This window comes from Rhinolophus sinicus, linkage group LG09 (assembly GCF_036562045.2).
Source record: "Rhinolophus sinicus isolate RSC01 linkage group LG09, ASM3656204v1, whole genome shotgun sequence".
Taxonomy (NCBI): domain Eukaryota; kingdom Metazoa; phylum Chordata; class Mammalia; order Chiroptera; family Rhinolophidae; genus Rhinolophus; species Rhinolophus sinicus.
This window is the reverse complement of record NC_133758.1, coordinates 1,560,733-1,849,090: the sequence shown is the minus strand read 5'-3', so window position 1 is coordinate 1,849,090 and position 288,358 is coordinate 1,560,733. Positions and strand designations below refer to the sequence as shown.

The 288,358-nt window shown below is 48.4% G+C and overlaps 2 protein-coding genes, 1 long non-coding RNA gene and 1 other non-coding gene across 10 annotated transcripts; 2 read left to right on the top strand and 2 right to left on the bottom strand.

Moving 5' to 3' along the window:
- Positions 1-43,539: 43,539 nt before the first annotated feature.
- Positions 43,540-53,480, bottom strand: LOC141573121 (uncharacterized). The gene is made up of 3 exons (XR_012498687.1): positions 52,344-53,480; positions 49,809-49,991; positions 43,540-47,747 (listed from the first exon to the last, which is right to left on the bottom strand). It is a non-coding gene; the product is annotated as an uncharacterized LOC141573121 (long non-coding RNA).
- A 24,926-nt stretch (positions 53,481-78,406) lies between these two features.
- Positions 78,407-78,510, top strand: LOC141567075 (U6 spliceosomal RNA). Its single transcript, XR_012489471.1, has one exon. It is a non-coding gene; the product is annotated as a U6 spliceosomal RNA (small nuclear RNA).
- A 5,122-nt stretch (positions 78,511-83,632) lies between these two features.
- On the top strand, positions 83,633-172,522 carry ZNF236 (zinc finger protein 236). Of its 4 annotated transcripts, none has more exons than XM_074339816.1 (32): positions 83,633-83,975; positions 94,920-95,062; positions 96,270-96,434; positions 108,545-108,723; positions 111,542-111,660; positions 111,942-112,114; positions 112,998-113,141; positions 115,711-115,914; positions 116,813-117,038; positions 125,546-125,818; positions 126,919-127,122; positions 131,133-131,274; positions 131,915-132,175; positions 134,795-135,048; positions 135,874-135,975; positions 136,470-136,621; positions 137,611-137,714; positions 141,867-142,018; positions 143,663-143,878; positions 146,712-146,994; positions 149,103-149,206; positions 150,892-151,257; positions 151,614-151,759; positions 151,851-152,091; positions 152,435-152,611; positions 153,898-154,053; positions 159,832-160,019; positions 162,947-163,078; positions 165,233-165,430; positions 167,584-167,713; positions 169,785-169,961; positions 170,538-172,522. In XM_074339816.1, the coding sequence occupies exons 1-32, from the start codon at positions 83,921-83,923 to the stop codon at positions 170,660-170,662; spliced, it is 5,691 nt and encodes a 1,896-aa protein (XP_074195917.1). In that variant the 5' UTR covers positions 83,633-83,920; the 3' UTR covers positions 170,663-172,522. The 4 variants fall into 4 exon arrangements, with proteins under 4 accessions (XP_074195917.1, XP_074195918.1, XP_019571115.2 ...); XM_074339817.1 differs by lacking the exon at positions 83,633-83,975 and adding an exon at positions 84,501-85,192; XM_019715556.2 differs by lacking the exon at positions 83,633-83,975 and adding an exon at positions 84,501-85,913.
- Positions 172,523-176,511: 3,989 nt separating this feature from the next.
- Positions 176,512-261,840, bottom strand: MBP (myelin basic protein). 4 transcript variants are annotated; one of them, XM_019715598.2, is made up of 10 exons: positions 261,705-261,840; positions 238,433-238,507; positions 229,419-229,506; positions 205,414-205,850; positions 198,399-198,476; positions 185,545-185,652; positions 184,470-184,505; positions 184,044-184,076; positions 180,488-180,604; positions 176,512-177,996 (listed from the first exon to the last, which is right to left on the bottom strand). In XM_019715598.2, the coding sequence occupies exons 2-10, from the start codon at positions 238,481-238,483 to the stop codon at positions 177,952-177,954; spliced, it is 993 nt and encodes a 330-aa protein (XP_019571157.1). In that variant the 5' UTR covers positions 238,484-238,507; positions 261,705-261,840; the 3' UTR covers positions 176,512-177,951. The 4 variants fall into 4 exon arrangements, with proteins under 4 accessions (XP_019571157.1, XP_074195922.1, XP_019571166.1 ...); XM_074339821.1 differs by lacking the exon at positions 184,044-184,076; XM_019715607.2 differs by lacking the exon at positions 198,399-198,476.
- Positions 261,841-288,358: the final 26,518 nt, after the last annotated feature.

The following is a 288,358-nucleotide window of genomic DNA, read 5'->3' as shown; positions in this document are numbered from 1 at the left end:
TACACATGGGGCTCTGGCTTCCAGAAGTTTCAGGCTGCACAGGCTGGGGCCACCGTCTTCACCAATAGAATCCATTAATTTAGTCTTGTTGAGGATCAGTAAGCAAAGGTATTTGATGGATTATAGGATGTGGAGACTCACAGAGATTCCCCTCCAGGAGAGGCAGGGGCACTTGGAAGTGAAAGACCGCTGGTTCCCATCACCCACCAGCACCAGGCTGGGCTAGAAAGGGAGCCTTGGGCCCCACAGCCTCAGGAGATAAGAAAAAAGGCATTTAAGAGCCTGGGGCTGTTTTTAAATCTTCATTTGGTGATGAATGGAGAAAAGCAGCCTGCCTGGCCGCGGACCACCCTCTGATTTCTTGCCCTCAGAGCTGACTGCAGACGCAGCATTCTGTGCAGTGTCCCCCTAGTCAGCGTGGTGACAATAGCAGTTAGAAGTTTACTCAGACTCCTAGGCTCGGCCCCAGATGTCCAGATGCAGTAGGTCTGGCTTGGGGCCCCGGAAAATGATGTCTGGCAAACAGCCTGCTGATTCTGGACCACATTTTAAGGACCAGTGGACGTGTCTCATTGAGCGCTTTACAAGTAAGGAACGGAAGTGATGTAGAGTCCATTTGTCCATCTTGAAAAGCTGGAATTACCACGTTTGAGTGTAATGGACCTTGATTTGGGAAATGTTTTTATAACGCTTTGATGCATTCAACAAACTTTAGAGGTTGTACTATTTGCCAGAAAGCCAGGGGAGAAACTGATGAGCAAGATTCAGACTCCACCTTTTAACAATAATGTAAACACATTTCACGTGGCTCTGTAGTTGGTCCCGCTGCTGCTGAAGGCGCCGCTGCTCACAGGGTGAGTGCAGGAAACAGCCATCCTCGTGTGAGCGATCCTCCTATCCTCCTTTCCACATTCCCACTCCTGAAGGGGCCGTCCTGGTTGGTGGCCACCGTGTGAACTATTTGAGGGCTCAGCCTCTATGTCCCGGGTTACAGAAAACCTTTCCCCACCCCATGCGGCCCCTTCACTGAGCATAGCGTCTCCGTATAATGGAAGTTTCCGTTTATTGAGGGCCTCCTGTGTTAGGCAATTCACACACATTACATGTAGAGTGACTGTGCAATTTATTGTGTGCACTGAAATACGTCTGGGAGTAGATGGGACAATACTAAAATTATTTCAGGGCAACAGGGGCTGTCTGGGGCAAACTGGAATGTACGGTCCCCCTCCTGCCAGGGAAACGAGGACTGTGAGGTCACATAGTTACCATGTTTCCCCGAAAATAAGACTGGGTCTTATATTCATTTTTGCTCCAAAAGGCGCATTAGGGCTTATGTTCAGGGGACGTCATCCTGAAAAATCATGCTGGGGCTTATTTTCCAGTTAGGTCTTATTTTCAGGGAAATATGGTAGTGAGGGATTGAGGTCCCAGTTCAGGCTTGTGTGACTGCATTGGGTTGACTAGTGTCCCCCCAAATTCATGTCCACTCACAACTTCAGCGCGTGATGTGTTTTGGAAATAGGGTCTAAAGATGTAATTATTTAAGATGAGGTCATACTGGATTAGAGTGGGCCCTACATCAAATGACCAGTATCCTTACAAGAAGAGAGGAAGAGACCCGGGGACGCAGGGAGAGGGCCATGTGATGATGGAGGCAGAAATGGGGTGATGCGTCTTACAAGCCAAGGAACACCAAGGGTTGCCAGCACCACCAGAGGCTGGGAGGGAGGCTTAGAACAGACTCTCCCTCAGGGTCTTAGAAGGAACCAACTCTGCCAACACCTTGATTTTGGCCTCCAGGGCCTGTGAGAGTATAACTGTTTGTTGTTTTAATTCCTCCAGTTTGTGGTACTTTGTTATGGCAGCTCTAGGATACTGACACAGACTCTAAAGTACAATCACCTGTCCCCACTGCTTTCTGGTGAACAGTACACAGGGGTGTGAGACGGGAGTCCAGTAACAGTAATTTAAGCCCAACATTATAATTACTCTTTATGTGAACTTTAGTAAATGACTTACCCTTGAAGGTTCACTTTGCTCATTGGCACCGTGGGAATGATGGTAATTACACCTGCCTAACAGGCTGTAGTATCGTTATTACTCTCTTTTGCTTCAACACATATTTATTTTACATGGACCTTTTCCAGGTGCTGGGAATACAGAAATAAAAGACCCAGTCCCTTCACTTAAAGAAAAACGCTTCTTACAGAGAACCACAGATAGAAATGTTGGATAAAGCTTAATCCTTTACAGTCCAGGGAAAGAACAAAGTAAACAGTTACCCCCATTTTGGTGAAGTGAATATTATTTTTAAAATATAGTGAGAATCTGTCACCTGATGTACAGTCCCATCTCCTAATACTAAAGTCAAAAGGAAAAGTGAGCCTCCTCCGTGTTCCCAGATAGTGAAAGCTTAGGCAGAGGACCTGGGCTTAGCCAAATGGATACCCCCACCAGGGCTTTGAAACAAGAATGTGAAGCGACAACAAAGGACCCAGTAGAATTTGTTCCCAGATGCTGCAGCGACAGCCATCGTATCCGTGTCCAGGACAGACCATGTCCTTCTCTGTCTCCCTAGAACAGCCTGCTCCCTGCGTACATCTCACGAGTCTTGCTCTTCAGCCTCCGTGATCCCCTGTTTCATATCCAACAGATCCAAGAAGCTCAGACTTACCTTAAACCTCATACGGATGGGACTCAAAACCATCTTGAAGAGGAAAACAAAGTTGGAGGACTCACACATCCTGATTTCAAAACTACTACAAAGCTGCCGTCATCAAGACAATGGCTGATAGCGTAGATGTGGGAATCCAGAAATAACCCTGCCAGCTAAGATTAGTCGGCATTTCAGCAAGGACACCAGGACAAATTAATGAGGAAAGGTTATTCTTTTCAAGAAATGGTGCCAGGACACCTCCAAAAGAATGAATTTGGACTTCAACCTCTTACCATATCCAAAAATTAACTCAAAATGAAGCAAAGACCTACAATACAAGAGACAAAACTAAAAACTTCAGAAAGGAAACATAGGTGTCAGTTCTCATGACTTTGGATTAGGCACTGATTTCTGAGATATGACACATAAAGCAGAAGCAACCACAGGAAAAAAAATAGGTAAATTGGCCTTCATCAAAGTTAAAAACTTTTGTGTTTCAAAGGACACTTGCCAAAAGTTGAAAAGAAAATCCAAAAAGGAGAGAAAATATTTGTAAATGACATATCTGATAAGGTTCTAGTACTCAGAACGTGTAAGGAACTCTTACAACTCAACAATAACAACAGAAAAGACAAAGAACCCAATTTAAAACAGGAGTAAAGGGTCTGAGAAAGGTTTTCGTTTTTTTTTCAAAGAAAGTGTACTGATGGTCAATAAATACTTGAAAAGATGCTCATTTCAGTAATCATTAAGGGAACCTAAATCAAAAGCAGAATGAGAGACCCCTTCACATCCACAAGGATGGCTGGAATAAACCGGCCAGATAATGACACGTGGTGGCAAGGATGTGGAGAGACTGGGGCCCCAGGCAGTGCTGGTGGGGACAAAGTGCAGCTACTTTGGAAGACAGTTTGACCGTTCTTCAAGAAGTCAAACCTAGGACTCAGCAACCCTATCCCTAGATTTATCCCTAAGAGACCTGAAGACACAACCACATAAAAACTTGTACGCGGACGTTCAGAGTCCCTTTATCCATAATAGGCGAAAAGTGGAAACAGCTGAAATGTCCACCCACTGACTCACAGATGAATAAAATGTGGTCCATCCATACACTGGAATATTACTCAGCCATACAAGGAATGAGGTACTGAGACATCCCTCAGGAACATTAGGAGAAAGTAGCCAGTCATAGAAGGAAGGCCAGAGCCAGACAGAGCTCCAAGGTGTGGCAGGAGCCGCTGCCCACAGGCACATTTCTACAGCTCAGCCCTGCTTGGCAGGCCTTTCTCAGGCCCACCCAGGATTTTTGTGGTCCTGCTGCCCCGGATACCTATTCAAGGCCTTCTCACCTGGACAGTCAAAAGCTGGAAGGTGTTAACAGAAGGATTTCTGCCTAATAAAGTATCGCCAATAATACTGGAAGAATTGAAAGAGCAAGGAGAAAAAAAGTGAACAAACATCCGCCATTACCTTTCATGCTAGAATTAGGTCAACTCTAGTTTGCACACAAAGTCTTTGTAGTTGTAACTGAATCTAGTTAGGAATTTCACCATTGAAACACACCATCCCACAAATGGAGAAGGGTCTCATGCGGCTTGGGGCTGAGACGACCGGTTACAGATTTAGAGCAGAAACATCCATCTCTCTCCTCCCCAGTCAGTGATCTCAGGGTTAGACTGGATCCCAGCCTCAAACCTCAATAGTCACGCGTCAGAGGCGAGCAGAACAGTGAGGCCCAGGGAGGTGTGGGCTGGCCACTGATATGTGTCTGGGGCTTAAACTGAGACCCTTAGGAGTCCCCTAAGGCTTGGGGACCTTACATACGTCTCTTTATCTCCTGCTTCCCCAGTTCCTTTCTGCAATCAGAAGTGGAGGAAAATTGTAGATACTCTCCTTCTAATATGATCTTGTGTTACAGGGAAGTCACCTGTTCCTTTTGTATGATTTTGCCAACACTTTCTGTTAAAAATTATCATCATAATTCTGGTTCACAATGGCTCTTTTACAAAAGCTAGAAACTCACAATTGAGAATGCAGCCACCCGTCTTACGTATACTCTTTATCATTGGATCATAATCCCTAGGGTTGGAAACCATTTGTAGTCCCATCATACAGAACCGTCGAGAGCATGTTACTTTCTGTGCAGATGGAGTCTGCACGGCCCTGAGACAACGGCCCTGCCCAGGTGGAGAAAAAAAAAGAAAAGCAAGCTGACAGCCATTACTGTGGCTCATAGACACAAATGAGATACTAAAATAGCCATGAGCTACAAGGAATAATATTAGAAACTTGTAGGACCAACCCCTCAGCTTAAGCACTAGCCCCGGCCACTGTCACTGAAGGCTCAGGTGTTGTGTATTCTTCCCTGATGGCACCCTTTCTCCCCATCATCACCATATCCTAACTCTGTGTCCATTACTCACTTACTTTCCTTCACAATCTCCCCACAGAGCTATGTGTCCTTCATCAGGTATTGCTTAGTCTTGCATAGTTTGAATCCTCCATACGTGGTATAATATTGTAGGCAATCTGCTTTTTGGTTCAGGCTTGCGTTTGGGATGTTGTCCATGGGTGGTGTTGCGTGTAGCTCTGTGTCACTCGTTTTCACTGTGATATAACATTCCACTGCTCTATACATCATGATTTATTTACTCATGGGAAGAGATGACTTTGCTCTTTTCATTGCTCATACTATCACATTATTTCTATATACATAGCAATTACTATTCGTTATTATTCATAAAATATAAACATTCTCTGACTATGGATAGGCTCCAGTACATAAAAAATTGAACTGTGAGTTGGTTAATTTTCTACATAGTTTCTTTGGAAACCAAAGACCTGAGAGCCAGAGTTATTGCCAGGCTTTTCCTTTATTTTGATTAGACCTCCCTTTGAAATACAGTACCTTTGTTCCTGAAATAATATTTCCTCCTAACCGTGACACCAACTAGCTGTTAAGACTCAATGATATCAAATGATACATCCTTTGACGTCAAAACATCAATGTACGAGTACGTCAAATGTGATGTATCCTAGAGCCAGGTTTCCTTTATTAGAACAATAATATTCATCATGTCTTTTTTTTTACCTTCCCTGATTTTAGTTATTAAAACAACAGCCCACCCTATGTGTCCATTTGTAAAATGGCAACGCCATGACTAATGTGGGTGTGTTATGCAGAGGAAGCTTTGACAATGGTTTGTTCAAAGCACTTTGTGATGAACAGACGGTTCTATAAATGGGTATTAGAAGTAATCAGACATTTATGGATCCGCACTGGCTGCAGAAACACCATAGCAACGATCGGTGCGTTGCGGGCTATTTCCACAGCTGCCCATGTGCTCACACAGCCAGCGGCAGCCACGTCCTCGGGAGGAGCCCAGATCAGGTGTGGCTGCCACTGTCCCTGGGGAGAGGGTGCAGGGCCAGACCAGATGGCGACTTGGCTGCTGGGCCCAGGAGGAGGTGGGTGTGCTCTCTCACGTCCATCCTCTCTGCTTCCTGTTCCTTTATCCCCATTCATCTCCTCAGCAGCACCTGAAATGTAGGTCTGGGCACCCCATCCCCCAGCCAGTTAATCCAAGTCACCCAGTTAGATTTTGTTCTGAAGAAATTACCTACTGCCCCAAAGTTCTTACCTTGCTGGACAGAACGCTAAGGCCAGTGCAACAGATGAGGCTGGGAGGGGATAATAATGACGTAGTCCGTCCCCTCTAAGACCAAAGTCAAGGACGCAACCACAACAGCCTGGCTCCTTCCGTCTTGGGGAGGCCGTAAAAGCTCATACAGAATGTGCCATGTGTCTTGTTTTTGGAAATGGACACAAGGTAGATGTGGTCCCAGCCCACTCCCTTCTGGCACATTTGCGAGAAAGGATTCATGCTATGTGGGGTTCAACCATGATAGGAGACTAACCCTCGCTAACAATCCCAGGCAGGGGCCAGCATGAGAAAGAAGATCCCCTTTCCTAGGGACATCCCTGGCCTTACCCACCGCAAGGACTGTCAGGTGGCTAGAGATGCCCAGTGAAGGGGACATGTCCAGTGGCGGGAGGACAGCAAGGGGTGGAGCTGCTGAGGATGGCAGTGCTTTTCCATGTGTGCTTTCTGGAAAGAGACACAAGGAGTGAGTGCCAGAGCTGGGGTGGGGGTGGGGACTCAGAGGTGGGTCCGGGGAGGGAGGAACACTTCGTCTTGCTGCAGCACCCCTGAGGGGCTAGTGGTTGACTCTGTTAGACCCTCTCCAGGTTATTACTCTCCCTGTCTCTCCACTCGGCCTGAATGATTGGTGTCACTAAGGTCGAGGTATTTGAGCCCTGGTTCCTGTGCACTGAGTGACTTTAGAGCATTTTTTCCCTTTGCCATCTTTGAGGGGTGAGCTGGATACTGGAGGTTTGCTCTTGGGCTTCTCAAACTCAGTTTATTTCCATGGTTACAAAACACTGTGCTCTCCCTGACCCACAATGCATCAGGAGGGCACACTGGCTGCCTGGTAACGACTATATGGTTTTCCAAATTTGCAGACCTTCTTAATCCTATCCTAGTATTAAAAAAGGGGGTGTCTGCCTGTCATGGGTGCTAGCTGGCAATCCGAATTTTGATTTAAGTATTTTGCAGGGTAAAAGGTATTTGCACTATATTTGCAAAGTAAAGGATATTTGCACTATAAATTACAAATGTTGCGGCATCCTCCCCCAATAAATGGAAATGTCAAGGGAAAAGATTGGAATGCAGAGGAGTGTCAGCAAGTGCCCCAGTTCTCTTGCGCAGGCTAAGTCTGTTAGAATACTTGGAGAGAGGGAACCCAGTCAGGGAGGCCACTTGCTGTGATGGTCAAGTGCTAGGCAGCAGATCTGAAAGGTACAGGCAGACATCTTCTCACAAGCTGGGGGCAACTTATTTTCTCCTACCTGCAGTTGTCATATCTACAAGAAAAGTAACTCACGGGTCTGTTGAGAGGATTAAGTAAGTAAAGGATTTAGTACAGTATACATTACACACTCAGTAAATGAGAATCACCACTCTTGGCACTATTATTTCAAAAAGTCACCAATCCCCGCAACGCAAAACAGCGCGAAGGATGTTGGGATACAGGATGTGTCTGGTGGGGACTTGGGATTAATGAGTGGGTGATTCTGATGATGATGGTGGCTGTGGTGAGAATGGTGGTACAGTTCCTGAGGTATTAACAACATTGAGCCTTTATTTATTTTGCTTCCATTCGCTCCATGTGCCGGCAAGGCAGAGGCAGCAGCGTGGTTAGAAGGCGTGGTCCTGCAGCCAGTATACATGCGTTCCGACCTGGACGTGGCCTCGCGGCAGATGTGTCGTCCTGGTGACTTGACCTTTCCGTGGGTAGGAAAGTAGAGATGGGGATAACCCCTGCCTCATGGGGCTGCTGAGAGCTCTGCGTGCACTAATACTTGTCAGGGGCTTAGACCAGAGCCTGGTCTCTAGAGAGCACTCAGCACCCATGGAGGGGAGGACACCCACCACATGTTTTCATCCCTTGCCTGCCTCTTCATCTGCCCTGCGAACTACTCTTTCCTGCCACCTTAGAGGAAATCTCAGGCTTTTCCAGTCACTCTTGAGTTACACAAAGACTTCTGGTTACTTCCCACAGGAATAACAGCCTATTTCAGGAATTAAAATGCCCAGTCCCCTATGATAAAGTATCAACCTTCATTTAAAATTAGAGCCCCTCCCTTCCCTCAAATTGTGCTGGCTTCATAGTGAATTTGTAGCTTTTGCCACTCTACGCTGGGCTGCCCCCCTTTTAATTAAACTTTTCATTTTGAGATAATTGTAGACCCACTTACAGTTATGAGAAATAATACAGAAAGATCCCAGGTCCCCTTCACCTAGTTTCTCCTAACGGTAAAGTAACATCTTGCAAAACGATAGTGCAATATCCGGGAAATTGATGTCGATACAATTCACCAATATCATCCTGATGTCCCCAGTTGTGTCTGCACTGACACATAATGGAATCTTACTGAACACTTGCTGAGTGAATAAATGAATAGCCAGCATTTTCCACAGCACACTGCAACCGTTATTCTCTGTGTGTCATATGGCTGTGGGCTCCTTGAGTAGGGTGGTATCTCCAGGGCCCGGCGCATTGAAAGCACACAACACGTGCTTTTTCATGGGTGAATGAATAAATGGGTCGAATGTCCTCATATGTTCCAACCCTTTCATTTTGTAGATGAAAGAACGTGAGTCTCAAAGACAAGGTGTTTCTTTAATTTGCATTCTTACTTACGGGAGTCTCATACGTTCTGCTCATATCAATGTTGTTACGTCTGGAATTGAATTATCCCAAAAGGCGATGACATTGTCTGTCAAGTTGAAGTTCACTTTTTGCAGATTCAGTAGCAGTGTTTGGGAACTTTCAGATGGAGTAGAAGAGGTGTCGAGAGAATGGAGAGCAGGCCTCGATAAGGTGGTGAGGAGCATGGTGGTCTAACAGGGTCCACTTGCTGTGTGACATTGGGCAAGTTATTCGCCTCTCGGTTCTTCATGTTTCTCATCTGTGAAATGCAGGACAGTAACCATTGAGGGCAAAAGTCGGGTGTGAGAGCCATCACTAAGTGCCTGGTTTAGCCACAGCTCCCAGCAAACCATTGTTACTGTTTCCACATTGCACGTAGGCACCCCATGAAGCTCCAGCCTTTCTCCTGGCCCACTCGATCTCCTGTGAATCAGGCTCTACATTCTCATAATTTGCTCGTTGTACAGCAACTACAAGTTGATGGCGGAAGTTGGCTAAAAGGAAAATGAGAGATTTGGAGATAGGCTGGATACCCTCTCCACGGGCTCTTCCCATGGATGTCTCTCCCTGGTCCTATTCCTTCCAGAATCCATCTCCTCCCCTCCGTCCTCTCTCAAGTTGTTGTCTGCAGGGAGATGTGGACCTTAGCTATTCGAAACTACCTAATTAATGGAGAATGTTGGAACCTACTCAACACTAAATCTGATTTATAACTTTTTAATGTCTTTCATCTGGTGTCTCAAACTTCTTTAAAAGGAAAAGAATTTCAGCCCTGATTGATGGCATCAGTAACTCTCAAAGACACTCCTGGAGAAGACACAGTCGCTTCCTATCCATAGATTAGTTTTCCTAAGACCCCTGCCCATGACCCACTTTGCCAAGTACAAAATCTCGTGAGGACAAATACTCTTATTCACATCAGATGATGAGGCAGATTTTAGACATCACTCTACTTGCTCATGTTCCAAATCATGGAAGAAGCGCCTCTACTTTTTGAAACAGAAAAGGAGTACAGCTCTCTGGCCATATCCAACAGGAAAGGCTCAGTCATAGGGATTGATGGGTTAAGTCAATGTTTTCCCATAAGTCAGGATAATGACCAGTCACTGTTGTAAGTGATTTTACAGCGATTCACTCACTTAATCCTCAGGACGACCCAGTGGGAGGGGCCTGTGCTTAACTCCATCTTACATTCATCTTCAAGGTACAGAGCCCACCTGTGTCACATGCCTCCAGGGACACAGCCACGAGATGCTGGGGCTGGGATTAGACTGAGATGTCTTGCTGGCGAGTCTGCTCTGTCCCCTGTGCCACTGTGCCTTGTGTTCTGAGGAAGGCTCTGGGGTCAGTCCCACACTGGCTCGGGAAAGTCTCAGTATGAAACGAGTGGGACCATCCTGCGTTAAATTTGGAATAAGTTTAACGTCCAGTATTCCCTTATGAACAAGACATAAGTACCTATGTTTCAAAAAAGACAAAAATGGCTATTGAAGAGGCATTGCTTTTATTTGAATAATGATCTATACTCAGACTTACAGAAAACAATCCCAGGCATGACAGTCTTACCTACAGCTCCAAGAAAACACCACTTACTGTGCTATACTTCCCTTCCTACACGCATGTGAGCTTTTTACATTCCTTTGGAAAAAATGAATATTTCATTCCTCGTCTGCTTATTTACAATACATTTTCAGAAGCAACTGATTGTCCATGCGGCCTAAGAGTGAAATATGTACTAAAAATGTGAAGTGTACCACTACTGAAACATTTACGCAAGGGGAAATTTGTGGGTGATTAGTTATTTTTAGGATGGCTGTTCTGTAAGCACCTCAGTCTTACAGATGATATTTCCTGTAGTGTTAAGCACTCAGGACATGTTAAGAAGCAGAAATTTGCTGACTTTGTGGGTTAGTCCAGTTTCTCACCAAGCTAGGCAGGTCAGACACTGTTCTCAGACCCCCTGAGGGGGGAGACCAGCATGCAGACCATTCGCCCTGTAGCCGTATTCTTTTCACTTCTCCCCTTCTCGTTTGGAAAACACTTGGTTCTCACTTCTCAGATTAAATGAATGATAGTGTACCAATGTTATGATCACACAGAGCACAGAATAAATATAATAGGACACTGCAAATCAAAGAATTTGTTTAAAAACATACGCCAATTGCTCTTTCAAATACATTCCAGGTTTAACTAGTAGAAGTAATATTTAATTTTGGATTTCAAAACATTAAAAGTCTTACTCTCTCTTACAGCATGTTTCTTTCAACAGCTCTAGAATTCTTTTTATTATCTTTTTTTTGCCCAAATTTAGCTGTTGTTTATTGTCATCAGTGTTAGGCTGGATTGCTCTGTCCCAAGCCGGCAGTTATTGGGTCTGGGTTGTTGGCGTGACCACGGACTTTATTGGTGCTCAAAGGGTGAGGCTGTGCCCTGCTGGCTCACAGAAAACAAAACTAGTGGAATGTGTGGCGACCGAAGCCTCCGAGCAGCCTGGCTGCAACGGAAATGATCAGCTCTTCATGGGCTTTGAGAGCTTACAGTACTGGGAGAAGGTCTCAATCGTGGCACAGCATGGTACAGTCAACCCATCCGAGTAAGGACGGGAGGAAAAGGACAGGAGCACGGGAAGGGGTGCTGTTGCCGCAGAAGCGTGTGACGGACGGGCTACTGACAAGCTGTTGTGTGTCCTCCTTGTTCCCTGAGGGAAAAAAAAAAAGAGATTGTGTTAAAACTTGCACCAAAAAACACCATTTATTATAGAGAAGTCATCATTCATTTTTATTTCCCCTTCTCTTTCCCCTGGGACCTTTCTGAAAAGACCAGACCTAGACAATATGATGATCATACAAGTTTCTTCAAGTTAACGAGAAATTCAGCTCTTTCCTTGCTGGGGAGAACCCGCTGCACGTTGTCACATTAGATCATGGCGCGAAAACTCTGAGTCACTGTGGATAAATAGCACGATCCACTGAATGAAATCTGTCCGGGACCCTGAGCACGAAGGCGGAGGGGATAAGACTGACAGCCACGTCTTGATAGCGTCTATTTATAGGCATCCGCGTGAAGGAGAGGTCAAGGAAAACTTCTTTGGTCAGCTCTCCAAAGCTTCAGTTCCGTCTAGTCACAATGGGGTATTTAACTCAGTTACATTCTGGAAAAATATTTCAGCCGACCACAGACCACCAAACACCATGGGGAGAATCTCCCCTCTCAGAAAGTTGGAGGAATCAGATAGGACAGAGGCCATAACTAATCTGATTCTTAACAGGGAAGGAAAATGGAAGATTTAAAGATAAATGGCTTGGAGGTAGATGGCCTAGGGGAATAAATCACAAACTAACCAGGCGCAATGTGTAAAGGGAAGAAAATGGTGAAAGAGGGGGAAAAAAAAAGAACTTCAGGAAAGGCAACGTATGGTTTATTTAACATGGTGGATTGATCGGATGCATTTATCTTTGTTTTTGTCCCCAAGCCTCTGCGAAGGAATTTTAAAGGTTTTATTCAGAATAACAAATAGGAGACAAGGCAGCAGCAGGTGAGATACAAGCAGGTGAGGACGAGCGAGCGCATGAAGGAAGGCAGGGAACAGACTGAGGACGGGTGAGGACTGGAGCACAGAAAGTGTCTGTAGCCGGGATGCCCACGGGAGACAGGATGGGTGCCCTGGGCATTCCGGGCAGCAGGCGAGGACCACTGTCCCTGCTTCTCCATCTTGCAGGCGACTGAAGCTTTATTCAGTGGCGAAAATGAACAGCAGGTGCTCTGCACACGAGAACCCAGGTACCACCAGTAATGCACGGGGAGTGGGATGCTGGGAAAGTCCCTTTGCTCTGGGATCCCTCTGTCACCTGCTCCCCAGTGAGGCACCGGGAGTGGGCGACCACCCTGCAGCAGGAGAAGGAGGCTGCTCAGCCCCCGAGCCCCACCGTGCGCTCCGCAGATCCGGGTCGCACGCCTCGGGCCTCAGTGTGACAGGATGGTCAAGCAGCACCAGACGCCCGACGGAAAAACAAAACAAAACAAAACATAAAATAGAAACAATGAACTTAGAGGAAATCATCAAGAAAATGAAGGGAGCAGAAATAAACTTCAAAAAAAACTGAATAGCGTTTCCTTAGATAAGCAAATGCTGCATTCACGAAACACGGACAGGATGAATATACATATACACAGAGAATAAAGGAAAGGTCTTGGAACAAGATTTCTATAAACAAGCAGCTGGGTGCAGAGGGCTGTGAGGGCGGAGCTCGCAGGGGGCGTGGCGCTGGGCGGGGCCAACCTGGAGCGCGCCTGGCTAGGGGACCCCGCGACAGTGCGCCCCTGCGGAAGAATTCATGCTGTGCCCTGGACAGCCGTGTTCAGACGCCTGTACCGATGTATATGCACCACGTGCTGTCCGGAATAGCAGCGACGCACGAGTAAATACTTAAGTTGCTTCCTTATAAAGTCACAACAAACCAGATTAAAAACAAAAAACAAAAAAGCAATGATGGGGTTTTAGTGAACGGCACAGTTCCCTAGGCACAAGCTTAAGAAGATTCCACAGCACAGAGAAAATAAGAAATATGAACACTTTTCAAATATATTGAGTGAAAGGAAACATAAAGGAAACCCCTTCCCCTAAAGTGGAAAGCTAAACACACAGAAAGTGTGTTTTTTATTGTTTCAGTTCATTATTTTTGCTGAAGAATACTTCTGTGAACACCCAACTTGCACACTCCGGGTGTGAGATGCATGGATGAAAAGGCAGATTAGAAGGAGTAAATAAACCCTGGAGTATCACCTTGCAGAGCCTCTTGTTTCTTTAGAGGAGTCTGGTGTTGTGTCCTCCGGCCTCTTCAGTTGTTGGCAGACATCGCTGTGGGACAGGAGCCATCACGTGAGAAGTCCCAGGGGACAAAGTCCCTTGAGGGTCTTCAAAAGAAGGAGTATGGCCGTCTTGTAAAGGAGATGACCTCGGCCCAATTACAGACTGTTCGTCTTGGAGTCGGTGTCTGGGAAGATACTGGAACAAATCATCGTATAATCAATTGGCCATCAACTGGAGACACTGGGGAGGAACCCACAAATTTCTGAGAGCGTGACTGTAACTGGCGTAATTCAAGGCCCCACTCCAAGTCTTAAGGGTGCAGAGGGACCCCAGGAGATGGGCCTGGGGCTCAAGCACTGTGGACCCCAGGGTTTGTGCTAACATAAAAAGAACTACTACAGTGTATTGCGATACATCCTTAAGTTAGTAGAAATAGTGTGTTTAGACACACTACCAATGCCAGCCAATCTTTCCAAATGTGAAAGGTAAATAACAGGTACGTATATAACAGGATATGAAACCTCGCGAGACGGCCCCTGGACAGCTGGACAAAGAGGGTAGCAGGGCCCCGTGGGGGGGCGGGGCACCAATGTCCACACATGAAGCTGTTTTCTGCCCAAATCCTGAGGGGCCTGAAAATCCAAATCTAACCATAGCAATCAAGAGAAAGAAGGCAAGTGTGTGAGAATTATGCTGGAGCATTTTTATTATTCTGTTTAATCACAGTAAAAAATGGCTGACATTTCCTGAAATTTTTATCTGCCCGATAATGTTCTAAGCACGTTAATCTTTTAACTCATATAATCTGGATAACAACCCTCTGAAGGTGGGACTCCTACTAGCTCCATTTCACAAATGGGGAAACTGAGGCCCTGAGAGGTGAAGCAATGCGGCCAGGGTCACACGGCTCAGAGCAGCCAACAGGAGCACCATTAGCTCAGACTCCAGAACACAGTGTTCTTTCTGGTCTGCAATGTTTCTCAGACTTGATCACATGAACGGTTAATATAGCCCGATAATATAATTCAAAGTAACATTTTGTGCTAGATCAAATCGTGTTTGCTTTTACTCACTTCTAGTATAAAAAAGTAACAGGTATCAGAGAAAATGAAAGGCATTTTTATAGGAGAAAGACACAACAATGAAAGACATTGCAACCATTCCCTTTGTGTTTTTTGTTTGTTTGGTTTGTCTTTTTCTGCACATGGGACCTGCAGGCAGCTGCAGGTTCAGCAGGAGGACACACGCATTTCTGCAGCCCACAGTCTCTCGTGGTGAAAGGAATTATGGCTCTGGTGCTTGATCCAGTTCTGAGGCTGTTGGTCAGCAGCAAATGCAGAGGCGGACCGAGCAGTGAGCACGTCAGAGGAAGAGAGGTCAGGGGGGCTGGGCATCTCCCTGGCCTCCTCCTGCACAGGGTCCCCACGTCCTTGGCGTGTCACAGAGTGTGTCTACACCTGCTGAAGTGACTAAACTCACTGGGTGGGTGAGCCACCCCACCAGTGGCTTCGAGGCTCTTCCCCATCTCCTGTGAGCCCCTGGGGTGTCCTCCAGGCTGGGGAGGGGAGCTGATGCATGCACGCAGTCCCCACAGGTGACACCGGAAGCCCATGGTGGAGACCACAACCAGACAAGACTTTGCTCCTTTGTATGTGTCACATTTGACAAGAAAACTTGATGTAAAATGGAAAAGGCACTCACCTTGGTCAATGCTATGATTGCACGAGGCTCTGGGCACACTGGGAACCTTCTAGAACATACAGAGCAGGTTGGATGAAGGCAGATGCCTACCATCGTGTGCCGTTAAAACCTTGCCCTGTCAGTGCTTCCATGGCTGGTGGCTGGGTGAGTGGCCATCGGTGCAGCAGGGTCCTCATGTCAGATTGGTACTAGAGATGACAAATCACAAGGAATTGTCCTTTGCACATAATATTTATGCTCCCCTCCTTTTTTAGAGACCTAATATTAAAGTGTGAAATTTGACACCAATATAAGGAAAAGTGTTGATAATACTAATCACTAATTTCTGAGAACCTGAAATGGATGGAACAACAGAGATTACCCAGTCTGAGCAGCACAGGGAGAATAGACTGGGGGGAAAAAATCAGCAGAGCCTCAGGAACCTGGGAGCTAGAACCAGAGACCAAACATTCCTGCCGGCAGAGTCCCAAAGGAGGAGAGAAAGGGGCGGGGCTGAAAAAGTGTTTAAAGAAATATGGATGAAACGTTCCCAAAAGAAGCATTGAAGACCAAAGGCATAACCATTAAAGCAAACCCCAAACAATGTAGATGCCCAAACTACATGCTGAAACGCATGGTAAGCAAACGTCCCCCCCACAAGGGGGTTCATACTGCTAAGTGGTCATCACGTTTCATTTTTTCATATCAAAGAATGAAGTGATATAGTTTCCATTTAAGACAGAATATTTTCTGTTAAATATCTAAAAGCATGTTAAATAAATGTGTGTGACACTTAGTGGCCACATAAAAATAGAAATATTATAAAAACGAATCAGTTGGATTTTAAAGAACAGAATGCAAAAATTCCGAACAGACCATCACGGTGCTTCTTGCCTGAGCACATAACATGAAGTTAAATGCCCATTTAATGCATGTGACGAGCGAGAAACAGCACGGAGTGTCTCATTTTAAAATGTATTTGTCAACAAATCATGCTTTTATCACATAATTATTTCAAAATAAATTCAGTGGGAATTGACACTGTTTCAACTGGGACAGTCGAAATGTGTCTTTATCATAACAATGATCAATGTTTGTGTCAAAATGAATGTTATTGTGCGATCAATCTTTAGTGGCATACAGGTCAAAAAATACTTAAGTCAAAAAATACTTTTTAAGTCAAAATTGGGTCTTCAGTAGGTACCAAGCAGAAATGATTGTATGGTTTAGAAAGTTCTCCTGGGATTCTTGAGATTGGCTATGACTGTGTGAGAAGTTCGCAAGGCGAGCAAAAGGTTGGGGAACTGGACACGTCCGTTTAAAAATGGCTCCTTCATTCTCACCCAACCACGAATGCGCTTTCATTTCTTCATCTCCTTTCTGTGAGGTGGAGAGACATTGGTCACCTAAGAAAGCCATCTAATTAAATTAAGGTGCTCGCTGGAGATTTCAGGCCAACTTCCTTTATAGCCCAGTCTTCTTAGCGACCCAAGAAAACGTAGGACTTTCAGCTTAGCCCTGCTGACGGTGAGCTACCGGCTGGGAGAGAGGAAGTGAGGAAAGGAGACAGGTACGTCTCCAGCTTCATCTGAAAAAGTAAAAGTTGCTCGTTTAGAGAAACGTGAATTTATCAAGGCCAACAACACAGCATTGGCAGAGACAAACATGGGCGTTGATTCAGGCTCAAGAAGTGGGCACTGCGCTGGGGACAGCTGACAGTTCTGTCCCTGCGAATGGCACAGACACTCCGTGGCCTGCATGTCCTGGGGGGCAGGCTGGGAAGTTTCTGTCCTGCCTTTAGGCAGGCATGTTTCATTACTTTTCCCACGGACGCCAGGAGAGCGAGCCCAGAGGACTTCCCATCGTGTCGTCTGCGTCCCAGCCATGTGGTTCGGGGGGCTACTCTCCCTGCCTGTGCCCGGTCCCCTCATTGGGAAGTAGGGTTAGTGACACACTCGCCTTTGTCACAAGAGCAGAAAACAGGTTAATGCCTAGGAAATGCTGAGCATACTGCCTGTCACGTGACAAGCACCCCAGTGCGTCTGTCATATGATAGAAATAAGTGACACAGCTCCAGTCACGTCCTGAAGCACTAGAAATGGGGGGCAGAGGGCAGGGGTCTACATGGTGCTGTCTCCCAAAGGGTCTGCGGAGATGTAGGGCTTTCCTGACTCTAGTCGCTGGCTTGGCTGTCACCTTTACTGTGGCACAAACCAGAAAGCAGTGTAAGTGAAACTGTCCCCTGTCTACAGGAAAGAGGCCCCAAAGTGGGCCTGTGTGAGCACATGGGGCCCACGGGGCAGCCTTGGTCACAGGCTCCAGCGAGCTGCTGTGCTGCCAGGATTCCAGGCTCCCTGTCCTGCCCCACAGGGAGGGCCCCCAAACCGTCACAATCGCTGCTCTCCTGTCTGTCCCGGGGGCAGACGGAAGGATCGGTGGCTCCTGCCCTAACGGTAATTCTTCCTGTTCTATAAAGAGGGCTGTCATTTCCTCAGCTTCTCTCCTCTCCAGACAAAACAATGTTCCTTTGATGTTTTCTCAGCCACCCTCTTCTCTCAAGTTGAATGAAACCCATTTAGGAACACGATAACCTATCATTATTGATCTGCTCAAGATTTGTCCGAATTTTCAACTTCTCTAGCCTTTGAATGTCCTTACAAATTTTGTTCATCAGAATTTCTGATTATGAAAAGGTTAATGCTAAAGCAGGGTGGGGTGGGGGCAGGGAGGGGACCACCCTCTTTAGAAACACTATCTTCAAAGGAACGTTTCCCACTGGTCTTGCCAAATGCCCGTGGCTGCCATGGCTTCCCCGTATTACTTGCAGAGGTTCTGGAACTGAAATGGGGTTTCCACAGTTTTCTTCCCACTCTGTCCCCTGGGAAGGGGCAGGGACATCTGACCGAGCTTCCAATGTGCTTGGAATTGCATGTTTGTATTGCTAAGCTCTCAACTGAAATGTGAAAGCTTTGTATTAACTTTGAAAAATATGCTACTTCAATTTTTGAAAAATACCCAAGGAATCCAAGCTGAAAGCAAAACCATCATCCTGCCGATGGCTGAAATAAAACCATGTCTACTCTAGGGATGGTCAGTCCAAAGCCAGCCCCTATCTTCAAGTTCTCAAATTCTATTTCCATGTATATCACCAGTGAAAATGCCACCGTGTGTGGGAGACAGACCCCAATGTGGGGGCCTGCAGCCCTTACACAGCTGGCTGGCTGTGTAAGGGAGAGTGACCATGTGAGGGAGAGTGACTTCCGAAAAGCGCCGTTCTGTTTTCACTATTTGAAGGTAAATGCGTTTCTGGTGTTCTGTGGCTGCTTCCGAGTTTGTACTGTAAACGACGTGTGATTTTTGAGTTGCCTCTTTCAGTGTCCAAGAACCTCCGTGTTTCATACCACTTCCTCGTCATCCCCATTGGGGGACGGTGGCAAACCTGTGCCACGTCGTCTAGCTGTACAGACGAAGGACCAGAGCTCAGAGAGAAAGGCCTGAGGGACGTGCAGGTGGGGGAGGAGAGCCCAGGCCACCCAACAGCTCTCCGCTGTCCCTTCTGGTCGCAAAGCCTCAGGCTGTGGCTTGGCCTGAGCCAAGTTATTTCAGCAAGTTATTACCTCAGATTCCGTGTAACGTGAAGTCAATCTGCCTCCTGGTATCTACAGGCAGACAACACATAGTCCAGGAAACTGCCACCGTGTGTGTCCCCCTGCCCCACAGCGGTCCCGCTATGTTTCCACAGGTGGGCGTTTACTGCCACACACCACCACACTCTCTGAGTGGCGACTGCTTTTCTTTAAAATATTATTTGTGATGACGTATAAACATTCACTTTTTATAAAATGTTAAAAGCATTCGTGATCCTACAAATGTAGGGAATTTTTTGACATACTGTATTTTATCTTTTGATCCCTTTGCAGCAGCCTCCTTTACATTGTCATTATAACTGGAGGAACAACAGTCAAAGCCATCTGTACTAGTCCCCAAGGCTGCCGTAATAAAGTGCCATAAACTGGGTGGCTAAACACAATGGAAATTTCGTCTCTCATTAGCACCAGAGGCCAGAAGTTCAAGACGCAGGCGTCCGCGGGTTGGCTCCTTGTGGGAGCCCTGAGAGGACCTGTTTCTGGCCTCGTGGGCTTCTTGGGGGGTCCACTACCCGTGGTCATCCTTGCCTTGTAGACACATCACTCCAATCTCTGCCTCTGTGGGGACATGGCGCTTTCTCTGTGTCTGTGTACAAATGTCCCTCTTCTGGGAAGGACACCAGACATTGTATCAGGGCCAGTTTACTCTAGTGTGACCTCACCTTACCTTGATCACATCTGCAGAGACCTTGTTCCCAAATAAGCCACATTCACATGTACCGGGAGTCAGGACTGGGACATAGCTTTCTGGGGACACCAAATTCACCCACAAAACTGTCCTTTGAGCTCCTTATCTGTGGAGGTGATGGGCTGATGGCATTTATTAGAAAGAAATAGGAAAAACCCCAAAGATCACGTGACCTTCCCAAAGGAAAGAGGAAATCAAACGTCAGAGCTGACCACCCCCCGGCCCCTCTCTGAGCAATAGGCCTCTCCAGCTCCACCGCACCCCAAGTGCCCAAAGCTCCATAAATCATCACATCACTTGACTTGCTGGTGACAAGTGCCCACACCCCCAAAAGACAGGATGGGCATGTGGTCTGGATCCTAGCTGATTTTATTAACAAGACAGATGAGGCAAAGCAAACTGGCCAAGATTCAAAGGGCACGGTGAGAGCCTAAGAACCTCAGGAAAAAAATTTAATCTATTGAAATAGAATTGGGTGGTAGATTTACAACTGTTTTCCCTCGGGGCTGTCTTAGGAAACGGGAGCGCTTTCTAAACTCTCATTCTGCACAAGTCTAGCCCTCCTTGACCAGGAGAAGGCTGGGCCGCACTTCCTCCCAGCAGCCAGACTGTGACTTTATTTCCAAGACAAATGGCACCCTTGCGAGGGTGCAAATGTAGTCAGGCGGCAAAGGTGGGGCGGCATCGGAAGACAGGACCAGGCCGACACAGCCCAGCACTACCAAAACGCTGCTGCCAGGGCTGGAGCTGAGGGCCCCAGAGCCTGGTCTGAGGAGTCAGCCTCCCCAGTGTCTGGGGCCCTCGGGCCTGAGCACAGCATGCCGGCCTGCTGGGACTCCTGACCTCAGAGGGGAGCCAGCAGCTTGCCCCCCCCAGGTCAGCTCTCAGGCAGCCCCATGGCTGTGGTTCTACCACAGGCTGGCGTGGATTGTCTGTACAGGTGAGTGGTTGTAAGTGACCACCCCGGGCCTCTATTGTCAGCAAAAGGCACAAGATTTAGTGCAGGAACTTTGCAATATTTAATTTGACTGCTCAAAGGACTCTAAAAAATTGCTTCCTGTTTCCAGGTCCTGGTCCTGCTAAATGAGGTTGCCAGTGAGTTACCCTGGTTAAGAGGCTGTCACCACCTTCCTTGGGCTGTCATAGGGGCCTCTAGCCGCAGGGAACACCCTTCCCTGCCTTCTACCTCCCACCCTCACTGCTCACCACCATCCCCATGGCCATCCTTCCTTGTAGAGAAAAGTCTGGGGCCCCCACCCCCAAATCTCTCATGTGGGTCTGCTGGAAATCTGTTTATTCCTTTGCGTGGGTGGTTTTCAATTGTCATACATTTCTGGATGCCAGTAATAAAATGAAACCTGAGGGGGGAGTGTAAGCAGTGCTGGAAATTTGAGGGATGCAGGTCCCGGGGTCCTGGTTCAGGAGGGGACACTGCAGCCCAGGATGCCTCCCGCAGGTCCTGGGGGAGGGGACACTGCAGCCCAGGATGCCGCCCTCAGGTCCCCAGGGTCCTAGGCTCGGAGCGCTGTGAGAAACATGTACGAGGGGGCAAAGCCTGGGTTTCTGTGCGTGTCCTCTCAGAATTTCCCTGTCACTGCCCAGGTGACACTAGGCACCCGTCATTTTCTCTTCAAGCTGGCATCGGACACGCCACCTGCTGTGATGAATGAGCAAGGAGGCTAAGCTTCTTCAAAGGAGATGCCACAGCCCATTCAATAGAGAACAACTCTGGTGCTTGTTGCTTTTATTCTGATAGAACACACAGCATAAAATTGACCATTTTACCTTTTCTCAGTACGCAGTTCAGTGGCATTGAGGACATTCACATTGTGGTGCGACCATCACCACTATCCATTTCCAGAATCTTTTCATCCTCTCAACCTGGAACTCTGTCCCCAGTAAATGATAGCTCCCCTCCCTCTCCCTCAGCCCTCGGCCCCCACCGTCTACTTCTGTCTCTCTCTGAATTTGACTCCTCCAGGTACCTTTCGTGAGTGGAACCACACAGGATGTGTCCTTCGTGTCTGGCTTCTCTCACTCAGCGTGTCCTCCAGCTCCGTCCATGTTGTAGTGTATGTCAGAACGTCCTTCCTTTTTAAGGATGGGTGATATTCTGTTGTTCAGGTGACTCTCAGACACCAACCGGTGGTGCAGACTGTTTCTGAAATACTGGGCAGCGCATGGCCTTGACCGCTGCCCAGCCCCTTGCCGTCCTCCCAGACCCAGCACAGAGATGCGCCCTCACCCAGTTCCCTTTCTGGTCTCTCGTCCCTCCCGGTGGTCACTACAGGCCTCAGTGTCTCCATCTGACACCAGAGGACACTCGAAGGGAAGGTGCAGTGACTTTCCCAAGTGAAGCAGATGTGCATCGTCTGTCTGGACGCCTGCAGTACAAATCCTGCTTGGCTGGGTCACCCAGATGGGGACAGTTAGCCCCACTGGAGGCCTGGTGTCCTCATCTTGGAGAAAATAACAGTATTCACTCCACAGGATTGATTTGAGAATTAAAATCAGATAACCTATATGCGGCACGAACACAGTGTCTGATGATAGTACTGGCTCAGTGAGTAGGAGTCAGTATTAATAGTATCAAAATCACAGTTTAAGAGGGAAAAATGTAAAGTGCGCTCCATCCACATATTTCAGTTTTACGCAGCCATTCAAAATTGTGTTTACATTATGTGTTTACAAACTTGTTTAATTCATGGGGAAATTTTTATGCCACATTAAATTTTTAAAGTTTCCAAAATTATGTACACTGTATGACTTCAATTAGGCTTAAAAATAAGTAATAAAGACCAGGGAGGAAATATGACAAAACATTAACAGTGGATGTATCTGGGTAGTGAGGTTGTGTGTAACTATTTTTCTACTTCAATACCATATACGTCCTATAATGCAGATAACTATAAATTCAATAAATAAAAAATGTAAGGAAATACAAATTTACACTAATCAAGCTTCGCCCCCCCCCCCCCATCTCATAGTGGTCCCCAGCGTGGGCTGCGTGTGAGAGCCACCAGGGTGGGTGGGGCTCTTGGGGTCCGGCACCCAGGCCACATGCCTGAGCAGTTACAGCACCATGGCCGCCAGGCTGGGGACCCCTGCTTCACAGGGGTTGTGGTGATAAATACAACTGCAGTATTTTGTTTTGTTTGTTTGTTTGTTTTTAATCAGAATCTTAACGTGGCTCCTAGTGTTGTCTATAGGCAAAGAGTGTTGCTCTTATGTGACGTCCCAAGCAGAAATAAAGCCCTCCTCCAGGACTGGAGCACACTGGTTGAGCGTTTTGTTGCTATGAATTATCAGAAGCCGGGTAAACAGAAGGTGTCAGGATAGTTCTTCATCTCAGAGCTGGCCATCCCTTTATCCCAGTTTTAACCCGTTTCGTTGTTTCTCGTCACTGCCATGTCCACTCTTTCTAACAAGCAGGGAAGGATAAGGAAGAGACTCGAGGAAAGGCCCAGCTGGTGGGAGGACAGAGTATGGGAGGCCTGGGGCTCCTCCAGGAGGAGAGTGGGGACCCTGAGCCGCCTCCTGACCGGGCAGGGGGAGAACCACAGTTCCTAAGACGGTCTTGTTCTAAATCTGTGACCCCTCAGGGAGCCATCGTCTGTGTCTACCATCTGAGGCTGCCCCAAGGAAAGGCGCCATGTGACATCCACACACGTACCCACCTGCCCGGCCCACCTGTGCTCTGCTGGCGGTTGGGTACCTGCGTGGTGGCCTTGCTGCTGCTTCATCAGCTCTCCTTCAGTCAGGCCCCGTGTCCCGTCGCGTCCTCGGCCCACTGTGCTGACTTTGGAAGCCTGACGTGGGAGAGCGTTCTGGCTGGCGACTGCTGATCACAGGCCTTCACTCTGTACAGGCCCAGGCTGGGCATCTTGCTGACTCACTCACACCGAGGGAAAGCCTTTGCTCTGTGTGAACTGCCGTGTAGCTGTAACTCTCCCTAAGGTACTTGGAAAATAACTTACACAGGAGTGAGCTATGGGACTGTGCCGAATTGGCAGGCCTTTCTGAGTCCGTGGTTTTTGCCCAAACTGTCCCCAACCATGCCGAATAAATGAATGCTGGCCATGCTGTCCCGTGACCCCCCATCTGGCCCCACATCTAAGACCCTCCTACCGCTCACTCCACGGCCCTACAGCCTCCGCGGCCTCGGTGTGCTGTGTCCACAAAGCCGCCGCTGTCTGTTGTTTTTGCACTGTTGTTTGTCCTGCCTGGACCTTGCGGGTCATGACGCTGCCAGGAGGGGAAGTGACCATGGACTTTGGTGGAGAATGGCAGCAGCCCTCCAGGTTTCAGGACTAGGCCAGGCCATGGTTCTAACACACACACGCATCTACCACCGCGGGCTTTGACATTCAGCAGTGGACCATATCCACTGTTTGAAATAAAACTGGGGACGGTGAGGTTCGGGACTCCTTATGGTTTCGCTCATTTCCCCAAAGCTTCGTGTTGGGAATGCAGAGAGGCAGCATGGTGACACGTGGCACACGGAGGTAAGAGCGTTCGCCTGCTGAAGCAGACACGTGATAACGGAGCTCGGGGCCATCCTGAGCCCACTGGAGGAGGTGCTCGGAGCACCAGCTGGGGGGACCCGGGCAGCACCCCAGATCCATCTACTCCATGACACCCCCGGCCGGCTGACTTCCTGTGACTTCATTGCTGTACCTGTGAAACAGGATGACACCTTGCGCACAGCCCTTTCCTGATTCTCATGACATGACACTGAACCTGGCAGAGCGCGTCTGGCCTGTCACAAACACCCAGGACACGTGAACCTGCCATCCTCACCCCTCGTAGACCGCCAGGCACCCAGGCCCGGGGGCCACTTTCTTTTTCCTTTTCTTCTCGAAATCTTGTTCTGCGGGTGTTGGTTTCGTTTCGCTCTTGATGTGGCAAGCAAGGGTTAAGTGTTGTGTTTAGAGTTCAGATATCCCGAAAAGGTTGACTCTGAGAAGAATGGGAAGGTCCCCACCATACGTGAGGCCATTTTTATTCTCACGTAGCGCTCTGGCCAGACTGTTCCGCCTGGAGCTACCTGTTGTGAGCTCTCTGCTCCTATGCTTGGCGGGTGACTGTCATTACCGCGCCTGACGGGGGTCACTGAGCCACACGCTGCTTCCAAGGAAAGAGCAGGTTAAACCCTAGTATTTCCTACTTCCTGCTTTCCCGCAGCTGGCCGCTGAGAGGGAGGCGGGGTGGCGTGGGCACTGTTGTCCAAAACGCGGCCATCATCTCCTGGGAGCCTGTGAAAGCGTGTGACTCAGGCAGGAGGCAGCAAACCCTTAGTCACCATTGGTTTGTTTCTTCCTCTTCAGAATGGGCAGATAATTCCAGGGCCACCTGTCACACTTGCAGGTCAGACTGACCCAGATGCCACACTTACAGAGCAATAACACAGAGGCATGCCTGTCCATTGCCGACAAGTAAGGGTTATGTAAGGAATTGACGTCAGCAGATCTTTGCCCCGGCAGGTGCTAGGTTACAGGGATGCCAGTCCACCTGCCACAGATCGTGTCAGCGTCGCTCACAAGCCCAAACTCTGGGCACTGCAACTGTGACTCCATTGTCCTAAGACAGAGAAATGCCGAGAAGACCTGGGAAAGGCACTTTGCAAAACCTGATTTAGGTGAAGTTCATTAAAATACAGCTTTCCGTGCAAGCCCCAGGGCACGTGTGGGCTCCTGCCACATGTGACATTCTGCTCTCTCGTTGACCCCCCATCTCCTCTCCCCCAACATGCCAAGTACAAAAAGGACAGCCAACAGGTAGGGGTGATTCATTGCTCTTCTGAATAGACCCTTTACATGAGTCATTTGGGGAGAATAAGTCCTGGAAGTGAAACTGTACAATCCATTGCCTTTCTAAACCCCTCAGGACTAACGGAAGCAGAATGACTTAAATGGGAGCATTTCTAACAGATGACCAGAGAGGGCAAAGTGGGGGAGGGGACCGAGGCCCTGCTCCTGAGTTTCAGAAAATGGCGCACCAGAGAACCAGCATGTGGGCAAAGCACCAAGCAGGGAAAGGGGCTGTGGGGACCGGGAGTGGCTCAGGTAACAGGGGCTTCTTCCAGGCAGAACTCCAGGGCTTTGTCCTTTGAAGAACAGGAGTATTATGGGGCCCCGGGAAGTCCTCAGGGCATCCGGTGTCACTGAGGCCCATTTTGCCTGCCTGGATTCCTGGTGGCCTGACAGTGACGCCCTAGGAAGCATTTGGGGTTCTCACAGACAACTCCATATAGAGACCGTCCATGTGCCTCATGCTTCCACTCTCCCCAGCACTGAAATGAGAACCTCCCACTTGGTCCACTTCCATTCCCGGTTCCCACGGGCGTGCAGAGCCAGCACTGCAGGAGCGGGCTCAGGCGGGTGGTCCACAGCCCACGCCCTGCAGGACCATCGTGTCCTCCTTGCGTCCATCCCAAGGAGGGCGGGCGGGGCTGGAGGGCGAGCACGCGGTGCGAGGACTGTGAGCCCGGAAAAGCCAAATCTCACGCACGCTGCCCTTCTGCCAGCAGCCACAGGACGCAGGAGGAGCTCTGCGAGGGAGGGTGGTGGGATGGCGTCAGTGTCTGGAAGCAGTGATTTTACCAAAAACTGTGGAGGGCAGCAGGCCATGGGAGAGCAGGCGCAGGGAGCGAGCCATCTCAGAGGCCGGGTAAGGCCCACGGAGTTCGGTCTAGCGCTTAGGATCCTGGTGTGAGTGCGGGCTGCCCGGAGCTGATGCGCTGGGGTGGTCGCACGAACCCTGTGCTCCTTTCCCCAGGTGCGCGTGTCCGTTCTGTGTGCGTGTGGGCGTGGAACACGTGGTCCTTAGCCCCTCTCCCTCCCACCCCCCGCCTCATGCTTTTCCCACTGTGAGGTCCGCCCCTCCTTGGGATGGCTGCCAAAGGTCTTCCCAGCCACTGTCCTCAGGAGGATACCTGCCCCCGTCCCCGCCCCCCCAGCTCACCTTAGAGCCATGTCTCAGGTTCAGGCCATCCGCCTTTTGCTCACACCGGCGGAGACCTCGCCGAGGACCTGAGCACGGCTGGGTTTCACACTGAAGAGATGAACTGGCATCCAGTACATCTCTCCAAGGACACGCGCTGTAGCAAATGTGAAAAGAAATGTGTGCCAGCTGGGGATGACCTTGTTATTTCATCCATATGCGTGTTGTCACTGGAGGGCCCCTACCTGGAAGAGAACTGGATTAAATGCGGCACCTGTGGAGAAGTGGGGGCGAGCCGTGCAGCCACCACCTAAGCCGAGCACAGTGTGCTTAGCCATGAAAAGCTCAAGCTGAATGTCAGACTTGTGTATTTCCCAAAGGGCTCCTGCTTCATCCTTCAGTGACGAAAAAGTGCTGATTCATTTTCAGTGGAAAAAAAAAAAAGTTCCACTTTTAAAGTGGAATATTTTGAAGGGATGTATTCAAATGACTCCAGTCTTTCTCGAAAAGTGGCAGAGTGGCAGTTTTCATGGTAGAAGCTGGAGTCCCCCAGCCACCATGTTGATTACCAAAGCTTATCATTGTGAAGGGTCAGACATGGCTTCAGCTGCAGGTGACCCCCCCCCCCCACCCCAGGTACAAATACCGGATGGATTGCTCACTCACCAAAAGTACCACCTGTTGCGGCGACGCTAGTTAGAAGCTTGGTGGGAACACAAGTGGAAGCAAATGAAAAACAAAACAAGTGGTGGAGGGACGGTGTGGGAGCCATTTCCCCCAGCATGGGAGGTGTCAGGGCTCGCCCCGGATGTGGCCCCTGCGTGTCGGCTGGTGTGGGCTGGGGGCACCTGTCCATGAATGCAGCCCTGCGCAGGGCAAGTCAGATCAACCCGGATGGGACGCCAGCCATTCTCGAAGCCAGCAGTGCTGTCACCAAGGCACGGGGACACATGAAAAATGCAAGCGGGATGTCTTATCTCTCACTTCTCTCTTTAGTCACCACTGCTCATACTGGGGTCGCACCCAGCCTGCGGGCATTACTCCAGGGGACACTGTGCTTGAGGACTAGCGTCAAACGGACCAAGTGTCACCTCCCGCAAGAAAGGATGGGTAGATAGAGCACATCAGTGCAGGCAAACGGGCCCCAGCTCACACGTCTCTGGCCAGACAGCCCTGTCAGCGCCCCGAGTGGGACCCAGGTCCAGCAGGACCCAGGATGCTTTCACAGCATCCTGTCCGTTCCCTTCTCAGCACGCAGCACATGTCCCAACAGGAATGATTTGGGTGACGGTCGTCACGACAGATGTCTGCCTCCCCCTCTTTACTTCTGTCTAGACAACGTGCATCACACCGACATCCTGCAGACATGTGCCCTGGGGGATGGGCCCAGCGCCGCGGACACACCACGTGCCTGGAGAAGCCCTGTGTCCTGCCAGTCCTACTCCCCGCCTCCATGACCAGCTTCTGCTCTTCAGATTTCAACATTTGGTCAGCAAGTTCCTTCCAGTACTTTGCCCTCAACATAGACTACACGTCATTTATTTCTAAGCTGACCTTGAGCGTCGTGTAGCTGACTCCTAGGTAGGTCAACCCCAACTCCACAGGTGGCTGCGCTCAGTCTGCTATCACAGCCGCTGGGCACCGAGTTTCCAGTGAGTCACGTCAACGCTAATTTTCTCATTTGTGCTAAAAGTTTGACTTCTTAAAAAGTATAGTTTTTACTCACACTGCTAGTACTGCTAGTAGAGTTTTTACTCACATGGTGCAGCATGTTTCATAATGGTTATTTTTTTAATTTGATAACTGTTTTATACACACTATGACACTCGCAGCTCTGGGGCCTGCCAGTTCTCAAACTTGCTTCCTGGTAGAGAAGATGCCTCTGGTAACAAGAGTCCCCTCCTGATGTAGTCCAGGCCCAACTTTTCCACTGAGCCCGAGAGGCGTTTGCAGAAAAGTCATAGAAGTTAAAGAAAGGCAGCATTTCTCAACCTGGGATTGTTTTTATTGTTTGGGAAATGTAATTTCTGGGGGACATTTTTTAGATCCTAGCCACAAGCCATCCCCCAAACAACAACCAATCTTAAGGAAGTACAGTTTTAAAGAGTAGATTTCAAGGCTTTGTTCTCAGGACAGGAATTCATTCCCCTGGGGCAAATAGTCATGGTACCCTACGGCTCGTGTTGATAAAATGATAAAACATACGTATAAAATAGTAAAACGAGAGCCAGGATCAAGGGCTGAATAAGCAAGAGCGGGGTGGCTGAGAAGCAAGTTTCAGCATCAGGACAAAAGAAGCAACCTTACACGTCTGCTCTTTATCCCAAGGAGCTTACACAGTGGAGGAAGGAAAGTGCACGGCCCTGGGGACACATGAGAAACCCACAGAGCCAGTTTCTCTGCCATCAGCCAGAAGGGCGAGGAAGGAGACAAGTTGCCAAACTTCTGATCTAATGGCTTTATGTCCTGAAATGACCAGTTTTGCAGTTGGAATGTTTTCAACGTGCTGAGGCTTGTGATGGGTCTCAGTGGAAGAAACAATGATTTCTTTCTGTTTCCGGAGTAAAAAAGATGATAATAATGCACTGAGTGGGGCTGTAGGGTGCATGGTGTTCACTCACAAGCCTATGGAATCCCCCAAGGACTGTGGAACAGGCGGGGGACGTCCCTGCAGGGAAAGGCCATGGTGTTTCACCAGAGAGCCAGGCTCTCTCAGGAGAGTTCCTTTTCATTAGAACTTGTCCAGTGACGGACTTAGCCAGAGTATCCATGCGGTGCATTTCCTTTTGTGTCAGTTCAGGGCTCCGGGGGAGGGGCTTGGTGCTTGGCACCGCCAGCCACACGGTGGGGACTGCCCCTTCTTCCCATCCCTGTCCTGCCTGCTGATCTCAGTTACCTTCAGTCTCAATCTGCTAACGCCTTAGTCTTAATTATAAATCCCTCTTGTGTCCGGAGTCTCTTAAACCTGGCTGAGAAAGAGTTTATTGAAGGCTGATGATTTGATGAAAAGCATCTAAGTACAAACGTAGTCTCAGAAGGTAAAAATAGTGTCTTGTTTTGATTTAGAAAATGTACAGGAAAAAGGAATGTGACATCTTTCTCCAATCAAGGTTTTCTTGTTTAAGAAAACAAAGACTACACTTACTCCCCAGGAGATAAGCAAATGATCTTTCAAGGGGGAAGCAGAAAGAGGTGGTTCGGGGCCATCTGAAGAAAAGACACAGGACTGAATTGAGAAAGACAGTATTATCTTATACAACAGCTTTTTCTGCAGGATATTAATGCACTTTATAAATATTAATAATCTCATTCATTCTTACCACATTGTATGAACCAAAGGCATTATAGATGGCCGGTCCCCCAACCCTCTACATTCCTCGGCCGCTGTCCAGGGGCCATCATTTCCAATTCAAAATGCTCTCACTTCCCTATCGCTCAGAGATGGTATTGAGTTTGTAAAGGATCCGGTCACCTCGGGTTCCTTCTGTCTCTTACTCACCATCTTTGAATCACTAAACATTTCTGCCTCTGCCCCAGTCCTTCCCCTGTTGTATATGTTAATTTAGGAAAATTAGAAAACATAGATACATAAAAATAAGGCTAAGCGACTTACAACCCGTGATCATTAAAAATTGCTATGGTTATTTGGTGTGGGTCTCCCCTGAAGACCCTCTAGATGGATGGGACCATGCATTTTTATTTCCTTGAATTCTGTTTCATGTTCATTAATGTCATTATTTTTAATACTCATATATTACATGGAATTATTGTCGTGTATTATATAGCATTATTTTTAACAGCTGGATATTGTTTTGCTATACGGATGTGCCATAATTTAATTAGCTAATCCCCTATCCCTAAACACTGAGGTTGTTTTAGCATTTCTGCTGTTATAAACCTCTGTCTCCAGCCCAGGCAATCAGCCTGGTCTGTATCCTTCTGAACCATTCTCGGTGGCCAAACAATTATATAAAATCTATGTACTCATATAAGGGTTTTATTTTGTTTTGTTTCCTTTATAGAAATGGTAATATACCCTGAAATCCACTGCTCTCACTCACTTAAAAAAAAAAAATCATGAAAGTTCTTCTAGAGACTTCTTTAAATAGCTACACAATATATCATAATATGCAGATACCATTAATTGTCCAACCATTTTCTTTATTAGGCATTCAGGTTATCTTTTGGTGTTTGTCGTACAAATAATCCTGCTCCAGACATCCCTGCATATAAATGTTAGTATATCATGCACTTACTTCCACAGAGTAAGGGTGAAGAAGTGGGATTGCTGAGTCAAATGGCACATTTGCAATGTGAATAGAATTGTTAGACACCCTTCTTAAAGGCACTCACCCCAGTGTTTGGAAGAATTCAAGCTCCTCTGCCAATTTCTTTCACTCAGATGCTCTTTGCTAGAAATATCTTGTGTGTGAACATAGGCACAAGGAAACTGATGCACAGCAATGTAACAGGCCTGTTCAAGGTCATACACCTAAATATTTCACAGTCAAGACTAGGACATAAGTCTCCTGATTCTTTAGCCAGGACGTTTTGCATAACAATCAGCCTTTTTTGGGAGTGGGGCTGTTGGTAAAGTGAGAAAGAAAAGGTGTCTCAGTTAGCTATTGGTATGTAACAAACTACCCCAAAATTGAGTAACTTAAAACAAGAGCCACGTATATACTTATGATGCTATGGGTCAGCAATTTAGGCTGGGCTCTGCTACGAGGATCTTCCATCTGAGTTGGGTTCCCTCTTGTCTATGTGGTCAGCTGTGGGGCAGCTGGAATGCCTTGGTCCTGGTCCTGTGCTTCACGCGTGGGCTACCCCAGGCTTGCGGTCATGGCAGTGGCCCAAAGAGAGTGTAAGTGTGTAAGACCTCCTGAAGCTTAAGCTGACAGCTGGGACATTGTCACTTTTGCTGTATTTGATGGTCATAAGCGTCACAGAGCCAGCCCAGATTTCAAGGGTAAAGTGCAAAGTCACATTGCGAAGGGCATGGACAGAGGAATACTGGGAAAACTGGAACCACGTTTGTAAGCAATCCACCAAGTTTTCAGGTTTAAGTTTTCCGTGCTTTCCAAACAATTGCTTTGGTATCTTGACATTGTTGTTTGTAAAATCATGACTCTGTAACAGAATAAGGCAAGTAGGATTTGTAGTGAAATTTGAAAGAATTCTCCCAAGATACCTGAGGCACATTGGGGCACCACCATATTGGGTCAGGCTTCTTTCCATTTTTAAAAACAGATTTGTCAGATGAAAGTGAATCACTACGGCCGTTTCGCTCTCATTATTAGCACCATGTTATAGAGTCGCTGATTTAGCTCTTCTTTAGCGCTCTGTTGGACAGCCCTGCAGCCGTATAGAGCTCCGTTGTCTTTTTTTTTTTTAAATATGTCTCCATAATTCTCCATCTTACACAATAAACAAGTAAAGAGGAAGGTTTTACCGGTCATGAAAAAAACGGGCAATAGATGGAGTTAAATATGGTGTACTTTCTTTTGATATTTCAGTAAGAGTGTGTCCTTGGAGATGAGGGTGCGGGGTGGACGGGCCACCCTTGGCTGTTTAATGGGGCTCAGGCCAACGCAGCATGTGGGGTCACATACCGCACCGCAGGCTGGCTGGCAGTGCAGGGGGACAGAACACTCTCTGTATTTAGAAACTTCTGCTTCAGCCAGATATTAAATGGATTTAGGATGTGGGTTGGGAACAACAGAGGGAGCACACATATTCTGTTCGTTCTTTCCTGATCGGCATGGAAAATGACCTTCTGTGACGTTCCCATTTGTCTGTAATTATAGATCAGCCCGGAACAAAAAGAAACTAAAGTGAAACTCTGCTGACTTCTTGCACTGGGCATCTTGCAACTTGTTGGGGTGTATGTCAGCCCAACATTTGTGTGGGGTAGCCCGGGGGGGGGGGGGCTGGTTCTGAGCAGACGTAGTGAGGGGATGCAGGGAGGCACTGAGTGTCCGGGCGCCATTCCCTGTGGAAATCCAGTGAGGCTGAGAAGGTTTAGAGCAAGGAAAACAAGTATGTTGGGAAGGAATACGGGTTTCGGTAAGAAGTGCTTTAGAGACACGCCTACCAGAAATTCCTGTCCAGAGGAAACAGGATACACGGAAAAGTGGGGACCCTATTGTTTACCAGGAGGTATGAAAAGAAATAGGTCAGCGATTTGTTTCCATAGTGACCCACTGAAGTAAGACAGACTGACACCAACACTAGTTTATTCTCCTTTTCAAGCCCTTTTAAAAGGTCACTTGAATCTAAGTTGGTTCCTGAATATAAACAAGAAGGCCGAGTTATCTTTTTGCCATTTGCAAATGAGACTTTTTAATTAATAAAATTAAAATGATCCACATTCACGCCATACCAGTTTGTGGGTTTAAATTTAACATGCGCTCCACATATAGGAACCATGTTCTGGGCACTTCCGATTTAATTCTAGTTCTTCAGGTAGTATTCGTGTTTGCTTCACCCCAGACTGCAGGGTATTATTTGCTGCTGGTGACCTCTGCAGACACATGACAAGAGTTATGACTGTGGGACCCGAGCTGCACTCCTGGATGACCAGTCGGAATTGGAACTTTAAATCCGAGAACAAGAGCAGGCGTGGGGTGTGGGAGGTGGGAGGCGGATCACTTTGACCTTGTAACCATCGGGACCAGTCACTGCCCGACGACACCTTCTGAGGTGGTCACGGGCAGCCGGGCTCAGCGGGCACGGATGGGCCCAACTTCCCAGTGAAGGTGAAATGGAGAAATAAATTGCTGGGCCATGCCATCCTGGGAAGTGGGTCAGAAGGATCCGGTTCCGCAGAGTTGGTTTTTCATGTCTGGCCCATTTCCTCAGCTCAGCTTTGACCTTTGCAAACACAGAGTAAGTGGGTCAGTTCTGAACCGCGGAACATGGAGATCAAGCCTTATGGTTTGTTCCAGACGCATGTGGCAGAGCCAGTGGGAGGCTGTGCTGTGCGTGGGTGGCCGGGCAGTGTGAGCAAGTGTGAGACTGTGCCTACGTGTGCACGATGTGAGTGTGCACATGGGTGTGTGTGCCCTCATGCTCTCCAGAACGCAGGGAGGGAAGCAGTAGAGGATGGTGGCAGGGAGAAGGCGCCCACCACAGTAGCCCTTAGTTACCTGGGTCCCCAGTGGACAGGGCATCCTGGTCACGATTCCCCACCTCCGTCAGCCTGCCAGCAGTCTGGTTTCTATTTAATACAGCCACAGGTATGTGAATGGGAGAAAATGGAGGAAATAATTCCTTGAGTAAGATGAGGGGTGGAAGCTGAAACTTTGGCTAAAATTAGGTGAGAAGATTATCAGTGGGTCAGCATAAAGGTAAAGCGCTTAAGTGTCTTCACTTCTGTGTAGGTCAAGGACCCTGTTTCTTGTTTTTCTAGCACAAACATGTATCACATAGATGTATTTTTCCTTCATTGAAGCAATGGTTTTCTCCTCACATAGCAGACAAACATTAATCCCAGAGCCAGTGTGAGATGAGAAGGCTATAATGAAACAGCACTTTGCAAAGTAAGAACCCTGACCTCTTGCACACAGAGCTAATCTCCTGTTTTCCAGAATGGAAACTGTTCTGTCACCTGCAGAGGGGCTGTGCCCTCCCTCCTGTGTGTCAGGGCTGCAGAGGGAAGGCCTGCTTCATTCTCTTGGAGTGAGTCCAAACCACGTGGTCACTCTCTGAGTGTAGCCACTTCCCGCTGCGTAAGGTTAGGAATCTAGTGGACGCAGCTCAAGATACTGAAAAGCTGAAAGTCAATTGATCAAATTCCTGATCCTGAAAAATGAAATCAATTGCAATTCAATAAAGCTGGAGAAGATCTTTTTTACTTCTTTGCTTTCTAGGCGTACCTACCAAGTTAGAAATCTAGGTAAATGAAATGTAACTTACTAGTAATTTAAAGCACTGGACAAATCCTCCAAGTTCTTGTAATCCTGTGAGGCAGAACAAAAATGCCGAGTGCCAAATAACAGCTGTCTGTTGGTTTTCATGTTACTTCTAAGGTTTTTAATAAGAGCATCTCTGTTAAAAGAGTAAACTACCTTAAAAGAATGAGAGAGAGAGAGAGAGAGAGAGAGAGAGAGAGAGAGAGCCGATCTTGGAGAATTTGAATTTATAAACTGATGAAAATGTACTATTCCTGTTTATAAAAAATCTATTTTCATGAGAAAACTAGCTGATTCCTTTCATGTTTGCTTTTGTTTTATTTCAAAATTGGTTATGGAATTTTGGCATTTTATTATAAGATGTTACAGACATGCACAAAGGTATAAAGTAGTATCTAGTAACAGCATGTATCTACCACTCAGCTTGTCTCTCCTCCGTCTCATTCTCTCCCCCAACGAGAGTCACCATCTTGAGCAGCTGGTGTTGGTTGCCTCCACATGTCTTCATATCTTTACAACATAGTCATGTGTCCTGACCATAAAGAGTGTCTTACGGATTTTAAACATGGATAAAATGGAATCACACATTGATTTCACTTGCGAGTGGTACCATGTATTTTCCCTCCACATTTTCCCGTGGTTTCTATCCACGGGAATGTGCCGCCACCACACTGCCCTCGCTTCTCTTGGGTAGAGGGCCACTGGGAGATGTGTCACAATTTATTTACTGTCTCTTCTGATCAGGACTCTCTTTAAACAGAGCATTTAAAATATTATTTTATTGAAATCTCTGTTTTTAAACCTGGTTTTGCTTCCAATTTCCCTCTTCCCCAGAGGTACTTTTTCCAGTAACTTAGCCTTAAATATTTGAAATCAACTGAAAAACAAAACAAAAACGATTTTTTTCCTGACTAGAAAACTAATTCATGCCCATTTTAGAGTAAAATACAAGAATAAAGTTTTCCATTTCAGCAATAACCACTGTGGACAGTTTGGTGTATTTCTTTCCAGCCATTTTCCTGTGCCTATATATTACTTTTGATTTGCACACACCTAATGCTATCAAAAGAAGCAACTACTCCTGCCACTAACAATCTTTGACTATCAATAACTGAGTGATTGAAGAGCGTTCCTGCCTGTGTTGCAGTTCTAGGCATGTAGGTGGTCCCAGTGTTTCACTCTGTTTCCATTTGACAAATGTTCATTGAGCCCCTGCCATGTGCTCACACTCGGCGTAGAAAAGGCCACAGCAAGAGACAAGAGTGTGTCCTTCACAGAACATTAAATAAAAGCCCCAAACTGCACAATTACATGATTGGCAATTGTGACGCAGGCCACAAGGAATGAGCAGAAGACAAAACAGTTAGGTGACGGGGGGCAGAAAGCAGCCACTGGGGTAGAGAAGCTTCCATGGAGAGACATTCCAGCCAGATGCAAAGATTAACGGAGGTGGCTCTTTGGAAGTGTGTGTGTGTGTGTGTGTGTGTGTGTGTGTGTGTGTGTGAAAGAGAGACGGAGAGAGAGAGAGGGAGAGGGAGAGGGAGAGGGAGAGGGAGAGGGAGAGGGAGAGGGAGAGGGAGAGGGAGAGGGAGAGGGAGAGGGAGAGGGAGAGGGAGAGGGAGAGACACACCTGTGGTGTGTACATCCATGTGTTGCCATCGGGGAAGAGACCGCGCTGGCAGGAGCTGTTGTGGATCAGCAGCCCCTCATGAAACCTATGTGCTGAAATCTTTGCGCAAGTTTCCATCCTAAATGTTGAGTTACTGGACCACAATGATTTGAAGGAATCACATCTGTAGGATTTTAATATATTAAAAAATAAAGTATTACTCGAGGCTCTATACTTTGGATGCCAGCACCAATGAGTCATCTCCTTGCAATCGGTGCCAATGACTCCGGATATCGCTGCTGCAAACATGGTGGTCTGGAAACAAAGTCAACATCAGTGCTGCATTCTTCTTTCTTCACTGTATGTCAACGAGGGTGAGCGCTGTGACACAAATGACTGAAAGAAACGCATTTATGCTTAAGTATTAAATACACAGAAAACATATGATTAAAATAGTGAAGATGTGTGTGTGTGTATCGTTGCAATTTGAATAACACACGCACTTAGAGAAACACTCAAGAATTATCAAAGAGGCCTGTCTGGGGGCAGGGAACTTTACAAATTCACTAAGGAACATGAAAGATTTTAATAAATGGGAAGACACTTCAGGAAAGAAAGAATCATTATTATAAAGAAATTAATTCTCAAAACTATTTTTTAAATTAAAAAAATTCCAATAAAATTTAAAAAGGAATTTTTTTATGGTCAAAATAATTCTAAAGCTTATTTGAAGAAACAGTGTTCAAGAACAGACAAAAAAATTAGCAGGAACCAAAAAGCCACTAAAATAATTAGAAATATTTCTTTTGATGACAAAAATGGAGTGGGGGAAGGGCGAAACAAAGGCTGTTTTTCCATATAAGCCCCAAACCTTGACTTAAGCCTATGTCTGTACCACTTTGGTCTTTGGAGCTCCCCCCCTTCCTATCTCTACTTTCAGTTCTTTCCTCATTTGGGGTCACACAGACCAGCACCCCTCGCATGGCGTGCCATGGAAGCTGCACTTTCACATCAAGTCCCCACCATCCAAAATCAGTAACTTCTGATTCCTTTCCTTTCACTTTTCCAATCTTTCATTCTCATGGTGCCTGATGGTGATGAGGAAGTGACTGGAATAATTTATATGAAGGTGCGAATGGTCCATTGCGGACCCATCCTGCGACCCCTCTCCCAGCGACTTTGTATTCTAAAAGAGTAAGTGGTGAGTCCAAAGGGAATTTAAAAGCCAGAGTTACATTCAGTTAAAGAATTATATTATGTAGGCATGCCTATGGGTGAGTCCGTAGGCCATCATTCCCTTTCTTCTGCATGGAGATGGTACTGTTAAGACTATACTTTAAAGCTATAATTTCCAAGCTTTTGATGGTTCACCACTATCAGATTGAAAAAAAAGAAAGAAAAACAAGCACCAACCCAAATGATTTATTGGTTTTACACATATATATGCATAATTACTGCACTAATACACTTTGTTTACTATAAACATACACATTGTAAAGAGTGTGATAAAAATAAACTATGCTTTTAAACTATTTTATCTTAACTTTAAAAGTATGTATTTTTTTGCTAGCTCCAATTTATGTTTGGGTGCAAAAAGTAAGAACCAAAATGCTCTCACGTGTGAACTACATACTCGTACATACACTGAATGCTGAGCACAAGGCAGGGGGTGTTCCTGCCTCTCTCTGCAGGGCTATCTGTGTCCATCAGATAGGCACACGAAGTGGGGAGGGGGCAGTCTGTACAGTGTTGGCAAAGTTTGATTTTCTTATTTGATTGAAAAGAGAGAGAGATACGATGTTCTAGTGACTTCTTCCTGTATCCCTGCTAATTATCTTGAGCTCCACTCACTGATCTGTATGCTTATTTAAAACAAGAGTAGGCTCAGATCCAGGTTTTGTGGAACTTGGTATTGTTACACTTTCTGAGGAAATGTTTTAAGAATACAAAAACAAAACACCTTACTTTTGCAACTTTTACAAACCCTGACCCTAGGAACACATGGCTTGGGCCCTACAGAGGCTATGGAAGATGCCCCTGTGGGGGTTCCCTGGCTGGGAAACAGGCTTTGAGCAGGCTGGCGGAGTTTGCACCAGAGAAGGGAAGGGAGGGCTCCTTCACCGAAGCTGCTTAGTGGACTGGAATTTCGATTCCCTTCCCTGGTTGGGCTCTCTTCAACAGGCCTTGCCTCTTAGAAAACCCTGAGCTCTGTGCTAAATTGTTTAACGCACAGCCCGTGTGGCATCGTAAACTCAGAGGTCTGGAGCTGATAAGAACAGAGTGCAAATGTTTAGATAACATTACCGCCATCTACCCCCGCTGTCTGCTTTTCTTTTCCCTCCTAAAACTCTGGGCTGTGGTCTCATGCTAGCAGTGCTCTGGGCTGGAGGAGGACGTTTAGCTTTCTGGTAAAGAACAGTCTGGACTTACTAAAGTAAGTCACACTGTCAGCTCCAGCCCATTAAGGGGGGCCCCTTTCCCCTACTCCTTCCTTGCAGGCAAGAAATTTGAGATGAAACTGGTCTTGCAGAAATCTCAGCTGTCTCCCTTTTAAGGCATTGTTTTCAATGTAAGATGGCAAAGGAAAACCCAAGAGGCCTGGACTGGTAGAGAATGCTTAGGCCCTGAGAACGCCGAAGTGCAGGAGGGGTGGGGCCACGCACTAGAAGCAAAGGGTTAAAGTGTGGACTTAAATGTGGTAGAAAGTGGGACTGCCCCAGAGAGAGTTGATTGTTTCAAAGTAGGAATCCATTCCTTCCCTCTGCTCCGTGCGCCCCCAGTGCACATCAGCCAGGAGTTCCTGCCTCCAGGTCCTTCTTTTCTTACACCCTGTCAGACTTTTCTTCCATTTCTGTTCTTTGAGTGTTGGAGGCAGGACGAGGGAGACGGCTGAAGACCGGCCGTGACACTGAGGCCTGGCGCGCGCTGCTAGGGAAAGTGATGAGTTACGCGGCGAGTTAGTTCCTCAGGGCCATGAGCCACGAGTCTGTGTTCCGAGCGTCAGGAGAGGCTCCACCTGCCGGGGGGGACGACCCCAGAACCAGCTTCCTCGCCACCTGGATGGGCCAGGCCTCGGCCGTCTGTCGGGACCACCCAGGTTCACCCGGAATCGCCCTGGACCGTCTCGGACCGTCTCGGACGAAGCGCCACCAGACCGCGGGGGCTCGGCTGGTCTTCCCTCCTCTTCTCGGAACTCTCATCCCGCGCCCCTTTCCCGCGTGGGGCTGAACGCCATTAGGTGCTCGTCAGCCCACTCGTGTCCTTTGACCCCCACAGGCCTCTCCAGGCGCCCCTCCCGCCTTTCCCACTTGGCCCGCGGCGCTCGCACAGGCTTATCTGAGGCCTCCGAGCCACGCTGTGGATCGAACCGCGGTTTCATTCCCACTTGTGTTTCCCGGTGGCCCCACGGCGCGCCTCTTTGCTGAACGTCCACTTTCTGAGGCCTCGCATCAGCGCACCCGCAGATTTATGGCCTCCTCTGCTCAACAGAACCTATCGGGCAGCACTATGCTGTTTTCCCAGGCTCCATTCGGGGCTTCCCCGAAGAAGCTGCGGGAAAATTCTTTGAAACGAAGACATGCCACGCTCAGCTCTTTAGTGAGGGGGAGGCAGGCGCCATGTTTACCCACCGTGCTCTGCATGGTCACGTGGCGGCCAGCATGCGGTCACGTGACTGCGCGACGCACCATGTGACTAGCTGACACGCGGCCACATTACTGGCTAGCTCCCGTCATGTGACCGTCTATGTCAGCCAATCAGCCAGCTGCGTAGTGAGGCGGGAGCACGGGCGACAAGACGCAGACGTGCCGGTGGCCATGGCGTGCGCTGGGCCCTCGTGAGGCGATGCAGGCGGAGGCGGCGACCCAGCGGCAGGAGCCCGGTGGCCCGTGGTTCGGGCAGCGATGTGGACCCCAGGCCCGGGCGCTCCCTGGACTCGGCCGGCGGAGGCTCGTGTCTTCCTCCCTGACAGGTAGGAGCGGAGCGGAGCGGGGCCGGCCACGGGCGTAACGGTGACTGAGTGGAATAAGCCCGCGGGGCGACAACCAGCCGGGAGGCCTCTCCCCGGCCGGTGAGCGAGCCTTTCCGGGGAGCTTTCTGCTAGAGTCGGCGTATAAAACAAGATCTGGACAACGTTACTGCGTGTTGAAAATCGGTTTCCTGGGACGCGGTGGAAGGTAAAGCACAGGAAGGAGGAGGCAGTGCCGTCGCGTTCCCGGGGCCCTGAGGTGGCGGCCTCGCTGCCGTCGCGACTGCACGGAACGGACAGGGCGGCAGGGGAGGCGCCCTCACGGCGTCCCGCTTACGGGCCGGGGCCTGCGGGCAGGGGGGACACGTGAGCGGCCTGAGGGTTTACCACACGTGGACCGGGCGAGCAGGGAGAGCACAGGCCGGGCCAGGGCTGCCCTGTCCGGCCCTGGGCGCCCTGAGCCCGCCGTCGCCCTGTGCCAGGTCTGCGTCCCGTCGTTCCTGATGAGCCACGTGACTTTGGATGACGGGCTTACACTGTGGGGTCTCAGCTTCCTCAGAAATGTATCGCGAAGGCTTTAAGAGCTGAGGATGAACTCCTGGCGCGGGGCCCTGCCCGCAGCCCCGTTTAGCGAAGTAGCCAGGAGCCTGTGATTTAGGCGCCACTGCCACCTGGCGGCCACCCCGCCGGGTTACAATTCCGCAGTTTGTTTCTGTGGGGTTTTTTTTTAAGGATGAAGGAAATCCCCTCTAACGTTGAAATGTGAGCCTGCAGTTGTTAAGCTTCAAAACACATGGCAGGGGAAAGGAAGCAGTGAGTGTCCAGACAGGATGGGGAAGTTGGACGGTTTCCAGGGCTTTCTGATTCTGGGCTTCACAGAACTGTAGTCACTTTGAAATGTTTTGATTTCCCACATCAGATTCCCCCAGAATGAAAAAAACCACAACATGCCAAAGACAATATATCAGTTATTTGTATTAAATCTCATTTGGGAATGTCTGTTTTACTCTTTCTCTTCATTCAATGTCAAGTTCCTTTCAGTGAGCCCGTTTATAATGTGTACACTGAAATGCAGGTGACACTGACCTGATTCCATGCTTCCGCCCTTGAACTCTGGCCCTTGTTGTGAACAGGTCTGGAGGGAGCCAGACTCTGATCAGATACAAGCCAGCAAAGAATATAATACTCCCTCCCACTCCAGAAAATAACAGTATTCCACACAGTGTCATCTGTACTTCAAAAAATCAGGTTAGGCGATGATTAATGAAGCTGAATAGTAGATGATGTCCCTATATAAATGTCTCCTTTCTCTTCAGAGCCCTGTACTCCCTAGTTTATACTTTATTATTTTGGATTTCTCAAGGCCTTTGGCCTTACACTTTGCTAAGTCAGTTTAGGGGAGAAGAAGGTGAAGAAAGAAAGGGAAGTGTGTTTGTGGTAGGTTTGGCCCAGTGTGCTAATACTTACCAAAGTTCCCTCATTTAATGCTGTGAAGTGAAAAACCAAGACAGATAGAATTTATTCATGGCCCATGTTAGACAGCAAGTAGATGGCGAGGCTAAAATGTGAGCCTTGACCTCCTGAATGCAAAGAACACACTGTTGCCAAGCATGTCTTCAGCCTGTTAAGATGCTGGACTGTGGTCAGGATGCCTGGCTCCTTCCCTGCTCCCAGCTCCTTTTCAGATGATTTCGTGTTAAACTTCTCAGGAAACTGGAATATTCTACTTCATCCCAGGAATGAAGAGTGAGGAAGGCTCTCAGGTGAGATTGCGTTAAATTCAGCCTGTCCTTTTTTTCCATCTCATGCATGAATAAGCTCAGTGCAGGAGGAGGAGAGCTAAGCCAGGCAGCAGGATTTAAGGATTTTCAGCCTGTGGATTCAGGAAGCAGACATCTTCATTTTTAGAGCTGCTCTGTCAGGCACTTTACAGCTTCCTCTTCTAACTGCTAAGTGCCACCAATTTCTAGACCTCTGGTCTCCAAACTCACACATAAAGGGTTCTGCACACCAGCAGTGAGTCGCCGCCGAAAAACAAAGCCGGGAGCGAGTGACCCATCAATAAAGAACATGTTAGGCCTTGGCTATTCAAGTCCACTGTCCATCCACACGCAGGAATGGCTTGGGAATATGAGGCAGATGGCCATGCTTTCTGGTCATGGTGATCTGGGCAGAAAGGGAGACCTGATAGGACAGCTGCACCTAGTAGTGCGGTTCTGCCCTTGGTCTAGATGCTTCCATAGTGCGGGTTGCCCTGACAACAGGTCATCTGAGGGTGGTTGTGATGAGGTCAGATAGCTGGGCAGCAGCCTCGCAGGGAATTGAAGACTCGCGTGTGGCAGGTGCTTGCTCATTGGTGATGGTGAAGAACGGCCCTCTCTAGTGTGTCTCTGTGGGATCTGGGAGTGTGCAACAGCCACTGTCTTAGGACTTACCACAGACTTTTCTGGGATTCCTATTGGATGGGGGCAGGATATATGGAGGAGAACCTCAGAAGTGTGAAATGTCTTACTGTATATGACAGAGACCTGCACATTTTTTTTTTCTGAAAGGGGCCAGATGATAAATATTTTAGGTTTTGTGAACTACAGTTTGTTTCAACTCCTCAACACCCACCCCCCCACACCCCCATGGCACAGAAATTGCCACACACCATGCCTGAATGAGTGGGCCTGGCTGCATTCCAGTAAAACTTTATCTACAAAAATGAGGTGGTGGGTGGAATTGGGCCCTGGAGCCTAGTTTGCTGACCCCTGGGGATGGGGGAAGGAGCAAAGATGTTGTCATAAGACCCCAAATCTACTTCCTGCTTTGCCAGACCTTAGGCAAATTAACTCTGAGCCTGTTTCATCATTAGTAAAAAGGGGTTAATAATATTTACTTCTTAGAATTGTAATAATGTATACAGAGCTCCTAGAACACCACATGGCACAGAGTAGACATATCATAAACATAAGGCTGGCCATCAGAATACCCCCACTTCTTGTGGTAGATCAGCTGTAGGTGGCCCTGATGCTCTGTCACCCTCAGAGTCTTGGATTGTCATCTTTTGCCTCATTTGTTGGACCTGACTCAGAGTGAATGAAGTGTCTTTCATTCTATTTATATTCTAAAAGTAGATCTTTCCAAACTCACTGACATGTTATTTCAAATTGTCTGGCAGCATTCAGGGCTGTGTGGAGTACACTGGCAATTTCACCACACCAGAACATTGCCTAGCCTAAAATTTTAAAATTATGACAGAATCCAAAACAGATGTACCAAATCTAAGGAGGGCTGGAGCACTGCTAATTTGTTCTATGGGAATGCCCTTCATAAGCACATTTTTGGGCAGAAATTTGTGATAAGAGCCAGGCAATAAAAGATCCCAGCATGTTCTAAACATTGCTATTTTGGCAGTTTGTGTCAAAGAAAATTTGGAAGGCACAGATAACTGAAACAGAACTGACTAAATTTATGGCTCAACTTTTCACTGAAATATCTGCATTTGGAACACATCACTGATCAGAGAAATGAGAATTTGGATGGAAAAAAATAGATCGCATTCAGATGGGTGGAACTCTTAACTATGACACTGATCAGTACTTAGTTATTTAGAATATGAACTGGGCCAAGTTGCTGCTTGAATCTCTGTCAGGGCAAGTTAATATCTGATGAGAAGGAGCTGTATTAGGCATGTTATCTCAAATACTGCAAAGCTCAGGAAGTAGAGATGGGAAATTATGAACATTATTTATAAATATTTATAAAACTAGAATAAGAAGAAGACAATAGTGCCATTTTATATCAAAACCTGTGTCTTTTCCAAGTGAAAAAGCTGTTACAGGGATAATTAAAGCTGTGTGGAACTGCTTTCAAAGGTTTCATGAAAGCTGTACATAGCTAGGAAAGGGAAGAATAAAGTTGTTAAAAGTGTAGCTAAAAAGACAGAAAAATTTGCCTCCAAGATAAGGAAGAAGACAGGATGACCACTTTCACCTCTGCTATTTAATATTGTATTGAAAATTCTAGCCAGAGCAATTAGTTAAGAAAAGAGAAATAAAAGACATCCAAATTGGAAAGGAAGAATTTAAATTACTTCTGCTGCAGACTACATGATCCTATATATAAAATTCTAAATCTATAAAAACAAACCCTACAAGAGCTAATAAACAAATTCAGCAAGGTTGCAGGTACAAAATCACAAAAACCAGTTGTATTTCTATGCACCACCAATGAACAATTTGCAAAGAAAATAAAGAAAACAATTCCATTTACAATAGCATAAAAAATACAATACTTAGGAATAATTTTAATTAAGAAAGTGACAGACTTGTATACTGAAAACTACAAAACATTGCTGAAAGAAATTTAAGACCTAAATAAATGGGAAGACATTGCATATTCGTGGAATGAAAGACTTAATATTGTTAAGATGACAAAGGGATCTATGAATTCATATGTAATCCCTAACAGAATTCCAACATTACAAGGGACTCTAAATAGCCACAACAGTCCTGAAAAAGAAGAATAAGGTTGGAGGATTTGCACTTTCTGATTTCACAACGTACTACAAAGCTACAGTAATCAAAACAGTGTGGTACTGGCATAAGGATAGACATATCGATCAACAGAATAGGCTTGGAAGTTCAGAAATAAACCCATATCTATGACCAAGTGATTTTCAACATGGTGCCAAGATCATTCAATGGAGAAAGAATGATCTCCTCAACAAATTGTGTTGGGACAACTGGATATCCACAAAAGAAATGAATGAACTTGCAAAAGAATGAATTTGAAACCCTACCTCATACTATATACAAACATTAATGCAAAATGAGTAAATGCTCTAAATATGTGATTTAAACTATAAAACTTTTAGAAGAAAATATAGGGGTAAATCTTCATGACTTTGGATTTGGCAGTGGATTCATAGATATGACACCAAAAGCATGAGCAACAACAATAAAAAATACGTAAATTGAACTTGATCAAAATTAAAAGTTGTACAACACAAAGTGCATTACCAAGAAAGTGAAATGAAAACCTACAGAATGGGAGACAATATTTGCAAATCATATATATTATAAGGGATTGATATCCAGAACATATAAAGAACTTCTACAACCTGACAACAAGACAACCTGATTGAAAAATGGTGAAAGGACTTGAATAGACATTTCTCCAAAGAAAATGTACAAATGTCCAACAGGCACATGAAAAAATGCTCAAAATCATTAGTCATCAGGAAAATGAAACTCAAAAGTACAATGAGGTACACTTCATACCCACTACAATGGCAATAATGGAAAAGAAAAAAAATAGTTGATAAGGATATACAGAAATTGAAACCCATGTATATTGCTGGTGGGAATGTAAAATAGTGCAGCCCCTGTGGAAAACAGTATAGCAGATCCTCAAAAAATTAAAAATAGAATTACTGTGTGATCCAGCAATTCCAATACAGTCATGCACTACATAATGACGTTTCAGTCAACAGTGGACCACATATACAACAGCAGTATACTACAGAGTCTAGGTGTGTAGTAGGCTATACCATCTAGGTTTGTGTGAGTGTATTCTATGATGTTCACACAACAAGGAAATTGCCTAACAATGCCTTTCTCAGGATCTGTCCCTGTCATTAGGAGGCACATGACTATATACGGAAAATAATTGAAAACAGGAACTCAAACTGGAAACAGTCCAAATGTCCACTTATGGTTGGATGGATAAACTTTGGTCTGTCCATACAATGGAATATTATTCAGTCTTAAAAGGAATGAAATTCTGTCATCTGCTGTGACATGGGTGAACCTCAAAGATTTTCTGCTGAGTGAAAGCAGCTAGTCACAAAAGGACAAATCTTGTATAATTCTACTTATATGAGGTAGGTACCTGGAGCAGTCAGACTCACAGAGAAAATAGAAAGGTGTTTATAGAAGCTGGGGGGAGGGGAATATGGGGAGTTATTGTTTAATGGGAACAGTGTTTCGGTTGGGGAAGATAAATAATATCTGGAGATGGATTGTGGTAGTGGTTGTAAAACAATGTACTTAATGCCACTGAACTGTCCACTTAAAAATGGTTCCCATGGTAAATTTTATGTTATGTGTATTTTGCCAAAAAAAAAATTTTCACACACACAAAGTTAAACATAGAATTACCGTATGACCCCGCAATTACACTCCTAGGTATATACCCAAAAGAACTGAACACAGGAGCTCAAATGCATGCATGTGTGTGTTCATAACCATACTAGTCACAATAGTAAGATGATGGAAACATCCCGAATATCTGTCAGCTGATGAATGAATAAACAAATTGTGCTATATACGCATAATGAAATAGTATTCAGACAAAAAAAGTATTGATTCATGCTACAATGTGGATGAACCTCATAAACATTATGCTAAGTGAAAGAAGCCAGTCACAAAAGGCCACATATTGTATGATTCCATTTATGTGAAAAGTCTAGAATTGGTAAATCCCTGGAGACAGGTCACAGATTATTGGTGGTTGCCAGGGGGAAGGGACAATGGGGAATGACTGCTTAATGGGCATAGGGTTTTATTTTGAAGTGATGAAAATGTTTTGGAACTAGATAGCGGTGGTGGTCATACAACATTGTGAATATACTAAATGACACTGAATTGTTCACTTTAAAATGTGAATTTCACTTCAATAATTAAAAAAAATGGCTAATAGTAATAACTTTTTAAAAGACTTTGTATTAGGAACTATATTACATGATCTACATGTATGACCTGTTATCACAATAATCCTATGAGGCCATAGTATTATAATCCCAATTTTATACCTGAGGAAACTGGTAAAGAGTGTTAACCATCCGGGTAGAAAATAGATAATGACTTCATACAAGAAGGTAATGGAGAGAGCTTTCATTTGGTAGAATAACAGTAACTGGTACAATTTATGAGTCTGTATCATATGCTGAGTGGTTTGTTCACAAAAACCCAAGAATGGAATTCAACTCCTTCCCTTTTTACAAACAGTAACTGGTCCCAAAGTCTTGGTTAAGAATGAAGTGAGTGCTTCTAAGCAGTTATTTCAAAATTTTGGGTAACCAAAGGAAGAAACCGATGAGAGGAAGCGGCTAAGTGAGGAATTTCTTTCCTATTCTTGATGGACTAAAAGGTAGAGTTATAAAGGTGGGGTGCAGGGAGAGGGTTGAGAGGTGATTGTAACTTTAAAACCAGTTGGAAGTAGTATTTACATATTTTCTAAACTGTGTTGTCCTGCTTGTAGAGCTTCAAAAGGAGGTTGGGTCTCCACAAAACCCCCAAATAATTCCCCAGTTTTGACATCAATTTAGATTTAGTTGATTCTGTAGCAACACGATGATCTTAGAAGCCAGGCTTTGTTAAGACAGAGCAAGAGAGAAAGCAAGAATAGTGGTGCATGGAAAATACCAGTTTCTAGGGATCCTTCAGCATGGAAGAACCAAACTTGAAGAACGGCAGTCATAGAGTCTTGCCCTCTGTGCAGCCATCTTGATTTCTGGGCTGGAAGGACGATGTGGCATAGAGAAGCAATCCTGAAGCATTTCTCTTCCAGTCCTGTGAGATGGTACAAAAGGGAAGAAGAGACAAAACGAGAATAAGATGTTTAGATACCTGGTCCTTGTTTTCCATTTCCATTCTGAGACACATCTTGATCTGGGGAGATGGAGCTTTAGAAACATCCACATAGGTGTGTGTGTATGTGTGTGTATGTGTGTGTGGGGGGGTGTTCTAGAACCTTCCCAGGCAAGGTATAAGAGAGTTGCCCTGTCCCTAAGATCTTCTGTGTCCCAGGGTATCCACCTGAGCCTGCAGCTAGTTGTGTTCCACGTGGCCCTGTCTGGGCTCTCTCTCCTTGCCTGTTATTTCCCACTCTCAATTCTAATGGTTTCCTGGGAGAGCCACAGCCCTCACATCTCCACTCTTTTTCTATGCTTTCCTCTTTGCCTAGAAAGTCCTCCATTTTTCTCTCTGTGGCACTGTCACATGTTACATGGTACCCATTTCTTCGTTACCCTGAACTAAACAGGGAGACCATCCATCGAGAGCTTGGACAGTGTCATATTTATCTTTGGATACCTGGTACTTAGCTTCATATGCAGAGAAGAAACACAATCTGGATAATCAAATAGTGCATTAGGGTAGTACTTTGTGTAAATGCCATTAAGATACTGGCCTGAGAATTAGGCTGAATCCACAATGTCAACTCTAATATATTGCATCCTTGTTAATCATACGATCCAGAAAAGAAATGTTTGTGGCACAAGGGACAAAAATTACTTCTCGGTAAATCTGAAATTTCATATCCCCCAAGATGTGTGTGATACTTTTCCCTGTAAGAGACTAATCTTACTGAAATCTTCCTTGACACTGTGGAGTTGTAACCTATTGGGTAAAGTTGACCTACTTGTTATCTGATTCCACACCACCACCTCTTTAGAAAATGATCTCTACCAAACAAGAGGCGTATTTCTGTACTAATCCCACTGTGCTCCGAAACATGCTTTAAAATAAGGAGAAGTGTTTGCTTGACAAAGAGGAGACAAAAATAGTTCACAACATCTTGTGTAGCTTCGCTGCTTCCTAAGAATTCCCATGTTCATGCCGAGTTGTCATCTTATGAAGCAGAGCAGGAGACGGATTCCATGTGTGCTGAATAACGATGCAGCGTAAGTCGCCCTGATGTTGATGCCACAACAGAAGGCGAAAAAAAATAAAAAGTGTGTATTTATTTCTGGTATTTTGTTCTATCCAAATACAGTTGTTTGTGTGGTTGAGCTCATAATCATATATAGAATTTTGTAGTGTTTTTAAGATTTTTATTTTGAAATAATCTGAAATTCACCTGAAGTTGTAAAGACAGTACATAGAGGTTCTGTGTAGCCTTCACTTCGTTTTCCCAAATAGTTACATCATACCATCTGATACCCACTGTGGTACAATATCAAAACCAGGACACTGACATTCACACATGTGTGAGTAGCATCCTAACCCATTCTATCCCATGTGTATTTTCATGTAACCACCACCATGGAGACCAATCAAGATACACGGAGACCTCTCTCTCACTACTCTTTAGAGTCACACCTGCGCTCCTGCCCCCCACCATTCCTAACCCCTGAAACAAAGTAATCTGTTCTGTACTTTTGTTATTTTAAGAATGTTATTTAAATGGAATCATATATTAAGTGAATTTTTGACATTTTTTTTTCATTGTCATAATATCTTAACATATAGTTGGGTCGTGTTTGTTTAATTCACTCTGTTGCATTCTTTGAATTGGGATGTTCAAACCACTTACATTTAATGTAAGCTCATATGAGGAGCCTAAAAGGGGTTCACCAGTCATGGTGTGGGGTTGGTTACCAAATTCCTTACCAGGAACCCTTTGAGGGGGCTGAGAGAGAAACTGTTTGTAGGGATCAGCCAGGACTTCGTTAAGTCAGGAAATGGAAGTAGGTTTAGTTAAGAGAAGGATGCTGTAAGGGAATGTGAGCGAATGTGGCTTACCTTGGGAGGGAGTCCACAGAGGTCAGGACAGAAGGCTGGGGGGTGCAGGGAAGGTGGGTAGAGAGGGAATGGAGGCCTGAGGGTGAGGAAATGAGCAGAGGTGCTTACCTCAAACTGCAGCTGGTGAAGGAATGACAGCGCAGTGGGTGGTAGCCTGTTTGCCCGCAGCATGGACTGGCCTGTGAATGGACACTGGTAGGCTCACCCAGTCCTGTAGGCAGCCCTCCCTCAGTCTGTACAAACACCCCGTGAGGTGTATGACTCCGTTCTCCACACTTACAGAAAGGGTCACTGAAGAGAGATGAAAAGGAAATTCCTAATTCAGTACTGAAAAGAGGAAAATCTGAAAGTCCAAACTAACATTCTGCTGCCCATTTTCTCAGCTGAATTATCTTTAAATTCAAAGCTGTGGGTGAAACACGAAACACATTTGTCCAGAAGTTCATGGAAGGGCATGGAAGGTCTCAAGTCCTCCTGTAGTTTTCAGGGTGGTCCAGGCAGAAGATTCTTAGGAATTTCCTCATAAAAAAAAGAAGGTCAAGCAATAAAGAAAGGGCAGTGCTGAAAATGTGAGCCAAAGATTTCATCGTGAGGGGAGAAGAGAAAGAACCTCTTGAGTTCAGAAAAAAAACACTCTGGAAATAAAGGGAAAATGGAACTGTGGTGATATTTGAAAAAGAAAGTCAAAGGCAGACATAAAAGGAGCAGATACTAGAAATGGAAGTGACCAAGAGTGACTGCAGAAATGGCAACTTTGAGAGAAGGCAAGAACATTGCAAAGGGATCAAGTGTCTCATACGTAGCCCAGACTGCGGGGTGACAAGCTGCACCCTGATGTGCCTGCCGACATCTGACAAGTGACTTGGTGTTTGCGTCAGCGGCGGAAGGTTCCATCCTTGTCAGTCAGTTCTGCAGAATCGTCGTGAGGGAGCAGCAAACAACAACGTAGACCAAAAAAGACTTTTCTCCCCCTTCATTTTAGAGATGATACAGTGCGGTTTGAGGGAGTATGCCATAATGGCACCGGTGACAACAAAAGAGCAATTAGCACCAAGCATTTCCATCACTTCCTTGGGGCTCTTGTTGGGGTGGGGTCGGATGGTGAGGTGGTCCTTGGTGCAGGGGTGGGCTCCTCCCTCAGGAGGAAGAGGATCAGATTGTGGGGGCAGTTGAGAGGGAGGAGGGAGAAGGAGGACGGAGAGGGGAGACTGACTCCACGTCTAGTCTGGCCCTCTCGAGCTTCGGTGTTCTCACCACAGCCAGGAATAATCTGCTTCTGCCAGGGCATCGGAGGGTCCAGTCACAGTATTGGCTTGTAGTGGCTTATGAACTGTCAAAGACACCTGGCAGTGCTTCCAGGAAGCCCTCCCCTCAAGCTGGAGCTGTGTCTAACAGGAATTTACATACATGCGCATGTGTGCGAAATTAGGATTTTGTGAAGTCTGTAATAATCCCAGGAGATTTGGCCTGGTCCTCGGCAGACTTTGTTGAAAATTTCCAGGAGGCAGATGTGGGTCTGAGGTCAGTTAGGAGGGTTTGCTCTAAAATATACTCTTGTTTGTACCTGGATTTGAAAATCATCTTTGTGCAACTGTCACTGTGAACAGCCCAGAGCAGACTTTTCACCAAGGCCTCGGGAGTGTAAACCCGCCTTTCGGATTTCTTGTTCCATGGTGAATTTCTGAGTCCTGCCACACTGAGGTGAAAGGAAATTATTCTTCTAAAGTGTTGGAGTACCAACTAGGCGAGGCCGATTGTGTCCCCAAACCAGAGGATGAGTTTCATGTACTCGAGAGGGAATCAGTCCGTTTCCATTGGGAACAGATATTGTCTTCCCCTAGGGCCCCAGGCCTGGCAGCTGACGGGCCTGTTGGTCATGTGTCTTCCCTGAGCCTCCCTACCCAACACGTTGGCAGCGCTGGTGCCCAGCCGTGTGCAGGATGAATGGCAGCCCTGGGACTTTCGTAGCTTTTAATTTACTGAGTCCAGTGACCGCACTGTAGTTGAGAAGATCTGACAAAGTTTACTTCCTTCCTCCCCATCAAGCCCTGAGGAAAAAAAGAAGTTGTACTATCTTTCGAAGGAAGCGAACATGTTTTCTGGTGCCCTTTGAACTGCTGCTGGGTCAGTGGCTCACTGGCCTATTTGATTAGCCACTGTCTGGCGACTGGGAAGCTCTGTGACCACTGTGCGCGGCTGAGTGCCCACCTGCTGCCACACTGGCCGTGGCACCAAGCCCCCACTGTCATGTGCACGGCCGCAGGCCTTTTGTGTAAAGACCTAGGAGCCTTGACACCTCCAGAACAAAGGTTGCCATGCGGGTTCATTTCCTACAGTGCTTCCCCGAAAATAGCTGGACCATCAGCTTTAATGTGTCTTTTGGAGCAAAAATTAATATAATACCCTGTCTTATATAAGACCTGGTATTATATTATATTATATTATATTATATTATATTATATTATATTATATTATATTATATCCAGTCTTATATTAAAATAAGATTGGGTCTTACATTAATTTTTGCTCCAAAAGATGCATTAGAGCTGATGGTCCAGCGAGGTCTCATTTTCAGGGAAACATGGTGGGGCTGCTGCAACAAATTACACAAACTGGATGGTGTACAACAGAAACGATCCTCACCATTCTGGCGGCCTGAATCCCGCCTGAATCCCTCCTGAGGCTGCCGGAAGGATCCTTCCTGGCTCTTCCAGCAGTCCTTGGTGTCCCTGGTCTGTGGCTGCATCACTGCAGCCTCTGCCTCCCTCTTCCCCTGTGCATTCGTGTCTTCACATGGACATCTCCGAGTCTGTGTCCAGGTTTCCTCCTTAGAAAGAGACCAGTCATTGCTTTCAGGGCCCACTATAATCTAGTGCGCGAGACCCTATTTCCAAATGAAGTCACATTCTAAGGTTCTGGGTGGTGTGAATTTGAGAGGACGCTGTTCAGCCCAGCACACAATGCTCCCAAACTGAGCAAGGGGCCAGCAGGCTCAGCCCCTTTTCTGTAAGTCATCCTAGTACCAGAAGCACAGTGGCAGAGAAGACTGTGCCCCCTGCCTTTGGCTGGGTCACAGAGCTGTGTGTGGTGTGCAGCGCCGTGCAGAGTCATTACACACACATCCTTCAGAAGCTCACTCGATGCATTTTGCTCGGACGTGAGCACCACGGCAGTGTGTGAAATGCAGTCCTTGGGCTCATTTCCCCAGTAAACTTCACTGGTGATCTTAAAACCAGCAGGGGGAGAGGCATTCTTTGACACTCCTTCCAATGACTAAATTTGTGTTTGGTCACACATGGCCACAAAAAAATGCCCTAAGTTAATCAATTTTAAAAGTGCCAATTCATACCTTTGGAATTACAAAGTACGTTTCTTTGGAACTACTGGGCCTGTTGAAATAGCAATTCTGAGAGTGAAAGGCCAAAGCACAGCAAGTTTCTTATTGGTCTTTTGTTTCAAAATGAATGGAGTGAGATAATGGGGGAAGCAACATCTCTAGGTACCGTACAGTATTTTGAGATGCTATGCCCCTTCTTTTTTATTCAAATAGAAAGGAAAGATAAGCTTACAAACCTGAGGTTGTATTAGGGAAAAATATAGTCTCTGAAAATAACACTAAGAGTTCCAGGGTAAAGGCCCACTGTTTTTGTAACACCCCAAATTCTTGCAAAGAGGCAGAAGGGAAATGCATGTCAATCAAAACTCTTTCAATTATTAAGCTTATTTTTAGCTCCTTATTAGAGTGAATAACAGAAAACAAGTTAATGCTGATTGTATCATTTGGTTAGATCTGCTGTCTTATTCATTCTTCACAGCCCTTGGTCATTTAGAATTCTATTTGTCTACATGAATCAAATTCATATACGGTGGTACCTCGGTTTCCGAACGTCTCCATTGACGAACATTTCGGTTTACGAACATAAATTTTATGGATCTATGGTATCGTTAGATAGTAAAATTCATGCTAAATTTGCAGTTTTAGGGGTTGATTTTTAAAGGTCTGAACGGATTAATCCATTTTGCATTACTTTCCATGGGGAAACTGTGCCTCGGTTTTCAAACGTTTCAGAACTCGAACGGGTCTTCCAGAACGGATTATGTTAGAAAACTGAGGTACCACTGTAAATCATATTCCTACAGATTTTCTCCGTCTCTCTTTTCTGTCTCCCATCCCATTGTCCTCTCTCTCTCTCTCCTTCCCCTCCCCTCCTAGAACTGTGGGACATACCTAGGTACCATAGGTAACTCAAGGCTAAGAAGAGTCACCTGGTCCAGTCAGTGTGCCCACAAATGACCAGTGAGGCTTGTGAAAATGCAGATCTTGTCTCTGTAGGCCCAGAGTAAGCCCAAGATGCTGCATCTTAACAAGCTCCCAGTGTGTGGACCACACAGACCAAAGACAGACATTCCTTGGTGAGATCCCAGCATCCTCTGATGTTCAAGTGCTTTTTATTTCCCTTTAACATGGAGAAGGCACCTCAGAGGTGGCTGGGCGATGGAGGATGGGCCAAGTCCCTGAACTGTATGTATGGGTGGGAAGATGTAGCAATTGGACCTGACAGCATGGTCCTGATGGAGCCTTGGGGAGCGTCCTGGCCCCTTTGCTTCTCTCCAGGGTGAGAATGCAACAACAGAGGACCGGCAGAGGAGATGGAATGGCCAGTCATGAGAAAGGCCTTCAGGGATCTCTAGATGGGGGACCCGGAGTGTGTCTGGACTGTCTGTCACCCAACCCAGCGATTGGTGGCCTCCATGTATGCAAGTTCTGTTGCTGTGTTTTTAACTGTCCCCTGATCCCTCCTGACTGGGAACATCTCTTAGAAGAGTGGCACTTCTGAGACCAACAAACGTCCAAATTAACTGCCTGGCAGGTATTTTAAAGTGTCTCTTGAGAAATTAAAGAGACATTCTATTCATTAGGATCAAGTTTCTCTATTTGAATGCAAACCACCCACCGTGATTCATGCTGCTGTCACTTAGAAAAGAAGATTGAAAAAGCCACTCACTATTGGCCTCCGAGGGTGTGTGCAGCGAACTACCCGGGATGGACGCCAAAACTTCAGCGTTTTTCTTTTCGCTGCTTAAATTGTGTTCTCAAAAGGCCGGTTTCCCCGAGGCATTGGATCCAAATGCTGGCAGCGTTTGCAGCCTGAAATATTCCAAGGTAAAGGGACAGAGCTAGACGTACGGATCTGGAGGCGCCGTCTCTTTCCTTCCCATACAGTGCCAGTGTCCTGTAGTTCTCTGCCTCAGGACTTGTTCTTCAGATCAAGAGATTCCCATATTTTGATCGATGCTACCTGCAAGTGGTTAGAAAATAAATGCTAACAGTTCCTATTATTATTGCTCTTATCACTACTCCAGTAATGTCCATCCAGGCCAGTCTGGACCGCTGCGGAGGAAACAGGGCAAGATGGAAAGGAAGTCACAGGCAGTTGCCCCTTTGGGTGCTTAGGATCGGACAGTCATGGGGCCAGGTCCCAGGTGGGATTTTCTTACAGGCACTGTGACAGTATGCCCCATATTTTGGGTGACAGTCGTAACGTCAGATACTCTGTTATTTTCATAGATGCGTTCAAGTTTGTCAGGCCTTGAGTTTCCATCTGTTACTGGAAATCTCATCTAAGGATGAATGCCCCTGGCAGAGTGTGTCACCTTTCTTCAAGAAGCCTGGTGAAGAGTGTGGACAGATCAAGAGTGTGGACAGATCAAGAGTGTGTGCCAACTCCAGGGACATCTGCACAGCGTGTCCATGGTGCCATCTTCCTGTGTAAGAGAAAGGTTTGGTCAGTGGTTTGTTTAAGTGGCAAAAAATGGAAGTAAGAAGAACACTAATTCTTGCGGTGCTGATGGAACTTGACAAGGATGGGGAAGCTCTACGTTCTCTTGCTAATTGATGGAATCACTGATAGGAATGGCTGGCACACTAGAGATGGAACCTACAGTTGTGTGAACAATTCCTGTGAGTCAGAAAGACCTTTACAGATGACAGTGTGTCTGACAAAGAAAGCTGTGTGGTTTATGGAGCTGGTGCTGCATGAAATATTTGAAACTTACCTCCGTTCACAAAAATTTCAAAATGGAAAGTACAGGTTATTTTGCAAACACTGTGGAAACTGCCTGTGTCAGCCCACATTCCTGTGGGAGACTATACTGTATGTAACATGAAAATTATTTAAAAAACACGAATACTGTCCCTAGGGGATGGACTTGAGGAGTCTTGCTTTGTTACGGTAGATGTCATTTTGAGGCTGGCTTTGCCTCCTGTTTCCCCGGATTGGCCCTCTGTACACATAGTGTTGAGCCTGTCACCCAGACTCCGCATTACCCCCACCCCACCATTGAAGAGACAAAACATTTTGGGATTTCTGCTCTCCTTCCTCACACACCACTGACGTTGGAAGTGTGTCATTTCTCTTTCCCTTCTCGATTGAGCTTCATGTTAATTTTAACCTGGTCGTACGGCATGGACTAATAATGATTATTAACATCTATACTGCCTACCTACACAAATTGTCTTTGTTGCTCTTACCATGATCAATCAAAGTGATATTATTCTCTAGTTTACAAATAATGAGGCTAGAAGGAGACATGACTGGAACCCAAGTTCAATTTGTCTGACTTTGTGCTCTGGCTATTATAATAGACTATCATTGAAGCATTTTGGACAGGGTATTTGAAAATGACAAGACACCTTTTCATTTCCATGGAAGGACTTCAACTACTAACAACCAACTTTGGAAGTTTCAGAATTGATTATTAATCATGCCCAGAGCCAAACTGTAACAATTCTTTTAGGAATCAAATTCTCAAATATCCTTACCAATTTAAAGAGGTCTTCAAAATAAGAAAAATAGTTTTTCCTATTGATCACGTATTTACCATTGCTGATGCTCCTCCTTGCTTTCTGTATGTCCAGATTTCTATCTGGTATCGTCTGAAGGATGTCCTTGGCAGTGCTTGAGCTGGTGACATCTACCAGTATGGTGGTTATTTCTTTCAGCTTTTATATATCTGAGAAAGTATTTTGCCTTTGTCGTGAATGGGATGTAACTATCAAATTAGCAGTCTCACACATGTTTGTGTCTTTCCACAATGTCAGACTTTATTAGAATAAAACCATGGATCTAGTCCTACTGACTGTTTCCCACAGGCATTAACTAAGGCTCCAGCCAGAGGATCGTCTCTACTAGTCAAGGCAGAGCAGTTTCACACAAGAGAGTCACACAGGTTTGCAAGCAGTAGAGTTAGGCAAGGTCAACGGAGGCTCAGGAAAGACAGATGAGAGAGAGTCCGGTGTCCAGGGCGAGTCCTCTGGTGCTGGAGTGTGGAATGTTGGGTGTCAGACCAGCTGGTGAGATGGTCAGGAGGCGAGGCTTCAAGCGCCCTGTCTGGGACGAGTGCAGGTGCGGCTGTCAGCTCGTCCATCGGCTGAGACCTGAGCGAGGAGCCGGCAGAGAGCTCTGATCTTATGCTCAAGACTGGGGTGTGGGGCCCCCATCTCCAGTCCCATAAAGCTGTCAGATGCTCACACTCCATCCTGTGCCTGGAGTTACCTGGTTAGGGCGTTCATTTGGTACACCTTTCACAGGGTGCTCTGGCATGACAGTCACTTTGTGACTGACATAACTATCAGAATTATTAGTCCATTTTGTGTTCAGAGTTAATGCTCTATACAGCCTTCATTTTTGAAAGACTATTTTACTGGGTACAGAATTCTAGGTTGACAAGTTCTTTCTTTGAATAGTCGTCCCTCCATATCCATGGGTTCTGCATCCACAGATTCAGCCAACTGTGGATCTAAAATACTTGGGAATAAATGTTATGTTGTTGCTATGTTAGCACTGAACAAGTACAGACATTCATTTTTCTCGTTATTCCCAAAACAATACAGTATGAGAACTATTTACATAGCATTTACATTGTATTAGTTTTTATAAGTAATCTAGAGATGATTTGAAGTGCCCCAGTGGAGTCACCTGTGGGCAGAGCTCACTATTTGGGGCATAGTCCTCCATTTGGGGTGTGTATGGCTAGAGGTTCAGACCCATGATGACATCTTTGACACTCTCTGCAAGACCACATCTGTGGGACTGTGCTCATAAGTTCATTCACAACGTAGGGTTTCATAGCTATTATTTCTTCTACATTGGAAAATTTTATGGACAAAAACAAAACAAAACAAAATGTTTGCTAACCTAGTTTACTGCAAGATATCGTTATGTATTTTGTCATAAATTTTACAAATTCTTTAAACACGCATTCGTCTTCTGTGTTTGGAAAAGGGTTTAGCTTCATGTGAAAGCTAATCCCTAAACAAACACAAAATACTGCAGACTAAACTTTATAGCAGAATTAGTTCCACCTGCAGAGAGAATGCTGCGCCACTAGTCATGGTTCTACTGGGACCACTACTTACCAAGATACCACTGGTCCTGCTAACTAGGACCTACCTACAGAGCAGGTATCTGCCATCTCACTGAGCTCCCTGCCTGAAAACTTCTTTTGCAGTGGAGTGGTTATTACTCACAGAATAGCCCCCAGCAATCAGACCCACTTCCTTCAACATATGTAAAGCCCAGCTTCCCAGGACAGACCTGCAATGATTTTCTTCCGGTTCTGCTTATTGCGTAATTCCAGTCTCACTCATTTATAGGCAAAGCAGTAACTCATGATGTCGCTAACGTGGCAGCATCAAGGACTAAGGTAACTTACAGTAGCTTAATTTATAGACTTCTCATGATGATGTTAAAGAATAGGAAGGTTGGGCAGAATTAGTAAGAGAGGGGAGCAGATTCCCACAGAATCACAAGCAATTATAATCTTTAGAATAAATTACGTGGGTTTTTTTTTCCCCCACGATGGTTGCTATATGAGCATAAGTAACAAGGTCAGAAATAATTTTTAAAATGTTTTCATTCCCTTTTTCTAGTTTTAAGTTAGGATGAAAACATTTTTAGAAGACTTAGCAGGGGATATGTAAGCAGCTAGTTCTTCCTCCGAGGGGCTGCCTCTGTGGTGACGTTCAAGCGACTTAGGAACAGCCAGGCCATGTGAACAGGAAACACCTCCCTCCTGAGGCACAGATCCCATCTGTGGCCCCTTCCTTGGGGGAACGGCCCAGACATACTTTTAAAAATGCAGTTTTCTTTAAAGGGCAGGTCTTCACCTCCCTGCAGCAGTAGTGCTCCTGGCCATGAGTTCGTTAGCAAGCTGCCTTCCAGTCTGTCCGCTCTCTGGGAATAGCATGCGAGGTGGACTTGGAACTTTCACTGGGTGCAAAACACCGGGGAATCCCAGGCCCAATGGAGGGGAGGTGGGGCACAGCCTCCCAGGAGCCGGGAGGGAACTTTGGGGACATTTGCAGTGATGGCGCCTCTGCTGCTCACCGGAAAGTCAGGCCACACACGACAGCCTGGAGTCAGGACGGGCCCAGCTGCATCCCCCCTCCTGTCACTTGAGAGACAAGAAGAGGACACCCGACAAGGAGAGTGACAACACAGGCGAGCTCTCTGACCACCTCTGTGTTACCTTGTTTGCTTGCCTGTTTCATTGATTCCTTTTCTGTTTAAAAATTAGATGCTACTCATTTTAGAACAGCTAGGAAATATGGAGAAGCCCAAGAATAAAATCAAAACCAGTGGAAGATGGTTACCCAACAGAAATGAGCAATACAGGAGTGACATTTCAGAGCTGCAGACGGGCAGGCTGGAGGGTCCTGGCCCTGAGACCCTCAGCCGGCCCTGCCTCTGACCACCTCCTCCACGCTCTGCGGCTGCTGTGGAAGGCATCGCCATCTGTTTTTTCTCCACCTTCATGGACAGAAGACAAGCGGGTTTGTGCTCTCTCCCATCCTGCAAATACTGGGTCACTTCTCTTTTCCTGGGCAGGATTGCCCAGCCCACCAATTTAGAAGAATCCTTGACCGCACTGCTGTCATTGTCATTGCTGGGGCTATTTGCAAATCCTGGCAAAAACTTCCTTAGTTTCAAAAACTGACCTGCAAATTTTCAGCTTTAAGATAGCTCGTTCGTAAGAGTACAGACGGAGCAGAAATGACAAAAATATTCCACTTCGGTTTTTAAATACATGTAATCAAAATGGCTGCACTTTCTAGTCAGTCCTTGAAATCCTACAGGATAACCTATGCCACATTTTCATGAGCGTTTCATTTTAATGGTAGACTGATGGGGATTTTTAAAAAGAGATTATCTGGAAAATGCCAGGACGGCTTATACATATTTCCCGGCAGCCACTACTGCCAAAGTGTCATTTATTTATTGTTAAGTGTTGCGCATTGTGGAGTAAGACATTTCACCTGGTGCAGGAATGTGAATTAGATCCTTGCTTTATTTTCCAGGCTGGTTTCTTACTGCATATTTCTCAGAATGAAGCTATCAGTCTCAATATAATGTCAGTTCTACCTTGACTCTAGAAAGCTCTGCTATAAATATTTCTGAAATTCTGGTATGGTTGTCCTTCCTTCTTTCTTTTTGCCCTTGAAATACATTTTAAGCTTTCCTATGGAAAGAGATGCTTTTAATCCTCAAGCATTCCATTTAGTGATAATTGTCATGTGTTATTTCAGAAAGTGCCTTACTGTGAGAGACATACATCTCCTTGACTAAACAAACCAACTAGAAAACTTCTGGGGTACATTCTGTGGTGGCAGAAGGGGAGCAAATCTTTTTAGTTTCTTTATCAAAGAAACTGGGTCATATCTATGCATCACCTGAGATTGGGGAATGAGGGTCCAAAGTGTGGAACCCACAGACCTTCGTTAGCATCCTCAGCTGTTCCTTTCATCGTCCTGTCCCTCTCTGGGGGGCTGCTCCTGCACAGGACCCCTTTTCTCACCTGCAGCCGAAAGTCTCCCCATGGAGGAAGAGGCTGCGAGATGCTGTCCACACCCACCCGAGGAGGTAAGGTCAGCATGGGGCTCTCAGTGCATCAGGGACCTACAAGACTAGCCAGAACCCCGAGGCAGCCTCGGTGTCCGGTGTCTCAGGAGCCTGGCAGCTTGGCACTGGCAAGGGCCTGGGAGGAGCCGCTGGCTGGCCAGACGGTGGGCTGAGAGCTATAAGACAGCTTCTAGAAACTGCTTTAGAATACACCCCCAAGAGGGAAGGTGCTCTAGGGCTTCTGCCTTGGCCAGGGACCCCCAGATTGTGAGCCAGCCGAGACAGCTGAGTTGACTGGGCACGGCAGAAGCTGATCAACTAGTGGAGCCCTGAGGGGTGACATAGTGCTGGCAGCTGCATCCAGTGTGACCTGCCTGTATGCACACTGACAGACTACACATGCCTCAGCGCACAGGGCTTGTACAGAGAAGACCTGGAAATACCTGTCAGTTGGCTGAGCCATGAACATTCTGCCTTATCCTTCCCATGGAGTGCTGTGCAAGCCATTGTGATAAACATCTCTGAATCTCTGGCTCACCACGATAAAGTTTGTTTTTCACTCACATCCTAGTTCAGTGCAAGTCAGGCTGCTCTTGCCCAGGGAGTGGCTCAGGGAGCCAGGCTCCTTTGGTCTTCTGGTGCAACCGTTCTCAACATGTGGCCTCCAGGGCAGCTGAGAAGGAAAGAACAGAAGATGCGTGGGGCAGAGTTTGATGTGCCAGGCCTAGGAATGGCAGGCAGTGCTTCTACTGGCATGCAGGTTGCTCTGACCACACTGCAAAAGGGACATGTGTAAATAGGGGAGCAATGGATGAAGTCATTGGCTCATTATCCTCTAGCATCTAATTTTGTTTTCAAAAAGTCCAATGTCATTGTGACTTCGAACTCTTTAAAAGTAATTTTTTCCCCCTTTTTCTTCCTGGGAAATACTGGGATCCTTATCACTGCCATCCTTAAATTGCTCAGCGGTGTACTTGATGTAAGGCCATTCATTGGGTAGATCCTTGGTGGGTCCCTTCAACCTGAAACGTTATGTCCTTCAGTTTGGAGAACTTTTCGCGTATTATTTCTTTGGTGATTTCCTCCTCCATGTTTGTATTCTGGAACTTTTATTTATCAGCAGTTGGACATCCTAAATTTAGCTTCTAATTTGTCTTTTATTTTTATGTCTGTTTTCTTGTTCTACTTTCTCAGAAATTTCTTTAATTATGTCTTCCAATATTTCTACTGAATGATTTTTTTCTGCTTACATATTTTAATTTCGAAGAACTCTTTTTATTCTTCTATGCCCCTGTTGTATGGTATCTTGTTCATGTTGCATGGAGAAAATATATTCTCCCACCTCTGAAGGACAGTAATTATAGAAACATTTTTTTTTTTGAAATTTCTTCTGCTCCCTGCACTGTCTTTTCTTTCCTTTGCATTCCTTTGCCCTACTTGTTTTGTCTGTCTTCTGTGCTGAACTATTTCCTCAAATGTCTGGAAATTTTTAATTGTCCACGTTTAGTAAGAGCAGTCATGATTGGAAGAATGAGAGCGAAACCTGATTGGAAGTTCTGTGGTTGACTGGCTTCTCACTCTGAGGTAGGAATCAGCAAGTTTTGTCTGTGAAGGGCCATGTAGTACTAATTTTAGGCTTTGTGGGTCACAGGGTTTCTGTTGCAACTACTCCACCTCCACCGTGCTGTACCAGTGTGCTGTAATGTGGGAGACGCCACAGACAACATGAAAATGAATGAGTGCGGCTGTGTTCCAATAAAACTTTATTTACAAAAATGGGCAGTGGGCCACTTTTCCCAACTCCTGGCATAGTGCCTTGCTCGTGCCCTCGGTGGTACCTAGAGTCTGAGACTAGAGTCCTTGAGACCAGAGCCTCCTTGAGTCAGTTCCTCCACAGAATGTCTCTCCAGTCTGTGAGGCTGTGGTGGGTGTGGGTGGAAGGTATGTTTGGATGCGTGGTTGCTGGTGCACACAAATTGAGGGAGTGGGACTGTAAACACCAAGCCTGTCTGCAGGTGAATTCTTTAGCTCTTCTTCCAGAGGTGGATGGTGCCGCCAGGTCCGAAGGATTTCACACACCAGCTGGCTTCTGGTTGACGTCGCCTAAAGCAAACTTAGCTTTCTCCTGTTACTAAGTCAAGGGCCACTCATACATCTACTTTCCATCTCCCCAAATTGTATTATCAATGTATTGTTTGGATTGTCTTTGTTCTTAGGAGTTGGTAACATTTTTCCCCTTTCTGGTCATTTTGGTAGCATTTCAGGAGGACGCCAAAATACCATGTGTGTTTAATCTGCTCATTGAACCAAAATCCTCCTGGGAAGTTTTGAAATATTTACAAAGATCATGGGGAGAATGAGGTCAGGGGAAGGGAAAGTTTAAAAAGAAAAGAAAACAAAATGGGAAAGGAGAGAGGATGGAGGCCACGAAGTAAAACAAATTTAAGTTTTGTTTTTTTCCCTCTAATCACAGAACAATGAAATGTTAAAACCTCTTTTACTTTAGCCTTCATTATCCCAACATAAACAAACAAACAAAAAAAGTAAGAAATGAAATAATAAATAGCATTGAGAGGCACATTTTGCCTTAGAGACTGGAGCTGAAATATAGAGAGATTTCTCTAATTCACTTTCTCCACGTCTGTACTCAGAGCAGGCCAAAAAACCATAACGAACAGGAAATACGACTCTTAGAGACTGTTACTTCTGATGACAGTATTATTTCTGACAATATAGCAGCCTCTTTTTCCTTTGCCCAGGACATGTTAAGGCGGGAATCGCAGTGAGATCAGATGTAGAGTGGTCCTTGCTTCCAGATGACCTAAGTCATGATAGTCGTCTGCCAAGGTGGCAGCATCATCCCAGCCATTCGGAAGGAGCACATGGTTCATCTGAAAGCTTCCCAAACTGGATTCAATGTCCTCATGACTAATTTTACAGTTAGAATGCCATGGGGCTCTCTCAGAACTCAGTCATGAATTTTTAAAGCGCTGCTCTTTAGACAAGGAAGAGAAAATAATAATGCTCCCAAAACAAAAGCATAGCAGTGCATCAGCCCACCTCTGTCTTCTACCCATTGCACATATGCACACACATGTACAGACATGCACACATATGCACGCACACCCCAAACTGGCTGTTTTTCCCTGGTACCAAATTCTATTGATTTATGGCTGAACTAATGTCCAGTTCTAGTGTATGTGGAAAGTGGCTGTGGAGGCACATTGGAGTAGGTGCTCAGAAGCTGTTGAACTTCACGGTGTGAGGTGACCAGAGGTGAGGGGGAGGAGCCCAGCGAGACTGGGAAGGTCCGCAGGCTGTTTTTGCTCCTGTGGTGTGTGGTTGGGGTGCGTTGCTTGTGAGTGAAAGAGTTCCGCATGACGTTGGGGTTTACTGGCTGTTATCAGAAGGGCAAGCGTGAAGGAAGGGGCAAGCTCATTTAATCTTCAGAACTCACTTACTGTTTATGATCGAGGTCACTAAAACCAGAGATGTTTACTGACTTGCTCAGGGTCACTCCAGAAAGTCATGGGGTCAGGATCTGAGCCCAGGCAGTAGGCTTTGGGCGCAGGCTTCATGAGGTTAGAGGCAGTGGACCCAAAGCCTCAGCTCCTCGAGCGCTGAAAACGAAAGAGGCAGGAAGAGAGAATGGTGCCTCCTGATACTTGAAGACCTAAGTCCATTCCAGCCTGTCCGAGGGTCCTGGGCTCAGTGGCTGAACCGCTGCAGGCCTCTGGCGGGCCATCTCCCATCCTGGATCTGCTGCCTCGTGTGGAGCCTGAGAAAGTCGAGCCCTGTAGCCTCTCAGATCCCTTTCAGCTCTAAAATCCTGCAATTCAAACTCATCATCTGTGGAGTTTATTGTGACCTGTTGTTCTCCTAAATTATTTTCTATGCAAAAGAACACAGACTTGTTTTAGAGAAAGATTACACGGTCAGAGGTTTCATTAATACATTTACTATTATGTGCAACTTTTGAACTGTTCATCAAACTCTTGGTCTTCTTCCTTCAGCCCTGCATTCGATCCATCACCAAGTGCTGTGAATCCCACCACACCTCCCCCCTAAATGTCCAGAGTCCGTTCTCACTACTTCCATTGTTGCACCAACCACCTTCAGGTGTGTGCTGCCTCCTTCAAACCACATGGCCAGGGCAGCCGAGTGATGGCTCAGAACGTTAGCCAATGTGTTACTGGCATGCTCAGCACTCACGGTAACATCACAGCGTGCTGCGACAGCGTGCTGTGACAGCGCGCCCCAGCCCGACTTGGCACTCTTCCCCCCTTGTCCGTGGAATATACATCAGGGATGTTCTGATTCTCAAACACAGTCCATTTTTTCCTACCCCCTGACCTTCCCCCAGTGGCCTCTTTATTGAAGTAAAATTCTCGTAACATAAATTTACCCATCTTAATTAAACTGTATGGTTCAGTGACATCACGTAGGTTCATCACCACGGTCTAGTTCCAGAACCTTCACATCATCCTAAAGGGAAACTCCAGGTTCTTTCAGCAGTTGATCCTCAATCCCTCCACCCCTGCCAACCACTAATCTGTGTTCAGTCTCTGTGGATTTCCCTATTGTGGGTATTTTGTATAAATAGAATCATACAGTACGTAACCTTTAGTGTCGGGCTTAGTTCACTTAGCACAATGTTTCTGAGGCTCATTCATGTTGTAGCATGCGTCGGAAGTTCATTTCTCTTCAAGGCTGAGTAGTATTCCATTGTACAATAGGCTCCATTTTGTTTATCCATCATCAGGTAGTAGACACTTGGGCTGTTTTCATCTTTCAGCTGTTGTAAATAGTGCTGCTATGAACCCTTGTGTACAAGTTGTTTGAGCACCTGTTTTCAGTTCTTTTGGGTGTATACTTAGGAGTGGAATTGCTGGGTCTTACGACTTTTTGAGGAACCACAAAGCTATTTTCCACCGCAGCTGCACCATTTTACGACAAAGGTACAAGGGTGCCAATTTCTACACATGCTTGCCAATACTGATTTCCTGTTTTGCTTATAGACATCTGAGGGGGTGGGAAGTGATGTCTCATTGTAGTTTTGAGTAAATGATGTTAAGCATTTCTTCTTGTGCTTATTGGCCTTTTGTGTATCTTCTTTGGAGAAATGTCTATTCGAGTCCTTTACCATTTTTTTCAGTTGGATCGTTTGTCTTTTTTTGTTGTTGAGTTGTAAGAGTTCTTTATATACACTAGATAATAAATTCATATCAGATATATGATTTGGAAATATTTTCTCCCATTCGGTAGGCTCCTTTCATTTTCTTGGTATTGTCCTTTTATGCACAAAAGCTTTAATTTTGATCAAGTCTAACTTATCTATTGTTTCTTTGGTTGCTCGTGTTTCTTTGGTTTCATATCTAAGAATCCACTGGGATTTTTATAGGAATTGCATTGAATCTGTGTATCACTCTGGTGATGTTGACAGTAGCAGTGTCTTAAGTCTAGTTCCCCTTATTTGCACAACACTGGCTCCTCCTTTTCACTCATATCTAATGGTCTCTTTCTATTTTAATTCTTTGCACACACGTGCTGCCACGCTACACTGTGCTCATTCACCTGCTTGTTGGTCGCTTCCTCTCAGTCTCCAGCCCCTAGAACATAAGCCGCCTGGTCGCAGGACCATGCCTGCTTGTTTACTGCTTTAGCTCAGTGTCTGGAATCATTTGGCACCTAGTACTTTAAAAATGTTTGTAATGATGAATGAAATAACATGTGCAAACTGGCGAGGGGAATGAAGCAAGTTTGCAGGGAGTGGAGCTGGAATAGCACCTTTTCTGATGGGAAATGGCTCTCATGGGATTTCGTGTTCCCGACGTGCCGCACTCTGCAGACAAGTTGGGCTCATCAAATGTGTATGCACCTTCCAGCATTAGCTGTGAGAAAGGGGTGCAGGACTGGTTTTCACAGTAGTTCAGAATTAGGTACCCCACGAGAGGTATCTAATTGTTGATGCATGTTTACATTTATTTCCATTTTGTTCTAAAGTGTGTATTATTCATCAACCTAGTGATACTACTAAAAGCCAGATGAAGTGAAAAGTGTGTTTTCCTCCTTAACCTAGCCTAGTCCCCAGGGGAAGACGAGCTGTTCGAATCCAGCAGTTATACCCGAAGCCTCCTTGTCCTCCAAGTCGTTTGAATGTCACACATGCACGTGCCAGTAGCATTTCTCCTTTCCCTGGGTGACTCTCAGCCCCTGGTCACCTAGGAGGCACAGTCACGTAAGGGGTGGGCCACAGTAGAGCAGGCCACTAAAGGGGCTGGCAGGGGCCTGAGTGTGCACGCTGTGGCCGAGACGGACGTTTTAGGTGGGGACACACGTAGACCCGGATCTGCTAACACAAAGCAGAGTATCCCAGTAGCACACGCATTAGCAGCAGTGCAGAGGCCAGAGGCTGGGAGACAGAGGCTGGTGGAGAAGTGGGTGTTTATTCCGAACCCCAGAAATGAGGCTGCATCCAGACCCAGGGATCTTACAGAAGGGGAAGAAATAGGCAGGTGGTGCCCATTGGGCAGTGACTGGGGAACAGCGGATTTGTGACCGTGTGTTGTGGTTGAATCTTGCATAGGAGCTGAGGAGCCAGGAAAAGGCTGGAGCACGTGGGTTTAGCCAGCTCTGATTCCATAGTGGCTGCAGAGAGCCAGGCCTTCCCAGGGTGCTGCCAGTGGATCTGAAAGGTCGGCACCATCCTGATGAATCTGCAAGAGAGAGACATGCTTTTGCACCTCGGGAGTCTAGTCAATCTGGTGGTGTGCCCAGGGAGCCAGCACCATCGGTGTGCCCTGGCTTGACTGCGGTGCACTGTGCCAAAGCCATGGTCAGGGCTTGGGGAGCACGCCCCCCGCTCCAGCCACTGCCTCCCAGGAGCATGCTGCCCGTCCTGGTACCCAGCACCCCCCTCCCTCCCTCCTTCCCTCCCTCCCTTGCTCCCTCCCTCGCTGGCTCCATCCTTTCTTCCAGCACCGTCCCTGTCCTACCAACTGCTCAGGCATCTTGTCCAGAGCTTGTTTCAGCCAGGGCGGGCAGCATAATGGGAGCAAACAGGTTTCTGTACTCTCCTGTTCAGTGATGGGCCAATACAAGAAGGAAGAATGAAACGGAGAGCGAATTTCCACACAAAGGGGAGAGTCCCCTCATTTGCAGGCCGCCCACAGGTCTCTACGTGTGTAGAGCGAGTTGTAACGCGCTTTACTTCTTCACAGCATCCATCGCTCCCCTATTTATACGCGTACCTTGGTTTACTTTGAAAAATAAATATTTTAACCAAACAGTCTTTTTAAAGCGGATGTTATAAAATGATTTGGGCTGAATTGAAAATTTACGGCTTTCTCTTTTAAAAGGGTCATCTATTGGCCCCAAGGAGGCCCGCGGATTTGCTCCTGGGCTTCTGAACTAGCCCCCTTTCCGGTTCTGTGCGCACGCGCACCGCCATGCTCTGTGCATCGCGCCTCCTTTCGGTTATTGGCACTTGGAGACGCCAGTGAGTATTAGTGTGTGCGGAGAAAAACCTTAGGGGTATCTTTATACAGGCACGAAGTCCCATTTAGGGAGAATGAATGACCCATTGATTACCACGCACAAATTGTTCTTTTCTGGATGTATAACCGAAACATTGTCTTCAAACTCCAAGAGGAAATCACTTGTGCTACAGAGATGAAAATGAAAAACAGTCTTCTAACCAGGACATCATGAGAGCTCATGATGAATCTGAATCTATACACAATAGAACCCTTTCACACTTCAGGGCAATTGAAATGTCAAATAATTCTTAAAGCATAATGTGTGGCTTGTTAATCCCTGCAAGTGTCTTAGTGCCCTTTGTGCGTTTGTGAAGGAGTTAGAAATGGAGCAGGGTGGGAGTGAGAAGGGCACGTCTGTCCAGAGGCCCCTCCTGCCTCCCATTTTGCCCTGTGGCACCAAGAACACTTGGGGACAGACACGCGTCTTCCCAGAGTAGCGAGAATAAGGAAGCGGGGCCCCATGTCCTCGAGGTGTTGGGAACGCGCGACCAAGTTGATAATCCCAGACAAGGAAGTGGTTTGAATGAGTTAGGAATTGATCACTTAGCAACATCCCTAATGATTAATATATAAAATACTCTCAGATCAACAAGAAAAAGGTAAGCCAGCAACTCCACCCCAGTAGAAAAATGGTCAAAAATCCAAACAAATATTCACGGAAGGGAAAACTGAAAGGTCAAAGAATGAATAGAAAATACACAACCTCACAAGTTGTTAAAGAAATGCAAAACAAAAATATGGTAACATACCTCTCTGGGCTTTGCAAGTTGGCGAGGAGTTTTGCCCTAGATAGAAAAACTGAGTGTTAGTGATTGGAGAGTGGGCACACTGCTGCTGGAGGGAGCAGGAGTGGCGTCGCCGTCTATACGGGCGTGGTTTCGTTGGCCAACAAGCTCATCGTAAGAGCATGAACTTGGTTACCGGGAGGGCTTGTGGGCCCGGATGAGTACATGAGCCTGACTCCGTCTCCATGCTTGTGCGGACAAGATTAAAACCCAGAAACAGCCTCGATGTCACATAACTGGGACACTCTATTGTCGGAGTGTGTCGTACTAATCCGTGTTCCAAATGATGAGGATGGGAAATGCTTCTAGGGTTTTGCTCCTGAGAACAGAACTGCTGTTCGAGACTCATACAGCATTCCTTACACACCCGCTGCTGCACCTTTGCAACTTTTCTCTATTGTATTAGTGTCCCAGGCTGTCACGAAAAAGTACCACAAACTGGCCTGTGTAAAACAACAGAGATCCATTCCCTCACAGTCTGGAGGCCAGAAGTCTGAAATCAAGGCATCTGCAGGGGTGAAGCCCTCGGGTCTCCCCTTCCTGTCTCCCAGCCTCTGGGGTTCCTGATGATTCCTGACTCCTCCATATAGCACTTTGGAGATGACACAGTTCTAGAAATGGAGAACAGACTAGTGGTTGTCAAGGCTTGGAGATGGGGATGGGCTATAAAGGGACTTCTGTGGTGTTGGAACCACTCAGTGCCTTGACTGTGCTCGGGGGTACACAAACTATGATGTGATGAAATTGTATAGCTCAGTCGTTGTGATATTATACTATCATTTTGCAAAATGTTAGCATTTAGGATTAATGAGAATTTATTTACCACATGTTCGTTTATGTCTTTTGGAAGAATTGTTTGCCATTAATGCTAAGTAAGCAAATAAATATATAATCAAATCTTGTCACCCCTCCCACCTGGGAAAGCTGCACAACTGGTTCGTTAACAAGCAGGTAGAATAAAACCTCAACACTTGGCATGTGGACCGCCTGCTCTTAGGACTTGTAATTAGGGCCTCGTGTTCAATCCCACTGCTGGGGTGTCTGCACGCAGCATTTTAGTATGTGTGGTGCTTCTCTCTAGATTAACAGTGACAGGCCTGGCACTGACCCTCTGGTTCAGCTGCTTAGGAGGACAATTGCCCATCTAGATGAGGACCCCAGGGATCCCCAAAGTTCAATTAGGTGTCATAGAGCCAAATAAACCCACCAAATTTGGGGACAAGCCATCCAGCTGGTTTTCCCCCAATGCAGTCATAAATGGATATAAGCTACATTTCAGTTACAGTTAGTTTCCTTCTGGTGTGTATAGGCCATTGTGACATCATTCTTTCCTGTCTGTTTGCCCGGCATTTGTTACACAGCGTCAGGTGGGGACGCTGTGATGAGGAAGCCTGACCTGCGGTCTGTGTTGGTCTCAGCAGGTGAGAGCCAGATTCCCTGGGAGCTTGCCTTGCCCGCCATCATCCTGTATGGTCCCTGTGTCTCTAGGGGCCAGTTTAGTGGTCTGCAGTCCCTCCCAATGTCCAGGGTCCCCTGGGAAGGTCACGCCATGAGCAGGGGGTCCTTCAGGCTTCCCTGATCCCAGCCCAGCAGTGACTCGGACACTTGGGCTTCCAGGATGGCCCAGAACCAGGATGTGTGCCTGGAAGACGGGGCTTCATCAAGCACAGTAGGTACACACTGTCTGCCTTCTATGTCCCGGGCTGTGTGACATTTCCCACAAATTGTCACAGTGGTCCTCTCAGCTGCATGAGCCTAGACATCAAACCTCAACTGATGGAATTTCACAATTGAGGAAATAAAGCATGTCTTCCATCCTGACACTTCCTGCATTCCCTCTTGCCCTGTCTGCTTTGCCCTTTTGGATCTATGCATCCTGGCTCCAATAGGTTTTCAGCCATGTAGCCTGACTGTCCACTGGTGTCCGGGTCTTTCTGGGTTCTGGGTGCTGGTGTGTGCTCTCCCTGAATCCTCACTCTAACTCACAGCCTCTGACTTCTGCATGGCCACTTGGCACCTGAGCCAGACCAGTGCAAGCAGGTTCTCGCCCCCTGGGAGTAGTCTCATCTCATCTCGAATCTGTTATTCGGTGCCACCCACCACTGCGTGCTGATAAGTATTTTTACTATCGTTGTGGCATTGATGCATCCACAACCTCGTGGAACCTCTTTTGGGGGAGCCTCCCACCCCCCACTTCATCGTTCTCTAGGCCCCACTTCTTCCTCCAGCCACATTGCAGCTGCCCGGTGCCAGCAGGCTTCAATGGGCTCTGCAGAGCTGCAGCTGGACAGTACTGTGCCTTGGGCAAACCACACACCTCAACATCCACAGCCCAGCAGTGTGGGCTGAGAGGGTCAGACACAGGTTCTCGGTCAAGGCCACCTGGTGGATTTGAGCCCTGGTTCTCAGTGGTGAGGGGCTGGGAAACCTGCCCACTCCTTGTCCTGAAGGCTAAGAGATGTTTATGGTACGAAGGGCCAAGCAGATGCCCCTCACACTGACCCTTTTCCTTTCCTTCCCCCAACCAAGTAAATCTGATGCGATACCACATTCCTGGGAGACGAGCGCCACTACCAAAGCTAGGAGGCAGGCACGTGGTCCCATCATATTCTTGCTCAAATCATCTGTTCCACTCAGGCAAAGCACAGGTGTATTGCGAATGGTGTGGACAAGTGTAAACTTCACCAAGTGGACACAGCCTCTCCTCAGCTGCCCCACTCATGCAGTGAGCCACAGACAGCCTAGCCATAGTGACAAGGAAGGACAGCGAGGCCTCCCTCTCACCAAGGCGGAGCTAGTTCCTGCCCCTGCTGAATACACACGGCTGATTGCGAGATGTGTACTGAGCCCTCAACAAGGGACCATTCCGCAGGGAAGCCAGCAGCCGTGTGCTGGAAGCTCGGGTATACCAGATGCTTTCTTCCCCGGGCAGGGCAGTAACTCGTCCTTCCTGGAATGGACCCGTATTCCAGAGAGTGCTACGCTAGGGCCTCTGCGGAGCCCACTCTGTCCTCAGACATGTGCCACTCAGGAGTGCAGGGCTGATAATGCCCCTGGGAGCTTTCATTTCATCGGCCTGCAAGATAATTCTGGAATGCATTACATGAGGCTCTTCAAATAGTCCCCACAGGGGTCATGGTGGCCCCAACTGGAGAAGACATCCTTGCACTGGCCTTTCTTCCCTGGTTTGGCTCCCAGAGGTCTCATTCCCAAATACACCACCTGCACACAAGCCTTTGTCCTTTTAGTTGAACCAAGCTAAGACATCACTACTCCCAAAAGGATCATTATGTAGAAGACGGGAGTGATTGAAGGAATTCTCTTGGGCTTCATTGATGGAGGAAAACAAATCTCTCATCATCCGTTCCATGTCTGTCTTGGTGTTTTTGATATTCTCCTTTTGCCTCCAGAGAAATTGTTAATCACTGAATAGATGAAGTGCTTTGGAGATCTGAAGAGCATAAGCTTCCGAAGAGGGGATGAGGATGAGAAGGAAGGCGGAGCAGGGAGGTGTCCAGAGAGCCGGGAAGGGGAGGCAGGGACTGCGTGGAACCCCGCACAGCAGCCCACGTGCACCACACAACTCCGGTGCTTCGAGGGGGGCCTGTGGGCGCAGCAATGGCTGACCTTTACTGAAGGCTGTTGTATTGTACCACTTAGAGTTCACAGCAAGCTCTGAGGAGGCGGGCGAGGCAGGGCATCCTTCAGCCCTTGGCTTTCCCAGTGCCCAGAGGTGGTGGAGCCAGCTCCCGGGGCGGGGCTTTCAGATTCACCTTGGCCTGGCGGTGTTCATTGTCCTCAAATGAAGGCATTGCCTCGTTATAGACTGAAACTTTCATTGAAGATTTTTTCACAGTTTTATTCATCTTCATTTCTGTTGCTGAATGTTTTAGCACAACACATCAACACAATGTGCTGGTCACGTGGTTGTCACAATAAGACAGCCTTGTGATTTTCCACCTACAACTTTGTTGTTTGTTTCAGATCTCAGCTGAAGACAGAGTGAAAGCTTCAGTTTCCTTCCTCTTGTGGCTAAATGTCAGATACTGTGCTACTTTTGTAGAGTTTTTTATGTCGCAATTTCCTGTGTCTTAAGGGTAAGCTTGAAAAATCATTGAATCATGAAAGTGTCAGAACTAGAAAGAACATTAGCAATCACTTACTTTAGATAATGAATTGAGCCGCAGAGAAGTTGAGTGACTTAACACACTAACACACTACAAGTAAATAACAAACCACTATGAGAACTCGGGCCTCCTGTCTCCTATCCAGTTCTCTTGCTGTGGTGTCACTATATAGAGTCTTGGAAAAACCTGGAATGCAATACAAAGTTACATGGTCTTTCTGTACATCCTTCGAAATTAGAGCTCAGTTGGTGTAGGCAGCATGTCTGAAACTGCACGATTACCAAGATCTACCTCTGGGAGCAGTAGTTATTATGAAGGTGTTGTTATAGATTGAATGTATGTGTCCCCCCAAATTTGTGTGTTGAAACCTAACCCCCAATGTGATGGTGTTAGGAGGTAGGGCCTTTGGGAGGTGATTAGTTCATGGGAGCAGAGGCCTCCTGACTGGGATTAGCGCCCTTATAGAAGAGACTCCAGAGAGCTCCGTCACCCCTTCTACCATATGAGGACACAGCAGAAAACAGCTGTCTGCAACTCAGAGGAGAGTTCTCAACAGAACGTGACCATGCTGGCACCCTGCTCTTGGCCTTCCGGCCTCCAGAACTCTGAAGAATAAATTTCTGTTGTTTATAAGCCACCTGTCTGTGGTACTTTGTTAGAGAAGCCCAAATGGACTAAGACAGGTATCCAGAAAATTAAGAAATAAATATAACTTACATCTACATATGAGTGAGTTCCAAAGGCAAATAGTGTTGAATGGATGTCAGTGTGTGTTCAGCCTCCTACACCATGGGTCATAATAGTCCATCCATTTTAAAATAGAGATGTCTATCGAGGCTGCAGCCTATGGGAAATGAGTGTCCATGGATGTTATTGTGGTTATTTTGCTATTGTTGCCATTTTACTTTAATTGGGAGATTTAAATAATATTTCACAAAATGTTGTACACATACCACAGATGGTATAGAAATGATTTTTAGGTGACACCCCAACATATTTGTGGTGTCTCCGAAAATAATTAAAATGTTTTTAAATAAAATATTTCATTTAAATAAAATGTTTCATTTAAATATCTGTGTACTTATTTCATATATATTAAAATATATTGCAAAATACATATTTGATAAATAACTGGGAACCAAAATATACAAAGTTAAAACTCAATAAGAAAATAGCCCAATTTTTAAAAAATGGACAAACATTTGAGTAGTCTCCTCACCAAAGAAGATATACAGATGGCAAATAGGCATATGAAAAGATGCGCTGAATCCTGTGTCATTAGGGAAATGCAAATTAAATCAACAATGAGGTACCACTACACACCTACTAAAATGGCTAAAATCTGAACACTGACAACACCCCCCCACCCCGTGTTGGCGGGGACCTGGAGCCACAGGAACTCTCACTGCTGGTGGGGATGCAAAATGGTGCAGTCATCCTGGAAGAAAGTTTGGCAGTTTCTTACAAAACTAAACACACTCTCACCATGTGATCCAGCATTTGTGCTCCTTAGTATTTACCCAAAGAAACTGAAAACTTAGGTCCACACAAAATCCTGCACATGATGTGTATAGCAGCAATTGCCAACAACTGCAAGCAACCAAGGTATCCTTCAGTGGGTGAATGGATAAATAAACTGTAGTACATCTAGACAATGGAATATTATTCCGTGCTAAGAAGAAATGAGCTACTGTGCCACAAAAAAGACATGGAGGAATCTTAAATGCACGGTGCTAAGTGAAAGAAACCAACCTGAAAAGCCTACACACTGTATGATGCCAACTATGTGACATTCTGGAAAAGGCAAAGCTATGGAGACAGTAAAAATGTCAGTGGTTGCCAGGGTTTCAAGAATGGGTGGTTGGGGGTGAAGGTGAATTGGTAAAGCACAGCGAAATTTGAAGTCAGTGAAACTATTCTCTGTGATACCATAATGGTCATAATGGTGGATACATGACATGCATTTGTCATATCCCATAGAATGTACAACACCAAGAGTGAATTCTTAATATGTGAATTTAGTTAATACTAATATATCAATGTTAGTCCATTAAATGCAACAAATGCAGTACAACTAATGCAGAATATTATTAATAGGAGAAAGTGTATATGGGGGGGGAATGGTATGTGGGAACTCTGTACCAGCTGCTCAGTTTTTCAGTTAATCTCAAAACCTCCATTGATTTAAAAAGACAGTTGTTGCTCAATAAATAGATGTTACCTATTATTATAAGCAGCCAGTATGTGCCAATCACTGTTTCAGCACTGGAGGTCAGGCATGTATAATAAACGGCACCAGTCTGCGTTGCTCTTGAGAACGTGCTGGTGGCAGGATTTGCCACCAGGTGGCGCGCCAATATCTATCTCCTTCTGTCTCCCTTCTCCTCCTTGGCCCTCAAACCTGGATTCCACATCTGGTAATATGAAGTCAGACAATTAAGCTCGCAAACTCATCCTAGAAAAAGTGCTACATCCCTCATTGCCGAATATCACTACGGTCATCTTCGAAGTCCTCCCCTTGGGAAGCTGTGCACTGACACCAGCGCCTAGTCCACCCTTCAAAGCAATTTTGGAACTTTTTTTCTGGAATGGCCATCAGAGCTGCCGTCCTATTACCCATGATGACTTGAATGTCATCAAAATGTCTCCCTTTCAATATTTCCTTTATTTGTGGGTAAAGAAAGAAGTCATTGGGGGCCAGATCAGGTGAGTATGGACGGTATTTCAATATAGTTATTTGTTTACTGGCTAAAAACTCCCTCACAGACAGTGCTGGGTGAGCTGGTGCATTGTCTTGATGCAAGAGCCATGAATTGGCGAAAAGTTCAGGTCGTCTAACTTTTTCACGCAGGCTTTTCAGCACTTCCAAACTGTAAACTTGGTTAACTGTCTGTCTAGTTGGTATAAATTCATAATGATTAATCCTTATCATATCAAAAAAGGTTAGCAACATCGGTGCAACAAGTTCGCGAACTTAATTGTCAGAGGTCCTATGACGAGGGAGCCCTCCCACTCTTTCAGATGAGTCCCCTCCCCCACCGCCCCCCCAACCCGAGCCACAGCAGCTCAGGTGCACTGCCTCTGGGATTAGCCCAGAGCAGCATTTCTAGACCTTCTGGGATCTTGGCACCAGTAGAGAGAGGTGGTGATTGCACAGCGCATTAGTGCACAGGTAGGGCTGCTCTGGATGGAAAGGGGGTTGGGGAGGGGGAAATAGCAGCCTGTCCTCTCTTTAAATGCGGTGCCTCTGTGCAACCCACCTCCCAGAGTGGGCAGCTGGGGTCAGTGAGCTGCAGAATGGAGCCAGGCTGGGTTTGCTAGTGCATTTTTATGTTCATTATTCCCAAGTTAACTCTCACGCCTTGTGACCCACAGGCCCGCAGGGATGCCAGCCCTGGAAGTGCGTGCTCCAGGGTCCTGGCTTTAACCATTATCCAACAGACTCTTCCTGAAAACAGCAAAACAAAACTAGTGATTGTGGTTTTATGGTTGAAGCACAAGCAGTCCCAGAATATGGACACTGCACGGGGACCTCGGAGAGACACCAGGCCAAGTTTCTCGCATTACAGTTTGAGATCTAGAAAGGCGAAATGACCTTCCTGGGCCCACACGGCCTGACACCTGCATTTTCCATGAAATGAAAAGCTTACTGTCTGCAGCTCTTAGTCTATGGGACAGAAGGTTTTTGTCCTTTTTGTTGTAGGTTTTAATTTCACAGGGCAACTGTCACCCCCCAAAACACTGACTGTGGAGTGTGTTTGTAAGCCGAGGGAGTGTGTGTCTAGAAGGGGTAGTTCGTGGCCTACCTGGCTGGGTGCAAGGCGGTTACTTGAGGTTAATGGGTGGCAGAAAGGCCCAGTTTACATAAAACCTCTTATTTTTAGGGAGGAATTGCACAAATGTGTCTCCGATGTGAGACAGAGTTAAGAGCATTTCTGTGTTTTATCCACTCTGGAGGGAAGCGATCACCCTGGCGTCCCCAGCACAGAATGCCAACAACTTCTTTCATTTTCTGGAAGAATGAACTGGAGGCCACTGGGCCTGGGCGCTGCTGCGGGGTAACATTGCCATGGACTTCTGGGCCCAGGGTGTGTTTCGGTTGGTTCAAGTGCAAGAGCAGACACACACTGTACTTTGGGAATGAAAGTTTGTGTCACTCACATTCATGCTGCACCCTGGCCTGTGATGTTTTCTGGAAATGGAAATTCAAAAGATTTATTGAGTGCAATTAAACATAAATCTAATTTCATTTCACTAAACAGGGTGCTGGCTGCAGAGATTGGACAAGAGTCTGTGCAGCTGTGTCAGGAGGGGTATCTTCAGTTGTCCCTTCCAAGGTTTATCGTCTTTTCCCAGGTTCCGCTGCTGGTGAGTCTGCGGCCACAGGACACATATGCTGGGCAGTTCCTTTCATGACCTAACACAGCTTCCCACCAGTGTGAAGCCCTAGTGACAAAATGACAAAGAGCATCGCTGACTAGCTGCTCCGTGGAGGCTGTCTGACGTGAGGCGTGAGCTTGTTCTGTCAGCTGCACTCGAGTGCAGGCAGTGGAGCCGTTGCACACATGGTTAGGCACTTCTGCCTCAATCCTTGGTGCGGGGATTAAAGAAACAAGATGCAGTCAGAGGCGCCTAAGGCTGGAAGGTGCTGGGACACAGACAACGGACATGGAGCTGCTTTGGGGAAAGATCACGAGGAAGGAGCCGTAGTTATGGAGCTGAAGGTCTCTGGAGAACAGTCCTATTTTGTTTCCATGAACCCTGAGCAAGGAAGTTACTTTCCCATTGGAATGTACTCAATGCCACTGAGCTCCACACTTAAAATGGTCAATTTTATGCTGTGTGTTTTATCAGAATAAAAGCAACAAGCACCAGAGTTGTTCTCTATTGAATGGGCTGTGGCATCTCCTTTGAAGAAGCTTAGCCTCCTTGCTCATTCATCACAGCAGGTGGTGTGTTCGATGCCAGCTTGAAGAGAAAATGACGGGTGCCTAGTGTCACCTGGGCAGCGACAGGGACATTCTGAGAGGACACGCACAGAAACCCAGGCTTTGCTCCCTTGTACATGTTTCTCACAGTGTGCCGAGCTTAGGATCCTTGTGGAATATTCCTGTGCCAAGACTTGACACAAATGTTCTTAGCAATTTCATCTGTCATCAGGCCGGGACAAGAGCGAGGCAAGAGGGATATTTGCACCAACCTGAGAGTGAGTGTCTCTTTAAGTTTTGTGCACAAGGTGCCTTGTTTCTCTCACCCTAGTCAGGGTCCTGTTATCATAGTCAAAATCTGAAAACAACCCAAATGCCCATCTGCAGGGCGGACAGAACTGTTGTACATCCATACCATGAAAGACTGGTCTGCTGGATTTGACAACACATACACTAAAACTGGAGTGATACAGAGGTTAGCATGGCCCCTGGATGAGGATGACACACATTTGTGAAGCGTTCCATGTTTGTGTAAAATAAATGAGTCCTGGGATGTAATGTACTGCATGGTGACTATAATTAACAATACTGTATTATATACTTGAAAATTGCCAGGAATGTAGATTTTAGAAGTTCTCACCACAAGGGAAAAAATTGTAATGATATGAGGCAATGGATGTTAACTAGACTTATTGTGGTGATCATTTCACAATATATACAAATATTGAATCATTATGTTGTACACCTGAAACTTAATATATAATTGATAGCAATTGTATCTCAAAAAAAGAAATACAATTCAGTAATAAAAAGGAATGAGCTATTGATTAATGCAACAACATGGATAAATCTCAAATTATTCTGAGTGAAAGAAGTTAGACAAAATAAGTACATATTGTATGATTCCATTCACATGAAACCCTAGAAAATGCAATGTAATCATTAGTGACAAAAAGATCAGTGGTTGCCTGGGAACTGGGGAACAGAGTAGAGGCGGGAAGGAGCACAAAGGCGAACAAGGAAGTGTTTGGGCTGATGGGCTACGTTCATACCTTGATTGTACTGATGGTTTCACATCCATGTGCATGTGTCAAAAGTGATCAGACTTCACCTTTTAAGATATCTGTGCTATTTATTGTATGTCAATTGTGTCTCAATAAAATTAAAATAAAATGAGGTACAATAAAAATTTAAGACATGAATTCTTATTGGATCTTGATTGAGAAAATAAGAAGTTTTAGGGACAATTGGGAGTATTTGAATATGGACAAAGTATTAAGTATATTAGATTATTCGTACTTTTCTTAGGTATAATAATAGTATTGTGGATATGTAAGAAAATGCTAGTATTCTTAAAAGATTCATGCTGAAGTATTTAGGGGTAAAATATTATAATGTCCAGCTTATTTCAAATAGTTTGGAAAAAATAGAAAGACGAATAAAGCAAATATGGCTAAATATTGAGAAGGGTGAATCTAGCTGTTCGGTATACAGGAGTTCATTATACTATTCTTTCAACTTTTTTGTGTGTTTGATAATTTTATCATTACAGAGTTGGAAAATTTTACCAAGATTTTAAAGAGAACCAAATTACAAAAGATAAACAAAAAATAACTGAATTATCAAAATCAATGGATAGGTTTAACTGAAGACACAGCAGAAGGTAAAATTGGTGAATTGCAAAATAAATCTAAAAAAGTTATCCAGTACGCAGTACAGAGAGAAAAAGACAAAAATATAAACGTGAAGAAACATGGAGAATACAATGAGAGAGCCTATCAAAAATCCGGCTGGAAGTCCAGGAGAAAGAGAAAAAATGGGGTTACGGCTGTATTTGCAGAAATAATTCCTAATGTATCCCTGAAAGTATACATGAAAAGAACCCACACATAGGCACACCATGATAAGTCTGCAAGACACCAATGGCTGAGAAGTCTCAGAAGCTTCTGGTGAAAAAGATGATCTCCAAAACAGCAAACACTTGAACTGATTCTTTCTCACCTACAACAGAAACCAAGCTAAAAATAGAATTATTTTCAGTGGACTGAAAGAAAATAATTGTCAACCTAGAATTATTTAATTACAAGAAAATATCTTTAAGAATAAGAGCAAAATAAAGACATTTTCAGGTAAACAAAACCCGAGAATGATTGCCATTAGTCACGCTCTCTAAATCAAATTGTAAAGTATGTTTATGAGACAAAGTAAGATAGTAGGTCTGAGATATAAGGAACATAGAGAGAAAAAAATGGAACATAAGTAGGTATATCTACACAAATTAAGACTGCATAAAATACCTTCTGCAATTTAAATGTAGAATTAAAAGACAGAACAATAGTATATAAATTAGGAGAAGGGTAAAGATATTAACATTCTACTTTCATAAGTATTATCTTGAAGTTTCTGGTGTACCCTTAATAGAATATATAATTTTCAAACTAGTAAAGGGGAAAAGGAGGATGAGAAAAAAAAAAATCAATCCAAAGGAAGGCACGAAAGTAGAGAAAAGTAAACTTAGATGACTTGGAACAAATCATAAGCAAAAAATTAGAACAGATACAAATATTTTTCATACTATTTTTTTAAAAAATCAACACTAGAAGACAAGTACAAGACTGCATAGTATGTTCATTGAAACAAAAACAAAAAACCCCTCACAATGTACATGTGTCAATGATTCTCACAAGCACAGTGATGAGAGAAGGTACAAGACACAGAAGAATTTGGAAGAACTTTAAGAAAAAGTTCAAAAGTTGGACCAACTGACCAATACTTTCTGAGAGATCTAAACAGACTGTACAACCACGCAGGCAAGCAGATGATTACGTAGTGTCAGGAGCATAGGAACTTCTAGGAGGATGTCCTGGGGGGGCGGTACATATGGGCTTCCAGGGCGGGGCCCTGTCCTCTGCCTGTGCCTTGTGTGGTGGTTCTGGGGAGCATGTTTTATACCACCCCTGTTTATGTCTGATGTAGTTATTGATTTAACAACAAAACGGAAGAGAAGAGCAGCCCTCCATGGAACTCTGAGACATCAGGAGGGTAAGTATGGGAAACCAACCTGCATACAACCTACCACGACTGAATGCATCATGGAGAAATAGAACATTTGAACAGACCAATAATGAGTAAGGAGATTAAAACAATAATGGGAAACCTCCCACCATAGAAAAAGCCCAAGACCAGATCGTTTCACCAGTGAATTCTACCAAACATTTAAAAGAAGAATTAACACCAATCCTTCTCAAACTCTTCCAAAGAAAATGGAAGAAAGGGAACACTCCCCAACTCATTTTATGAGGCCAAGTTCCCCTATACCAAAGCCAGATAAGGACGCTGAAGATCAATATCCCTGATGAATATATATTTTGTTCAGAAAAAAAAATTACTAACCACCATGATCAAATGGAACTTACCCCGGAAAGCAATGTGAATCAATAAATGTGATATGCCACATTAATATAATGATAGAAATCAGATATTCATCTTAATAGATTCAGAAAAAGCATTTGACCAAAATCATCATCCTTTCAAGATAAAAACTCAGTTGGGTACAGAAAAATAATGTGCCTCAACATCATAAAGGCCACGTAGGACAAACTCATAGCTAACATTATACTCTGGTGAAATATTCAAAGCTCTCCCTCTAAGATCAAGAACAAGACAAGGGTGACCACTCTCACCTCTCCTACTCAACACTCAACTGGAAGTTTTAGCTAGACCAACTAGGCAAGAAAAAGAAAAAAAGAAAGGCATCCATATCATAAGGGAAGTAAAGTTGTCTGTTTGCAGATGGTATTATGTACAGTAAAAAAAAACCAAAAAACTACATAGCGATGTAGTGAAAGGCATACAGCTATTTCTTATGGGTGATAATCTTGTAACTGATGGTCTACTTCATTACTTGGCTAAGAAACCTGGACTTCAATTTTCCATTCACCTTTTAGAACTACATAGGTCTTCATTTAGTTTGGGCACTTACCCCCTTTGATTTCCTACTTTTTGACTTCATTTGTGATTCCCACATCTATTTATTTTACTCTGATGTAAATTGCTTCAAATTCTTTTCAGGACAAAATAGGGTGTACCTTCATATACACATCATGATCCGAATGGCTCGTAAACGGCCAAGTATTCTTAGGATCTGCTTGCAGTCTATTTTCTTACGGCTGTCCTACTCCAGCCCTGAATATGTGTATTTCGTCTGAACTTCATGTGTGTTCTGCTTTGATGCAGCTAGGTGCATAGGCTTAACAAGTAGGTTTGGATTCGCCTACAGCCTAACTAAGTCTGAACCAAAGTACTTAACTCGTTGAATGTCAGTATCATCACCTGTAAAATAGTACCTTATGGAATTGTTGTCAAGATTGGTAGTATTTTATGTAAAGCACTAAAACATACAAAGCAGTTAAAAACAGCAGGTGTTAGTAATTATTAAATCCCACTGGCTGGCTGATGTTAGTTAGAAAAGCTGTCTGAACTGGCTTCTTTTAATTATCTGGCTAATTTTTTCAGGAATTGGATGAATATACGTAAACACAAGTGAACATATACAAAGCACCTGACAGATGACATATTTCCTCACTTTCTATCCTTCTTTACCTGTTGCCTCCACCTTGAAAGCCCTTTCATATCATCTGTTAGAACGCAACCAATTACTATTTTTCTAACTGTAGTTCATCTTGTCCTTCTCAAGGTTCTCTGGATTTTTAAAACCTCCATTATAATATTTTGAGTTTTGTGTCTTCCCTGCCCCCTGGTTACAAGATTTTTGGGGGCAACAGATTGTTTCATCCTTGCATTCCCTTGATTTGGTGCAAAAGAAATCGCGGTTTTTGCCTTTTTAACCTTTTAAACCGCAATTACTTTGGCACCAACCTAATACATTGCATTCAGTTGGTAATCATTAATCATTATTGCTTTGAATTAATTTTTCTGAGGATACTAAACTTAAGAGTACTTTCTTTAGGCTTGAGTGATTATTCCTTTGATAACTTAGTCTTTTAACCTCACCTAACACTTTGCTATCCTGTTATTGTAAATTTGTCATAGTGTGGGCAACAAAACAGAAAAAATCGACAAATTTGAAGTTGTCAATTTTAATGTGTTACATCAGATGACAGGAACATTAGAGACTTCTGAATATGTGCTCCTCAGTCCAGGACTGATGTTTTGATTATTAATTTAGTTCCCCCCCCCCTTTGCCACTATGAAAACAGTGCACAGGGATGCTCTCAAAGGCCATCCTGAAATGATACAGTAAAATGATGTGTACAAAAATTATTCCCGGAATTAAACAAATACGCTAACACATATTAAGCACCTGGCACACAAAGAACCCTTGGCCGGGTTTTTTCCATGTTACCCGGTTATCCCACGTTAAAAGGGCATCTTTCCTACTTATTTCCCGACGGCTGTCCCAGCGGGTTGACTCGGTCTGGCCACACGTCTGGGAGGCAAGGACCTTCAGGCAACGACCGCCCGCCGGCCCTCCGTCTCCACGCAGGCCCGCCAGGTGGGGAAGGCCCGCCAGCCGGCCGGCCGCCGCGAGGCCGGGAGCGCAGGTGACGCCGGGCCGCTCGCCCTCGGTCCGCACCAGGCCCGGCCGGCGGGGCGCGCATGCGCAGGCGCCGCTCCCCGCCCCCACCGCGCGCCCGCGCCCAACGGCCCTAATCGGCCCACCGGGCCATGGAACCCGCCGGAGTCGGCGTGGTCCTAGCGCTCCGGTTCGGTCGTTCGGCCGCCTTGCCCCCGTGAGGCCCTCGGGCGCTCGGCCGGGGCTCGGCGGCCGCCCGCTGCCCGGGCCGCTCCGCCCGCCTCCGCCGCTCGGTCGGGCGCGCGCCGCGCCCCCGCGGCCGGTCCCCGCGCGTGCGCGCTTCGCCGAGTGTATGTGTGTGGAGTGTGTGTGCGGCCGAGGGGTGGGCCGCCGCCGCCGCCGACGATGCCGCGGGGCCGCCCCCCGAAGCCCAAGGAGAGCAAGGCGCGCGGCGACACCGGTAAGCGGCCCCGGCCCGGCCGGCCGCGCTGTGCCGCTCCGCGCGAATATAGTCCCCGGATGCGGCGCGGGGGGCGCCGGGAGCGGGCCGGGGCCGGGCGGGGGCGGCGGCGCGGGCCGGGGCCGGGTCGGGCCGGGGCGGGGAGGGCGCCGCGCCCGCTGCCGCCGCCACGGCCGCCGCCGGCCGACTGTCGGGCCGCAGGGCGCGGGCGGAATGATACCGGCGCGGCGCGGCGCCCCTCCGCCGGCTGGGCCTACTTTCCTGGGCCGGGCGGCGCGGGCCGGGGCGAGGTGCGCGCCGCCGCCCTCCTCCCGCTCCCTGCTCCCCGCCCGCCCTCCCTCCGCCTCCGCCCGCGGGGTCGCGCCCGTCGGCCCGCCGCGCCGCGGGCTGTGCAGGCCCCTGTGGGACGCAGGTGCCGCCGGGCCGCGCCGGCCGCGCGTGTGTGGAGGTCGCCGCCCGCGCTGCGCCCCCGGGGCCGCGGCCTCCGAGTGCGAGGCTGGGTGGGGCTCGGGGCGCCGCGGTCGGCCGGTGACAGGGCGCCGCACGCCGCCCACCCGCGGGCTGCCTCGGCCGCCCAGGTGCCACCGGGACGGGCGCTGGTGCAGGCGGAGGCCCCTCGCGTTCGGCACCGCAGGGACTCTTTAGACAGGACACGTGCGCGGGGCTCTGGCATTGGTGCCCGCGCGGGGCCCCACTGACGCGTGTGTAGCTGGCGGCTCGCCCACCTGGGGAGGCAGTGTCACCCCTTCCTGCGGGTGAGTAAAGTGACTCAGTGAGAAGCTTGTGACCAGAGAACAGAGATGCGGGCTGAGGCCGCAAGCGCCCTGCTTCGCAAAGCGAGAAGGTCAGGCCGGACCTTCTGAACTTCACCCTGTAAAGCGCTTAGGGAGAAAGAGGTCGAGACAGGACTCACTGTAAGTCACCCAGGACACACCGCACCGCATACCTTATCGTGCTTACGGGAATGGATGAAGTTAGCAGACACGTGCACGCGACGACAACGGCGCGGACGAACTGCAGCAGGAACTCACACGCTCGTGTGGCCTCCGCGGAGCCTGGAGCGGGGCTGGCGCCGGTGCGGGTGCGCGGGTGTGCACCGCTCTGCTCGGCGGCCGATGCGTCTGCACGGAGGTCTCAGTCCTCGCACTGCTGGGGCCGCAGCCTGCTTGGTTCAGTGTTTTATCTTCGCTAATATGCGTCTGTCAGGAAAACGTAAGGTGCAGTGTCAGTCACTTGGAAGAAGGCTTAGGCTAGAGACGGAATATAGCAGATGCGTTGACATAAGGCTGGGAACCTGTTCTTCCCCATCTTACCAAACGGCATCACTGTTCACCTGGTTTTTTAAGTCCCAAACCTAAAGAATAATTCTCTTATTCCCCAAGCATTTCATAACCAAGTCTTGTACCTTCTACCTCAAAGGTGTATTTCCATTGGGCCCCACTCTATCCATGTCCAATGTCACCAGCACCTGAGCGAGCCATCCTATCATCTCTCAGGTGGACTTCTGTCCCCGCCTTCTGACTGGTGTCTGTTGGTCTTGTCCTGTCAGTCCGTCACCCGTCAGCCTGAAGGAGCGCTTTAAAATGTCACTCAGATGGCCCAGCCCTGATGCAAACTCTTGGGTGGACTCCCCATCGCTTTACTGCGAGATCGGCAGGCCTCTGGGATCCTAACCGGCCTGGCCTCTCTCTCAGCTCTCTCCGCGCTCTGCCGTGGACTCCGTTATGCTCCATGCTCTCCAGGCCTTCGCCGTCCTCTCTGCTGAGGACGCACCCGGCCGCGCATTCTGCATGTCTCAGTGCTTCAGCTTCTAGAGAGACCTTCCCAAACCTGTTTCAAAGGAACTTCCCCACTTGACACCAGCCGTTCTCCACCCTCCATGGGTCTCAGTGGCTGGTGGACCCCTGGGAGTTCCCAGACACTTTTGGGGTCTGTCAGGTAAATATCTTCATGGTGACACTAACACTATTTGGCTTTTTCACTTGGTCAACATTTGCACTCCTCATACGAAAGCAGTTAGGGTGAAACTGCTGAGGCCTTAGCACAGATCCGGGTATGGTGGCACCAAACTGTGAGGCCCCATTATCCTCATGTATTTCACTCAGAAGCAACACTTTGCAACAGAGACCGCAGAAGCAGATACCAGGATCCACCTGTCATCTAATAAAGCAGACATTGAAAAGATTTGTAAAGGTGAAAACGCTTATTACTAGATTTTGGAGAATATATTTTTTCATTAAAAATATGTTAAATGTTACAGATTTATTTTTTAATGAATATATATTTTTTAAATCTCAGTTTTGATTTCTAACGGCAAATATCAGTAGATATAGATTATGCCTACATAAACTTAAGGTCTTAGGGTCCTCATTTATATTTAAGAATGTAAAGGGGTCCTGAGACACAAACATTTGAGGACCCTTGTCTGTCAGTTTACTCTCAGTAATATTTCTCATGATCTGAAGTTATTTTGATTTTTTTATGTCTCCCATGGTGAACTTTAAGAAACACATGGAAGGGAGGTAGGGATTTTACAGGTGGGGAAATGAGGCTCAAAGACGGGAAATTATTTGGAAGGTCCACTCAGCTAGTAAGCGTTAGAGTTGGGATTTGAATCTACATTTGAGTCCAAAGTGTGCATTTTGTTGCTCTGCCTTGATAAACATTAAGCCCCACGTATGGGTTAATTTGTTTATTCAACAAATACGTTAAAGTACTTTGTGGTGGGGGGGCTTTTTGCTAGGAGCTGGAGAGACGAGCTCAGCAACAGAGACGTGCTCTCTGCCTTGGCTGCCGGGACTGTGTGTCCCTTGATGGCCCGAGCTCCTCATGGCAGCAGGTACCGTGTTTCCCCGAAAATAAGACCTAGCCAGATGATCAGTTCTAATGTGTCTTTTGGAGCAAAAATTAATATAAGACCCGGTCTTACATAAGACCGGGTCTTATAGTAAAATAAGACTGTCTTATATTAATTTTTGCTCCAAAAGACGCATTAGAGCTGATCGTGCGGCTAGGTCTTATTTTGGGGAAACATGTAACAGGCACTTGACGTCTCAGCTTTCCAGACAAATGAAGTCGAAACAGAAACCTCAAGCAAGAATTAGGAGTAGGCATACTCCAAACGTTTCTTGAAGTAATAATTAGCTCAGGACAGAAGTAAAGAAGGAAGCCTTGTCTGTAAGTTGATGGGATAGCATTTACTGAGCCCTTGCTTTGTGACTGTCACCATCCTGGGGGTAGAAAATGAGTGAGGTAGGGTTTTTTTGTGTCGTAGTTATTTTAGTTTTAATAAGCAGTAATGTGACTTTGATGGGAACCACATTTTGGGATCTTGTATGGCTGCCATCTGTTTTTTCCTGTAGAATGCTGTGAAAGTTTTCTCCCTAGCTTGCACCCTTTCGTTGGCTGTCTGCAAAGTTCCTGTTTTCTGTTGGAGGGATATTTGTAATACTTCATTTCCAGAGAGCAGACACAGGCAGACCTTGAGCCAAATGAATAAACAAGTCCTTTGTTGCTCAGATTACCAGTTCAGGCCGTTTTAGATTCTCTTGGACGAATTAGGAACTCTATACTCTTCCCTCCGAGGGAGGGGATACTAGGATGGGCAAAGAGTGGTAGAACTTGAACTGCTTACAAAGCAGCTGGAGATGTAGCGCCCTCAGATTTTAGGTGACTCATTTGCTTCATCAGCAACGCTGGGTACTATTGGTAGGTAACAATTAAGGGGAGATGGATTCTGCGTAAAATCCTAAGTTTCGGACCATATCAGGTATTAATAAGAAAACAGTTTTTCATAAAGCAGCACCCTTCCCTGTCTGTAACTGAACTTTCTTAGGTAGGCAAACACCTGAAGTACTGAGGAAAGTGTGATTAGACAACACTTAAATTCTAAAGATTTTGTGATCTTGGAGTAAGTCGTGAGTTAACATGGGTTCAAAATCTTGGTCTTTGACAGAAAACTAGTCTTGGGAAAGCACACTTGTCCGTAATTCTTCCTTCGATAATGTCAATTCTGTTGTTTTGTAATCTTACTAGACATCAGGGCCTGTACATTGTCTCTGCACATGAAGACCGTGTCTGTGCTGAAGGAATTAGCAGTGTTTGCAAGCTCTCTAGCCCTAGGGCTTTCTGTGCATATTTACCCCAAGGCCGATGCGCTGCTTTGCGCCCTTGGCCGCAGACTCAGGAGTGACCTGGGAGCTTGTGAAGATCCCTGTGACCTGGCCGCCTGGGGGCCGATGACATTTGAGCCTGTGAGGTGGTGGGACCCAGGTATCACTGCTCTTTAAGCTCTTGGTGATGCCACTGTGCGGTCAGGCTTGGAGGCCTGAGCCTGGGGCAGGGCTCTTCCGGTCTGAGAGGGTGGGCAGGGGACAGGTGCCCACACCTGTGAGGTGCCGTCCCCTCAAATCTCGGCATAGGTGCAAACTGTTTGGTAGGGGATCAAAAGTAAGAGTTTGTGTAAGCTGATGAACTGCACGGACAGACTGCTCTCAATGCAGAAGTCAAGCTCACTGTGTAGGTCAGACCCCTGGTGCAGAGGGGAAGGTGCCGCTCACAGGGCTGGGCACAGCGCAAGGCGGGGCATCCGTGGCACGTCCTTGTCGCCACTGCTGAGGGCTCCTCGGGAGCAGCCAGGGACGTGTTTGTTACTTTGATCGGAATGTCTGTACAGAAAAGTGCAGGTTTGGCGTGAAGAGCCCCATGAAGCTTCGTGAGGAGCCAGGAGCTGGACCGCGAGCCTTTCCTGGGAAGTTCCTGTTGTTCCCCCCCAGCGACTGCTGCTGCACCCCCACCGCCCAGCTAGCTTCTTTTGACGCCAGGGATTAGTGTGACTTGTTTCTGCACAGGATTGGGTTCATAATTTGTGCCCTTTCGTCTCTGGCTTCCTTCGTTCCACATTGGTTTTTATGGGGTTATCCCTCTTGTTATATGGCAGAGGTGTTCATTCTCTTTGTGGTGTGGCACCCCCCTGTACTGTCACACTGTCGTTCCGGTTTCCCTTCCTGCTGTAGGTGTCTGGATAGTATGCGGTTTGGAGCTGTCACGGGTCAGAGCTGCTGCGGACGCCGTGCACTTCTGGCTTGTGGTGGACACGCAGTTTCCTCGCGTGACTACGTTACTGTCCAGCAGCAGCATCAGGCGTCCACGTGCTCTGCAGTCTCAGCATCACTGAGTGTAAATCTGTCCTTTTTAGGTTGGCCGTCCTGGTATGTGTCGTGTTGTCTCACTGGGACTTGTAACTCGCAGTCCTGTGTGAATAAGGCTTTACCTCTGACAGCCGTTCGTCCTCTGTGTGAAGCTCCTGTGCCAGGTGTCTTCCCATTTTTTTACTGGGTTGAAGTTTGTTTTTGTTTTTTTTTCTCAAATATTTGTTTTTCTTACTTGTACATTTTTATTTCTAAAGAAAGACTTTAAATTCAGATAGATGTATAGTCAACCACTACACACATTATTTAAATGTAACAGAACCACAGTATGTTAAAATAATAGCAGAAAAAAACCTTAAGTGTCTATAGAGTCACCTTCCAGCTAAAACAGAATTGTAGGCTCAAGGTCTGAAAGTTACAGGCCTTTTAGAGAATGATCCAGCAGTGTCATTCTCCAAGAAATGGGACAGTCGCAGCCCCCAGAAGTCCCCATCATGCTATGTCCAGTCAGAGACGAACCACTATCCTGCTGTCTGACAACCTAGATTAGCTTTGCCCATTTATTGAACTTGACAAGATGAAACCATACAAATGTTTTCTTAGGTCTGATTTCTTTTGGTCAATATGTGAGATTCACTGTGTCACAGCATATCGCAGTAGGTTGTTTATTCTCATTCGCATTGTTTGTGCTATAGCAGGTCTTCAAATAACATCGTTTGGGACCATAATTGTCTCATTGAAATTATACATGCTTTTGACAACTAGCATACTTGGCTTGGCTCTCAGTTGAGGATATTTTATACTGAAGGAACCTGAACAATCTTAGGCTTGCAGTTGGGATAAAATGCTGTTGATAAAATTCAAGCTCATCAGCTGTCTTCACATTAGGCACGAGGCAGAACCTGGGGTCTTGTCTCAGAAGCCATGACCTTGGGAGGCATAGGAACATGACTGGTTAGGAGAGAGCCTTGAATTATGAGCTGAAAATTACTCCTAGTTCTGCCACTGGCTAATCGTGTGGTTTTGCCAAGGAGCTTAATTTCTCTGGGGTGTTAGTTTCCTCAGCTATACGACCAGGGGTTGGAGTGTGTGACTCACCTTGTTCCCCAAGTAAATTTCACTTCTTACTCTTTAACTTAAATCTTTTTGACTAGGTGACACATTATAATGGTTCAGAATTTAAAACTATGGAAGGAAGTCCCCTTTCCCAGCTCTGTTCCCCAACCCGGTAGTTGCCTTTTATACAGGCAACCAACGCTCTGATTTTTTCTCATTTCTGCAGGGAAGTAACACACACATACATGCGATTGTGTCGGCTATCTCTGCCCCTCCCTGTTTTAAATAAATGATGGCATCTAGAACATACTGCTTCTTCCCTTGACTACATTTTGAGGATTATTTTTCCACATGAGTCTATTTTATTTCCAGATGAGAGCCTGTTAAATAGTAAATACATTTGAATCAGTAACAGGTGAAATGCAGAAAGTGAGAAGCCTTTCCTGGTCCTGCCCATTTCTCTAGGTGCCAGCAGGTTTGACTTGACCACTGTTTGCTCCTTCCTAGAGGAAAGCAAGTCCTATGGCTGGTGCTGTCAGCTCAGTGTTCAATTTTCTGAGAGAGATTCTACAAAGAAACAATGAGCTGCATTTCACCTAGCGTTTAGGAACAACCAAATGGCTGAGGTATGTACACAATAAGAGTTGTTAGTGGATACATAAGCTGAAAAAAATGTTAGATCTGATTTAGGTGACTCTGAGGGAGAGGGCATGAGTCAGTGAGGCGAAAAGTAGAAATTAGATGCACTGGTCTCGGGAGCTTCAGACAACTGGGAAATCAGCTTTTATCTTCTCTCCAAATATTTAGCAAGTATTTGTTAGGCACACATGATGTGCCATACCTTGCCAAGGCTTTGGAGATACTTGAGGAAGCAGAAAGGGTTCATGGGCCCCAGCGCCTCAGAAGAAGTCCAGCTGTGCTAAACCCCGAATGCTGACAGAATGTGCAGAGCTGTAGAAAACAGGAGAAGAGAAAGTGGAAGGGGATAATAATAATAATAATAATAATAATACAAAAGAGAAAAAAGCGAGGGAATGGTAGAGATTAGCCAAAGTGGTACCGATGTGAAGTCGGGAGACGGCTGTCCGACTTCCCAAAGGCCTAGCTGGTGACTTCAGAGAGCACGTGGCGTCACAGGACGAAAAGGGGGTGCAGCATGGTTACGTGGTTGAGCGCTGGGTTCTTAGAGGAGCTTAGGGGGTAATAGAAACAGGGAACTGTGGCCAGTGCCTGTGCAGCAGAGGAAGAGAGCAACTGCATTCTGGGAAGTTTATTCAACACATAGAAACAAAAGTTTGGGGGTAGCTCAGTTACTTTAGACAGTGGAACCGGTGTATCTCTCACTTTACTCCTAAAAAGGCCTCCTCCGGGTTTATGGAGAGCTGAGCTCTTATGAGCACAGGCTTAAGAGTTTAAGTCAGGATGCAAATTTGAGTTAAACCCATGGGGTGCTGTAAATGCAGTAGGTCTTGTTGGAATTTGGCGTCATACATGTATCATAGCGAGGCCTTTTGTTTAAGAGATCGACTTAGGTTTCTTAGACTGGGGAGGACAGACGTTGGCCGTTATTAGGATTTAGCTGACTGGCCTGGCTTGCGGGGCCTGGTCTGTGCAGAAGCTCGTCGAGTACCAGCCATGCAGAGCAGGCCTGAGTGTAGTTGTGGAAGCTGCTTAGGGAGTGATGGGTAGGCCTTGGAGTATCGAGGGTGAGCTTTACACAGATGGCCGAGCTTCTGAATCATTGTGAGGCCCTGTTCCTGGAGCGTCAGGACACGTTTGCTTATTTAGTCTGCGCAGCTGTGAGATAAGCTTTGCTGTCCGGTGGGGGTGGGGTGGGGTGGTAGACAGACAGGCATTATATACTATTTAGGATCTCTATTAACGTAAAGAGTTAAACTGATTTTGAAACAAATCTCAAAATTTTTCTCAGGGCAAGCGAAACTGCTCAAACAATTTCTGATCTTCGTACAGCGTGTGATCCGTTTTGACAGTGAATTTGAGTTCTTGGTAGCAGAAAGGGTGACTAGTTAAAGAGAATGGTCACGTCTTTGTCTGTGAGGTGACTGTCTGGGAAACTGCGTGGAATTCTGTGTCCCGAGTCTCCCTTGCATCTGTGAAACCTGGATTCATCCTGTTCTCTCGGGGACAGAACGCATAGTGGAATACCATAGTTCGGGGTGGACTCTAGGACTTGAGCACTGCTCGGTGCAGGTAGCTTTGTGCTGGTTTCGTGTGTGGAGGCGGGAGCTACAGAGAACATGCCTGTTTGGATTTGGGCGACGGCAGGAGTCTATGCGGCCCAATGTCCTGTGCACGTGTAGCTGCCTCTTAAAAAGATGCAGCGTCTCAGCAGGGCTGGCCATTCGGAGGCCGCTCCTCTGATCAAGCCTCGCTTAGGTGCCGACCCTGTCAGGTGACCCGATGGCCCCCAGAACAATGGACGTGTGCACAGACGTCTAGTATTTGCTTGTAGTCTTGCAGGGTTTGTGGGTACCTGAAGCCTACCTGTGGCCTTCTGTAGGTTAAGACCCCCAACTAGGGATACGTCATTTCATAGACCTCTTTTTGGACAACAAATACTCTGGGGACCAGAAATTTGAATCAACACGAAGGTGTGATGGACAGAAGGGCCTATTTTGAGGCCTAGGATGCTGCCCAGAGGGGCCAGCTCTGCACAGAAAGAGCAAAGTGTGGGTGACGCAGCCACCTCATCCCGGGAGAAAGGCCTCGTACTTTCTCGATGCAAAGGGAACGGCCACGATTTCGATAGTGTGTTCCCCTAGCGCAAATTGGTGTTCTGGAGCTGCTGTGGACTTTAAAATCACGCACAGTGTGGAAAGTGGAACTTGTTTTTCCCCTCGAGTTACTTTATTTTGAATTATTATTTCAAGTTTGTCTTTGAACAAAATCAGTATTATCTGATCACTGGGGGAAGAGACTTATGGAAAAAAAATAATTTTATTATATTTTGAGCTTTGTTAAGGAGAGAAATCTTGTTCCTTAAGATAAAAAAGTATTTTTTCGGAAAAGTCTTAATTCATAAGCAAAACAATGTCATTTTTCAGTTTTAAATTTATAGTTTCTTGTCTGTTAGGTTTTTTTATATCAATTGCAATTAATTAAATACCTTCTCGTTTTTGAGTAACATCAGTAGTTTCAGCATAGAGGCTATGAAAATTGTTTCATTCTGCATGCTGAAATCGCTTTTTAATTTTGCATTTTAGATGTTAATTTGAGGCACTCTTTTATTGCTGTATTCAATCGTCAGGTTAAAACATTTACTACTGAGTTCTTGAAACACATTTTTCAACAGATATCTTACTTGTACCTTCCTAACCTCTAAACTATTTCTTACCATCGTAAAAACTTTTCCAAAGGGAATCATAATACATCAATTGAATTGGTCCCAACAATCATTTTATTTGGGCCTGGGGAGTCATAAAACATTTCATTATTAGTTTAGTGCAGAAATTTTGAAAACATGGTCTTTGAAATAGAATGTGGATATAGTTAAGAATAAATAGAATAAAAAATATGTATATTTTTTCCTCAGTAGACGTATCTTATTTATGAATGAAGTTGCAGTCTTTTGAATTACATTAGTATTTTTGAAACTGGAGTTTGCTTTGCTTGTGAATGTGCCAGAAGAATTTTTGAAGCTGTTGCCAGCACTCTCCAGTGCCTGCTCCACCTCCTACACGGTGTTCCCCCCCTTCCCATCCTGTGGGGTGTCAGGGTTCCTGCTTTGACCAGATTGCACTGTGGGCTCCGGGAACTGCTGGCTGGAGTGGGAACTACAGGCCGTTTTCGCAAGAGGGATTGAAAGGTCTAGAAATTTGGAATGCCTGGCTTATTATTACTAGCACATGGGTGTGTTTGAGAAATAGAAGACTTTCTTGAGTCTTAAAATTAACCCTACCCTATTTCCAAATTTCTAAGTTCTAATATTTGGTCACATTTGATACAGAGTTGTATGTGACATGTTTCTAACCTTTGTGGAGTTAGTATGTGGTATATATATATATCCGCAAATTATAGGCCTGGAGTGTATTTACTTATTTTAAAGAATTGTAGTGAGTTTGGGCATCTTTATTTTATGACATTCTTGACAGATTTTTCTGGTTATTACACTGGTTTTCTTATTTGGAAATGCTTTTCAGGTTTATCCACTTACCTAAATGGGTGAAACCTGAGGCTTGTCCAAAGCCTTGCCACCTTTCCCTCCCTCAGCCATAACTATCTACCGGACAGAACACAGGTTTTCTCTTTGCCACCTGCCCTTGCTCTGTGTGAGGTAGCTTTTACACATCACCTGAGTTTTGTTTACTGAGTGATTTAGGCGCCTGCGTGAATTACTGGTGAACCGCCAATTGACTTAGGGGGACCGCCTCCAAGGTCTGTAGTGACTTCAAAATGACAGCAACCAGCAGGCAGGTTACGAACCTTAGGGCCTTTGTGCGCGTGTGGAATCCAGCCTCAGGCGTGAGTTCCAGGTTTCTGCCAGTCCCACTAAGAAGAGTTTAGGACTCTGGTCGGTGTCTCGGTCATCTCAGCATTTCTCGTTTTTAACTTACAAGCCTGTCCGTTTAAACATTTTCAGATACCATTCATTTCATCTGAACTCTCTCATAAATCTCTGACATGATTTGGTTTCTAAACAATACCAAGTAATTGAGTTTTATTTATGTCATGCAAATCACCACTGGTATTTATTGTCTGTACTTGTGCAATTTTATAGATGGAGTTTTAACATTGAATGAGGACAACACTAATTATGTGTACCAAGTCCCAAACTTCCACAAATGTGAGATCTGTCTGCTGTCTTTTCCAAAAGAGTCCCAGTTTCAACGCCACATGAGGGACCATGAGCGAAATGACAAGGTACGTATTTTTCACAGGGCGTCAGACCTGAGCATTGACACTGCAGGTGTAGAGTCCACATGCAAGAGACGATGTTTTCTGATAATTTAGGTTCCTAAATTGTGAAGCATTTTAGATCATATAAATATGTTGACATTTTGTATTTTGTTGTAACTGTATTCTGAGCTATTATTAGGTAATGAGAGAAAGTGAGAGCTTGTCTAGTGAGCCCATATATTGAATTATGATGGAGAAAGAAATAGTCTTAAAATCTGACTTTTCAGTCGTTCCGATTTCCTCTATGACTCAGCACAGAACTGGTCTGTCTTGATGTTCCTGTCTCCGGTGGGGTGTGACCCTCAGTGGCCATGCGCTGTAAGTGCTGTTCTCAGTACGTTGGCTGGATTTCAGCAGCCAGCAGGGCTGTCTTAGGTGGAGATGTGGACCTTTTGCTGCAGTGCACCCTGGAGATAGGTGGGGAATGTTAATGTCTGGAAGGAATGATTTGCCTGATAGATGGAAAGTGGCAGTTCAAACCACAATTAAAAAGTGGTGGCAGGCTTTTCTCTAGGTAGGCGAGCCATTTGAGGCCGGAAAAACACTAGGGAGCTCTTGTCTGGAGACCAGGATACGACCAGCTCCACTTTCCTTCCAGTGAGTGACGATGCTCTAACTGTAATCATATATGCTCACAGCATAACCGCTGGCCTCCCCCTCCCAGGCTGAAATCTGAAAACACGGCCTTCCTCCTCATTTTAGCATAGAAGTAAATGCCAGGGATTATCTTTCTGCAAGTAAGTGACAGAGCACCTTCCATTTGGGGCACATTTCAGAGCGACCTAAGCAACTCTGTGCAACTCCATGCTCCTGATCCCTTAGTTTGCTGCAGGTGATTCTGTTTCCAGCAGCGGATGGTCAGAAAAGGGGAGATCGCACCCGCTGAGTTAAGTCTCACATTTGTTTCCGTGGAGTTGACGTCCTGACACGTTTGCACGCAGTCTGGCCTGTGCAGACTCTTTCCTGCATAGGTGTGTGGTCGTCCTGACAATCCCTGGAGGCATCCTCAAGGAGCTTTGTGTGTGGGTTTTGGAGTTACTGACTTGGGGTCCAGGACAGACGTCTAAGTGCCCGGGGAAGATGGTAGACTGTAGTTCTTGTTCATATTTGAGTGCCTTTCACTGTGAAAAGATTGTCTTTCAGGGGCTTCTTGACTTTTCTCTCCCAATAGCCACATCGATGTGACCAGTGCCCCCAAACGTTTAACGTTGAATTCAACCTGACCCTTCATAAGTGTACCCACAATGGGGAGGACCCTACCTGTCCTGTATGTAACAAGAAGTTCTCCAGAGTGGCCAGTCTCAAAGCACATATTATGCTGCACGAGAAGGAAGAGGTAACTATTTTGGCCTGTAGTCTGTTAACGGATTTTTAAAACGCATCTATCTCTTAGGACAGGGGTGTCCAAACTTTTTTCAACGTTTTTCACCAAGGGCCATATGCGATAAAATACACAAACAGCCGGCCACTCACGCGAGGTGAAGTACGTATTGCCTCACCTGGTTTATTTAAGTAAACTAAATATATTTTTGGAATTTGCTGCGGGCCAATTAAAAATGGATTGTGGGCCGCAGTTGGCCTGTGGGCCGCAGTTTGGACACCCCTGCCTTAGGAGGATGTTAGTACCAACTAGTTTAAAAAGCCTGTCCTATAGCTCTCAAGGGATTCACTCTCGTTAAATTTGCCTTGGCTAATCTCCAGGTCGCCGATGAAATGTTTTCTTTTCCAGGCATATTAATTAGAGTACAGACATTTGCACGTGTAGTGTATTTGGAGGATCAAAATATGTCCACCTTGGTTAGAAGAGCCCCCCCACCCCAACCCAACAGAAATAACTTGTGTAGGACTCTGTAGAGGCCAAAAGTAGATTTCTGCTGTCAGAGATGGCAAAATCTGCTTGCTTGGTTTCTGGATCCCCTGACCTGTGGGGATTTGGGAGAAGAGAAGAAATTCATGAGCCACAAAGCAGCTTATACACAGGTGAACAACCCTGAAAGGCCACGGGCATAGTCTCGGCACAGCCTCAAGGGGGCAGGGCAACATTGAGGACATGTGAAAAAGATGCCTCTTGGGGTGCAAGGACCTATTTTAAAGTATAAATGACTTGCTTTGAAAATATTCTCCCCCCCACCCGGATTACTATTGTAGAAAATTAGGAAAATTCAAATGGGGAGGAGAACATAAAAGTCACCTCTAATTCTACCATCCAAGGTTAATTACATGTAACTATTTGGTGTATTTTCCTCCTGAGACAGAAAAACAAATACAGTATTTAAATTGCATATATAAAATTTGCACCCTAAAAATTGAGTTCACACTTTCTATGTAGGCTTGTGTATTTTTATATATGCCTTTAATTTTTAATACAAAAGATTTTTATCTTTTTAAATATTATTATGTAAGTAATGTATGTTTATTTTGGAAAATGTTAGAAAGTAAAGATTAACAAGTAACATCATTAAAAAATCCAATAATCACACCAGTTGTAGAGTGTAGTGTAGTCTCTCAAAGTTTTTTTGTTTTGTTTTTTTTACTATGCGTGCTTTCCATAATTGTTTCTGTGTTTAAAAAAATAGTTTTTTTTTTAATAAAAAATAAGTTATAAAAAAAAAAAGTTCTGCCACTGGACGAGCTGTGTTGTAACCTGTCCTTTCCCCTTAATACATTGTAACTAGAGCCTCCCCTTTCATTTGCTGTATCACGACTGTTCCCCCCTTGCCGTGTTTTTTACCTTACTTGTTAACGTCTTCAGCATCTGGACGTTGCATAATGATATTTAATAATTTCCTTTATTATTTAACCTTTAAGTTGTTTGTGCCTTTCAGTATTGCAAACACTGCATCTTTGTATATATCTACTTATTTCATTAGGATAGATTCCTACCACTGGATTTACGAAATTAATAAGACTTGTTTTCTAAGCTCTATAAATGCCACAGTATGTTCCAGAAGCATGTGCTCCATCTCCCATTCATTAGAGCACTAGTCAGAAATGGCCACGGTCTTGTTTTTAGAACAGAAAATGTTTGCATTAAATACTGGCACGATAAAGTATTCTGAAATAAGTACTGCATGTGCAGTAAAACATCACACAGTAGGGAAGGGTGTAGTGAGGGCAGAGTCAAGTCTCCACCAGCCGATTCCAGTTCTCCCAGAATCAATTTGTGGAGCTCCTTCCTTCAGTAGCCCGGCAGGGGCACTCTGTGCATATCTGCCTCCTCTGCACCCCGCTGAGGCAGTGGGGCAGCTGTGCCTTTCTTCAGTTACCTGTCTCAGGTGCGGTTACACCTGTTCATCAGAGAGCAGTCTTCTTGTAACAGCCACGCGGTGTCACGTCCTGTATGCGTGTGTCATGATCATCACTCACTGTGCTCACACACACAGGTTGTTTTCATCTACAAACAAAGCCTCAGGGAGCAAATCTCCCTATGTGTTTGGGCACCTCTAATGCAGTGGTTCTCAAGGCAGACTATTTGGTTGGTTGTCACTACTGTGGGAAGGGGTTGAGGTGGCATTCAGGGACCAGAGGCCGGCGATACACTGAAACTTCCTTCAGTGCACAGTCCCCCCTCCCGCTCCCCACGAAGAATGATCTGGTTCTAGAAGTGGCACTGCTGGGTGAAAGCATATGTAAAGTTAGAATTTCGATAGGTGTTGTCGAATGGTTCTCCAAAGAGGTTTTATCAATTTATACTCCAGCCAATAATGTGTAAAAATGCCCATTTCCTCATGCCATTTTCAATATCTGTGTTATAAGACTTGTCTTTTCTAATCTGGTAATTTTAAAATGGTATGTTTTTGTTGTTTTGTGTTTCCTTAGTTATGAGTGAAGTTTACATCTTTCCATGTTTATTAGCCATTAGTAGTTTTTTCTGTCTTTTAATTTTCTTTCCTTATTTTGAGGGAGCGGGTCGGGATTATTAGTCTATTCTTGTAGATTTGTGTCAGCTATTTCCATACATGGGAAGTTGGCTTTTCTGCTCTGTGTGATAGAAGTCTTTTCTGGTTCCTGACTTTTTATTTCTCTTGGCAATAAATTTTTAAATTGTCAAGTACTCGACTTTCCAACCTATTCACTGACAGGTTCTGGTTCTTGTGACTTGCTTAGAAATACTCCCAAGTCGATAGTGATTCTTTTTTGAAACCCACCGTGTCTTGTAGAGCAGCGCACACACAGTGCAGTGCACATGCCCGTTTCAGAAATCCCGAGGTCACACTGACACCTCCAGTGCCAGCCCACCCTGGGGAGCCCTCCTGCCTCCCCTGTTGGTGTTTGCATGTCTGGTCGTGCACGGTGAGGACCCTGCCCCCAAAGTGGCAGCGCATTCCTTGAGCCCTTTGCTCAATCCTTATTCCTCTGAAATCCTTCCATGTTGCATTGCGTGGCCCATGCCACTGCAGGGCAGGCTTTTAGGTGAGTGCAGGGCCTTTGATCCAGTTTGCTTTCTGTGCCAGGCCTCTCCCCTGTCCCTTTCTCCTGAACCACAGCCCTCAAGTAACTGCCCTCCATTTGGGCAGCTTAGTGAGACCACAGACAGCCCAAAGCAGAGTAGGGATTGAGTGCTGTGCAGTTAGGTTATGAATATTTGGATATTAATTTATTCTTAGAAGACAGAATCATAGAAACCAGAAGCACTCAGGGAGACATCCCCACCTGCTCCCCTGGGCCACCTGGGGAGGAGGCCAAAACACCTTGTTTTTCTGGTTTGTCTTTGCTTTCTCTTTTGTAATGCTAAGCAAATGTTTTCATGCTTTTTACTTTCCTTTTCTGCTTTATGAATGTGAACTTTAGAACTTTGCCTACTTAAAATTCAGTTAGTGTTTTTATTTTGATTGCATTGAGTTTTTATTTTAGATTGTTCCTGGGGAAAATTGAACATGTTTACAAAATTGAATCTTATTGTCAAAACATCACTCAGTAATGTTTTGTTCTTATGAATTCAGTACATTATTTAAATTTATTCTTAAATGTTTTAAGATTTTTATTAATATCATTCTGGGAGGTCTCTCAGTTTTATATTGTTTGTTATTGGACTATAGGAAAGCAGTGTATTTTTGCATATTTGTTTTGTAGCCTGCCATCCTACCAGATTTTCTTTGGGTTTTCAGGTATACAACCTTATCTACACATTGTAATTCTGTCATAAGATTTTGTTTTGTTGTGCTTTGATTTCAAGTACCACCTGGGTGGTTTAAAATAAAATGACCTTTTGATTGTTGCCATAAAAATATGTAGTGATAGCTTATCCCTCTAACTTTTTTATTTTAAAAAATTTCACACTTGAAAGAATGGTACAATGAATACTTAAAGACAATGAACCCTTTACCTGGGTTTCCCAACTGTTAAAATTTCCCAGCTCTCACCCCATCGCCCCTACCATTTCTGACCAGTTAAAGTAACTTGCAGACATCATGTTCCTACTTCACCTCCAACTACTTTAGTATATATCCCCTAAAAACAAAGACACTTTCCCCTTTATCACTTACACTCAAGAATTGAGCATTGCTATAATAATCCATCTTCAGAGGTCTCCATCCGGAGAGACAACGGGTGAGTAGTAAGCGTAGGTGAGTTTCAGACGGACGTGCTTGCTCTCCCTGTGACCCTAGGAAAGGAGAAGGGCTCAGACGGGGGTGAGCGTGCAGGTCTCATGGCGGAACGGAAGCACTGCTGCTGTTTTCGAGCAGATTTCTCTCTCAGTCCCAGCTTCTTTAGTCTTAGTGTCTCAGTAAGTTTTTCACTGAGGCCAAAACCTACGAGTTCTGTTTATGAAGTCATTAGATGCAAGCAGCCTGAGAAGTATTTACGTCTTATTAACTTACTGGTCATTTGCGGCCCGACACACATGGCCTGGTACTGCACACCTCTTGAAGCCCTGGAATCTCCTGTTCCACACGATTTTCACTCAGCGCCTGCTTTGTAACACAGCATTTACTGGAAACCAGTTGCACAAAAATGTGATGTTATCAAAACTGAGCTGTGTCAAGCTAGTCGTCTGTGTGGCATCGCACAGTTGTTGAGTCTTGCATTTCCCTTGAGAAGGTTGGCCATCCCCAGGCTTGCTGATGTGTCTGTCACTTTCATGGAACATTGATTGCCTCGCTCACAGGCTGGCCTCCTGTGAAATGGAGACCTTGCTCTGTCTCCTCAGAAGGATGAGGGGGTTGGAGATGGGTGTGGGATCCTGTTTTGGGAAATGGGAGTGGAGCCTGATGGGACAAATGATGGGTTATATTACATGGAATAAATGCGTGGGTCGGGGCGTGTGTGGAGCTTTCCGTACCTTGCCCATCTCCAGGGTGCCAGAGGAGATGCTTGTCTGCATCAAGCTTAGGATGTGTGAAGCGGATGCTGTGGGATAACAAAGGAGTCAGGATGACCGTGGGAGCACACGCGGTGAAGAAGGCTGAAGCCGCTCTGCACACACTGCACATTCTGGTGTTAGCATGACAGGAAAGAGCAGATATGGCCCTGAAACCGAGGCCACTCACTTGATCCAGCCTCAGACCCATCTGCACCGGTCACCAGGACAGTGGCTTCACATGCTCCATTCTCATGTTTCTTCAGCTGTACCTTTAAAAAGGTACTCTGGCTTCCTCCGTAACGGAAAAGAGAAATAGCATAATTTATCATTTCCAGAAGTTCCTAGGTTTGTATACATTAGTCTCAAACTCGTACTCTTCGTTGTATGTTTCGCTTCTAAATTCTTTTGTCTAAATTCTTTTCAGATTGTTTCCCAAGTGGAGCTCGTAGCCCTCCTACCTGTGATGACTGCCTACTGGTTACTTCATTTGCCTCTGTCTGTTTTTGTTGTTGTTGTTTAGCTTTGTTCTGACGTCATCTCCTGAGGTGGGCGCCCCTCCTTGTGCAGGCGGCTGACGTGGGAACTTGCGCAGCCTGGTCTTGGCTGAGCTCTTGGTTTATTGGTTAAACTCCAGCTGTCTTGTTCTTTTACTGTCGTGGTTGTAAGAATGTAAACATACCATAGTTTTCGACTCATTATTTTTTTTTTCCCCAAAAGGCCTTTGAGAAGTGTGTTTCCTGAAATTAGGTGACTTTACATTTTTATTGCTATGAACCCATCTTCTATTTCCTCTCTTTGAATATAACAGATTCTTTCTCAGATCAACAAATAATCATAGGAGAAGAAAAAGGTGGAATAGTCAGAAAAGAGGCTTTTTCATAACTGTGGTTTGAAGCTGGTAATGGAAGCTATGAGCACGCTTTAGCTTCTTGCCACACAGGGAGAAGGATTCTGGAAGTCGGGACGTGATGTTCAGTAAGCTGACCTTAGCAACCCCACGCTGAACAGGTTTCAGGAGCAGGCATTTTACGTGAGCAGAGTTCAGAAAAGCCTCTGCTGTACTTATTTCAGATGGGAAAATGTGTCGACAGTAGTGAAACAGGGTGCTTGCTCTCTCTTCTTTTTAGTGGTTGTACTAGGTTGCAGGTTTAGTTTTTCCTCTCACCCAACAATCTGGTGTTATCTGAGATTGTCCAGGACTCTACTTGCTCTGTCTATTTGAACGTTACTTCTGTCACATGGTTTGCAATGCAGAGATGGAGGAAGGGGACACACTTCTGCCCTTTAAAGGAATGATCCAGAAGTTGGCTCTCAGCTCTGCTGATTTCCCACTGCACAGAACACAGTCATCACACAGGGTCACCTTGTAGGTAGAAGGGCTGGGAAATAGAGCTTGTCGTCGGGTAGCCTGTATTCAGCCAAGAGCTCTCTTACTGTGTGAGAAAAGAAGACTAGATAGTGGAGCACAATTGTTAGTCTTTCCCACATATGTTCCAATAATACATTTTTGGCTATCTTTGTCTATTTTGTATGCTTTTATTTCTCAGTTCATTGATTTGAATATGGTATATTAGTAATAACTACAGGAATAATTACTAGCCTTTAGTCACGTTTAAAAAAATCTAAAGATTTCAGGTAAGACAGAGCAGCCCTTTTATCCCAGGTTCCCCGTCTTATAACTAAAAAAATGTAGAGATAATACAACTAACAGATAGAGAAAGACTCTGGAAGTTGGAAAGAAGGCTGGCAGCCGAGGGTTTCAGGGCTGAGGGACAATGTGGCAGTGAGTTCCCTGGGCTTCTGTTTTTCCTCTTGGACAGCTGGACAGGGTGCTGGAGAAACGTGTGGCCTTCTGCCAACAGGCATAGGTGAAAACGCTCCAAGGAAAGCAGGCTCCCCTCAGCCTAAAGTGCCGAAAATATGGTCCAACAACAAAATCTTTTTGACGATCCCCACCCTACTCCAGCCAAATACCAACTGAAGAAGTGCTTGGCCAGACTGTATAGAGAGTGATCTCCCAACGCATCCTGGCCCCTGTCCCTGAGAAGCAGACGGCCCTGTGATCCCCTGACTCCCTGGGATTAAGTCAGGAGCTAATTGCACATCCGTCTCCTGGCAGAAGAAGGCAGCACCCAGATCCCTGCCTGATGGCATCAACAGAGCCAAGCTAGGAGCTGACCTTTTATCATCTGCCCATAGGAGCAGTCAGTGTTTTGCTCCCCTGCTAGAGGAGTGTCCGTAGGTCGTGGGGAGCTGAGTCCCAGCCCACTTGGCAGCAGTGACACTTAACCAGGTGATGCAAGCAAAATGTACTTCCCCTGCCTGGTGTCATGGGACCCTGCGAGGTGAGCCGCTACCCCCACCTGGCTCTGTGCTGCATGTAAACAGGTGACTGAAACTGAAAGATAAGCTAAGCTCCAGAGTCTCCCAGCATAATACCCTGAATGTTCAGGATACAACTGAGAATCACTCATCATGACAAGAACCAGTGGTTCCCAACTCCAGTGAGAAAAGATAGCAGATCACCTGGATGTTGGGATTATTTGGCAAGGACTTTAAAACAGCCATTGTAAAGCTGCCTTATGGATTGTCTTGAAACAAGTGAAAACTAGAATAGATGGAAGATAGAAGAACCAAAGGGAAATTATTGAACTGAGGAATCCCGTGGTTGAAATAAAGCATTCAATTGAAGGGCGCAACAATGGAATGGAAAAGACAGAAGAGAGCATTGGTGAACCTTAAGACAGATCAGTAGAAATTACTTAAGCCAAACAACAGAAAAAAAAAATAGATTGAAAAAAATTAACAGAGCCTCAGGGAAATTTGAAGCTCCCACATTTGATTCAAAGGAGTTGTAGGACGGGAGAAAGAGTGTGGAGTTGAAAATATATTTGAAGAAAATTACCCAGATTTGGTAAACGGCATAATTTACACATTCAGGAAGCTTAATAAATCAAAAATAGGATAAATCCAAAGAAATCTACACCAAGACACATCATAAACATTTGAAAACTGAAGATAAACGATCTTGAAAGATGCTGCAGAGAAATGATCGATGGCCTCTGGGATACCGCAATTCTGGTGACAGTGAGTTTCTCATCTGAATCCATGGGGGCCAGAAGGAAGCAACACATTTTTAAATTCTTGAGGAAAAGAACTGTCAGTCGTGAATTCTGTATGTGGTGAAAATAGCCTTCAGGAATGAAGGGGAAATAGCCATTTTCAGATGAAGGAAAACTCATAGAATGTGTTGCTAGCAGACTTCCCCTTAAATAATGGCTGAAGGAAGTTACGTACACAGAACCGAAATGGGAACAGAAGGAGGCCTGGAACTCCAGAAAGCAGAGAACAGTGTGATGGTCAGTTCTGTGGTCAACCTGGAGGATGGTTTTGGATGCGATTAATATTTAAATCAGTGAACTTGAAGTAGACTTCCCTCTGTATTGTGGGTGGATCTTAACCAGTCAGTTGGGGGCCTTAATAGAACAGAAGGACTGGCCTCCTCCCGCTGGCTGCCGCACTGCAGATGGTGGGACACTCGTGTCAGCCAATTCCGTATAACAGCTTTCTCCCTGTGCCCCTGGAGAACGCTGACTAATGCAAACTTGCGGAATGAGTAAAATGAAACCGGGTGAATATAATACATATTCTTCCTCCTGGATTCTTACATCATACTTGATGGTTGAAACAAAAATTATCTGGTGTGCTTAGTGTGCATAGAGGAAATACTGAGGAGAATTATATTTGGGGGAGCGGAGAGGGCTATCAGGACCTGAGTGGAAACAAGGTGTCTGCCCTTCCCTGAGCGTGGGATGGTGTGATGTCAGCAGACTGCAGTCGTGTAGGTGTGTCGTAACACCTGGACAAGCCTCTGAGGAAACCACACAAAGCAATGCACTCAAAAATAGTACAAATAAACCACAGCGAATTCTGAGAAATTCTAAAAATGAATCCAGGAGGGCAAGAAAAGAGTAGCAGAGGAATAAGGACTGGAGGAAGCAGCCAGCAAAGAATAAAATGGCCAGCTTCACCTCTGAAGTGCCCGTGACGATGGACGGATGGTCTGACCACACAAACTACAAGACAGATTGTAAATGCTTAAAAACAGCACGATCTAATGACGCATTGTCTCCAAGAAACGTGAAAGGGCCCACACAGATCCCGGTATAGAGCAGAAACTCAGCATGTGGAGGCTGGTGAAAGGGTTACTTTCTGAAGTGTTCACTGCTTATTGTTTGTCAGAGAACCCTCGGAAGGGCCGTCTGAAGCTAAGCTGAGCCAGCAGCTTGGGGCGGTGGGTCGGGCAAAGCTTGGAGGCCTGAGGGATTGCCGTGGGTACCATGGGGACCTGGAGGTTTAGATGAGATATTGTATGTAACGTTTACTTTACTAACATTGAGTTAGAAATAATTTCTAAACATATTTTCTTATGTGTACTGATGAACTATAATTACGTTTTTAGTTTAAGGTTCCAGTTTTGAATTTTTACTTATAAAACACTGTAAGCTAATTTTTCCTTACTGCTCAATTAAGATTAACTGTCCCATGTCTGTCGTGGTCCCTAGTCTGTAAAAATAAATCTCAAAACCAGGGAAGTAAACTAGGAAAATTACTGTAGGTTTTAAATCACTTGGGAATATTTTATTAAAATAAACAGAAGTGCTGGAGTTCCCACCTTTTATTGAGTAAATCTCTTCCTTTAAGGGATGTTTGGGAGCATGGCGCAGGCATACACATGCTCACAGAAGGCAGTTGTCCCTGCTTATTGGACGTCATGGTGGCTCGTACATATGGACTGTGACAGGGCCAGGCGCAGAAGGTGCCGGAGAAGAGCGGCTTTCTGGGCTGGGCTTTCCATTGACCTTGTGGGTTGAGGTCTACAGAGGCAAACTCCTAAAGGAAAGGAAGCATGGCTCCTTTCCATGCTGGGGCGGACGAAGGAGCGTGTTTTAGCCCTGGAGACAGGAGAAGGGAAAGTGTGCCTGTCAGTGAGTGGAGCTGGAGAACGGCCAGTCCTGTGCCCTGTGGGAGTGGGGACAACAGGGTGAGTGCTCCAGAGAGGAGCCCAAGACAGTATGTATCATGCAGGGTGGAATCTGATTAGAGAATTGGAAAATTCCATGCATGACCCTCCATGACTTTTGCCTGCCGCTTAGCCATCAGAGAGAACACTCAGCACAGCCTGCCTAGGGGAGAAGCAAACTACTGCTTCCAGCTAGAGGGCTTGGCATTAGCTCTGAATGTAGAGAATGGAAAGGTGGGAAGGCTGTCAGCTGCCTGGAGCTTTGGTGCCCTTCACCCGACCCCTCTGAGGTGCTGCCAGCTCATGAGAGGGAGGGGGGGCTTCACGCTCCTTGGCTTGCTGGACAGAAGGCAGGTGACAGTGATGAAACTTTCTGTTTTGTAGCCTGTTTTGACTGTGGCCCAGGGTATACTTAACTTTGCTTTCACTGTATGAACAAATTGTACATAACCTGGAGTTGTCACTCAGAAGATCTGAAAAATATCTAAGTACTTTCATGTAGATACCTCCTGGAATATACTAATCTGATCATTTGGTAAGAAAGTAAATTAAAAAAGGACAGATCTGAGCTGGAGCAACAAAGAATACAGGGCGGGGATGGGAGGGTAAAACGTCAGGTTTGTTTCATATCTACAAGACTGGGGACTTAGTGGAGTTGTTAGTGAAAAACGAACATTTTGCCTTAAAAATTTAGGAGTACGGAGGTCTTTTTTTTTTTTTTTAAGAGATGCAGCAAATTACATTAGGTATTTTTCTTTTTTTCTTTTTAACAGTGTCCTAGAAAGAATTTTCTTTATTATCAAGATATTGAGAATCTAGTCATTTGTTATTTCCTTAAATTATTATATGATAATGCTATTTTAAAGTTATTTAAGTTGAAATCATTATCAGATTGCTCAAAATATTCCATTCATCCTCGTCTTTTTCTGCAAAGGATGCTCTGAGTAGTGTGAGTAAAAAACCTCATGTTAGTACATTTCCTACATGTCCAAGGCTGCTATGCACAGTAATTAGAAGAAAGTCTGATGGAAAGAAATAGCTGTCCATTTCGTTATTTGGGAATAACGGTTATGTTCATTGGCACGTTACACTCATCTTTTCTTCATGTTTGGACATGTTTTGAGGACCATCTAAGTAAATAATTGTGTGGCATTCCAAATGAGTGAACGCACTGAGCCGTGTGCCACGTCAGCAGTTCCTACTGGGCAGAGCCCCTACTGGGCACTTCCTCAGTGCCATGCATGACTCGGCCCCCTCACGCGTCATTGGACGCCACTGTAGTTAAGGTGTTAAGTGACGGCAGGTGTTACTGACGTCCCCATTCCACGGCCTTGGAATGACTAACTCACCTGGATGTGCAACTAGTAACTGGCAGCCTCAAGGGGAATCCCGACCCAACTCCACAACATCTGGTCGGGAATCTAATCGGAAAATGAGGAATTAATTGAATGTTACAGGAACCACATTGAAAAGGTTTTCAAAAAGCAGATGAAATAAATTTTAAGATATTTTACTTAATAAAATATACCCAAAATACTATAATTCAAATATGACAAGTCTTTGAGCTATTTTATGTTCTTTCTTTTTTGCAGTAAGACTTTGCATTCTCTGTAGGTCACGCTTCCTGCACAGCCCCGTTCAGACGGCCTGTCTCTGGTGCTCAGCAGGCCATGTCTGGACAGAGGCCTAGACTTCTCTGTCATCAACTGCCTATAAGCTAAATTGAAAGCATGATAGGTGTTTCCATGTAAACCTTTATCAGCTGTCATGTTCTTGAGGTAGTCTATCAAACTATAATCTTAAATTCTTTCCTGACCCTATGGTGGTATTGGAGTCATCCTGCTTCTAATGTCACAGCACAGATGGACAAAATGCCAGTCACCGACAGCCAACTTGTAACAATTCACTTTGCTCAAAAATTGTGTTATTCTCTCATCCTCTTGCCTGTGTTTCCGTCTTTTTCTGCCAACAATGGAATAATTTGTACATATTGATATTTGGACACAATGTATTTTTGAGAGGTGAAAGTAGTGTTTGTCCCAGAGGGAAGTATAATCTGCGTGGACCCGTGGCAGCGTGGTTCTGGAATGCGTGCTCTGCTCGTGTCTTCCTTCTGCAGAACCTCATCTGCTCCGAGTGTGGGGATGAGTTCACCCTGCAGAGCCAGCTGGCCATCCACATGGAGGAGCACCGGCAGGAGCTGGCCAAGAACCGCGTGCACTCGTGCAAGGCCTGCGGGAGAGAGTTCGCCACGTCCGCGCAGCTGAAGGAGCACACGAAGACGCACTACAAAGTCAGGTGCACCTGCGCTGGGGCTGCGGGTGGCATGCTGCTGGGATGCTGGACGCCACTGGCTGCTGTCGAAGCAAGAACACAGCTGCCACCTGGTGCCAGGATGGCCTTTGTGACGTGTCGTCACGTCTACAGTAGGACTGGGACGCTACCTGGGGTGCCAGGATGTCCTTTGTGATGTGTCATCACGTCTACAGTAGGACGCTACCTGGTGCCAGGATGTCCTTTGTGATGTGTCATCACGTCTACAGTAGGACGCTACCTGGTGCCAGGATGTCCTTTGTGATGTGTCATCACGTCTACAGTAGGACGCTACCTGGTGCCAGGATGTCCTTTGTGATGTGTCATCACGTCTACAGTAGGACGCTACCTGGTGCCAGGAAGTCCTTTGTGACATCTCATCACGTCTGCAGTAGGATGCCACCTGGGGTGCCAGGATGTCCTTTGTGACGTGTCACATCTACAGTAGGACGCTACCTGGTGCCAGGATGTCCTTTGTGACGTGTCATCAGGTCTACAGTGGGATGCCACCTGGGTGCCAGGATGGCCTTTGTGACGTGTCATCAGGTCTACAGTGGGATGCCACCTGGGTGCCAGGATGGCCTTTATGACATGTCGTCACGTCTACAGTAGGACTAGGACGCTACCTGGGGTGCCAGGATGGCCTTTGTGACGTGTCACGTCTACAGTGGGACGCCACCTGGGTGCCAGGATGGCCTTTGTGACGTGTTGTCATGTCTACAGTAGCAAAGATGAGCTCAGCAACTGAAAATAGCTGTCAAGCTGTAAAGGTAGAAAGTTTTAGCTGGATTTGAAGGTTAAAGATTGTAGAACAAAGTACAGGAAGTATGTTTGTATGGGCAGGTAACAGTGTGTAAAGTGGATTCACAAGGGCCATATTAGCTCCCTTTTTAATGGGTTGGTTTATTTATATTGCCTGTTTAGAACGCATATGTGCCCAACACTGCTTAGCCTGTATGTAAGTGGTATGTGTAAAACAACCCTAGCAGACCAGGTACTTTCATGTTCCCACTTTGGAGATGAGAAAACCTAAGTGAAAAAGAGATACCAAGAACTTTCCCAAGGTTTTATAGCATTAGGGGCTTAAACCCCAATAGTCTGGTTTTAGAGCTCATAATATTAACATCTGTTCCTATATTTCAATATATATATACATTTATTCCTAGCACAACGTAACGTGCCTTTCAGAATTTCATACTTGACCTAGTCCTGATGCTATCTTGTTACTGACATTTCCTTTTCTTCATGAAATTGAATGCAGAGCCCTCCCTGGCCCTTTGTGTTCAAGTTAGAGACCACTGATGGTCACTTGTCGCTTCCTGAGCTGATTTCCTTGGCAAGCTGTAAAGCCAGCAACGGTGCCCTTTTTAACCACTGCTGTGTCAATTTGGCGTGCATCATTCCAGCACGTCAGTACTTCCTAACAACAGCACACATGCCACGCCAGTTAGTTAATAAAGTTTATAAGGCTTTGCACGACCCACTCATGCTCGTGGGCGTGGGGGCCGAGCAGCTCCATGTCATCAGCGTTCCTAGCCGCTTCATTGAGCCTGTTGACTGAGATGGAGCCCTCCTAATACTTCATTAGTTCAGTCATTTTTAAACCTCAAATATAATGCATCCACAGTACATAATAGATTTTTTTTTTGGTGAAGTTTTAACACAGGCACATTTGGTATCTCTGCAGTCTTGGGAGAAGTGACTGAAGATATTTCGGTGGTCATCATGTACTAGACAACACTGGCTCTGGGTCTCTGGGGCTGAGGGACAAGCCAGACAGATGGCCTCATGCTCACGGAGCTGTCATTGAGTAGGGGAGACAGACAGTGACCGAGTGGATGGATTAGTCAGTGTGACCATTTCAGCTAGTGCTCATGGTGAGAGGGGGTGAAATTGTATTGGTGCAGGTCGAAGGGAGCCCACAGGGCAGGAGGGAGGTGCTGTGGCCAAGTTTGAAGGAGGCGGGCCTGGGGCTTAGGACCTTGGCGCCCACCCTGGAAATGAGGTTTCCATCGCAGGTGCAGTGGAAGCTGTCGAAGGGTTTTACACACAGGAATGGGCTTCCCAAACCTTAGGGCTGGCTGCTGGGGTATGCTGGGCAGACCGGTGGACCAGTGAGTGGGAAGGTGACACTGTTCGATGACTGTGGTAGTGGCTGCAGTAGGCAAGGTGGGAGCTTCTTTGGGGTGTTTTGGAGTGAAACCAGCAGCTCTTGGAGATGGACTTGAGGTCAGGGCTGAGGGAGAATCCAGCGTGACTCCTCAGGCTGAAACTTGCTCAGCTGGGAACTGCCATTTCCCATCATGGAGAGGAGTAGGTGGGGAATAAAGGAAGAATTCTGTTTGTGACCCACTAGGTTTGAGCAACTGCCCAGCCGTCCATGAGGAAGGAGGTTGCGCAGAGTTAGAGGGCTGGCGTTGGCACTCCGAGGTGGAGTCAGAGCTGCTGGCGGTGGCACTGGGGAGATCACGCATCTAGGTGGCACTGAGAGCAAGGCACGGGGTGCGGGCAGCCCCGACTCACGCCCGTGCAGTTACAGGTGCTCCCTCCTCCCCCCAGGAATCTCAAACAGACTATGTTTCTCTTTTCGTTAGATACGGAAAAGATGACGTTATATGATACTGCGTACACAGAACTAGTAATGTGTGTGCTCACACGTGCGTGTAGAACACACATGGGACCGATTTCTCACTGAAGCATGTTCTCGTGACAGCCAGCTAAGCTTTCCGGTGGGGCTTTACTTTTGACCCAGTGACACAAGGGAGGCGACTTAATGAGCACCCCCACCCCCATTTCACATTAGGGTGTCCCGGTCGTACAATCGGAACGTCGACAGGAGTGGCTTCACGTACTCTTGCCCACACTGTGGAAAGACGTTTCAGAAGCCGAGTCAGTTAACTCGCCACATTAGGATCCACACAGGTATGAAATACGCTTCCCTGTGAAGGGCTTGGGCTGTGGCTCCAATGGGAGGAAGTGCGCCTGGGACTTAGTCCTGGCTTCCCATCCTTTGCTCTTTGTCCTGGTTTCATTTTGAGGTTTGGGCTGGGCGGTCGGGTGCATGAGTCCTCAGTTGCGGGAGGTGTTCTGGCCGGAGGGATGATTTGGGGTCGAGCGTGTGTGTAGCGTGTGTATTCCTCTTTTAATCCGGCAGATGCTCTCATCAAACGCACTTCTGTTTGACCATTTTCCTCCCTCTCTAGGTGAAAGGCCCTTTAAATGTAGTGAGTGTGGAAAAGCCTTTAACCAGAAGGGGGCGCTGCAGACCCACATGATTAAGCATACAGGTGAAAAGCCCCACGCCTGTGCCTTCTGTCCTGCTGCCTTTTCTCAGAAAGGGAATCTCCAGTCCCACGTGCAGAGAGTCCACTCGGAGGTGAGCCTGGCGCGGGGGCTGCAGACACATGCTCAGTAGTGCCCCCAACTTTGGGAAACCCCCTCCGGGAGTCCCTGAGACACCCCATGGTGGGACAGACTGAGCTGCTCCCGAATCGGCCTCCAAAGATTAGAGGCTAAATACCACTTGATCCTGCAATGAATCAAAAGCCTGAAATTGGGCTCTCCATAGGCTGTTAGGGATAGACTGGAAGTATCATCCAGGTTCAGAGCGGGCGGTCAGTTTTTGAGCCAGTATCATCATTGCAGTGACCCAGGTGGGCCTGACCCCACGTGGCGGGAGCAGGCTGAGTGCCCTCTCTGCGGCTCCCAGCCTGTTCCCCTTGCTGCTCTCTGGTCCATGTGGGCTGCCTCACCGTTTGGAGAAGTAGCCGCTGATGTGGAATACTGCAACTGCTGATGAAAAATGTACACGTACGAATCCTTCCTACTTGAATGTTTTAGCTCAAAAAAGGCTTAGAGGTGTTTTTATATCTAACTTCTAGCCTTCACTATTGGGCAGTGTGCTTACCTGCTTAGGAAACTGAGAACATACGCCAGGCATTTCATTTTCCCTAAGTTATAATAACTACAAACTAATAACTACAAACTATGTTTTTTCACTCCTAAACCAATTCTAATATAGAAAAGACTCTAATATTTCAGTTAATCGTATACTGGCGATATTGATTAAAGAGAGATAGATGGGTCATTGATTCTAGAGTTACATAATTTAAAAGAAAATGTAATGTTAAAGGGTTAGATTTTTTTCCTGTCATTTGTAATGGTGCAGTAAATTATGATTTGTCACAATTGAAATATTTTTATCTAATAATTAATTGTAAAATCGTTTTTTGTTTTTTTTTTCTGTTTCATTCTTTAAGGTCAAGAATGGCCCCACCTATAACTGCACAGAGTGTAGCTGTGTATTTAAAAGTTTAGGGAGCTTGAACACACACATCAGCAAGATGCATATGGGCGGGCCACAGCATGTGACGAGCTCTGCGGAGACTGCTCGCGTCTTCACGGTGAGTCAGTAAGCTGGGCGACAAGGATGTTCTTCTACCAAAATCGGTCACCTTCCTTGTGACCTTTAAAGTGGAATGTTATCTAGTACCATAAAGATGCTATGGAAGGTTTTTATATAGCGGCAAGGTCCTACTTTTTTCTAATTAGTGAAAAAAAATTAGTCTCGTAAATTTTAGAGTAATATTAGATGATCCTGATCTATGGACTGTCACCTGGACCAGTAAAAATAAGACAAATGTAGTCACTAATTTAGGAAATTGTAATTCCTACAGCGTTATTGATTATTATTATTGAATAGTCTATATCATTGTTATAATTGAAAAATCAATTATCCTTTTAAGATATACTTTTCCATGTCTCACATGACTGATAATTTTTTCCTGAGATTTTGGACTTTTGGCAAACTAAATTGTATTTTCCAGTACACGTATTTAAAGTTGGATGACTCAGAGCACAAACACTTCTGTTCTTTTCTATAGGGGTCTATAGCTCAGCCTCTCAATTGCTAGTGAATGGCAGAATCTAAGCATAAAGTTTTAACAGCCACTGACCTTGGGCGCAGATGTCTCGGAGGTGTCAGTGTGTTCATGAAAGCAGTTAGTTGGTGGTTTGTGTTATGGCAGCACTGCCTCCTTCTAGCGTAGAAAATGGCCTGCTCAGTGTTCATTCCTAACATGCGGTTCTCGTTCAGTGTTTGTTTTTTCTTTTCTTTTCTCACAGTATTTGCAGCTTGGGATGATTCCTCAGCTTAATCTCAATCAGCGAAAATGTAAATAAGTCCTAAAACGGGAGAATAATTGGAGCCTAATAATTAAGTCTTAAAATTCTATTTCGGACTGAGAATTTTTTAAATAAAATTTTCAGTGTGTAAATCACCAAATAAGAATTTTCACCATTTTCTTTGGCAATATGCAGATCAAATACACACATGTAGTGGAGACCTGGAATGATAATCCAGGTGATTTAAAAGCTTTGTATTCTCAGTAAAAAACTGCAGTGCAGTGTTGGGTGGAGACCTGTGTATGTCCTGCCCTCGCCCTGCCTGGCCAGGCTGTGTGCTGTCTGGCTGGGCTGGCAGGGAATCTGGGCACAGCGTCTTGGCCTAGGTCTCTGCCTCTGGCTTTGCCCCACACTTTGCTCACTCTTAGCCTTTCTGCTGTATTCATAAAGGTTTCAGCTTTGTCTTACGGTTTTATCTCATGACTCTTTCATTGATTTTTATTTATTTATTTATTTATTTTATTTTTTTTAGCTATCACGATTTTTAATTTCTCGAGGCTCTTCTTTGTGATTTGATTGTTCCTTTTTCAAGACATTCTTTTCTGGTTTGATGTACTTTCCTCTGCAACCTAATTAGTATTTTCCTTTTAAAAGTTCTCTTCTGCTCCTTGAGTTACCCACGTTGGGTAATCTCCCCACTTCTCTGTGGGTCAGATGTAATTCTTGGTCCTGTTTGTGTGTCAGAATGAGACAGCAGTAAACCTGTGTGTGACCTTCCCATGCAGAGTGGAGCTGGGTCATCTCCAGGGTCACTTTACTGTGATTGGCCAGGGAACCAGCTGTTAAACTTGGGGTTTAAGATTTCTTGTTTAGTTTGGGGAATTAAGTGCCACAAAAGGTGTCCAACTTCTTCCCAGATAGTTTATTTTTATCACTTTTAGAGTCAAGCCCCCATTTTTTTTTTTTTTTCCCTGAAGGTAAGTGCTTAACTGCCATCTGCTGTATGAAGGAAGACAAGGGGTTGTGACAGTTGTCAGTCCTAAGTATTTTTGCCACTGTCTTTATTTTCTTTCATTAGTAGACTTTACTTTTAGAGCATTTGTAGATTTACAGAACAGCTGATTAGGAAGCCCCAGAATCCCACAGGCTCCCCCGCCCCAGCTCACAGACTGGCGTGTTATTAACCCCGCCTCGGGTGGTGCGTTTGCTGCAGTCCACGAACAGATCATGAGTTGTTACTCCTGACCGCAGCCCACCGTTGATGTTTGGGCTCACGCTTTGTACTGTGTGTCCTACAGGTTTTGACAGATATGCGGGGTCCTCTGCTCACTGTGACCGTGTGACACGGAACAGTTGCCCTGCTCACCACTGTCTTGTTCATACAGCACTTCAGGTTCCCACATTTCTGAGGACAGATCAGCCCCCCTGAGACAGTCTGAGCTCTGGTTTTACAGACCATCGATTCTCCCAGTGCCCCTATTTTCCAGAAAACTTTTAAATTTTTTGACCGCGGTGCTTTCTTTATTTTGTAACTTTTTTATTCCTTTGTTTTAATGAGCTAACAGGAGTACAAGGTTTGTGTGCTTTGTCCCCCATCTTGAATTGATAGTGTCTGCTACCACTTAAAAAGCTTAAAAAAAGTTGTAGTAGAAAAATTCCTGATTATGTTTGAAGAGCCAGTATTGTGCCAAATGTGAAAATTAGTAAGGCACCATGTTTAAAATTTGTGTTTGGGGTAGTTAGATTCTAATGCTCATAGGGAAGGTATGCCTGTTTCCTTCCTTTTTAAAGTTGAAGTTCAAGTTATGTAACTGTTTATGTTTTTAATGAAATGTTGCTGTCTTTTAGGCCACGCTGTTCCAGACTTTACCTCTTCAGCAGACGGAAGCCCAGGTCACATCGGCTTCAAGTCAGCAGAATTCACAGGCCGTGACCGATGTCATCCAGCAGCTCCTAGAGCTCTCGGACCCGGGGCCGGTGGAGTCCAGCCAGGCCTCTCAGCCTGGTCAGCAGCTGAGCATCACCGTGGGAATCAGCCAGGATATTTTACAGGTGAGGCGCGTCCCTGCTCTCGTCTCTGTGTGTCACAACCCGGCGCCATGACTGACGGATGAATATGTCCCGATTGAAAAGTTATGGTGAAACAAAATAAGTTTAGTGAGTTACTTATGAACAGTGCAGAGTCTAAATGATTCACTAATCTGTACATTTAAAAATTGTGTAAAAAACTCATTTTGCTCTGTAAGTGAATTTACTTGAAAAGAAGGGGCTTGTATCTACTTCTGTGGACAGAGGCATAGGGCATACTTATTCTTTCTCGAAGTCCTGCTGTAATTATTCGGAGAGTCAGCACAGCTGCTCTTGTCCGAGTGCCGTTCCTTGCACATGGGCTGGGGCTGGAGGCTGGAGCGCAGAGCGCTTTCCCGCTTCCTTATCTAGTCCAGCTTTATATTCAGCCTTCACTTCCAGACAGAGACAGCCTTGCCCCTCCTCTCTATTTATTTGTTTATTTATTTACTTACTGTGAAAACTAACCTGTCTCCTCTGCCCTTGTGATGACAAGTTGGCCTGGGGTCACTGCAGCCGATGTCTTAAGGGTAAATCCAATGTAACTTAAGTGATTCCCAGATCTGTCAGACACAACCCGAATGGTCTTCAGTAAAATACCTAAAAGTCAGAACAATTAATTTCAACTCCCTTTAATTTAGAAATATCAGTGCTTGCCATACCGTGTTTTGGGTGGAGGTGAGACGTCAGGTATCAGGAGGAACGAGTCAGCCTCCAGACGGGGCAGTCTGGCTTCCACATGACACTTGGCAGTGCACACTTTTATTTCTGGGAGGGTGGCATGAGCGTCCTGGTGGTGAGGCTGGCTCGGTCTTTGTGACTGACTTGGGAGGCCGGTTCACGCCGTCAGATCTCCTAACCTTCTAGTTTTGTTCTGTCTCAGCAAGCCTTAGAAAACAGTGGGCTGTCTTCAATTCCAGTTGCAGCACACCCCAACGACGCCAGCCTTGCCAAGCCTTCCGTGCCGGGTCAGGAGCCAGACATCGCCGATGTGCCCAGCGAGCCGCCCGGGCCTCCAGAGGCCGAGCAGGACACAGGGCAGGAGAGCCCAGAGAAACTGGACAGAAAGGAGAAGAAAATCCTCAAGAAGAAGTCGCCGTTCCTACCCGGTAATGTCCACGTGCTTTCATGTTTAGACGTGTGGGGGGGCACATTGCGTGTTTTGAGGAAACATGCCTTGTTTCTTCTTCTAATGGTGATGTTTGTGGACCGTTGCCAGTATCTCCCTAACAGTGTTTGTTAGGCATTTAACATTAAAAGCCACGAGATCAATGTGTAAACTCCCTTGTGCTTGGGCGGCCTTCTTCCCGATTCCAGTCCCCTCCTGCTGCGTCCCAGGTCCTCCGAGGCCTGGACCTCCGTTGTCTTTGACCTCGTGTCCCACCAGCCCTGGCCCCTCGTGCTCCGGTCCTTCCTGCCCTGCCCTGTGCAGGCGTCTTGGCTGCATCGCTGAAGCCTCCTCCTGAGCTCCCTGCCTTCCTTTCCACCTGGGCTGCCATTGGTGACCTGCGAAGCGCAGCCCCTCGGCCCGAAACCCTTAGCGGTCCGTTCCTTGGCCTTGGAGCCTCTGTGACGGGCCCCGCAGGCATTGCAGTCCTGCCCTGCTTTTCTGGTGCCAACTGGCGTGACGGTAACGTTTGGTTCCTGCTGATTGTAGCAGGAATCCCGTGGATTCTCCACCTCTTCTGATGCCATGCTGCCCCATGGGCCAGCTGCATCCAGGACGTGGGCGTCCTGCCACACTCTGGAGGGCACTTAGGGCCAGGCCCCGAAGAGCACCCCCCCTTCTCAACTCTACCGTGTCTCGTGTCAGGGGGTGTGCAGCTGGAATACATCTGTTCACTTCCAAAGACCCCCACGGTCAGCACGGCTCTTTGCATGGAGCCGGCTTTGCTATGTCTTTCTTGAATAAAGGAGATTCCTGTCTTTTGGGCAAAGTGTCCCTGTAAGGACATTTTCTTAGTGGCTACAGCTGTTCTAGCTCCCCCAGTGTCGTGGGGACAGGGGCTTTCTTGTTGCAAAGCATGGGATCACCTGTTATCTCTGTCAGCGCTTCTGAGAACATCTGTTCTCACTGTGAACAGGAGTTGGGAAAAATCGTGGTCTCAACCCTCAAAGCACTGGAGTCCTGCTGTCCTCTTCCCCTGGGTCTATCCCCCCCGCCCCCCAAGGGAAAACAGGATGATGGAATTGAAGCGGTTTATCATCAGGCTTTTCCTGGAGTCCGGGGGGCAAGAAGGAAAAAGGGGCTCTTGCCACATATTTTGTTAGTCACGTGATAGCCTCACAGCTTACAGGGCAGCCTTGCATTTCTGAATATCGGCTGCTATTAAACAGTGGCCATCGCAGCCTGCGTGAGGCCTTTCACAGTGTTAGCGCTGCTGCTGTCTGCACCCGTCCTGCTAAAACCTTTGCATGTGCCCTCACGTGGCTACAGCGACAGGTCCTTCCCCAAAAGGCCAGGCCTGACTTGCTGAAGCGTCAGGAGCAGTGGTCGCCCGCCGTGTTGTGCATGTTCGGATCAGCTTTCCTTCTGCACCGAGCATCCCACAGAGGTTTCAGAACGGGACTCTAGCTGGCCTTGTTATGCAGGGCTCACTGTGGAGTGCTGTGCTTACAGGGTTGGTAAAGATTATACCAATTAATTTGGAAATACTTGAATAAGTTAAACACATATGTAGAGTACTGAGCACGTTTTTGCAATTCTAGTGAATTTTAGGTTACTTTTTTAATTTCTCTCTGTCTCTCACTTTTTTTCCCTTTTTTATTTATGACCCATTTTTGAGTTTGCTTGGCCAGTATGTCTGTTTTCAATTTCACTTTTTATTTAAAAAAATGTATAACACTGGCAGTTAATTTATGAGACCACTCCCTTTGGTAGCCTACACATTGGTGTTGGGATAATTGATAGAAATGTGATTGCTATAGACAAAAACTAGTTTCAATTATTGTGTTTCCTTCATACTGTGTGTCCGTACACATGACAGAAAATTAAAAATGTTAAGCATTTTATATTCAGTAATTTAAAAACTACACTGTTTTCCATACCCATGGTCTTTATAAAGGACTTTCAAGTTTCAAGTAAAAAAATGAAGGTACCAGGTCACCTGGGCTGTACGTCGCAGCAGCATTTTACAGAACAGGTTGAGTCGCACAAAGCAGCCTGTCTGCGTGTCCCACACCTGCATTTGGGAAGCACAGCCCCCATGCATATACTGCAGCGAGCTCAAAGCAGTGTGGAGAAGACCGGTGTGGATGGCACGGAGAGGTGCTTCCTTGTGAATCACTGGTGTTCCGGAGACAACGTGGGCGCAGCAGGGTCAGGCCGTAGAGCTCGCTGTCTGGAAGAGACCTACCTGTAAGTCACGTGTAAGGACCGTAGCGTCAGGCCACTGGACTGCCCGCTAGAACCTCTGAATTGTTTCCGGAGCTGCCAGCGTGGAGGCCACGTGCTCTCATTGCAGGCACTGGGCCCGTTCGCGGGGCCATTCACGCAGGTGAGGCTGCGTGTGCGTCCGCCAGGTCCGTGGGCGCTGCGGGGGCTGGAGACAGTGTGCAGGCGCCGTGCCTGTCGGCGGACCCGCAGGTCTCCGGCCCAGCGTCACGTCCCCGCGTCCTGCCCGCTCTCACCTCTGCGGGCCCGCTTGGTGACAGTGACATTCTCAGAGCCTCGTGCTGCTCGACTTCGCTCTTCTCCAGCCTGTGACTTTGCCGGAAGCAAAGTAAGTCAGCAGCAGACTGGTCGTTTTCTTCTCGTCGGAGTGACACTTCAGATACCACGTGAAGCAGAGGCGGGGACGTCTGCTGTAAAAGCGGGGTGTGGCTGTGTGTGGCGGGGAGAGCGGTGGGCTCCTGGGGGCCCCCAGCTTCACAGTCCGGGCGTGCGTTCCCAGGCGGATGGGGTGAACAGAAGAGCCACCCCTAGGCTGGAAGTCCTGCCGTGGAGGCCCGGGCTGGCCGGCACGAGTGTGTGTGAGCGGTCCAGGGTCACTTGGGAACAGCCGCCTGGCCCACCGTCTGCCCTGGTGACAGCTTTGCAGGTTCCACTGGCACGTGCGACAGTGTGGCTGACACATCTGCTCAAGAGGCCTGCCTTTCTTCATCTTGTGCCAGCGTTAGATCTTCTAAGGATTTGCAGCCTGCCCAGCAGTGGACGTGAAGAGAACCCTCGTGGATGCTGGCCTCCACCAGGCTCCTCTGCCGACTGCCAGCACTCCGGCTTCAGCTGCTCACAGCTGCCCAGAAAGGGCTGGGAGCCCCCGCCGTGGGAAAACCCTGACAGTCTGTGTTCTCTCCAGAACCGCCTGCACAGGATACCTTTGCTTTTTGAGAGATTCGATCAGTCTAGAAAGCAGGTTACTGGTTCCGCTCTGTACTGTCGCACTAGAATGCCTCAGACCCCGTGATCCAGGCGAGCCTTAGTTAGCACGAAAGGAATGTGTTTGGGTTCAAGTGGGAAGATGTCACCTCTGACAGCAGAACTCCTGTGTCACGGGCACCTTCTTGTGTGGAAACTGACTGCAGAGTGAGGAGGACACATCTGGGCTTCTGCAGCTGGAAGCCTTCCCCGTCCTCTCACCCACCTGCCTCAGGCTCCGCCTTGCTGATTTCCAGCAGACGCAGCACTGGCCAGTGGGGCTTTAAGTTTCTGGCACTAGCTCCACACCTGACTTTTGCCTCGTTTGCCTGGTAAATGTACCGGAGACCAGGTCCTTCTGGCAATCGGATGGCTGCCTTTCAGTGCACCAGAGGGTCAGGTCATGCGTGCACACGTTTCTGAGTGCCCTCCTGTGGGGTGGGTCCCTGCGGCCTTTGCAGCCCATGTGCACGAGTGCAGGTGCCTGTCGTGTGTAGCACGCCTACTTCTCTGCCACACGTGTGGTTCTATTGCCACACCGGGGTCCTGTCATGGGCAGGTGTGTGCCTGCAGTGGCACCTGGCACACGGTGAGTGCGTGCTTAGCTCTCCTGGAACTGATAAGTTGGTGGCAGACCTTCCTGAGAAGTTACACAGATTCAGCAAGCGCCTTGGTTTGTTCACTACTGACATCTGACTTTGGGCAAGTGACTTAACCTTGAAAATGTCAGCTTTCTCACCTATAAAAGGGGCAATGGTAGTATAAGTGGCAGAGAATTGAATGAAAGTCCATGGCGAGTATGTGGACTGGTGCCCGATATGTAATAAACGCTTAAGGAAGACATGCATCTAAAAATTATTTTTAAATCAGTGAAACTTGCTTGTGCCACACAATTCAAGATACACAGCAGGTGCAGTGACAAGAGAGAAGTCCCCTCGGCCATCCTTGTGCTCCGCGCACCCCTTCCCCGGGTGGCCGCCGTCACGGGGGTCTCTCTCTCTCTCTCTGTCTTTAAAACTTGCATGGGCAACACTACATATCATATATATGTTACTGTTGTTTTAGCAGGCTAGGTGGCATACTGTATATGTTATGTTGGAGTTATTTCCATCTGATACCGAATTTTACAGAATGCCTGGATAGCATTCCATCTTAGGGATAAATAATATTTAGATGATTTGCCATCTCCTGCTAACATAGACAGTGCTGCTGTGGGTATGTTTGTCATTTCACACATGTAAATTTATCTGTAGGGTACATCTCAGGAAGTGTCCAAGGTTTCAAAGCATAAGCTCTGTAAAGATTGTTTTAAGGTTTTAATTTTGAAATAATTTGAGGCGTAACAGAAATGTTGCAAACACTGTACAAAGAATTCTCATATGCCTTTCATCTAGATTCCCCAAGTATGAACATTTTCTTACATTTGCTTTCTCTTTACCTGTATTTTCCCTGACTTTTCTGAGAGTGACCTGCAGATATAATAGCCCTGTAATTCTAAAAATGTGAGTGTCTGTTTCCTACGGCCAAGGACACCGTCAACCATCAACATCAGGGCGTTAAAATTGATCTGGCCTACAGACCTCACTCACTATTTGGTTCACGAGTGTGCTTGATAACAAAAGAAAAATTATGTACGGACTTTCAAATTTGGGGCACACTGTTGATTTCCTTCCATGGAGTCGCATCGACTCCACACCCAGCAACGTTTATTGGAGCTTCTGTCTGCTCACAGCCTTTGGAAGAGACTGTCACCAAAACTCTGGGACTTTTTTTAATCCTCTGACAGGTTAAAAAGGGTTTCCTATTGTAGCTCTCATTTCAGTTTCCTGAGAAGGATCTGGGTTGAGCAGCTTTTCATGTTTAGAGCACCGTTTGCACTAGACTGCCCTGTGGTCCTCCAAGGATAGTAGTGCCTCTGAGCTGTGTTGGTGACACGTGTATTTTCCTTATCTATTTGCCCCGTTGAGTTAAAAGGGAGAGAGACTTTGTTTTTATAAAAAACTAATTGGTCAGGGTGTACAATGCTTGTACTTCGATAGTGCCTTAGACTTCAACACTTACGTTACGGAAAACCTCTTTTATTTAACTCTTACCTACTTCCGTATTTTAAACAGAATCTTTGACTCAATTTTATTTTGTTTCCAGATGGACAGGCAACTGTCCAAACACTGTTTATTGAATAGGTCATATTCTCCCCACGGAAGTGCAAAGCCACCTTTGTCACACATTATACTCTCAAACCTACATCAGTCTTTTCTGGATTTGATTCTGCTCTGCTAATCTGCCTTTTGATCCGAGTGTTCTGGTACCAAACGGTTGTAGCTTTATAATGCTCTCACAAGTAGGGAGCCTCGCCCTCTCTTGCACTTTTCGCAAAGTGTGTTTTTGACTATTTTCACACATTTACTTCTTCACATGTATTTTAGAATTACCTGCTGAACTTCCACAACTCTAGTTCTGCCACAGTCCTGTTGGTGTGTGTATGTAAGTGATTGAACCAGGGAGAGTTGGGGTCTTGATAATTTTTAGTCTTTGTACTAAAGAATAGGCTATGCATTTCCATTTATTCAGATTTCTTTCCTCTTTTTTCATATTTTGGTAGTATTTTAAATTTTTCTTCTGAGTTTTATTTGTGGATGTGAAGGATATTGATTTTCATGTATTACAACATGGGCCTCTTTCTAAGTTTCAGTTGTTTTAGTTACATAATCATATCATTTGTAATAATGATTTTTACCTTTTCCTTTGTAGTGTATACTATATATCTCTATCTTACCTAATTTCATTGGCTAGTATCTCTAAACACTATAAATTAAGTAGCAGTGGTAATGACTTTTTCCTGACTTCAACAGGATTGCCTTTTGTACTTTCCTATTAAGTCAAGTATATTGAGATGTTTTATTCACCTCCTCCTGTTTTTCGACAATTTTTTGAAAGTTTACATGTTGAATTTTAGTACCATGTTTCCCCCAAAATAAGACCTAGCTGGAAAATCAGCTCTAATGTGTCTTTTGGAGCAAAAATTTATAAGACCTGGTCTTACATTAAGTGTTATATAAGACCCGGTCTTATAGTAAAAAAAGACCAGGTCTTATATTAATTTTTGTTCCAAAAGACGCGTTAGAGCTGATGGTTCAGCTGGGTCTTATTTTCGGGGAAACACAGTAGAAGCCTTTCTGTATTAAAGATGATTATATGTTTTTTCTTTTTAAATTTGTTAGTATGTTTGAAGAGAAAAGCTGTTGCCCAGTATCAGGGAAGGTTGCCGTGGGGAATGCAGGTCTGGTTTTCCAGATCTTTCCCTTTTTCAAAGGGCCGGAATCTGGGTTCACTTTTTCCTTTGTCACTGCATGGGCCAAACAAAACATACGCAGGCCAGATTTGGAGGTGGCTTCAGGGCTGCCAGTTTGTAATCTCTGTTTCATCCATTCCCAGAAATAATTAGAACCTGGTGACCGTTTTATATTATGTCATCTTACGTAATTAAAGATAGATTTCATTTTTGTTTGGAAAGAAATCTGATTTTTGAGGAGGATTTCCTAATTTAGGTCATAGGAAAGGTCACAGACGTCATAGTTCCCTATCAACTTTATATACCTTACTTTCTGGATTTGTCATGATGAGACCTTTAGGTGATTGTTGCATTTTCCTGAATTAATTTTTACCGATTAAATTTGAGCAGTCTTAAGTTTAACACTCTTTATATAAGCAATATCACCATAAACTAAATGTCTTCCTCTTACTTTTAAAACCACTTCCTTTATTTCCTCTTTTTCTCCTCCTGGTTTGTATTCCTCTCCTGTGGCTTTTCATTCGGTTTCTGAACCCCCTTCCCTATGCTCATGAGTTTGGCAAAGAGCATTCTGTCCGGGAAGTGCATTTCCTTTCCTTGTAGAGCCGCTTTACAAGCTGAGAATTCCTCTTATTCACTGGAACCAAAGAGAAGGACGGGATTTTCTTCTTCCTGCTGAAAATGTCTGTGCAGCAGGTTCTCCAATAACATCATTTCATTATAATGTCAATAAGAAAAAAGAAAATCGATGCCTGGCCAGGGCCACTGTGTGCATGGAGTGTGCACGTTGTCCCCAGGTCTGCGAGGGTTTTCTCCGGCCGCTCCAGGTTCCTCCCGTGTCCCCAAGGTGTGCGGTGAGGTGAGTGGCCTGTCCACGTTGTCCCCGTGAGCCAGTGAGGGTGTGTGTGAGTGGCCCTGCAGTGGAGGGCGATGTCCAGGGTGGGTCTGGCCTGGTGCCCTGAGCTGGAGAAGTGGGTTAGAAAATGGCCTTCCTTGTTTTTGTTCATCTTCCTTAAATGTCTGTAGAGCTCACATTTATTTCAATGTTTAGTGTTAGAAGTGTTTGGGGTCTTAGGAGTTTGGTTACGCTTTTATGACCCAAAATATACCATAGCAACCTAGCTCTTGTTTAAATCAATTAGCCTACGTGAAAATTGGTTTCATTTTATGCTAATTCGCTTAAAGTCACAGGTTCCAGGAACCTATGGACAACATCCAGTGAAGTCTTACTGGACAGACAGTTAAAGAAAGAATTATGCTGAATGTGGTTTTTTAAAAAAATTATGTTTTAGAAATCATTTTACTTATTATATTGCCATAAATTCTACTTGTGATTTTTTTCTTATAGGGATAGTTTTAAACCTGATTCAAAGTTGACTAATAATAGTTATAAAAGGATCTTTTATTTTTGATCGTGAACCTGTTTGTGTCATCTATACTATTCCTTTGTCTTAACTATTTGTAAATTCCCTTTGGTAGCATAAGAACTTAACCATTTCCTAATTATTTGCATTGTATTACTTTTTATGAGTGCTATCAGACAGGTTCAAGCAGTACTTACTGCAACTTCATTCCTCCTCCGTCTCATGTGCCTTCAGTTCATTTTGGAGTCATTCAGTCACCCCCGTTTTTAATTCACCTTCTCAGTTTTAAACCTGAGTCTGCACTGCTAAGTCTTGGTCTGTCACCTGAGCGGGACTCACCTGTCGGGTTAGAGCTCTTCTCCCGCAGGCTGGTTTATGTTCTCGCGGGACTGTCAGGGTTTCCTGCAGGTTCAGGTAACAGTCCCCGGGAATGGCGGCGGTGATGGGAGCTGCAGGTCCTGCCGGCACCGCTCAGACCGCTGTGCTGCGGCCGCAAGCAGACGCTCGGGGGCGCTGTGCCCGCCGGGCCCGGGAGGCCCTCGCCGCCTCGTGTGCGGCGCCCCGCGTGCAGGCGACCCCGACAGCCCCGTCTCCCTCCCGCAGGTTCCATCCGCGAGGAGAACGGCGTCCGCTGGCACGTGTGTCCCTACTGCGCCAAGGAGTTCCGGAAGCCCAGCGACCTGGTGCGGCACATCCGCATCCACACGCACGAGAAGCCTTTCAAGTGCCCGCAGTGCTTCCGGGCCTTCGCGGTCAAGAGCACGCTGACCGCGCACATCAAGACGCACACGGGCGTCAAGGCCTTCAAGTGCCCGCACTGCATGAAGAGCTTCTCCACGTCCGGGAGCCTCAAAGTGCACGTCCGCCTGCACACAGGTGCCGCCCCTCCTCCCCCTCCTCCTCCTCCGCGAGCTGAGCGCGCGCTGCCCGGGCACGAGCGCCGCGCCGGCAAAGCAAAGCCGGGCTGGGCCTCCCCGGCCGCGCCTCCGGGGGCGACAGGTGCAGGTGTGGCCCGGGGCCTCCGTGAGCGACACCGGCCACCTGCCGGGCGGGAACCTGGGCCCTGGCTGGCGCCCTGCAGGCGGGGCCGTGGTGCCGAGGCGGGAGGTGCAGCCTGCACGCCTCCTGCACCGTTCAGATATCTTACAGTCAGTATAAAGGCACGAAAACTTTCGTATTCGGGCTCCAATTTTATTTTAACAGCTTTGTTGATATGTAACGCACAGATCCAAAACTCCCAGTTCTAAAGCTTTAAAGAATGGTGTAGCCCACGGCACTATTTAAGTTTCAAACATGCTTATCACCCCCCAAAAGGAACCCATACAGGTTACAGTAACTTCCCCTCCCCTGCGGGTTCCTGGCCCCAGCTGACTGTGTACATTTGAAAAAGCTGAAATTAGTCGATTCCGTTATATGTCCTTTGGAATCTGCACCTTCATTTACCAGTAACATTGTAAATGAAGGAAATTTCCTTCAGAAAGGAAAGGGGTAGTGGAGGGTCGTTAAGAGGATATTAGTTCTGTCACCAGCAGCAGTGGCCTTATTCACCATCAGTAACAGCTACCACTGACTGCTTGTGTCCTAAATGCTGGGCCTGCTTGGTACTATTGAAATGTGCTGTTCATAAGTCGCCCAGCAGGAGCCTGCAGGTAGCCTGTGATGACAACAGGTTACAGGTGAGGACCTGAGAGAGCGAGCAGTCTTACTCCATATCCTTACGGACTGCCAGTGCTTACAACAGCCATGTTTTACTTTCTCCTGAAAATAGTAGATGTCTTTAATTTTTTACTTCAGATGTGCTTATCACATGCCTTACCATATGCAAACAAGGGGAAATAATTTACAATGGTCACAAAATTATAAGCATGAAAAGATAAATTGAATATTCAACTCAAAGTACTAGAATTTTATGTTGGCATTCGTTGTTGAGATGCATTTCCTTGAAATAATTGTAGCTGTGCTTTTATTTTTATTAGGAGTCAGACCTTTTGCTTGTCCTCACTGTGACAAGAAGTTCCGAACCTCAGGCCACAGGAAGACTCACATCGCTTCGCACTTTAAACACACAGAGTTGAGAAAGATGAGGCACCAGCGTAAACCCGCCAAGGTCCGCGTGGGCAAGGCCAGCGCTCCGGTCCCCGACATTCCTTTGCAGGAGCCGATCCTCATAACCGACGTAGGTAAGACGTGTGTCCCTGTGCTGCTGGCAGAGGGTGCAGGGTGTTAAGGTCTCAGGGTTAGTCGCAGGCTGGAGTCAGTGAAGTTCTTGTTAAGCGCTGTTGTGCCCCCGGGGCTGGGATGTCTCACTGTCAAAATTCAGGTCCTAGTTCTGTCTGACTCTGCTCACATTACGACCTTGCTTAAGAGAGAAATGATGTGTCCGTGAGGGTCTCATTGTGGGAGTTCTCACTGAAGGAAAATGTCTGCCTGAAGGGAACCCTCAAAGATGCACAGGCGTTCGTTATGAGAAGCCCGCAGTGCACGCTGCCACTCATCCCGGCGTCCCTGCCTGGTGTGTGATAGACTCAGGCTGCTTTATCTTTGAGCTTTCTGTTACAACAGCTGTAATCCTCAGGGTATATAATTGTTTAGAGCATAGAAACCGATCGACTGTCCATGGCCCGCTGGAACCCTTTGATGTCCTTGTCTGGTTTGGGGAGCCCACACTTGTTAACTGTGTGTAATCTTCACCACAGTCTGCAGGTTCTCAGTGCTTTGTGTTACTCCTCAAATGCAGAACAATCTGGAAAAGTCAAGACTGATTAAACGTTCATTTAGTGGCCCTGGAATTCTCCTTTATGCTGGAAGCTTACTCTCAAGTTACCAGTTCTCTCAGGCTGCATGGATCCAGTCAAACACCCATGGGTTTCCTGGCTTTAAGTGTGTAAATCCTTAGTCGAGTGAAAGTAGAATCCTGAGTCTCCAGACTTCTTTCCTGGATTCAAATGGGACACGTTTTGCTCACTGGCTTCAGATGCCTGCATCTTAGACCAGGTTAGAAGCGGACTTCTCCCTTAGTGAAGGCTGAGCAAGAGGCATGATGGGAAAGATTCGAAGAGGTGGCTTCACATTTTAAACTGGAAAACGTTGTGAATATTCATTGTCATGCTTAACTTCATTGTTATGGATACTTGTGTGTGTCTCTTCTCTCAGAGTCTGAGCTCCTTGGGGGCTATGAAGATGTGACTGTAACCAGCTTGGGGGACAGACTTGGTACAACATGACAGAGAGGGTTTCCGTGTAATCCGTTTGACTGTATTGGGAGATGAGATGTTCCAGTTCCGTCTGTTTACGGAAAACACAATATGTTTCATACTAAGACTGTCACTTTGCAAAGTGCAGAATGCGTGTCCCCCGCCCAAGTCCTCCTCTGGAGACCCCTGACGGGCTAAGTGTCTGTACTGCAGAGCGCTAGGGACGAAAGCCCCTGAGGTCCTCATCTTATTGACTGACTTAAGCCTGACTAGTTGGTAAGCTTTTGAACAGCTACCCCTCCCCTGCCAACCCCAGGCATTTCTTTTTTGGTGTGGGAAATGGCACAAGCAATATGTTTTCTTATTTGTGAAGTATCTTATTTTTTCCCCTGTGAAACAGGCTTTTACTTTCTAAAAATTACCTTATGGATTTCATTAATTTTACCTCCTTCTATGAATTTATATAACTAATTGCTTAACATTGTTTCAATTTCCTGTTTTTCTTTCATGTTGCTTTTGAGTGTATATCTTGTCTGATAAAACAGATAAAACTAGTTCCTCACATTTGTACAGTTCATTTTAGTTGTGTGAGGAGAATTTAAAAATTTCTTTGTTAGCATTTTTGTTGGAAACCATGCATTCCACTTAGTTCAATAAGAGCAACAAAGTGTCTTGTCAGATACTATTTGGAGTTCACCATTTTCATTAGCGATACTTTGATGCTAATAGTTACAGAGTAGCTGTGCTGGGTGTGTTACCAGCGGACCCTCTGCTGGAGCGTCTGAACTCTCCTTCCCCATGTTTAGTAATTATCAGAGGTGTCACTCTTTTCAGTTGCCATCTGGGAGAATATGCACATGAGTTCTGTGTTCTTTTCATAGAACCTAGCGTGGTTCCCTGAGCCCCGTAGATGCCCAGTGAAGGCTGACCGTAAGACTGAGTGAACGAGCTGGCTTTGAATTTGTGCGCGCTGCTCCTTCCGCCCTGAGTGTCTAGGCACCGAGAACAGGGGCCTTCATGTATTTGGTCGTATTTATGTGTCCTACTTTGCCGGTGCTGTGTTGGCTCAGGGCTGTGTCCATGACCATGGGACGGGTCCCAGTCTTAAGAAGCTGTGGTCACTGGGGTGGGGAAAAGAGACGAAAACAAGCAGTGACAGGTATTGAACTAGAGAAATGTCACAGCGTGGCAATGGGAAAGTGTGGGTTTGTTCAGAGAATAGTGAGCGCACAGGGTGTAGAGGGACAGCACAGCGCCGTGTGCATAGACGGGTGGCCATGTAGGCAGGTGGAGAGCGTGCCGGCCCGCGCGCGAGGGTCAGCCGAGCAGCTGCAGTCAGTATGTTCTGGAGAGGAGGCCATGGCGGGCTTTGACACAGGGTATCAGGATCGAGCTTCCGTCAGTGACGTGAGAAGGCAGAGTGGAACAGTCACTGGGGCCCCCGGGCCTCGCTGCCCGTGCCGGGCAGAGAGCGCGAGTGCGTCTGGGTTCACAGTTGGCCCTTCTACAGCGTCACTCTGTCTGTGTCAGGTTCGGTATGTCGGGGAAGGTGGTGGGGTGGACTGAATAACTGAAGTTTTTTCTTTTGAGCGGGAGAAAGGAGTTGTTAGGAAAAGCAAGGTGTCGCCATGAACCCTGAATGATGTTGGAGCTGCCCGGAAAGAATGTCTTGGCGTGGTGCAGCTACGGCCCAGCTTGTCCAGAGAACGTGTGAGATGGGGAAGGTTTGGCAGTGCTCAGGGTTTGTGCCATGTGCGTTCTGCATAGGTCACAGGGAGCGTGCTGGATTCTCTGAAAAATAAGCTCTGATGCCAGCAGCACGAAATGCAGGTCAATCAACTCCAGTCTAACATGTGAGCCACGTGACTCAGCAGAGTGTCTGAGGTCTCTTCACTTTGTCGTTGTTTTCCTGTTGTTTGACATGATGGCCAGTGTCAGTAGAAACGAGGCAGTAGGTATAAGAGACATTGGAGAAGTGGATGTCCAGGACTGGCAAACGGCAAACTTGAGGACACAGGGAGGGAAGTTCTCCAAGGTTCTGAGCATCTGCCCTGTGTGACTAGGAGAGCGTGTTCCATGTGTGCAACTGGGAGAGCTGGGAGGGAAAAGGTGGTTTAAGGCAAAGAATCGAACTTGACCTGGCTCTTAGGAAAAGTTAGAAGGCAATGCCTGTTAATCGTCATGGCATAAAGTGGTGGGACGGCGGAGGGAGGTGAGGGACTCTGGGGCGGCTGCCTTGTCGTGGAGGGAGGGGCACCAGCCAAGACAGAAGCCACGGTGTGTCTGCCTCTTTCTGTTCCAGCTGAACACTAAGTGATGCAAAAGGTTCAAGTGTACATTTGTCCTGAATTGCACATATCACTCAGTAGCTTGATCAAGGCATGTTTATTACATGGTCAACTAAGGGAATTCTTTATTTATCGAAATTATGTAAAACCTGAATTATTTAAGTTAAGTTGCTATTTAAGTTAGTAATTTGGCTATTTGCACATACCCCTTTAATAAAATTCCTGTGAAAGCACTGACTTTTTTTAGAATGAAAGATCATGTTAGAATCATTTCTGTTTTGAGTTTATTATAGTACCTAGTGTGCAGCTTTCATCCTGAACAAATAAGGGATTTAAAATCCCAATTATTAATAACTTAAATTTTGGATAAAGTTATGTAAATGCCATGCCAACAAATGCTCGTGTAGAAAGTAGACGTACAAATCCATTAAAATTGGCTCTAGAACGAAGGGAAGAGACCGGGACAAAGTAGATATTCCTTATGTTGGGAAAATGTTTATTTTATACTGACTTTATAAGTACTTCCCGATACGTACTCTTTAACTAGCCAGCTCCTGATACATTGAAGTAGTATTTAGTTACTACATTGGAATCTCTACTTGAACTCCTCGGAATTTTCGTCTTCTGGGAACAACAGACACCTTTTGACATTTAACTTTTTTAGTAGCACTGATAGTGAATTATTCCTGATTTTCTTTTGGTTTGTAGGTCTTATCCAGCCCATTCCAAGAAACCAGTTTTTTCAAAGTTATTTTCATAATAATTTTGTAAATGAAGCAGATAGACCATACAAGTGTTTTTACTGTCATCGTGCATATAAAAAATCTTGCCACCTTAAACAACACATCAGGTAAGGTACCATACATTCAGAGATGGAAATTTAGTATAATTACAATGATTTAGTGATCTGGTGACTTGTAGAAATATTAAAGATGATTAGTGTTAGCTTGTGGTATTTAAAATGTCACACTTGACCCCAAAATATTTATTGGTAATTTATATTTTTATTCTTTAGTGCCTGGACTAAAATATTTTACCCAGAAATGGCCACTCTTATTATATTTCAGTATTTGCAATTTCTAGGACATGCCAAAGAAGTGTTTGGTTAGTTTCATTAGATTTATATTCTTGAACAGTTTTACAAGGTATTTATCAGAGTGGAGGTTAATTCTTGGTGCTAACAACAGCAAACAAAGGAAGGAGAACCTTGACCCCAAGCGACAGTAAGGTACCATGAGCAGAGTGTGGAGCTTAGGGAAGCTGGCCTTCCCCTGTCTCAGTGGCGTGCTGGCGCTGGGACTCCAGGCAGGGCACGTGAACCCTGGCGTCCCAGGCGTTCTCCCTGGGAATACAGGGAGGGCCGCGTCTTTGCCACATAGCTTAAGGAAGTGATGATGGAGTGAAATGATGTATGAGGGTGCATTCTGAATTATAAAGATTATCAAAGTGTCAGAAGCTTGCTCATTTATTAAAATGTTTATTCTTTCTAGATCACACACAGGTGAAAAGCCCTTTAAATGTTCTCAGTGTGGAAGAGGCTTTGTTTCTGCAGGAGTGCTCAAAGCACACGTCCGAACGCACACTGGACTAAAATCTTTCAAGTGTCTGATATGTAACGGCGCTTTCACTACGGGTGGTAGCTTGCGGCGGCACATGGGCATCCACAACGACCTTCGTCCCTACATGTGTCCCTATTGCCAGAAAACATTTAAGACCTCGCTAAATTGCAAAAAGCACATGAAAACCCATAGGTAGGTATCGTTCTGATGGTCACTTTTTCATAATCCTCATAATTCCCACATGGTGGCGGAGAGTGTTTATAAGAAATAATTGTCTGATTCCTATATTACTTGTAGCTTAAGGTGTGTGGGCTAAAGAAACGTCTGTATCAGAGTCGTAAAGGTCTGTTGAGAACCACAGACATTTTCTATTTTTTATTTTTATTTTTTAATAGAATACTGAAGTGTAGTCTATATTGGGCTTAAATGCTTTAAAGCTCTCTTTTAAAACTGATAGTCAATAGTAGATGGAATGCTAAATGGGTTGTATCTAGTATAATTAGGTAGTAAAGATTTCAAAAGAGAAAACCGTAGTCACCCTGTGATTTCTAGGCATAGCGTTAGTGCATCTGAATGGTAAGCTCTCTGTTGTAGACTTGAAAGGACATGTGTATTAGCTCTCACAGAAATCCATCTTCAAAGAGGACGTACAGTTTCACATGGTTAACATGCTCTCTCACGTCTGAATGGAGGTGGCGCTCAGAGTTGTTGCAGGCACACATTGCTGACTCAGAGGGTATTTCCGTGAAGCCCCAGAATTCCATATTGGAATGGAAAGCCTGGATGAGGTGACCCCTCCTAGGAGACTTTGAAAATGGGAGTCACTAGGTCTACCATACAAGAAGATTATACCTTCTGCCTTAGAACATTCACTTGGGGACAGCGTTTTAACCCAGACGTCTCTGCCTGGACACCACCTCCAACACCAAACCCCAGACGTTGGAAGACGTTAACTGTGAGAAATAGTGGTCTTGCTATGACCCACGGGATGCCCACGCACACAGGACAGAGTTGACTTTCCTGACTGTGGCGCAGTTGGTTACTTAGTCGAGAAGTCTGACTGCTTCTTGAGACCATCTAGGGAATAGGGTGTGGGTGGTGTCAATAGAGGGGACTCCTGCCAGTGCTGCCCAGCTCTGCGTTACCGCATTTTGGGGAGGAAATCCCAGACTTCACGTGCATTCAGGGAAGAGAACTTGCTGGGTGCACAGAGGCTCAGGAGAGCGGCCCTGCTCGCTGGGGCAGGGAGCCTGATGTGCCCCATGCGGGTGGAGCTGGGCGCCCTCTTGCTCAGCGCCAGGGAAAGCTCTGCCAGGCAGCCTTTACGGCCGTTTTGTGGTGGGCTGCGGCGTCCAGGTGTGAGGCCCCATCTATGGGCCACATGGCTGCTGGTATCATTTCCGGGAAGTAGGCCAGCTGCTTTTAGCTGGGTCACTTCTATTAGGTGGAGTGTCACGTCGGCCACCGCTTGTCATGGGTCATGCTCAGGCACAGGTGCCAGTTACTTTAGGAGATGAACGTATGACTTTGAGGTGACAGTCTACAGGCTAGTAGGTCTGTCATATTGCGGAGCTGGGTGTTTCTCTCATAGGTTCTGTGTACTTTGAACCTACCTGCAAGCACACAGTAGGTCCAGTGTTTCATCCCTTTGTTTGAAGTGTTTCCCAACACTTCCTAAAATACCATAGCACTTATACTGAAAACAGGTATAAAAGGTTACTAGAGTGAAAGTCATTGGAGAAAAAACCCAGCAAACACAGAAAACGAGCCCCACATTATCCTGCAAGACGCCTTTGTCCCCCTTTGGGGAGCAGCGGAGAAGACGCGTCACTATACAGGCCATGACAGTGATCTGTGACAGTGCCTCTTCTCATTCCTGCTGTTTTTCAATCATATTTTTGTTCCCCCTTCCTCACCGAAACTAGTTGAGGAGAGTCTATTTCTGATAACCACAATATGAAGAGATTTTGTTTGGAGCTAAGAATGCAGCTCTAGTTGGCAGATTGATAAGATTCTGGAATCAGCCACATGGTAGAACTTGTGTGGTCTGCCCATGATGTCTCGTGGGGCCACTCACTCAGACCTCAGATACCGTGCAGCGTGGTAATCAGATCATTGAGCTATTTTGTTAAATTCTTTGATTTATTACTGAATTCGTTGTTCATTTTTCTCTTTAAAAGATAAATTGTTGACCTTGATGAAAATGTACGGGACAGACTCTCTATAGTAAAAGCAACATTAACATGAATGACGATCTTGCAGAAAATCAGAGTGGCCGTGTGCCTGCTGGTCTGTGTCCTGTTACACAGCGGACTGTCGGTCACATACGACGTGTGCACCCCAGGCTGAGAGACAGCAGGTTATGGGACTTTGTCCCCTGCCAGGGCCCCACATCCGTTTGTGATTACATTAAAGTTTGTCTCTACGGGCACTGTCTCGTTTCATACAGTTCTTTTTCTTAAATTAACTCACCGCAGAACTGGAGTAGGGACAGTTTTACTTTGAAGCAGGCGGCATCTTTTGTATTTTTTTAACTTAGAAATTCTGGTGTGTGTTGTTCTTCGTCCTCCATTTGCTGCCTTTGTGTCGCTGTAATCAGAGCACGAAGGCAGCGCAATGTCTTCAGAATTGGTAACAGATCTAATGTGACTTCAAAATGGGGACATTTAAAATAAAAATGTTGCTTAACAATGTGTTATTACTGTATAGTAAGAGTGTTACGAGGAATGAGTTACAACTTGACAGCAGCGTTCCGTGCTGCTGCTGGTCCTCAGCACCTAACCCGAGGAATTGCCCTTGGTTGCTTTGAAGATACGAGCTTGCGCAGCAGCTGCAGCAGCATCCGCAGGCCGCCGCGATGGACGACAGCACCGGGGGCCAGCAGGGCGTGTCCGTGTCCACGCAGGTGCCAGTGGACATGGGCAGCCCGGAGCTGCAGCAGACGGCTGACGCCGTGACGGCAAACCCCGCAGCCATGCTGGACCTGGAGCCGCAGCACGTCGTGGGGACAGAAGACACGGGGCTCGGCCAGCCGTTGACAGACCCACCTCTGGAAGCAGATGAAGGTACATGTTTCCGGAGTTTTAACTTCTAGAACGCTCCATACAGTGCTGCAGCCCTTCCTACTCACGCCAGTCCCTGCTGCTGTCCTGGTTTCTGACTCTGAGTCGCACTGTGTGCTCTGCATGTACTGAGAGAGCATGTGGTGTGCATATGGGGTTAGAGAAATACGACCTTTTCCTTGGCCTGCTTTTATCCCTTCCTGTGTTGCGAACGCCCTTCATTATCCTTGCGTGTGCGTCCGTGAGGCCGTGGCGTTCTAGCCCAGCCACTCAGACTGTCGCCTACAGGCCTGCAGCGCGTGTAGGGCCTCGTCCAGCACACTGCTTCCTTCTTCCGTATGGAGACTTGCTACAAAGAAAGGCAGCACCGCTGTGGGCAGTGAGCTGAGTGACGCAGCCGACCTGCGTCGGCTTGGCCGCGAGTCTCGTCCGTGCCTGCTAGCAGCTCGCCGCCTGTGTGCTGGGCTGTTCTGTAGCTGCCCCTGGCGCGTTTGGTCAGGAGCGGGATTCTGTGGTTTTTGCCCTCTCTGATACGTGGAACAGTGCTCATCTGAAAGGTTTTAAATAGTTGCTGAACATAACTGCATTTAGCATGTTGCTTTATAAAAGAACATTGAAGTTTTCGGATAAACTGAAGTGATATTCTGCAAGTACAAAGGTAATGCCTTCACCGTATGTCATATATGTAAAAAGTGCCTTCCCACCGTCCCTTCAAAAGAAGGAAGACAATTGTTGAAAATTCTCTGAAGTACCCTTTGGACAGATTGGTAGATTGGAAATAACCTGCACATTTATGAGTCTCCCCACTTTCTGCGTTCTTGTCTTCAGATAGGTTTGTGGCTGCACAGCACGCACTCCCGGGGCACATGGAGCAGTTTGACGATCAGGCCCCCCCACAGCAGTCCTTCGAACCGGCTGGCTTGTCTCAGGGTCAGTGGGGGGTCCCAGGTGGGGTTGTTGTGAGCTCTGCCTGAGATATTTCTTTTAGGCCCTTCTGAAATTTATGGTTTCAAACCAAATAACTCTTTGCATGAGAGAGAGAGTGTGTGAGAGAGACAGAGGAGGGGAGAGGGGAAGAGGAAGAGAGAGCTTTATTTTGTGGTGTCATTTTCTGGAAAGCCGCCTTAAAAACCACTCTGTGTGTACTTTCTAGCCAAGAAAAGGGATTGAGTAGAAATTGGGATGTCGGGGTAGCTGGGTGTTTGTGGCTAGTCCGTAAGCCTGCAATACAAGGGTGTGTGCTGAGCACAGCCGTCTGCCTGCCTGTTGGCAGAGCATTTTAGAGCCTGCTCATGAGAACCAATCCTAATGCTAACTCAGAAAGTAGACATGCCCCTTTACACGTCTTTTTATATAAAACCAGCTTGTTTTTTGGCCCATTTATGTGTCTTGAATATTTTTTGTGGCCCTCACATTTCTCTCAGGTTTTACGGTGGCAGATGCGTACAGTCAGCAGACCCCGTTCCCACCTGTCCAGCAGCTGCAAGACTCCAGCACACTGGAGTCTCAGGCGCTGTCCACGAGCTTCCAGCAGCAGGACCTGCTGCATGTGCCGGGCTCCGAGCCCATTGCTGTCGTGAGTACCTCCACAGGGACGCTTGTCCTCACTCGGCAAGCGGCTCTGTCACTCTTCACTGTCGGCACTGAGACTTGGCCCGCTTACGAGGCCTTGGTAACTTCTTATAACTTGAAGATTATTGCATCCCCTGTGAAAACTTCAATGTGTAGCATATAGGGCTTTCTTTATCCCTAAAAGCATTTAATTCTACTTAAGGATTTTATTACCATGACGTGGCTTTACCTTTTGGTTAAGTGTCAGGACGGTCAGTAGAGTATTATGTAATAACATGTGAAAGATACTGTGTTGCTTTAGTCATAAAACCAAGCATTTTTATTGTGTGGGATCTTAAAAGAAATGTGTTAGAATGAAAATACAATGAATGCTTACATCTTAAAAATAAATGTTTAAATGCATAATTTTAAAATTTGATCTGTCAACTTGAAGACGTATTTTGGTTTTAATTTTTCCATTTTTGGAAAATTTTCAATAGTTACGACAATGATTGGCCAATCAATTGTTCTGTTGCTTTAAATGCCACTGTTGGTAGCTTTGCCCAGTGGTAGGCCTGGGGCTGGTGGGACTGTTCCCCGTAGGCATGCTACTGCCTGGGACGGAGAACGCACTCTCCTCTCCCTGGTGGTTTTGTCAGGCACAAGCAGACTTAATTTTTTCAGAATGTAGGACATTTACTCTCAGTAAGAGACAAGCACATGAAAGACTAATCTCTTATTAGGATAAATAACAAAAATATGGAAAGGTCGGTTTCATGCTTGATTAAACTTTGTAGTAAAGTAAGTTAATAGGAAATAAAATAAACATCTATTTAATAAAATCACTGCAAATGATTTTTCTTATTCATCTGGCCCAGTTGATTACAGTGAACTACTTGGGGAGTCTTCCTTTTGAATCTCTATTTGTAAATGTTATTGTCTTTGGTTGTTAGTTGTTCTGTATTCATTCATAGATAGTCAAGTAGTCTGCTTTATACTTCTGTTAAATTTCAGACAACTCCTCTGATTCAAGAGTCGTCCCAAGAGGAACTGGCTCTGCCGGCGCCACGTTCCCAGTTCCTGGAGGACAGCGAGGACCAGAGCCGGCGCTCTTACAGGTACGGAGAGCCCTGCACAGCCAGCTTGACGAGCAGCGGCTCACAGGACAGAGCCGTGCCTTTCCCGTGACAGGGCTTTGCGGGGTGATGCTCCCAAAACTCTGAAGTGGGTTTCACTGTCATCCCCACTATATAAATGAAAGATCTGATACAGAAGAGACTAACTTGCTAAAATTTCTACAGCTGATGAGTGACAGGGCCAAGATTTGGGTGCAGCAGCTTCTCTTTGGCCTGCACCTTTAAGCTGCTCTGCTGTAGCTTCCTGCTACCAGTGTCAGGCATCGTTGTGTTTTCAGAAATCATTTCAGTTTACATTGTGCCTTTTGTCCAAGTTTATTCTATTCTTTATATGTAACAACCTGTGTGCCAGGGTACAACGTGATTGTAGAGTTTCTTAAATTCATTCGTCTGCTCATTCTCCACCCATCCATCCACCTACCCATCCACCCATCCATCCATCCATCCATCACTCATCTGCCCGTCCATCCACCCACCCATCCACTCATCCACCTACCCACCCACTCACCCATCCATCCATCCATCCACCCACCACCCACCCGTCCACCCACCCATCCTTCCAGCACTGTATGTGTGTGTGCTGAGTGCCCTCCAGGGACCACGTACTGCTCTGGACGCCAGGAATACCCTGGTGAGAAGAACAGACAGGGCTTGCCCCAGCTCATTCTGGGACATGGGCATTTACAGTGAATACAGTACATGTGTTTCTATACAGTTACATATGAGTATGTACATAATAACAAAATGAGTATTGTCTTTATAGAGACAGTCTAGGGTTTATAATATCTTAATAATTTTGTTACTTGTTTAAAATACTGTTTAAACTTTAGTGATTTTTCCAGAGCCATTTAACCAAAAAATAAAAATAAAAAAATGCCTCCTTACTGTATAGTTACTCTTAAAGAATACATGAGCTACCTTACCTCAACTGAGTGGTTTTAATTAAATTTTTTGAAAATGGATAAGTTTTGCTAATATGAAGCACATAGTTTTTCAGAGGCCAAGTAACTCCTTGGTTTTATTGTCATAGGATTTGTTTTGCAACAAGATCTCGACTGTCTTGAACCAGTGTTCTTATATGTTAGGGTCTCGGCCTTCAGAAGTGTGTTATCCTGAGGTCTGCATGAATTTGCAAATTCAAACCTGTACTAGAGAAGAGGTTCATAATTGGGGGTGGTCTGTGGACTCTGAGGGGATCACACAGAATTTCTGGGACTCTCCCAGTGTTTGAGTCACACTTTTGTTAGTTCAACGAGTATTTGTTTGCTTATGTTTAATTTGGGATTTTGTGTTGGTAGTTTAAGTGAGATTCACGTTTCCTGATGAATCCTTTGTGACATTTCCTGGGGCAGTTGGGCTTCTAGCCTCGTACCATTCATTCATTCATTCATTCAACACTTATTGAGAATGTGTTCTGTGCCAAGCACTAGGGCAAATCAGGAAAAAACCCTCAGTCTTCATGGCGTTGACAGTCTAGTGGGAAAAGATGGTAAGCAGAGTACTGAGCGACTGCACAGTGGGTCAGTGTTGCTGCAGACCATGTGTTAGTGGCTGGGAAGGCAGCTGCTGCCGTCAGCGGCCTGATCGTCAATTCTGGATTTGTTTAGAAGGTAGAACCTACAGGAGTTCTTACAGGTAACGATCTGACAGAAAGAGAAGAGTTCGGAGTGGCCACTGGATAAGCTAGAAAGATAGGATTGCCCTCCCTGGAAAAGGGAAGAGCCTCGGGGGAGCCGCTTTTTGTGTCAATATCAAGAGCTGGTGTTGTGCCGTTAGGGTTGCTGTTTGAGAATACGGGCAGTTAGTTATACCAGATTGGCATTCAGGGGAGGGGTTCAGGCTGGAAGGACACATCTGGAGGTTATCAGTCAATAGACTGATCTATAAAGCCCCGGGTGCATGTCTATAAAAAAGAGAAGGGGCTCATAGATCACACCTTGGGCACTCCACTCTGTGGTAAGCGAGGTGGGTGGACCAGCTGCGAGAGAGACGGCCATGTGCACATGCGCTTTGGTGAGGAGGGGACACGTAGCTTTCACTGGCTTCTCACGGAGGTCAGCGCTCCTGCCCCAAAACGTTCAAAACATGGCACTTGTAATTTTATGGCGTTAGTACTTTTCATATTACTTTTTGTCCCGTAAGTATGACAAAAGTGGGGACTAGCCAGGTTCTCTGGAGATGTGACTCCTGGGCAAACTGAGACTCGACACATTACCTGATCTCTTTCAAGGAACACACCTCCTGGCATGGAGGTTCTCTGTAGTGGCCTTGCCCTAAGTGTTAGCTCCTGTAATTTGGGTTGCTGAACACGTTGGAAGAATAACTGGTCAATACAGCAGGCAGGTGTAACGCCTGGGGAGAGAAGAAATGGCATTTCACAGGCAGAGGGGTCCCATCTCAGTGCGGCCAGAGCGTGGTCCCCATGGTGAGAGAGTTTGGCAGGGGCCCAGCAGTGAGTCTGGAAGGTCTAATCTCAAACTGCTCCCCGATGGTGGCTGTTTGCCTACAGTGCTGCCAGTGCCATTTTAATGGATAGATGTGACGATTCGGAACAGTTTGCTTTCCTAATTAGAGAACCTTTTTCAGCAAATGTCAGATGGTTTGGTGGAACTTAGTTCCACCAAATAGATGATTTTCTTCTGTTGCCATGTGGACAGAATCAGTCCCATTTCATTTGCAGAATTATGTGTGTAAAACGAGCTGGTGACGCTGCTTGCTTGCTTTTCTGTATTTACTAGATGACCTACTAAATCACACCTGCATGTCAGAGGGCCGTTCCAACCTGTGTTTATCTTTAGTCGCCTTGACTTTAGTGTGGACCCCAGAGGAGTCAGCCCATCTGCTCGTAGCTGGTCTCAGGGAGTTTATGCTTCAGAGCTTCACTGACTTCCGACCACAGATTGAAACTTGGAAATGGAAAAAATGGAACTATAATGGAATAAGCTTTCTACGTCTTTTTTTTTTTTTTTTTTTACTTTTTAATATGTGAATAGGACTTTTGAAATTTGTAACTATTTTCTTCCCTAAAGTAATTTTAATGTATTCGGAAACATTAATATTTGCATATTTATAGATTCTGAAGCATGCATATTTATAGATGCAAAATAGCTCCAGTAAAATCTGTTTTGTAAACTATGTTATAAACCAGAAGAGCATATGAATTGGCATTTCTAGGTGTCTAGACTCAGGAGTGATTCTGACCCTGAAGCAAAGGAGGCGTTCGCAGTGTCTTACTGACTTAGAAGACAGCAGCACTTAGTACATTTTCTTCTTGTTATGTTTAAAGAAAGAGTTCCTGCTGAATCAAATGTTATGCCTGCTGGGGAATTACTATAGGACTTACTCGTTTTGAAATAATAAACTATGTTTAACACTACTCTGAGCAGAATTTGCTCTAACCAATTATTATTGCTAATACGAGGTATGATCAAAAAATACGGTGAATGTTTAAATTAAAAAACATTATTACAGTAAAAGACACATTGCCATTAATCCCCCTCAAAATACTCCCCCTTGCTTCGAACACGCTTATCCCATCATTCTAGCCACTTTCTGAAGCAGCTGTGGAAGTCCTCTTTTGTGAGTATCTTTAGTTGCGCTGTCGTGGCTGCCTTCATGTCCTGACTCATTTTGACTTTGGGGAAGAGCCAGATGTTGCACAGTGCCAGATCTGGTAAATAAGGTGGGTAAGGACACACCATAATGTTTTTATAATATTTGATACAAATTACCATATGCCAGAAGTGATGTGTGACACAGAGCATTGTCATGATGGAGGATGATTTACAGCACATTGTAAAACACACCTCTCAATGGTAGCTCACACCCAACTGACTGCACCAAACAAGTTGAAACTTGTCACACACTGTTACTCAGGTTCGACACACCAATTCCTGTATTGAAGATCCCTGCTGTTCCGTTGGATGACACGCGGTAACAGCATTCACCGTATTTTTTTTATTGCACCTTATATTTAATACTTTTTTAAATGTTGGAGAGCACATGCAGTTTCTAGAATAGTGATTGTTTCATGATTGTGGGTAGAGATTGTTTGCTTCTCTTCCATTCTGAGATGTCACATCTATAGTTGCACTGTGAATTCACGTGGTCTGTGCCCTCCCCATGTGTTTCCAGGTGTGACTATTGCAACAAGGGCTTTAAGAAGTCTAGCCACCTGAAGCAGCACGTGCGGTCACACACAGGGGAGAAGCCGTACAAGTGCAAGCTCTGCGGGCGAGGCTTCGTCTCCTCCGGGGTCCTCAAGTCCCACGAGAAGACACACACAGGTCATTGTCCGCCTTGCACTGCAGACTGTAGTTCTCAGTATGGCCAGGGAGGCATGCAGCCATCGCCACTGCCCAGTTCTAGGACACTCATCACACCCAAAGGACGCTGTGCCTGTCAGCGGTCACTCCCCATCTCCCCTCGGTGCCCCAGCCCCGGGCAACCACTGATGTCTCTATCTCTATGGACGTGCCTGTTCCGGATTTCACAGAAATGAAATCACAACCCGTGGCCTTTGTCACTGGCTTCTTTCACTCGGCGCTGTCCAGGGTTCAGCCATGCGATCGCCTGGATCAGAACTTCATTCATTTTATAGCCCAACGGTTTTCCACTGTGGGGTGGCCCACGTTATATTTATCCATCCATCCATCAGTTGGGCATTTGAGTTGCTTCCATTTTTTGGCTCTTAGAATAGCCCTGCTGTGAACATCTGCACACAAGTCTTTGTGTGGATGTGTGTCTTCATTTCTCTACCTAGGAGTGCAGTGGCGTGGTCCTGGGGGAGCCCTGTGTAAACCTTGAGTTGACCAGACTCTTTTCCACAGTGGCTGCACCGTGTCCCTGGTCCCCCAGCAGTGTAAGAGGGTTCCGTTTCATCTGCTCGTCTATGCTTATCCCTGTCGTTTTTGTTAGGACTGTCCTTGGGAGTGTGAAGTGGTATCTAATCATGGATTTAATTGGGTTCTCTAATGACAAATGCTGTTGAGCATTGTTTCATGAAGTTAGTGAGAAATTCTGTTCTAATCTTGTGCTGTTTGCAGTTAGATTGTTTATATTCTCATTATTTAGCTGTAAAAGTTATTAAATATATTTATGAGATATATAATTTGCAATTAAATAGTTTAAATATATCATTTTTATGTGTTTAATACATGTAATATACCTGCTTAATATTATATTAATAACACACTTGTTTAATGTCGCTACACGTTTTGTATGAAGCGTTGAGAACCAAGGTGTGCTGCTCAAGAACTCACACACACAACGAGGAGAGGCTTTGGGGACTAGTGCATGAGTGGGCGGTGGGGCAGTGGGTTGAATGGTGAGAGCAGGTTCCATGCTTCGAAGGCCCCGCCAAGCGGCAGCGTTACCTGTAGCAGAGAGAAGCCATGTTGGACTTTTCCAGGGAGCAGTGGCTTGATCAGCTTTTCCTTTAGAAAGTCAAGGTGACCATTCTGTGAAGAAAAGACAGAGGATGGAAGAAAACACTGTTTCTAGCTTGCTTCTCTGTCATCAGTCCAGTAGAAAGAGGGTCTTTGTGTCAGAAAATAAAGCTGCTCAGAGGCATCATAGGCTGTTCCTTGGGGCCTAATCTGTCATTTGCTACGGGAATGTGAAAAAACGATGGGTTTGAAAAAAATATTTCTAGGGTCGAATCCACAAACGTTGCCTGGTTAAATGTAAAAGACTGCAGGGCAAAGAGCTTGCCACTCATGAGAGAGCTGCCGTGGGACTGTAGTACACGGATGTAGTAAGACACGCTGTCAGTCTCCGTGTCCTGACAGTGATCCGCTCCTAACACCAGGCGGCCGCAGCGAGGAAACAGCCCTTAATCTTGTGGCTTATTGAACGTATCTTTGTCTGCTTTTGACAACGTGATTCTAAGGTAACGAAGTCCGTGTTCTGCCTTGTTTCCATTGTCGCAGGAGTGAAGGCGTTCAGCTGCAGTGTTTGCAGTGCTTCATTTACGACCAATGGCAGCCTCACCAGGCACATGGCGACGCACTTGAGCCTGAAGCCTTACAAGTGTCCATTCTGTGAGCAGGGCTTCCGGACCACCGTCCACTGTAAAAAGCACATGAAGAGGCACCAGACGGTCCCCTCCGCGGGATCAGCGACTGGAGAGGCAGACGGGGGAGGAGGTACAGTCCGTTTGGGGCTGACACTCACTTAGTGATAAGTTACTGTGCAAATCGCCTTTAAAATTAATTGATTTTGTTTTCTGATTGTGAAAACAATGCGTGCTATTTGTAGAGCAGAGTCACAGAGGCCGGAAGAGTGCTCCTCATGTCCCTGTCCCCACACCCCAGAACGCCAGCCTCTGCTGTGACACAGCGCACCCCCTTGCACGCGCGCCCCTGGTGCAGACGGAGGGCTCAGCTTCTTCCTACAGAGGAGACCGGCCGTTTGCTCTCGGCACGGCCGCGGTCCATTTAATCCCTCTTCCCAGAGTGTGTTACAGACGTAGTTGACATTGTGAAATGCGGGTCTGCGTCAGTTCAAAGGGCTCCATGGGATTGTCTTATTTTATTACATCACTTCTGTTGCTGGACGTGGAGCTTTCCTCCACGTGTGCACTGTAAGGAACAGCGGTGCCGGAGTGCTTTCGTGCTCCGAAGACCTGCGCTCACCACTTACATTAGCTCATTTCATTGGACGGAACACTAGGTAGTGTAATCTCACCTTGGACATGAGACAGCCAGACATCTGGTAAGCGGATGGGCCGAATTCCCACAGCAAGGGACGTGGAAAATCTGAGAGTGTTCTTTTGTGCGTATGCTTTTGTATGTAGCAGATGATTTCTTTTTAGGAAATTCCACAGTGACTCACAGTGCTGGGAACGTGCAGTGTTCATTTTCACACGTGACGCCAGTGCACAGCACTCAGTGTTTAACCGGTGTCAGTCCGCACACAGCGTGAGCCATGCTGGTTTGGGACACGTGTCACAGGGCCGGACAACTCTCTGGGCCGTGGCAGCGCCACACTCGCTGTCCATGGGGTGACCGTGAGCGTGGGGGGTGTGCTCACCATGGTCAGTCGCTGTCCCTCCCTGATGGCTTACTCCCAGTATGCATGTCTGTGCTGCTGGATCCAGGGCAGCGGACTGGTCTCTTATGTTTTGGGGGATACGCCTTTAAAATGTGCCTGACCTCCCTTAAGATGACAAAAACTGACTTCTCCATTAGGACAGCTGTTCCCCCTGTTTCTTCAGTAGATAATTCGGAGTATTGATGCATCTGATGTGTTGTACGTAGTCAATAGCTCCAAGTTTTCAATTGATAGTACCTAATAAAGCCTTTATATCGATTTCTTAAAAATTAGGTTTTTTGTAAATTTTATTAAATTAATCTGGGTGGCATCGGTTATAAAAATTACATAGGTTTAAAGCATACAATTCTATATGATGAGGATTTGACACATCATCTGTGTATTGCATTGGGTTCACCACCCAGAGTAAAATCTCCTTCCGTTTATTAGTTTCCATTTTGTTGTTGTTATGTAATTTAATGTAGTATAAAAAGAAAATAAATATCTCTTTTTCTTACAATGAATTAAAAAATATAGGCCGTCCACATATTATTTCTAGAGCCCTATAGCTTGCAGAGTGTTAACTGATCGGTAGATGAAAATGACCTCTGAGTGTCATACGGCTGTTCCTTCTGATCAGTTAATAAGGCAGGTGATGCCCTCAGGTCAGTGCTGCCAGACGGGGCCTGGGCGTCCGGAGGCTTCGCCACGTGCTACGTGCCCGTGACACACGACTTCATGTCCTGGAGTTCTGCTTTGGGTCATTGAGAACAAAAGCCTCATGGGAATCTCCTGTCCATAGAAAAGCAGTCACCGATTTCTAGAAACTGATCCTTTCACCTAAACCTAGAGTCATGTGCTGGAGACTGGAGTCCTTCCCATTTCCTGCGACAGGAAGCCCACCTGGCCTGACACCGCCATCTTGTTTGTAGCTTCTGTTTACTGTGCTCCATTTTACGGTCCTTTTTTCCTTCATGACTTTGGCTGTTTTGATTGTATTCTTGGTTACTTTCAGGTGTTTAATGCAATTATCTCCATACTTACCGATGTTATCAGGCCACCATCTATAACCTGTGGCCCCCAGATCTTGCCAGTTTATTGCCATATGTGGAATTTCAAGTTCATCCTATTTTCTTTTTCTGGGAGTCTCTCCTCCACGACTCCTGCTCACACATCCTTCCCTCAGCCCCTCTCTTTCCTTCATTTCCCTCTTTCCTGTCGCTGTCACCTTTTTCTCATGTATTCTAGGAGAAATTGTCCGGTTCTTTTTTTAATTCACGAATTTGGTTGTAGCCATCGTACATTTTGCTCTTTAATATTTCTGTTGAGGTTTTTTAAAAATTATTTCAGCCATCTGTGCAATAAGACCTGCTCCCAGCCAAGCTTACCTTCCTCCTGTTACATCTTAATAGGACCTTATTCTTGTATTTAATCATGTAAATATATCCTCGTGTTTCAGTAACAGAATACATAAACATAGATATAAAGTTGTTTTCTTCTTTAAGTCTTTTTACTCGGGGTCTGTTTGCTAAGTTAGAGATTTGCTCTCCTCTTTTGTGCTGCTGATTTTCTTTATTTGATAATTCATTTCTTGTCTGTATCAATAAACAGATGTGTGTATTTATGAACATGTTGGCTTGTGTGGACACTGACAATTTCAGAGCTCACTGCAGGGTTCACAGCTGTGGGAAGAAGCCACTCTTTCGTCACAGTGTCGCTGTGTCAGTGCCCAGTCCCCGATGTCCCCTAAAGTGCATCCTTCCCTGGCCTGTGTTCTTGCCAGCAGCCCAGCTAGTTTCTCAGTAGAACAGTGGTGGGAAAATCCCTTTACCGTCTCAGAGGTAGCTCCATTGAGTTAAGGAATTTTCGCCTTGCACACTGGTTCATTGTAACTTCCTTGTTCTGTTAGAACGTAATTGTTGATGAGGATTTGACCCTTTTCTTTAGATATATGTATGGAGGAAGAGGAAGACAATTCTGAAAGAAATGCGTCCAGAAAGGCCCGTCCCGAAGTCATCACTTTCACTGAGGAGGAGACGGCACAGTTGGCCAAGATCCCGCCGCAGGAAAGCGCCACCGTGTCGGAGCGCGTCCTGGTGCAGTCGGCCGCCGAGAAGGACCGCATCAGCGAGGTGAAGGACCGGCAGGCGGAGCTGGAGGCCGAGCCCAAGCACCCCAACTGCTGCTCCTACTGCCCCAAGAGCTTCAAGAAGCCCAGCGACCTGGTCAGGTGGGCACGGCCGCCTCACCCGCGGGCACCGGCACTCGTCTGGTGCCATCTTCTCACGTCCTTGCAGCAAGGGGGCCATTTCGGAGCCTAGAGCTAATTCAGTGGTGATTCTTTCTTGAGCTACAGCTTTAAGCTGGTACAAATGTCGAGGCTGCCTTTTTAGCTCATTCGGAGTGTAAGTTAGAAAGTGCTTTTCCTGTAGTTGCTTGTGCTTGTTTCTCGTGATATGGTGTTAGGGAAACATAGGCGCTTAGTTATTCCTTGAGGATGACATGGTGTCACGCTCTGTGGGCGGGCAGGGCAGCCGCGGGCACCCTCCCCACAGGACGCTGCCTGATGACTAGGGAGGGCACACACAGAACGAGTCCCAGCCACCAAACGGCAGTGATTGGCGTGATGTGGAGTCGCGCAGCAGGTGACGAAGTAGAAACCAGGCCACATGGCAAATGGTAGGAATGCTGTGCCTGGAGAAAAGGAGCCCGAAGCCTCACCCTCTCTCAGCATTTGAAGGGTGCTGTGTACAAGGGGCACTTGGGTGTTGCTTAGGAGACAGGACGCATAGTGAAGCGTCGAGGGCGACTTAGTGAAATGCAGACGTATTAAGACTGAGGCTTGTAATGACAGAGCAGGCTGTTTTGCTGTCCTCTTCTTCCATAGAACATTCCACATGAGGTGGAGGGAGTGCAGGGGCGGGGAGCGGCTGGGTGGGAAGTGCCATCTGGGAGCACAGGCGGTGACACTGGCCCTTGCCTTCTACCCCAGAGGGAGGGGAGGCAGGTCAGGGAGGGGGACCCTGAGCTGGGTGAGGGGGGCTCAGAGAGCAGATTGCTGGGCCCCAGCAGCACCTCTCAGCGGGTCAGGAGGACGTTAACCTGAGGAGGGGTCAGCGAGTTTTGATGAAAGCACTTGATGCTTTGTACGTAGGAGTCCGGCCTGGTAAGCTGTCACATGTGGCCAAGAGGAACTGGTAAGCGGCTGGTAGGAGAGTCAGGGTCAGTGGGTGAGGCAGAGATGGGGGTGCCGGGCAGGGGTGCCAGTGTGGAGGTGTTGGGCCCACACACCCCTTCAAATGCCTGTGGCTGGGGTGGAGGAGTAGCCCATAGAGACAGGATGGAGGAAGCAAGGTGACGCGAGGTCCTCAGAACGTGCCACCACGTCTGCCTCACAGGATGAAAAGGGCCCGAGAAGAGAGTGTCAGCAGTCGGCCTGCTGATTCATCTTCTCGTTCTGTCCTTCATTCAATGATTGTCCGAGGCTCAGCCTCCCCTGTGAAGTACCGGCCAAAGTCACGACGAAGCGAAGCCAAACAGAACTCAGCCCAGAGGCTTTAAGTGGAGCTCGAGCTGCCCCCACAGGCGACCACTGTCAGCGCTTGTCACGTCAGCATACATCCTGGAGTTGTGTTTAATCACATAGCATTGGGTGTGAGACATCTTGCTATGTCAGTACCTGCAGAGCTGTTCCAGCCTTTTCAGTGGCCACACAGTTGGGCTGCGTGCTCACACCACAGCTTAGGTCACCAGACCCTATGTGGCCATTATTTCAGGTTCATTCCTAGGTTCTCGTGTGCACCTGCAAGTATTAGCTGTCACTGCTGAGACACTGCCAGCCAGCCACCGGGCAGAGTGGGCCGTCTGTGTCCTCGGGCTATGGAGGCCTGTCCCAGCCCACCAGCCAACAGTGTCATCAGACTGACAGGGGGAAGCCATCTTGTCATTTCAGTTTGCTCTTCTGACTTCTAGTTGTCAGGGTGGGCGAATGACTCCCAAGGCTCTGGCTGTGCCTGTGCCCGTCGCTGGGCCGCACCCGCACTGCCCGTTTCCCCCGATGGTTCTGGTCTTAGTGCTGATTTCTGTGAGCTCTTTGGTTTTTAAGGAACGTGGTCCTGTTTTCATTGGTCTTGCATATATTTTTGCTGTCTTTTGGATTTGTTTATGGTATTTTCTGTATAGAGTGAAGCTTAAAAGTTTTGTTTGAACTGTTATTCACTACGTAGTAATGCAGAGCTTATTTATATGGACATTTACAAATGTCAAACCATGAAGTGGTTTGTGTTTGTGTATAAACTTGAAAAGAAACATACTTACTTGCCAACGCTCTCTGGCCAGGCATGTCCGCATCCACACCGGAGAGAAGCCGTATAAATGTGACGAATGTGGGAAGAGTTTCACTGTCAAGTCCACCCTAGACTGCCACGTGAAGACTCACACAGGTAAGGGGCCCGCCTTCTCCCAGGGCACCTCGCGGCAGCGTTCCATATGTGCTCCTTCGTCGTTTGCATAGAAAGTGTAAAAATCAGGAACTCCGAAACAATAGCTATGAAAGGGTTTTGGTTCCGACGTGGGGAAAATGGTGTGTATAATACTAAGAAAAAGGGACTAGGTCTCAAAGGGGGGTTCTAGGGTGTGTTCTTCCTCAAACTTAAATAACCTTTGTTCAAAACGTCACCTCTGAGTCTCATTTAGGCCAAAGAGATTTGGTTTGTTGAGGTTGTGTAAAAACTGGGGATTTAGCAAATCTGATGACGGTTCTCAGGTTGTAATTCTGTTCATGTGTTGGGAACATCTGATAAAGGGAAAAATTCACATACAGTTTCCATGGCCATTTTATCTTCTCCATCTGATTCAGGGACAAAGGGTAATTGTCCTGATTAACACAGATGGAACCTTTGCTTCTCGCTTCTGCGGTGTCTCCACACGGCTCTGGCTGGAGTCCTGGACCCTGCCTCTGAGGCTGTGGTTCCTCGTGTGAAGACGGGCTGATGACAGTTCCTCCCTCCCCACTGGGGGTTAAGTCCTTTAGACACGCAGCCCAGTGGGCTCTCAGTAAACATTAGACTTGCCATGATTCGTACGATTACAACTATCCAACTAGTTTATAGTCTTAGTTTTTGGTTATAAGAATTAACCGAAAGCATACAAATGGAATTTCACACTTTTCTATAAAGCCCTATGACTCTTTTCTGATGGGTTAATATTTTGAACTGAGTAAACAGATATGCCTCCTCTGTGGACAGTTTTTCTGTTGTTCCGTTAGCTGCTGGGTGTCTGTCCCTCCTGGGACTTGCTGTGAGCTGCCAAGGATCAGGACTGGCCCACCAGTCCCTGCGACCCCACGTCCAGGGCACTGACTCCACAGGGCGGCAGCAATATTCCTGGGCCTGGCGCACGCATGCCGGGTCCCCATGGGGGCTCCCTGCACACTTAGGAACGGGGGGCAGAGTCTGTGGAAGACACATCCCCCGGCCACCGCCATCCTGGAGTCACCAGTGGTCTCGGGGCCCGAGCATTATGGGACAATGGGACTTTGTCGTCCAGTGTGTGTTCCAGCCTGCCCGTCCCTGTTCACAGTGAGTGTCGGTTTCTGGGAGCAGGGGGCACACAGGCCAGGACATGTTCTGCTCCTGAGATGCCCCAGGGCAGCTCAGTGCTCGTTCCAGGGCTCTGGGTACGCCTGTGTGGCCTCGTGAGAGAGAACCCGGGTCCTAGGAGCTGGCCTATAATGGTGGAACCATGGGTGTGCAGCCCAGAGCTCGTGCTCCAAGGGAGCTCCTGCCTGTGCTGGCGTCTCAGGTGCCCCCTGTATACAAGGGGAAGTGAAGGGATGAGGCTGAGTCAGAGAAGGGCAGTGCTGAGATCTGAGGCATTGTCACACTGCCCGGCGCTCTGCTCCACTCAGACTGCAGTGTGACGCACTGGTGTAGAGATTGTGGACACTAAGTGTGGCTGAGAGACCGACCTCCCAGTGAAACGTGCTGAGCTCGCGTTTTCGTTGCGCAGCAGCCCCCTGGCCCGTCCGCAGCCGCCCGCAGGACGGAGGGCCTCTCGGGGCACTTGGGCCACGGGCTCAGCGTCGACAGTGGTGGGCACGTAACGGTGAGTCTTGGCCTTTTCACAGGGCAGAAGCTCTTCAGCTGTCACGTCTGCAGCAACACCTTTTCTACAAAGGGAAGCCTGAAAGTGCACATGCGCTTGCATACGGGAGCGAAGCCTTTCAAGTGTCCGCATTGTGAGTTACGGTTCCGCACATCTGGGCGAAGGAAGACGCACATGCAGTTTCATTACAAACCGGACCCGAAGAAAGCCAGAAAGCCTGTGCCCCGCAGCCCGTCGGAAGCGCTCCCGCCCGCCAGCCTGCTCAGCCCATCGCCCACTGACCCCAGCGTGTTCGTCATGAACAACTCGGTTCTCACGGGCCAGTTTGACCCGAGTTTGCTCCAGCAGGGACTGGTGAGCCAGGCTGTGCTCCCTGCCTCCATGTCAGGTGAGCGCCCGTGTGGTGAGCGGGCAGGGGACGCGCCCCGAGAGAGCCCACACTGCTTTGCCGCTGCTTCTGTGACCCCTCGCGGGATGCAAGCCCAGAGCACTGTTATTTGTTGTTCAAAGTGTTGGCTAAGCAGTGGAATCTCTGTGAGCCTCGCTCTGATGTGTTCAAAACAAATGGGCTTGTTTTGGGATGATTAAATCAGGTAAGGTGTGTGTGTGTTGTAAAGTAAATGCTAGATCATGTTGATTTGATGTATGGGGCTTGGGTATTTTAAAAATCCCTGTTTACAAGTGAGTGTTTTCTGCTTACGAAGCGCTTCTGCTCTCGTTCATTGCTGTTCTTTTCCCGTGCAGCTGGCGGTGACTGGACAGTGTCTCTGACCGAAGGGAGCCTTGCCGCCCTAGAAGGCATCCAGCTACAGCTGGCTGCTAACTTGGTCGGGCCGAATGTTCAGATCTCTGGGATCGACGCCTCGAGCATCAATAACATCACCTTACAGGTGTGACACCTGCCCTGTTTCTGTGCTTTCATGTGGCCTGACTCACAGTGAGTATGACATGTTCCTTACAAGTATCCACATTGCTTTTCAGATTGATCCGACTATTCTGCAGCAAACGTTACAGCAGACCAACTTGGTGACTCAGCAGCTGACAGGGGAGCCGGGCTTGGCCCCACAGAGCAGCTCTCTGCAGACATCGGACAGCACGGGCCCAGCCAGTGTCGTCATCCAGCCCATCTCTGGCCTGTCCTTGCAGCCCACAGCAGCGTCGGCCAATCTGACCATCGGCCCGCTGTCTGAGCAGGATTCCGTGCTGACCAGCAGCAGCGGGGGTAAGAGCCAGTCCCTCGGCCAGCGGGGACAGCCTCGTGCTCCAGGTCCCACGCAGACTTGGTCTTGGGAGCTGTGATGCCAGTTCTCTCTAGAAAGCTCAGCAAATAACAGTGCTAAGGCGGTGTTTCTTCAGTCTGTGCACGTAAATCACAACCCTCGTGGAATTGCTTTGGTCCTGTGGGCCTCCTCTCTCAACATAAGGCCTCCTTACCTTTTTCGATGAAGGCATTAGAGATGACTGATATTTTGTTTTGAATTTTCTTTCTGAAAATAACAGTTTTGCTGAAATATTTTTAATATAAAAAGGAGGAAATTATTGTTTTGTTTCCTAACGTTGACCAGGGACTCAAGACCTCTCTCAGGTGATGACATCGCAAGGCCTCGTGTCCACCTCCGGTGGCCCCCACGAGATCACCCTGACCATTAACAACTCGAGTCTCAGCCAGGTCTTGGCACAAGCTGCTGGGCCCACCGTCTCCTCCTCGGGGTCCCCACAGGAAATCACCCTGACTATCTCCGGTCAGTCATGTCCCATCATGCCCCCTGGTAGACGTTCTCTCACTGGCGGTCTGAGTGTCTTACTTGTGTCTTGTTCTGCTCACTGGCCTTTGATAGAGCCAGAGCTCAGGAAGTGTTTGTCGTTCAGGGGAGAAATTCAAGTGTAGTGAGAGTCATGTCACCATGCACATCTGATCCCAGGAATTAAAAGTGATGGTCCCTCACGTTGCTTCTAGTTTGAGCCAGTGATTTTTCTCACATATTTTTTGTTTGGCAAAGAGCAGAAAAACCGTAGCTTCACAATTCTTGCTTCGCTCCATGAAGCTGAAGGAGTAGAGCTGGTATCAACTGTCTTCTGACATTATAGACGGTCCCCTCGCCTGGTCTATGCACAACCCTCCTCAGGTTGTGGAGGAAAATGGTAACTGTGGCAGAACACTGGGAAGTAGAGAGCTGGGTAAGAACCATGCTGTGGCCGTGTGGGTCCCTTGAGCTTGGCGGATGAACCCACGTATCCGGCACCCAGCCGACAGGTTCCCTGATTCCATTGCCATATTCAACTCTCAGGTTTTCCTCTGTGTCATTAATTTCACAGTATGTTCTGCTCTGTCAGCTCAGCACATGTCACAGTGTGCTCTGCCCGCGTGTTCTTAGCTGTGAACACTTCATGCTAACCGCCGTTTTTAAATTTAGCAACAATTCTTACGGCTCTCACTCTGCAGCAGGTACGAGTCTCGTAACGTTTACAAACACTAACTCCTTTAATGGTAATTCATTTTAGCCTCATAACAACCCCATAAGAAAACGTTTTGCTGGGGGTCCACGTGAGCTCCCTGGGGGTTGGGTGTGGCGCTGGGATGCACCCTTTCCCTTCAGACCCGGGAATGATGGGAGACAGCAACCTGCTGACGTGACCACACGCGCGCCCCAGGCCAGTGCTACTTAGGTTCCAATGAGATTTCTGCAGTTCTTATTGGAATAGAAAGGAAAGAAAAGCTATTTAGAAGAAAACCAGGAACTTTCTGTTTTAGGATGCCTGTTTCTTTTAATGTATGTGAGAAATTGGAGGGCCTACTCAGATGTAGCTTTCAGAGTCACTAAAAATACTTTACGGCTTAAAAAGTGTGAACAAATACGTACTGTCATTTAGGAAAGTCTTTCCTGGTTTCATTTCCATTTTTCTATCAATATTATTAATAATGAAATAACTTTTATTTTTAATAAGATGGTGTTATATGGTTAGCACACCTTCCAGTGTGTAAATTAGTGTGTTACTTCTGGATGTCACAACGTTAATCTCCATTTAGGTCAAGATCTTCTTCAACACAATTCTAATGGAAGCAGTGAACTAAACGGAAGCATAAGGCTGTCAGCCCCTGCAATCAGTAATCAGCCTGCAGGTGCCACCTTAACAATCAGCAACGATCAACTTCTCTCACAGAGTTCGACCTTGAACTCTTCAGGTATGCCACTGACAATGTAGCCCCGGGACACACTGTGCGATGTCACAGGGCTGTGCACCTGGTCAGCGGAAGGCAGGAAGCCATCTGTTAGCTGACAAATGTCCCTGCTTATTCTGTCACACGTAATGGAAAGACATAGTGATCAGTGGCTTGTATACAATTCTAGGATACAGAATTCTCTCTGGAGCTATCAACCAATGATAATTCTACCTTTTAAGGCATAACTCAGTAATCGTATTCAGACATACAAGGTATCGTGCATTTACACAACGTAGCATCTTGATGGCTCCATGACACAGTTGCCCCTTCTCACCTAGGCTGGCAGTTTCTCTTGCTCATTACTGTGTCCTGCAATGAGAATTTTCTGGCACTAGCCGAGTAGGATAACAAAATTAAGAGGCATCTTTCAAAGGTTTTGAAGTACAGACGTTTATAAAAAGAAAAAAATGAGCTCCCGTAAAACAAGTCACGCTGCTAAGTGTCAGCAGTTTAGGATGCCGTACCTGTCTGCTTCTCGCTACCTTGTAGGAATTTCATTAATTTCTTAGCCCTCTTGTTTTCCAACTCTATGTATCATCTTTTGAGAACAAAAGTTAATCTATAGGTATATTTGTACCCACAGCTAGACTTTTTTCATGCTTAATTGAAATGCTTTCTTACCCTGTAATTCATTTATTCAATAAAAGATTATAGTGTGTGCTAGGTGGTAAGAATTGTACTAAATTTGAGACTATTACACTGAGCAAGGCAGACACGGTCCCCTTGAATTTGGGATCCCAGAAACTAATAGAGCACAGCTGTGAATTGAAGAATTAATAGAGTGACATAAAATGACAGCGGTCATGACATACAGGGGAGATAGATTGGTGCCCAGCAAGCAGGTCATAGGGGATATGACCCAGTCGCGGACTCCTCTGGCCACCTGGCTGAGCTGAGCGGCACTCTGGGTGTGGGGAGTGCTTCTTGCGAGCAAGTGGCACAGCGTGCAGGGCCTGGGTGCCCACTGAGCTGAGGTCAGGGGCCTGGTGTGAGAGTCGGCTGGAAATCCAAGGATGGCATGAGTCACTCAGGACCTCAGAGGAGCTGTCTGTCCACCCCTCTCATTTGCTTAAGTGTAAATAGAGGCTCGAGTGGTTAGGAACTGAGTCACACGATGGCAGATCCAAAACCAGGACTTCAGGCCAGTGACGATAACCTCACTCACTCCTTTATCTGTCGATGCGTTTAATTTTGGCCTCGGAAAAACTATCGTAGAACTTAACTCTTTTACTTACTAATTTCAAATGAGAGATGTTTTGTTTATTTTTCAATTAAGGGGAATCTTGTTTTATATCCTACTTGGTTCCAAGCTAGGACTTTCAGGATGTAATGTAGTCTTCTAGGTAAGACATCTAAAGAGTATCATGTACTATTAGTATTACAGTTACACAGCACGCTGCTGCTGCCAGCTTTCTGGAAGTCATGACTTGTCTTTCTCGTTGAGGACGAGGCAGTGTGTGCTTGCTGACTGATTGTCTCCTGGTCATAGGCTGTGAACTTGACCTGCTTTCCCACACTCATGGGTGTTGGACATGCACATGCATTTCCTGTACGTGGGCCCGAGTGAGTGGTCATCAGGCCCTGGGGAGGTGCTGCCCTGGGAAGTTAGGGACACACGTGGGCTGTCCCCACCTGCCCCGCCAAGGAACGGCCTTGGCCACAGCAGTGCATCCTCTTCCCCAGAAGCTCTGCTGGACTTCTCTCATGACTGGGCACATCGATGGACGGACAGTAGAGTTCTCGAGGCTTTCGTGTAAATGGAGTGGTTTTTGGTGCTACGTGGTGATCTGGGGTTTGCTGGTGCACCAGATTACCTAATTTCAAATAGGGGGTGCTGTGGTCAGAGTGGGGGAAGTGGGTGGAATGCGGACACGTGAACTCTGAGGGCAGTTCCGGCTCCACTCTTCCTTAAACTACTGCAGTGTGGTTCGGCAGGCGCCACCTGTTTGGCTGGAGGGCCCGCCTCCACGGTGCACTGCGGGGCCTCACACAGGTGAGGGGTCTCGGTGCGCTGGAGCTGACCACAGTCAGGTATGTGCGCAGCTCCCATATTAAGCACTGATGTTTTTTTAAAAATGGCAAACATACGTCCTTTTTCTGATTTAATTTTTTCTTTTCCTTTAGACTTACTGTTTTAGAGACAGCTGAGGACATTTCTCTCTTTTTGATGCTGTTTGGCTTAATTTGGTCTCTTATTTTTAAAAAAAAATTTTTTCAAGGGATTTGGTGATGTTATAAAATAAATGATGAGCTCAAAATCAAATACAATTTGTTTGAAAAATGTAGTCTCAGCTGCTGTAAAGCCAGGACCCTTTATGAGCAGGCCCGTTGTTCCGCGCTCCCATTTAAATGCCTCTGGTACCTCTGATGAGTCCTGGAGAAGGAAGACACTGCACACATTCAGCCACTCGATCCTTGATATTAGGCAGCTGTTTTTGGATAAGTTTGCATATTCCATTAATACTGGTTATGATGAAGTAGCTGGTCCTGTCTACAGTGTTGGTCAGGAGACTGCGGTCTTAATGGGGAGTGTTTACCTTAGAGTCAGTCAGTTCGAGACCAAGGCTCGGGCCACACCAGTGAGAACTGAGAAATGACCTTGTCAGAGACGTGCCTCTTCTCAGATGAGCACCGAAACACCGACTCTTGGTGTTCCCACATAACACTTTGTGGTCAGTCCTTTCTGTCTGAGCGTAACGAGCTTGGATTTCTTTGTAAATCCCTGAAAGGTAACGCGCTTCCTCTTCTAATGGCTTCCACTGGGATGCACACAGTGCCTGTGGTGGTTGTTAATTCTCTGTGGGAGCAGATTGGGTTGAGGCTTATCAGCTCGGGGCAGCGCTGGCTGTGTGCATCCCAGTGGAAGCCATTAGAAGAGGAAGCGCGTTACCTTTCAGGGATTTACAAAGAAATCCAAGTGCAGCAATTGGTCAAAATTCCACACGCAAAACAAAGCACAGGCTTTTGTTGAGATGTGTGATATAGGTGTCGGAGGCCATCTGGATGCCACGTCCTGGTGTCATTCATGCCAAGGCCTGACACAAACACTTTCCCTAGAAAGTGGGTAAGCATGATGTATGTAACCCTTTCAGAGGCAGAAAAGTACTAACAGGCTTAAACCTGGCTTTTTAAGGAATTTATCTCAAAATGGCATCGTCTTTTTGTTCTGACCATAGTTCACTTGTAAGATAATTGTGATGAAAAATCTGAGTTCTGCTTTCAGTGAACAAACAGAGCAATTCTTTGTTTACTAGTCCTGTGTAAGGTGGTGCTAGCCTTCATTTCTCCTAGATGGACAATCAATTCTCATCTCCCAAGAGCACAGAAATGGTAACATTTCCCATTTGTGGGTACATTTTAAAATTAAGAGGACATTGTCCACACTTTCTCCTTGGGGATGAAGGGCCAGACTGACTAATGCATCTTTCCTGTTCCTGTCACCCCCACTTCCTCTATTGCCACTTTTTTGTTAATCTCAAGGGGAAAAAAACTGATCATTTGAATACTTAACAAAATTATTGTTACGTTTTATAGGAAGCGCTAAGGACTTAGACCAACAAAGGTTTAAGACTTTAAGACAGTGCTGGGTTTGGTGAACACACAGAATTTATTAATCCTTTAAAGATAACTTTTTTTGAGTTAGAATCATAAAATGAAGCGGTACTTAGATTGCTGTGATGCGTCCTAAAGGAATAGCTGTTTTAGAAAAAAACAAACGGGAACTGAAAGTAAGAAGTCTACAATCTTTTCTTAAGTATTGAATCTTAATTCTCCTGTTAAAAGAATGTTTAATTTGAATTTAAAATTGTGGCTTCTAGAGCTTTAAATACATTTTTATATAATTAAGAGCTATCTGTTGAACAAATGTAATTATAGCTCTTAATTGGTTCTTTAAATGCCTAAGAAAGTGCCCCTTTTTCCTACCTTAGAGCACATTGAGGACAGCTCTACCTGTCTTGGCGTCTTCCTCCTCGTCTGGGAGCCTCCGGGTTGGGAACAGGATTCAGGTTCACTCGGCGTCCTGCTGGGGTGGGAACTGGACCCGGAAGTCCTGGGGTCTTCTCACCGCTCGTGCCAGGTCCCCTTGAGTTGGATGGACACACAGGCTCCTTTGCCCTGGAGACTTCTTGCTGCACAGTCCTGGCACCTTGCACTTCACGAGTCACCAGAGACTCGGGGACATTTCTCTGATGGGGGGAGGAGAAATGTGGTTCCTTGACTTCAGGAGCTCGGGGGAGGTTGGCAGTCCTGCATCTGAGCTGCAGTGAAGCCCATCAGCTCTGGCTCTGCTCCTTGTCAACTCTTCACATCGAGTGCGGCCCCACTGGGGTTTCGATGCCCAGCCATGCTCCCCTTGTAATTGCTCGGCCATTCATGGAGCTGGTCAGCGGTCGCTCCGCTCCATTCTTCCTTTAGCTCATCCTCCTCGCACGTTCAAGTCATCCTGCAGGCTCGATTGTCAGGGTGCGTGGAGGTGATGTGAGGAGGACACGCACTGGCTGGCGTGCTGGATGTGGCGTGCACAGAGCTTCAGCACTCCCCCTCCTGTGTGCCCAGGAGCCACCTGTGCCAGGCGGGGCAGGCGGGAGGGGCCTGGCCCGGTGGCTGCTTCCGCTTCCTTGTTGATGGTCACCTGGCTTTGGAAAGTTCCAGATGTGTGCAGCACTCTGGGACTCCAGCAGTGGGGTCTGTGGATGCCTTTTACCTAGAGGGCTCCAAGTACAGGTACATAACCTGGAGCCCTCCCGGTGAACCTGTGTGCCCACTGGCCCCGACTCTCACGGGCTGTGGATACGTGGGGCCCAAGTCGCAGCAAGGGACCCACAGCACTCTGCTTCTGTGTTGTCTTTGAAGCCGACGGCAAGAGCGTTTGAACTCCTGCTTTAGTTATCATCTTGGTACTGTGGTGCAGGCACCGTGGATGGTAAATCATGTTTGTCACGTGAATGGAACGGTGGGTAGTGATTGTGTATGTGTGTGTGTGTGTGTGTTGTGCTTACAAGTGAAAACTTAAAAATATATTTCTGTTGGTGCCACCCCAGGCCTTGGATGCTCAGCCAATCTCCTTTGTCGGTGGGGTGGCTGTTTCTGATTTGTAGATGAAAAGGCCTTTCTGTGCCTGATTCTGTCCCAGTACCTTCCTTCCTCTTACTGCTGGCTTATAGGGGAAAATAGTTAAAATGTTTTCTTGTCTTTTCCAAAGACAGTTAAGGTACCATGCAGGAGAAATTAGTATCCAAAGATTTGTGTGGGGCTTATTTTGATTGCCTGTGTTTCGGAATAAGTGGATGGAAAGGTGGTGACAGTGGGAACACACACAGAGGGCGACTCTTAGTCTGTGGAGCTGGCGGTTCCAGTGCAGTGGCTCCTGGCTGGTTCCTCTCTGCAGGCTGCTCTCTGGTCCTGGCGGGACCGTGTCCTGGAAATTCTGTGTTCCCTTCTGCATCGGTGGCAGTGACAGGGACTGGAGGATCACGTTTTTACTCTTCTTTCAGTGTTTCTTTCTCTAGGTTACATTTAAGCAGAGTATATTTAAGTATAAAGATATTGTGAAATGACAGCTTTGCCATAAAACTGGAATCAAAGATTCTATAATTTCTTTGATGCAGTTTCAGAAGCTTAGGGCTATAAATGCTGATCATGACAGATTAGTTCCTTTATGAAAGTCGTTCTTCCCCCGCCCATAGAATTGTCCTTACCCGCTTATCCACTGATCTGCTCCTTCTCCCTTTGTTGTAGAGCTGACCGCTGCGGCGGGGAGCCTTTCCTCCACGACACCAACGTCTCCATCTGCTGTCGCTGCTCAGAACCTGGTCATGTCACCAGCAGGAGTGGGAGGCGAGGCCAGCGTCACACTGACTCTGGCGGACACTCAGGGCTTGCTCTCGGGAGCACTGGACACGGTCACACTCAACATCGCTGCTCAGGTAGGTGCACACCTGTCCTGTCGCCGTGCAGCTGCAGCCCCCGTGCATGGCATGATCTTGAAACTTTGCTCATTGATTCTTCCCTTGATATCTCTTGTGAACGTTTTCTTTCAAAGCTCAAGTGGGTTTTTTTCCTGGTTTACAAAAAAGTCATATGTTAAGTGCAAAAAGGGGAAAACAAGACAATTGAGATAATATGGAAACGTATTTTTTAAAAATCTACCACCAGAGGGAAGTAAGGCTAACATGTTAGTGACAGACCCTTCTGGCCCCCATGGGCCTGGAGCCTGATGCGGATTTGGACATTCTCACAGGAATAAGCCCACGTGTGTGGGAGCTGTGCATCCCCTTTCTGCTCTGCGGAGCGCTTCCCAGGCCCAAGGTTCTGACTGGCTGTTGAGCAGTTTGTTCCAGAGATGAGTGTATTGAGGCCATCATGTTGTCTCAGGATGTACCTGGGCTCCCTCATGCCCTCAGTCCCTCCTGCTCCCAGACGGGCCGGGTCAGGGGTGTGCGTCTGAGGTAACGCCTCGGGCAGAGTTTACGTAGAAAATCATTGTGATAAACTGGTTAACTATAATTTACTCATAATTAAAGTGAACGTCCAATGAGTAGATTTCAAGTCTGTGACTTTGAGGTGGCCGCCTGAGCCCATCGAGCCGTTGAGCTGGAGCCCAGCTCCCCTCGGCCAGTACATGGGCGCTTGCGAAGTTCATGGCTATTTGGGGAATGAGAATTATTGTAATTTGCACCTCAGTGTAAAGCAAACAACAAAGGGATAGGTGGCTTCAAGTAATAATACAATCGAAAAATAAACGACTCCCACACGTTGTTTTGGTGGATTTGGAGTGTCACTTCATGAGTGTAACTAATTGTTGAGCATTTCTTTTATGAGACATTCGCATTTTGAATCAGGGCATTTGCATTAACAGTTGAAACACCAGTAATACGCTAGTAGATTACGTTGTATTCAAGGGTTTTTTAAATACTTTTTATTTTTCAATTATAGTTGGCATTCAATAGTATGTTAGTTTCAGGTGTGCAGCATGGTGGTTAGACATCAGTGGAACTCATGAAGTGACCCCCCAGTGACATCTCATGACTATCCTGTAGCTACTGGATGCAAAGTACAGCGCAGGGAATATAGTCAGTAATATGGTAATAACGATGTATAATGCCAGGTGGGGACCAGACTACAAAAGTCACAGGGTTTTTTTAATTAAACTTTTGATTTTGTGTTAAGTGTAGATTCACAAGCGATTGTAAGAAATAATACAGAGACCCCGTGTACGTTCACCCAGTTTTGTAGCCTCTTGCAAAGCTGTAGCACAGTGTCAAGCAGGTGTTGTCACCGATGCAAGACATCGCCGTGCCCCTCCCCACAGGGGTCCCTCAGCTGCCCTTGGCTGGCCCTGTCTCCCTCTGTGCCTCAGGTGGTGCCTTTCCCACAGGAAGTTCTCTGACGGATGAGGTGTTGTTAGAGCCGTCTCAGTCCTGGTTTCCTTCCTCTCCCCGCCCCCAGTTCTTCACCTTTCCTGTTGGAAGGCAGCTTGTGTTCTTCTTCTGAAGACATCAAGGAACGCCTCACCTTTAGCCACAGGGCCCCAAGAGCATGGGCCACAGGCTCAGTGGTCAGCCCAGGTGTGCCTGGTGACCCTCGCCCCTCTCCATCAGGCCTGATGTTCACTGTTCAAGTTCACGTATTTCAAGTGTTTGCGTTTTGTGGAAGATGTGTTTAGAATCAGCTTCGATTGCAGCAGTGCTGATTCTGTACTGTCTTATTTACGTAGAGTCAGTGCTTGCAGCCATAGGAGGGTCACTTCACTGAGCTTCCTCTGCCCACCCCCCCCAACTCCACCCCAGCACATCCACTCGCTCTTTGTCTCAGGTTCACAGTCAGTAGACAAAGGGATGCTGGCGTGGTAGTAAGCTTGAAGGTAGCTTCGTATTGTATAGCAAAATTGTGTGTGTTTTTAAACAAGTAAACATTCTTTGTACACACACACACACACACACACACACACACACACACACGGTGCCAAAAAAATACACATTTTAAGAAAGGAAAACTATTACAATTGTAGTACTCAATATATATCGATAGCAAAAGATGAATACAAGTCACATTTGACTTCTGCAGTTACAAGAGGTGCTCAAAGTGGTTCCCATCAGCATCCGGACACTTCTGATTACGCTGAACTACTGCTTGAGCAACGCTGACCAAAGTGTCCACTTGTCTACATTGGTTTGGTACCCCTTGTGTGTGTGTGTGTGTGTGTGTGTGTGTGTATGTATACACACACCTATATACATATACATATACGAATATAAAATAACTGTATTGAGGTATAATTTACAAACCATAAAGTTCACCCATTTATTTCAAGTGTACAATTTAATGGTCTTTACTATATTTACACAGTTGTGCTGCCATCACCATATCTGATTTTAGGCCATTGTGTGACCCTGCAAAGAAATCCGTACATTAGCAGTCACTCCCGTGTCCCCTGGGCCCAGGCCCACCCCAGCTGCTGCTGTCCCTCCAGCCACTGAGCCTTCCTCTGTGACTCTGCCCGTTGTGGACATTTCAGCACATGTGGCCCTTGCCACGTCCTCTCTCACTCAGTGCACTGTTCGCAAGGCTCTTCTGTGTTGCAGCGTGTGTCACGTGTGGGTCCTTTCTGTCCTTGGATAGTGGTGCGCCACAGCTGCACCACGACTGTCCCTCCAGCTCCGGTTCATGGGCCCTGTGGGTCCCCTTCTGACATTCACGTGCAAGGCGCCCAGCGCATGTGGCTTCTCCGTGGAATTGCTGAGTCACCCAGTGATGCTCTGCTGCCCTGGAGGACCTGCCACTCATTTTCCACGGTGACCGCCGCCGTGAAGGTCTGCATTATCACTGGATTTATACCGTTCCTCTCCGCCAGGGCCAGCAGTTCCCAGCCTTGCTCACCGACCCCTCCCTCTCGGGTCCCGGAGGAGCAGCCTCACCCCAGGTCATCCTAGTGAGTCACACGTCACAGCCGTCGTCGGCGACCTGCGAGGAGATCACCTACCAGGTACAGGGTACATGTTCACCCACCACCGTGGGTGGCTTTCTAGAAACCTAGATGGAGATGCAGGGTCAGGGGTGCACCTGGCTGCCTGGCTCGGGGGCCTGGGGCACTTCTGAGGACGTCCTGCCTTGCGTCCTGAGTGAAGAGCGGGTGTGATGGGGGTCGGGGCTGCGTGCTTGAACTAAAGGGCTGGTGCCTTTCACTCGCGTGTGGTTTGTGTCTCGGTGGGTAGGAGCTTAGTGCCACAGAATGAGAGGTAGAACGAGTAATGTGTCCACCTGGTTGTAGATTGTTAGTGTCGTCTGATATTTGCCTGCTGACCAGATCTCCGACGGCCCTTTGCTTTTAGTTCTTTTGGTAGGTTTCCTTGAGGTACCTTTGCTGGTTCTTTACATCTTGCTGTTCTGTTCATATCCACATACAGATGCGTGTGTGTGACCTGTTGTCGTTTCACTAGTATTTCTTCTTAAAAACACGTTTTGGGAGACCAACACATTTAGTAAATGACAGTTCTAGACATAGAAGTCTAAAAGCTCTTTCCTTAAAACTTTTCACAGTTAGAAGTAAAGAGCAGGTAATAATCTCTTAATGGAAGAAGCACTAAATCTTATGCATAAGTAGTTTTACCAAATAAGTTTTAAGGAAATTACTCAGTGCCATTCAGTGGGCAAGGACTTTTCCACAGAGACATTAGACATGGCCAGCACTGGAATGTCCCCCAATCTGGCCTAAGTAACTAGCTGAGTTTTAGTTTCTTTAATCTTCCTCGTCTTAGGGTCCCCAAGACCACACTCAAGTTCAGTGATGTGCTGGGGGGACTCAGAGGACTCAGCACAACCTGTGACACTCGTGGTGACAGTGAACGCACACAGATTGCGAATGCTCATTTGTCGTGAAAGGAACGTGAGAGTCGGCAGCAGTTTTCCGGGTGTATTTTAGTGTAACGACTGCCGATGAATATTTGAAAGCATTAATGAGAATATTAGCACCTGGACCCCAGGGTTTGTTACAGTTACTGCTTTCCTTATGTGCCCTTTGTTTTAATCGTGATTTTTATCTGCACCCTGGAGTATCACTTATTCCAGTGGTTTTCAAACTTTCTTTGACTTACAAGAAGTATTATATGTTTTACTCAGTGTCCTGAACACACGTGTTCTTTTGTTTCTTTTTTTTACCCACCCAGACACTTATGGACACATGCGTGCCTGACACAGGCGTCACGAAAGTAATTCCTGCCCTTATGACATGCGACATATCTGTATTATCTGTGCTCTTCTGCTCTTTTCTATTTTATTCCTTTTTTTCATTCCATTCTTTATCACAGCACTGATTACTAATATTAGAGAACCTGTAGAAACCTGTTCTTCTTGTTTTTTTCTTTAAATTTTATCCATTTCTGTATATTCTAGTATTATGAGAAAGTATTTGATAAATTGGAAATAATTGACAAATTCCATGTATTTTCTTTATAATTGTTTGTAGTTTTCTTTCACTAAGTCATCACATAGAAAATTTCATCTGCAAAACTGAACTCTGTTGTTTATAAAGCTGAGTAATAAAGTCCCTCTGCTTTATTTATTTATTTTTAGGGTGGTAATGGCACCCCATTAAAATGACTTGAAAGACCCAAAGTTTGGGAGACTGCTTTAATCCAATCAAAAGCTGAAACACCTCCTGCCCCAAAGTATCGTTGTAGTGCAGTTTGCTGAGGAAGGATGGCATTCCCCCCCCCCCTCTATTGTTTACACTTGTCTAAGCGCAAAGCAGCTGCGTAAGAGCATTTCCTGATTGTTGCTGCATGCCAGGCACTGCTCCCACACCTTTTCTGCGTCACCTCGTTTAAGCGCCACCGCGCCCTGACAGGCAGGTACTGTGATTGGTTACTGTTTCCCAGGTGAGGAAACAGGCCCAGAGTGGCCGAGCCAGTAGTGTTCACACTGGATTTGCAGCGGGGGGCGCTGTTGTGCAGGTGACAGCATCCTGTTGTCTGAACCCTGCTCAGTCAGGGCCCCTGAGGCATCCCAGAGTGGTGTGCGCCGTGCTGGTGACACACTGTGGGCTGGACGTGGCCGTGTTAGTATGTTTCCTCTGTCATTTGTCACCTGTCAGTTTGCAGACTGCTCCAGTCAGTAAAGTCACTGATCTGATCCACTCCAGGTAACTGACGTCTCTGCCAGCCTGGCCCAGGGCAGCCAGCCCGAGAAGGAGGGCCGGCTGCACCAGTGCCTGGAGTGTGGCCGCACCTTCGCGTCGTCTGCCATGCTGCTGCAGCACAGCAAGGCCGCACACGGCCGGGAGCGCATCCACGTGTGCCCCGCGTGCAGGAAGGCCTTCAAGCGTGCCACCCACCTCAAGGTAGGTATGCCACCGGCCACGCCACCTCGGACACTCAGCGGGCCGCCACCCTTAGTCACAGTGTTACTGGGCAGGTGTTTTGAGGGAAAGCTCAATGGAGGTAAGTGTATGTAGTGGTCGTTTTAGTTTTATTAGGCCTGTGGGGTGGACATTATTAGCAGATTGCATATCCATGTGCAATTCTCAGTCAGGGTCTGATGCAAATTAAAATGACATTGAGACACCGTTTCTCACCTATCGGGGGGCAAATGTTAAAAACCTGCCAGCAGCTGTTGGCGGGGCTGTGGGGAAACTGGAAGCCCCGTCACTGCTGGTGAGCCTGCAGGTTGGCGCACCTTTGTGTAGGGGAGCGAGGTGACAGACAGCTAACCAGACCCTGCCTGCACCCACCAGGAATCTGTACAAAAATACTTGCAGGCAGGGCTGTTCACCACAGCACTGCTGGTGCCTGCAGACGTTGAGCAGCACCTGAGTGCCTGACCTAAGGGTGAGACACCCACCCAGCAAGCGAAGGAATGGGGGCGAGCTCTGAGGGATTTCCATGACCCGTAGGGAAGCGCCTGCTCGGTGGGGACGTGTGACTGCGCCCTTGGCTGCTTCTTGGGTACCGAAAACATCGTAAGCCAATCATGAGGCAGTCCCACAGTTCCTTCCTCCAACCTCTGATGGAGTCAGTCAGTAGCAAACCAGCCGAGAGGGCCTGTGTCCAGGCCGACAGCGGCAGGGCCGCCAGTTCTTCCTGCCCAGCTCCCTGAGTGCAGGGGCCCTGGCATTAGCATAGTTGGAAGACACCTCAGCTTCGTTTTTCAAATCCCAAATACTAAACGGGCCCTTCTCAGCTGGTGTGTGTGCACCGCTTACGACTGAGCCTTCCCCATCCCACCTCGGCTTGAATTTGGCTGCCTTGGAACCTCCACGACGTGGTCACGCACACAGTGTCTGCAGCTTCAGTGTCCAGATGTGCAAATAGAGGATCAGTGCTTACGCTGCGTGGTCATTGGAGGAATGTAAAGTGCTTGCTTAGCATCATGCTTAACTTGTAGTAGGGAGGACAGAAATTATAGCTACGGCAGTATTGTCTGACAGAGTAAATGCTTGTGAAGAGGCAGTAAATGAAAATAAAGAAATTTCTTAAGATTTTTAGATACTGTATAGTACTTATTATGTATACGGCATACCTTAAACATTCTGAAATGGTAAGGATATTGTAAAGACTAAATCTGGCATTTTGATACCTATAAATTACTTTTTCTTGATGACCTTCAGAAATTGGGGATTAAAAAAAATTATGTTGTGCCAGAAAATAAATAAGGAAGTGTTACACACACACACACGGTAACAGGAATATGTCAAAGGGACACAGGAGTCAACGGAAAGAGCTCCTAGTGGCCAAAGCTGGACAATTAGAGCAAGAAAATCAAGTAGCATTGGGTTATAACCCGCAGTACAAAATAAATCTCTATGAATTCTTACTGCTGTAACTGGCGGATGGAATAAATCACTAAATGCGCAAGAAGAGACCAATCTCCCGGGCAGGGGATTTCTGTGCACGCGGCTGTCCCCACTCCTTAGGTGTGAGCTGCAGACTCACTCCCATCTTTCTCTGGAGTGACCACGGGCGGGGTGAACACACACTAACGCCCCCCGACTGCAGCCAGGTGACCAGGTCAGTATCAGCAGTCAGGAAGTGTGTTGCGGTTGTTCCTGACATTATCGGATGGAACGGCCTCTGCCGCCCGACACCCATACCCCTGGTCTAATCATGAGAAAAATGTCAGACAAGTCTCAGCTGAGGGACGGCCCACAAGCTCCTGAACGGTCCTCTTGAAAACTGTCAAGGTCATCCACAACAAGGGAGGTCTGAGGAACTGCCCCTATGAGATGGCCCAGGCGCCTGGCTCCTTACGGTTACCCAGACGCTGGCTCAGCGGCCTGGGCTCATCTCCCCGCCACGCCCAGGCCCGGCCCCTCCCGCTGTGCACCGCCGCCCTGCAGGCTAACCAAGGAGCACTCGCAGGAAAGCCAGTCAGAGACCAGCCTCTTGTTCCAGTTGCCACTGACCTGAATCCCCTGTTGTTCTAACTTTACTGCCAAGTCTGTAAAGTTGCTTTATGATCTTAAGTGTCTCTTCATTTCTGTGGACTGTTTAATAGGAGCATATGCAGACACACCAAGCTGGCCCGTCTTTAAGTTCCCAGAAGCCGAGAGTGTTTAAATGTGACACTTGTGAGAAGGCATTTGCCAAACCGAGCCAGCTGGAGCGACACAGCCGCATCCACACAGGTAACGTAAGCAGTGGGATTGTGGGTTAGGACCCCTTGCAGCGACCTGCAAGTGAGTGAGCGAAGAGCGTTTTCAGGGACGTCCATGCACGTCAGGCGTGTATTTAGAAAGCAGGCACCACGCGTTCCATGTATCCTTACCTTTCCATCAGGTCAAGTAGAAAGTGTGCTCTTTACATCATGACTATTGGAAATGGAAGCTGGCAGGCAAAGGCTGCTGCTCGGCCCGCAGCCCTGACCACACATGCTCGGGCCTCGCGGGGCTTCACCCTGCCCCTTCCTGTGTCTCCGGACTTTTCCTCACTGGCTTCCTGTCTTTGCCTAAGTCTGCCCAAGGCCTTCATCTCAGAGAAAACACCAACAAAACGAAGAGGCCAGCCCCCTTCTCCCTCTGCCCCTTGCCCACCTCTGTGACCTCACCCTCAGCCCTCGTCTGTCGCAGCGGCTCATGACCCCTGCAGCACCATCACGTTCCGGGGACCCTGCAGGCTGCCTCTGCCCAGAGCTCTGCTCTGCCCCATGGCCCTGACGCTGGCCCCCTCCTGGTCTGGTCTCCCTGCGGGCCCTGCAGCCCTGTGTTCACTCAGCAGTGTCACCGAAACCCAGAGACAAGTGTGCCACCCCATGTCCTTCCTGTGACCCGTCCAGCCCTCATCATCCACGTCCTGGTCCCTGCAGCATCCCGGCCCAGGGAAGACCACCCTGTCATCACCCTGCCCTTGTCAGAGTTTCCTTTGCTTGTCACCTTTTCCACAGCCCTCCCTCCCTTTGCCCAGCCACCTCTGACTCGCCTCTCGATGTCAGTGTGGACACCCTGGCACCCCCACCGACGCCAGGGTCCTCCTGCTGCTGCCAGCAGAGCACTCCCCGTCACAGTCACAGCCCTTGCCCGGCCCTGGGGCTCACGCATTCTCAGCAATGTCAGCAAATGCAGCACTCACTGGGTCTTCAGCAAGTAGCTTTTGAGTGAAAAACAACCATGCTGTCACTCGTATTTATTCGGGATGTAATTATAAGAGAGAAACTGCCTTTTATAATAAATAGATGCATATGAAGGGTTTGGAAATACCACTGCGCACACGTCACTGTGACGTTGCTGGCTGTGCGTGCGGCCCACCCCTGCTCACGTGGGGCTCTGTCCTCAAACCAGCAAAGGCCCTTGCCAGCCTCTCGTCTCTCCAGCTTCTCTCCCGCCTGAGCCCTGCGCCTGTCAGGTGCACGTGGATGGAGCCAGCCCACCAGCTTACGTACCCTTTGTCCTCAGCCCGAGTCCTCTGTGACCTTCATCACATCTGTGCCTGCGCTTTTTCTCCACGTGCCACAGTCACCGGTGTGCTGTCCTCAGTGTCACAGCCTCAGGGATTTGTCGTGGCCAGTGGCTGGCAGGGGGAACAGACTTAGCCTGACACAGAGGGACATCCTGGGAGGGTGAGGGGCGGGTGCTCCTGGAGTGCTGACTGGCGCATGGTCCAGCCAGGTTCATGTGAGGGGACCAGGATGCAGCCCAGCAGAGCACACGGGATCCTGCCTTTTAGGCCAAGGGGAGAGACTGGTGCCAGGCCCTGGGACAGGCCAGGACTCGGTCCCTGGGGGCTCAGAGGTGGGTGAGGAACAGCGAGGGGAGGCAGCCTGCCAGCCCGGGAGGGTGAACGCAGCACCGGATCCCGGAAGTGGGCGCCCAGTGGGTGTTCCTGGGGTAAGCTCCCGGCAGACGTCATTCCCTTCCATTTTTCAGTTTCTGTACTGACTTGAAAGCAATGAAGTGACATTTTTTAAAGTATTGTATGAATCCTGCTTTGAGTTAAGCAGATTTTGTCTTCTCAGGTCCTCAAAGTCTTTGCTTTAGTGCCCAAGTGTGTCACACTTTGTCTAAACCATCTGTGCTCTCTGTTAATTTCTGGATGCTTCTAGGCCTTTGAGCAGCTTTGGGTTAGTTTTGCCCTGTGTGTCACCATGGAGTGGGTTTGCTAGGACCGTGTGAGTGTGCGATCTGGCTGAGAGTGGCAGGAGGGACATTTGCAGACATCCTCCCTTGCCATGTCCTGGCACTGAGGCAGCCGCGTTGTCCCCAGGAGAGCGGCCCTTCCCCTGCGCTGTCTGCGAGAAGGCGTTCAACCAGAAGAGCGCTCTGCAGGTGCACATGAAGAAGCACACAGGCGAGCGGCCCTACCGCTGCGGCGTCTGCGCCCTGGGCTTCACCCAGAAGAGCAACATGAAGCTGCATATGAGGCGGGCGCACAGCTGCACAGGTGCGGGGCAGGGGGCGGGGCTCACCCTGTGAGCAGCCAGCACCGGCTGAGTGGCCAGCATCTGGTATGTCCCCAAGCAGTGAGTGTGTGACCCCCAGGTGGTCAGTGCCGTGTCCTGTCCACTTTCCCGCAGCATGCAGGCAGGCCATGTCGCGGTGCAGGGGCCTGGTGCTGGGGTCAGAGCCCAGACAGCAGGTGCAGAGCAAGGTGTGGACCCACAGACAGGCCTGCGTGCGTCCCCAATGACTTGCTATTGCCATTGCGGGCCCCTGCTGTCCCCACACAGATGTCGGAATGCTCCAGTGTCTGTGAGGGGAGGTTGTGATGGGTACCCTCTCCCCGGGGCTGTGTTAATAGAGCCTTTCCAGGAGCGGGAGCGGGCAGAATGCAGGTGAGCCGCTGTGCCGGTGTTCCGGTAACAGCTGGTGTTGCCGACGGAATTGTTGAATCTGCCGCTGCAATTACTCTTCTCATTGGGGTGGAAAGCACGTCAGTGTAGAAATTTCTTGTCTATTTTGTGTGACTCATTTTGTGCTGCTGGCCATCTGAAACTGTGCTTGTGTGTCTACACTGCAGGAACTTTGCAGGCATCCGCCGGCCGCCAGGAACAGGGAGGCGAGGAGCTGAGCCAAACGCTGCACCTGGAGGAGGTGGTGCCCGAGGCCGCGAGCGAGTGGCAGGCGCTGGCCCATGTGTTCTGACCCCCCCGCAGGGACCGTCAGGGGCGGGGGGCTCCAGAGTAACTGCAGAGCAGAGCGCTTGGGGTTTCTGTTGGGAAGCTTCACATGTCAAACATGTTACCACGATAGTTTTTTAGCTCTAAAATTATCTAAAGAATCATTGTGTTTCAGAGATTTACAGGAAAGAAACTGGGGGTGTAAAGACGCCGTTGTGGTTCGTCTGCAGATCACGGAACTCAGGTACTCCAGCCGGTAGCTCCGCCTTCGCCCGTGGCCAGTGCATCTAGTCGGAAGGTTAACAGCCTGACTGGCCTTGTGGTGGGATTCCTTTGTATTAGCAAAGACAGGCGTGGCCTGAAAACGGCCAGATAGGTTTTCCTTCGTGCTTTCTGTTATAAGAAGCACAGCTTACAAAACAACCATAAGATAAAGTGCATGAAGTCCAGAAAAAATGTTAGAACACACAGGGAAGTTGTTTCCATTCTTTTCTCTGTGCGTTTTGAAATCAGTAGAAATTGACTCTTTTTAGTCAACGGTAAGTTAGTAGAACTAAAACCGTGAGAGATGGCTGGACCAATTCTCTCTCCATTACAAACACCTAATCATTAGTTACAAGAAGACAGCATCTGGAGCGTAAACATGGGGGACAGTAAGCCCAACATGGACGAGGATGAAAGGCCGTGTGATGCTGCTCCGGCCTTGACAGCAGGCACTGGGGTTCCTGGGTCAGACCCCTGCAGACAGCGGGAGCCGCACGCTGCAGACGGGGCTCAGGGGAGCTGAAGCCCCTCACCCCTCGTGAGCAAGACGTGCGTCTGTATTGCAGGGTGGGAACCCACATGGCCCCACGATCGTCCCCTCGTGCATAAGCACGTGTGGTTTTTATTTCAGGGAATTCTTTAGTATCTATCATCAATGGTGCCACGTTCAACGTCCCAAACGAAACCCACCCCGTGCTGGGGCGGGATGTGTGTCCTTCCCACAGCATTCCAAAGATGGAGCGTCCGTCCTTCGTGTGACCCCCACCCCAAGATATTTATATGTTCTCTATATAAATGCATATGTACATACACAGGTATGTGGGCCTCTGGCTGAGCAGTATATTTTGTAAATACAAGCACTGACCCAGTTACAGAGAGCGTCAGAGTTCTTACCTCCACGAGCACTTCAGATCAGTATTCTCTTCATTTTGTTAATAAATGGATCTCTTTTCCTTGTAACATAGAGCTGGGGTTGTTTTGTTTGTGTTTTCCAGAAAAATAATTGCCTTTATTTTCTCTCATTGCCTCCCTGGTTTCACGAGAGAGCAGTTTTATTATAAATATTGTATGGATTTTGTATATTAAGAGAGGAGCTCGTTTCAGATTCCTGAAAATAGAGACATTTCACTGTTATTTTTTGAAAGGGCATCTTTGATTTTTTGTTCTTGTTCACTTTCGGATATGTATATAAGTAATATCGATGGTGATATAAAAACTTTTGTTATGTGAAAATATTTAAGTCAGAAAACTGTTAAATAATATTACTTTTTTTTCAAACTGCTTTGTGTATTGTATATTTTTTTAAGGGAAAAAAGCCTTATTTGACTTATCCTTGTGATACTGGACTTGTTATATATATCCTGAGGTTTTCCTGAATGTTGGCGTGTATACCTGGCTGTCGTCAGTGTATTCAAAATAATTGTAATTTTGCCAGAGTTTTAAAGGTTCTGCTTTTAATGCACTTTCTTTTATAATTTTGTATTAAAATATTTTAGAAGTGTTGATTAATTCTGGTGAACAAATATCCGCAAAGTTGCAATTATTGGAATTTTACAAATTTTGTTCTTGTTTATTTATTTTGGTTTTGGCATTAAATGTCATCTCAGGACGGTCTCTAAAAGGGGTTTGTTTAATTCCTAATTGCACAGAAAGTATAGTTCACTGAACTGTATTGGTGAACTGCCTGTTTAAGCAAAAGGCCTTACCAGGTGAGTTGAAAGCCTACTTTTATTTTGGTTACAGAAAAAGAAAAAAAAGAAAACCTGCCAATAATTAATTTTGTGAGTTTTCTGAATTTATTAGCAGGCAAACACAAGACATTATTGTATTATCTTGATTTACTTCCTAATTATAAAAGCTGCTTCTTTGCAAAACATTCCTTGAAAATATCAAGTTTTGTAAAGATATAATTTCACTTGGATCTTCAGTGGAGTACAGGCTGATCTTTATATTTTAGTGGTTGATAAACAGTCTTCTGATGAAATTTCTAGAAGCCTTCTGCACAACCAGGATTTTGAGAATAGATAACTGTATTTTTAGAAATATCTCATCCTAGCATATCTGTTTTGGAATAACAATAAATAAAAAAATGAAGTTAGGAAGTGTGATTAATTTTTTTTTCTTAAATATTTAAGAAAGTTTGGCATATGAATTAATTTCAGGTTCAGATAATTTTTAACAGAAAAGAACTTTAATATTTAATGTTTTGCTTTTCCTCTGTGAAGTTCAGGCAATGACAGCTTCCCCTTGCAAGGTCTGTTTGAAGAGCTTCCAAGTTAAAAAACGAGAACATTGCTCAGTGGCAGGCACGCTGCCTGCAGCTGCTGCAAGGTCCTCTCTGTCCTCGGCTGTTCTCACCAGGGGCGGGTCAGACACGTCCTGGTGCTGTAGGTCCCTTTGGAAAGTTCCTGCCTGGGACCCACTTCTGTGGGTTGCAGTGTTTAACTAACCTGAAAGAATGAAACACCTTCCCACAGAGACTGAACCCCGATGGGTGTAGTTTATAGATCAGTGCATGGAGGGTCCCCTCCGATGGGTGATGCAGATGTGGGCAGGTCCATAGAATGGCATGCGATTGAAACAAAATCATCCTTTCAGAGAAGGGATGCCCTTTCCCGCGCATACCCGCTGTCATTTTGCCCCCACGCACGTGCACACCAGCCTGCGGCCTGAAGGTGCAGCACATCAAACTGCCTCTTATCCTCTGACCATGTGACCTGGGGACCTGGAAACCTGTTCAAATGAGGACTTGCCATTGTCTATCCAATTTCAGCACTGAACTAGGGAACACTGCTTTAGGACAATATTTTGTGCTCCCCAGCCCATTGTCATGTTTAAGGAAATGTAGATCTGAGTTTCACAATGATATCGAGTGTTCTCTGACTTCTAAACTCTTAACACCATTTATGCGCAAGAGACACTCGAGTTAGTACAAGACTCAAAAAAGTAGAAGTGGATTTCTGTTCTTCACATGGATTTTCCTCTTTGCAGAAGAATATTCATAACTCACAAGGAGACACATTTTTAACAAAGTGATCATCAGATTTATGTAAGGCACGTTTTTGAGAAAATACGTAAGATGTGGAACTGTTTTCCGGTTAGTATTTTAGAGAGATCTCATGCCTGTTTTTCTCATGCATATTTTTTCCCCAGGAGTTTATTTCAAAGTCAATACTGTGCTCCCCCCACCACTAAAAAAAAAGTTCATCCAAGGCTGGATCACTGCTAATTAATACATCCTTTTTCTAAAATTCTATTGTACTGAATGAAGCAGAGATGAAATTGTACAATTGATATTTCTGAATCTAGATGTCTTCTCTGTTTGCAGCTAATCTATTTATGTAACAGGTGTTTTAGAATTTTTAGAATTTCAAAAGTGCCTGCATACAGGTTTGGGGCCTCTATGTCTTTACTGTAGTGAAGATTAGCACTTTAAAATCTAGTTGTGTCTTTGTTGTTTAAAAAGTGGGGCAGACTCTTGGAGGGTTGGACGCCCTGAGTTTCCCCAGGAAAGACACAGGCTCCTGAAGCCAGTGTCCTGTTTGGTCACTGCTGAGCTGATCTGAACTTGCCCCCTTCCTCAGTCACATGCGGGCACCGATGAGCATGGAGACGCTATGCTCGTTTTTTACAGGGGTAACAAATAAAATACTTCAGCACTAAAAAATGAAGACTAAGTGGCAGGAGCAATAGGCAGTAATCATAAAAGATTTCTCTAATCTTTTTTTATGTGTAATGCTTCACAGCATGGAGACTTTTGTATTAAATCAAGATTTGTAATCTATTTGACAAATTCTAAAATGACAGTGATTCATTCTCGATTCACCACTAAAGAAAAATTTTAATTTTTTAATTTATAGAAGAATTTTTTTTATCTTCAGAACTGTTTCATGGTCTGTTTATACGTTGGATGATATTTATTTAATCCAATTTTGTATTAGAAATGGATAGTTATGCCAAAAGCCACTGTGCCGGCCTTAAGAATAATAAAAATAGTTTTTGTATTATTTGAAAGCTCCTGTATATTTACTTGTTTGGGCTTTGGGTGAGTTGTAACTGTTTAAAGATGGATCTTTCCTTTATGTACCATTTTCAGCGTGAGTTAGCTCACAGAGCTGCTGCCTTGGCAATGAACTCAGATCCCCGGGTTGGAATAGTGTGAGGACGTCTTATTTTCTGTCCTTGAGGGTATTTTACACTTTCTCTCTCGTTGGTAAGACATTTGAAAGTGACTTGAAATGAAGTGAAAATCAATCATAATACCAGTATCTGTTCCTGAGATGGGAGGGGATCGGACTTTCCCGGAAGTACCAATGGAGTTAGCTCATATTATCGCATCTAGTCCTTTGTAAAGATATGTTTTCAAACTTTTGTTAAGTTCGTAGTTTATAGAGCCATTATCCTGTCGAAATAACAAATTAAGGATCTCTTTCTTCTTAGTTCACTTTATTTCTACCACAGACTGGGGACTCCATACACTTTTGCACTGAAGTAGCTCAAGTGATCTGACTCCTCCCTGGGCTCTGCTCAGAGGGAAAGGGAAGAAGCTGATTCCACCTCCTTGCTTGTTTGTCCCGAGGGGGATATAGCTCTACTGTTTTAAATATGGTGGGCGGAGGAAGGTGTGTTCTTTACCAGATGATGGGAAATTTGTTCCCTGTACAGTGGATTGCCCCAACTATTGAAAATGCTTCACCAGATGAATTTTTCAAGAATGCTTGGCTGTGTTACAATGTAAGGGCGTTTGTATTTAAACACAAAGGCATGTGTTTGCTGAGCCCCCTGGGCACTGTAGAGCCGCGGCAGGGTGAGTCGGGATCGCAGGTCAGCGTAGCCCTCACTGACCATTTGTAAAGTGTAATTATATTTGCAGGACGCTGCCGATTCCTCAGTCGGAAGGGGTTTGGACAGAGAGGAGGAGGAAGGGGTGTCGGCATTGGCTTGGAGTCGCACCTGCACACGGGGGCCACCCACTGCCCACCGTCCGGCTCTTGTGTTGTTAGACGGAAACAGGCCGGGGTCTGGGGGCCCCGCAGAAATGAGCTGGTGTCCTCCCACCATCGTCTCAGACGGGGCCTTCCCTTGCTAAGTTTCACAAATTCAGATCATTTCTCACAGCCATAACTGAGACAGAAAAGAACCTGTGGTTATGTTAGAAGCAAAACATGATTTTTTTTAAAGGTTTTGTTAAAAGCAAAACGAAAAATGATTTCAGTTAATCTTGAAAGATAATTCTTATAGCCAAAGCAACTATGAACAAAAATTTCCCAAATCACTTATTTCTGTCAATGTTCCTGCCAGTACAGTGTGGCCAAAAGTAATTTTTCAAAGATCCTGCAGTTCACACCAGCTGGGTGCTCACAATGGTGAGATAATAAAAGGTGAGTGGACTTTGAAACATCATTTAACGGTAACTTGAGAAGTCCTTTCCTGGGAGCCGGAATCGATGCCCTGACCGGACCCCGTGCACTTTGTCTTGCTAACGTGTAAACCGTGAGGTGAGACCAGCATCTGCTGGGACGGCTTATGTCCACACATCCACTCTGAGACGGGACAATCGCTTTACGGGGTCACGTTCTAGAGACCACAATGAGAGAAACACGGCGCCAATGTCATTAAAAGTTTATTACTTGATTTCACTACTCAAGAACAGTAATTTCCGTGAGACCTGCGGTCACAGCACTCGCGGCTGCGCGTCTTCTCGAGTAGTGCCCACTGAGAGCATCAGCTCCGATGCAGAGGGCTCGTGTCCAGCGATTTGGAAGTTTTGTTTCCGAAATGTTCTTTATGTTTCTCTTATCACTGAGGCTATGTGTTAATAGACATTGTGTTAAACCCACACTCGACATTCAGAGTTAGAACAGGATTAGAGGGCTGCACTCGGCATTACGTGGGCTATTCCATCTACGGGAGACCTATGCCCCTGGGGGCTCTTTGGAAGGTGACAAGGTGCCAGGAGACGCTGAACTCACAAGGCAGAGTCAGTACGTTATGGAGGGGAGCAGGGGAGTGTCAGCTCATGTTAGAAAGGAGTTTGCTTCAGAGGACAGCTCCTCCATGCTCGGATGGCCGACCAGGCCCAGCCATGTGTCTAGGTCAGGGGCAGGGACAGGGCAAAGGCAGGCCCCCCACTAGGCCTAGTCACTCAGCACGCTCACTTCTAGGAGACAAGCAGAAGGAGGTTAGTGTTTGCCATGTGCACTGCCATGCCGAGCGCACCACCGGTCACGTTTGGCTCCCCATGTGACCAGTGTGACACTGCGCGGCTACCCAGAAAACTACAAGTCCCGCTTTCTCTGTGCAGGGCTCCCTGAGCCCCCAGCCGGCCGGCTCTGGGGAGGAGGAAACAGGTGGTTTGTGGAGGCCGCTCTGGTTCCCACTGTGCCGTCACCTGATTTCCAAGATCCCGTTTCCTGCTCGAGGCCACCGCCCAGCCCCTTTGCCTCCTCATCCCCTCTCTGTCACACACGAATCCAGCCAATTAGGGGGTGGGAGCAGCCCACCGGCCCTGTGTCCACCACATCACACTGTCCTAAGCTGCCCGCCCGCATCTCACGTACCGAAGCCCCCGTGGGGTGAAGCCACTCCTGACTGCCTGATCCTGTTAGGAAAATGAGGTGCCTTGGGGGAGACAAGGGGCAGGAGAAGAAACCAAAGGAAGCACGGATCGCCAGCCCCACCACCCGCACGCGTCCTGTGTCCACAGCAGTGTCTCCTGGGAGTGCCTGAAGCCGAGGGCGGGAGAGCACGCAGCACGAAGCCAGGGATGGAGGGGTGAACTGGAGGGACGTCGCCGTGGTCTGAGACCCCAGGACACTTTATCTTGAGTTGTACAGTAGTGACCGTTTAACCGTTTTGTGTTTGCGTTTTCTCCATGTAGCTGCTGGCCAGACATTGCCGGGGGATGCGCTGTGGCTGGCCCTCGTGTGCTCAAATCCAAGGCGTTAGGAAGAGGTCATTTCTAGAAGTAGGGGTTTACGGGACTGGTTAAAATTGTAAGGCAGGGATATTAAGAAGCCGAGGACAGGGTTCAGGAGCAGGAGGGTGGCTTCAGCGTCTCGCCATGGGCGATCCAGACCGACTATCTCTTCCTCCCTGTGGAGAAGACACAGCGTTAGGTCAGCGCTGGGCCACCTGCACACCTCCCCCTGCTGGTCCCCTTTCCTGGAAACCTGGCGCCAACCATCAAGGGCTGTCACTTGGATCTGCTGCTAGAAATGATGCCGCATGAAGCTATCTTTCCATTCCGCACAGCCTTCTGAATTTTCAAGGACCTACGTCGCGTAGGGCAGGCTTGTCCTGAATAGTTCTGACTTCCCCCCAAAGCAGAGACCTGCCAGCACCACAGGATCTACACGTGCGGGGTCTGCACGCACGCACTACTGAGTCTGTCGGTATCGTGTGTCCCAACCACCGGACACACCACATGTGACTCAACACTGAGTTAAAGGTGAGGGACCAACTCATCCCACCATAGACTGTAAACTCTTGATGTTTTAATGAGCCAAGTAGCACCTTACACAGGACGAGCCACTGTGCTTGGAGGGGGAGGTGAGCCTGTACCTGGGAGCACCTGGGACTCGCAGGGAGCACGGGTCCTGTCCTTGAGCTGTCACATCTCCCAGGCTGATGCCATCAAGCCTCATACAGCAGAACCTTTCAATGTTAAATGAAGTTGCCTACGGTGACCCCACCAGTGGTTCTGAAAACCGGTCGAGAGGAGGAGAGACGCTCCTGTTCTTGTCAGCAACCGAGAACACCTAGAGCACGAGGCGTGTGGGAAGTCACGCCTTCCCCACAACGAGACCACTGTCCTGTAAGCCACAGGTGAAGACACACTCACAGAGTAAGACCCTAGCACGCGTGTGCCCACGACCACCGGACGCTGCCGGGGACAGACACAGCAGGACCCTACTGAGCTGTTGTCTGGGGACCACGCACAGACCACCCCCAGCGGCACAATCTCATCTTCCCTTCTGCAGAGGAATTCCTACAAGAAGGCTAATCTCTCATCCAAGAAAGATAAACACGAAATCGGCCACGACTGTTCTTCTCTGGACTGGGTGCCATGGGCATCACAGCGTTGCCCTGCCTTTTCCAGTGGCTTCCCTGTCAGAACAGATGCACTGTCTCCTGGGCTGGCATCTGTCTTCCTCACTACATGTCTCTAGGTTGGAGAGGGGTCGACTGGAACACCTTGGGCGTAGTCGTGACTGTGGCGGCGGCTGACGCAGCACCAGGCCGCCGGGCAGGGAAGCCGGTGGTCTTGTTTGGCTTGAGAGGAGGTGAACACGGTGGCTCAGGCGGCTATTCCAACGGGGACATGGAATGAGCGAGCGATCATTCCTACTGCCATGAACATCCGCTCTGTGTTCAGGGTGACATGTGCTCTCCTCTTGATGAAATCAGTGTGGGAACTCCAATGCCCCATGAAAGGGGCGCCATGTCACCACTCAGGGACCATCCCACTGCCCTGCAGCTTTAAGCCCTGAAGTGTTTACGTGTTGCTGGAGCCTCGGCTCTGCAGCCACAGAATCCACAGGTCTCCCTGATGGTCTGTCCAGTCTAAGGAATTCAGAATCCAGTTCCCATTTTTGCTAATCTCTGCCGGGAACGCACAACTGGTTTTTCAACACCAAATGTAAGTTATAAATCACACTGTGCCAGTCTCCCCCTGGAGCCCCTGTGACTCCGCCTTGCAGAGTCACTGTCAAAAGCCCTCAGGAGGCTCACAGGGCTTACCTTTCCCACCCCGTGTCCTTCTGGCTGCTGCTGCTCATTCCACATCACGCACCCTCATCACCTCCCTCCTCCTGAAGCCTTTTGTGTTCTCCTTTGGTCTGGAGAAAACTGTCCCCGGGCTGTGGCCAGCGAATGCCAGCTGCTCTGGAGGCCTGTCTGGCCACCCTTCCTGGAATGGTAACCACCTCTCACACACAGGTACACAGCGCTCTCAGCCCCTTCCTGCCTTTCCCTCCATAGCTCGTGCTGGGGACGTACAGATGACCAGAGGACATTCTGAGATCTCCGGCTTCTCAGCACAATTGTCGTCACTATTAGAATAACATCAGCTGCTGTTTCTGTGTGGAACCTGCAGGCACCCTGTGACCACGTTGTCCTTACCACCTTTTACTGTCACTATGGTTTCTGTCCATGTCACCCTACTTTATGGAGCAGGAAACCAAGGCTCAGAGAGGTCACAGGCCAAGGACACTCAGACAACAAATCTGGGCCTTGTTCTATGTCACTCCAGCATCATAACCAACGGGACAGGCCACCTGAGTGTTTCTGAGGATGCCTCGCCTGGTCCAACCATCCCCGTCTTGTCACCTTGTCCTGCTCATTTCCTGGGGGGCAAAGATGCTGCCGCCTGGGCCAGGAGCCACCTGACCTTCCAGCTGAGTCAGCGTCTGCAGCCACAGCCCCCGGCACAACTGTGGCCTCGTGCCCCCACCTGTCCTCAAGCTCCCCTCGGAGCTGGCCCCGTGCGGTGCTGGCTCAGAACTCCTGAGAGAATGCAGCGAAGAGGCCGCCCACCCGCCCACCCACCCACACCAGCACCCCAGACCCTGGCTAGCTACGTTACCAGTTTGAAGATTCTGGAAAGCGTGCTCTGGGCGTCAGCCCTGAACCCCTTGTGAGCCGATTTGTAGTCGGCAGCTCTGCCCCCGTAGCCAAATCCGGGCTTCTGCCCCTCGGCTCCCTGCAAGACAAGGACACCGTGCTCTGCTTCCAGCCTGTCCCCAGGATCCCCACCCCCAGTGGCCGGTGACCCGGGGGGCTCAGTGCCCTCCCTCCACATCTGTCAGCTGCTGGCCTGGGCCAGGCTCTGTTACGAGATGTTCCCCAGATGCTCTCGTTCCAAAGGTCAGTGTTTTTTTCTACAACAGCTGCCTCCCTGCTTCACGCTGTGTGGTTTTCAGGAGAAGAAAACATCGGCCACACAGGGTAGACAACTTTCGCCCACACGGGTCTGGAGGAAGGGGACACAGGAGATGGCCTGAGCACCCAGGCTGTGTGCGGCCTGTTTTCGGGTGGTTTGTGCAGACCGTGTTCATGTCCACTCTGTCTCCTAGAGACCCAGGGGCAAGGCCTGTGGACTTGGTGAGATTCAGTCACAGCTTCCTAAAGTCTGGGGACAAAGTTTGAGGTCCCTGGCCTAGAGGGGCCTCTCTCGACCATGACCACTATCGTGGCCTGGGGCCTGAGCATGAACGTGGGGTTCTGAGCAGGTGCCCTGGGCTCCGGAGCTGCGGCCACCAAGGGAGGGGCAGGTCTGGGCACCACAGCACAGCCCAGGAGCCAGCAGCCTGGATGGGTCTCAGCCCCCTTCCCTCCACTGTGTGACCGTGGGCAAGTGTGGGACTCTCTCTGAGCTCGTTTCCTCTTCTCTAAAATGGGGAGCATTGCGATCCCTTCCTGACAGGGTGGCTGTGAGGACACCAGCAGTGGGTGTCCCATTCTGAGAATGGAGCTCTGAGCTTGCGGTCACCTGCTGCCTCCAGCGCCCATTCAGAGAGGGTGACACAAGTTTTCTTTGTGGATCATAGTGATATCAAATGGTTGTGGCAATACAAGAATACTTGTGTCCTGAGTTTATTTTCTAACACGCTTTAGCCGCGATGGGACGTTCCACTGTCAGTGTGAGAAACGGGTGGGACAAGCTCTGGGTGTGCGGCCACGACTGGTAGCACTCGGGGTAAAGGGCGCTCCAGCCTTCGTGCCACATCCCCTGGGGGGCCGAGCAGCCGGGCACCCCCAGGCTGGGGTCTCTGCCCCAGGAGCTCTACTCGGAGGGCAAGGTCTGAGGTGTCACTTTGTTTCACCAACAACAAATGGGAGGCTGTGTGGTCCTCTCCTGAGAATTCTAGCAAAGGGAACAAAACCATCTCCTGAAGGAGACCCCAGAGCACTTTCCTTCAGCTTCCAGTCCTTTCAGATTTCATCAGTGTTTCAGGGCTGGAGGGAACTTGGAAACCCTCTCATCCCCCTTTGTGTTAGAGGGACTGGAGGTGCAATCTGGAAGGTTCCAGGTTCTTCTGGTTCCCCTCGCTCATCCCGGGACCAGGCCCATCTGCCCAGGCCCCCCACACAAGCTATTGCCACAGCTGCCTCCTCGTTCAGCCTGGGCTTGGGGACACACATGGGACGTTCAGGTCCCAGGCGGCTACTTGCATGTGAAGATCGGTTTCAAGGTTATCAAGTGGCCTAAGGGACAGGGGTGTGTGGCAGAGAACGTGCAAGCCTGCATACTAGAGGGAAGCCAACGCCGCCCTTGGATCCTGGAGGCTTCCACGGACACGGCCTCTCCACGATGGCACACAGAGGGACGGGTGACAGTTAAAGAGAGCTGCGCCAAAGAGAGACACATGTGACGTGGTAAGAGCCACACTTGCCCCTGCGAACGCTGACTCTATTGTTTTTCTCCCAAAAGAAAGATGCTGAGAAAATTAAATTCAAGGAATGGTTTTCAGATTAATAATGTGCTTGACTCTTCCTCCTTTTCACATTCCTGGTCACATACCTTTGGACCACCTAGAATTTACCAGAAAACATACAACATAGTTTAGAAGACGGAAGTGGGGACTTCAGAACTCCAAACGGGAAGGGAACCCTGCAGCTCCAGAAAGCAGATGAGCAGGCAAAGGAACTATAGCAGAGGGGTTTGCTTTGGAGAAAAGAAAACATTGACACACGTGAGTCGGACCAGAAATGGGAGCGAGGCGAGGAACGCAAAGCTCTTGCTTTCTGGCCAGCGGCTGGGTTCAAGTGGCCGGGCAGGAGGCAGGCTTCTGTCCCCACCCCTCCCCACGTGCAGTGGGGACTTTGTGTAAAGTCCAGCGTCCACGCCTGGAAAGCTAAGAGACAGATCAAGGGGTTACTTAAAGGGAGGTTCAGGGTCAAAAATGCATTTCGTTCTTCAGTCTCACCTTGGTCTCCTGCTGGGACAGAAAGTCACAAATTAATTGGCTCTGAGTGCCAGCCCATGTGAATTTTCTACATTGTCACCGTTTTGTAAAGTCCTTAGGTCAAGAAAAGCTCAAATGTATTGGTATAAAATGTTCCAGCAAATGCATCAGTTCATAATTCAATGTCACAACGTGTTGGAGAAATGCAGGAACTTTACGAAACCTTTCTTCTGCCTCTGTCTGCGGCGTCTTCCCTCCCTCCTTCCTCCCATCCCGTTCTATGTTTCCTTCCTTCCTTCTTCCTTCCTCCTTCTTTCTTCTTTCCTTCCTTTTTCCTTCCTTCTCCCTTCCTTCCCCCCTTTCTTTGCTTCTTCCTTCCTCTTTCTTTTTGAAAAATCCATTCATTCACTGATACGATGTTTGTTACTTGAGCGTCCGGAGTCCATAGGCCTCTACTAGAGAATAAGGATGTCGTGTTCCCAAGATGACCTATTCCTGGCATGTAGGTCAGTGGTTATTCTTCCCTTTGAGTCTGAAATTATACTTTTTATAAAGTAAGAGCCATACCTAATAGTTACTAGTCACTCAGGTTTGTAAGTTTGGTTAGAACATCCTGGTGGGTGTCTTCAGCTGGTTCACTAATACCTGGAAAGTGAACAGATCGCCCACTTAAGTCTTCATGAAAACTTTGTTCTCAGCATTCAAAGCCTGAAATTCCTACGAAGGTTTTCCTGGAAGCTTCAGTTACCACTAACACACAAACCAAGTCTTCTGCGTTACTTGGGTCATCATGAACTGGACAAGTGACGTGACCGCCCTGTCCACTCCTTAGCAGAATCGCTTTCCTCAACAAAAGCCACCCTCTGGTGGTGGCGCTGGCCATGTCGGTGGGCCAGTCAGCCCCAGGCCCACAGGTGTGGGGAGGAAATGAGGGATTTTCTCAAACATGGTCCTGCTCTTCCCTAGGGAGGGGCCTAGTGGGGGGGGAGCCCTGTGGCAGGGGTGCCTGGGGGGCAGGGAGGAAGCAGGGCAAGGACGCCAGAAGGGAAGACCTGGCCCTGGGAAGCCCCTTCTTTTCCCTGGAGGAGAAAGCAGCAGGCAGCTGTGGGCAAGCCGGGCTTTGTGGGAAAGCAGGGTGGGACCGTTAAGCAACGGACACAGCAGAACGTAAAGGTCCAGGGGTCGGAGGACCAGAAAGGAGGGGAACTGCATGAACAGGCATTTGTCACCTACCCAGCTAAATCTGCTCAGGGACCGTCCTCGCCCCTGGATAAGGAAAAGAAAGAAATAATGACATTGTGATCAGTGCAGGAAAAAAGTTCTTGTAATTAAGAAGAAACAGTCAAAACAGTGTATGCTCAGGTGGTAGGCAGTTTTCGTCACATGTGCCCTTTCCAAGGGGTGCCGGTGGCCAGCAGAGCTTCTGGGGCCGATTTCCCATCAGGCTTTAGAGGGAAAGCACCCTAGGATCCATTATCACTGTCTGCGGTTGTGGCAGGAGGGGATGCCCTGTATCTCTCAGCCTGTCTACGAGGGGTCCACGTGATACGACACCGTGGAACCAAGTCAGGCAGCCGACAGTCCACCCCTCTTTTTGGTACATTTCAGGGAAGGTCTATAAATAAAGTGATGATTAATCCAGACATTCAGAGGTCTTACCTTTCCTTGCGATGGAGGAGGTGTGCGAGGTGTCACCTGCAAAGACACAGGATGGTGAGCTGTGGTGGGGGTCTCCCTCCGTCGGAGCAGTGCTGCCCCTTTGTGAGGGCCTGGCTTGTGGCGGGCAGCTCAGGTGTGACAGCGTCTAGCACGTGTCAGGCACAGGGCCGCCCACGCTGCCTGGCTCCCCCTCTCAGTCCAGCCCACTGAGAAATGGAGGCTCTGGGAATCTGAAAACAGCCATTGCTCCTCAGATCTTCCAGAACACTCAGGAAATGTTTGTGAAACTCATCGAGAGGCCCTGCAACGAGGGAACTGATCCCTCTTGGTGTGTGTCCTGTGACACACTTGTGGAGACCGTGAACGTCACGTCTCCATGGTCCTTTTTTCGGGAGGGAAGTAAAGTGTCCCCTGATATTCCGAGCTTCAAAGGGACACCCTCACCTCTGTGGCTCCTAAAAGTCACTTGTCAACATGGAAACTATCATCTTACAATGTCAGCTGAACAGAAAGTTTATAACTAAGAGCTTGTGGTTTTGCTTTTGTTTTTAAGACTTTATTGGTACATTATGGTTATAACTAAAGTCCACAGTTTCCACCATGGTTCACTCTCTGTCGTACAATCTAAGGATTTTGACAAAGGAATGAGGTGTATCCACCATCACTGTGTCAAACAGATGACTTCCACTGCCCCAAGTGTCCTGGGCGCCCCATTCACCCCGCCCTCCCCCCAGCCCCTGGCAACGACTGAGCTTTTAACTGTCTCCATGTTTGCAAAGTTCTATTTTTAAAGTACGCTCTCACTCATAGTAGTTTAGTCTCAAAGGAGTGAGTTCTTTGGTAGAATGTGTAGTTCAGTAAGCGACAGATGTAGTTGGGACCTTGGGACCAGGAGCCAAGTCTGAGCTCCCAAGGCCAACCCCACTGTGAGGAGGAGAGAGCGCCATCAGGGGATGTACCTAAGGGTTAGAGCTCAGAGCCCCCTGGATACACTCAGGCCCCCGGTGACTGTGGCCGTGGCCAGCCCCTCACCTCCCCCACCCCAGCCTGTCACTCGCAGTGTGGGTCCACTCACAATGTTCTTGAAGAAGTGGACCACAGGGTTCTCGTCCTGCGGCCGGCCGTGCTGGGACTTCTGGGGCAGGGAGCCGTAGTGGGTGGTTCTTGCCGCATGGTGTGCATCCTGAAACACAGGCGCAGTGGCCTCAGGACAGGCTGTCCCCCCGTCTTGGGGCACTGCCTCTCCACCCCCTGGCACGGCCTCATGCTAGGAAGCCACTGAGGGGCCACCAGACACGCCTGCGGCAGGCAGGGACTCGGACAGGCTCTCTGGCTGTGAGACTGCACCGTGCTGGGAGGTGTCTCCGTTGCTGAGTCTGTGCCTGGCTCCCCGACATCACATAGGAGGCCGAGGGGACGGGAAGGCTGCTGTTTAAGTGTGACTCCATCTGACATAGGGGCCGGGGAGGCAGGGCATCAAAAGGGAAGTGTCGTTTCCCTGAGCTTCTGATTTGGATGAAGGAAAATGCTCAGGAATTGCACAAAACAGCCAGAGCAGCAAAGACAGGCCAGCCAGCAGCTTTGAGAACCAGCCTGGTTCTCAAAACCAGTGACTCAGGTCACAGTGGCACTGAGTCTGCCCAGGCTGGGGCGGCCACTTCCACATCTTGAGCACAGAGGGAAGGACTGATGGGTTGACTGTATGAGGCCCATTCATAACCAACAGAACCAGAACCTTCTAGGTCAACAAATGGTACCCAGAAGATGACAAATGAGGGACAGCGACTGTCGTGTTGACAAACCACCTCCGAGGGCAGGGAAGGAAGCGCTGTCTTCGCAGCCTCCACATGTCCCTCCTTGACTGGCCACTGACGGCATGTGCCCACCAGCAGGGACCCTGAAGACACCAGGGAGGCGAAGCACGAGGAGGGAGAGCCGACCGCTTCTGTGGACAAGGGGCTCCATCCTCGGTGCTGACAAGGGGCAAGGGAGGAGCCCGAATGTCCTTGGAGGCGTCCCCGCTGCTGTGTCACTGCTGCTAGAGGTGAGGAATGCGAGCGGATTAAAGCAGGAGACTGCGTGTCATGCAGGGTGTCATGGGGGGTGTCAGTTCCCACTCCCCGCACTAGAACGTAGGACATGGTGAGGCCAAAAGAACACCCACGGAGCCATAGATGGGGGAGTCATACCACTATAGTCTCGCTGGCGGCTGGGTTGGAGACACAGGAAGCAGGAGCCATGCGATTCACAACCCGCTGTCCGCTTCTCTGCCAACTGACCCCACCTGCTAACTGCAATCCGCTTGCTAGCTCAGCCACGGCAGTTATATCAGTGGCCAATGGCTAACTGGTTACAGCTGACGGCCAACTAGTCACAGCTGATGGCCATCTACTACCTGAGCCAGCACCTGTCTATGTGAGGCCGAGAGCCTGGAAACTACTTTCTGGGGCTCTGCCCCCACAACACCCCTTGCACTTGTTCCCGGGCCCACTGTGGACAGTGACGCAAAGCTGGTGGCTCCTCTGATTCTTCCCTTTCCAGCAGAGTTTGCAAGGTGGCTGTCCCTGTCCTTCCCCACAAGCCCCTGCCCCACCGTGTCTAATTTGACTGGTGAGGTTATTAAATACCATTCTAATGGCTTGAAATACAGCGGTACCTCGGTTTTCGAACGTAATCCATCCCAGAAGACCGTTCGAGTTCTGAAACATTTGCAAACAGCCGACAGTGAGGCCTCAGGATTCTGCACTCAGTGGAAGCCGCGTGACATGTTCGACTTCCGAGGCGTGTTCGAAACCGGAAGCATTTACTTCTGGGTTGACAGCGTTCGGAAACCGAAATGTTCGTCAACGGAGACGTTTGAAAACCGAGGAACTGCTGTGATTAGAATGGCCCCGTCCAGTACTCATCCCTTGGTGCTTATGGACCACCTTTCTGCGTGTCATGCACTGCGTTTGGGTCCCAGAAGCACCATGTACCCTTCACTCACCCATCCTGCGATTAAATGAGAAAAATGTCTTAAACTTTACATGGTGGTTTGGGAAGAAATTAATGCTTAGTCATATCACATAGGTCTCACACCATGAGAACTCACTTATGTTGTGAGATATTAACAGTGTTACGTAGATAATAAGCTTCGCCTGTGAATTATGCATGTCTGCTTTGAATGCTAAAGAAAACCATATTTTTTGTGATTTTTATAACAAATGTGTCAGTCACCAGTCTTCTGAGGCAAAATAAATTTAAATCTTTTAAGGAACACATGAAGTTGGTAGGTTGCATTTTAGCTCTTGAAGCTATGAAATCAGGGGTCGTAACTATTCACGCCAAGTGTGATTGGTCTCTCCCCGGTGCTCTGTGCAGAGCTAAGCATGAAATGAGCATGACGGTTGGATTCACATGTAGTTATTTAGATCACTGTTAACACAGAGCCTAACACACAGATCTTAGGTAAATAAACAATTATTATGGAGTCACGCAATTGCTTTGTTGGGATGCATGGGAGAGTGACTGAAATGCAGCTTTGACGTGAACTTTTGGGCTGTAAATTGTCAGCTGCACAGATAATTGGATATCACCACATAGTCACAACTGTTCTGTTATCTTATAGTTGCAATGGTCTGTTACTGAAAGGACATTTAGGCCACCACATTTCTATATACGAACAATGAACAGTTAAAAAGGGAAAAATGTGAAAACACTGCCATCTATAATAGTATCAAAGAAACAAAATATTAGTTGTCAATCTAACAAAACAGGTATAGCATCTTTACGCTAAAAAATGCTGGTGGAGGAAATCACGGACAGTGTTAGTAAGTGGAGAGACATACTGTGCTCACGGACTGGAAGGGTCAGCAGAGTCAAGATGCCAGTTCTCCCCAAACTGATCGACAGACTTAACTAAGCTCCAGACTTAATGCCAGCAAGCTTGTGTTTAGATACGAACAAAGGGATTCTAAAACCATAGGGAAATGAGATGCGACCAAAACAGGCAAACGACCGAAAGAAGGATACATGGAGGGTTTCCATCAGCTGATTTTACAATTTCCTGCACAGTTACAGTGATGACGCCGAGTGCGGTGGGGGGGACGGGACTCTGCAGAAATAGACCCACAGGAGTGCGACCCATTGACCTTTGACAAAAGGTGCAAAGACAATGCAGTGGACAGAAGGTAGTCTTTTCAACAAATGGTTTTGGAACGATTGGACATCCATATCCAAAAAAGGGCTGCAACCCAACAGTCACACCTCACACAAGAATTAACTCAAAATGGATCATAGATTTCTATCCATAATGTAAAACTATAAAATCTTAAAAGAAAACTTAGAAGGAAACCTTCAATAATCTGGGGACCTGACACCAAAAACATGACCCACAAAAGAAAAAATTGGTAAATTGGACTTCATCAGAATCTAAACTTTGTTTTGCAAAAGACACTGTTAAGAGAATGCAAAGACAAGCTACAGAATGAGAGAAAATATTTGCAAATCACATCAATGACAAACAACTTGAAGCTAGAATAAGTAAAGAACTCTCAAAGCTCAATGGTTTAAAAAAAAAAAAAAAAGCCCAGTGAAGAAATGGCCAAAACACTTAAATAAGCACTTCATCAAAGAGGAAGACGGGCAGAAGGCGAGGCAGCCCGCGAAGGGATGCTCCGCGTCCTGAGCCATCAGGGAGATGTGTCTGAGACACAGTGAGGCGTTTCTCACAGGGCTGGTCGGATACTTACCGTGGGACCCAGCAACACTGCTTCCTGCTTTTAGCGATAGAAGAAAAACCAAATATTTTGGGAAGTGGCCTTTATAATGCATATCTTAGCAATTTTTTGAGGGGGAAAATAATTTAAATCTTCCATGAAAACTTAGGATCATCAAGAATCTGTGCGTGAGTGTCTCTCGCAGTCCACGTGGTGGGGGCTCCTCACTCAGCAATAAAAAGGAACAAACTTGGTGTGTCAACAACTCAGAGGCGTCTCCATGGCCTTGACTGAGCGATGGAAGGCATTCTAGAAGGATGTCATACGTGCCACCTCATCTACGTGACATTCTCCAAGTGATGAAACCATAAAGAGATGACCAAAGCGGTAGTTGCCAGGGGTGGGGGCAGGGAAGGGTGTGATGTGACCATAAAGTGAAAGCAAGAGGGAAGTTTTGGGGGGATGTACCCCTACTGTGGCGGCTGCTACAAGAAACTATACACGTGTTCAAATTCACAGACCTGTACAGCAAAAACAAGGCAGTGTTACTGTGTGTTAACATCTAAAATACAATAAAATAAAGAGGCCATTTCGCATGGTCGAGCGTAATGCAGGCAGTTACATCTTTACATGAGTTTGCTACCTGGACACCCCTGCACAGGTAAGGCTGGTCTCCCTCTAAACACATGCCTGTCATTTGCATCTTGGACACCAAAACCTGTGTGACCTGAGCAAGCCACTCTGTGTGTGTGTGTGGGGGGCTTCTGTTTCCTCCTGTGTGAAAGGATGTGGCTGAAACAGACTCTCTGAGAAAGTCTCAGCTTGAAAACGTTGCTAAGGGGCCACTGAGACGAGCAGCCAAGAAAAGAAAGATAATGGTCCAGTGTGGTTGAAACTCAGGGCATTTCCTGGGATGCTGGGCCTGGGGTTTGCGCTGTTTATTTACGTGTCACTAAAGAGCTTTTGTGGTGGGCCCAGGAAGCAAAGCTATGGCTCACACCTCGGTTGCCGTGGCGAGACGCCTTTACACAGTGGCAGAAAGGGGCTGCTGTACCTGAGTCACCCCTAAGTTTTTCTTATTGTGCTAAACACGAGCATGTAAAAGTGACCGTCTTCACCATTTCTAAGGGCTCAATGCCGTGGCATTAGGTCAGTCACAGGGTCATGCCACCGTCACCACTGGCCATCTCCAGGACTTTGTCATCTTCCTAAATGATACTCTGTCCCATTAAACAACAACTCCCTGACCCCCGGCCCCGGCACCGTCTACTTTCTGTGTCTACGATGTGACTCATCCAGGGCCCTCACAGAAGTGGGATCACACAGGGTGCGTCCCCCGGTGCCTCGCTTCTGTCACTCAGCGTCGTGTCCTCCAGGTCCATCCATGTGATACGTGTGTCAGGACGCCCTTCCCTTCTAAGGCTGGATAGTGTTCCACTGAGTGTGCAGCCAAGTTTGCAGATCAGCCTCTGATACCTGGGAGAGGGTTGCCAGACCCCTGCTCTCCTTCCCCTGACAGCCTGGACTGAAACTGGCTGGCAGTGACACTTTGGGCAGATGCTGGCGCCCATCACAGCACTGGAACCATCGTGAAAGCCTGGCTGCTCTGAGGGGAGAGGTCCACGGCGCAGCTCAGGGGGACGCCCTCTTCTTGGAGAACGGCCGGTCGACCCATCATGTCTCTGGGTTGGGGGCCAGTTCATGGTCAGAGCAGGGCCAGCCTGCGCCCAGGTAGCTGCGGGAGCCCTGGACAGGCCTGGCCAGGTACTTTAAAACCTGTGGGTCTGGGCTTATTTGTTGTATGTTACGATTTATGGGGAGTGGGTGGTTGTCATTTCCTCATGTCTCACTGTAAACCAGGTGACCCGTTTCCTAGGCTGGGGGAGCCGGGAGGGCGCTTGCCTGGAGGAGAAAGGTGAGCACGGGAGAGGTGAAGACCTTGGGGGCGCAGGTGACCTTCAGGGCCTCACAGTCCCGCTGGGCCGGCTGCTGTCGGAAGGTGTGGGGACGCGGGTGAAAGGAGGCAGGGGAGTGTCCCAGCTAAACCCTCGGGCCTCGGGCCGTCGGTGTCCTCCCCTTGCTTCTCCACGTCCTCAGCCGCTGGCCGCTTCAGAAATGCTTGTGACACACACACAAGGTCCCTTAGAGAGGCCGCTGAAGTCAGGCTCCTTAATGAGGCAGGACTTTTGTGGCTTAGTTTTAAAGACACAAGTTTGGCAATTCTCTGATGAAGCACTTTTTAACCGTGTGCACCGAGGTTTAAAAAAAGCTGAACTGGTTCACGTTTTATGGCCATCTGCCAAGACTGGTGTCTCTCGTCGAGGTCTGTCCCCTTCCAAGCAGCTTTTTACTCTGCTGGTGATAAAAAGACAACGGAGGAGCTCGAGGCCCGGCTGCAGTCAGGCCAGAGCTGGGAGGGACGGCCAGGGCCGCGAGCCGTCGGGACCGGAACCGGCCGTGCACGTGGGAAGCCGCCCCTGTGTCCACTGGTCCCCACACGGGCGAGGCCATCCAACAGGTGGAGCTGAATGTTTGCGACGAGCAAAAGTTTGAAAAAATCATACATGCGCATTATATAAAGATAGCAAGTAAAATTTAAAAGCTGGTAGAGGAAATCCTGCCACCTAGGATGGCCCGCTGACGTTCTGATGGCCCAGCTTCAGGCACAGCAGACAGAGAGCAGTACAGCGCCTGGAAACCTGGGCACAGGGCACAACATCACGTGACACTGGCCTGTCCCTCTTGTGCTACTCGATCGTGTCGCGAGCCTCTTCTCACATCAGTACAGGTTTGCATCATGGTTAACAAAACAACTTCTTGATAGCAGATAAAACAACATTACGCTGAAAAGTTTTAAACCCTGGGAGGAAGGCCACGGGGTAAAGGACAACCTTTTCATTTACCTTTAAGGCAGATTGTTTTTTCCAATCAGCTGTTTCTTTAGTTTCCCCTGCACGTGTGATGACAGCTGTCACCAGCAGGGGGAGCGCGTGCACTTGGTTCGGACCCAGACCGCTTGCTGGTCTGAAAGTCTCAGGAAGGGGTTTCCACCTGTTTTCCAGTTTGCGGCAGAGCTGGGAGGTTTAAAACAAGTCGAACCTGTTAACAATTTACGGTCAACTGGGAAGTAATGGCAGATTAGTTTCACCTGCACAACTGAAGCTCCTGGGCCCCACACAGGGCAGAGTCTCTCCCCAGTGACCAGGCATCTGCACTGTCCTGCGCCTCTGGCTTTGACCAGGGGCAAGTCTGTGAGGTCACCCCCTCTTGGAAGAAAATGCCGATTGTGTAAATAGTAACATTCACTGTGCCTGGGATGTCAGGCTTATAAAAGGGCAGAGGTTCCCAAACGGGCACTCCTTAGAGAGCTCAGCCTGTCTCCATCACGTAGGAAGATGGGGCAGGTGCCACTCACACTCCTGGTCTCGTACACGGGGAGGAGCAGACCAAGCCCCCCCAACGCACACAGTGAAAGGGAGAGAAAGCGGGGGTCAGACAGCACTGAGGGTTCACGCAGGTGACCGGGCAGCGTCAGGGCCGGGCTCACAGCATCTAAGAATGTCAGGTGTTGCAGGGCACCTCATGTCATCACCTCCTCACGGACACGCCTTGTCACTTGGGGCTCTGTAGACGAGGTTTCGGACTTGGGGTTACAGTCAGTCTTACGTCACGCCTGTCATCCTCATGAGCGGGATCACAGAAGTCAGGGATGTAGCCTTGGGTCTGTCAGCACAGAGCCTCCAACGAGTCCCGATATGTCCCCTCAGTACTGGTCACAGGACTTCAGCCAACACTTGTCTTATGAGAGAAAGCTGAGGCCCCGTCATTCTGTTTCATTAATGTGATTAAAACCCTCCCGCCCACCAGCTGGCCAAAAACCACACATCTCTCTGCTGCTTATTCCTTGAATGTACAGGTGGGATGTGACAGAACTTTGCAAACAGCCCCACAGTGGCATTAAGGACGCTTGCCTTTCATTCAGGCAGGTTTGCCAATGCTCCTGACAGGGCGGAAGTCAAGGGATTTGCATTCTGCTCTCTCCCCCAGAGAAAGCTGTCATTTTGTGGCCCCGCAGACACGCAGATCCGGGCGGTGGGCGCTTGGTCTCTTCACCTGTTTGGACGCACAGAACAGCATCATCTTTTTTCTGAAGTGCTCACTGTAGCTACTGCAGCAGAGCCAGCTGGGGAGTGAATAAAGTGACGTCTTCTTGTGAAGGTGCTCATACAACCAAACGGGCTTGCTCCATATTGTGTTCTTTACACGTGGGCACTGTGACACGTCGTTCACTATGGGACAGAGCGTCTCTGCCCTTTTCCTCCTGCTTTGCATTTCTTCCATGGCCTATGAAGCCTTTTAGTGCCTCAGAAACCTGGTTTAAATGACTTGCCCTCCTGAAGGAGGCAGTAGCATGAACAGCTGCCCCTTTTCTATCGAACGAGTTTCTACCTCGCTGGCCACCCAGTCTCCACGATAAAACTGGGGAGACGTAAACAGCTGGCCTCTGGCTGCCCTGCCTCTTTTAAGCCATTGGAAGGAAAGGATTTGACATCTTTTTGACCCCATGGCGACTAGCCCAGGTGCAGACTAGGTGCCAGTAAAATACATGTTATCTACCTGAGCATGTGTCTTGAAGTTCAGAAGTTTGGGGGTGAAATGACATGTGGGTCTGCAGGCTGTTTGAGCTGGGACATCTCCCTTTCAGGGGTGGTCCAGACAGACGCAGCGTCGATCTCCATGGCTGCAGTTTTATTCCCCACATGCCGACCCCACGACGCGGGAGACATTCTGAGAATCGCCAGACACTGCGGTTCTCTCGCCACCATTTGTTTATCTCAGTGTTTTGGAGGAAGTGATTGCATCATTACTGGTCAAGCAGCTTTGAAGATGCCTCAGGAGGGAGTGTTAGATTTTTCCAGCAAGGTCAGGATGTTTTAGATTTTGCAATCTGGAGAGAATTCTGTTCTGTCTGAATGACATATGCAGTTTACTCTGTGTTTTTGCCCTTTGCAAGTTCTTGAATCATCGACTCGGGTGAGTTTAATTAAAGCCGCGGGCTTTTTTCTTTCTTTCAAGAAAGCTGTGTGATATCAAAACTGTGCAGGCTTTTCTCTATTGCTGGGAAAATCCACAGGCGAAACTTTGATTTAGCTGGAAATTTCAGGTTACCTGGCAGCTGCTCAGATAATAGGTTTCTCCTCAGATGATGGAAGAGGAGAGTGTTGGGGCGGGGGGTGCAGTTTGCTGGCGATGTGGCTTGTGGGTTACTCCTGGTGTCCTGCTCAGGTGGGGCTGTCCCTTTGCCCATGATGACAGGGACCAGTTTCCAAGTTTGAGAGTTTCCACTGTTAGCAAATTGTGAAGCTGCAGGCAGCGAGCAGATGCTGCTGTGTGAGACGCAGGGGGACACGTCTGCCTCCATCCTTGCTGAGGCTTTGCTGCAATGAGGAAACAAAGTCTCCTTGTGTCCTAGGGAGGACGGCTTTGCCTCCATGCTGGGGCGATGCAACAGTGAAATCAGAGACCTCTTGGCAGTCACTAAATGAGGTCTTATCTGGGCAGAGAAAACCACGGAAGAAGTCGAATGTCACAGCCTTGAGCTTCTGCAGGTGAAGTCAGCTTGCGGGGACTACATTTCTGTGACCTGGCACTTGATCATAAAGGAGAACAGTTTCTGACGCCTGGTGTCCCACTGTGTCCTCCTGCTAAGTGGGGCGGATGGCGGAGAAGGTAGGGGGTGGAGAAGCTGGAGGCTGCTGACTGTTTGGTGAGAAGGTCATAAAGCTGGGTGGACACTTTCCACCAGGCAGCCCTGCACGTCCTGCCCACTGTGGCTTAGCAGCCTGGGCTCAGCTGCCCTCACGGCCACCTGCTGAGGGCTCTCCAGTTAGGAGCATGTGACCACAGGAGGGCCTGCAGCACGGCCAGCACACAGGTCAGATGCAGGAGCGTCTGCAGTGCTGGCCTGGGGGTGCCTCAGAGAGCTCACAGCAAAGGGAGCCGGCTCACCATCCCCCAGGAAAGGCTCATTGCTGCCTGTTTCCCAGACTCAGGATGCCTGGAGCTGGTGGTGAGTGTGACATTGGAGTCCAGCTCTTCTGGAACGCAGAGTCTTCCAGGCTTTCTCTTGTGTCCTTCCAAAGTGGCCAGAGTGGAACTGGACAGAGCAGAGTTGGACATGGGCCTAAACCACCCTGATTTTTCCCTTTGCTTCCAAGCACCCACTTTTCAAAGACCTCAGTGTGGCTAGCGTGTGCAGAAGACTCTCCCAGAACATCAGGTAACTTCACAACCGAGACGGAAACCCACATGGCTCCCCAGGCTGCCTTTATCCGCTTGGAGCTAGGCTGTGTCCTTGTACAGAATGTGGGCAAGCAGTTTAGAGACATGGGCCTGGAAAACATCTTTTGGAAGGAGCAGACAAGCAGCCACAGGCTTTCCAGCACGTGAAGGCCATGGGCAGCGGCGGCCCTCCGTGGCTGGAGCAGACAGCTGGCCCCAAGGGTAGGAATCGGCCTCTCATTGCGTCCACGTGCTCTCCAAGGGCCTTGGTCCACTCTGGGTGCCTAAGGCCAGACCTGTAGGGCCAGCAAAACGTGCAGCCACCAACATCCCTCCACTATGGTCAGAACCATTTATTTGCCAATGATGAAAACCCGGGCTCATCGACCTGAGAAGCAGCAGCCGGAGGCCCCTGGAGTCTGCGCAGGACCAGCTGGGAAGCAGCTGCGTGAGACCCGGTGGCGCAGGCCCTTGGTCGTCCACACCTTTTCCAAACGGCGGGGCTGGGAGATGTTTGAGATGCACAGCCTGACACCACTGGATCTGTGAACTAACTGGTCAGCCTGTGGCCTCAGCCGGAGGCTTTGTCATCCCCGTAAGCCTAGTTCAACTGCCTTTTGTCACAGAACCTCGGGACCACAATGTATTTAAAACCCGTTCAGGGCAACCTGGCCCTTGCAATCCTTTCCCGGTGGCTGGTGCTGTTAAATCTACTCTTGGGTAAACATAACTGCTTTTGTGAAATATGAAAGGCTCCCAGAGTGCCAGAGGAAAACATTCAAAATAGGAAAAGCTCTTTCTCAGGGAGGAGAGCCGGTCCTGGGCTGCTTGGAACCGTCAGTGTCAGCACTTGTGGAGAAGCCACAACCACAGCCCAGGCCACTGCTCTCCCTGCTCGCCAGGCAGAAGCGCGTGATGCACCGTTGGGACCAGTCAGAGCGGACGGCTGGCAGGCACCGAGAGTTTTAGAATAGGCCCCAAGAGTTTTAGAATAGGGCCCGAGAGTTTTAGAATAGGGCCCGAGAGTTTTTAGAACAGGGCCCGAGAGTTCTTGCCACCAGTTACAGTTTTGGGGACCCATCGGCCTGGCTCTGGCGTGCCGATTTCGCCTTTGGTCCTGATACTTTTGCATGTTTTAATTCTCTGGTGTGCTTCCTGGCGAGTGGGTCCAAATCATGCTGGGACGGGAATGGGGTGTCCATAAATGAAACTGAAGGGCGGAGGACTCGCCCACTTGGCACAGAAATTGGTCTGCGGTGCTGCTGTTCCTCTGTGATGTTTTAAAGGAGGAAAATGAAGCATCAGGTGCAAGTTTCTCAGCATCACTTGAATGCGGGAGCCCCGGCCGCTCGCCCTCCCCACTCTGGCATTTCTGGTGGCTTCTGTGCCTCTCCGTGGGGAGCTCTGCTTTCTGGTGGCATCATGTCTCCAGTGGAGGACAGGACGGGGCAGGGGGTGTCCGGGGGCATCCACGTGGTTGAAGGGCCCACCTCTGGGGCTTCGCAACCAGACGCTTTGTCAGGCCTCTGCTCTCCCCTCGTGCATGTCAGGTGCTGCAGGACGAAAGTGCCGTTCCCAGGAAGGCATTGGTGCGCAGGCCCTGGCTTCATCTGGACCAGGCCTGAGTGTCCCAGGGTGGTCTGGGCCCTACTAACTTACTGGGAACGTGCTGTCCAACCTCACCTGGATGGAGACTCATGCCCCCACTGGCGCTTCATGGGCAGGTCCTTCCAGGAAACCCAGCAGCCCACAGGCACTACTCAGGTGTCAGGTATCAAGGTCTGGGCCTGGCAGGGGGCCCTGGGGCAGGGTCCCAGGAGATGTAGAAACACCCTGCCCCAGGCCGCCCTACCAGGCCCTGCGATCCCCTTCCTGAACCAGCCACCCTACTTGGGAACTGGCCGCCAGGGAGCTGCCGGCACCCCCTCATTGCTCATAGACCCCCCTCCAACACAGGGTGCAGCCCCCTCTGAAATCAGCACCTAGGAGAGCACTTTGCAAGGGTGGGGCATGTCAGGAGGCCCCTCCCAGCCGCACTGGGAGGGCACAGCTGGTGCCCCACCTGCCGCCTCTGACCTTGTAAGGTAACAGGTGCCTCCCTCCTTTAATTCCAGTTTGAAGAGGAAGGTTCCCCAGGCACAGACGCCTCGCCCCCTCCCACACTTGGGGCTCTTGTCAGAATAATGAGCACTTGTTTTCCACTGTGTATTTTCCCAGGTGACAAGGTGCGGTGCCTACTGTCATCTGAGTGTCCTCAGTGACAGGAGCTCGTGTGTTGGCTGTGCACTGTGCATAAGCCTCCTCTGGGTCACCTGTCCCCTTTCCTCCCTGCTGTTCACAGTCACCCTGTGTCCCCAGCACTCTGAGCAGTGGCCACCACCACACCGGGAGGCGGAGGGCTGAGGACAACGCTTGTCCTCCAGCCTGAGGGGAACTTGGCCGAGCTCAGGTGAGCACAGCACCTGTGACAGACTTCCCAAGGGCACGTGCTATCTAAGAGTTTAATTCCGCTAATATTTACTGAGTGCGCAGTGTCTGTTAGGCACTGGTTCTCACAGATGCTGTGAACGCAGGCGGGTCAGTGCACGGTCTCAGGCCACCTCTGCCCTGGCCCTGAGAAATGGCCCCTGGTCAGCTCTCCCCAGGGGAATGTCCACTGCCCTGACCCACGGGGCCCTTGATGGGCCCGTCCCCACAGGACCCGCCGAGGATTCACACGGCACTCCTCTGAGGCAAGGACTTCCTCTGTCTCTGCACGCTGCCCTTTGCTGGCTCTCCCGCGGAGCTGCCCCCCCGGCTTGGCGAAATGTGACTTACGGATGCCGTAGACGACCTGCTGTGCCCCCTGCACAGGGAGGTGCCCCAGACACTGCCCACCGATGGGGCAGCGGAGGGAACACAGCTCGCGGTGTGGCGCCGGAGGGGCTGGAGGGGCGGGTGCACGTCTTACCTTGTACATGTTGCACAGCCCGGGCTGGCTGCGGGCATGAGGGGGCAGAGGGCTCCTGCTTTGCTTGAGCCAGGGTACCTGCCAGAGGGACACAGAGTGGCCATTTGAGTCCATGCGGGCACCGCTGGCAGAGCCCCAAGTCCTCTAGCAGCACCCTCTCTGAGTGGGCTTGGCAAGACCCCTGGCGGCAAGGAGGGGCATGGAGGTGAGATGATGGACAGTGAGCGGTGGTGGCACAGGGACACGGGGAAGGAGGAGACGGTGGCTCGTGCCCCGAGGACTCAGAGCGGAGGTAGGTCAGAAAAAGGAATAAGAGGAAAGATTCAGGGGGAAGCCTGTCCTTTAGAGCCTATTCTGGGCCCTGTTTCTGCTTAGGGGGCCACATTTCCTTGCAATTGTAGCAGGCAGCGGACGGAAGGTTTCTGGGGAACAAGATAGCATCTTCCAGTCCAGTGTAAATGCTAAGAGGGCTTTCGGGGGCCTAAAGCGGGGCAGAGAAACGCTACGTCCAGCTCTTCTGTGGTTAAGGTTTTTCTTCTCCAGCAGGGTGTTAGCTGCTGCACTGGGCTCACACGTGGAAGGCACCCTGGCCGGTCGCAGTTAACGGTGGCTGTCGCTGTTGGGCCTTTTCAGGGTGCCACAGAGTACCAGGGACTCATTTTAAGAGAAGCAGAGCGCCCAGCCATGTGGGGTCCCACTTTGCCACGGACACTCTTTCCCATTGTTGGGGAAGGTCAGGAGCCTAATACTTACAGGACTTAACATGCCTTGACCTGGGCTGTGCATCGGCCATAACTCTGTCGCTATAAAGCTTCCTAAACCACATTTGCTGCTGGTTTAGTGTGTTCCCTCTTCTATCAGCTGTAAGACAGTCCCTGCCACACCATCCAGCTTTGAGCGATGTGCTTGAGAATATTACTACAGGACCAAGGCAAATGGTCTCCTAGACTGTCCATAGCAAGACGGGGTGTATGGGGCGTGGAGGGGGGGAGAATGTGAGAGAAGAGGGAAAGCCTTGCAGTGGCCAAGAGAAAAAAATCAACAGGTTTCAAGAGATGCCTTGTCTTGGCCACAGATGAAAGAGATTTTTAGAAAACCGGATAACTGCTGGTCATTCACGGAAATAAACAGTAGTGATGACACAGTAGAAAAGTGTGACTGCATTCCAGAAATACTGTAAAGTGAGCACACTGGGTGGGTAGAAGCAAATTCATGGTGCTGGGAGCTCCCATGAGTGAGGTGAGTAGGTGCTTGTTTTAAGGTGTGTGTGGGCGCATGAGCCTGTGGTCGTCTCTGCCGTGGTGAGGCCTGGCGTCCCCAGGGAGCGAGGGCCCTCAGGAGGTGGTGCCCGGTCATCCGTACTGTACACTTGGCCAAAAGGCAAAGGCAAAGGATGATTTCTAATTCGTTTTCCTCTACTTAGGACAGAGTGCATCCTTGGTGGGGAGGAACGTGTCCTTGAGACACTGTTGGGCTGGGCTGGGGCTAAGTGTCCCCACTGTCACATCTGCACATGTCTGGCACTGGCCATGCAATGTGGGCCGGTCAGGGTGGCCGGCCCCTGGGAGCCGAGCAGCCTGCAGTAGATGCAGCCTTAACCCCGACCCCCTAGCAGCCTGTCTGTCCCCCGCGTGGCAGGAAGAGGTTGACAAGCTTCCTTTGCACCCGCGTGAGTGGAGATGTGCTCAGGGCACTGAGGTGAGAACAGGAGGGGACAGCACCCCAACAATGCTGCAGGAGACGACGGCGAGAGCAGCCTCTCGTGGAAACCCTGTGTGCCAGGGCCACGTTTATGGGGACCCCCCAGGATGCCTCGCTTTCCTTCACCTTTTCCTCGCTTTTTACTATTGTTTAGGAAGTAGGATGATTTCAGCGCATGTAAGATGTGCTGACAGACCTGGGGGACGTCTCTGAGCTAGCAGATCATTGCGGACGTCCGTGAGCGGTGCCTGCACATCCTACATGCCGCTCGACGGCTTCATGATTTGCACGTGAGCGCAGTGCCCCATGTGTGCCTAAGATGACAGAGTCCCTCAGATGTCGAGCTGAGCCCCCCATCAGCCCATCAGAACTGCCTGTCACCAAATGACTGATCCTGTTAAAAAAAGGGAAATTGATGATGATGGAAAAGAAATGCTGTAAAATGGACACGTGTTTAAAAGGAGCCGGGTTGGGACAGGGTCTGTGGCAGGACAGCCTGGACGGAGGAGTGGACGACACGTCAGAATTATTTCCATGTCTGCCTTTACTTCCGGTCGTCAGCCCTGACCTTGCCCTTCAGTGCGAGCGCTCACGGCCGTCCTTGAGAAGAGCCAGCCCTCCTGTCCTGTGGACCCTCGAGTGCTTCTCTGACACTCGCCGGGGAGCGCGGACAGGCTGGGTCTTCCGTGCGCTAGTCGCTCAGCGGCTGCTGAGTGCACTGTGCTGCAGACACACCTCAGGATCAGGTCCCCCTCAGGACCCACACCCTCCACGTGCAGACGGCGCCTTGTGGGGACACTGGAATATCACGCAGAGCTACACCCAGAATAGACCAGGACACCAAACCGGCCGTGGAGAGAAATGAACGAAGTGTCTTTGCGATGCAAGTGACACACCGCGACCTCCGTGTGCAGGAGGGCTGGCCACGGCCCCCAGACTCACCTGTTGGTGGCTGTACCAGGAGGCCACGAAAGTACCAGTTGTAAATGCACTTAGTAAGGGAGGGATACCAAAAAGGACAACTTAAAAAAAGTCACATGCAATTAGTACACCACCCTCGGTCTGTTAAACTGTTTAATAAATGCATAAAAAGGAAGAAATAGATATAAAGCAAAACTGCATCACAAAATCAAATTGGAATATAATCACAAGAAGGCAATCACCATTAAACACATCAACATAATTCATAAAGAGGACGCAGTGAAGTCTCCACCAATGCAGGGACATACTCGAACCATTGCCTGTTTAAGCACAGTGGACAACTGGGGACATGGGGCCCCAGGAGGACACAGGGGCGAGCTGGTCGCCAAGCCGTGGAAAACACTGATCATTGATCAGGGTAGTGGTGCTTCAAAGGGAACTTGGAGGAAATCTCAGAATGGTTTCGTTTGGGTGAAGAAACAAGTACACCCACCACCACATTTGGCTTTTTTCTGGAAAGATCTCTGGCCAAATCTCTGGGCATGCTGATGCACTGAGTGGCTGGCTCGTTGCCATGGAGACTCACGCTGAGATTTAATTTGGTTCCATGTGCAGGGCTGGGCTCCTGTGAGCATCAGTGCTCCGAGCTGGAAGGACCGAGTGCGGGTCCACTGGCCACTGACTGGGGCCGGACACACATGTGGGGTGGGGGGCCCCCCCGAGACGCCTCCGACTGTGTGCTCCTTTCGCCTCCAGATGTTACACCCCCATAGGGTTACAGACTCTACCTCCGCACACAATCAGCATATCATGTTAACAATGATGAACTAAGTTACTGCAGAACTAAAATGTGTGAAATGAAACTAAGAACCCAGGAAACAGAACATCGGGACTAATTTACAAGATTGAATTTACCCAAAACATTAAGTGACAACAATGCTCTTTACCCCACACAATCCACATTAGGGCACAGAAGTAACACAGAGCACTGAGGATAGTTGATTATAAATGGTGTTTTGTTTTCTTAAACTTTTATGTATTTTAAGTGTGTTTTTCCAGGACCCGTCAGCTCCAAGCAGTTGTTTCAATCTAGTTGTGGAGGGCACAGCTCACACTAGCCCATGTGGGGATCAAACTGGCAACCTTGTTGTTAAGAGCACCGCGCTCTAACCAACTGAGCTAACTGGCTGTCCCCCCCCCCCCCCCCAATAAATGGTATTTTGAAGGTAAAGGAAAGAGAGAAAACGAGGTGAAATCGTCAGGACAGAATCTAGCTTGAACAACCTCTTTGGAAGTGGACAAGAGTAGAGAGGAGGGCCGTGGACCTGCCTGCACTCTCACCTGGAAACTGCCCCGAGTTACAATCTGTGTCCGGCTGAGTCATTTTGTAAACTGTAACACTGAGATAAAAAGAAGGAAGCATGCTTGGACTGCTAAGGTCTCAGGCTTTGGCCGGTCAGGCCTGAGTGGCCGCAGGTCCCAGTCCTGGCCCAGGAGGGAGACTGGCAGTGCAGGAATGGGGACGGCGGCCTGGGACAGCCACCTGTTCCAAACAGCCCGAGGGCATATGACCTTCCCCCCAAGGGCCAGGCCACCTCACGAGGCCCCATGTTCCAGGCAGCTGGGAGACCTGGTCCCCAAGCAAACAACACAGCCCTTCTTTCTTTCCTCTCCCAACAAAGGGCGTGTTCTCCGTGAGTGCACTTTGCATCTATGGCTCTCAAAAGATTCTGCTTCCTCAGGAATTTATAATGCACTTTCCTTGAACGTCAGCTCCCAGCCTCACAGAGGGTGGGCGTTCGGTGCATTCTGAGGACTGGGGGTGGCGGCCCCACGTGCTCCCAGAGCAGGGAGGGCAGCAGAGGGGACCCCGACAGCCTGTGTCCGGGGCCATTGCTCCATTCAGTGTTTTGAGATTCTACTGGAAATTCCTACTCTCGACAGAGGAGAGGAATAGCTGCTTTCCCCAGACACGCAGCAGGAGTGGGCCGCCACCCAGACCTGTGGGTTCCCTCTCACACCCTGTATGCCTCAGACGACGACGAGCTTAGAAACGGAACATGTGACATGATGAAACGGGCTTTCATGGACAACACCACGCCTCCTGACTCTCTTAGTTTCACGCTTCGATCCAAATGACATTTCTGGAGTCTGAGACAAGGGCTCTTCAGATTCATCAACCGAGCCAAGCAAAAACCAAAACACAACGTAACCCTCAGCAGGCCACACAATCAACAGGGCAGGCTGCCTGGTGCCGTGGGTGTTGCTGGGCGGGGGCTGCGTTATGCTCACCTCTGCAGTGAGGGAAAGCAAGCCAACAAAGGGTCCACAATACACAGGTGGGCCCAGCAAACACTGCCAGGAGTCCTCACTTCCTGCAGTGAGCAAAGGTACTGCCCACAATCACCCGTGGCCTGTGTTTGGAACAAGCAGCCTTTGGCCACGCGCTGACCCTGGGGCACCAAAGGGCAAGGCTGACCATTGAAGAACTTTGAGTCAACATTCAGTGGTGAGCACAACTGATACTCCAAAAACTCTAAATCATTTAAACATTGTGTTTATTTTTAACCATCCCGTGAACATGTTTTCCTTTCTCTGGATCCTTGATAATCTGGCAACACTTGTTTTGCAATGTGGCCGGCACCTTCTGACACTACAGTCTTCGCACATACTGAAGAGCATAAGAGACTTAAAGCAATACATAAAGGCACAAACTACATAAAGGCTGTAACTACATAAAGGACAAACACATGCATGTGTACGAACATCCACTTTCAGATGAAGTCACAGTCATGGACATAGATGCTTCCAGAGTTTTATTGTAACTTAAACCATGACCACCACAATGGAGTTGGTTTCACAACACATGCTGTCCAGCTATTTCACCTTTTTTGCACAGTTTCAATATATTTTACCTGCTCCCGGGCCAAGCAGAATAGTTTAAGGTTTCAAACCCGCGATGGCACAGGCTTATGGGAGGCCAAGCACAAGCACAGGTGTCACTAGGCAGCCAGGTCTGGGGGCTTTGATGCTGAGCTTGGAAAGCGCCAGAGTGAAATTGGCATGAAGTAGGTCAGGGTGAGGGAGGACAGCCCCAAAGTAAAGGGAGACGCTCCAGATACAGACACGGAAGGAACTGGACAGAGGATGAATTCTGGAAGCACTTACGGTATGCCAAGGGTAAGTCACCACAAGTCATGACAGGTGTCCCCATAAGAGGTCTCACCTGGACCAGATGCTAAGATGCAACTGACCAGTGCCTGAAACCTCACGCACTGTGACACCTGCACCAAAGGCAAAACTGATGCTGGTGTCATCCTCCACAGCTTCAATGCCCATCATTTGAAGCGCTGTCATTAGAGACGGAAGCAAGTTTTAGGAACTTCTTCACTCCAAGTAGCCCAGGGCTCCATGACGCTGTCACCCTGAGGCGGACCCCTGCCCGCACTTTACTCAAAAGCCTCTTACATTCCCCAAAGTCCTCCGGAAGAAGCAGGCTCACAGCCAGAAAAAAAGCTGCATTTTATGTGATTTGTAAGCACACCCAATAAGCAGGGAGTGGGGGTGGGGGTGCTTTCTGAAAAACCTCTCCTTCCACAGTCACCAGCCACCCAACACTCTGAGGAGTCACGTGACTCTTGCCACTATCGGAATGCCACTTGGGGATTATCGCTTTAATGACACACGGGCCACAGATGAACGATTCACAATTAACTCCAGGAGACACTGTCAGAAACTGGCCCACAGTAGGGGCGTTTTTTTCTTTTGACACATTTTTATCTACAGAACATTTAAAAAATAAAATTTCACAGGCTCTGCATTCAAATCAATGGAATCACAAAGGATACAGTTTTGATTCACAAACACACTCACTATCCCTCCAGCCCCTTCCCCTAAACAACTCAGACAAGAGAGAATGTCTTCTCAAGGCGAATTTACATTTTGAGATTGTCCCAAAGTCCTCAATTGCATTACGGTTGCAAAGCAATATGGAGCTTAGCACTGGGTCCAAAAACAAGCGTGTCGCCCAGACCGTGGGCAGCAGGAGAGCAACCAGCCCTAAACCCCAAGCGCCAGACACGGGGGCCTGCGGACAGGGGGCCCTGTCTGCGGTGCCGCACCCACGCCACCCGGAGGGGCAGAGGTCAGGACGCCCCTGCACTCCCGAGCCACGTCTGGTGGCAGTCCCTTGTGAGGAGGACCAGCGGGGTGAGAGGAAGCAGGGAAGCAGCAGCCCCACCCCTCCCAGGCCTGCAAGCATGTCCAGCGAGGACCACACCCTAGGCAGCTAAGCGGTCGCTCTGCGTCTCATCTGTGGCTTAGCTCACCTGCCGCCAGAACGTCCTTCCTTTTCCATCTAAGCTAAAGCGCTCCTCTACTCCTCAGAGCTCACCTTGCCTGAGCCCCGCTTGGGCACACCCCTGTCACCTCCAAAGAAGCGCCCGAGGGAGTCCAGGAAGCCCGTGTCTCTGTGCCTGGGGAGGAAGCCGTGCCGTGCGTGGTCCATGGGGCTGGCGGAGGCCAGGTACTTGGACCCGTGCCTCTGGGAGGGTCTTTTCTGTGACGCCATCACATCCAGGCCCTCGGGAGTGGCTGCGCTGTCCTCTTGGATGGTCTGGAGCTCGTCTGACTCCGAGGGCCTGTCTTTGAAGGTGTTGTCCTCCCTCCCCGGGGCATCTCGGGAGAAGAGGCGGATCAAGTGGGGGCGGCCCCCGGGGTCAGCTGGGCTGGCGTCTGGCCAGGCATTCTTCGGGCCCGCTGTGCGCTTGGAGTCTGTCACCGCTGTGTCCTGAGAGGGGGTCTCATTGTTCGGCTCCACATCTGCCTCTCCTGCAAACAACAGTGAGATGTGAACACGGGCTGTGCAAAGCAGTGCGGGACAATGCCGCTTTCTTCGAGGGTGGTCAACTGGTCTACAAACCCACAGACGGTGCCGCTGCCCTAGGGCGAGAGGCAGCCCAGACCTCCCGGGCACCCCCGACCTGGGCTGCAAATCCAGGCTGCAGCTCCGTGTCCCTGAGGCCTGGCAATTGCCACTACTCCAGATTTGGGACCCCCGAGAAGGCACACAGGGCTTCCTGATGGAGCGGCCAGAGCACACAGGGATTGCGTCCAGTGTCCCCTGGGTGAGGCCACCGCTGCGTTTAGAGAATCCAGGACGGCAGGCACATTTATGGGACACTTACTATTGAAAAAGCCACTGGCACATAAGCTAAGTGTGTTGGGAGCATTGATTTGACAAAAGGCATTTTTAGTGTTCTTGGTGCAAAGAGAACTTCCCACACCTTTTTGCAATCCCTGCCCTAAAGACATGGGCCCTTAGATTCCTCAGCGCCCAGATTCCAGGGCCCCCTGCACCAGAAAGTACTCGCTCAGGACATTCCAAGCTGACAGCAGCAACAATGAGAACCTTTGACGTGCCAATGGGGTATTGATGCTGTGTGCCACCAGCTCATGGCTTTTTACCAAAAAATAATGCAGCGTTTCTCTCCAGAATGGCAACACATGCATTTTGCTCTCAAGTTACAAGTTAGGTTTAAATGAATGTCATGTAGATAGTTTCCTCCCCAAACTTTATTACTTATATGCAGAAAATGTGGGTTTAGTCACACCTTCCATCCATCCATGTAACCATCTGACAATCTGTTCACAGACATGTACCCAACAGCATCCATTCATCCATTCATCTGTCTAACCCCCCAACCCCCCACCCAGCTACCTGCCCACCCATTCACCCAACCATCTGCATACCCAGCCATCCAGCCACCACCCATAGACCCAGCCACCCAGCCGTCATCTGCTGAGCACCTAAGAAGTGTCATGTGCTGTAGATATTTGGGTTACAATGATGAGCAGGCTGAGGTCCTGGTCTCATAAGCACAGGCGAGAATGTGTGTCATGGCTTGGATAATGTCCCCAAACAGCATGTCCATGTCCTAACCCCGGTACCTATGAATGCGACATTATTTGGGAAAGGGTCTTCTGTAGGTGTGCTCGAGTGCAGATGAGGAATGGGCCCTGACGCAATGACCGGAGCCCTTCTGAGAGGGGCTTTGGACACAGACACGGGAGAGGTCACGCTGCCATGTGCCTACAGGACGAGGGAGGCGGGGCCGCCAGGAACAGCAGCAGGTCAGAGCCATGACCCTCCATGGCTCCCGCTGGCAGCTTCAGCGAGAGCACTGCCCTGCCGCCCACAGCTGGAGTGCAGCCTCCTGGTCTCCATAACTGACAGAGAAAACATTCCTGTTGTTTTACGTCCTGCAGTTTGGGCTAATGTGTCGTGACAGCCACAGGAAATGGATACAATGTATAATTTCACATCAAGTAACGATATGAGAGAAAGCAGAGAAGGCTAAGGGCATCAGGAAGGCTGCCTGAGGGGACATCTGGATGAAATGCCAGTGGCCACAAGGGCCTGGGCGGGGTCGCTGCTTCTGCGAGGGAAGGAGGCCCCTTGCGGGGCCTGGCGTGTTCACCAGCAGAAGGGCCTGAGCCCGAGGGCAGAGGTGCTGTGGGAGGTGCATGGACCTAGGCCAGTCTGTGAATAAAGACGAGGACACTGTCACTCTGGCACAATCGAGAAGCTCAGGCCAGGAGCTGCCCTTGCCTCCACCCAGAGCAAGGGGAGGTGCCAGGGGGGTGTGGGCGGGGCCAGACTTCAGGTGGCCAAGGCTTAGGCCTGCAGGTGGGCACAGGTGGGAGGGGCTGCTGTCCAGGAAGAGATGCAGGTGGGGGGGCGGGCAGGGGCCGGTGTCACACGAGGCTTAAGGCAGGGTCGTTTTCCTTTGTTATCTCTACTTGTGGAGGTCTGTGTATCTACAACATATACTTCACAAATACGTAAAGCACAGAAGGCAAAGGGTTCCACACTCTGCCAACAAAATCACAGGGTCAAGAGGCTGTCCCACGAGTGACCCTCACCAGCTGTCATACACTGGCCTGTGTTCCTAGGCAGAGTGACTTACTGCCAGGGACACCACACTGGTTGTCCAGTGACAAAGCACTGGGTGACGGCCGGCACCCAGGACCTTCCTTGGGTCCCCAGGAGCGCACACAGTTGCCAGGTGGTTTGGAAATCCATCACTTAGAGCACGGCACACGAGCACGGGTTCAATCAACCACGTGAGGACACGGATATTTGCGCGTCTCATTGCGTCCTTGCACACGGAAGAAGCAGCCATCACAGGGCTGCAGGGTGTGCGGGTGCAGGGCTGCTTTCAGGCTGCAGCAGGCTCTCTAGCTGGGCTTTCCATCCTGGCTGGTAGGAATTCATGCAAAGGAAAGGGACACAGTCGCTGCATTGTATAGGAGTAAATGCCGTAACCAAACAGGAGCCCATGTGAATACTAACATTTTCACCACAGTGGGGTTTTGTGTCCCTGAATACAGCTATTTGTGAGGCGCAGAGAAGGGCACTTGTGTCCTGAAAGCAGCTTCTCCCAGCACACAGGGAGGATGGGAGTGGTCGGAATCCGTGGACATACAGCATTTTTGGAAGGATAAGTGTGGTTTCAATTCATCAGTTCATATCAGCTTTAACCACATCAAAGCCCAGAGCCCGGATGTTTTTAGAACTCTGGTTCTGAAGCATTTAGTGCCCAGCTTGCAAGGCGTACCCTGACTCTGCACAACACACGCTGACAACACTCTTACTGTTCAAATTCTACAGGACCTGGTGAGAAACTGCTGTAAAAAAACCCCAAACCCACCTCAATCTAAGTGCTAGAATGAGCCCCAGAAAACTTACGTGGGAAATGGACCGGCCTTTGAAAGGTGGTGACATGACAATCACAGAATGGCTTTCTGGAGCAGAGAGACACCCACAAAACAGGATGGTGACATCGGGGGACAGTGCTGACTATTTAAAGAAACTGACAACTGTCATGAGTGAGGGGGTGGCAGTGAAAGGCCACGGGGCCCCACTGCTGCCTGCGTGTCGGCCGCTCCCACCGACTTTGTCCCTCAGGCAGGCGCCCCACGTCCTGTGGCTTCTCCCTCTGGAATCTGTACCCAACTGACTGCAACCACTGTCTTCCTTTTGCTTTCCCTGCCGGGTTTGTCACACCATCATTGCTCATCTCCTCTTCAGTTCTGTCTCAGGGTTCCACCGCACAGTTGCGGGGTGACCGTGAAATTAGCTTCCCCAGCACAAGGCCCTGAGGTCATGCCCCTGAGTGGCCCTCATTGTCACAGCATTGAGGACAAACCCGCCCGCCTGCTTTGGTTTTGAGCTCCTGTGCATCCCAGCACGTGTGCCCAGCTCCGTGTCCCTGTGTCTCCTTCTAGAAACTGCAGACTCTTTATGTCCCTGGGTCTAGAGCCTCACACCGGGATTCTCCAGCTCTAACCAGCTTTCAGTGCAACTAGGCTTTCCTCTCAGGGTAAAATTTAACTGTAGGCAGCTGGTGGCTGGGGCATCTCTGGATCACAGCTGCTTAGCAAGGGCCTGACCAGGACGGATGGAGGGAGGGGCTTTACTAGAAAGCCCTCAAGTTCACCTAAGAGCTCGGCCAGGGCCCTCAGAGACGCTGGGAGCCCAGGGCATGTCCGGGCTTAGCTCTGCAGGCAGGAGGGGCTGCCCCATGGCACGCCCCGTGCCCTGTGCACCCACTCACCATGGATTCCCAAGTGACGACGTCTGCTGGCCTGGACAGAAGGCATGAACGACTATGAAACACCACAAAGGCTGAAGATGACACTGCCATCCGACAGTCACAGGGTCACCCTGGAACAATCTAGAAGCTCAGAGCACAACTCTGTGCTGTACCCAGAAAGTGAGTGACACACATCAACTATTCGTACAAGTGCATCTAAAATAGAATTGTGAGGCTGAAGTGAATCCGGTCCTATATGTAAACATCATTGTTATTCCAGAGTGCGTGTTTATGATCTATTCCATGGTGTCCATGGAAGGCAGATTCTATGCATAACTCATCTAACCGCCCGTGCGTGTGTGTGTGTGTGTGTGTGCACGCAAGTGCGCACATGAGAAAACATACGAATGCCCGACACCCCCACCCAATAAAGCAGAATGATGGGGATGGCGCCCCAATCCCGCGCTGTGTAATGGGCCGCAGGGCCGTGGGCAGCAGCTCGGCTGTTTCTCCAGAGCTGCGGCTCGGCCGCCCGGCTTCAGCACCGCCCGCGGTCAGACACCGGCCACGCACACCGCTCACAGCACATGGCGATTTTCAGGAAAGTTCAGTGTCAGAGATACTCCTGATCTGGAGCCTGTGGCCGCGTGTGGGGCTGCACAACGCCCAGGGGTCTCAGCGTGAGGTGGCCTGTGCCGGGAAGGCCTCTTATCACTCCTCCTGCGGTGACGACACCTGCTGCCGCTATTGGAGCCTGACCTCAGCGCTTGTCACACCTCTGGGGGGGCCAGGGCGGGCGCTGTCCGCTGGGGGCGGGGGGGGGGCCCTCACACATTCTGTCTGCAGGGCTGAGAGCACTGCAAGCGTGGCGGCTTTTCTCTGAGCGCCAGGGCTTCTCAGGTTGACAGGAATAGAGAGCATTGTTATTCCAAGTGTCACTATTGTGCTCACCACACCAGAGTGACAGGCACTTTGCTGTTAAACTAAACTACAAACTACCGATGAGATGGAGGGGACCATGTCCTTCTTTTCACCACAATTCACTCATTTTGTTCTGTGATTAGAGGTCTCGAAACGTTAGACGCCAGGGTCACCAGCTCTAATGTCACTAGGGAAGTTTAATAAAGTTTCATACTCATGGCTGATCAGATCTTTAATGAGACTGGAAACAATGAAAAAGGGTCCTCAGTCAGCTATCAGAGGTTTCGCCAATTGTTAAACTTTAAAAACGTGCAGTGGAGTCTTAGCCCACCACAAATTATCACTGTTGGTTTATTTCATTGATGTGCATTGTTCCTATCTAAGTAGGGGTCCCCAGACTTCACTTCACGGGCCAGTAAAGTAGTAAAAATTGGGGGTAAGGATGATGGGTGTTCATACTGTCATCTCAGGACTTGGAGAAGTTTCTATTTTTCCAGCTAAGATATTAAAAGAAAACAAATAACCACCATGCACTACCCCACAATTTCAGTAAAGAAAAAAGGGAATTTTTGAATGAAAATGACAGAAAAGCTGTCATCTCAGAATAAAGGGCTGGCCCTGGAATGCACTTAGGTCACTCTCTGACTCTTCTGCCAAGAGGCTGCATCTGTCCCCACCTCCCTCCCCAGGCCACCCCAAGCATAGGTCACGCTGTGCAGCCCTGGTGACCTCCGGGGAGCTCACAGCTGGGAAGAACTGGGAAGCTAAGGCCTCTAGCTGACCTCACGTGGATGGACCCCATCCCCTCCTACGCCCACCCCCGCCCTCTGCAAAAATCCCAACCCCACGAACCACATTCCTCTGCTCTGAACCCCCAGTTCTCGGTTTGCCACCAACTACTTATCCATCAGGTATTCTGACAGAAAACACAATTTCTCCATTCATTTTGTGGGATCGCACTCACTGGTTTGACCCGCATTTCTACCTTGGTTTTAAAAACAATTGTTTTGAGGGCATATCTAGTGAGGTTCCAAGCATAGTTTAGTTTGTTCTGAGTGTCCTAAGTTCCCACAAAATTACTGAAACCAAAGCCAAACCCCCAAACCCACCAAAGTCACAGTTGGACTGAGCTGACAGGTCTGTCCTGTCACAGGCGCTGATTTGCTCAGGGGTGAGGCCTTGTGCAGGCTCCAAAACACATATGCCCAGCCGCCTGTCCCCTCACCGAGCCTGACACCCCGGCTTCCCAGGCACAGGCGGAGGATCCCCACAGTCCCCCTGCCCCACTCACTCCCTAGTTATCTTTTACAGGACCTGGGGCAACAACTGTCCAAGGAAATGTTGGGATTCAAAAAGCGAGCATACAAGCCGCTGGAAACAGTTCCTCGGAGCTCAGGCAACGCTCAGAGGCCATGTGGTCTCCTCCACTTCCCTCTTTTGGGAAGGGACCCTGAGGAAGAAGTTACTTGGAAGACAAGGAAATGCAGGGACCCCGCATGGAAAGTTGTAGACGGGGCCTTCACCCCCCTGGGCTGGCGAGGACACACACACAGCGATTGGGAGGTGGGTGCTGGGGCACTGGTGGCCGTGATGTAAACACGAGGACAGAAGTCAGAGCAACTGTGTGTCCCGTTGTCCAGGACACTGTCTCCTCCTAAAGTGATTCACTGTCTGGCTTCCTGGCTTACAGTCCGTGAGGATGTATCACCCCAAATCAGTGCACGTATCCCAAGGCACGAGAACATTCAGATGAATCCTTAGTTTCTAACTCCAAGCAGGAGTGTGCAGTAAAGAAACTATGGTGGTGAAATGCAAGCAATGGAGGGAATCGTTACTTGTTTGGTCTTCCATTTGGTGTGTTTAAACTCATGCTTTTTAAATTTATACTTTTCCTCCATATTTTCATCACATGGTATCTTAAAGATCATTGAGACCACGAAAGTCATCGTACAATGCAGATTGCCATGAATGACACCGTTTTGAGGCTTGCTCCCAGGACCAGCTAGAGCAAAGTAAGGGAGTACACACCCAAGCTCACGTCTTCAAGTGGACATTGTGACTCTGGACCTGCAGACCGGCCAGGTTCCCGTTTTTGTCCAAGGTATGAAGCTGGCCATTTGCATGTGAACAAAATTCCCAGCTTACTTTCTGTGCACGTCTTCACACTGAGCGTTTGGATACATGTTATCTGATAGGAGACCGTCTGTCCCCTTCGGCGTGATAAGCCCCAGAGGAAAGCAACACACCAGTCCTGCTGGTGCAAATCTGGCCCCTTTCCATCTTGGCATTGTGGTGGGGGCTGCAGTCATGCTGGCTGCTGAGAGTGTGCCCTGCAGGCTCTGATTACACGTGGACCCAGCGTCTCCCAAACTGGGCTCCCTGGAGAAGCCAGGTGTTGGCTGCAGACTGTGTCCTAGGGACAGCACTTCTGCCCAAGCACTCAACTCCTGCCCCTCACAGGAGGACAGGTGGGGACCCCACCCTGCAAGCGTCCTGCCTTAAATCTACATGCCACGAACTGGGCCATGATGCTCAGTGCCCTGGACAAAACCTCAACCTTGCTGTCCAGACAGGTGAGGGGCGAGGGGGACATACTAAGAACTCACAGCTGTGCTTTGGCTGGCCACACCGATTTGGGAAGGGGCTCTGGGGGTGCCTGTGAGTCTGCCAGCAGGCCGCTCTCTGCAGAAGGACCAGTGGTGTCCCTGGGCCTTGGGGCCCTGGAATTTGCCAGTGTAGGCTAGGGCTAAAGAGGACTGTCCTTGTTTGTGGGACACTTCTGTCCCTGGCACGCTGTGCTTGGGGTCACCAGGGAGGGGGAGGAAACAAAAAGGCCATGGTGTGGCCTTGGATTTGCTATGGCAGAAATTCTGCATCTATGAGAGGCATGCGGCCGCCCGCCTGGCTGCCCGCAGAGATTTCTTTAAAATATTTTCACAAATGAATCTTATCAACCCACCCATCTCACACTAATGCCTCCTTTGTGTACCCAGAACATATAGTTTTTATTTGCTCTAAATAGCTCATCCCTCGAACCCTCCCACAGCAAGGTCTGGGTCATGGGAAACACAGCCTCATGCATAGAGCAGGGTCGGGGCTGGGGGCTTCACTGAGTCTGCACCTGGGGGGACCTGAGTTTCTTCACTGTAAAAGGGGGTAACCGTCCATACGCCCGCTCCCCAAACACAGGGGCTGTTCCAGGTGCAACCTCTGGCGATTCTCAAAGTGACTTTGTGCGGACAATCAACAGACCCAGGAGGCAGCAAGATCCCCCCGGGAAGTGGTACCACAGGCACCGCGACGACGTGCTTCTCAGCGCGGAGTAAATACGGTAGGAAGTGTATTCCTACCATAGGCAATTTTACACTGTGGGTGCTCAATAAATGCCAGTAGGATTGAACCGATTTGGTGCAAGACTGAAGGTCTGCTGGGATTCAAGACCAGAGGACATTGATTCTTTGGTCTACCACTGACATGGGACCTTGAACTTGTGTTTTAATCCCTGTAGCCTTGGGGGCTTCATCTGCAAAACCCAGCGACTAGTTAGGGCTCCCTCACAGCACTGTTTTGATGGGCACTTGGGGTTTAGGTAATCAAGTGTTCTTAGCCCTGGGGCGCCGTGAGTGCTCAGGCAGGCCTCTGGTTACTGCCATTGCTATTGTTGTATTTATAAGCCTCATCTGGCAATATCCTGCACAGGGATGAGGTTCTATACGTGATCCATCCACCCATCCATCCATCGATCCATCCATACATACATCATCCATCCATCCATCCATCATCCACCCACTCACCCACCCATCTATCTACCCATCATCCATCTTCCTTCCCTTTTTTCCTTCTTTCCTTCCTCTATCCACCCATCCTTTCATCCATGCATCCCCCTATCCATCCATCCATCCATCCATCCATCCATCCATCCATCCATCTATCCATCACTCACCCACTCACCCAATATTCCTTTCATGCCTTGCATTAGGCAGAATTCTAAGACTGGCCCCAGTAATTCCTCACCCTCCTCTCAGAGTGCGTGGAAGCTGTGACTGTGATGAGTGTCACTTGTGATTATGTTATGTCCTATGGCAAAAAGGACAGGATCTGGGCTGTTAGACCAACACAGGAGGCTTCTGCAGGCAGCGAGCTGTCTCCAGCTGTAGCAAAGTGGGGTCAGAGAGTCGCCCGTCCAAGCATGGGAAGGAGAGGGCAATGCTGCTGGCATTAGCAATGGAGGGTCCACCTGCAGGGTCCAGAGTGGCCTCTAGGAGCTGAGGGTGACCCTGGCTGACCACCAGCATGGAAACAGGGATCTCACCCCTACAACAGCACAGAACTGAATTCTGCCCACAACCTGCCTGCACCTGGAAGTGGCTTCCCTGCGGTTCCAGGGAAGCTAAGCCTGCCTGGCCTGCTCGCCCACAGAAGCGGGGGCTCATAGGTGGGTTTGTTTTAGGCTACTGAGCGTGCCACACAGATCTGCTGGCTAGGAACCCCGGGGGCCAGCGGTCTGTGCGTGACCAGCCCTGCAGGGGTCCTGACCACGGAGCGGCTCACATTTGAGCGGCACTGCTCCAGCTCATGGCGTGTGCTCAATAAACGAGCCCTGGATAGAGAGCCCCAAGAGGCGGTGACGGTGGCTCTCCATCCTGGCTGCACATTATACTCATTGGGGAGCTGTCACAGCCTCTCACTGCCCCCTGGCCCCCCAACCCAGATCAACTAAACAGAAATCTTGGGGCATGGAGAAGGTGGTGGGGGAAGAAGCCCTGGGAAGTCTTGTTGGGAGCGACCCATAGGCCTCCAGGGCCACGGAAGTAGCCGCTGTCTTGCCGTCTTCCCCACTTTTCCTGATCTTTGTTCCCTTCCTGATTAACACTGTCACAGAGTGAAGGGACACAGCTGGATGACAACTTCAGCCACCGCTCCCTGGGGAATGTTAGCGTCACCCGGAAGCTTCTCAAACCTCCAGTGCTGAAGCCCAGACTCCAGCCGGTGACTCTGACCAACAGCTGTGGGTCAGGGGCGCGGGCATCACGTTTAGATTCCTGAGAGGACCTAGCGTGTAAACATTTTAATATATGATTTAAAGCAGCCATCGGAGGAAATGCAGGGCTGACCCCTTTGAGTTCCTGAATTTCCCTTTCTCCCCCAAAGTGTAAGGACATCAGAAAACAACCAAGAAGGCAAAGGTCAGGGCGCCAGAACCTGCAGTCATTCCAGGAAACCCTAATGAAGGTGGAAAGACCCTGAGAACAGGAAGACGGTGCGTTCTGGGCGTCACCTCGAGGCCTGTCTTGGTGGATCCAAAGCCACAGCCCTCACCTGCACCCGCTTTCCGGGCTGGCTGGGCACCATGCTCTGGCTCACTGCTGAGGTCCCGAGAAAGACCTGCATGTCTCCTGGTCCACGACTTCTGGGGGCCACCAAGCAGCGAGCCCCCCCCCACCAGTCCCCACTTTGTGCTCAGATAATTTTCTTCACTTTGACTCATTGCAGCCCTTCGTCCCCGGTATCATTCCAAATGCCACCAAGGCCCTCTCACCGTGTTCTGCAAGCGACAGCAGTTTTTACTGTGTGAGAGGAAGAAGCAGTGACCTCATTTCTGACGTGTGTGAAAATCAGTCTCACCTTATATGAGTTAGCACACCCTGAAACTCTTCCTAGGATTGCTGGGCTGGGAGGAATCACTCTCCAGGCCGAGAGCTCAGGCTGTCACCTCCACCAGCCATCGGGTCACGCCCCAAACCGCCCAGCGCACACTCAGGAAGGCCACTCTGCACAGACTCTAGTTCTGGGCGTGACCCAGGATCCCTGTCTTTGTCGGAGGCAGCGTGGTGGTGGGAGTGGGGCGGGGGGGTGGTGGTGGTGTGTGGCTGCAGAGGGGCAGGGTCTTGCGGCCACAGGTGTTCCTGGTTGCAAACAGGACACAGGACAACGTGCTGACACTACAACTCAGGAGCGTCATGAACGCCACTCTGAGGACCGACATGAGCCCGGAGGTGACGCTTACAGAGAACTTTCTGCCACACCTTCACCTTGGGTCCCACCCAGCAAAGAGCACACGCCACTAACCTGACTTCACATCTGAAGGAAACCGAGCGTCTTACTCCACAGCACACAGGGGACAGAAACGCAAACCCACGTTGTGTGTTTTCCTTCAGCTCCATAACTGGGTCCCGGGGAGCAGACAAGGAAGGGGCAGCTCCCCAGGCCTGACTCTGACCCACTGTCCCCTGTGCCCTCAGCACCCCCAACATATATGTATATTACTTGCTTAATGGAAGAATTACTTATTAATTCATTCACATGATGGGTGCTCCTGTTAGCTTTGCAGTGATACTTTTAAAATACAAGAACTTTCGTGTCTGGCTGATAGGCAGAGATTTTCTGTGGCCTTCTGTGTGTGCAGACACCAGGATGGCCGCCCAGGGTCCTGACGTGGGCAGGACCTTCATGTCAGCAGTGGACAGGTGTCCATCAGCACAGCGTGCCCAGGACCAGTGTGGCCCATCGCCGGTTTCTGTGCAGCCTGCAAGCTGACAATGTGCTTTTACCTCCCTAAATAGTTAAAAAAGGAAAAGCTAGCACTTCATGACCCATGGCAAGTACAGGAAGTTCAAATTCCAGTGTCCGTCAACAGTCTGGTGGGAATAGCCACGCCCATTTGCTGATGCCTGGCAGACACAGCTGAGCAGGCGTGACAGGGACCACAGGGCCCCCAACGCCTAAAATGTTTACTATCTGCCCCTTGGCAGAAAAGCACATTGACCTCTGTGATCTGTAATCTCATTTCAAGCTGTAAGAGCAGGAGTCATTAGTCCAGGCAGCCTTAACAACCCAGAACGGACATTAGTGCCACGTGACAGCAGGAGAAGTCAGTCTGAGTGCAGAGTGGAAGAGGCTATGGTAGGCTGTCGTCCGGACGCGTAAGGCAGGTTTATAAAACGCAGTTAGAGTTAACATCATGAACAGGGTTAACGACAGTTATTTTTAAAGGAGAAGATGAATGTGCACACTTACTGAAAGGAAGCCGGCCCTCTGGGAGATTAGAATTTTCTCATGTTATCTTTCTTCCTCCCTTTCAATTCTGAAGTTTGTTTGCTAAATAATCATAGACGATGGTTTATTTTGGAAGAATTGCCAATAAAAGTCTTGCAGAAAACCAAAGGGGTTCGTGCAATAAAAGCTACACTCTTTGTAACCAGCAGAAAGATGTGACTTTCTAGTAGTGAATGGAGCACGGTAAGAAACAAGTCAGACCTAGAGGTACCACTGCAGAGATAAAGAAAACTAGCAGCTTACACTCAAACGGAAATGGCCATCACTTTCCACGCCCTTTCTGGAACGTTTGCTTGTTGAACGCACGGATATCCAACATTCAGCTGCAATTGTTCCAAGGTAAAGAAGGGAGGGGAGGGAGATGTGCAGAGAGTGGCCTTCCTACCCTGCAGCCGGACACATGTTCTAGGAACGGTGCCCTCAGCCTCCCGAGAAGAGAGACCAGATCACCCAGCTCCTGGCGTTTGCTGTCAGCAAATGAGGAGGGAGCACGAGTCTGGACATAACTAGTTTTGACTGGCGTCCCTTCTCTCAGCTAAAACATAGTATCAAGTTTAACCACCCTACTTCTAAAAGCATTTATGTTATTTTGTAAGTATTCAGAGAATACTTTTGTTTCTTAATAGAAAAACTAGTCACAAGCGGTAACATTTTATATGCATGCTCCGTTTTGCAGGACAGGTACAATCCCATCCGTGCACTGACTGTTGGGTGTTCAGTAAAGACAGGGTTAGTTTTAGACCTTCCCTTGGGGACAGTTGCAGATCTGTGCACAGCACTTTGTGTCCCTGGAAACCACAGGAACAATGGTGTCAAATGTGTGCAGCGGAGATGGGGGCTGTCCACACAATGTCTGCTTTTCACAGACCGCGTCCCGGCCCCACGAGGCGGCCACACAGCGCTCGGTACCAGCCTGTAGCAGCTCCTGCTATGCTTTAAGGGTGAAAATAACTTGAAAACCCTTCAAGTAAAGGACTATTCGGTGACATACTTGCAAAAACCTCAGGCACTAAAACATGATTTTTAAAGTTCAGAAAAGGCGATGTAACAATTTGATGAATGGAAATAAAGGACAGGTTCCAAGGTCTCATTTATAAAAACGGTCTTAGGCAAACTCTGTGTGCTGCTTTGACTATTTCTAGGTTAAAGCATTGTTTCAGTAATGCACACACTAGTGTCTTAAATTTGTTTTCTTTTTTTTCGGTTTGTTTATTTTCTTTTTTGGAAATCATTTCAAGACAATTTATCATGATCATATAATCAGAACCATTTACACTTTCAGGGTATCGAATGGAATACATGCATTAAAAGATTTATTTATGAAACTTCTAACTTAGTCGCAAGTGGTACTGATAACAATCTATTTTTCTGTGTTGTTGCATGAACCGTGAATAAATTGACAATTTCATAAGGAAATTATCATAAGTAGATGGGCAACATTTGCATGTCATAAAAATAAATTCATACATACATATATATGGATGTGTATGTATTATCAAGTTCTCCAAAACTGAAGAAAAACTGATCTAGAATGTTTTCAAATTTTTATCTATAAGTTTTTAAATTTTTATCACAGAGACAATTGGGTGTCATTTCCTACAAGTCTTGGGTAATTTCCAAAGGGTCCTGGTTACTGCATATGTAAAGGACAGAGCGGGCACCCTGGGCAATGGGTTGGTGTCACCGCACTGCTCAGCTGTGATCACCCAAGGCCAGCGTGGCTCCCAGCAGGGCTGGGTGGGTTGCCAGTAAGTCCCTAGCATCCACTGCAGTGCAGCGATGTCACTGTTAGAGGGAGGGAGCTCTGCACGTCACGTGCACTGCAATGGACTGAGTTACCACTGGGTGCTGCGTGGCAGGGGTGTCGTTCACCCACAAGCTGTCCGTGTGGGCTGAGAGGAGCAAGGAGGGACGCTGAACACGAAAGCTGACCTGTCCACACCTGTCTAACACACCGTTTAACGTGTGCCGCTCACGTGCCCAGATCTTCAGGCAGGAATCTTGCGCGTGCGTCCGCTCACTTGGCTTGTGGGGCCGCCCACGTCTTGTCCCAGCAACTCGACCTTTTCGGAGCCCAGACACTCATGACAGGTGTACTGCGCGCTCCATCACATGCGTCCCTATTCTGAATCTTTGCTCTGCTGCTGGCACGTCCGGCCCAGTGGCTGCAAATCCCCACCCTTCCCATGGGGACCTGCTCCCTGCACACTGGCAGCCTGGAGGCATCATTCTTATTCTAAGTGAATAAAACAATCTATGACCGATGCATTATGAAGACACAGCGTGTAAGGGTCTAGTCTATGTTCAGACCCTGACAGAGAAAAGGCTGACTTGATTTTCCATCGATTCAAAAGTTCATAAGTTTAGAGTGAAAAGCTCTGTGAGGTGGCCCTAAGGGGACCTGGAAGTCACACCTGGTTGGCTTGAAAGGAGGACTCAGCCCATCTGAGACACCAGTGCTCAGCCTGCTCACCAGCAGGAGGGAGTGAGTGCGAGCTGCAGCCTCCTTCAGGGCCATCACTCTTGGCCTTACGTGGACGTGTTAGCGGTTCTCATCACGGGGGAACTAGTGACTGTTTTAATCTCCCCAAACAAGACCCGCTGCTGTAGCTATGAAAACGAGCTAAGTTTCGGCCAAGCGCAGTTTGTCATTCCTGCTGCTCCTAGAATAGCGATAGCAGCAGCCCCGAGAGTCACAGGATTTCATCGCGCACCCCGCCCGCGACGCCCTGTGCCTCTGGCCTCAAGAAGGTGCAGGTCTCCAGACCACCAGGGGTCCCTGGAAACACCTCCACGCTTGTGCTGATTCCTGAGGCCTGTCTGGCAAAGAAAACTGCGGGTCAGGTATCGTGCTGAACAGAGAGGCAGTTGCAAACACAGAAAAAGATTTGAAACAGTATAAATAACTTATCAATTTGAAGACAGAGTTCTGAAACACAAAACTGGCGCTCTATTTATGTTGCAAATGCCACACACACACATTCCCCCACACATGCTGTGTCCCCACGACGTTGTGTCCCCACACACAAGCTGTGTCCGCACACAAGCTGTGTCCACACGCACGCTGTATGTGGCCCGTGTGCTGCCACGGAGTCACTTCTCTGTTCTTAAAGGTGCTTCTGTCTTGGTGACAGGAACCCAGCTGTACACACCTCGCAGGCACCACTGAGTAAAAGGTTCTGTTCCAATGGCTTGGAAAAGCCAAGTTTTGAAGAACTTTGAACAGAACTTAACGGCACTTTGAACAGCATTTCGAAGGGGTGTTTCTGTGAGTCCAAATGGGGTGGTCACCCTGGCCTCTAACGCTTTAAAGGGACAGTGACTGAAGCCTGGGGACAGGGCACAGTGCTTCTGGGACCATGTCACGCCTTTCGCTTCCGCGTGTGTCTGAGTGGCTGATACACGGCCACGGAGCACCCCGCCATCCCGCCCCCAGGGCTGTCACACCTGATCCCTCCCTGCTGGCAGCTCCCTTAAACCGCACCTTTCTCTTCTATCCCAAGGTCCCCCCAGCCTGCTCCCCACCCCACAGCTCTCAGGTGTTGGCTTCTTTAGTTCGGTTGTAATGAAAGTGACTGAGATGACCGAGCGTTGGCAGCAGCCCTGACACAATGTGCCAGGAGAGCCAGAGCCGGGCCTGCTGCCCAGAGGAGCACCTGAGGGAGATGCTGAGGACAGGCCCTTACCTGTGCTTTCCAGCCATTTCACAGAAAACCCAGGAATAAGATGCTCCGCTGAGTGAAGCCAAAGGAGACACCTGCCCTTCGATTTTGCTGCAGCCGTGAAGGCCCTTTAGCCTCAGCAACTGCAAACAAGCGTCTGCAGCGAGATGGCCGCTCCAGTGGGCCTGGCCATGCGGGGCCTTCCTCACGTGCCAGGGAGACACAGCAGCCACACGGTCGTCCCCACACGGCTCCCACTCGCTGAGCCTGCACACCCACAGCGACCTCCACCCAAAGGCATCTGAACCTGCAGTGCACGGGGACCAGAGGGGACCCCCAGGGGCGCGGTGGTGGTGGCCCTCCCTCCCCTCGTGTAAGTGTGACAGTGTGAATGTGTGCTTGAGAGTGTGTACGAGTGTGTCAGTGTCTATGTGAGTATGTGAATGAGTGTAAGCATGAGTGAAGAGTGTGTGACCGAGTGTGTGTATCGTGAGTGTGTGTAACTGAGTATGTGAGTGTGTGTGTGTGAGACAGCGAGTGTGTCAATGTCCACTTCACTGTGCCTAGAGCTGCCTCTGCCTTCAGCAAGATGGGGACACTTCTCACCGAGGTCCCCCTGGTGGTCACCAAGCGTTCAGGGACATTGGTGGCATCAACGTGACACAGTGTCATCTTGCTACCTCAAGGGGATCTCCTGTCACCCATGTCCCTCCACCTGTGTCATATCATATTTCGGGACAGTGTCACCTTCGAGTGATGGGACCACGGTTACATTTGCTCAGTGTCTTTGGTTCTGAACAAAGGTTTAAGGAGGAAGAAATGGAACATTAAAAGATGATATTTTGGAACAATTTAAATAAAAAGTGTCAGCTAGAGGTAAGTTCTAAATGAAATCAATAACGTACACTTCCGCCCACAGGTGGGCCGCTGCCCACAGACAGGCAGCCACGAAGGTGGGCGGTGCCATGCCCGGGGGAGGGCCTGTGCTGCAGCCCTGGAGCAGACGGGCCTGGGGCGACCCGTCTACCTACGGAGCATTCGATTTTAACGTGCCTGCATTACATCAGTTTACCTACATTCTCTTGCAGGTGAACGACAGACATCTCAAAACTGCCTGTCACATCTCCAATGACAAAATTAAACCTGCAAGCACTGTGTCACATTTGCCGACTGTTTTAAAAGCCTGCTGCCACTGTCCTCACAGTTCAGGTGCTGTGAGGTCTCCTGCGGGGGGTTCAGAGCCAGCAGCACTGATGGCGTGCAGTGACACAGCGGTGACACAAAAGGGACACAGCGCATGGAGCCTGGATGAGCCAAGGCCCTGGTCGTCACTTAATCCTTGTCTCCGAGAGGCAGGGCACTGGCACGACCTTGTACAAGGAGAGATAAGGAATCAGGACCACTGATGCCTTCCTGCTGCATCTCAGGTAACACCGCCAAAGAGACAGCAAGGCAGTTCCAATGACCTGGAAAGCAGAGGTCGGAGGTCACAGTCTCCTTGAGGAGTGGGGAGGGCTCAGTGTCACTGTGATGAGTAAGCCCTGCCTGTGACTCAGGCTGCATGTGGGGGGGCAGGGCTGTGACACTGGCTGCATGTGGGGGGGCAGGAGTGTGACTCAGGCTGCATGTGGGGGGCAGGTGTGTGACACTGGCTGCATGTGGGGGGGCAGGTGTGTGACTCAGGCTGCATGTGGGGGGGCAGGTGTGTGACACTGGCTGCATGTGGGGGGGCAGGAGTGTGACTCAGGCTGCATGTGGGGGTGGGGGCAGGGGTGTGACACTGGCTGCATGTGGCCACCAGTTCCGCCAGAAGCAGAGCTCAGCAAGAGGTCTCGTTTTCCTTTCCAAAGACTTGCTTCTTCTATTTAGGGAAAGCTGATGGTGAAGCCCTGGGTGGAAGTGCGGCAGAGGGGAGGCTCGCCCGCAGGGCATGCTAGGGAAGCTCAGCCCCCCGTTCCTCACTGCAACTGTGAAGGAGGGTTGTGGCCAGGCCCCAAGTGCAGGGGAAGGGGCGGACTGAGCTGGGGGGGGTGGCACACACCGCTCTCTTGGAGGGCACTGCCGAGGGACTGTCCTCCGACGGCCCAGGGACCTGTCCGTTGGATGAGCTCTGGAGGCTGAGGAGTCAGGAGGAGACAGCCCCGCGGCCACATTACAAGTTCCCGCTGGCATGCAGGGGAGATTAGAAATGGCAGCTTTTGAGGATGGAAACCTAATACAGACGCTTTCACATCTGGGACCCGAGACCCAACAGGCTCATGCGTCATGAGTGTGGCAGTGGATCCGCAGAGGGGTCCGCTGGGGGGGCCGTGGCCAAGGAGGGCTCTGAGTCCCCCAGCCTGAAGCTGGGCCAGGCTGCTGTCCACCGGCCATGCCCTTCGCAGCTGCTGCATGTGCCACTGTGAGGTCTGGATTCCCTGTTTGTTCTGGAAGCAGTTTAGTTGTCCTGTTGTGGCTCTGTCGGCCTCAAGTGACCCTCAGCCGTGTATTTCATTTCGAAGGCCGGGACCAGGGCAGGCAGCAGTGGCCTCGGGGACGCCGCTGACCCAGTGCCACCCAGTGGACGCCCGGCCAGCTCGAGGTGTGCTGCTGAGTCACTGAGCCCTGGAGTGAGTCTCCTCTGGACCACAGTGTCATCCTGGTCTGTGACCCAAGGGACAGGATGTGCTCTGCCAGCCCAGGACACAGCAGGTGCGAGCCGCAGGCCTCCTGCCCAGCTCAGGAGACAGTGAGGGGTGCCACCTGCACAGGCACTGCCTCTGGCTGCCACAGAGGTGGCACTGACGGGACTCTTCTCTGTTGGAGCCACAGGACCAGCGAGAGTGAAAGGCAGCCAGTTGTGACCTGCTGAGGGCCTTCCCCCCAGCACACCCCACGGGAGTGGGCCTTGTACTGAAGGAGGAAATCCCAAAAGTGGGGGCCAAGGAAAGATAGAAATTCTAGAATGACCCCATCTCCTTAAAACTCAGAACGGACCTGGGAGGCCATGATGCCACTGTCCCCTGACAGCTGCCCATGAAACAAGCTGAAAATGGGCTTGGTTTTCTCTTTCACCGAATGCTTGTTTTTGCAGCAGAACAGGTTTCTTCTAATAAGGAGGTGTTTGCTTTTGGACAAAACAAAGGATCATGAGCCTTCCCTTTGCACACACGGGCCATGATCGGAGAAGTGAACCTGTCAGCAGTTTTCCAAACAGTGCTGCTGACTGAAACCCAGGTGCTCCTGAAACTCTGGTTCTAGAAGCTGCGCTGGAGTGATTAAGGCTTTGATAGTGGCTGTGAGAATTTTTACAAACAACAGAATGAAATGGGCCCACCTCCATCCCTGTCCTTTCCCCACTCTCTCGCATGTGCCTAGGGCTGTGATGACAAATGTCGCATGACCACGCATGTGGGAACAGGAACACAGGTGCCATGGCAGAGCCTCAAGTACGGAAGCTGCTGCCCATCGGCCCCTGTGGGACCCACGTCCCCACGTCAGCCACTCCTGTCACCAAGTGTTTGCTCATCTGCTGGAAAGGGTTCTCGTGAACACAAAATTCAACAACACAGCTTACTGATAACCTAGTAGCTGTCTGCACTCTTGAGGTCAGTTCAAACAGTAAGAGCTTATAAACTCAGATACACATTTCCAGGGAAACTGAGGCAGCTGGGATTTCATCCACAGCAGAAATCACCAGCCAGATAGAACTGAAATATTGTGCAATTGAAAAAGAAAATAGAAGATGCAGCCCTAATTAAACACTGATAATAAAACACTACATTAACCACAATCGTTTTTAGTTTGTTGTGAAATGGATGGGGACCCTCCTCCCCTGTTCTCCCTGAAGCAACTCTGGGCGGGCCGCTGAGCTCCCCCCAGAACATCCACTTTCTCCTTCTCTGAAGGAGGGAAAGAGATTTTTCTGACCCTTGCCAGGGGGTGCAGGGCAGGATATGCCACCGCCTTAGGGGGCAGGACGGTTCTCCCAGAGCAATGGCGCCAGGAAAGCTTTGCTGCTCCCTGTGCCCCCTGGTGACACGGAAGTGGGAGGACAGCCACACTGACGGCAGGACACGAGCCGACGGGGCCAGGCCTCCCTGAGCGCCTCTGGCAGAGCCGTTCGGTTTTGCCTGCACATTCTCTGTGTGCCCGGCACTCCTCCCAGACAACGGGGCGGTTCTCCTCTCACCCACGTACACGCAGGAAACCCCGACATGGAAGAATGCGTGCACCACCCGAAATCACTCAGCAGGAAGGTGCTGGGCAAGATAAGTGTTAAACGGACTGGGTCTCCCTTTCCACTGGGGCAGCGGGAAGCTCCGGGTTAAATGAGAGGTTCAGCTCCAGCAACTGCTGTGCGGTTGACACATGCGTGGTCTTCCTTTCCTGGGTCTCAAGTTCATGTTTTCTTATAGTACATAGTTTCCTTGTGTGTTTTCTCATGAGAGGTGAACTCAAGCTCTGTGCAGTAAAGACACACGTACGTGTACATGTACTTATATGCACTTAATACATTGTTACACTCTCCGCACTTAAATGTCTCCAACATGAATACGTGTTTCGTTAAATACGGACAATTCTGCCTCCATCACATGAGCAATAAGCTAGTGAATGTCTTCCCAGCGAGGTCAATGGCGTTTTGCCCTATAGGCCATTCGTACACGACTTAGCCATGTAAAGTGCTGAGGCAGGAAGGTGCTGGCTTTGTCCGTGTGAAGACATTTCTACCCTGCAGACCTGCATTGGCGTCACCCCACAAGACAGTACCCACCGTCTCAGCTCTGATTTCCCAGCTGCGGGTCCCATCGGAAGGAAGCTGTCATTCCAGAAAGACCTGAGCGCCCTCTTTTGGACACTTCTCTGCTTTGCCAGCATAACTTAGGGAGACCTAAGGCTATTTATTGCTCACCTACCTGAACTGCCTGCCTGCATTAGCCCGTTGGGTAGTGAGCTCAGAGGGAGGGGGTGGGGCCATGACGTCTCCTTCCAGCCTGGTTTCCACAGGACAGGACAGTGTGTGCCATGCGTGTCTGTGTGTGTGTGTGTGTGTGTGTGTGTGTGTGTGTGTGTGTGGTTCAAAACAGCCTAGTGACAGGCCCACCATAAACAACCTGGCTCCCCAAAGCTCGGACAGCACGACCCATGGTTCCTTCCTCCCCAGGCTGCCGAGCCTTAGAATGCATCTTCCCCTTTGGGGAGTCAGGCAGAAGTCCTGACAGGCAGCCACGCGCTGTCAGAAGGCGATTTAAAAGGTGCCCTAACACGCTATTTGCTCAGCTCTAAAGCACCCCGCCAGTGGGATTTCTCCAGGAAACAAAAAGGCAAATAAAGTTTCTAGAGCATCGCTGAGCAGGAGCTGCCTCTGGCCTTCACAGAGACGTGGAGGGCGTGTGCCTGATTTCAGTCGTGCCGCCTGTGGTCTCGAGCATATGGTACGTGAGCCAGCAGCTCTTGGCTGTGCCGGCCATCGTCAGCCACGGGCCACACACCTCATCAACCCCTCCAACCCAGTCCTGAACCGGGAATCTAGCCAGTGGGAGTACAGCACTGTTTCCTGACTTCCAGAGAGACCTGGAGTCCGTGTGACCCACCTTGGGTAACAGATAGTGGTCTCTGTGTGTCCTCACAAGCCCCAATTCTTCTGACACAAAATGATTGCCAGGAGCTGGACAACTGCCGGGCAACGGTCGCTGAGGATCATGGTTCCCAGAACATGCAGACAGCGTGGCTTCCCATAATGCTCAGGGAGTTGCTGTTTGGTCAAGAAAAGGCATTTTTGCAAAGTGCATTTCACTTGCACATCTGTGGTACTGTCATACGTTAAAGAGAATTCTCATGCATATTCCCCAAGATTAGACAGTCAAGATTGAGAGCCAAGGTCATTTCGGCTCCTTTTATACGGTCACTCTGCCCCTGCAGACTGGGTTTCCCTGGATTCCAGGAAAGTATCAGGAATGGAGACTGTGAAGTGCAAATGCAGACACGCCCGGCAGCTGTTGGGCCAGAGAACGGAAACCCAGGAGGCGTCTGAGCCACGTTAGTTCTGGTCAGATGAAGTGACGGCGTTGTCAGAAGGAAGCCCTCCCACGCCCCCTCTGTGGTGACTCCACCTGAACCCAGCGTCAAGTCTGTGTGACTCGGAGGTGACGGTGACGGACCTGTTTCCTCGTCACTGGAATGGGTGTGGCGGGAGCTGGGCAGGCGCCAGGTCCACTCACCCGGCAGGCACGTGGCGTCTCAGTGCACCAGGCCCAGGAAGCAAACCATGGCAGGCAAGGCGGACAGATGCTGGCGTGTGGTATCATTCTTCCCATGAAAAAACAAACCCAAGTTTGTGGTGTGATTGAAATACTTGCATTTCCATTGGCTGTCACAGTCAACTCTCCAATTATCTAGATGATAATTCTCCAAATCAAATCTCTATTTGAGAAGGTCAAAGACAGCTGCCCTAGAAAGTGTCTTAGGAACTGAACCGTGTTCCCAAAATAAGAGAAAGGCTTATTATAGACCTTTCCATGGTACATGGTACATATGTGCACATGTATGTAGTGTGTGTGTATCTGATAGAATGGCTGGCATTGTTACGAGTAATTTCAAAAGCGATCACCAGGGGAATAATGATAAAAATGGCGTTTGCTTTAAAAATAAGTATGTTTAGCCAAAACAATAACTGACGGCTAGTCACGTCTGAAACCTAACATTGGATGTCAGCATTCTGTCGTTTCCCTTCACGTGTTTATTTGCATATGTTGGGATACAGGAGTAAAGAGACAGTTAAAGAAGCCTTTATTTTAGGTTTACGGACGGGTTTATTCCCGAAGTCATCGCCACTCAGACATGCCATTCAAATTGGCAGCCTGGTCCCCCGAAATTCTAAAGAGCGCAGATGGGCTCGCCAGGCACGGATGCGCCTCTACTCTTCCCTGCATCCCCTGACCTGAGGAACAGGAACCCCACCTCCGAAAGGCCGTGACTGTGCTCAGACCACACCCCAAGAAAACGCCGGAACACCAACGCGAGTCACGCAGAAGCAGGGGAGCTGAACTCCTCTCGCAAACCTCACTTTCATCACAGTCACAGGCACGGCCTTCAGCCTTGGGCCTTTGGGTTCTGCTGATTTTCACGGGAGCTTAAGAGACTGAAAAAGTGGGCAGCGGGACCTGGTCCCGTGTGCCGGCTTGGCAAGGATGCACTCATGGAAAAGGATTTTCTGAACAAGAGGAAATACGTGAGGAACAAGAAACTGGGGTGGGTTTTCCTGCCAGGCAAGTGACATACAGAGAAGCCCTTCCCACAAATAAGTGGAACCCAGGCAGGGAACATGGCCAGGAGGTGCGTTTGCCTCCAGTGTCACAACCTGCAAGCCAGCTGCCCTGGTGACAGGGACATTGTCTTAATGGCGCCGTCTCCGTTGGATATGCCAGTGGGATCTCAGGGCCCGAGTGGGTTTCACGCTGCCTGTAGCTCTCGCCCCTTTAGGATATGAGGAGAGAGCAGGCACTGACGGGTGTGCTCCGAGTCTCTGCCTAGCCAGCGGTAGTGGGCGAGGCACTGATTGTCACTGTCACGCGGCCAAGGTGGAGCCAAGAGCGGTGACAAACAAACCACACGAGAACCTGTCATTCACTCCTGGGAGCCGACATGAAGACGGATGACAACGGGGCAAGGCACCTTAGTCACCAGGGCACACGGAAAAGCCCAGTGTTGCAGCAAAGAGTTCCCCTCCAACACCCCAAGTCGTTCTTTCTGGTTAAAATAAACAGCACAGTACCCAGGCTTTGGGACGAGTTCCCTTCCTCGTTAGTGATCTTTTACGGGCTGTACAGCTTCCTGATGCCCACACACAAAGGGGCAAGTAGATGATTAGACAAATGTCACATGATAAGGAAAAAGCTGGGAAATCTCTGGTGCCTGTGTGTATACAAAAGCACGCAGAACAACCAAAAAAGGCAAAAGCAAGATGGCGACAGATGGACCCCACAGTCACCCGGGTCACGTCGGGGCGACCGGACGCAACAGGGTCACGAGCAGCTCACCTTCCTCATTCTATAGAGGCTGTGTTTTCAGTAATGAGGACAGATTCACAGATGACTCTCGTAATTAAACAATTAAAACCTTCCCCAACTGTATTTGCGCAGGTATCTCATGACCTCTCTGCTTCTCATTTTTATGTTACATACCAAACACCTCATTGTCTTCCGAGGTCTCCCGGGAAAACTCGTGAAGGTTCCTCTTTTTCTCAGACTCTCCTCTGTTGGTTTCACCATCCTGGAAAAACAAAACTCTGTTGTAACACACAGTGTTTCATCAACACAATAGTTCATCGCGCTTTTCTCCTTACACACTGGCACAATATTCATTATAAAGTAAACAATTTAAGCGTCCCCAAACTTGATTTCTTTTACTCAGTACTTTTCATTCGTGTGTGATTGAAACGACACTTAGCTCGTGCGTTCTCTGCTTCCTGGGTGAGGCCGTGAGGAGCACGTCGGTTCAAACCCCACTGAGTGTCTGGTGGGAACCCTTTGTCATCATCCAGAAGTTCAGTGAAGCCCGACTCCATTCTATCCCGACTCTTTCATGGGCTGAGGGTCCCTCCCCTCGGCCCCCCTCACAGGCAGGGGTCTTGGGCGTGAGCTGAGCAGACAGCATTCGCTCGTCCTCACTGGTTCTGAGTGACCGACTTGGACAGGACACCACAGGACGTCTTCAGTGTTGGAAGGGTTTTTAAATTCTCTTTAAATATGAGTGGCTTTTTTTTGCATTTCCAGAAGAAACATTGCCTTGCAAATGCTCCCTCCTGACTTGACTGGGGTTACAAATGTGAGCTGCAGGACAGCCGTGCTCAGATCCCCAAACAGCTCGCAGTGGGTCCGCTCACTGCCCAGGAGGAGGGTCCACCAAAGCCAGGCACAGCCAGCTGTGTGCTCTCAGTGAGGACTCGCTTCTCTCAGATGCAAGAGAAATCTAATTAGGTCAAAGCAGATAGCCCAGCTGGGCTTATCCGGCTTTGGGAGCCTGGAGTTAAAATGTTCCCATTGTTCCTGGGGCATGACGTGCCACAAACAAGAAGGTCCAGTGAGTCAGGGGCCCATGCCTGGCAGGCAGGGGTCAACCTCACCTTCCTTTGGTGTGGCCTGTCTTTGGGGTCCAAGCTCAGTCCTTCCAGTGTGTGTGTGTTGCAATACAAACAGTCCTTGTAACTTAATCTTGTTACTCAGCATTTTTGGTTTGTTTCTTTTTTTTAAAAAAAAAGGATCATTCTTATTCTTGCTTTAGGCTGGGATTGGACAAGGAACAAAAGATATTAGCAAAACATTGAAAGCTTTTAGGATCAAAGTCAAGAATATGCAGAGACATGAAGTCCAGGATAGTGGAAACTGGCTCACCCCCCAGGCACATCCCTTTCTATGAGAATCAGAACAGGACAGGCACACTCGAGGGCAGGCTTAGCCTGTCCAGGCCAGGGCTTCCGAGCGTGGGGGGACAGGCCTGGTGGGAGCTGCTGGTCTAGACAAGGAGAAATATGAGCGAGGGAGCAAAAATGATGACTCCATTTACTAGTGTAGTTGACGGTAATACGTTTTTCATGAAGATACATTTCAAATCATCAAAACTCTACTTTTAAAAGAACAACAGGACTTAATGAGTGAAAAATGTATTCCCAGCAAGTACACTAGTGATGTGGAATGTCAGCTATAATTCAATACTATATATCTCGTCACGGGATGTGGAGTACAGCACAGGTAATAGAGTCAGTGGAACTGTCACAGCTACATATATACGATGTCAGAGGGGCAGTAGATTGGGGGAGGGTGTTATCACTCTGTGAGGTGTGTAAATGTCTAACTATTACATTGCTTTGTACACCTGAAACTAATAAAAAGAAACAAAAATAAAAGAACAACATGACAAGGATTAGAGATTAACTGAAGGTGAGAATCAGATTTAATTTAGTCGTTAAAACAAGTGCCACCAACACAATGGTTTCTTAGGGATGACACCTTGGATATGTGCTGAAAGCACAGGCCACAAAAGAAATAATGGGAAACGGGACACCATCAAAATGAAAAGCCACTGTGCTGCAGCTGAACCAGCAAGAAGGTAAAACAAGAGCCCAGAGAACGGGAGAAAATATTTCCAAATCATAAATCTGATAAAGGTCTAGTTTCCAGAACACATAAAGAACTCCTACAACTCAACAACAAAAAAACAAACCACCCAGTTAAAACAATGGGCCAAGGATCTGAGTAGACATCGCTCCAAAGAAGGCGTGCAAATGGCCAGTAAGCACAGGAAACATCCCGACACCATTACCCACTAAGGAAACACAACTCAAACCTTGATGAGACCCCACGAGGCTGGATACAATAAAAAATCGTTGGTGAGAATGTGGAGAATCAAAACAGTCACACATTGCTGGTGAAATGGGGCAGCCACTGTGGAAAGTTCGGTGCTCCCGCAAAAACTTAACCATGGCGTTAGCACATGACTCATCAGATCCATTCCCAGGTACATGCCTGAGAGAAACAAAAGCTCATGTGTGGATGCTCATCAGCTTGTTTCTCCCCCGTCCACACCAGAACATGTCACCTGAACCTGACCGAGACACCCAATGGCTTCAGGAATTTCATACCTACAAGTGCTGACAGACGCTGTCGTCAGGATCACCAGGAGTCTGAACATGACATTCTCTGCACATTCAGGAGAAATTGTGTGTTTCAGGCTACAGACCGTCTCCTGTTCCATAACTGACAATAAAGTCAAGTCGGATTATAGTTACAAGAAGATAGAAGTTTCCAAATATTTTGATATTTTGCAAAACCTCATTACGGAGCATGCAAGAAAGGCATGAGAGATAGCGCTCCTAAGCAGAGTTGCTAAGTATTTTGTATCCCAACGGTGAAATGAGAAGAGTCTAGGTGTTAGGAACGGTCATCAAAGGGAAGTGTTATACGGCCCTGGAATATTCTCCAAATGCCATGTCATATTTCACTTTGAAATACATTGCAATAAACCTCTTTAAAAAAGACTAAAATTGTCAGAAAGTAGAATAGAATGGCCAAAAAATGATTTTACCTTCAGTTTATTAGAAAAGCATAAAATAAATGTTTCATCAACCACTACAACTTTTTTATTAATTCAATAGAAAAAAATGAAAAACAAAAACCTAAGACACCTAAGGTTCTGAATGCAAAGCATGCCCAGAACCACTGCCATCACAAACAAAAGCCAGGAAGGTGTCATGTGTCGTCGAAAGGCTGAAATCACACCACCAAGCATAACACTCTTGGCTGCTTATGAGAAGTGACCACTGGACGGCGGCCCCTTGACCCTCCCTAGGGGTATTGGCTCTGCTATGGCAGCCTTGCTTTCCAAAGAAAATGACATGTGTGTGTCTATGCCTCCAATTTTTTTCCATTTTTTTCTTCCCTGAGCTAAGCCTGGGGGGGGTGGGTGCATTTCATGTCCCCAAGGGCTGACCCCACTCTGTGCCCCATGGAAACGCCTGGAAGGGTTGAGTGCCGCCCTGGTTGATGGTTCAATATCATCCTCTTCTAAGAGGGGTTCCCGCCAAGCTCGCAGGCTCCAAACCCCAACATGGGCGGAGGAGGTGAGGGCACAGGCAAGGCTGAAGCCACCGTGCCCCTTCCTCAACTCTTGTTCTCAAATCCCATCCAAACAAAACAGTCTTGCCTCTTTAAATGGTTGTAAAACGCCAGGAGAGTGAGGCCTGGGTGAAGATGAGGAGAGGAGCACGACAGGGACACGCAGAGAGGAGAAAAGGGCTGAGGAGCATGTGGGAACTCACAGGGGGGAAGCACGTGTACCCAAGACCCGAGGAGGCACCCTGGCAGCAGGCCCAGGGCGGGAGAGTGAGCACGTGAGCAGGGCCCTCTGCCCGGTCGGTCTCGCTGGTGCAATGTCCCAGCAAGGCCGTGAGGTCCACACCTGGAGACGCTGGGGGCCCTTCCCAACCTCATCCTGAGCCCCGACCCACCGCAGCTTGGCTGTCCCTGAACGTTAGGGGAACGGGAGGGTCTGCGGACAGCTTTGCTCAGGGGCTGCAGGACCCACATGGCCGTCTCCAAGCTGCAGGGAGACAGGGTGGAGGGAGGAGGGCGCCTCAGGCCCGGTTCCTAAGGCACCTGCTGGTGTGCAGCCTGCTGCGGGCTTCAGGTCGCCGGGGGCGACACTTCATCAGGCCCCTGTTACTTTTATGAAGGGTTGTTGAGGGGAGGCTCTGTTTGTTAATTACACCCTGTGTCTTTAATAATTACACTTTGTGAGGTTTGCTGCGGCCCAGACCTACAAAGATGTGAGTGTTCTCGGTGTATCAGATGAAACAAAATACCACCCACATTCCTTAAAAACCAGAAGCAGCCTCAGGGCTCTGCTCTCCACCAAGCTGTGACGGGAGGCGTTCTGTGTGAGTCATTCCTTCCAGAAGCCTGGCCCTGCCCCCCCACACGTTCACGTCTGCGGTGATGCGCCAGCTAGAGGAGACGCCCTCACGGCCGTAGGGAGTCCTGAATTTCCACAACATTCACCGACATCCCAGGTGGGCACCATGGTGGTTTCCCGAGGGGCCCTGGCAGTTGGAAGCCCACTCTGCTTCATCTGCAGCGAGGGCCCAGGTCCCCAAATGCACGCAGGACCCCACAAAGCCAACGTGGTGCCCGACGTTTCCCAGGACCTTCTTCTGGCTCCTTCTCAGACAGGGACAGACCCGCCGTGAGTTTTCCAGAATAAGCTGCTGCTTATTCTCGGATTCTGGAAGCCCTCTTAGAAAGGGTACACTGTCCGCAGCATTTTCGTTTTCCTGTGACAGCTCGGTGACGTCCTGGGGGCCACCGTGTGTGTCAGGGGCGTGGACGCCTGAGTGCCCACAACACGCAGCAGCAGCCGTGCACACGTGTGCTGGTGTCAGAATCCAGGGGTGGACAGCACACCTGGCGGGAGGGCACGTCGCACGCAGCATGGGCGGTGGGATTCGACGCTGAGCGAGTGAGCAGAGCACACCTGTCCGTGTGGCTCACCGTACCAGCGCCCGCCTCGACATTTCCTGGGATCTGTGTGTTGTGTTTCTCAGAGGACTTTGCCTTCTGAACACGGTATTAACTTTTGCATGAAATTGTTATGTTGGGAAAGGCCCCGAGTTTTCATTGACCAAAAGGAGCGGACACCCAGCTGGTAGGGTTTTGGGTGCCTAGGACCTGAGATGACACGTACGAAGTGTCCAGTAGGGCTGCGCTGTCACTCAAAACATGTGGTTATTAAACCTACATTACTGAAAACTAAGTAACATTGACAATGCGGTTCTTCGCTTGGACTAGCCACATTCCACGTGCTTCTGGCCCCGGGCAGCACGCACATATAGCGTCCCCATCGTGGCAGAAACTTCTGCTGGACTCCAGAGCAGTGGTTACCTGCCCAAGGAGGAGTCAGCATGTGGCAGTTGCCAGTTCAACGCACCAGGTACCTACTGAAGTGGCCTCTGATTCTGCAACTGAGGTCAAAAGGGATTCTTTAGTGGGGGCGGGCGGGAAGGGGAGAGAGCGAGGGTGGAGGGGGGAGAGGGACAAAGAGAGGGAGAGAGACAGATGACAGGCGAGAAGGACAGTGAACTCTAGGACTGTTGGGTAAGGTGCAATGAGCAAGTCTGCCTGCACCTTGCAGCCTAAGAATTTATGAGACACGGCGTAGGTGTTTCCATGTGTCTAAATATCAGACTAGGGTGGCACCTATCTGTCTATAGGGAAGTGGCTTCTGCATTTCAGTTCCTTAAGCTCTTAAATATACATTACATGACTAACTTAAGAATTACCTGGGTTCTCAAAAAAACTTGCTTATGTGACTTGCCTAAAAAATGGAAATTATACACTTTTGTGTCTAACAGTTGCCAACACACTGCAATCAACTCAGAAAGCTGAAATCTCCAGGTGAATTTGGGGCTCAGAGGCACCGCCTCCCCACCACTCGGTGCTCCATGCTGGAGTCTGGGGGCCGGGAGGAAGTGCATTTCTTAGTGACTCAGCTTCCCACTGGGTGATGCTGTGACGGTGACAGCGGTGGTTTTAACAGGAACTGCAAGATGAGTGTGAGGCACAGAGATGACAACAGCTGGATTTGGGGTTTGGAAGGGCCTGGCTCCGTCCCTGCTGCGCTGCCCCACCAGTGAGCTTGGGTGGTACCCACCCTGGCATTGTGGCTGTTGTCCTCAGGGGAAGCCCTGCTAGCTGTCACCTGGCCTGGGGAGGGCACGCTGGCCACACGCTACTGACAAGCTGTGCGGTTAGGGTGCCAACAGCAGGACACACCCATGAGCAGAGCTGACAAAAGTCAGGCCCTCACTGAACTTAATTTCTCTGTGGAGACAAGAGCATTGCATGCAGCAAACGTGAGCTAATTAGTAGTTAAAATAGAAAAAGTTCTCCTTCCTGGGGATGGTGTGACAAGGACGTGCCTTACGAAACAAGCCTGACAATTCTCCACCTGGGACGAGACGTGGCAGGACTTAGGATTCTCCACGAGTGGCGGTGATGGATTAGCCCACAGGTGGAAAATCAGCCCATTCCACACGTGAGAGGTCGGTGGTTTTAAAGGAAACGTATTTCCCGTCACAAGGAGACTGTCTACGCGTTGGTGGGAAGAGCTGAGTTCTCAATGCCTCTGTGCCACTTGTACACTAAACATCTCACTGCTCAGAGCGTCACCCTAGTACTATCGGGAGCGTCTCAGCAAGAGCCTGGGGTCTGAAGGACGATGGCTGCGTGGACAGCCTCTCCAGGGCTGGGATTCTCCCGCAGAGGCCGCGTGCTGGCACCTGGGGTGCGTCCGGCACGCGCTTAGCTTTGAAGAAGAGCTTAAATAACTAATCAGTTTAATCTGAAACACAAAATCAAACAGACGAAGAAGTTACCCCCCATTGTAAAGTTCAGATCTTGTTTTTCAGTGTGGTAATTCTTTTCTTAGGCTGATTAAGTACACAAATCTAGAAATTGGGCAAGGCACGTTCGGAGAACCTTTGTGAGCCAGACACCACCAGCAGGCAAAGCACAGAGATGAGTGTTTCCTAGGCCACCCACAGATGAAAGGCAGGTTTTCCAAAGTATTACTATTAGGTTTTCACATTTTTAATCGCTCGTCACTCGATTTTTACCTATTTTTGAAAATGCAGTGTCAAGATAAACTGCTGGTTGTCTTTATGCCTCACGTGGCCGGGCTGTGATGCTTCTGACCAGCGGCAGCCTCTTTAGGCTCATATGGGGAAGAGAAACAATGAGATGTCAGGACCCACTGTCGTCAAGGTCACTCCCACGGGCACGGAGGTCAAACACAGAGCTGAGGAGCCCAGATGTAAAGAAACAGTTCAAGGGCACCGGGCATCCCACTCCCTCAAGGTGGGCAGGAAACCGGGAAGCAGGTGGCTGCAGAGGCCCCGGAGACCAGGCCTGTTCCAGAACCTGCCACTGACATGAGAGCAGGACTCCTCTCAGAATTACATACAGAGATACACGGGATGGTGAACAGTGAGGCAGGGCTCACAGCCCCGCTTCCTGTTCTGGGCCGAGCTTAATGCTGGGCCACACCACGGAGCGTCAGAGCGCTCTCTCAGAATGGCAGCACCCTTTCCAGCAAGTCACAGACAGTGTCATGAAAGAGCCCTTACAGGTGACAACCGCCTGCAGCAAGCACCGTGGGTAACTCCAAGTTTTTCCTTTGTCGTTAAACCATCAGAAGGTTGAAAACATAGATTCCAGAATAAATAGGTACGTATGGGCTTGGCCGCTGCTCCGTGGTCTCAGGTCGGTGGAATCCAACGAACCAAATGTGTTCGATTTGCATCATCAGACAGCAGGAAAGGAAGAACCTGCATGCCACACGCAGGGTTTCACGCCTGAGTTCTGACAGCACAGCGTGCGGCTTAGCCCACGAGGGCTCTTCAGCAGAGCTGTCTGTCCATGTTCACGTCCAGCTGAGACTTACCCTCCTGGTGGGGACACTGCCTGTCTGTGGTCTGCACAGAAACCGAACCTGCTTTCAGCTCATCATAACAAGACCGTCAGCGACACTGCCTGAGTTTTAGAAAACCACCAGTCACGCCGCATTCGACAGTCACCAGAACCACTTACATGATGTGGCAGATTGGTCCTCCTTCCAGTGGAGGGGAGAATCCCAAATCAAGAATAACACTGTAAACATGGAAATCCCTTCTAGTCACCTGGGGCCTGAGATGATCAGGGAAGGGGCTCGATAACCCTGCTTGTAATTTTAACCAAGAACAAATACGAACAAAGACAGTCTGTCATCACCCATTTCTTTCCACCGACGATTTGAAAGTGAGTACGACCAATACTGACAGAGGGTCCAAGTCCAGGTCAGAGAAGGGCCCAGATCCAAAGTTTGTTATGATGAAACGAAAGCTGCAGAACCCCGGCCGAGGGTCCCGAGGCTGCACTTCAGTTCCATTCAGTGCAGTGGACACGGCCAGAGCACTTGTGTGTGCAGTGAGGGACTCCGTCCTCCGCATCGTGACACCCGGTGAGCTGCCCTTCATCTTGACTTGCCTCGCATACGTTTATGCTGAGTTAGAGTGCCAAAGCAAGCAGCTAATTTCCCTTTGCCTATAAATGACAGTAATTCCAAGTTTTGGATACGTCAGGCCTAGTTCCTCATCACCTGAAGGGATTCTAGGGTGATGGGGAAAGCGGTGGACAGACGCAGGCCACCAGGTGCCCTGGTGGTGGTGGTGGGAGTGTCATCTGTGCACGGGGGTCTGTGGGGGAAGGGCTGAGAACCACTGTTCCAAGACACCCCTGGGGGACCGCTGGCATGTGGAGACTCGGGCTCAGGTAGAGGGAGCCGACGCCCAGGACGTAAGGTGGGAAATGGCAATGCTGCACTACAAGTGCCAGCTGGAACCTGCGGGTGGGCACTGTGTACATTTCCTGTTTATCTGTGTTTCCCAGACATTCCCCAGTAACGGTGAGGAAAGGGCTGTGGAGCGGCCGCCACTGGGCGGTGGGACCGTCCTGGGTCTGGAGGCCAGGCTGGGGAGCACCGGCCTGGGGGTTTCTAACCATCCAGCAGTCCCAGCAGGAAGCCATGGCAGCCAGGGCGTATCAGCCTTGTGTTTAATAACAGAAACAACACGTGCACTTTACAGCTTGTGAGCCGGCTCACGCCTTACCTTACTGCCCTTCTCAGCACTTGACTCCCGCTTTCCGGCGAGGTTTCCCATCCTGAACCAACAGGGCTTCAGAAGCTAAAAGAAAAAGAGAAGGTGTTAGCCTCAAAACAGGTACTTTCAGAACGTCCCGCACAGCTTTGCCATCAGAACAGTGACCCTGTGACATGCCATGCCCATTTCTGAGAAAAGTAAACCCCAAACTCAAGAGGCACGATGCACGTCTTCTGAGTGGTTCCACGCACAGAGCTGAAAATTGGACAGATGCCACACGGAATTCTGCTCAGTGACAAACATGTCAGCGTGTTTCCTCATCTGTGAAAAGCTCATGGGTTCTTTCCACACAAATACACACATGCAGAAGGCGGCACAGCTCATGCTTGGGGCAACGTCACGGGGAGAACCAGATGCAGAAGAGGGCTGCTGCCCTCCGAAAAAACATATCCTGGGAACCGTGTGAGCACAGAAACCATGGGGTCAGATCAAGGGCAGCTTGTCAGACAAGTATCCCAGGAATCTGCTCAATTCCAGGGACAATAAAGCTGGATTAAGGAAAGTGTGTTCCTCATTTGTATTTTCTAACCCAAACGTCAGCAGCAAACTCATGATTTTTCTCCCCCAAAAGGCATAAGACTGAAGAATTTAGCCAAATCCATCCCAAACACACTGCACGTCCCATGGCGTCACTGGGTTTGCACAAGCCAGCAGGTTACCTTAGACCTGTCCCCCGCGACCAGGCTCCAAGGACAGTCACAAACTGTAACTTTCCGTGATGTAGTCTTTTCACAGAATGTGTGAGTCCCGAGTTCCTGCTGAACACAGAACAGCTTTCCCTGAAAGGTCACAAATGAATCGTCCCCTAAAATGGGAAGAGGGGGTTTCTAAAATACTGCATATGCCCGCATGACAGGGGCGTTGTGGTCCATGTTCAGAAAACACGGAATTGCCTGGTATCTGAGTTTCTCCAAAGCCCGTATGTACTGGGTGCCTCCTCTGTGACTAATGATGGTGATGAATGCCCATCTTCGGAAGGTCCCCAGTGGACATCCACAGGATGGGCGAGAAAGGAGCAGTGACATTTCAGTGTCACCTCCCAGTGTGTGGGGGTAAGTGAGCTGTGACACAGTGGAGAGTAAACAGCCAACCCCTTCACATTATGTAACTGGAAACTGGGACAGGTGACATTCCAGCAAGAGCCCCACGCAGAGAGAGATTGTACACGGGCAGGACTTCAAACAACGATGATTAAAACAGCAGGACTGACTGCAAACGGAAGCCGGTTCTCCTGGGGATAAACACCCTCCAGGGCCCTGGAGAATCGTGCAAACTCTCGTGTTTCCTGACATGACAGAGAAAAAACAATATTTTAAAATGTACACTTTTAAAAATGCAAGTCTACCTCTGCAGGTAATTTTGGAATCCAATGTGATTGTAGGAACTACCTTCCCCATTTAAGTTAGACAACAATGAAAAACCTTTATGGGGTGTTCTCACTGGGAAATTGGAGGTTTGGGCACGTATGGTGTATGCTTGACAGGAACAGGTACAAAAGGGAAAGAGAATTCGTGTTGGCCTGCTGGGGTCTAACCTGCAGTCTGAAAACATGAATGTGTGGACTTGGGGACGCTGGTCTGACAGCTGGGTGGACAGCTGTCACTCTGACGTTTGACCCTCTGATTCTGTGCAGGGTGTTAACCAAATATTGAGAACTTGCAATATGTATATAATACATACAATAACAGAGCACCAAACATTTGTGGATCTACCGCCCTGTTTCAGAAATGAGAATTGGTCTATTCTAAACTGAAGGCAGGTGAAATGCTTAACTTCTTTTCACTGAAGTTGACTGACAGCTTGTACTTTCCGGGTTTTCCGGCTGGGGGCATAAAGAACCTCACGTCACCATCTCTGTTCTCACAGGGCAGCAGCTCCAACTGACCTCCTAACCCTATTTTAATCAATACTTTGGAGAACTGAAGTCTCCTGGACACAGAAGTAGCAAAATTTTGGGCCAGGCTTTAGAATGTGTACAAAACTGGTTAGATTTGATTGGGGCACCTGATTACTAGAAAGAGACTTTTATAGGTGGCATTTAGAGCAGGCAGATTCTAGCCTTAAATGCACAATTTACATGGTGGCAGGAAAAGACAAGAAAAGCAAAGCAAGGACTGATGCATGGCAACGCCCCTCCCTCGTCACTGGGAAGATGGTTCTGGAACGCACTCACCGGGCACTGGTGGTGCAGGGCTGCACGGTGGTGAGAAGGATGGCGTGCATGCACGTGGGTGAGGGGCAGCGCTGCGGGCGGGAGGGTGGGCTTGCAGAGGCTGCGCCCTTGCTGTGACTGTGCCAGACAAGCCGGCACCAGCAGCTGGGCTCTGCAAGAGGCTGAAAAGAACCATCTGCCCAGAAAAGACTCGGACATTGGAGGTCATCTTCATTTCATCTCCTTTTTGCAATTAATCAAACTGAGAGCAAGAGAAAACGGGCCAACATGTGGAATGCTGCACGGGAGCCAGGCGGACTCTGAAGCCTCCTCGGGTAACTCGAGAAGCGTTTTGTGAAATATTGAACAAGGAACGTGTGGGGAGCAGGAACAACTTTTAGGTTATATCAGGACACCCTCCTCAGGCTGACACTCAGTTCTAGATGAGATTCCCAACAGCTGCTGGGTTAGAGAAAATGTCCCTGTTCAGACGATTATCTATTCTCGCTGCACTAGCTAGAGGGCAAAATTAGGCGTGAGCAGTAAGTCAGCGGTCAGGACGGACTGGAAAGCCATGCAATCTTAGCCATTTGGCTGCATTTCTAATAACATGCTCTGCTGTGTCTGAGATTACTGCACATTATCTGGTGGAGACCCTGAAGAAATCACAGAGCAGTTCCCCATAGCATGTGAGTGAATGCCTGTGAGTGGCAGAACTGAAATGCTGGGGGCACAAGCAAGTGGTAGTTCAACCACTTGTATTCTTTGGGTAGTTCTAGCTCTTCAAAGTGCAAACAAGGCACTTGAGACCTGGGTCCCAATTTGGCCTCCTGCTGGGCAAACTAGGGCAGGTTTCTCCACCTCTCTGAGCCTCAGTTTCCCATACAGGAGAAGCAGTGATGGCTCCCTCACTGCCCTGTGAGAAGGAAGTGCATCCTAGGGGCTGGTAAGGGGGGGCGGGGTGAAGGTGAGCCTAGGGGCTGGCTGGTCTCTCTCCTCCCACCAGGTGCCTCTGACCAGGATGGGTGGTGAGCAGTGGAGCAAACGTCTCCCAGCTATCTAGCGATCCACCATCACACCCATATTGCAGAGAACATACGTAGACACCCACTTTTAAACTGCCAAGTTCAGGGACGGGAAAGGTATAAAAAGGCAGCGGCCCTTGAGTCCAGCAGTGACATCACACAACAGCCCACACAAAGCTCCCTGTCCATCACAGGCCACCCAAGTGCATAAAGTGACGCAGCTCCTGCAAGTTCAAGGCCATACTCAGGGGGGAAGGTACAGCGCAGGGAACATGCTGACGACGTCGTAATAACCCTGCCTGGGGCCGGGGGGCACTAGACTCACCCGGGGCTCACTGTCAGGCACCTCAACATCTAACCACTACGCTGCACACCTGGAACTCACATCACATTGGCTGTCAACTCTAACTGAAAAGTAACAAGAAACACTACACACTATACTAGGTGGGGGCAGTGAGAGGAGGGACAAAGCGATTCGGAGGCTCCAGAGGCAGCCGCTCCCCAGTCTGGGGAAGCCTTCTGAGGTAAAATGCCAAGGCGGCTGTTTCTGAGGTCCTCCCGAGTGCTTTCTTCCAGGTAATGGAATTGCTGTGAAGTCTTTTGTTTCAATAAGTTACTGTAAGCTAGAGAAGCCTCAGCTCAAGTCTTCCTAGAGAAGGGGCTCAATAGATGTGGTCGCCAGGTCACCCTACGTGTCTCCCCAAAACTTCCAGAACGAGAGGAGATGAACAGGAACGTTAGGTGCCGTGAGGCAGATGGCGTGTGGGGTCCAGCGTCTGTTATCTGCCGGCCATTGTACGTCCGGCTCGTTCCCCGCCAACCTGTCTGGCTGCATTTATGCCCATGTTGTAGGAAACGGGTCACAGTTGTATTGTTTTTACAGACTTATGGTTCTTTTGGCTTTGGTTTCATAATGTACTGTTGATTACGCAACGGTTTTTTAATTTTTTTTTTCAGTCCATGTTTAAGAAAGTACTTCCTAAAATTAATAATTAATGTTTCTATGGAGATACAGGATTAATTTTACAGTGATGTGCTTTCTCCCTTAAGTTATATATTTACAGGAATAACCCTATAAATTTTATCCCCATTTTATAGTTGAGAAAACAAAGTTTAGAAGACCGAATCTATATATGAGAATAAGAATGCCTCTAGGAATATATTTTAGTTAGAAATAGGGGTTCCCTGGATATTACTTACATTATGAATATGTGTTATGTGGAAGAAAGTGTTACGGTAGGTCTAAGGTATCATACGTTTCTGTTATTCAAACAAGAAAGAGAAATAAGACGTCACTCCAATAAGCAGCCCTGAGAAAAATGTCTGAATGACGAGGGCCTGGTCCTTACAAACACCTGTACGTGGACACACGAGTTTTATAATGAAAACTGCAGACTTTCTTCATTCCCCACCTGACATCTCGCAATGACAGCTGGTGAAGGATTATCTGGGAGTTATTCCAGGCCTGCCAATCATTACTGATCGTGGGGCTGAGCCAGTTTAATGTCTCTCAGCTCCTGACTTCCCGTCTGTGACAGGGAGATAACCATGCGTGCAGGCCCTAGGATCAAATAGGTAGCAGACGAAAGCCACCAGCCCCGACCACATCCCAACGTCATCACCCCCTTCTCTCCCTCAGAGAACGGCTGTGTTACACACGGTGCTGTGTGCACAGGAGACAGACAGGGAGCTAACGAGGACCCCAAAGCACTCATCTTCCACATACATCTTAACTGTCAAAGCTCCCCTTGTCCTAAAAATCTTTCAGTAAATACCTTGCGTCATAATCAGTAGATACATTGCTTCACAAACCACAAGGCAATGTGTCTTTTTCATCAGTCTCTGGTGTGACTATTTATGTATAAAATTTCAGAGTAAGTTTTTCTCTGTCCTGATGCATTTGTGTAAGTGCAAACATTGACAGTAAAAATGCCATAGGACGTCTTTTGTGGGGTCCCCGCTGGGTCCCAAAGGGGGCTCAAGCAAGAAAGCACAGTTAGTACCTGAAAAGCTTCGCACTGGGACCTGTTTACTGTCATTCCCAGCCAAGAGGAGAATCAACGTGTACTCAGGGCGGCAGAATTTAAAACTTCCATCAGGGGGTCACTTTTGCTTTCTGTGATTTTGAAATTCACTGAGGAAATGTTCACACAGTTCCACATGCTTCGCCAGCCCTGGTTGGGAGTTGCCGCTTTTCACTAGACGTTAACAGTCATTCCAACAGCACCGCTGCGATTCCTGACATCTAGGAAACCAGGACATTGGACCCAGCGGCTCTCACCCCTCATTCCTGGATGCCCCAAGGAAACATGCAGTAAACAGCTGCGGAAAAGGGACACCTTGTCCTTCAATTAAATCTGCGGGTCACTAGTGTTGGCTGAGGAACCCCCAAATGTTGGTCAGTGTGTCGTGTATTCTGGAGAGGCCTAACTACACATTCTGGAAGAATGAAAAGTAAGGGAAAGAAGACCGTGGATTTGCATCGGCCGGAAAAGGCTTCTTTGACCTGTGAACTGTGTGTTCAAGACCGAGGGAGACCCTGTGTAGAGTTTAGACTGACAGAGTGTAGACAAAGTGCCGTGGGAGTGGCATCACCTGATAGGTAATAAGACAGGAAACACCAAGAATTGCAAAGGGCATCAGCCTGTCCTCCTCCACGCTCAAAGCGAGGCAGAGAAGCACTCTGGAGAGCCGCAGACTGACCCCCGACCCCAGCACCCCTCAGCCTCGGGCCTCGGGCACCAGACCGGCCTCGGCCCTGAGAACCCCGTGCTGCGCCGGGTCCGGCAGGTCTGTGAGGCTTCCCAGGCCGGGTGCTTTCTGTGGTGGGTGTGTTTGCAGGAGGCCAGAAGGCTGGCAGCCCTCCCTGCAGGAGAACAAATCCTCCACTAAAAGGCGACAGGATGTTGACAGCATGAAGTTGGAGGGCACACAGATGATTGCATGCTTGACTTTTAAAAGAAAACCCAAGGAGCAAATTTAAAAGAACAAGGAACTCATGTATGAAATAAAACAAAAGACACCTGGAGAAAAATGAAGCTGAGTGACAGGCTTGCATTCCTTCACTGCCCTGTTCTGCCTCCCTCCTCCCTCCCTCCTCTCTTCTTCCCTCCCTCTCTCCCTCTCCCACTCCCTCCCCCCTTCTCCATTCTCTACCTTTTTCTGTATCAGTATCCAGGCACCTATGCCTGCTTTCTGTAGAAAATCATTTTTATTTCTTCTAACATCCCTTTTCAGAACATGGTAAACAGCTATCAACATCACCAAAACAGCAACCAAGAAAATAAACACACACACACACACACACACACAAGACGAAAGGAAAGAGGCCACTGCACAGACTGGAACAAGCAGCCAGTGCTGAAGAGGTCACGTTTGGTTTCTGAGTGAATGTGACAGCCAACCTCTGAGATCCACAAGCATCCCAGCCCCGTCCTGCCATCACATTCACACCTCACAGGGGCGACCTTGGAAATGTTTGAAAGGTGCCACAAATCCCCGTTTGTCAACATGGCCAACTGAACATGCAGGAAAGCCTGCCTTCCGGTCCCAACCACTGAGCCCCATTCACCGAGAGCACACCGGCCCGTTTAATTCTTTCAAATGAAGTACTAACAGCTCTCGGAGCCAGGACACTGAGATTTCAAGGATTCTGAACTATGTCCAGAGAACAGAGGTGGGAAGGAGGGGGGCTTTCCTAAGCGTGGTCGCTGACTCGGAGAAAGACAGTGGTTTTCCTGCACTTTCTCCCCTTTCAGAGAACCATTTCCTATCAGTTGAGGGAAAGTCTCATTGGTCCTGACCCCCTCCCGCTGCCTCAGGGCTGCTGACTCACTCATGGTCCCCCAGAAGCACTCAGACAGGAAACCCCTCACCCCCAGGCCAGCGCAGAGCCACCCACAGACACCCAAACGCTTACTCCCCAGCAGGGGCACTCACATATCGTCTCCCATGAAAGTTCACATTTTGAAGGCAGTGACAGGCAAATGCCAGCACACAGTTTTGTCACTTCGAAGGTCATTTAACATTTCTTCCCCTCTCACTGTCTTAGAAGCCACTAGAAAACAACATAATGGTGACAGCTTTAGAAAGCTTTTCTCTCTGACTGTCCCCAGCGTGGAGTGTATGAAATCTTTACAGACTGCCCACTCTGTGCAAACCAGTCCACTGTCTTCACTGCACAGACGCCAAACACAGAGATGGACCAGGACACACACTGAACTCCTTACTTGTCTCATCAGCAACTGTGTGCTGGGGACGGAGGGGGGCCATGACCCTGACCATGGCTGTTGTGGGTTGTACTGTGTCCCCCCAAAAGACATGACAGAAGGTCCTAACCCTGTGACTATGACCTTATTAGGAAACAGCGTCTTTGCAGATGTGACAAGTGAAGAGGGGGTTGTGTTGGAGTAGGGTGGGCCTGACCCAATAACTGGTGTCCTCACAAGAGAAAGAAGAGGGAGATTTGGACACTGATGCTGGGAGAGGAGCATGGGGGGAAAGGCCGTGTGACAACTAATGCAGAGACCATGGTGGTGGCGCATCTATAAGTAAAGGGACGCCCAGGATTGCCGCAGCCACTGAAGCTGGAAGAGGCCAGGACGGACCCTCCCCGTGAGCTTTCAGAGGGAGCCCAGCCTAGCCGATGCTTTGCTCTTGGACTTTTGGCCTCCAGAACTGAGGGAAACACATTTCTTTACTAAGTCAGCCAGTGTGGGGCCCTTTGTTACAGCAGCCTTGGGAAACGATTACAGAGGGAAAATGGCACACACAGGGAGACCTACACGATGAGCAGAGGGGCAGGTAGAGACCAGGGGGCAGGAGGGGAGCAGTGCTCCAGGCGAGGGCATGGCTTGTGCTAAGGCCCTGGGGTAAGAGAGGCCATCAGCAGAGTGTGAGCGTGACGTGGAAGTGACTGAGTACTATCAAGGTGCTGAAGAGCAGGACCTTCCAGGTGGCCGTACTAAGCATCAGGTCAGACGGCATACTGCAGGTGACAAATCATGTCCTTCCATCCATTTGGGGGGGCGATTTGACTCTACTGTGATGAGCAAGCTCTCCAGAGAATTCTCTGAAAGCCTGTGCTGTGGAGCAAAGGTTTGCATCTTGCCAAAACCTGTGAGTTGAAACCTAACCAGTAAGGCTGCGGTACCGGGAAGCGGGGCCTTCGGGAGGGGATTAGCCATGAGGGCGGGGCCTCATGACAGGATTAGTGCCCCCCCCATTAAGGAGACCTCAGAGCGCCCCTTCGCCCCTCCGTCATGGGAGGACCCCGCGAGAAGACGCCATCTGTGAACCAGGAAGCGGGTCCTCACCGGGCACTGAATCTGCCGGCACCTTGATCTTGGACTTCCAGCCTCCAGGACTGTGGGAAAGAGATGTGTGTTGTTTGTCAGCCCCAGACTGTGCTGTTCTGTTATAGCCGCCCGAACGGCCACACAGCCTGTACTGGTCCGAGAAGGACCAGGTCAAAGCTCGGTTCGGAAGTCCCAATCCATCCGGGAGGGTTCTCCGAGGCAGCGGGCGGCCGCAGCACTGGGTGTTCTCGGCCCTGATCAACGGAAACACTTCCAGAATTCAGCCTGGACTCACCACATCACAAGCGTCTGGGAAGGAAGAGGCGGCTGGATTTGGGGCACAGGAATTTTTGCTTTGGGGTAGCAGATAATATCCATAAGCTAGTTATCCACATCCTTTGTTTTCTCCAGGCTCATACGATATAAGTAGATTTACAGCACAGAACACTGCCTTAAAGTTATCAAAAATCATTTTAAAAGAAAATTACGCAATTGCAGAAGAATGAAGTTTGTTGGAAATCTGACTGCATCCCTCACTTTGTAGAGAAAGTCATTATCAGAACAAGGCAACAAATTCCGTCCTGGGGATCCCAGCTACCAGCGTTGCTCTAATGTCACCTGCCAACTACAAGGTGTGCTCCTGGAGGAAAAGAGACGCAGGTCAAACAGGAGTTCCTTAACGCTTACGTTAGATTCACCTGTAGACAGTCTCATTACTACAGTCGCAAGTGCACGGTTAGGCAAGGTGTTGACTTTCCTCAGCTCTCACAGAGAGAGACCAAATTCTCCGTGTAAAAATAGGAAGTCACAGGAAGCTGACCTTGCTCTGGAATACCTGGCATGCTAGCCAGGCCTACAGTCACGTGGGATGGGCCTTTCTGACTCAGCGAGGGGAGCTGGCCCAGCAGGCAGGGCACACCCTTTCCCAGGCGGGCAGGCGGGGAGTCTGGAGACTTGGCAGCCCTGGTGGCCTGTCAGTCATCGCCAGTGAGGGTGGGTACCCCTGGCCTCCATGCACAGCCTCCAGAGCAGGTGTGTCCCTCCCACTGTCCCACCAAGAGGCCCAGCAGCTGGGACAAGACAGGCCCCAGCTCCAGAGAGAAGCACCCAAGTGGGTAAGAGTGCCCAGGGCATGCCCCCTCTTGTAGGCAGCTGCTCTCTCGGCTTGCTCGGAGGGTTTGGGCCCATGTGCCTCCTTATCTATACACCCAGAGGGTAAATGATACTTCCTGGAGCAGTTGTGGAAATAGTTAATATTTTACAGACACCTGAGGACACAAGCCATTAGTCAGAGGAGTAATAAACCCCAGTAGGCACTTTGCCCTCTGTGACCGGCCCCTGTACCCTGTCTCCCTCCTTTGCCAAGGCAGGGGGCCAGGCATGTGCCATCACCTCAGGCCCGTGTGAGCCCATGACCCAGGACACCAGCACTGGGAACAGAGGGCACACGGACACTTTGGGCACTGCTTCTGGCCACAGCCAGTGATCAAAGGACAAGAGCATTTGCTTGGCCCAGTGCGTTTTAATCTACCTCTAGAACCGCCCATACCTTCCTTAGCAACGGGCATGACGGAGCTTGATAGTTGTGTGTAGGGAGGAGATGTGTCAGCTCAGGTGCGGGTTTGCATGTGGCCTGGGCCAAAAAGAGCTACAGTCTGAGAGCTGACTAAAATAAACCCAACCTTTCTGAAAACATGGAGGACACTGAATTCAAGAATTGCTGACCTGACATCTCCAGATTATAATCACCGATCCTGCCACAGTCCCGCAGGAGACATGGCTCAGAGCCCATCTCCTAATGGGCGCACTATTTTACTGGGTGACTTCCTTCCAGAACCTTCTAGAACCTTCCAGATTCTAATCAGAGGAACGAATGCTATGCATGGTCATCAACCCCACCATGGGCCCCCAGGAGACATGGCTCCGAGCCACGCTTTTGGGCACCACGTCTTTACATAGCGTGCAACATTTTACCAGGCAAGTCCTCATTTCTTAATACACAGTAGAAAGAGGGTGCTAGCAAAGGACAATTATATTTAACGAAAAGGGAGGGAGACAGGTCCCAAGAGAGTATGATGCAATGAAAAGGACTCTGAATTCGGGGTCGGGAACCTTGGATGGCGGCCGTGGCCGTTTGTGAGGCGCTATCTGAATGCTTCAGAAGCATGTCCTCTTCATCCGTTCACTCTCCGCTGAGGTATCGTTCTGCCCCTCATCTTACAGAGGACGAAACGCTTAGGTCAGAAAGATTCCGTCACACGAGCTCACACAGCAGTTATTGGCAGGGCCTCGGTCTGAGCTGTGTGTGTGGCTACAACACCACATGCGGTCTCCAGAGTTCTAGTTCAAGTTTGGCCATGAGCTGACTGGATGACTTGGGCAAGGCACGTAATTTCTTCAAAAGAAGGCTTTCTCGATGCATTAAGTCTTGGATTTATTAAGGAACAGCGCTCCATGGAGAGGTTAGAGGGCACTGTGCCCTTCATTTCACACCTTTTAATGGATGCTCTGAAGACTCAAACCCTCCAGGCCAATGTGGGCCAGGGCGGCATGCCTCTTTCCTCTGACATGGAAACTTTTGCAGAGTGACAGCAACTAATGAGCATTACAGAAACATACCATGGAATTAAGTCTCTTTTAAAACTGTTATTAAAAGTGGTATTTAAACGAATAGTTAAATGACAGCTATCTAGAGCACATGACATATATTATGAACCTAAGGCTGGCAACGAGCTTGCATTTTGAACTTGAACTCTTGAAGGGGTTTCTGCATGCCATTTAGTTTCTAAGTGGTATCTTTAAGGAGGAAAAAGGCCAGCGTCCTCTCAGAAGGCAATGGTTTATCACCATAGGTTGAGCCCTGACCTTTTATTGCTCCATTAAAATTAAGATTATTCAGGAATGTCTTTTATAGGAAATAGAGAGTGTGGTTTGAAAAATACAGACATCTCTGCCGAGTATAATTGCTACAATGTGCCTACCTGACACACATCACAGTTATAATAAAGTATCTTCATCACTTATACTGCCCTAAATCACAACATTTCCTATTTGGCCTTTTCTAATTTGACTCTAATCACAGAAATCAAATGACAGGTGGTAACATCCAAAGACCATATGGGACAGACTTACTGCAAAAGCGTGTGAGCAGCCGGGAGGATGTCTGAGTTTTGGTCCCCACTGTCCCAAGCAGCTGGCAGCCTCAAATGGGTCCCCTGGCCTCTGACCCCCATGTGCTGTCCTCCTGGGGAGAGAAGGGGTCTGTACTGGGGGGCTTAGGGCCCAGGAGCTGGGAACCGCACTCTGATTCCCACAGGGATGGGCCTGGACCCACCACCTGCTCTGCACCTGCTGACCAGCCACCTGAGACCTTCAAACACTGAGCATTTCCTGACCAGGTTTGAGCAAAGCCATCCGTGAAGTGTCCGACTGCTGACAGCTGCCTCCTCACGCCAGAGGCCCAGGCCAAGACGAGGGACGATGAAAACTCATTATGTGAGTGTCTACTGGTGCTTGGTGCCAGAGAGAGCAGCGAGGGGCAGAGGGATCATACACCCACGTGCACACACGTCTACACTATGTTCCTGTTCTGTGTCCTCAGGACACTGGGAGGACAACTCAGCACACGTCGCCGGCCCGTTGCTCTCAGGAGAGCGTCCTCATGCCTCAGCTCCTCGGCCTCACACAGCTTTACAGGGAGACAGCGCATCACCAGAAAGGAAACGCAGCAGACAGAGAACCCGGTGCCCACGGTCTGTCCTCAGGGGAAGCCCGGCCTTCAGTTTGTCCACTGCTGTGTCTCTAGCACATACGACAGTGGCTGCCACAAAGCAGGTGCTCAATAAATACCTAAGTGACCGGGAGAGTGCCAGATGAAACACTGAAGCTATTCCCTCTACCCAAACCACACACACACACACACACACACACACACACACACACACCCCCCACGTATGTTTCGAGGCCACCAGGCCCATCCTTGGATCACGGCATCACACCTGACCACAGCAACGTGTGGACAGGAGGGGCCAGAGTGGAGGCATGGCCGCAAGGACCAGCAGGCCAGGTAGAGGGGCCAGGTCCCCGCACTCTCCCACCCCAAGAGCAGCGCTCAGGAGCAGGTGGGCTGAGGCCTAACTAGGGCAGTGTCTCCCCTGAAAACAGAAGCCCTTGTTGAGAAGGAACAAAGGACACCGCAGAAAGGAAGCGGCGGGGCACCCTTGCCCACAGGCACTGCTCCCAGGGAGGAAACGGAGCTTGGCACAGATGGTGGGGTGCCAAGCTCAGAGGGTGGTGGGCAGAGCCAGAGGTGCTGGCCCTGCAGACAGACCTGCCTCCCTCATCTCTGGACCAGAACCTCCAACGTCGGCCGCAGGGACAGCATGAGCAGCAGACTCCATGCAAGGGGTCCACTGGGGCCTGGGCCAGCAGCCCTCCCCATGCATGAGCACGCAAGGTGCCCATGGTCGAGGGCCAGTGCAGACCCTAACGTGGGCCAGCAAGGGGACCCAGCATGCAGGCGGGGACTCTGCCCTTCAGAGGAAAGGGGCACTTGTGACCACATGAGTGTGCAGCAGTGCTTGACACACGAACCACTAGTTACAACAAGCAGAACCAACCCACCATTCACGTGGGGAGGGCTCTCACAGGGACCATTACCGTTTCAAAGTGCTAATTCAGAGACTACACTCTCCTGTAAGCTTCATCCAAATGTTAAAACAGAAACATTGAGACCAGGTTGATCCACGTGGCTCCTGGTACAGACACCGGCCTCCAGGAGAGGGCAGCCCGGTCACCTGCCCCGACAGGCTACACACCATAGGCAGGCCCAGGGTGGCGCCCCACGGAGACCCCACCTGCGTGTTCTTTCTGTCGTGAAGCCCAGGGGCGCAGTGCGGGTCTGGGCTTCACCTGCTGAGTAACGAATGCATCCGGCCTCTCTCCTCTCTGCCCACTTTCACAACCCCGTCCCTGGGTGTCCAGAACATACTATGCAAACATCTGTAATTAGTCACGAAACCCACTGTGTCATCCTTGTGGGGAGAACTCTAGGGAAAGTGACTAGGAAGGTCTAAGAAAAAGATGGGGCGCGCCTGGGATTTGGAACACCCAAACCATCCCCCGTCAGGCCCATGGGACCTCAGGCATGGTGGTCAGTAAGTGTGGCCCATTGAGAGAAGCCAGGAACTAACTCCATGAGTGGCGTCCAGGGGACAATGGTCAGATTCCTCTTCAACCTGTGGCATGAAAGCAAGTGAAGTCTCAGATCGGGACTCAGCGACACAACTGTGGTATTAGCCCAACAAAAATTCCACCTAGGACCTTTCCTATCTTTATGCACCAATGTAGTGTTTTTCCAATAGTGTGAAATTTTGTCCAAATGCGTAATTTCACAGTAATGTATAAATTTAATATGTAAATTTCACATTAAAATGTACTTTAAGTTCCTATAGCACACTTTATTTTGGTGTTGCCAATCCAATGTGTGCATGTGTGTGTGTGTATACATATACATATATCACGACATTTCACTGCATTGTCAGAAAGGCCGTCTGCCAGGTTTGCTCACTTCTATATCCCACCACCCTTCGCATAACAATTTCCAACCACTGGTCTGAAACAAATAAGGTTAGCTTTTAATATCTGGTTTAAATCTGCTCTCTTCAAAAATAAATCTTGACATAGAAAAATAATGACAAAATAAAAGAGTCATCATTTCTCTTTTCAGACCACACTACCTTCCAACAGCAACATTAAATGATGTATCAAAGCTCTGTATGCATTACGCTGTCTCTGACACACAATTTATCCTCTTTATATTTCTAGGAAGACAACTGCAGCTGGTGTGTGCACTTCATAAATCCTCGGTCTCTGCTATTCCAAGGTTATTACATCTGCAGACATCTGAAAAAACAGAGTAAAAACGACCCCCCCACACACACACAGAAAGAGAAACCCAGCTCCTAAAACTCATCTTGGTTTACTTTATTAAATGTCTGCTTTCTCTGGCCCCTTAAGGCAGCACAGTAAGGGCGCCCACGGTCCGACTGGAGAAGGACCGGGGCACAGGGCGCAGTTACGCGAGTGCGGCCTCCGCTCGGCGGTGGGATGAGGCAGAACAGGCCCCGGAGGACGGACAGATGCTGCGCAGGCGGCGGGCGCACTAGCACGAGTGCAGTGTGTTGTCTCCCAGAAGGGAAGTGCGTCCTGGGACGTTTAAGGCCCTTGGGGGCCAAAGGCTCCCAGCCCCGTTGGCTGAGCCCGGCAGGGAGACTGACGTCTAGGGAAGGAGGTGCGGGAACAGCCCAGGCCCAGGCTGAACCGGGACTCGGGGAAGAGAATAAACACAGGTCAGGGAGGCGGCCTGGAGGATGAACTGGGTTTAGGAGGGAAGAGACTTACAGCCTGGTGTGCGCTGGCGACCGCGGCAGGTGCCCTTCCATCTAGCGGGGCAGCGCCTCCGGCTGTGGCAACGCAGGGCTGTTCGCCAATCCTTTGTTTGGGAAAACTTATCTGTGGCCTTGCACCTTCCCTGCTCGTTCAGCGCAGGAACTGAGCGTGCCCCATCCTGGTGTCCCAGGGAACGCGGGGCACAGCTCGTCACAGGTACTGGGTGACGGTTAAATAGCAATCGTGCATTTGCTCGATTGGGGGAGCGTGCTTCACAGCACTGCATGTTTTTCCTTTTCATAGTTTAGCAAAAATGTTAGATTTCAACTATGCAGAAGCCGGATGAGGAATCTGAGTGTCTATAAATATTCCTCGTCAGATATGCTGGCGCTCACAAGGCAGGAAACCAAATGCTGTTCTCCAAAGGTGGAGGAAGCATCAAAAATAAGCGTGCAAATTAAAATATACTGTCATCATGGAACTGTGTCCTCCATGAGCCATTCTCTCTAACACAGTCAGCTTATCAGTGAAACGCAAAGAACTTTGCGATTGTAAGAAAGCACGTGTGAGCACATGCACGTGTCTTTGGAAAGTCTGTGTGGACCGAGGCATACATCCGGCACTCTCGTCCACACCTCCTTTCACTCAGAGCCGGGCCCTCAGAGTCTACTTGGGAGCTCATTAAAACACACATCCTGAGCCCCACAACCATGACCGCGTGTGGGGTGGCAGAAACGGGGGCCTAGGGCTCTGAATCTTGTAAGAATTCTGGGTGAAATGTATGCAGGTGGTTGGCAGACCCCCCCAAGGGAATGTCAGTGCCAACCTCGTGCCACAGCTTGGTGAGGACACGCGGAGGTCATGGCTGGTGCTTTGGTGGCGAGCTGGCCACTGTCACTTCCGATCAGATTCAGGTGCATTTGTTTTATGTGTGTGTTGCCTCTGGGTTTCAGGATCAGACTCGGACGAAGCAGAGTTAGAGCAGAGCTTTTCTTCCTCTGTTTAGGTTGGTAGTTGCTGTGCAGGTGGCCTCCTATGTCTGCAGGACCTCCCGGGTGGAGCTGTCCTTGCTCCTGCCCCCAGGGTGGCACTGACCGTTCTAACCAGAGGGGTGGGTAGGATGTGGGGCCGCTGCCCTCTGGGAGATCCCATGTGGCCTGACGCCCCCAAGTGTGGGGCCACCTCTTGTGCAGGGTAAGCAGCAAACAGGGCTCTCAGGAGCCTCCACTTAAAGTGAGGAAGGATGCATTTATTTTAATGTGACAGGACACCCCACATCAGAATGGACACTGATTTTGAAAAGGGGTCAGTGGCTGATCAGTGGTGACAAAAGGGGTGACACTTTTAGGCCATGGGGGAGTTTCTCTGCAGCCTGAAGCCACAACTTTCTCATAGGAAATGAGATCTAGTCAGAGGTCCTGGGCAGTTTTTCCTGAGGACATAATGCTTCTCCTTGGGAAGTACTGTAAATGCTAAAATGCAAAAATATTTGCAAGAGCTACTTACCCCGTGTTAGGAAATGCACTGGCTGATGCAGCGTGTGCTGCAATTCAGGCTGGTGGAAAGCCCTGCTTTGCTGGGCTCTATATTTATCACACATGCATGTGAGCACAACATGTACTGTTCTTTTGTGTATTTCCTTTTTTTCCAAGAAATAGAATTTTACTGTATTTATTTGCAACTGGCTCTTTCCCATTCACATTGTTCCTTTAAGTTTGACCTGTGTTGGTACCTGAAGTTCTAGGTAATTTACCTTAACTTTAGTGAATACATCATAGTATATACCCATAACCCTCCTCATGGGCCATTTGTCTGTTCCTCTCTTTCTTTAATATCAAAAATTTTACTTATTAAAATATGTGGGCATAGCTGAAATAATGTTGAGAGGGAAATTTATAACCTGAATGCTGACATCAGAAAAGAGGAAAGGTCTTACATCAATAATCTAAATTCTAACTCGAGAAACTAAAAGAGAAAAGTTAAATATATCCAAAGACAGTAAAAGGAAGGAAGAAAATAGTAACGATATGAGTATAAACCAGTGAAATTGAAAACAGAAAAACAACAGAGAAAAAAATCAATGAAACAAAAAACTAGTTCTTTGGGGGGAAAATCAATAAAATTCATCATTCTGTAGCAAGACTGACACACAAAGAGAGAGAAGATGCAAATCACCACTCTCAGGAATGAAACAAGGGCTAACACTACAGATCCTGTGGGTGTTAAAAAGAGAATAAGGGATTCTATGAACAACGATACACTCATGAATTCTACCACTTACAAGAAATGGGGCAATTTCTCAAAACCACAAACTATCATAATTCAACCAAGAGAGAATAAATAACCTACATAATCCCATAACTGTTAATGAAATTGAATTTGTAATTGAAATATTCTCAAAAAAGAACTCTTCAGGCCCAGATGACTTCACGGGAAAATTCTATCAAACATTTAAAGAAGAATTAATGCCAATTTTACACAATGTCTTCCAGAAATCAGAATAAGAGGGAACAATTTCCAATGCATTTTATGAGACTAGTGTTATCCCAAACTAGGAAAGACTGGACAGAGACTGAAAAATCACTGGCCAATATTGCTCAGGAACTTAGAAGCAAAAATCCTCAACAGAATATTAGCAAAGTGAACCCAGCAACATATGAAACTATCATACACGTGACCCAGTGCAATTTATTCCTGATATGCAAGGGTGTTCGACATTTGAAAAGTAAGTAATACAATCCATCATACTAACAGGTTAAATGAGAAATATCCCATGGATATTTTAATTGACACACACAAAAAACTGACAAACTCCAACACCCATTCATGATAAAACCCCTCAGCAAGCTAAGAATAGAGGGGAACTACCTCAACTCAATAAAGAACATCTACAAAAAACTCTATAGCTACATCATACTTAATGGTGCAAAAAGGATGCTTTACCCCTCAGATCAGGAACAAGGCAAGGAAGTTTACTCCTGTAACTCTTATTCAACATAGTGGTAGAAGTTTCAGCCAGTGCAATAAGACAAGGAAATGAAACACAAGGATAGAGACTGGAAGGGAAGAAATTATACTGTTCCATTTACAGATGACATGATGGTCTGAATACATATCAAAAGGAGTCTACAAAAAAACTTCCTAGACTGAGTGAGGGAATTCAGCAAGATTGCAGAGTACAAGATCAACACACAAAAATGATTCATATTTTTATAATACTAGCAACAATCATGTGACATCTGAAGTTAAAAATGATTAAAAATTTCTCCAAAGAAAATGAAATAGGTACACTCTGAAAAAACACAGATTCAGGATCTGTATGCTGAAAGTTACAAAACCACTGATGACAGAAATAAAAAGGTCTAAATAAAGAGACAACTTGCGATCATAGAGTGGGAGACTCCACACAGGAGAACTGTTCATTCTCCCCAAATTTATGTACAGATTTGATGAAATTCCTATCAAAACCCCACCAAGGGTTTTATAGACATAAACAGGCCTATTCTAACATTTATGGAAAGGCACAGGACGCATATGATTTTGATAAAGAACAACAAAGGGGGAAGACTCACTCTACGTGATGGTCAAGTTTACTCTGAAGCTACTGTAATCTAGGCAGTGCAGTCCTGGTGGAGGGACAGTCACCTCCTCGATGGGACAGAACAGAGAACACAGAAATAGACCCATACAATATGTGGGAACCTTTTGTGACAAATGTGCAAAAACAACTCGAGGGAGGAAGAGTCATATTTTTAACACAGTCCTGGAGCAGTCGGATATTCCCCGCAAGAACAAATACAAACCACAAACCCTTCAACTTAGACCTCACAACTCACAAAAATTAACTCAAAATAGACAACAGACTTCAGTGTTAAAAGTAAAACTATAAAACTTAAAAAAAAAATAAAACAAGTTGAAAATCTTTATGACCTCAGGCTAGGGGATGAGTTTCTATAGTTCACACCAAAATCACAATTCATAAAAGGATGTCATCAAATGAAAAACTTTCTCTCTGCAGAAGACCCTGTGAAGAGGATGAAACAACAAGCTAAACTGGCAGGAAATAACTACAAACCACCAAGACTAGTACCTAGAACATACAAAGAACTATCAACGCAAATGATTCAGTTAGGAAATGGGCACAAAACCTGAGCAGGTTGTTCACTGAGAGGATATGCAGATGGCAGATACACACAGGAAAAGCTGTTCCACAGCATTATCTGTGAGGGAAATGCAAATTGAAATCATGATGCAGTATCACCGCAGACCTACTGTCCAGCTAAACTAAAAAACGGTCACAAACCAAATGCTCTCAAGGTTGTGGAGACCCTGGATCGCTCCTGCCTTCAGGTGGGATGGAAAACGGCGCAGCCATCCTGGAACAGAGAATGGCAGCAATGTCTTACAGGATTGAACCTGTGCATAAGGGATGGCTTAGTGACTGCGCTCTTGGGTGTTTATCCCCGAGAAATGAAACTGTGTTCACACAAAGCCCTGCACATGGATGGTCCTAGCAGCTTTATTCACAATGACCCCAAACTGGAAACAATCCAAGTACCCTTCAAAGAGTGAATGGCTGAGACCAAAAACCCACCCACCCCATGGGCTACTCAGCAAGTAAAAAGTATGAGCTCAACCTCAACAACTGGGAGGCATCTCAGGATTGTGCTTAGTGAAAAAAGCCAATCTGAAAAGGTTACACATTGCACGACTCCATTTGTGTGGCATTCTCGAAATGATGACATTATAGAAAATGGGGAACAGATCAAGGGCTTAGGGAGGGAGAAAAGGGAAGTTGGCTGTGGCTATAAAGGGTGGCGTGAGGGATCCTGTGATAAAACTCCTATGTGACTGTGGTGGGGGCTGCACAATTCTGCACACGTGATAAAATTACACACACGCACATACACAAACACGGGAGCAAGCGCACTGGTGAAATCTGAAACCCCAGTAAAGCCTATAGATTGTATCAGTGTTAATTCCCTGGTTGTAATATTGTTGCACAGTTTAGCAAGATGTTTCCAAGGGTACACGGATTGCTCTGTATTACTTCTTACAATGGCATGTAAATCCACAACTATCTCAAAATAAAAAGGGTTTAAAAATTGCTTCCGTGAGCATCTTGTGTCTGTGCCTCGTGAACAGGACCAGGTTCTCCCCAGAGGACACATGGGAGTGAGACCGAGAGAGACTGCAGGCTGGGAGGGTAAACCCATCTCTGCTCCACGCAGGGCACACACATCTCCAGCTTTTCCACATTATTCTCTAAAGGGCCTGTTCCTCTTAATATTCCACTGACAATACTGTGAGTTCTCACCTCTTTACGTCTCCCCAACACTCGGTGTGATCAGAATTTAAGTTTTTTCACCAGTATGATAGGTATAAAAATTACTCTAATGATGTTGTGATTTTCAATTCCCTGATAATGAACGTATTAAACGCACATATTTTATCAATTCAGTGAGGTTTTCTCTTCCAGACCAGCCTGTTGACTCACATAGTTTTCTACTGGGCATCTCGTTTTATGTTACTGGGTTTTAGAATTTTTTATATGTTCCAGATGCGTCACCTAAGGCTTCATCCTCTGGGCATCCACCTATTTTTGACAATGGAGCCTCACACCTACTCCACGGTCACAGAGTCCAGGATAAAATAACACTCAGATCCACCTTTGTGATTTTGCACAATTACTGAGTCTGAGGCATTCCTAATAGCTTCCGAATATGCGTTGTCAGCTACCTGGTTGCAAGGTGAGGGAGAGTCTGCCTCCACTCACGCCTGCGAGGCCCAGCCTCCCTGCTGGTCTCTGCGCTGCGGGTCCACTTGCTGCCCCAGCCCCAGCCCCAGCCCCTGCGCTCATCTCTGGTGCGCAGCTCCCATGGGTTCCCCTTCTCTGGTTACAGCCGGCTCTGCACTCAGGTGGGGATCGGGAGAAAAGCCCAGCGGCTCATGGCTCAGTTTGGCGGAAGCACGGGGTCTCCCGGGACATCCACAGCTGTGTGAATAGCCACTCAGGAGCGCCCAAATCAGGCCGGCTCAGCTTCCTCTGAAGGCTCCACGGGACCAGTAGGTGTGTCCTTTATAATTACTTACTACAGACTATACTGAGTGGTCAGAACACGTTCTTTTCTCCTTTACTGACAGCTAAGGAAGTAACGGAGAGGATGACGGACAGACACATGATCGCACCATTACAGGCAAGTCACTGGGAAGAGGAAGCATAGTTTTGGGGAGTGTGGCCACTCATGCGGGTGGAATTTTTAAAAAGGATTCCTGGTCTGCAAGGTGTCCTGTTTACCCAGGCCACGCAGGACAGCCGCTCGGGGCTGGTGGCCGACCCCGGGAGCCGAGTCCTGTGCCATCCCCGTGGTGTCTCTGTGCCTTGGTGTCTCTGCCAGGAAAAATGATGGTATAATAGGGTCGTCATATCAAATGAGGGTAGTCATGACTGTTGATGAGGTGACACGAGCCCTCCAAACACAGCCTGGCAATTTGTAAGGGGTCAGTAAACACTCCCTGGATACCTGGGTAAGAAAGAAAGGCACAGAGGCAGCTGCTCATATTGTGTCCAATTTTTAAACAATCTAAACTAAAATTCAAACAAGATAACCTTCAGTTATATTTAAAACTTCAGGCGGAAATAGGAAATTCACAAGGAAGAGTTGTCTGTTCCCTCTCAGTTCATCGCCATCACAGTCAAAACCATGAGGGAGCAATTCATCGCCAAGTCACAGAACAAGTCACTTTTCTCCAACTCTCTTATCTTTGGGCAGAAATGTGATACTTTAGAAAGATTTTCAAAGTCGATTTGAATGTCATTTCAAAACAGTTAAATCCTTGGGCGTTACTGTTAACCAATATTTTACAATAATTTTTAACTGGACTCTTTCCCTTCAGGTTTCTGTTTATCCCACTTAAAAAACTAAAACTACTGATGAGCAGTTTTTCTTCGCAGGTAGAAATATGGCTCTCAGGCTGCCGGCTTCTCTCAGGTCATCTCGTCCATCATTCCTGGAAGAGCCACACTGTTCCCAGCTCTCCTAGCTCTGAACACCTGGGGTCTCAGTGCCTGAGGAGGCCCCATCACTCACAGGGAGCCTGCCTGTGGGCCTACGGGGCAGGACTGACCTGGCTTAGACCCAGGGTGGTCCCCGGCTGTAAAATGTCTTCCTGAGCTCCGCAGGCAGGCTATAATCTCCGAAAACCACAGGTCTTAAATAGGCGGCCCCCTAAAGTTCCCTGGTCTGAAACAGGCTTTCCAGCCAGCTTTCCAGCCAAGTGGGTGTGGGCTGCCAGAACAGCGCCCCCACACTGTGTTTACACCCTCGCAACACACCCAGCTAAGCCAGTGCCTTCCGCGGATGCAGAGACCAACTGAACACATGGTGTTGATTCTCACTTCGTAGTAACTGCCAAACTGAACCAGGAACCTGAACGCGCCCATTTCCTGCCCGCGTCTCACTGAGATCCCCAAACAAACTTCGCCCTTTTAACAAACCCCACTCCGCCTTCCGAAACAGGGGCTCAGTAGACCCTGTTTAACAGAAACTAGGCGCCGTCGCCAGCATCCCACGAGCCTTAGAGCCACCTGGGCGGCAGGGAATGGCCGAAGAACACACACTATTCCCGGAGACCCCCACACCAGGAGAGTCGGGCCCAGGTGGGCTTCCTGCCCAAGACGGGCCCGCGCAGGCGCCCGCGGGCAGGTAGGCGCAGGTGGGCACAGATGGGTTACAGGTGGACGCAGGCGACGGCGCGGCCAAGCGGGGCCAGGCCCTGCGAAGGCGGAAGCCAGGCGAGGAGTGTGTCGCCAGCTCCGAGCGCAAAGAGAAACTGGGCTTCGTCTGGGGCTGGGGCGTCCGCGGTGGTCCACTAGGCTCCAGGTGCGGCCTTAAGGGGCACTTGAAGCTGGCAGGAACCCCCAGCCTGCCCGTCAGCTGTCACCACCACCGTCCCCGCCCCACCCAGAACTACCTCTTTGCCCTTGGTCACCTTCCACCCCACCGCCACCCGAGACTGCGCGCCCCCCGGCGTCCCTGGCCGTGGCTCCAGCCAGAGACCACCCCCGGAAACCCGTCGGTTCCAGCCCAGCCGCTGCAGATCTTCGTCTACACCTGCGCTCATCACGTTCCGGGAGACCACAGGGCTGCCACCTGCCCGACCACCTGCGCGGCTGCTGGCGGGGGAGGCGGCGGGAGGTCCCTGAATGCGACGCGGGACAGCCCCCCACCCGGGGCCTCCTCCAGCCCTGTGCTCCGCGCCCTTCGCTCCAGGTCCCTGCCGGGTCCCCGCTCCCCGCTCCCAGCGCGCGGAGACAAAGCGCCGCCGCCCGCCCGCCCCCGGCGACGGTCACCCACCGCACTGCGCTCGCCGCTCCCAGGCTGAGTGCGCCGCGGGGTCCAGTTCACCTCTCCGCCGCCCGGGCCCCAAGCGCGGGCTGCGCGGGGTTCCCGGGCTGCCGGCGCCGCCTTCCGGGTAGGAGACGCGGGCCGCCAGGGCCGGAGGCTCGTTCTCGCTGGCGCGCCGCGCTGACTGGCGGCGCTGCTTAGAGGCCGGGCGCGCACCCCGCCCCTCCCCGCCTCCAAGGCTTCCTGCTGCCAGGTAAACACTGCTGAGTCCCACCTGCCGCCCCCGCCGGCGCCGCCGGAGCCAGGACGACCCTGGGGACAGCCTCGGGGACGGCCTCGCCACGCGGAGCCGGGGATCCGCGGGGACCCCGCGCCGGTCAGCCCAGGAGGGCGGGGTCAGAGTACGGCTGTGCTGACCTGCTGCTCCTGGAACCCATCCTCCTGGCTGAGTGTTTGAAACCACTAGGTGAGGCCCGAGGGACCTGAGACAGCATCTCCCCTCGCTGCATTTCACGGTGGGGTGACCAAGGATCCAGCCAGTTCAGTGCCTGGTCTTCGGCGCTCCACTGACCAGCCGTACACAAAGCCTGGCCCTTGGAGAACACCAGAGATTAGTTCTGCAGGGACCCCCGTCCAGCAACAGGAGCTGGGCTGGAGAGTACAGGGTTCCATCAAAGAGGCAGGTGGAGAGCACCCAGGAAACACTAGAAAATGCCCAGAGCTGGGGACAGACCCTGGGTCCTGCAGCTCTGCAGCATTTATTGGCTTGTGGTTGGTGTCATCTCTTGGTCCGAAGGCACTGCTGTTTGGACATTAGTCATCTGGACACAAATTTGGTGGAGTCTGAGAGCCTTTCCCTGGATCCTTGCCTCCTCCTGAGGACAGCCAAGTAGGAGGGCGCCGGAGACCAGGCAAAGCTCCTGACTCAGATTCCAGGTCAGGGATGGAATCTGACACTTCCCAGGAGACCTGGCCCCACATAAGGTTTGTTAGGGGAGGGGGCAGTCTAGTGCCTGGCAAGACTCAGTGAGCCCTGTCCCCTGGGCCAGCTGTGCAGGGACAGCTTCAGGGCGCCCTGCCCAAACCAGCCATCCTCAGGGACCTGGGAATCCATCAACTGCAGCAAACGCTGGTGATTCTAAGGGAACTACATCCCAGATCATAGAAATATTTAATCTGATCCTTTCTCAGGAGAGGAGAGGACATGGGTTCCTGGAGTCTGAGGCAGACATCAGGAGGGCAGTGGAAAGCGATGTTGTCCCGTCTGTATGCCCTGTCCTTTCATGCTGACTTTCAGGAAAGGAACACTGCGGTGGGAGGAAGGGACCGAGACAAATGCTGAGACGCAGTGGGCAGTGACTCTACCCCAGGCTGCTCAAGTCGCTCTTACCCCCCCACCCCCCACCCCCACATACACACTTGTTAAAGCTCAGGCCAGGGTGCGGGGATCCGGGGTGAGTGGGGTGCAGAGGACACTGGGTTTCTGGCCCACAGATGTCAGTGAGGTGCCGATGGGAGTTCTTTAGAGCAGCCACTGTCCTTCCTGCTGGTGCAGCTGCCGGTTTCTCAAGGTTTTATAGAAATCCACTTAGGCCAACAGTTGTCTGCAAACGTCAGGCTTATGAGTTACAACTCCTTTTTGAGTGTTGATAGAATTCCACATGCCTATTTCATGGGGATTTAATGCCCCCCAATTCACAGGTACTCCAAGGAAAGTGTACATGAGGGAGTCAAGAGCACTATTTAAAAGAGCAACGGAAGGGCATGTGGAAGGTCCAGTGTTAGCGAGGGATTTGCCCCGCTGCCGGCTCGGGAAAGGACCCAGGGCGTCACCCCTCAGTCATATGAAGACGGCCCCGCACGCACCCTTTAGCAAAATACAGGTTTCATTGTGCTGAATAACGCTGGACGGCTCTTTTGACAAGTAAAGGATAAGTGATCCACGCCTCATTGTCTCTGGGACGTTCCTAAGAAAATCGCATTGCGCTTGGCTCCGTCTCTCACACACGTCAGACAAAGATGGCAGGAGCCTTCAGCACGTCAGACAGCAGCAAACAGTCCAGGGTTTTGTGTGTGATACACACTCAGGAAGTTTTTGTTCAGTTGAATTAAACTCCAAATTCCCCAAACTAGTGGAAGGAAGTAAATTAATGCAAATAATTTCCACCATGCTTACTCTTTCTGCAGTTCACCTGAAATGGTGAAGCAGCCTCACCTCTACTGAGAGCAGCTCACCGTTGTGGGTTGCGTCATGTCCCCAGAAAGCTACGTCCACTTCCTACCAGATCCCTGTGAATGGGACATTGTTTGGCTATGAGGACTCTGCAGATGTCCCCAAGCTAAGATGAGGTCCTGAGGGTGGCCCTTACCCACTGTCATGGGGATCCTCATAAGGAGATGGAAAGACGGACAGAGGAGATGCAGAAAAGAAACTGAGGTCGGGGGCAGCTAGCGGAGTCAAGAAGTGGTTATGTTTTGGGATGACAAAGGACGGCATATCTGAATGGTGACTGGCCTCTTCTGGAGAGAAGGGACCCTAGTCGTCAAGGTGACATTTGGAAGTGCTGCTTATGGACTGGAAATGTCTGTGATTAACTCCCCGCTTTCACCTTCTTTGGTGCTTATGAGCACAAGGGGGCATCTGAGTTTTGTGGGGCTCACAGCCTATGCCATTTGGGAGCCGTTTCTAAGGAGCAGAACAGAAGAACTAGATGCACAGTGAGGGACATGGTACCAAAGGGATGTTGATGGTTAAGCTCAGGTAACAGCGTCCACGTGGTGCTGTGGCAGGTAGGAGCGCACGTTACAAACCGAGGACCCGCGCGCCTCCTGTCCGTCTCTCCCAGCTGTGTAGTCACAAGTCTCTTCTTGGACCAGGGCGGTCGGAGTCTCTGACCTCATGGCATCACACTCCCCATGAAATGGGAGCAGGTGTAGTTGACACTTCGCAAAGCCCGTTAGCCTTCAGGAGCACTGCTACTTCCAAGGGTGTTTTGTGATATACTTGCCACCACCAATTATGAGAAAATGATCCTGTCGTTGGAGCTCCTGGCTAAATTGCACAAGATAAATGGAACCCAGTAGGTTTTACTGAAGTGAGTGTTCTTCCTGGCTGTTAATGTTCTACCTCTTAAGCATCTGATTGGAGGCCGTGGGAGAAACCAGGCCAGGGACTCTGCACGTCTGTATCACATCACTGTCTCTGGGATGGAGCATTTCTATAGACCTGTTCCTATGGCAACCAGAAGCAGAGCTTCATTTGGTCAGGAAAATAGAGCACCCTTCTCTGTTTGGCAAGGCTATGTGGCGCAGGCTGTTACACTCGGTGTGAGTGAGTGCGGGTTGCGTGGGTCAGCAGCGGTTTCGTCTGTGTGGCAGCATCACATGGGCCGGTGTGCACAGACAAAAGCAGCGGGGACTACTCCAGACACGAGCAGTGCTGGATTTCCCTAAGACCCTGTGCACTCAGGTCTGCTGTGACGAACTAGCCGACGGAGCCAGACTGGCAGACACCCTGCATCACACGTGGTAGGGAAAATGGTCTTCTGTTCACCCAGCCGTGGCTGGTTTCTCCTCTGCCCTCAGAAGGTGGCCAGCTCCAAAGTAAGCGTGGCTCTTTCCTGCGGTCCTTAAACCTCTCCTACATTTGGAGTTTTCCTGCCATTCCCTAGTTCTGCAGCTGTACATCACCCAAGTGCCAACATACAACCGAGCAATTTAGCCGTAAGTTCACCTTGAAAGTGTCAGGGATGGCCAATCACTGCCCTGTCTTCAACTCAGCCAATTCCACATTTGGAAATCATTCATAATAACACCCCACTCCTGGACCAGATTATTTATTGGGTGCAAGTAGAAGAAAACCAACACAACCAGCAACTGAGGATAAAAGGACTGCATTCTTACGTCACCAGAAAGTTCAGCAGGAAGCTGAGGAAGAGGAGAATGAACTCACAGCTCCTCTTTCCTTTCCCTGAGCAGACGTGCTGCCAGCATATACAACATCCAAGGCCAATGGGACAAGGCCACTCACTGGTTTAAAAGAAGCTACATTTTTAACACTTAGGGAATTTAGCTGGCTCAACCCTGCCTTTCCAAATATTTTCTGATCTGTTTCCTTCTCTCTCTCTCTCTCAATCTGTCTCTCTCCGTATGTGCCTATATATGCCTATCTGTCCATCAATGCATCTTACAAACAGGCCTGACTGCCTGGGCGGTGGGGTGGGGACGGGTGGCCTGCCCTTGGCACCGGCAGTGCCGCTGTCAACATGTCGTCTCTCAGGTTAGGAGAAGGTGCACATGCAGCTTCAGTAGTGAGAAGAGACGCAGATTGACAGCTCCTGGAGAGGATCCCGTCACCCCTTTTCTGTGCCCACACTGCAAGCCACCCGCTGACCCTGACCCCTGGGCAGAAAGAGGAGACGGCAGGTGCCAGGCTGGGTAAAGTGAGCCCAGTAAATAATGAGAAATTAACTGTGGACTGCTGGTTTGTCTCCCAGGAGAAAGTTTACAAAGAGAACCCCCCCGCACCCCCCGCCTCCATGCTCCTTGCTGAGGCTGCACCTAGCCTCGGGCTCCTGGCCTGCATCTCACTGTAACTGCGATGATTTAAACTAGGAAATGAGGCAAATATGTAATAATCAAGTTGGCAGGAAAGCGTAATTAAAGGCGATGAAATACGGCGTGAATACTCCCTGTGCCTCAGGAGCTCCAGGAAAGCGCAACGATGAACCTGGTGCTTTGTGCTGTTTGTCACGTGTAAATTCCACCTGCATGGTTCTAACTTTTCCAGTGAAATCACACAGCGTTCATAACAGGAATAAGATGGGAAAGTTAGTCCTGGAATAACACAGGGCCATTTGGAAGCGGCCTGCTCCTCTGGCCACGTGAATCACTCAGGCAATATGTTTAAGGCACTAGGATTGCAGCTCAAAAAAGCTGATTGAACACCAAAAAGAATCTCTCGCAAAGACAACGTATCAAAATACATTCCCAGGGCTTTTGTCCTTGTAGGAACGATCCGAGGTGGTACACAAACGATTTACTGTTCCGGTTGGGAAGGTGCATTCATCAGGGCTCTCCAGAGAAGCAGAGCCAATCGGGATGCAGAGATCTTACCTATCTACTAGTCTGTCATCCATAAGGAGACTTATTTCAAGGAACTGGGTCACATGATTGTGGGGCTGGAGACTCAGGCTGGACCTGATGCTGCCGTCTTGAGGAAGAATTCTTTTTTCTCCAATAAACCTCAGTAGTGGCTCCGAAGCCTTCCAACCGGATGAGTTCCACCCATAATATCAAGGGGAATCTCCTTAAAGTCAACTGACTGAAGGTATCAATCATCCCACAGAATATCTTTACAGCAACACCTACGTAATTAGTATTTGACTGACAACTGGGAACTATGTGGCCTCGCCACACAGACGTATAAAATCCACCCATCACAGAGGCATTGACTATGTTTCAGAAGAAAATTTTGGAATTTGTGTCAACTTCTTTGACTAACATGGATTTCCTAATGTCACTGAGAAAATTATACATAGTCCCTTTTTCCTTATAACTTTTAGAGTTGCAGTGCAATTTCATATTTCACTTAGATCGCTGGGGGCCAAACATACAAATGTTAAAATGTGTTTTGCCTCTGTTTCCGACTCGTTTTGAACTTTAAGGAAATAACTGCCTTTAGGGTAGACATCTGGATGCTTTTAGAAGATGGCATTTGGAAGAGCTGAAAGATAAAGTACTTGACAGGCCTCTAAGATGTGTGTGCCCCGCACGCTGGAGCACGATGGGTTTTTTGTGCTAATGTGTACCTCTGAACTTCTTTAAAATGTCCAATTACTCTTTCCTGGGAGGGATGCAATCAGTTCTCTGCTGTTATGAAAAATATGGATAAAAGCAAAATTTCAAATGCTGTTCTACAAAAATTATTTAATCCTCTCTGGCCCATTGTGGAAATTCCTACAAGGTAGGTGGGATCAGTACCTCTTGTCCTGTGCTGGCAGATGTGGCCACAGGTTTGGTGACAATTTCAGTGTACTCATCTAGGAGACGTGTACTTTCATGACAGCGAGAGTGCAGCCAAGGTCACCTTGTACCAAGGCAGAATGTGGTTTGAATGAGAAGACCTTGAGATGTCCCCCTCTGCCTTCCCAATAATACCAATTTTCTACTGGCCGATGGTGGAAGTTCTAACCCTTTAACTTTATTTTGGAGCTTTGATTCACAATAAAATGCAAATGCCACTGGGCGAGGGAAATGACATGGAAGCTATTGACTGTTTTCCTCTTGGATCATCCCTGATCTGATTTCACGAGGATGCAGGAAAGATCACCAGTGACCCAAGTGGGTGTGTCTGCGGGGAGGCGGGGTGCAGGGGAGCCCCAAGGCACTGCACGCCATCTCTCTTTCCTACCTCCCAGCTTTATCCAAAATAGACATGACCAAAATGTTCTTAAAAATCAAAAATAACTACTGCAGTATCATTTCTATGTCATTAAGAGCTAATGATTCAGAGAATAACTACAGCGTGTAGAAAGGTCTGGGGAGATGCTTTAAATGTTCAAAAAGTTGTGAAATGGTTTGAAGTCATTTTATAACTCATCGTTTGGGAAGCCTGCCTAAAATATGGTCTGAGGCATTGAGTACAAGGCCCCAGAAGGTTTCATTGGCAAAGCGTGTGTCTGCCGATGGTGCTGGCTGAGTGTGCGTGGACTCTCAGATCAGATACTGACACTGACACACACTCAGTCTTTCCTTGTCCATCCCAGGCGAAGGCCCCCAGGACGACTGTATCGTCAGTTCCTGGCATATCCTTCCAGATATTTCAGGCCACGGCTATGGCGGCTGTCGTAGTGTATATATTCTCTCTCTCTCTCCATCCCCCCCTTAGCCCTTATGTCTTACATTATATTAGGTTTATGCACATAATAAATATAAAGTCTATAAGCTGTTCCACACTTATTTCAACTTTACACTTAGCGAAATATTAGTGCTTGAGGACACTCATTTCTCAACATCTGAATAGAATCTTATTTTATGCGTGTACCATGCTTGATTTATACAGTCCCATACGGAAAAACTTTTAGGTCATTTCCTATCTTTCATAACAAATCATGCTGGAATACCTTACACCTGTGTCATTTTACACACATGTAAATATATTTGTAGGTAGTTGTGGGGTCAGAGGTACGTGTTGGAGGAGGCCATCGAGAGGAGGTGACCGTGGCTGACTCGAGCGCTGTCCGGGACAATGGGCGTCTCCTCACCCCTCCCCTGTCCTTGGAAGGTATGTCTGGGCAGCCGTTCCCACAGTGGGAGCTTAATGGAGGTGAGCAGAAGCCAGGCAGGTGGGATTACAGGACACGTAAGATTCTGCGCCCTTGAGGGTGGTTTTACTTCTGAGGGGTCTGACTAGAGGCATTTCAAAGGTGTGTGAAGGTAGATACACAGAACAATGGACGGGGCTACTTAGGGCAAAGATGAGCCTTTTCCTGAAGAAGTTACAGGCCTGGGGCCTGACACGACCCACCGTGACCCCACCCCCGTCCCCCAGTAGGAAGTTGTGATCAGGTCACCGGGGAGGTTACTTTCTGCAGAACCCCGTTTTCTCCCACAGCAGGCACCCCCATTCTTGGCAGTGCCTGGCTACACATTCGTCAGTTGATGGCCTCTGGATTATGGAGCTTCACTGTATTTTTAAAGCTGATTGTTTTATTTTATTTTTTCACTAAAATGGCATTTTTCTCAAAACAAGTTACTGCTTTTTTAGTGGGGGGATGTTTTACAGTTTGACTTAATTTAGATTTACCTTGGAAGGAATTCTTTTAACATTTTTAGAACTGTACCTCACCTCTGAAGAATTAACAGTAAATTCAGAGAGAAAAGGTAAAAGGTGATAATGTTATTTTATCCTCGTTTCTACTTTAAAACTTTTTGTTTTGCTTTCTTAGTCTACACTTATTGTACCACGAGACATCACAAAGTGTGCTTTTTCTGAAAGAGGAGATGTGTAAATAAGTGGAAAAGTGTTTGAAAATGGGCCTTTTCTGGGTTGTGCCCTGATTTAGAACAGAAACAGACTTGGCTTCAAGGGTGTTTTGTGCCCACATCTGAGCATCAAAACTTTAGATGTTTTGAGATTTGCAAAAAGAAGTTTGCATTTCTGAAGCAAACTAATACAATTTAATACTTTTCTAAGAACTGCATTTATCTGTGAGCTAATTGCTAGAGTTGTATAATATGTTTTTCTCACACAGAATGTAGATTCTCCCTACAAATGTCTGAGAAAAATATTTTTAAAATATTCTGACTTAATGGCTTCCATGAAATTTTCTCTTAATGTCATTATATGGACAGGCAGAGGCAGAAATGGGCGTTTATGCATGAACACCCACTGAGAGCTTCTCATTCTGTGCATAATAATACAGGTTGTGATGCATTTCCTTGGACCTTAAGAAGAAATATTTTTATAAAGAAGAATTTTTTCAAAGATGTGGAGTTATTGTCAGTATTTTGCGTAGTTGAAGCCTACCAACACAACATAGAAAGTCATGTCTATCCATATTTTTCATTCACAGTGAGAACCAAATGAAAACACTATTCAGAAACATGGGGTCCTTCTGATGTTGCGATTGGGAACTTATAGTATCTGTGATATTTAAAATTTAGCTTCCTCCTGAACTGTTACCTCAGCTTTCATAGGACTGTGAATGTGAATAGACTTTTAAACTCAAAAGTAATTTGGAAAAAAATATATTAAAAGAGTTAACTTTTCATATTGCTAAGGGAATGGTAATAGGAAATTATAATTTTATGTATCATGATTGTATAGTCCAAATTTCCAGTTTTAATGGGAACATAATTCTGACACATTTCCTTACACCCCAGGGGTGTCCTAAACAATCTTAATTTCTATGACATTTGTTTAAAGATCCCAAGACGTGGCTTGCCTGATTCTACCCAATTCTAGATGTATTTTAGCAATGACAGAACCAAATGTGACCCACTGTTTGCCTGAGTGTCTCTCATCTCTAAAAGGAGGTGCTGTCTGGTAGATTAGAAGATAGTATTAAAGACGCAACAGAGATTCTCTCCCTGAGTTCATGGAGTCGGGGCCCTTGGTGAGGGGAGGCATTGGGACTGTGAGCCGTTCCTCATGGCCAAACACCTGCTCAGCAGGTATCACCCTCCCCCACCGGACAGGTGGACAGTGAAGTACCCTCTTTCCAACTGAACATTCTCCACATACTTTCATGATGTGTGTGACCTCTGCCACTTGCTGTTTTAAATCCGTTTCCTGATGCAGAGCTGGTTTCAAATCCAAAGTTACTGCTAGCCTTTCGGTCATGTCATTTCAGTTGTGTCGCGTCCTGTGGCTCGGCTGAGTCATAGGATCTGGGACGCTCTGGACAACTGTTCGGACCCATGGCTGGGGAGAGCTAGGAAACTTGAGGCCCAGGCAGTAGAATAGATCGTCTTGTCTTTGTCTGGGCCTGCTCACCAGTCGTCTGTTTGGTCGGCTAAGGTCTGACCCATAATTTTCAACTGATTTAACTCCCCAGCTCTGTCCGCTGTTCTGTGTTTAGATGCTGTTTTTTTGTTGCTATTGTTCTTTTGTTTCCTCCAACATTGATCCAACTCCCATTTTGTGTTTTTCTTCTCCATGTGAGCCTGTGCTAACATGTGATGAACTTCCTTACGCTTTCTTCGTATTTGTAATGGTACTTTCCACCTTACTCTGTTTCAAATGCTGGGCATTTAATACTCCACTTAACACTTGAGCACCCTGTGAAGAAGGTGTTATCATCCCTACCTGACAGATGAAACATGGAGGCTCATGTGAGTTTGCCTCGAAATCACAGGAAGTGGCTTTACTGAAAAGCACGTGAAGCTTTAGGGCCCTTCCATTTCCGAGCCCCTTTCTAAGCCTACACTTGATTGGGGACCCACATGTTCTGTTCTCTTTTCAGAGGACCCACTTTTCAAGCCTAGGTCCCACAGCCTGTGGGTCTCCCCCAAGCCAGACAACCAGTGTCTGCACAAGCCAGCCTGGCGGAGTTGGGGGCCAGCACCTCCTTACTCAGCCCCCGGCCCACTTCTGAGCTGGGGGGCATTCTCGGAGAGGGTTGTGGGCCTTTTCCCGGATGCCCTCTGCCTGTGCCTTCCCTCACCATTGAGGCTGTGAGGCTACTTTCCTGCAAGAGGTTAACTACAGCTCAGGTCAGAGTCAAATTTGGAATTGAGTTCAAAAATAGTTTCTTGAGATTGATAGTAGAGCTAAGAGTCTGAGAGAGGAGTTTCGATGTACCACGTCTGGCCTTGGGAGAGGGAAATGGGTTATTTTAAAAGTGGAGCATCATGAGGGTTCAGAGCACAAATTTCTGCCATAAAGAACAATGGGACAAAGGCCACAGATGAGGGCTTTTGTGACTGACAGGTGAGCATTGGGCGAGCCTGCCAGAGAAAGAGCAGCAGGAGGGACCTGCTGGGATGCAGCCTGTGGCTCCTGTGATGTGGGGGAAGGCAAGGTCTGACTGTGTGCTGCCCTTTTAGGCAAAATCCTGGAGCAGGCGACAGGAGAAACCTCAGAGAACCCTCTCCCCACCCCCAACCATGAGTGCATCCAGGCGTCAGAGCAAAATCACTGCACAAAGTGACACTGGCAGGGAGGACTTTTCATCCAACTATTGGCAGGTGGGGATGGGCAGAACACGGTCTGAGCTCACTGCTGCGGAATCCAAGGGTGGAAGGTGTGGAGGTCTGGCCCTCTGTGTTTACCCACTGGCCTTACCCAAAGGACAGGTAAATTGTCTCCCACCTTCCTGACAGGAGTGGTTTTACAACTTGGAGCATGGCGCACAGTGTGAAATGATGGTGGTGCCTGTCGCACCCCATTCAGGTGAGGGTTCAGGCAGCCCCTCCCCAGCCCTCGAGTCCAAGGTATTGAGACGTGTGGGGTTCGAGGTGCCCAAGGATCCCAGCAGGGAGACAGCCCGACCTGTGATGGATACCGAAAATCAGGCACAGAGGAGAGATTTGGAACCATCACTCGGGGGAGCGGAGTGTCCAATACCAAGGAGCTCTGTGTGTAAATGGACCCTGTTCTCACTCCAATATGTGACGTCCTCAACCACCAGCATCATGGCACTCGGCAGGATGCCAAATTTTGCTGCTGTCATTAGGTCCTTGGGGATGTATGTGCTTTTGGAGAACGCTGGGATGATATGTTTCGTATTTATTTGCAAAAGCTGTAAAACCCGTGTTGGGATTGTAGTTTGATTTGTCTCTCTGCTGACCTGACTGGTGTAGTGACGATCAAAGAGTTCAAGTTGGATGTGTGTTTTCATTGCAGAATCAGGTCCATGGGCAGTTGGGGAAAATTAGTGAACTGAAAACACAGATAATTCATAAATCCACTCAGTACTTACTAGAGCACTTTAAAATACAGAGATAGAAAACTAGTTTAGGTCAAATATTAAGAGTTCAAGTGACTTTATTTTGGCCTGTCCCCTGTGAAGTGTCCTCTAGGAAACGGACCACAGAAGCTGTCCACACGTTTATGATTTCAAGTCTCTATAATATTCTTGGGAGTAAAATTAGTGGTGTCCATAGCTCTCGTCATTTTCAAATTAAACTGTGAACGTTGAGAGGCAGGTGCTCTGAAGGGTGGCAGTTAGGTGAGGTCTTTTCATCATTTTTCCAGAAGACTCTCAGAGACGCCACCTCTCTCTGCTATGGCTGCTTGTTACCTCACTGTACGATTTTCTGTTTTTATGCTGATTTGTGTCCTTTCCTAATCGGGGCTCTTTTTTCGACTATCACAGCTCTGCCACCCCCGTTCCCTTCGGGAGCCGTTCTTTCTCCATAGTCTGGAGGTTCTTCTAGCAGGTTGTCAATAGTGGTATTCTGTCCCCGGGAGGCCCCAGAGCAGGGACATGGGCCTGTCCAATCCTGGCCCCTTTACCCCGGCCTTTCCCGGGCCTTTCCTTTTGGGGCTGTGGGAGAAGGGAGAAGCCTTACTTTTGTGTGTGCATCATGGTAATTGGAAGATAAACTTCTGAGGTTCTTAGAGGTCATTTTCCTTTAAAAATAGAGACAGGATGTCTGAATATAAGAGAATTGCTTCAAGCAGAGACCAAGAGAGAAAGGGATAAATGGAACAAGAATGAGACTCAGAGACATAGTTTTGGTGCCTGGATTCAGCTGTGCCATGCCCCCTATCACCCCACCTCCAACCACGGGCTCACCAGCTGCAAGAAGCCAGAAAGTTCCTTCCCTTTGCAGCTTAATCTACTACGACATCGGTTATATTGTAAGGGGCCTACCTGGTACAATCACTGTATTCCTCAATAGCGATAATAATTATAAAGATAGTAATAGCTGTGGGAATGCTACAAAGTGCTCACTGGGTACCAGGCAGTGTGCTTGGTGATTTGTGAGTGTGGTTTCATTTAATTTTCAAAGCAAGCTTTACACATGAGAAAAATGGGGTCAGGTAAGTTACACAAGGTCAGAGCCCAAGTAAGCAGTGGTTTCAGAATCCACCTAATGTCCGAACCATTTCATGCTTCCCCTGAGGGGCCATTCACTCCTGTTCACTCTTGTTTGTATGAGCAAGTGCGCCCATGGCCTTGAGGTGGGAAGTGCTGGTTGAGTGCACATGCCTGGCTTTGCTTGGTGACAGGGTGAGTAGACCTGTCCTGTCCACAGGTGTTAAACCATTACTGTCAAATCCTACTATGTGCTGGGGCTGTACACACCCCTCGCTTAGTTGTCATGTTGGGAGGGCAGCACGGTGGCCATCTGGGGACTGTCACAGAATGCTCAGGGCCCTGGAGGGCCAAGTGAAAGGGCGAATGCTGGCCCCACCTATTCCGGCGGACACTGTAGATTTCTGTCACAAGGTTAGACATGGAGACGAGAAAGTGGCTACTGGTTTTGAGCACTCACCACACACCATGATTGTGACCTGCTGTGCATTTGTCAGAATGTCCTGCAGCGTGAGCATCTGATCCCACCAGATGCCTCTGAGGAAACTGTCCCCTGTCCTGGGGAAGATGCGCGGCCACAGTTGTGAGTCAGGGGACATCCGCTGGCTGTGGTGCAGGAGCGCGGTGTCACCCTGGGGGTTGGTCTCACAATTTGGGGCAGTCTGTTTTCACTGGGAGTCCCCACCCTCAAGGTTCTGTACTCAGATCAGCTAAACCGATGACAACAGTGACTGCAAGCCAGATCCAGGCTCTGCGCCCTGCTCAGCATGCCACCTGGGCATGACCTGGTCTGCGTCCATGACCTGCCTGGGGCAGGGCAGCAGTCTCCTCGCCACCTGCTTCTGCCTTGCACGTGCGTTAAGGATGAGGTGAGATCAGGTCAGGTCAGGTGACCTAGGCGGCGTCCACTCACCTCTGTGCTCCTGCTGTGGCATGTACCTGTCCTCTAACCGTCAGCCTTGTGCTTTCCGATGTGACTCCCTGTGGGCAGCAGGCACGGGGTGATGTGTAAGTCCCCAGAGTCACACAGCGGAGAGACAATGATTGTGTGTGAGAGAGTTCACGGACACTCCTCTGAGATGCAGACGTCGGTGACAGCAGCAGCGCCCATGCTGCACGCTGGCCCCAGGGGTGGTTGTGGGTCCCTGCACTCACTGAGGATTGGCAGTGCTCACATGTCCTTTCTAAAACCCATTTCTTCATTTTCATAATCATCCTTTAGGTTCCTTTTTAAATTAAAAATCAATGCCTTACGTGAGGGTTCCCAGTCTTTGGGTAGAATGTTGACCTTTGCACCGTGTGCTACTTCTGAGTCACACCTGGTATGGACACTTCATCTTACCAGTGGGTCAATTTCTTCCTAATGGTATTGGCGTTAGAGGGACACGTAATAGAACAGTTGTTCTTACCACACTTTATATTCTCAGACACCAATCTGGACAACACATTGTGCTGCATGATGGCTCACTGTGGACTTAGAATTACACAGGCCCCCAAAAAGGTGGGGTGCACGCCCGAAACACCCCCTGGAACCCAGTGATGGACAGCTGAGGTGGATGTCACACTGGCGTGCACCAGATGGCTGCAGAGAGGGCATGCGTGGCGAGCAGGGCATCTCAGCCAGGCTCTGCTGGCCTCTGGGGCGGGTCCTTCGCTGTCGTTGGCCATCCTGCACTGACAGGAAGTTAGCAACATCCTGGCCTCCCCCCAGTGGGTGTCAGCAACACACATGCCAGTTGTGACAACCACCAAAGTCCCTTGGGGATAAAGTTGTTCTCCCCTGTGAGGACCCCTGAGCATAAACACCCCTGGACATGGTGTGTTGCTGCCTCAGGCATGACCGGGAGGTTTGTTCAGTCCTGCAGCTATGAAACAGGGGCTTCCTAAGCTGACGAACAGGAGACCAAATCCTGCTGAGTGACTGTGACTCACAAAGATTCATTTGTTACCGAGCCACCTGGTGTGTGGGTGCACCCAGTGTAGAGCTCAGTAGCCAGAGGGGCCACAGCTGCCGTCTGTGGGGTTCAGACAAGGCATCTCCAGTCTGCATTCTCCAGGCGTAAGGATGTGTCGTTGCCACAGCAACGCTGCCTGAGTGCCCTTTGGATGGAGATGAGAATCAGCGTCCCTGTGACAGCTGGCCAAGGCTAGCCACTTGTGGAGCAAGGTGGTTCCAGTGAGAGCAGAGCGTTGCGTGGAGGACATCAGCCAGAGTCAGGCAGGCAGATGGCGTTAAGGGGAATATTATCAAGCCAGGCCCGCCTTTATCTTTACAGTCAACACATTCAACTTAGTGGTAAATTCATCATAATTATCTTAAAAACCGGCCGCTTAACCTCTATTAGCTTATAAATTGGACATAATTGTATTAGGTTGGTGCAAAAGCAATTGCAGTTTTTGCAATTATTTTTAACCTTTTAAACCACAATTAGTTTTGCACCAACCTAATATTTAGTTCATAGCATTGTGATGGGAATTTAACGACATAATGCACATGGTAAGTTCTCCATAAATGTCAAGTTTATTAACATAATTAATATCAATAATGGGAACAATTAATGATTAATACTATATCACGAATAATAGTAACAGTAAATATCCCCCTGAAGTTTGGACAGGTTGTAATAATATGTCTGTTTACAGTGGAAAAACTGAGGCTCAGAGAGTCAAATATCTATTCAAGCTCGTTGAATAGTCACTGTGTGGACTTGAAACTATGTCTCCAGTTCTAAGCTCAAGGTTCATTCCGCGGCACCACCCTGAACTTGAGATAAGGCACGTTCATGAGCAAGTCGGGTCAGTCCCCAACCTGGGGCTCCTAGGTGTTTGTTCAGGCCTGGTGAGCGAGGACCTTGGAGGGCCAAGGCCTGGGTCTGCGTGGCCGGCACTCCTGGCTCTTGTCCAGCCAGCCTGGCATCTGAGGCTGGTGGTGGCAGACCAGGACCAAGCCCACAGACCCTTAGCAGGGCACGGGCACAGCATCCTCACTACCAGTGCCTCTCCCCTACTTCTTCTAAGTTTTATGTCTTCTTCTGGTTTGTAACTTGACTCTCCCAGTGACGGACACTAGAGTGGAATTCTTCAATGGTTCTGGATGTGCTTAGGAATCCATGGGACTTGGAGGTGGGGGAGAGGGAAAGAGGTAACTGCTTACGTTTCTGAACACTTTTTTCTTCTAGTGAAAGTCGTGTACGTTTCAAATCCTCTTCAAATTTCAAATGTCTTCATCACAGTGATCCCCAATGTGAATGTTTTTGGGAAAACAATTTGTTTTTATTATGATGAAAGTAACTTGAATCCCCACTCGTGGCCCCTGGCATGACCTCTGGTCCCGACATGGGTCTCGCTCCAAGGCAACGAGGACACATTCTCCCTGGTGGCTGGACTTTCTAGCTTCCTCTTCACCAAAGTGAGAGGAAAGAGAACTCCTTGGGGGACTCTTCACCATCTGTACTTGGGCCTTCTGTGCCAGTGCGGCCTGCGGTCCTTGGTCTCTGGCTCAGCAACTATCCACACGAGGGCAAAAGAACACATTCCAGCTTAGGGCTGCTGAGTCTCTCCTCGCCAGTGGTGCTAACTGGAAATTGGCCTCCACTGGCTGTGCTGTGTGGGTTATTGTAGGAAGCATTTAATAATCACCCATATAAACTCCATCAGTTTTAGTCCCAAAGGACTCACAAAAGTCCTATCTGGGTAATTCTGAACAGTGTTGTACACTTTCCTTACTTATACTTTGTCTTACAATCTAAGGAATGGAAAATACTTGTGATGATTAATTTTATATGTTAACTTGGTTGGATCAAGGGATAGCCAGAAATCTGGTCAAACGTTATTTCTGGGTGCATTTCTAGCATGAGAAATAGTGGGCTGGGTGAAGCTGATGGCCCTCCCCAGTGTGGGCAGCTCATCGAATCTGAGGAGCATGAATAGAACAAAAAGCGGAGGAAGGCTGAGTGAACCCTGCCTGACTGCTGGGGCCGGAACTTACCCTCCTGCCCTGTCTCTGGCTCTCAGACCTTCAAACTTTGCCCCCATTTCTTGGGCCTCCAGCTTGCAAACACAGATTTCCGTGTGTGTAATAGGTGGTGTGAGCCAATACCTTACCATAAATGTCTTTATAAACACACACATGCACGCATGAATGCACACACGCACACACACATGCACACATACATATGCATGCACACATGCACACATACACACACACATGCACAGACACGCACACACATGCACACGCATCTCCTCTTGGTTGTTTCTCTGGGAACACTAATACAGTGGCTAATAAACAGGTTTGTCCTTCGAATCAAGGACCCTTCCTTGAAGGTAGGTCATCCAGTCTGCATGCTACACTCAGGGGTCACTCCCTGCTTTGCCATAGCTGTACCTTCCAGGTTCTGTCCTGCATCGAAGACTCCATATTAAAACTGGGGTGGAGAAAAATGTACTGGACAAGATGCCCAAACGAGAATCTAAGGGGACGACAAGAGTTAAAAACTTTCCACTTCAAATGGAAAATTGCTTTGAAACACATCATCCCAAATCCATTTAGCGGTAGGTCAGGGAAATACTGTGTATCGTAAACTAATTTTGCAAATGACATTGCAAAGATATATTTTAAACTAATTTAAGTGCATTCCATTGTGATTCTGTACATATGGCTTGTGAATAAAAATCCAATTACTGTAGCTAGACAAATTAAAATGTTTCTGGATGCAGCCATCTTTTCTTTCTTCCTGAGAATGCTAAAGAATGGATTGATCTTTGAGAAAGCACATAATGAAATACTGTTCCTGTTCTTGGGAATTTCTGTGGAACTGTATCTCGATCCATAAAGTCGTCACCTCTATCAGCTCTGGAACAGTCTGGATGCTTCAGGGCTCCCTACTTCCCCTTCCAAACTGCCCCTATCGGTTAACTATGTTGCTATCAAGTGGTGACAAAAAGACATAGTTGATTGATGTGAACTATTTAGTTGGGTATGATGATAGAGATTGTTATACATTTCTAAATCGTTTATTAAAAAATCATATGTTCATTAACAAATTTGCAATCTAATTAGATATGTTACATCTTTCATGTGGTATCAGAAATTGGATAACGAAAAAGGTCTCTTTTTTTAAGACTTTAAAATCGGTATAGAAATCTAACAAGAGCTGACTCTTTCTTCTACTTCATTTTATGGCTTGTTTGCTTAGTCTGTTTTCATCCGTAGGGACTGTATTTTCTTTTGCTTCTGGCTACTTTGTTGGACCCCCTCACTGATCCTCTGGCTAAGTATTTGCTCTGACTTAGAGAATGTTTCCTGTTTTTCAGTGTTCATTTTACTCAAGTTCTTGGTATATTTTGTTAGGGGGGTGGGTGCCCACGTCTCAAGTGTAATTTAGATCAAAGGCAAGGACTTGTTCTGCTGTGTTTTCCCCCATCTCCTTAAAAGAACAAACCCTTTGCCTTCCTTTCTCTCCTCACGTGTGACTTACCTGCCAACGATGCAATTATCTGCCTCTAAGCTCTTTTCAAGTTTGCCCTTTAAACAAATTGGAAGATTAGTATTACTAAGGCAATCGAAAAGCAGACTGAACTTTAAAATACTTAAAAAGGAGTTGTTTCCATTGTCTATTTAAATATTAAACTGACATAAAAATCAGCACAGTCATTGTGAAGTCTGGAAGTTTAAAGTGAAAATGGACGTTCCTGCCTGCTCCTTGCCAGGCAACACCCACTGTCCTGTGAAGTAACCCACTCTCCAGGGAAATAGCCACGGCCATTCTGTGTGTCTCTAGACAGCTCCCAGTCATGTGAAATATGCTTAAGTAATAATTTCTTCTATTTCTGATTTTTTTTTTTTAAAACAAGGCATCGTGTTTTGTGTTGTTTTTTTCCCTGCAACTTGGTTTCTTAACACATTTCTTGGAAAATGTAGCAAGCTGTTATTATAATTCTACTTCCCTCTATTGTGATTAAAATATTTGGTCAAAGAAATACGCACTTGGTAACAAGTAAAATAGTACAAAAGGACTTAAGACGAAGAGTCACAGCCACACACACACACCTGCCCACAAACCTGCTATTGTCCAGCGCCACTGCTTGTAACCATTTCTATTTTCAGGTGTATTGGAAGGTACCTTTGCAGCTCTAGTAGCATATGTACATTATTTTATTTGTAGCATCAGACAGTATTAATTAATTCTCTGATATGAAAGATGGATCTTTTGCTCACTTACATTCTTTTGATTACATTTCTTCATTAATTAAGATTTTCACATAAAATATGTTTAAACTATTATTTCATGTCCAATCACTTTTTTTCCCAATCAGTTTTTAAATGGCAGCTTTAGTGAGGTGTAATTGACATACCATAAAATTCAGTCTTTCAAAGGTTGCTGTTTGGGAGGTCACCCCCTGAGCTGTGCCCCCTGCCGCCCAGTCTCAGAAGGAACTCTGTACCCTTGCCCTGCAAGGGCGCCTGACTGCAGGCACGTTTGTCAGCTGCTGCACCCCACAGGCTGCCCCATGGCAGCGTATCACTGTGGTGACTTGGATGGATTGCTGGTCAGAGGTTGGGAGATCTGATGGCTGGGCGTTTGGTTGCTATGATGACAGCGGCCTCCTACAGGTGGGGAGGCCACTGATTTTCCTGGTTGCTCCAGAGAGCACAGACAGAGGGAATTCAAAGCAGGAATGTGCAGGCGACCAGAAAACCTGACTGGAAACTGGAGGAGCCCCCATCTACTGCGGTTATAGGGGACAGAGCTGAGCGGGCAGCCCAGGGCCTGGTTGTAAGTTGCGCCATTGCAGCACCAGGGCCCTACCTGGCCAGGTTTCTCAGGCTCAGGTCAGGAACTGTGAGCCTGAAAGGGGATACTGAGTTATGGCAGGTGACATGTGGGCAGACTTTGGGGACATGAGATCTCTGAGCCTCCCATTGCCCCTGGACCTTTCGTGAATGTGGAGGCAGCAATCCCTCCCGCCTGAGCAAGCTTCTTCCCTGCATGGGAGCTCTCCGATGGCTGCACCTGTGGCATTCTCCCAGAGGCGGTTCTGAGCCTTAGGACCTGCCTCCCGCAGCCTGTATTCCTCTGGACACACAAACGTGGTTTGCTCAGAGCAGGAAAAGTCCACTCAGGAGAAGCTCCCTTATTCACCCAGGCATGCCTCAGCAATCTTTACCAGCAGGACGCGGGCTGTGACCACAGTGGAGTCCAGGGATTGGGCCCAAACCGATAGAGTGGCAGAGCTGGGACCTGCTGCATTGACATGGCCCATTCGTGGGGCTGGGCTTTGGTATATGGGCTGGAGGGGGGGCAGGTGGCAGCCTGTGCTCAGTTTTAGGTGGAGCGTCGGTGAGTGGGAAGCCAGAGAACTCCTGTGAATGCCGCAGGAGGTGGTTCTCTAGAGGCACCTGGAGCCGTGCTTAAACCACAGGTGTCCCCCAGAGTTGCATATACAGTGAGTCTGGGAGAGGTCTGAGAACCTGCCTGCCTCACAAGCTCCTAGGAGGCCGAAGCTGTTGGTCGGGGGCCACACTCTGAGAGCCAGTGCTGCAGACAGCAGTCCTGAGGCCGGGCGGGACGTGGGGATGCCCGTGTCGTCTGTTAGACTCTGCTGCCTTCTCACCATGTCCCCGGGTGCGCTAAGAAGAGAACAGGTGAGAGGCAATGGCCTCCGGGCACACCTCTATGTCAGCTGTCCTTTGCAGGCTGAAGGAGATGCTAAATGGGGTGCCCAGGCCTTGGTGGGAAAATAAGGTCTCAGGGTGATGGGTGCCACACTCACCACCCACGGCCACAGCCAAAGGCTCTCGCTCCTCAGAGTGTCTGAGGTTCCAGGATCTATGCTAGGGCTGGTAGATCACTGAGTTTTCAAAAAGTATGGTCACGGGGAATGTGCCGAGGTGTTGTCACCGTGTGTGCAGAGACGTCCCAGCAGGGCAGAAGGGTGAGCGCTGTCCCCACAGTGGGACCCTGCTGTGACAGGCAGTGCAAGGAAACCGGGGCGAGGGAGATTAGACTTTATGTAACATTAGACTATCAGAGCGTATGCAATATTAGAAAGGGCCACTTCCAGGAAAGTCTGGCACCACTGTGTTAATTGTAGGTAGCAGGCGAATACGTTATTATTTCCCTTAATATGTTCTTGGTAGCCGGTAAAATAGCATTAATGGATCACCCATTTTCCCAGTGTTTATGATATTTGACGAGAAATATGTTAATGAACAAGTTACTGTCCAGCTTATATTTATTGAATAGTCACCCTCTTTCTTCCATGTTCTGCTCTTCCTTCAGCTCCCAGAAACAAAAGCATTTTTAAAAGTGAAGAACCAAGGATGACCTAACGGCGTAAAGCAAAAATACTTCCCCTTCCATCTGTCCACTCTCCACATCTCAGCAGGACCGCGGTTTTCCTGGTGTCTGTTCTCATGCAGCAGCCGCTGAAAACACGTTTGCAGGAAACCGCTCTGTAATGACCACAGCTCACCAGTGTCTGGATAGACGAACAGTTGCTTGTGGTTTCACTGCTACTATTATATTAATAAGTCAAACAAGTCCAATTCTTTTTACAGAATAAACTCACGTAATTTTCATACAATTTGAACGTTTGGGACAGGCTCCAGGCTGGCGTTGGGTGTTCAGGACCATCCACCTGTCGGTCACTCAGAGCTTGCGTCTCTCTAGAGAGTTCTTTAGAAGGAACTCAAGGGGGCGTGATTGAACCATGGTCTGACACAGCCGCTGGGGCTTGCAGGTTGGCAGGCCGGGGGACTTTGGAAACCCGGAAGTGCCCTCTGCTATTCTGAGCAGCTGTAGCTGTGGGGGTTGTTATCTGGTGGAGTCCTGGAGTTGCTTGTCAGACCAGGCAACAGTTACCCAGTTACAAAGGAACAGCAAGTGATTATATTTGTGTATAAAATTAAAACATAAGTATTGAGTAACTGAAAATGTCCCTTGTTAACGCTAAAAAGTTACAGAACACCCATTGCACTCACTTAGAACGTAAGTCCTACAGGAGTTTGCTAACTTCTGAGTCTTGAGCACTTACAATTGCCTGGCACAAAACACTCAACACAGCTGTCGGGAGCGAATGCTTAGAAAACACTGTCTGAATATAGGTCAGATTCGTCTCACACACAGGCCCCTGTTTGTCCTGTCACCCGTGCTTGTTGAGACCTTTGGCTCTGGCCTGCCCCGGGAACTGGTATACTGAGCGTGTGCTGGGAGACACGATGGGGAGGACAGCTGGACAGTGACGGGGGAGGTGACGGGAGCACCGGCAGGCACCCTGAGCCCAGGGGCTGAGACCCGAGTGCCATGACATACTTACCCATGTGAAGTCTGGGTGGATCTTTCCGGAAGATGGGACACTCAGTGAGAAGGCAGGACGAGGCTGTTGTGGCCAGAGTGAGGGCCTCGTGGTTGGAAGTTCCAGGCATTTGTGGAGGGCTGAGAACTGGGCAGGGTGTGAGGTGGCCATGCTCTGAGAGGCATGACAGGACCTGGTTTACGTTATGAGAAAGGGCACGCTGGCTGCTGGAGGACGAGTGGCCTTCAGGGAATGAGTCTGGCCCTTGGACACTAGTTTGGAGGCTGTCGCAGGGTCTGGGTGAGAGACTATGGTGGCTAAGGTGCCAGGCTTGGCAGTGGGAAAAGCGCAGTCGAGGACTTGAAGTATTTACATGGGTTTGTGACTATTTTTACAAACGTGTAAGTGCTGGACTCTTTCACAGGGTGGAGGCTGCAACTGGAGGATTTATTGTAGGGGCTCTGCTGTGGGGCGTGTGCAGCGTCACTTGCTGAACACCTGACGCCCGGGTGCTGTGGTGTGGCGCGTTTCTTGCGCAGCTCTAAGGCGGACCTGGCAGCCCCACGCAAGCGTGTGTCGCAGCGCACATCTGCGCTGTAGCCACCGGGTGTGACACAGGCGGGCGAGGTGTTTCTAGCATGCTCCTGGGCTCTAACAGTCCACGAAATGCTTAGATCTGTGATTGTGCAGCAATCACAGTTACCCATATTTTGACCCGATAGGATTTCTAGAAGCTCCAACTCTGGTACCTCGAGTTAAATGTCAAAACTTATGAAATCACTCCCTTTGAAAACATATGCAAATTCTGCCTGTCGATTCTGCCTTAATAAAGCTGCTGAGATGTTTGGAGACTTAAACGTTTTGGACACTATATTTTAACCACTGAAGCAAAACACTGAAATTGAAAATCACAAGGTTGGCAAGACAGAAAATCGGAAACATTTTAGAGATGGGGACATTTTGGAGCCTGGAAGGTTTGCTCGAGGTCTCAGAAATATAAAATGTGAGCAGTGGGGCTTCAGATCAGGCCTGTGACACCTGTCCAGCGCTTACCTGCCACTCAGCTCTGTTACCCTCTCGCTGGATCAGCATCTGCTTTGGAAGAGTCGGCCTTGGAGCCGGAGCTTTCACCCGTCTTGTGAGTCGGCATTAGCACAAATTCTCCTGATGCATCCGAATAGAAATTTGACTGTATTGCAACGAAATTGCTGTGGCCTGAACAGTACATCTCATGTGAAATGCTTACAGAATGGAAATGAGACTTTTATGTAATCTGCCTGCATTTTCTCCTTAGGAAATGTGGACTTGGGGAAATTATGTAACAGTAGTAGTTTCCTTATATGAAAGGACCTTAAGATATTCAAATAAGGTTTCTGCTAGTGAAAGGTTTACAGAATGCTCATCGAAGTAAATGTAGTCACATTGTAAAAGCTGTTTTTTATTCAGGTTCTGCTTATTTGGGGTATTCCATTGTTCATTGATCACTTTCAATCACGTAATTTAGGTGGAGTTCTCCTCTAAGAATATTTTATTTTACGCTCAATTATAAATATTATCAGGCTTAGATTTTAAATATTACAGTACTTTATCTTCAGAGCCTTTTCGGAAGCAGCTATGACTCCATGTGACGGAGTTTTGGTAGAATGGTTTGCTTCTCACATTGCTTATTTGAGGGGTGTTCTTTCCTGGACGAGTTAAAATAGTCACAAAGATTTATGACAAAACCCACGAGACCCTTCAGGGGGTGTTTCCTAGCTGAAATCATTGCTACCATTGAAAGAAGCTGCTGTCTTCCCTTCCCCAGTAAACAGGGTGGGAACTGCATGTCGGACTTTGGGGGTGTCACTAAGGCGTCTGCTGAACTCAGGGGTCCTTAAACTTCCAGAAGTCGCTGACATCACTGGGGACCTGATGAGGGCGGGAATGCCAGTGGCACAGGAATTTGAATAGCACTTCAGGAGATTCATGGGTCCAAGATGGCCACCTATGAATCCTGCCTGGAGCTCACAGAACAAGTGACGCTGGTGCAGACCTGACCGTCCTTCAAGGCCCACTCTGCACTAGGCTGTGCACGTCCCCATTGCCTCCCCTGCAGCCCCCCGAGGTCACAGCCGAGATCCAGGATCTATTATCCAGGATCCCCGATCCAGATCAAGAGGTCGCTGGCTGCTGCCACGCCCCACCCTCGTCGTCTGGACGCTGCTGGATCACGGTGGAGGACACCTCCTGCTTCCACATCAGGTTTGCAGCTCCCAGAGCCAAGAGCGGTGCAGGAAGGGGCCCTGCCTCCCCCTTCCTTCCAGAGCACCTGCCAGGGCATCTAACTGGCAGGAACTGCGAGCACCCAGGGCCTAGCAGTGAGGGTGTGGCTGGTGGAGAAGCATCTCTGAATCCATCAGGGGAGCAGGTGCTGTCCAGTGGCCCTCTGGGCGGTCCGTACACAGCTCCCAGCTCTCGGCTCCCTGCCGGCCAGCCCCCGAGGCCAGCCTTCCTGAGGCAGTCCACACCTGGGGGTGAGCAAGGAGCCACTGGGCTCCTGGAGGCTCTGACGCCCATCCTCCCCCACCTCAGGGCTCCTGCTGGGTCGGAGGGGGCTCTGCCAGGCCTGCAGTTTGGCGTCTGCCTCTTCCACCCCTGCCTCATGCCCTTCCTTTCAGAAATGTCGTTACTGACCACCACGTTGCACCTGAAGCTTAGCCTCAGGTTCTGCTCCCACACAATTTCCTTGGTACTGAGACTATCCCAGGGGGCAGGTGACAAGGTGTGGACTGGAGCAGGGTCCCTTAGTCCCTGGGTGGTACTCAGGACCACCCCAGATGCAGATGGAGCGCAGACCGCCCAGGAACGTGGTGGTCCAGCTGTCCAAACCTTTCCTGGTGACCTACTGGGATGTCACACCCTGGAAGGAATGTGCTGTTGGTTCAGTGTTTCAACATACGCGTGTATGAGGAAACAGTGTACACGGCAGATGTGGTGGCAATTACGCCATCAGAAATTAAGCTAGTTCTAGCATTTCCTGTTAATGTAATACATCAAATCCTTTTATTTATCAAGGCAGTTTAGCAATTCCATCAGAATAAAGCTGGCATGTGTTCATGACCTGTGTCCTAATCAGCTAGTTATGTGAAGGTCAAGTTAATTAACCATCACACATTAATGCAATAGTAACCCCTCCCCAGGTGTGCCCTCTAAGCTGCCTAATAAAGTAACTGTCCCTAGAGTTACAGCATCTTGTCTCCTGTGGCTCTCGGCCCAGGATGGGCTCGTGTTAGCCGCTCAGAGCTTGAACGCTGAGCAGGAGCAGGCCAAGTCTGTCTCCTGAGCCTACCCCTTCCCCACATTAAAAAAATAAACATTATGCTTTAGAAGACCTTCAGATTCACCCAAAGTCGCCCAGACTTACTGCTGCTGCTTGCTCTGCGGTGTTGTGTTGCTGGCTTGTGAGTTAGCTCGGCAAACCTGTGCTCCTTACTGCGTCTGACCGCTGAGGACTCTGTCCCTTAATGTGTGAGCAGCTAGTGAGTGACAGTGGCTTCCCTACAAACTACAAACCTGGCATCACAAACACAGAGCCTCCCGCGGGCCTTGCCGGCCGATGCCAGGCTGTCTGTGACCCCACTGTCCTGTGGCTTCCTGCAGACTGGGCCTGTGGTCAGTCAGACAAGCACTCAGGGTCTTCTAGGTTCTTCTCTGAGCACGTGTCCAGTTCTGGGCACGAGCATGGCTTCTGGACGCCGGTAGGAAGGGGAGATTTTCAGAGGCCTATTCCTGCCACAGGCCTCCTGCCCCGGCCTCTGCCCTTTCGGGGCTGCCAATCTGTCCATGGCCTGCCCCCCTGTTCTTTGCCCCGGTGCCATTGGTAATGTCTTGCCTTTAAATGCTTCCAACAGCCACCACCCAGGAAGCCACATTTGCCATAGGGACCCCAAGGCAGGTGACAGAGACAAGCCCTGGAGTTGACCCTCAGGCACACATCAGGTTCTGTAGGGTGGACATGTCAGAGGAACTTGCAAGTCCTCCAGCTGTCCCCCCAACTCTGGGCCACCACTTCCTTGCTCCTGTCTGCTACCAGCCCCTGGCACTTCTCATCTGCCCTCGGCACTGTACCTGCTTAACTTCTGGAAAGGCTCGTGAGTGTCATGTGCTGGGCAGAGCCTTGTTGTGAGGGCAGAGTGGGAATTCTCACCAATACTAACCTGTCGTATTTCATATGACAGAGATGGGTTGATTGAGTTTAGGGCTTAAACTTTCCGGAAAGGGTTTTGGAGACGTTTAGTCTAGAAGTGCTTTTTCCAGTAGATGAATATGAGCTGGAAAAAGCATCACGACTCTTCAAAGCCTGTTTAGAAGCAACCTGGATAAGTTAGGTAACTGTTTTCAGTTCAAATTGGAGACAAAAATAGGAAATAAAATATGGGGAATGGTAGCGCTCCTTTGCTTTGCCACTGATGCAATGTGATCTTGTCCAATCAGTCATAAGTAGATGACAGCCTGTCCGGGGCCACTCACTCAGCCACGGCTGTGTGTATGCAGAAAGGTATGCTTGTGGGGGGAGCGCAGGCAGGGAACAGAGGGGCCAAAGAAGAAGTGTATCATTTCCCCCAGCTCTGCTGTTTTATATTATTGCATAATGTTCTAAAAATTTTAAAAGTTTTGCTATGTATCGTATTTTCCTCTTTGTTTCATATTACATGTTACTTTCTGTAGATAACATTTGTTTCTCCTCACGGAAAACAAAACAGGAGTAAATTTATGAACATATTGGATAGATGAAACCAATGACTTCTTTAAAGTACTGGAATTCAAATTGACTTTAAAGAAGGAACATAAGGAAGTCAGACATGTATCGAGAAGGAACAAGGTCAAATGTGAGAAAGA

Excerpts from the sequence above, each read along its gene's own strand:
- MBP (XM_019715598.2), bottom strand. The coding sequence starts at position 238,483 with ATGGGAAACCTCGCCGGAAAGCGGGAGTCAAGTGCTGAGAAGGGCAGT. Across the intron at positions 229,507-238,432 it reads GTGCTGAGAAGGGCAGTAAG|GATGGTGAAACCAACAGAGG; the intron begins GTAAGGCGTGAG and ends TTGTTTTTCCAG. Across the intron at positions 177,997-180,487 it reads TTTCCAGAATCTTCAAACTG|GGAGGAAGAGATAGTCGGTC; the intron begins GTAACGTAGCTA and ends TCTTCTCCACAG.
- ZNF236 (XM_074339815.1), top strand. The coding sequence starts at position 86,066 with ATGTATTTCACTCAGAAGCAACACTTTGCAACAGAGACCGCAGAAGCA. Across the intron at positions 146,995-149,102 it reads AAGCCCAGCGACCTGGTCAG|GCATGTCCGCATCCACACCG; the intron begins GTGGGCACGGCC and ends CTCTCTGGCCAG. Across the intron at positions 151,258-151,613 it reads GCTCCCTGCCTCCATGTCAG|CTGGCGGTGACTGGACAGTG; the intron begins GTGAGCGCCCGT and ends TTTCCCGTGCAG.